At 42.9% G+C, this 248,948-nt stretch overlaps 3 protein-coding genes and 1 long non-coding RNA gene across 54 annotated transcripts; 2 read left to right on the forward strand and 2 right to left on the reverse strand.

Annotated features, from left to right (window-relative positions):
- Positions 1–6,313: 6,313 nt before the first annotated feature.
- MMRN2 (multimerin 2) lies at positions 6,314–29,941 on the forward strand. 2 transcript variants are annotated; one of them, XM_083740307.1, is made up of 7 exons: positions 6,314–6,900; positions 19,119–19,241; positions 20,366–20,472; positions 22,124–22,198; positions 22,988–23,140; positions 24,666–26,540; positions 28,857–29,941. In XM_083740307.1, the coding sequence occupies exons 1-7, from the start codon at positions 6,644–6,646 to the stop codon at positions 29,234–29,236; spliced, it is 2,970 nt and encodes a 989-aa protein (XP_083596433.1). In that variant the 5' UTR covers positions 6,314–6,643; the 3' UTR covers positions 29,237–29,941. The 2 variants fall into 2 exon arrangements, 1 of the variants encoding a protein (XP_083596433.1); XR_014564643.1 differs by having other exon boundaries at positions 6,434–6,900; positions 24,666–26,998; positions 27,072–29,245.
- A 970-nt stretch (positions 29,942–30,911) lies between these two features.
- Positions 30,912–86,743, reverse strand: BMPR1A (bone morphogenetic protein receptor type 1A). Its single transcript, XM_083740461.1, has 13 exons — positions 85,934–86,743; positions 62,822–62,942; positions 51,105–51,318; positions 48,751–48,913; positions 46,398–46,500; positions 46,006–46,105; positions 43,980–44,079; positions 42,345–42,489; positions 40,636–40,828; positions 39,664–39,961; positions 37,941–38,116; positions 36,869–36,999; positions 30,912–36,201 (listed from the first exon to the last, which is right to left on the reverse strand). Exons 3-13 carry the CDS (start codon positions 51,169–51,171, stop codon positions 36,076–36,078), a joined length of 1,602 nt encoding a protein of 533 aa, XP_083596587.1. The 5' UTR covers positions 51,172–51,318; positions 62,822–62,942; positions 85,934–86,743; the 3' UTR covers positions 30,912–36,075.
- A 7,872-nt stretch (positions 86,744–94,615) lies between these two features.
- On the reverse strand, positions 94,616–242,975 carry LDB3 (LIM domain binding 3). Of its 50 annotated transcripts, none has more exons than XM_083740369.1 (19): positions 242,825–242,973; positions 227,867–227,994; positions 178,869–179,020; positions 168,429–168,504; positions 157,237–157,259; positions 155,107–155,310; positions 154,055–154,069; positions 148,975–149,144; positions 146,875–146,911; positions 129,830–129,865; positions 127,277–127,483; positions 121,210–121,380; positions 118,847–118,894; positions 116,328–116,467; positions 105,689–106,010; positions 102,523–102,703; positions 100,868–100,988; positions 100,393–100,508; positions 94,616–99,500 (listed from the first exon to the last, which is right to left on the reverse strand). In XM_083740369.1, exons 2-19 carry the CDS (start codon positions 227,957–227,959, stop codon positions 99,411–99,413), a joined length of 2,202 nt encoding a protein of 733 aa, XP_083596495.1. In that variant the 5' UTR covers positions 227,960–227,994; positions 242,825–242,973; the 3' UTR covers positions 94,616–99,410. The 50 variants fall into 50 exon arrangements, with proteins under 50 accessions (XP_083596495.1, XP_083596494.1, XP_083596468.1 ...); XM_083740368.1 differs by lacking the exon at positions 242,825–242,973 and adding an exon at positions 228,122–228,251; XM_083740342.1 differs by lacking the exon at positions 154,055–154,069 and having other exon boundaries at positions 105,689–106,007; positions 148,975–149,166; positions 242,825–242,869.
- Positions 155,585–163,693, forward strand: LOC310845486. Its single transcript, XR_014564797.1, has 3 exons — positions 155,585–158,148; positions 158,366–159,338; positions 159,488–163,693. It is a non-coding gene; the product is annotated as an uncharacterized lncRNA (long non-coding RNA).
- Positions 242,976–248,948: the final 5,973 nt, after the last annotated feature.

Below are 248,948 nucleotides of genomic sequence, written 5' to 3' on the forward strand. Positions count from 1 at the left end.
TAAAGATTTCAGAAAACATTTCTGAAAGCCACCCCTGAATTCTCATTCTCAATGTTACAGCCAAAGCAGAGACTCACAGGGGAGTCTGTAGGAACCCAACTTCTGCCATGTTGGGTTTGCCCATTATGCAGTGACTTCTATAAATAGAGGCTGTGGAGGCAAGGCAGATTACCTGGTTTCTCCTTGTGTTGGTCCTGCTGGAAGAAGGGACAAAATACCAGATGGGTCACGTGAATCAGCCCAAAGATCTTACATGCAAGATCCATGTACTTGGGGGGATATTGGAGCACGTGTTGACATCAAATGTTAGACATGTTGATTCAGAAAAACAAATGGACTTGCATGAGTTGGACATCCGAGTTGACACAGGTTAAATGACTTCTATGACATTTGCTGCCTGAGTATAATCAGCCTTGCACATGGAGGTTTAATAATAATGTTTAGCATTTGCGAGTGGGAACTGCAATGAAATGTTGTTGTGTGGAGTGCTTCTCTCCAGTGTTCTAGCAACTCCATTCCATTTTCCCCTTCACTTGTCCCAGACTGCCTCCAACAGTGGAGTTAGGACAAAACCATTGTGGCTAGTAGCCCTTGATAGACCCCATGAATCTATCTCATCCTCTCTTAAAGCCATCTAAGTGGGTGGCCATCTCTCCCTCTTTGGGGAGTGGATTCGGTCATTTAACCATGCACTGTGTGAAGAACTTCCTTTCTCCTGTCTGAAATCTTTCATCTTCCAGCTTTGTTCGGTGGCCACGATTTCTAGTATTATGAAAGGACGGAAAAAACTTATCTCAATCCACTTACTCTATACTAGGACTTTGTTTCTCATTTCCACCTCTCTCTGCTGTTTACGTGGACCAAGCATAGGAGCCAACTCCTAGTGGATGAGGAGTCTTTGCCCCCCCAAATAAAATATTTGTGGGGGCTGCCACCTCCCAAGTTGATGGGCATTGCCACTCAAATGGTGTGTGCGCACCACATCATGTGATCAGTTATGTGGGGTAGGGCTTACCTGCCCCCCCATATTTTATTCAAGTTGGAAACCCTAGGACCAAACCTGAGATTATATGATGATTCTGTAGACAGAAGTTGGGATTTTCTGCATGCAATGTATTGCTGTACCAATCAGCTATGTATCTAGTCCAGGTCATAAAAGGTAAAGGGACCCCTGACCGTTAAGTCCAGTCGTGGACGACTCTGGGGTTGCAGCGCTCATCTCGCTTTAGTGGCCGAGGGAGCAGGCGTTTGTCCGCAGACAGCTCATGTGGCCAGCATGACTAAGCCGCTTCTGGCGAACCAGAGCAGCACATTGAAATGTCGTTTACTTTCCCGCTGGAGTGGTACCTATTTATCTACTTGCACTTTGATGTGCTTACGAACTGCTAGGTTGGCAGGAGCAGGGACTGAACAACAGGAGCTCATTCCATTGCAGGGATTCGAACCACCGACCTTCTGATCGGCAAGCCCTAGGCTCTGTGGTTTAGACCACAGCGCCACCCGCGTCCAGGTCATACCCTGCACCAAAGGTGGAGTCTTATGGTCCTCCAGATGATTATTAGTCTTCAACTCCAGTCCTTCATTGGTCATGCTGGCTGGCGCTGACCATCTGCCCTGGACCATCCTTGGTCTGAAAAGGATCCAGATCTGCAGACAACAAAATGGCATTCCTCACAGACATCTTCCCTTCTTTGCCTGATTTCCTGGAAGCTTTGCAGAGAATTTTTATCCATGCGCTCATGGCTGCCACTGGGACTCCACACTCAGAGGCTCATGCACATGCACAATTGATTTTTGGAGATGGGTGAAGGAGGATTCTTGCTAATGCAACTTCCATTGGATTTGCGATAAAGGCTAATTACAGGTCTTCATGCTTGCATATTCCTGTCATTTGCTTGGTACAGAAGAGAGCCAAGAGTTTCTAAAGAGAATTGACCTGCTGCACTTAGCACAGTTGTTGAGTTGAAGTCCTGGCCATCTAAATCAGTGGTAATGAAACAATGCTACTTAAGGAGAGGAAAGCAAACATTTTCTGCTCTGAAGAATATTAAAATTCTGCACCTAGGCAATCCAAATTCTGCCCCAAGAAAAGCTGGATTCTGTGAACAGTATAAAATATGCCTATTGAGCACATCTGCATAATTCTCTTTGGATAAGTTGGTTTTTTTGCTGTTTGCTGGGAAATGTTATATGCCTCTAGCTTCTGAGATTTCTCAACACACTTTCAAGCTCATTTCCACACTAAAAGGACTAGAAACCTAAATTAATATTAAGCAATGGATGCCCAGAGTCTTAGAAAGCTGAATTCTGAAGCCAGTCCTGCATTCTGCTACGTTAGGCACTTCTGCTCACCCAGTGGGTGGTGTTTTGTGACCCTTTTCTTTGATGGATCCCTTTCTTTAAAAGTCTAGATTGCACTTTACAGGGCATACAAGCTGGAAAGTTAAAACAGTAATACCTATTGTTTATACAGGAGTTTCCCTAAGTGCTAGGGATCGTCACATAGACTTCCTGAACTATCTTTACAACAATTTTATAAATTGTTGTAGCAGGTGTGGGGTCAGAGCTGAGAAAACGTGCTGTTTGAGGGTACCCAGACATGCCATATCCTGAGGTGAAATTTGGACCAATGACTTCAAAGCTCGTTCTTTCAACCATTAGACTACATGCAGCAAGTGGTGTGCTGTTGAGCAAGATTTCAGCCAGCAATCTTTCCCAGCCCTGCTACCTGAGACTATTTGAGTTCAAATTATCTACAGTATACATTTAAAGTACATTACCAGACCCTCCAAGTGTCCCTATTTTCCAGTGACATACCTGATTTAGAGAAGCCATCCCGGTTTCTGATTTGATTCTGGAATGTCCCACATTCCCTTAAGATGTTCCTGTTTTCATTGGAGAAATGTTGGGGGGTATGGAGTTATCCGACCCCTGAGCCGTCTGAAGACAATCGTGTATAGAGAAGTTTATTTAATGCTTAATGTTTTATTATGTTTTTATATATGTTGGAAGCTGCCCCAAGTGACTGGGGCAACCCAGTAAGATGTGTGGGGTATAAATAGTAAAATTATCATTATGGAATGGGATGAACCTATTTTCATCAGAGAAATATTGGAGGGTATGCCTTCCTTCAAAGAGTCCAATGAACTGTAGTTTGTTAAGGGTGCTGGGAATTGGGGGGGGGCTCTGTGAGGGGAATTCCCTCAGGATTCTTTGAAGGAAGTCAGGTGATTTAAATATGCTTAGATGTGAGTGAGTGAGTGAGAAGGAAGGAAGGAGAGAGAGAGAGAGAGAGAGAGAGAGAGAGAGAGAGAGAGAGGCAGGCAGGTGGAATGAGTCCACACTTTCTAAGTCGGGTGTGTAGGTGGTAAATCCACACAACATTCCTATATATTCACCGAGAACAGCCGAATCCTTGTTCCAGTTCTGTGAGCATAAAACTCCTTTAAATTAGTCAAACTATATGCAGAGAAATGGTGACCCTGAGGAATTGCCATAAAAAATACATCCTAAAAAGATTCGGGCTGGTAGGGCTTTTTTTGGTGTTTTTACATTTTTTTCTCATTGACCTTATTATCAACAGCTATGTAATAACATCCTTTGTATATAAAAAACTTCCCATACTTTAGCTTGTTATAATCCTTACATCATCAGCCCTGCATGGCAAATCGGTATCATTCCCCACACCCATTTCACAGACAGAGGAGACTGAGGCTGAGAGAAAGACTTTCCTAAGGTTATTGAACTGATGTTCAAAATTGTATTTTTTATGTTGTTGTAACCTGCCCTGCGATCTTCTGGTGGGAAACTCTATAAACAAAAAGCAAGCAAAATTTTAATTGGGGGGGGGGTATTAGCCATGATGCCGTACCTCCACTATCAAAGGCAGTACGCTTCTGCAGTGGCATAGCAAGGTCAGGTGGTACCCGGTGCAGAAAAATTCTTGTCAACCCCCCACCAGATTGAAATTATTAAAATAAGGAAAAAATAAGATACTTACAGTTGCAAGTGTTATTTTATGGTTTATTTACTTGTGAGCACAAGCACTTTAAACCTTTTTTTCACAATGGGAATTTCTTATTTTAAAAACACATATTTTTGAAATTTTGTCACCCCCCCCACACTGATGACACCCGGGGCGTCCCACACACCCCTTCCTACATCACTGTCTGGTTGGCCACTGTGAAAACAGGATGCTGGACTAGATGATTGAATCCTAGGTTGGAGAGCAATGAACCAGGGATGGTAGTGTCTGAGAGAGAGTTGTGACTGGGCTGGAAGCTGGAGACACAGACAGCCTTGACTTTGTCTGTGGACTGAATCCCAAAGCTATGGCTTTGGTGGTGGTGAGGTCTTCGCTGGAAACCTAATGCGGAAGCAAGATCTGTTGGAGTCTTAATGCTGGGAGCTCATCCATCATGCACTCAGATTGAATATATGTGCAAATAAAACCATACACCCAAAAGACAACATAGGCTCCATGAACCTTCATTCCAAGGAACTGAACCCTGGAGTGGGGAGCCTGCAACATGTCAGTTGGAGTTGCCCTGTTCCTGGTATCCACTCCCTCTCCCAGACAGGTCTCCAGAAATCCTGGAAGAAGGAGGTTGCATTTCAGTTTCTAAGTGCGTTAAAAATGCGGGCTCAGGGTGGCCACTAAGACATGACATAATGCACACAGTGTGTCATTTCCCAAAGAACAGCTGATCAGGTTAGTGTTGAACAGTTGTCACGGAAGGAAACACTATTTAGGAAGCTAGATAAGAGCCTTAAAGTCTCTCTCTACAGACAGAAGAGCAACAGAAAACTTCTGACTCTAACCAGATACAACTAAGTCCAGCGCTGCCTAGTGGCCAAACTATGTAATGGCATCTACACTAGGATGGTGGCAATTTAAAAAAATAAATTTTATTTATTTTTATTGAACAGAAGGAACTTAGGCAGACTTAGGGTGGTAAATGAGATGAAGCAAAATATCAAGCATGAGAAAGCAGCAGCATCCATACAGAGAACTGTATAATAGTTGACAACGCAATGCAAATTGAGGGGTGTAAAGTATAGCTTGCAATAAACAGAAGATGGTGGATTATTCCTGGAGAGATTCATTTGTCCCAAATGTCTTGTGAAACTGGGGGGTGGCAATTTTATCCTAACAACTTCAAATCCCCAATCTTTCTAGCTTCTATATCAGTGTGAGCCAGACTACTTTAGAGTAAATGAACAGTGCAGCAGGTGGAAGAGAGTTTTGTCAATGTGATAGTATGGATGGGCAGCTCAGGGAATGATCTTTCCTGTGAGAATGGCATGTTTTAAATGTGCAAGAGTTTTCATCTTTGAAATACTGAAGGTTGTAAGATGGTCCTGCGATCAGCGCCAGATGTAGGGCAGTGTGGTGGTTACCCCATACAGGGCCCCTGGTTGAAGGAGCACAAATTATTAGTAAAAATAATAAAACCTACATTTATATGGGTACTTGCTCAAAGTTAGGGGGCGGATGCCAAATTTTGTCCTCTCTCAGGGCGCCATATTGGTCTGTATTTGGCATCAAAATCTTAAAGCATTCAAGCCATAATGAGGCCACCATCTTGCTAAAGCTAAGCAGGTGTGGGTCTGGTCAGCCACCCTGGATGGGAGACAGCCTGAGAACTACATGTAGGTTGCCTTGGGTTGCATGATGAAAGAAATGTAGGATATATAAGGTAAGGAGATAAAGAAATAAATTGTGGTATTTGCTGTAACCAGCTTGTACTAGTCTTTAAACAAGGCTGTGTGTTCAGAAAAGGAGCAGAGAATATGGAAATGGCCACAGATTTCAGTTTTCTGAAAATGTCAGCCTTCGCTTCTAAAAAAAAAAAAGCAAGTTACTAGACCTCATGACTACAAAGATATAGCCAAAACTATGTAAGCAATAGCAGCTGGATGATTTTGACTATTTGCTGTGGGATTTCAATGCCCTGCATAGCTTCTTGCTCCTTCCCATGAATAGCAAAAACAGAAAGCATTATGCAAAACCGTATTATGTATACAGGCTTCAGGATCTCGGATCCTGTTTTCTTGGTGCAGAATTTGGACATCCTGGGCACAGGATGTTAATATGGTTGAGTGCAAAGTAAATGTAGCCCTGCTTTTATGTCACAGCCATTTCCAGCCTGTTCTGTGGCTGCATCGGGCTGCTTAGTGTGTGGCATGCAGCTTGGGAATCTGCTCCATCACTAAATATTTTCTTTTCCTTGCCTCCTCACGAAAGTTAACATCCTTTTCCTGCTCCCCAGCAAAAAGGCAGCTGATAAAAGACCAGTTCTTGTCTGTTGATAATTTCAGAAGCTAGTAAGGAAAACACACCGAAGTCCCCGTCCCCCCGCCCTTGAATCAACCACAACCACCCCCTGCCTCTCTCCTACACACAAACCCACACACCACCTCCCCGACTGAGGTCTTCGGGGCCCCCCACAGGAACCTACATTGTCTGATGACCTTTAACATTTCCACTGTAGCTGGGAGGGCCGATAGCGTTGCTTCCGTTCTTTGTTATGTGCCAGTCCTTTTTCCAAGCTTGAGCTTAAGGAATGGTGCAAAGGGGATTGCAGGAGCAATTTGATTTGAAGTGCAGGGAAGTGTAAGAGCACCAAGGAAGGAGCCCACGATGATAGCTAAGGTCTTCTTCCTCTGTAGCACCCTAGTGCTGGCAGAGTCAGACCTGCATTCAAGATACCCTGGGCATCCAGATCACAAGCAGTGGCCCCAGGACCGCAAGATGATAACAGACCCACAGCCATCTTCTTGGCCAGAGGAATATTGGGGGAAGGAACACATCAGAGAAGTCCTCCACCCGGCTGCCACCATTGTGACTGATGATGTGAAAGATTATGATGATGCCAGAGAACATCAACCTCATCATGAGTAAGTATCGGCCAAAAAGACTTTCTGTGACATCTATGTTGCACCCCATTCATGAGTAGACACATAGAAGGTTGCCCTGAATATGTCAGCTTCACTCAGAATAAGTCACATTCACCAGGGTAAGCGTGTATAGGATTGTATTCATAAGGAAATAATTCTGGAATTAGAAGGATAGTTGGAGATTTTAGATATGCATTCTAGGAAGGGGTGCAGTTTATTCTAGAACGTCACTGGACCACACAGCCATAGATACGGAAGCATCCCATATTTTTAATTATTCTTTTCATCTTGTAAGCCTATTAGCAACCAAAAGCAAACAAATGGGTATTAATGGTAGCAAGGGAACAAGATGGTTTGTTTCTGTTCAATGCTTAGACCTAACTTGTGCAAGCACATTAAGTTTTACAGCCATTCACCTACAGTTTAAACACACACACACAAAACTGATGAAGAGCTAGCCTTGGCTATTATTTGTAATATTTAGTGAAACTGGAAATGTATTTGTTATAGTGATTTATATTTCACCTTTTACTCAAGGTGGCTCACCATTTGAAAACAGAAGCAATCAAATTCGGAATAAAGCAAACAGTGTCAGTGTAAAACAGGGCAGAAGAGTTAAATGTGCTGTAGAACTTGGAGCGTTGTTCAGCTAGAATCAATTACTGATATGTCTTTCATGTTGACTTATTCATCAAAATCAATGGGATGTGCCGTGTAATCCTATACATGTCTACTCAGAAGTAAGCCCCTTGGAGTTCAACGGGATTTACTTCCAGACGGGGTTGGTCCACCCATAAAGTGAAATCCCATGGGGCTGCACCCCTATAAGTGCCCTGCCACTGCCACAGAAGGAGAAGCTGCTGTGGCAGCTCCTGGCAAGGTCTCGTGAAATCTCAGGGCTCCCCAGTACATCTCAGAGATGTCCAGGGCATGTAAAGAGGTGCTTAGCTGATGAGATATAAAAACCCATGTAGAAAGCTTAATGAATTTTTCATTGCAATACCTCTTAGTGCAGAGCTGTGCCTGCAGCAGCAGCAGCAGCCGCAGCAACAACAACCCAACTCTTTATATTTACAACTCTGTGCTGCTAATGTTTGGTTCCTTTGCTTTGAAAGTCTCAGTTACCATAGGTAAGCACCCACCTTAGCTGAGAAATGTGGAAAGGGAAATGTGGAAAGGAAATGTGTTTGTGTCTCTTACCATCTTAGCTTACTGGCTCTCCAAAAAAACCAAAAAACATGGTCTCCATATTGTGTTTGCTGGGCTCCATTGTGCTCTCTACCTTCTGAGGTATGTTCAACATGGTTCCCCTTCTGTGTTTGCCGAGGGTTTAAGGGTTCTCAGAACATGGGCTCATGGGAGAGGGTTGCTAGAACATGGGACTCTTAATCTTAGGGTTGTGGGTTCCAGTCCCATGTTGGGTGAAAGATGCAGGAGGTGGAACTAGAGATGACTCTTGTGGTCCCGTCTGTTGAGATGTACGGCAGCCCCATATGAAGCACTCGAGAGTCAAGCTGCATTTTAAGCAGGGCTTTATTCCTGTTGCAGTCTTACATCATCATAAAGCAGTCTTTTTACATCCAGGAATCAGCATACACAGGTGGTATTACATACAGGGGAGAAGTCAACCATACCTTTTTATACTAGCTGGCTATAAACCAGTTAGGCAACACCCCGTGTCTCCTAAGGCTGACCCATCACACGATACTGAGTCAGCATTTCCACTTAGCACAGAGTGTAACTCCTTGATATTCACAACACTCCAACTATGGTTCTACTACGAAGAAGCACAATGCAGCCACTGGTGTGCAGAGAATAAGTGTGCCAAGTTCTGAAGGAGAAATTTAGCGCGCGTGCACACAATCCACACATAGGCTGTGTCCCCACATCATATTAAGCCATAAACTATCGCTTAGTGTGCACCTACTTCATTCCTCCCTGCTCATTCTGAAAGGAAACAAACCAAGATTTCTGGCTTGGCAGAGATTGTGGTTTGCTTTGGGTAATCCCATCCCATTGATGAAATGCTGGGGTGTTGGGAGTAAAAGCAACAAAGTTTGTAGTTGTTTACCTGAACTGGGCTGAGTCTATAGACAGGCAACCTGTTTTTCCTCCTGTTGGTTCCTTCTTTGGTAGCTACTTGTTGGCATGTACATTACTTCTTTTCAGGCTTATACTTCTTCCTCCTTCTCTAGTCAGACTTTCTTAGCTTGTCCTAGTGTTCCCTTAACCTCATGACTCCATAGTGGGCACACATGAACTTGTGCCCAGGATGACATTGTTTGCAGGAGTTAATAAAAGCTGCAGTATATTTACCAAACTCCAACGAATGATACATACAATGTTTTTTCAAGTTGGTTGGCCAGGGGTGCCTCGGGACTTAAAAGAAATCCGATTGGAAATCCATAACAATATAAAGCTACCTATTGGTCCATCCCACTGAGCACGGTCTACTCCAAATGGCAGAGTAGATCTAAGCCTCCAAGGCACCAGGTAGATATTTCTGGTCCTACTACCTGAGATCTTTTTACCAGAGAAGCTGAGGGATGAAAGGCAGAAGTCTGTGTGCAAAGCATGTACTCTATTGCTGACCAAAGCCCCTTCCTCAAGAACTGCAGCATCAATCTGACCTCTGATGATGTAATGTATGTTACATGCTGTGGTTGTGTTGGTGCTGCAAACCAGAATTATTTTGATGACATTTTGCTTGTTCATGCATGTGATGAGTTGTGAATCATATTGGCTGCTGATCTTTGTTTATCTTCACGGCATGATGAACAGGGCAGTTAGCTGTGTTGACATCTAAGTTACCCTGACGGAGCATTTGAGACACTCCCTTCTTAATGCGCCTGGAGTGGCTGACACCTGAGGACTGCAGGGCAGATTCCTTGTGGGGAGATCAGAATCAGTTAACCTCAACTGTAAGGACTCAGCTTCTTCCTTCAACCCATCCGCAACTACAACACAGAAGCCACTCTTTAAAGAGATGCCAGCACCCAGTGTCATGAAACTAGCGCAGACTCAACCCTGAAGGTGCAATTGTTTGTTGAGGCCAAATACTTGGTGACGTGTGACACATGGTTTGAGCTGTTTCTAATTGTTTTATGACAAGTTTCCTTGCACGTGCCGGTGCACACACACTCCCTAATCAGAAATGCCCAGGGCATTCTTGGGTTGAAGACTGAAATCGAGAAGGCAGCCAAAGGGGGAAATGTCATAGTAATGAGTGATTTATGTAACCCTCACAGAAACTGGCTACATGCCTTTTCTGGTTACCTCTGGTAACATTTATATGCACTCCTAAATACTGTGCCCTGGAACAATTGGTCATGGAACCAATCAGAAAGGAGGCAGCCCTGGGCTAGATAACCCTCATTGTCTCTTCCAGCTCTACAGTTCTATGAGTCTAACACTGGACTTAATCTTACCTGGTGGGACATGTAAGCATTGTTGAACTGGTTGGAAACAGTGAAAAGAGACCAAATTTCTAGACCTTACTCGCAAACTAAAAATGAACAAATCACTGGGTCCAAGTGGTGTCTACCCAAGAGTTCTTGAAAAACTCAAAAGCGAAATTCTCAACCTTCCAAGCAAACCGCACGACTTCTCCCTAAAATTGGCTTCTGCATCTGATGACTAGAAAGTGGACATCAGTTTTTGAAAAGGAATTTGAGAGGGGATCTGGAAAACTACAGACTGGATAGCTTAATGTCTGCTCTGAGAAAACTGGCTGTAAACACTGGACTCCAACTCCCATGAGCCACCATGGACCAAGGTCAAGGATGATGGGAACTGTCCCGAACCTCTGGCCTGACCTGACGGCAAGTCAGTATGTCAAGTCCCCAGTCCAGAGTCAGTCCACATGTCCAAAGGAAGCACAGTCCCACAGAGATCCTGGAGCAGTTGAACAGACGCAGAACCTCAGCTCTGTTGCCCTTTTATACTTTGAATGCTGATTGCAGCATCTGGGCTTGACGAGGCATGTGGCCCTCACCTGCTCCAAGCCTACTCCAGCTGAGGAATCACAACCCAGAGCTAGCACGCCCCACCTGGCCAGCTAGGGAGCTGGGCTGTGGGCCCTGGCCTGCCTCAGCCCCCTAGAGGGCTGCTGCTCCCTATGCCTCAGAGCCCACTGTGTTAATGGAGACAGGCCCCTCTGGCTCTGGTGATGGGTCCTGCTGCTCTGGTTCCTGTGCACTGACCCCCATCCCCTGTCATCATCTGTCACCCTGTGAGTACTTCCTACATGAACCTCTCCTTCCCCATGAACAGCTTACCCCAGTGTGTCCCAGTCCTGACTACACAACCTGCTGGTATCCTCGTCCTCCTCTCTGTTGTGCTGCCAGTTCATGGCGGGAACTATCATCTAGCAATATCTGGAGGGCAACAGTTTCCAGTTCAGTAGGAAAGAGAGGGCTCTTGTGCCACTCTAAAAACTGGAACCACCAGACAGTGGTGTCTTTGCGGGCGATAGAGAATGGCCATCCTTCACTTCTATGGGGAGAAATTAAGTGCTGCTCTAGGAAATAGCACTGAATTGTGGGGGGAAACATGCCCTGTGTTCTGTAATGAACTTGCTTCTGTGATTACCATCTTTTCTGTTCTGGGATTGATTTTGTATTTCCCTGCCCCTCCTTGCTGTTCCAATTTAGTTCTACTAATTGGAATTCATTGCTTTGATAATTTGTCACAGAAGTGGGAGGTGGTATATAAATTCTCTAAATAAATAAAAGCTACGCACACGTTCCCTCACGTACACATGTGGAGGTTGTGATGGTCTCCGTGTGGCTTTTGCACATTTTCTAAGTTGAAAGGGCTTTCCATGTTGGAAATGCGCCGTGTCTGAAAAGGCCTCAAGTGTAGGCGTGAGAGGAAACCATTTCAGTTGCCAGATGGAGACATCCGTCGGCTATATATAAATCTATCCTGGCCTTTGGATGTTTTCCCACACAAGGTCATATACAATGTTATACTGTCGGCTCATGTCTCACAACAGGTGGTTGGTTCAATGTATGTCTGGAGGAGGAGAATCTGCTATTTCAATACATTTTCCGGTATTTTGCGATGGCTTTGTCTAGTTACAAAGAAGATATGGAAAGGAAGTTTGGTGATGTGACCGGATACAAGTTCTAAGATCAGGAAATTTTGGAACTCCCCCCCCCCTTTCCTCTAAATCAGAAATGGCTGTGCAGGCCCCAGACGAGTGTCTAGACACAGTGGTGGGCTGGATGGGAACTAATAAACTGAGCCTGGATCCTGGTGAGGTGGCATCTCCGTGGGTGAGAGGGTCGCAGGTCTGGGAGGTCATGAAATTGCCTCTCTTGAATGGGGCCACACTCTTCCTGAAGGAACTGGTGCGGAGTCTGGGGGTGTTCCTAGATGCAGCACTATCACAGTGTGGCCAATGGTCAGGAATGATGGGAGCTGCAGTTCAACAGCATCTGAGAGGCCACCAGTTCCCCATCTCTGGAGGTTGGCTCTTGCTCAAAAGAGCAAAATGCTAGAATTGTGTCTTATGATGGTGCATTCTGATGAATTCTGGTGTCATTCATTATTTGTATCTTGGGTCTTATCCAGATGATACATTTTTCAGTTGTGGAAGCTGCATGCTTCCTGAAAGACAATGCATTTTGTCACTGGACCGTTGTGGTTTCCGGAATGAGCAATCCTGACATACTTTCACTCTGTTACCTTATTTGGCTCGACTCTTGTCATCAATAGAAACAGGGACTAGCAGGCAGAGGCTGGAACTGGGCAGTGAAAATCGGTGTATTAACCTGAGAATCACATCTAGAAGAAATTTTGCCTGTTCCTTAGAGCCACAGAAGGGCCTGTGCTGAGGGTGATAGCATTCTGAGAAACGGTGTGGTGTCAAGAGAAAACCATCTCTAAGCTTTTGTTCACAGTCTTCCCAGGTGTTTCAACAAGGGGGAATAATGGGTTGTAATATGTGCGCTCGAAGGCTTTGGATAGCTGACGATTACTTGTTGGCATCCATTTGTCTTAGGAGACAATGGAGCGCGCCTCTGGAGGTGATTTCAAGTAGCACCGAAGTGACCTCTCCGGGGTGCAAACTTGGGCAGTGTGGATGGAGGTCCTGGGCTGCCCAGACGACAAGACCCCCCTCTTGGCCTCTGTGGTGTGGTCCAAGGAAAAGCAGAGCAATACGTTTGGCACCAGCTTAGCTGCAGGAGTTGCTGGAAAGAGATGTACCAGGCCCCAACCAACCGTTTTAGGGAATCCACTCTGAATTTGTGCGGGGTTTACTCCTCAGCCTTTTCTTCTCCCAAAGATGTCCTCCAAGCCAGAGGAGGTTTAGGATCAGTTTTCCTTCTCCTAGACAGGCTACCTTCCCAGGCTGATGAGCCCTGATGATTATGAGGTACCAGGATATCTCACCTGCTTGGGGGAGGGGAGATAAACAGCTGGGGAGTTGGTGCTGAGTCTGAATTTTTATAGCTGATGACATACTTGATGCCACTTTATAAACTAGCATTGGCAGGTTGGTAGCCTGTCCCCTACTGCAGCTGTGACAGGCCAGGGAGAACATGAACAAATGTGTTTTCATTTTCTCTCTTCTCTCCCCCAGTTCAGTAAAATTCCTTGGGAGGGGGGTGGGATATTACAATGCTATAGGGGTTTTGAGGGACACGGGTGGCGCTGTGGTCTAAACCACAGAGCCTAGGGCTTGCCGATTGGAAGGTCGGTGGTTCAAATCCCCACAGTGGGGTGAGCTCCCATTATTCAGTCACAGCTCCTGCCCACCTAGCAGTTCGAAAGCACACCAAAAAGTGCAAGTAGATAAATAGGTACTGCTCCGGTGGGAAGGTAAATGGCGTTTCAATGTGCTGCTCTGGTTTGCAAGAAGTGGCTTAGTCATGCTGGCCACATGACCCGGAAGCTGTTTGCAGACAAACGTCAGCTCCCTTGGCCTATAGAGCGAGATGAGTGCCACAACCCCAGAGTTGTCTGTGACTGGACTTAACTGTCAGGGGTCCTTTACCTTTTTATAGGGGTTTTGACAGTGGGTTTTTCAGTTTTATGTTTGTTGGCCTACACATCCTTGGGCTCAATTTGAATATTGAAAATTGCATAACTGCAGAGCTAGGCTAGGAATGGCTACAGGTCTCCAATAAAGTCACTTCATAGGAAATGGACCTTGGTGTGACCATGGCCTGGTGCTTGTCACTGACGAGGGAAGTCAGAAGCCATGAAGCAAGATTTATTTCAGGTGCGGCGTTGTTATCACACACTTGCACACAGGCTTCCCTGCTTTTGATAGGCTGGCCAGATCTTTAATATAAGCAGCTTCTCATTTCCGACTGTCGTGTTTGGGTGATGAATGGGGGATGCAGGAACTCTCCCAAGTGCTGGAAGCAGATAAAAGCAGTGCGAAAATCCCCACTGCTCTCCTTCTAGGGAAGCCAGAACAATGCTCAGGCTTAATTGCTTGTTTTCTTTGCTTGGTTGTACCGGAAAACATTTGTAGTTCTAATCAGGCCCCTTTTTCAAACCGTCAAGTTTGCACCAAAAGTGCTAAAAAAAAAAACCCAAACCAAACAAACCCCACCCCTGTCTCAGGTAGAAAAAAAAAACCACAGACACTGTGATCTATGTAAGCTATCTGTCTGTTGTTATTTTTTAAAAATCTTGCAACATTTAGAGGAAGAAAACCCATCTGGCATTGAGTCCCTTGAACTTCAGCAGGGAATGACTACAAGTCAGAATAAGGCCCAATGCTGTGATGGGGTGAGGGGTGGGGTGCAATTCAGGCAGGGCTTTTTTCAGCCAGAACTCAGTTCCTGCACCTTTCAGGTGGGCTTCGCCATTACAGTGGTACCTCGGGTTAAGTACTTAATTCGTTCCAGAGGTCCGTACTTAACCTGAAACTGTTCTTAACCTGAAGCACCACTTTAGCTAATGGGGCCTCCCGCTGCCGCCATGCTGCTGGAGCCCGATTTCTGTTCTTATCCTGAAGCAAAGTTCTTAACCTGAAGCACTATTTTTGGGTTAGTGGAGTCTGTAACCTGAAGCGTATGTAACCTGAAGCGTATGTAACCCAAGGTACCACTGTATAAGAGAAAAAGGGCGGTGTTCATGCTAAGTTCTGGCACCTCTTTCTATAAAAATAGCAATGGGTTCAGGGAATGGTGGGCCACTTGAAATAGCTCTGTGGGCCTGATCCAGTTTATAGGCCGTGGGGTTCCTTGCTCCTGGAGTAGGCGGAAATCATCTCCACCTGGAGACAGACAAGGGAGAACTTGACAAGAAAAGCCAAACTGCTGCCATTCCATGGGGTATCGGCCGGTATAACGTTGCATGAAACAGGGGTAGCCACACTAAAAGCCCAGCTCTAAGTTGCTGTGGAAATTTGGGGGACACTGAGGAGAAATTCTCTTGCAGAACATATGTAAGGGATAAGGTGGCCTCTCAAGCAACCTGGTCCTTATATGTTTGTTCTGAAAACTTGAACTTGGCTTGGTAACAGATTGTCTACAGGATCTGCCAAAGTGTTATATGCTGCTAGCAGTTTTTCTCCAGAAGTAGCCCCTGTGTTTTGGACGAAAACATATTTAAACAACTGAAGACCACCTTCTTCTTCTTCTTCTTCTTCTTCTTCTTCTTCTTCTTCTTCTTCTTCCTCTTCCTCTTCCTCTTCCTCTTCCTCTCCCTCTCCCTCTCCCTCTCCCTCTTCCTCGTCTTCACAACTGCCTTCCAAAGCTAAGATTATTTGGCCCTTTGAGATTTATGTTGATTTGGCAAAGGGGCATCATTGATTGGTGTGATTCCTGAAGGGATGGTTTCAGCCAAGTCATAGAAAGAACAAGCTCTGATGACAGTGGTTTAGAAGGAAACATGGAGTTCTTCTATTATTCTAGACAATGGCTTTGGACTTGCATGCACAGGGTAGCTAATGTAAGGGAAATCTGAAATCTAAGCTGCAGTTACTACAGCGGACGATCCCTTTGCGTAAAGACGAAACCAAAATGCAAACCACTTTCTGAATTGGCTGTACCTCTTCTGTTGTGGTGGCGATAATGTGAATTAAGTAGGAACAAAAGATGCTTTCAGAAGAGAGAAAACATTTTATCATTGCATTAATCTAGTGAAGGGAAAGTCTTGGAAACATCTCAGAGGATCAAAAATCCATTTTCAGCCTGTCATCTTGTGACCTCGGCTTCCCGTAATGCTTCTGAATTGGCGCCTTTGGACTTTGGTCTAATGAGAACGTTTCCCATTAGGAGACGGTGTCATAAAATGGGTGATCTCATCCAACTACATTTTCGTAGTAGAGAAACCCCATGAAACCATCACCCCTAGGGCCAGCCAAACGAATGTTGCTGCCTGAGGCAAAGGACAAAATGGAGTCCACCGCCAATCCTGTATCTCACACGCATTTAAAGCCATAGAAAACCTCAAACTCAAGAACTTGAGAGAGCATCTTCTCCCCTATCTACCTCCCCATCTCCCTAGATCAGCAAAGGAAGACCTCATAATGGTCCACGTGTTGGATGAGATATGAGGTGTGGGTCCCTGGGAAAGGGACGTTTCTGTGGTGGCTCCATGTCTATGAAACTCTCCTGGCCTGTTTTACAGTTTAAAATACTCATTTTACATCCTTAAGATATCAATGACTTCCCTTCTCTTTCCGTGGTTCATTTTACATATCATAAATCCCTGCATATTTTACCAAAACTATACCATTCAGTATTCCATTATTGCATCCATCAAAACTTATTTATACTGTTGAACTTATCTTAATGCCGCCAGCGTTTTCAGCTGTGCACAATTATTTCCCAAATATTCAATAAACATTTTCCAGTTTTCTCTAAGCATATGTTATTCTTGTTCTCTTATTCTATGTGTTAAGTCTGCAAGTTGTGCATATTCTGTCAACCTAGGTTGCCGTTCTTCTTTGTCAGGACCTCACTCGTTTTCCATTTTGGGGCTAACAAAACACGGGCCGCAGTTGTAGCATACATAAACAACCTTTTCTGACACCTGGGAATTTCAGTCTGAATTACCCCCAAAAGAAAGGACTCTGGGTTTTTTGGGAGGAAAGTATTTTTAAATGTGCTTAACTTTTGGGTGGATTGTGACCCTTGTTTTCAGGGCTTGCTTTCCTTGGTTTCCTGCCTCAGTGTACTGGTTGCTAAGTTCCTCTCCTGCAAGAAGTGACCTCAGCCTCCTTTCTCCTGCCTTACGCACTTTCCCATTGTTTCTGCCACTCTGCCTTAAAGCAAAAACTTTCCCATGTATGGCGATTATCAGAGATCAGTTCCCACTGGAAGATATAAAACTGCAGCTAAGTCCAGCCATTCTTTCGTAGCTGCCAGCTCTCTCCACGCCAACAGAAAGCCGCCCAGTTTCAATGCAAATCTGACTACAACAGCTGAGTGGAAAGGTCTCCTGACCTTTCTGAATTGCCTGCATGGCGCTGGTGGCATTGTGTGGAAACGTTACATTTTGTGTTGTTGTCTGCTGGCCTGCCTACTTCTCGGGAGAGAGAGGGATATTTATATCAGCACAATGTCGTTTCTCAAGAGAGCTCATTCGCAACCTGCGTGCCAGCGCAGTTCTATGTGCAACAAGATGGGAGGCCCCTCAGCAAACAGCATTTTGCAACATTGCACAGGCAAAGGGCAGCCTTTTCCATGTTTGCAAAAATGCCAAAGCATAGAGTCTGCCAACTGTTAGTTTCAAGAAGGTGAGCTTTGGGACCATTTCACAGCACAGTCTTCACCAACTCCAGGTGTTGTTGAACTACAACTCCCATCATTCCTGACTATTAAACCATGCTGGCTGGGGCTGATGGGAGTTGGAGTCCAGAACATCTGAAGGGCACCAGGTTTTGAAAGGCTGACCTGTGGATAGAAGAGGAGAGGAGGAGTTTGGATTTGATATCCCGCTTTATCACTACCCTAAGGAGTCTCAAAGCATCTAACAATCTCCTTTCCCTTCCTCCCCCACAACAAACACTCTGTGAGGTGAGTGGGGCTGAGAGACTTCAGAGAAGTATGACTAGCCCAAGGTCGCCCAGCAGCTGCATGTGGAGGAGCGGGGAAGCGAACCCGGTTCCCCAGATCACGAGTCTGTCGCTCTTAACCACTACACCACACTGGCGCAGGGTAACCAGAAGCAAACCAGGACAGGGGTTTTCTGACTTTAACAGTGCCTTTGAAGAGAGGATTTTTTGCCACGACACACAGGAGAGTGAAACCTACAAAGGAAACATTTCATTAGCAGCATGATGCACTGATTGGAAAAGCTCCCCCTGTGAAATTCTGCCTGCTGTGCACTCATGAAAGGCACATAGAGGAGGGAATGTGGACCACTAGTACCAAAATGTAGGAGAAACCGACCTACTAGAAATGATAACAACACATTTAAACTAGCAAGGGGACAAGCAAAGGAGGATGCCTTCAGCCCGGTGTGGCTAGCCTTTATTACGAATACAGCACAACAACACAATGACCTACTCCCCCACCCCAGCATATGACTCAGTATGGTTAATCTGACTCAACAATCTCCCCTCACTCCACATTCAAGCAAACCACACTGCAATCAACCAGAGGCATCCAACCAAGCCAAATGGAGCCTCCAATCTCTCACAATGCCAACATATATATATATATATATATATATATATATATATATATATATGACCAACCTTGTGATGCTGACACACAAACCCTGCACAAGCACTACGCAATAGAATGGAAGATCAATATCCCCCATCACTCTCCCCCCTCCTCTACCCCCACCCCCAATTATATGACAACAGTGTCTCATACCAAATGTAAACAAATTGTGAACGAGACTCTATGAATTGAAAGTGAAGATGCTATATGTACAGTGGTACCTCTGGTTGCGAATGGGATCTGTTCCGGAGGCCCATTCACAACCTGAACAGCATGCAACCCGCATCTGCGAGTCACGATTCAGCGCTTTTGCGCATGTGCATGATGTCATTTTGCACCTCTGCGCATGCGCGAGCGGCGAAACCCGGAAGTAACCCTTTCCGGTACTTCCGGGACACCATGGGATGTAACCTGAAAATGCACAATCTGAAGCAAACGTAACATGAGGTATGATTGTACTTTCCTTTGTTTGTTGCACAACACAATCTTTAATAAAAACTGTTATGTTTGCCTGATATAGAGGCCAATGGTAGCTGTTCTCACAATTCCTGCCTGCGTTTCCCTCTTCTCCCCTAGGAACTGGTGCTCGTCTCCGCAGTCCCGCCTGGTCACGTATATTGCTGTTTGCAAGACAGAGAAATATGTAATTAAGTCTCAGCAACCATGTCCAAATGGGACTCCAGATTGCCAGAAGATCATGTAAGGATGACAGCCTCTTTAATGGGGTTTTGTGATGACTTTAAGGCCTTGCCTGCACTATGAATATCCTGGAATTGGGAGACCCCTGTTCCCCTCGCATTGCTATAGTGCCCAGGTTATTTGTTTCTAGAGATGACTAGAGGGAAGAAAGGGCAAGTTGCAAGCTGGATGTGATTCTTAGCCCAAGCCACTTGCACTTCCCCTATATGTGCAGAGGCTGCTAAGATGCTCCTAGAAAAATATCCCAACACTCCTATGAGTCATAAAGAGATCGTTCAAGTTATCCAGAAAGAAGGATGGAAAGAGATCAGAAGTGGGACCTCTCCTCTTGCGTGCATTCCTGAATGCTATGCTTTGCTGCATGCCAGCTCCCATGAGGATGAGGCATTTTCTACCAGGTTTCTCATGGAAGGCCCCTCCCCCCTATAGGCTAGGTTGGTGTCATGGACTGGTTGGATGCACAGGAATGGCAGGAGGAACCAGCTGGGGAACTACCAAAGGAAGGATCAGAGCCTGAGGAGGAGTTGTGGGACAATGGTGAGGGGTCAGAGGGAGAAGACTGGGAAGAGGTGTCGGAAGCTGGAGGGGCAACAGGGCTTAGTGAGCTGGGAGAGACTGTGGCAGAGAGAAATTAAGAATCGCAGGTAGAAGCTGATGCAGGTGAGGTGGAGGAGGGGAGGCCAAGAGGCAGTGATGAGTCACGGGTGTCTCCCCCTCCTGCTGTGCCAAGCTCCCCTCCTCCCATCTCCCAGAACCAGAAGAGGGCTGAAATGGGCAGAGCAGCAACAGATTGCATGCAGGCACAGTCTCCAATTGCTTTGGGAAAGCCCTGGAGAGGAGGGGACTTAGATGGCTATGGGAAGGCAAGGTGTTTCAGCCTCAGCAACTGTTTACATGGAAGAAGACTGACAGGGACAGAATCGCAGTGCTCATTAAGTCAGTAGTGATCACGTTTTTGCTAATGAAGCGTAAAATTCTGAATTGTGGGTGATTTACCAACTGGTACACTCTGCGACAGTTGGCATATTTCTCTATTAAAAAGCCAGGGTATCAGTATACCCAATTTCATCATCTGAAATTTTGTTTGCCTTCTATCTCTCAAGTGTTTGCTTTCCTACCTCTAGGTACAGAGCAGCTTTGAAGCCAGTTTACCAGGTTAAACAAAAAGTCAAGAACATTTTGCATTGGAAATGCTGCCCGGGCTACTTTGGCAAGAACTGTGAACATCACGGTAAGCAAGGCCCTAAGGTGAATAAATGTTAAGGCTGGACACAGCTGTAGGGATATCCCATAAAATATACCAGGGCACTTTATAGGATGCATCTAGTTTGTGCTGGGCATGCGCTAGGCTTGTTCAGTCGACCTGGGATGCGGGTGGCACTGTGGTCTAAACCCCCGAGCCTCTTGGGCTTGCCGATCAGAAGGTCAGCGGTTCAAATCCCTGCAACAGGGTGAGCTCCCGTTGCTCTGCCCCAGCTCCTGCCAACCTAGCAATTCAAAAGCACACTAGTCCATGTAGACAATTAGGTACTACTGTGGCGGGAAGGTAAATGGTGTTTCCGTGTGCTCTGGCTTCCATCATGGTGTCCTGTTGCACCAGAAGTGGTTTAGTCATGCTGGCCGCGTGACCCAGAAAAGCTGTCTGTGGACAAACGCTGGCTCCCTCAGCCTGAAAGTAAGATGAGTGCCACAACCCCATAGTCGCCTTTGACTGGACTTAGGTAAAGGACCCCTGGATGGTTTTTACCCCTTGGGTCACCCCCCTTGCAATGTGGAAGTCACTGCAGTGCAGTCTGCTCCTTGCTACACTGCAAAGGTAACAGCAGTGAGTCTTGTTCAGATGGAAGAAGGAAAGAGATGGGCAGAGAATCATAAAATTGGAAGGGACCCCAAGGATCATCTAGTCCAACCCCCTGCAATGTAGGAATCTCAACTAGATCATCCATGACAGGTGGCCATCCAGCCTCTGCTTAAAGACCTCTGAGGAAGGAGAGTCTACTACTTCCCAAAGGAGTCTGTTCCACTGCCAAACAGCTCCTACCAGCAAAAGGTTCTTCCTAACGCTTAATCACAATCTCCTTTCTTGTAACTCAAAGCCATTGGTTCGAGTTCTACCCTCCAGGGCAGGAGAAAGCAAGCTTGCTCCATGTTCCGTGTGGCAGCTCTTTAGATATTTGAAGATGGCTGTCATATCTCCTCTCAGTCTCCTCTTTACCAGGCTAGTATTACCCATTTTGGTTTTTTCCAATTCTCAAATTCAGTTTTGTTGGTGGTGGTGTTGTTGAGAAAAATCATAAAAATTGTCAGCATTTAGTGCAAATTTCTCCTAATAAACACATTTTATGCAGTGTTGACTAATATACATGTTTTCATGCAGTTACTCCTGATAGAATACATATTTTTATGTGATTTTCCCACAAAATATGTGCATTTTCATACACACTTTTCCTGGATACACTTCTTTTTGCATTTTTGTCTTCTGGTGGAGTAGGGGGATGAGATTGGCAGAGGTTGGAGAAGTTGGCAAAGTTCCTATTTTTATTTTATTTTATTGCATTGACTTTAGCCTATTTGCTTTGGTCTCATTCTGCCCCAACTGCTGCAATATGGGGATAATATTGGCCAACCTTACAGGGTTGTCGTAAGGATTCTCAGAATGATTGTGAAGTGCTCTGAATACTCCTAAAGTACTATACTGATGGTAATTATGTTTATTTATATATTAGGTGCTATAATTCTAATTCACCGGCATGTCTGGAAGCAAGAGATTAATGCTAGGGATGCTTTATGAATCCAGACTCTACCTAAATGAAAAGAATACCCTCCCCCACAGTGCTGAACTGCAAAAAGAGAATCACTGACTTGGGAAACTTAATTTGCAGATCCTAATTTTCTTCCAGTGTCCACCAATCAGCCGGAAAGCTGGGAGGAAGAACAAGAAGAGTTCTCCAGCCAGAGTACGTTTTAATTCAATATATTCTTTCACCATTAGAATAATGCATCCCTTAAACCGTTTATCCGTCTGCATGACATTCCTTCATAGGACAGAATATTTTTGCAATGTATGGTGTTGGTCTATTCAAGCAAAGCATAGCTGCCTGAATATTATTATTATTATTATTAATAACAATACAGTGCAATCGTGTGTTTTACTTAGAAGTTAACTTCACTGAGTTCAGTGAGACTTACTCCCAGGTAAGTAAGCATAGGGTTGCAGCTTAACAGAGCTTTGCAAATGGATGAGAAACTAATGGCCCAAATCTCCCTTACGTTGCAGTCATACCTCTTGTTACGTTAGGTTCAGGTTACGTTCTTTCAGGATACGTACTGCGGCGACCCAGAAGTAATGGAATGGGTTACTTCCGGGTTTCGCCGCTCTCGCATGCGCAGACACTCAAAATGACGTCACGTGCATGCACAGAAGCGGCAAATTGCAATCCGCGCACACGCAGGCGCGGGTTGCATTCTGTTCAGGTTGCGAACGTGGCTCCGGAACGGATCCCGTTCGCAACCAGAGGTACCACTGTACTTGAACAATGGGTGTTGTAATGGTTCTCCCTGACATTTCTCCTGGGTCTATAGGACTGGGGGTGGGGTGGGGGGCAGAGTGGAGCAGGCAGCTGTTAGCTGTGTGCAAGGGTGCTCTGCAGTGTTTTCTAATGCTTTCCTCCAATTAATGCTACCTTCCAGGCTGAGGTACGTTGTAAATGGTTTCATTTGTTCCTGCCCTTTGTTGTTGGGATCAGGAGATATCGCAGAAGCCCAAGAAAGCCACGAAGCCCTGCTGGAAGATCTGCAGAACGATATTCACCAGGCCACGAGCAACTTGGGAGTCTTACAGAAGGTGCTTCATTATAACGGCAGCAGCACAAGGCGAGCAGCGAGCCACAACCAATCAGGTGAGAGCACAGCCACAAAAGGGTGGGCAGAGTTGGGTGCACAAGCCATTGACGGGCAGGACTCTTGACAAACTGGAGGGTGACTAAATGAAGGCACGTTGGGGATCTGGAAGTCAAGCCCTATGCAGAATGGTTGGAAGTGTTGTGCATTTAGCTTGGAGAGGTTTAAGAGAAGGCATTTGTATTTTCAAGTTTTGACATACCCCTTGCACTCATAGTCCTGGCTCCAGCCCAGAACCAGATAACGGGTGTGTTTACTTGTACGTAAAGAAGTATACTTTAAGTAGAGCAGCCTAAATGTACGAACTCAGCAGCTGGAAAAAGAGCAGGATATAGTCAAGATGTTCTTGCAAGGCAAAGGAGTTGCAACAATAAATCCAGTCTGAGAGCAAGCGCCAAGGTTCAGGAGTCTGAGAATAGCAGCAAGGGTTCAAAGACTGCACGGGAGCTGTGAAGTGGTTCCAGCAAGTTTTGCACCTTGCCACATAGTCTCTTCCTCCCCTTCTGAATCCTTGTCCTCAAGTGCCTTCCACTCCTGGTCTGAATCGAGGGCGCTCAGAGGGAACCATGACACAAAATTACTGGCCGTAAAAATCTGCTTCAAAATCTCCTTCCCCAGCTCAGTCATCAAGCTCACTGTCTGAGCTTGGATCAGCCCGTTTTTCATGGGTTACTATGATGATAAAATGGGTGTGTGGATGTGTCAAGCACTTAAGTCACTCTGAGCTCACTGAAGGAAGGGTGGCAATTAATTGTATTACATAATAATTTGTGCGCTGCTTGCTCTGCCCTTAGTATATTTGCTGGGGGAGTGCTTGAGCTGGCCTGAGTGTTCAGGATTGGATGAGCTATGAGTCCATCATTGGCATCTAATGATGATTATTAATTGTATTTATTAGTCATGTTTTTCCACAAAAAAGCAGCCCAAGGTGACGTACAAAATAGTATAAGCGTTAAAACCAATTATAAGAAACCAGAACAGAATAAAAACCTAGAATCACTCACATCCCATCCAAGTAAGAGGCCACAGATATCTAAAACCCTCCAACTTAGGGGCTGAGGGCCTGGTTTAAAAGAAATGTTTTGCCTGGTGGCTGAAACTAAAGATGGCACCTGTTTGCTTCCCTTGGGAGAACATTCCACAAGCAAGGAGCCACCACTGAAAAGGCCTGTTCTTGTGCCTCCTCCCTCAGATGGGGCATGTGCAGAAGGGTCTCAGATGATGACCACAGAATCTGGTGTGGTTCATGTAGGGAGAGGTGGCCCTTGAGCTATTGGGGTTCCTGAGTGGCATACGGTTTTATAGGTCTAAACCAGCACTTTTGAGTTGGCTTGGGCTAATTGGTACCCAATGCGGTTGTGCCACAATAAAGTGTTATCTTCTTGCACTGTCTTGCTCCAGCCAGCAGCGTGGCCATTGAATTCTGCACCAGCTGCAGTTTCCGAATTGACGTCAAATGCAGGCACACAATTCTAAAGGAATAACTGCCCACGTTACCTTATATTGTTTTTGTTTGTATTTCAGAAGTACAGGAGCAATTCCTCCAGCAAACACTCTTTCCCCATGTGCAGAGTTTCTTGAAGGAGCATTTCGACCCAGTCTGGGCAAGCTTCAATAAAAGTCTACAGGATCTTTCTGCTGCCGTGAAAAATCTCTCAAAGAACGTCGAGGCCAATCGGAAAAGTATAGAGAGGTTCCAAGAAAGCACCGTGCCGAAGAAAGATTTTCAAGAGTTGGGAACGAAGTTTGAATCCAAGGTTCAAGCCAACCTTTTGAGAGTGGACCATGTGAAGAGAGAAATAGAGAGTCATTTACACTTGCAGCAGGCAGCCTTGCACTACAACCTCACCATGATCAAAGCAGACACTGATCTGAAGCTCAAGAGACACCAAAAGACACAACACTTCTATTTGTCAGCCTTAAACAGCAGCCTGACAGACATGAGACAGCAGCAAAACAAGCTTGAAGATGAGCTCAAGAGTCTGAATAGAAATTTAGCAGTATACCCAATACAATTTGGCAGCCAAAACGAAGCATTTATTGAGAGGGACATTCAGATCCTCAACGAGACCCTGGCAGCGCATGCACAGCAGCTGACCAAAATTTTTGATGAGTCTGATGAGGACTACACAGAACTAAGCGATTCCATTGCGAGCTTGAAAGCCACCTTGAAGCACGACCTGGAGGAGTTCAGAGTTGATTTAATAGAGAAGAGTCTTATAATAGAGGAATACAGGGATGATCTGGAAAGGAAAATTCTTGTTCTCAACAACACTCTGTCCAATATTGAAGACAGCCACTGGGATTTAGAGAGGTCTCTGAAAGCATGTCATTGCGAAACACCATCTTCACATGTTGTTACAGAGGATCTAGTGAACATCACTCAGGTCAACAGAGAAGAAATAAAGCAACTTGAGGCACGCTTAAAGGATCTTAATGCAGCTTTCCCTATTATACATCAGGTTCTAGAAAGCCAACAGAAGCAGAGTCAAAAGCTGGAAGGTGGCATGTCCCTCCTCAATTCTCATGCAGAAAAGCTGTCTGACAATATTGGCATCCTGGAAAAAAATGATGAGAAGATGCACGGGCATATCAAATATCTCAACAGCTCTTTTAACTCTTTGTTGTTTGATGCAATGAGACATGAGCTAGCACTAAAGGCCTTGCTTGGAGAAGAAAACATGGAGATCCTGTTGGAAGAAGACTCAAGTCCTGTAGAATTATCCATAGAGCAGCTTCAAAAGACTATCAGGCTAATCTCTGACGAACTCAAGGAGCAAAATTATACACTGGAATATCTTATGAAGACAATTCACTCTTTGGAGATGATGGACCATGGAGACAACCCCAATGTCCATATATCTCTTAAGCATCCTATGTTGGAAAGGAAAACAGAGGACACAGTGCAGGAGGTTACCACCCAACGCAGTGGAGTGGAACACATGGAGCCAAACCATGAAGCTGCCATGGAGGATGCTCTGGATAACCCAGCATATCACGATATCATGACTCTGAAGAAAGAGATTGGGCACCTCAGCAGGGAGATGCATAAATACAAGTTGCAGAGGGATGGTGCCAATTTCTGCTGTAATTACACCATAGCCAGCCTAGTGGAACCACTCAGTGGCTCAGTGGAGAATTTGAGGGAAGACCTTGCGTCAGCCCAGCATATCCTTGAAGAGCACCTGCAGATCTTTCAAAAGCTGTTTGGAAGCAACAAGGAATTAGCCGCTGCAAATGTAAGCTTGGATGTCACAAAGATTCAGTCGCTGGTGGGCAGGAGGATGAAGAAGCAGCTTCAAGAGGGGCAAAAAATGAGAGACAAGGAAGAAGCCAGCAGTCGTAGGGAAGGTACCTTAAACGGAAGAAACAAGATACATGCAGAGATCCCGGAGACAGGTACGTTTCTTCCATCAACCGCCTATAATAACCTCATCATGATCTACCCACCTGAGGCTCTCTAGATGTTTTGGACATCAGGCCCAGCCAGCTTGGGGAAGTTTATTATATTTCAAATATTTCTTAACCACCCTCCATCAAAATGTTCCAGGGTGATGCAAAAGAAGTGTAAATATTTCATTGACAGTGGTACCTAGGTTGTCGAACGGCTTGGCTCCCAAACAAATCGGCTCCCAAACGCCGCAAACCCGGAAGGAAGTGTTCCAGTTTGCGAACATTTTTTGGAAGCCGAACTTCCAATTGAGTGCAGGAAGCTCCTGCAGCCAATCGGAAGCCGCATCTTGGTTTTCTAATGGTTCTGGGAGTCGGACACCCAGAATGGATTAAGTTCAACAACCAAGGTCCCACTGTACTTATAAAAGTATTTATATACTGCCCTCTTGCCAAACATCAGGATGGTGCACAATACCATAGAAATATCTAAAAGCAATTTGATGAAATTGTTGAAATGGCTGGGTACGCAAGGGGCAGCATAAAGGAAGTCTCCAAGAGATGCCTGCTGAATCTCTGCTGGAAGGGTGTTCTACAGCATGGGAAGGCCTGGTTAGAAAAGAACTAGTTCACACCCATGAACAGCTGCTGCCAGTCCGAGTAGGCAGTTGTGGGCTTGGCCAAGGGCAGGGAGCCCTGGGACCCTCCATGTGCTACTGGACTCCAGCTCCTATCAGCCCCAGCTAGCATGGCCAAATGGTCAGGAATGATGAGAGTTGGAGTCTAGCAACATACAATGGGCCAAAGATTCCCCCATCCTTGGCAGACAAATAACCTGACCTAGCATAAGAAAACTTCTTAAATTTCAATTGCATTAAAGCATATGATATTGTTGTTGATTATGATGATAATACCCCAAACATCTGGCTGAGTTGCCTCAGCCACTTTGGGCAGCTTCATGTCCACAGGAACTTCTAGATCTATTTCAAATTTCCTCTCGGCAAACTCCACTCATATTCTGAACTATTGATCAGGAAGCTTCTGGACTCCATCAAGCCAGTCCTGTCAATAAGTACAGAAGAGAACATTTAGTCCGCTATGCTCTGAATTTTGACGGAACACGTCCTAACAAAGGCACAAGAGCCATTATGATGCCAGCACTTTCTGAAGCTTAGCATCAAAAGAGCGTTTTCAATTTAAACCAGAGTTTGCTTGGAGCGTGGAAAGCAGGTAATCCATTGCACAGAAAGAAAATAAGTATTTAAAAGTTGTTGAAATTCCCTCTTCTATACGAGTGCCACTTTTGTCATGCCATATGCTGGCAAAACTCTGCCACAAAATTCAATGGGATTTATAAATGGCTTACAGGGGTGGGTTTGCATGGAAAAAAGTGCACATAAGATATTGTCAGGAAGTTTCACAAATGGGGCAAGGATAATACTGAGTATTTTAAAGTCGTATCCTAGCCAAACGAACCTTAGTTTCCACTTGAATTGTTTTGAACTACTGTATTTCCTGAAAGGGCGGCACGGGTGCTGTAAGACGGCCAATTATGTAAAACGGTGAAGAAAATAACTCAGAAAGTTTGTGCTAAAGAGGCACAGAACTCAACAGTGGTTTCTTGAATTAGTTTGCTCGGTGAATTACAGTGTAGCTCCATCTCCTGGCAGAATGGTGCTTTTGTTTTGTTTTCTCTGAGCTGTAGTCTTCAAAGGTGTGTTTCAACATTTTGACAACTGGGAAAACCCATACAAAATTCCAGAGCCAACCTGCAGATTTGGTAAGATGGTCTCGCCACCCCACTGCCCCCCCAACATCCCCTCCCTTCTCTTCACCTAGTGGCAGCTATAACAAATGCACATGAAGAGCCCCCCCCCTCCCCAAACCATTATCCTGTTATAGTTGCCAACAGTGTGCCATGGAATATGTAGTTTTTCACGTTACAGAAGCCCTTAGAGCAACTACCGCTCCCGTAAGCCCAAACACCTAGTCATGGAGGGAAAGAAAAACACCTCCCCTCTTGCCTCTTCAAACATTCCCCTCTTGCCTCATCCGAGCACCTGGCAAAAGGGGGAATGTGGGGCAGGGGTGGCTTTGTAATGTGAGGTGGCAGTGGCAAATCCGGGAATTCTCCAGCTGTACTCAATATCCAAGCAGGGAAGAGTTTGGGGAAATGGAAGACTTACCTCGTTTTTGAGATGGAAGCTCACTTCAACGCCTGGCCTGGGAGACACTTGAAAGCATCTTGCCCGGTAAACTGGAAATGTTCTGGGACTTTGGATAACTGTATGCACTGTATGTAAACTCTCCCTCTCCCCCATCTAGGTACATATGTGGCCTTTTATGTGAGGTATTCAGAAGCCAGAGGAGGGCTGAGCCTCAACGGAACATATCTTAATTACGGAGGGGGTTATTTCCCTGAACACGGCTACTTCAAGTCTCCTCATACTGGGGTTTACCTTGTTGCCATCAGTGTGGAGCTTGCACCAGGACCAGCCTTGGGGCAACTGGTCTTCAGCAACCGGCAAAGAATGACGCTCATCGACACCAAAAAGAGAAAGGCAAGTGGAGGCTCTCTGGCTACTTTTGCACTTGTGGAGCTCAAGAAGGGTGAGCTCATGTGGTTTGAATTGGTGCAGGGCACTGGAGCGAAGCAGAACCCAGCTGGATTAAGCATGGCGGGATTTCTGATATTCAAAACTTGAAAAATAAAAGGTCCCAAAGTCATAAATGATACTTTCCTATACACACACGGCTAACCTGTACTAGCCCAAAGACGGCGAGTTTTGCTGTGTGCACTTTTAAACGTAGTCCCAGCTCTTGATTCGCCTCAGTGCTGCTTCCTAGAAATAGTTCAGTCGTTGCTTAGCAGTGTCACAAAGGAAGAAGAAATGGAGTTTGTATGTTGCAAAAGCTTTATGAAAGACGTTAGAACAAGGATGGGTCACTTGTGGCCTTCAGCTGCTCCTGGACTCCCAACTCTTCTTGGCCCTAGCCATGATCAGTCAGGGATTATGGGAAATATCAGGAAGCCCCAGGTTTTTCCTGCTCCATCCCTTTCGATAGTTTATCATGCATTTGATTCTATTTTTCCTCTTGTCTTATTTATAAGAACATTGTTCATTCTTCACCGGATATAAGTTTCCAGTGGAAAATCATTCATTTCAAGATTTATTTTTTTATATATAAAAAAATACAGGACAGGACAGGCCCTCCTACATTTAAAAAAAAAAAACTGGCATGGTGCCATTCTCTGTCATGCTAGCGATATCAGAAAACACACAGGAGGGACTTTCAGATGAACAAAATGAGGCATTTCTATTCCTAAAGTGTTATGAAATTATGGTGTCTATACTTACGAGAACTGTATCACTTTGCATACATTCTCAATAAATACTCTTTGTTTTGTATACCTGGCTGTAGTTTTGCTTTGCACATTTTAATAGTTCAAGTGCAGGAATCATAAAGCTTCCACTGATAAGCATTTAACCCAGTTTCATGTAGATGTGCAAATACTGGACATCAAATGATTATTTCAAGGCCAAATTATTTTGAATAAAACTCCTCATATGCATGATTCCAGCTAAGTTCCAAAACTGCAGAAAGATAAATGTGAATCTACATTAGTTTACTAAACTATGTGTGTGGTTTGTTTTATAAATGCTACAGAAAAAGGTTCAGCAGACAGGGGAATCCTAAGGTTTATGCGCGTATGTAATGCACAACTTGAGGTAAGCGGTCTCACATGCTACAGGGGAGATGGAAGAACAAAACAGAAGGGGTAACATTTTTAACAGCAGCCTGATGCTGTGTATGAAGTATAATTCTGCACTCAGTTTCAACAGATTTTTCTTGTAGAATGGTGGAGGGAAACTTCTCACAAGGTATTTTGGACCCTGGTTTGAACGCATAGTGTTGAAATTATGAATGAACTGTTTTACTTTAAAAACACACAGAATCAGTGAATGATCAATGCCTGGGGCTCCACTTTTGGTGCATCTGAAAAGTTAGCAGGAAAGACTGACGTAAGGAAGTAATTATTATTTTGTATAGTCATACCTTGGATCCCGAACACCGCAAACCCGGAAGTGAGTGTTCCGGTTTGCGAATGCTCTTTGGAGCCTGAACATCTGATGGAGCTTCCACAGCTTCAAATTGGCTGCAGGAGCTTCCTGCAGCCAATCAGAAGCCGTGCTTTGGTTTGAATGTTTTGGAAGTCGAATGGACTCCGTTTGACTTCCAAGGTACGGCTGTACTTCAGTACAAATTACTTGGGAGACATGATCTTCAGCACTGATTTTAAAGGCAAAGCATATAACCATGTGTGCGGATGTTTGATCACCAATATGCAACGGTTAACAAACAAATATATTACTAATGTTTACTAAAATAAGGTTATTTACTTAAAAATGATACATTGACATAAATTTGTGTACAGAACAAAGCAATTCATGGTAAACTTAAGGCACCTTTTAAATCAGATGCTGTACAAAAAGACACTTAGCCTGTTACAATTAAAAAACATTCTAAACTTGTGGTATATATAAAACAAAATGAGTATAATCATACTGCTTCTTTCACCCTCTCCTTTTTATTTACATCTTCTATAGGTTAGCTACATTATTCTTTCTGTATACAATATAGTACATTTTTATATTGGGCATGGGCAAGTCAGAGCACAAAACATGAATACAGTATGTGGGCATCTATATTGCATTCAGGGGTACTATACAAACAAGGCAATTGTTCAATGAGATGATCATTTGAAGTATTGTTAATTCCACATTTGATACAAGAAATAAGTCTTTCATTTTGGGCACAATCCACCAGAAATTTTAACACCAGTTTAGAATGAGTGGGAGTTGTGAAAGAACACTCCTGTTTACACAACAATCTCCCTTTTATTTTACTGAGGCTTGTAGTAGAGAAGTGTCTGGTGACCTGTCCCGTCTCTTTTTCTACAAACTTCTGCAATCCACCAAAATGGGTTTTGGAGACATGATATAAGTGATAAGATTCAATATGAATGACTAGGCCAACAATAGCTACCATGACAAGACGAGGCAAAAGGTACATAATTACTTTTCTAAAAGACCAGCCAAATCTGAGTCCTCTCACATTGAAACTGGGCAGAAGACTCGGTATTTAAATTAGTATGCAGCGTGAAAATAATAAATTTTGTTCTAGTATTTCAGATCACACCTTGACGTCAGACAGCATTACTGAAGAAGGCAACCTACAAATTTGTAGTGTGTCAGCTTACTCTATTTAAACAGAGAAGTTGTAGTGCTCACAAGTGTATGGGGGAAACGGAAAAGTCTGTTTCCCATACACTGGAAAGGTACAGATGCAATGACAGTAGTGTCATGAGGCCAATGACAAATAATGTTTAGAGCTGAGAAGAGTATCAGGAGAAAGCATTTATCAAAATAGACATGGGAAACCGATGCTGTTAGTGACACAAACTGGCGTTATGGGTTCATAAAGAAGCTGATTCTTGGAATATGAAGGTGTTACATCAAGCAACTGGTGACAGCAGCCACTCAGGAAATGTATTTATGGAGGTAGGCATTTTTATGGCATAAGAAGCAAATAGGTTTGGTTTTTTTATGGCACTAGTCAGAACTTATTGAAATGATGGCTTTTTGCTTTTTTAAAAAAGAAGTGTGATACTCAAAATATATACCAATAGTCTTGGCTGATTGTTATTAGATAATTAAGTAAGTTCTCTCAGATGACAATGGTTAATGGGAGAAAAATATTTTGCAGAGCGGAAAATGCCACCCAATTTAATTACAATATTGGCTTTCAGGAATATTTTAGAAAACAAGCAAACGGAATTCCAAGGGGAGATTTCCATTCATTCTCGTTCCTCTAGTATTCCTTACTGCAAAATACATTCAGCATTTGGGTTAGTTTCTTAACATTAACCAACCTTCCTCACAGGCTTAAATGGAGCTGCCCCTGCTGCTTTCAAATTCCCAAGGGTGGCACAGCTACCTTAAAAAAAGAGGGAGAGTTGAAAAGTATGCTTCACAAGGAACAAGGGAGCAATCAAACCATTATACTTTTCATTAATCTAACTATCATGATACTCTCAAAGCTTCAAGGTACCCATTCATTTGCAAGTGGGAAATTATTTCAAAAGCATACTTCCAAGGCACAAATGCGCTGTTGATGAACTAGTGTGTATAGTACACAATGGAAGACATAAGCAAGCATGTGTTTTTAAAGACTTGACACACATACATACTAAACGTAGTCTAATAAAAGATAACATTAGCATGAAAAAGTCTGAAATGAGTTTGTTGGCGTTATGATAAGGCAATAATGTTGAAAAACATACCAATTCTTTTGACAATGGTATAATTCAATTTTGCCACATTTAAGGTCACTTCTCACTCTTTGGCTGTGATGTCATGGCCACTTGAAAATGCCTCTGGGAGTGGCCACATCCTTCAGGTTGTATTGGCTCACCAGGTGAATGAGATATATGTCATTTGTCTGCAAGCTGCCACCAGGAATATTTGGTGGTAGCCTGGAGATAAAACCACACTGCAGAAGCTCATATGTGAGGCTGTTTGGCCACCAAGTAGTAAGAAGGATTCTACCACACATCAAGTGCAACCATATAGCAGAATAGCATCTTGCATTTACTTGCCTCTACTCCCAATTGAAAATTAATTTACAATCATGAATTAGTCAAACATTTTTACAACTGCTGAATTAGTATGAGTGCAACAAATGACTTCCAAGCACAGCTTTGGTCAGATCAATAAGGTGATCTACAGAGGTGTTAAAGATGCCCTTGAAAAACAAACCCCAAAATTGGTGGGACATTCATACAGCTGGTAGAAGGGATCCAAAGAAACATGGACACAGAATGATTAGTACCATGAAGAAGTACAATTTCTCCCCTTGCTCTTATGTAAAATTGCCAAGGGGTGGAGAGGGCAAGAGATCAAAAATAAAATTTACTTTAGTAAATGAGATTTTGAATCTTACTCCCATGTGATGAAATCAAGAAGAGAAAATTAGCAAAGGTCACAGTTGAGTTAGCTAAAATAACAAAACTTTTCATAAACATTATGTTAATGGTACTAAATTTTGGAAGGAAATTATTTCAAAACTTGTGTAACAATCTCAAGTCTTTTTGAGGCAAATTTCATTTCTACTAATTGCATAGCTGGAAGGAATGTGGCGCTTCCAATTAGAAAGTGAAATGCCAGACATCTGTTGCTTTTACCACAAAATGCAGTGTGTTCAAAAATAATGGGCTATTCCCTCTGCTCTAGCTAAAATGTCTCCTAAGAGAGTATCAGGGACATGAAATAGCCCATAGATATGTCTGGACTCTAGGAACAATGGACTAAATCCAAACCATGTTAGTTAAACTTAGGTTCCACTGAATTCAGTGTGAAAAGTTAGTCATTACTAAGTTAGTTCTCATTGGGAGAAAATGTGGCTTAAGTGCAAATAACTTAATTTGGATGCAGCCCAGTGGCTCTGAGATAGTATTGGCATTTGCTTTATTTTAGATTCTCAAGTCAATATTAAAATTAAATGTCAGCATATAATGCACCACTAAAAAAGCTACCCAATTTACATGGCACTTAAAACAAGAAAACAAATATTCCATTCTGGATGATGGAAAATATACACCTCACCAATTCTTCTGACAAAACTTGTAAACAAAAATTTGTTAACATGGTATTTTAATATAGCCTGTATCAGTTTTCAATCTGCACTCCCAGGAATCCTGGGGTTCCTCAAAGAATTACGTCAGAGGTGCCTCAAGATGATCAGTAAAAGCAGACAGGCTTCCTGAGACCACTTGTCTACCACTACTGATCTTCCTCTGCTATCCAGAGACATAGTGGATAGCTGAAAGTGTCCTAGAGTATATACTCGGCTTACAAGAATGTAATATTGAGGCCAAACAGGCCCAGGAAGTGGACTGAGTGTACCTACAAACAATTCTTGAATCTTCAAAATACTCTGTGACAAACAGCAATCCATGCAGAAGTTCTTAAACATGTCAGGTAACGGTGGAAAGCGTTCCCTGAAAGCAGTACTCTATGAGTGTAATAATTTGATTTATGGCAAATATTTACCAGCTACCTGTGCAAAACAAAACAAAAAGACATTTTAGAACGTCAGCCCGATTGCTTTCCTGGTACTGGACGGAAAAGAAATGACACACCTTTGCTCAAGATCCGTGGCACAATATTGTCTGTGACTTGCTGCATTCAAAATAAATTAATTTATAGCTTATGTATCCCGTGAACTGTTCAGCTGATACTAATACTTTAAAGGCATCACTGAAAAAGCAATGATTTAAGGAAATGTTAAATAAGATTTGTACATCTATAAATTAAAAAAAATACTGCAATCCTTTGCCTGACCGTTTACTGTTTCCACCCTTTAGAACAAAATTTTAACACATCCTCACATTTATTTGAATTCACTCTAATATTGCATTAAGGGTCTTAATGAATGCCTCTAAAAGGGAAATTTTTATATCTTTGTAGTATCCATGCACATACTTTGACAGACTATCCAACATTTCTGCAAGTCACATTCACCTTGAATATGATTATTAAGTTTCATTACTTTCAGATGTGAGTATGTTATGTTTACACATATACAAAAGAGCAGGTATGTAGCAAATAAAAGTACACTGAACACTATATAAATAACTTCCCTTTTTAAAAGCTAGCTAAGATACAGTTTACAGTACAAGATTACAGGCACTTAAATTATCGGAAACGTTTAACTGTTCCATGTTGTGTGCTCAGTCTTTGGGGAATTCATAGCACTGGGAGTATGAATTGTATTCTGGACTGTTCTTCACATCACACTTGACGGTGACTTACTGCATAGGTTTATAGTAGCCATTTTGGTTTTTGGTCATGAAACGTATATAATTTTTTCCATGCAGCACAGAGGAAGGCAGAAATTGATTTTCTTTGAAATCCAAATAGGTTCCATATGCTGAGCCAAGGCATTGCAAAAGAAAATAGTAGTTTTGCATGAAATTAAATGGCTTCTTAGGTACTCCAAATGGCATCAGAAAAATCCTGGCACGCCCACACAAAACCATAAAAGGCATAAGGAATTTTCAAATTATTTAGTACCCCAGACTGCAGGCTAATCCACCAAGACTTGATAAGGTATCATCAGGTAGGCAAAAAGCTTATTCCCCCCACCTCCGCTGTTTAATTGATTTAACTTATGGCTTTCACAGAAAGCACTATCATCTGAATATGAAATTCAGAACTCAATGAGTTTTAGGGGAGTTTGAAAGTGTGAAGAAAATCTCAACGCAGCTCAAAACAAAAACAAAAAAAGTAAAATGAGGCTATCCACATGTATACCATATAGTGTACGTGGATACCATTTTCTACAAAGTACTGAAAGATTTAATATTAGCAGCCTGTAAAAGTGGTGAGGAAGGGGGCTGAAAAATCAGACCCAGCCCCATCCCACCAGACCCTATACTTGCTTGAGTGAAGAGGCATAGCAGTCCAATGGCATTTCTTGGTCAAATCTTAACATCTTGAGATTCTACCATCTTGCCAAGTGTCTTCTTAATCCTCAAAGCTGTAAGTCTAGAGGCAGGATTGTGGGCCCAGCATTCACACATTAATTTCAATATTGCTCTTAAACACTGAAAATAGAAAAAGGAATTCCTGCATGAACAAATATGTATTCAACAGGATTTGTACACTGCTATACTAACAACTGTTGGCTTGTTTTTCTAAACCACTTCTAGGCTTTTATAATTAAATCAAAGCTTTTAAGCGGTTTACAAAAATGAACCAACAAGCGAACTGCAATAGAAATAAAGTCAAATGTTAAAAAACATGACTTTAAAAATGCAAAAAATAACTAAAACCATCTATTTAAAAAAGATACATAATCAAATACAGTTATGTTTTTAAAAACATGTCAAATTTACATTTCTGAGAAGGTTTGCTGAAACAAAAAAGTTTTCTGCAGGGACCAAAAACAATATAGTGAAGATGTCTGCCTAATATCAAATACAAGTGAAATACTGTTGCTGTTTGGAGTTAATTATTGTTAATGTGCACAGCAGATAAGTAAACCTTTTCTAGTAAGAGAAGAATAAAATGTTGGTAGTGTTCATGCATCATGATAAATAATACGAAAAGGTTTGTTAAAAGTGTGAAGACTTTGGGGGGGGGGGGGGAGAATTCCAAACAGCAAACAATGAAAACTTCTAAGTTAATGTTTCCCTTGAAATCTAAAATTTATTTCCGTAAGTGGGGCAAAAAGAATTGTCAACTAGATTCTCCTTCTTTCAGCAAGCTTACCTCATCACTATTCCATCTATTAGATACTATAGGGCGCAGGTGCTTAACACATATGACCTCTCTCATGTCCTCGTACGAAGGATCATTCGGCACCATGTCATAATAGGGTAGTTGGTACTCTTCAACAATACCTGCAAATAAATGATATAAATTTAAGTATGCAATTCAAAATTATCCCATGTGCTGGAAACAAGACTAATATACCAAACCTGCTTCTGATTTTAGGCCATTACAAGACTTAAGAGAGGCTCTTATTTTTGCATTTCAAAAGGAAATATTCCACCCTACTTGCAAGCAGTTCGGGTGGGGGGCATACACAGAGGCTGAGAGACCTGCACATTCAAGGGAATAGGGAACAGCAAAGAAAGGAGAAACTAAAAGAGAACATTCAGGCTGGTCTCCACATATGCTACACTTGAAAGAATGGGCAAAATAGAGAGACAGGTTGCTTTGTCACAAAACCATATTGCCTTCCTCATTACCCATGCTACACTCCAAGCCCCACGCAAGTTGGGTTGGTAGAAAAAGGGAATGCTGGGAGTAGCAGCACTTAATGTACAGAGCAACACTAACTTTATAAATAATCAGAGTCACCGATTTCAATTTCTGGAGGCCATGTTGCTGGCAAGAGAGATTGTGTGTGCAGCACATACACGTAGCAGTCAGGGGATTGCCTGGCACATCCCTTGATTCTAAGACAGGAGGGGGGGGGTGTTAGGGGATTCATGGAGAAAAGGAAGAGTTGGGGTTAGAGGCTTTAAGACAGCTCCAGAGCTGCTATTCACTCAAAAGAAGGCACAGGGATTTCTTACAGCCTTTTACAAGTCTCCCTTCGATCTCAAGAGACTTAAAAGGGAAGCACAAAGAGACCTGGAAAAGGCTTTGTGAATCTTCTCTTGCTTCCCCACTTAAGTCCCTGTGATTTAAGTGTAAGGGATTTTGACACCTATTAAATTTGGCCCATGATGCAGATCCTGGTAAGGACATTTGGCCCATGAAGCAAAAAAAGGTTCCCCACTCCTGACTTAGGACATACGCATTCTCATATTTGAAGACTAGATGTAGGCTTTACCTCCTGTGACACAACGCCGAGCCATTTCCCAAATGATCAAGCCAAAACTGTAGATGTCAGCCATAATGTATGGCTGGAAATGATTTTTATTCAGACTTTCATCTAGGACTTCTGGAGCCATGTAACGCTTTGTTCCCACTCTGGTATTCAAAGGGACATCAACTTCATTTGTATCACTGAAATTAACATAAAAGGTTGTATGGTTGAAATAATGTAAAACTAGCATGCAACAAGTAGCTACAGTAATGAAGCTTTTTCCTTCAGTTGTTAAACTAGTGTGTTTTTTTAAACAGTGTAACACACTTAGCACTAAGCCCCAAGAAAATATCAGCTTGCAAAAATGTTGGTTTTATGAGCAATAAGCAGACTAATAAAAAAAGTGCAGGCTAGAAGCACTCCCCACCGCAAAAGACTGGCCCATGACGCCCACAGGCACTCCTAGCAAAGGAAGCAGGTGGCAGTTGCAGAAAAGCTGATTCGGCTAGCAGAGTGCTTTGCTTCCCCTTTGCCAGCCAGTTTGGCTTCTGCAGGCAGCATAGAAGCTGACTGGGCTGATGAGAAGAGTGCTGTGTTGCTGCTTCAACAGCCCCAAACTTGGGTGGAATTCCATGCACTCACTTCCTGGCTGCCAATGGCTACCAGACAGATGACTGACACACAGAATAGATGCTTTTTGGTGGTGGCCCCGCAGTTGCGGAACTCAGTACAGTGGTACCTCTACTTATGTTCACCTCCAGTTATGTAGCCTTCGGGATACAAATGTGGCAAACCGGAAGTATTTTTCTGGGTTTCGCTGCACGCGCATGCGCAGAAGTGCTAAACCACGCCGTGTGCATGCGCAGAAGCGGCGCCTCTGATTGCGAATTCCTCGCGATCTGACCAGAGCTCTGGAACGGATCCCGTTCGCAACCAGAGGTACCACTGTACTACGTGATAGCAGCATGTCTCATCCATCAATACTTTCAAATGGGCCTTTAAGACCCACCTCTTTCCCATGGTCATCAGTGGCTAATTGTAAGATGAGCCATAGAAATGGTGATATGGTCTTTTTTTGGTACGCTTGAGTTACAGTGGGTTATTTGTTATTTTTGTGATGGCTCTGAATAGTATTACTAGGAAGGTGTTTTAAATCATTTATTGCATTTTATTGGTTATTTTTGGATGTGTACTTTGCAAGCTGTCTTGTTCAGAAAATATCTTAAGTAGTGGGTTATAAATCTGCTAAATGAAGACTAGCATAACCAACCAGCCTGCTAATGTGAAGATCACAGGAGTAAGGAGTCTTTTAAACAGCCTGCATGGAGAAATTTTATGAAGTAAACTATTTGTAGATGAATGCATATTGGATGCAATTTATAGCTGTCAGTTCAATTTGTTTCAAACTGAGCATTAAAGGGAGTGAAGTGTCTGAAACTGCCACGGAAGAATAGAACGCTGAACAGTAACAACATTTGTCTCCCTCTTCTTTGAAAGCAGGGTAATTTATTTTTGTGTGCGTGACATTCCGAGATCTCTAGTCCAAGAACATTTTGTGGCTATACCTTGTCTCAATTATTCTTTCCCAAGTCCACTTTTGCAAAGAAAATATTTATTCTTTCGGGAACATTCCTGTTATGCACAAAGATCCTACGGTTGTGAACCAGCCAAATGAATCCATCACACTTTTCAGATTTGTGCACAGATACCTCCATGAGTTTACAAAGGATAGGATTGGATTACCTACCTGTTGAATTTGACAGCTAGGCCCAAATCAGCAATACAGCAAGTCCCATTTCTCTTTATCAAGATATTTTTACTTTTCAGGTCTCTGTGTGCAATAGCAGGCTTGCCTTGCGTTCCATATATCTCTGTGTGCAAATGGCAAAGGCCACAAGCAGCAGAGTAAGCCAGTTTGAGCAGAGATCTGTTGTCCAGAGTGGTGCACTTCAGGAAGTCATACAATGACCCATTTTCATGGTAATCAGTAATCAAGTAGAGTTGGGTCCAGGAGCCTGTGCCTTTAATATCTGCTGCTATAAAACCTGTGGAAGTTAGAAACATAGTTAGTGCTGAATGTTCCCACAAATAGTGAAATTAACACTGTGCCAGGGATGGATATTGAGCAGACGTTTCTGTGACATGGAGTGGGGCTCATTCCACCATTCCAACCCATTTAAACATCTAACTCCCTGGCAACAAAACACAAGCCTAAAAGACCACAAGTCTTTTAGGAAGAGAACTAAGACGTCTCAATCTGCCAGGTTTTTTTTTTTTAGTACAGTCTGACTTTGAAGAGGCAATTTCATAATCTGCTGTTGATTTGTTTTTATTGTTTGATAATGCTTTTAGCATTTGTTCTGTTGCTTTATGTTTTCGATTACTAGGGCTCCAGCATAGTCAGGAAAGTAGGGTATACATTTGAAAAATTAATAAATTACACATACTACAAATCTCAGATTCCTAACTTAGCAGTAGTTCCGCTGAGGATAAATGGAGTTTTGCCGTGGAAGTGACTGGAAAATACTACAGAGTTCAGTTTCCTGCCTTTAGAATCATAAAAAACAACCCTGAAAAAACCCATCATCATCCCTTTCAATTTAACAGGATTTCTACTTTGCAGATGAACTACGGTACATTATTAATAGATTTTAGCAGGTTTGTCTTTCTTCTCAGAATGACACTACATCTTGATCCAAAAACAGTTTTCAATACTTACCGAGTATATTTTCATGGCGCATGAGAACTGTCTGGTAAATCTCTGTTTCTCGAAACCAGCTGGCTTCTTCAGTGGTGAAAAATACTTTCACTGCCACTTTTTCACCCCGCCATTTACCCATCCAGACTTCACCATATCGCCCTTTTCCAACTTGCCGCACCATTTGAATTTGTTTGGCTATTGTCCGCTGGACCTGAAGAAGAAATATGAAATCACTGAGTGATTCTATGGATGCTGACCAAGTGCTTGGAAGCTTTTTCACATTGCTTTTTCACAGAAAATAGTGGATACTCAAACAATTCATTAAAAAGGAGCTGTTAAGTTAAACAAAAATCTGCACTAATTTAACAAGCTAAATCATAACCAGATCAAGAAATGAATTCTTTCTTATTGTTGCTTATGGAACCAATCCACATATTTGAAATATTTGGTCTTGGGTCAACACAACATGAAATGAATTTCACTGGAACTGTGGCAAGACTCGGTGTGCAGAAAAACCCTGTTCTGACATAAACAGGTCTTCAACAATCTAATGTTTATCTTTTAACCTAAGATCAAACTTTGTGAGGTTTTTTTGTTTGGGGTTTTTTGTTTACCCCATAAAGAACTGGTTTACCCACTTGACCAGAACCTGTATTCTAATAACCTGGCTCCAGGAACCTAGCTTAGGATGAGTGAGGGACAGGAGACATTCACACTCACCTCGTTTCCATCTATAATTGTTCCAGTCAGTGTCATATGTGCTTCCCACACCCTGAGTACTTTGCCCTACTTATATAAGGACCATTGCTGAGGCAGTCCCCAAGACTACCCATCTAACTGTGACAAACTTCTTTCACAGATTCCCCATAATCAGGGGCTTAAATCTCTGCCCTCCAGGAGCTGACTGGACAAGCTATTTCCACCTCTACCCCCCTTTTCCCCAAACCGGGGAAAAAATAAAGCCCTTATTGTGTATAAAGATGTCAGCTGCTCCTTCCTGAAAGGAGGCGTTGACCTCCCATGATGTTTTGCACATGATTGTAGTTTAGGACCTACCCAAATTTTCCAAATGTACAGGAAAAACTAGCAGAAACTATTATTTAACTTTATAAACCTGTCTCTCTTGAATAATTTCTCTGAACATCCCAAATGGTTTGATGATCTACTTTGACTGGTGAATCAGTTTTCCAGAAACCTTCCCCATTTGTCCCTCCTACACTGTGGGATTAAGCACAAAGCAGGACAGACTAGCTGAAGACTTGCCCAGCGGGGACTAAGGAGATAGTGCAGGCTGCTTTCTCCCACCCATGGAGTCCATCTTCCACCTAATGTGGCTTCAACCTAGGGGACTGAAAGTTCTGGGGACAGGGTCCACCTCTACCTTATAGGTTCTTCAGATTTCTTTCTAAAGAAACAAATCATGTATTTAAATTTCCACACACACCCCTCAAATAAAACTGCCTTCCCAATAAGTTGTGTGTTTGTTTTTTAAAAACTAGCATGCTAGGAGACTAGTAGTGCCAGGCAAGCATGGAGGAGGGGAAGTACCGTCCTCTGAAGACAGCATAGAAATTCAGTAGGCCCAGAGAAGAAAGACTGCGCAATCTATCCCACCTTGCCAGCCTCCTCACTCAGCTTCAAAAAACTCCAGGCAAGTTGTTAACTACATGACTGCTGTAAAATAAAGAACTCTCAGCTGAAGAAGCACAGGTAAACCACTGGCTTACCAACAGAGGAAGTCCTGAACCACTGCCAGAGCTCTGTGATTGGTCAATAAGATCCTTAAGTGACTCGCCAGACGGAATAAAGGCTTCACCCTGCTCCAGGTCACGATTATAACATCCTCTCTTTGCTACCCACTTGCAATAATGCCTGGGGGAAAAAACACATCTTGATATAACATGGTGTTATTTTAAGTAACTATGCATACAGTGCCATAATTCCAAAAATATTTCGCACTGGCTGGTTTTTTTAATCAATTTTTGCATCAGTGAGCAAATGTTGTCTATATAGTTTCATTTCTTGGTTTTCAATTTTGCCTGACAAATGCAAACAGCACATGGATGTGAATACCTGAACTGAGGGGCCAATGTCATTTGAATTTGTGGTCTCCTTTATTATTATTGGCTCTGGATATTAAAGCCACATATCAAATCGTTGGATCTCCCAGTTTGTTCTCTGCATGCTAAGCAGAGTGGGAAGAAGAGCACAAGTCCAAGGTCCCCTTCTGATTTTACTGTGTACAGAGTTAAACTCAGATCAAACTGAACAATTCATAGCTAAATTAGGACAGTGGCACCCTAATCCTGAATATGTGTGACAGTGAATAAGCTTGTGGTGCCACTGTAGCCTTTCTGCAATGCTGGCACTGAGGCAACGTTTCATGACTGGTGGGTGGGTTGCATTAGCTGCTGCTATAATCCATTCTAAGCTCTCAAGTGCTGATGCAGCAAGTGACTGAGCCAGATTGCAACTTTGCTTTAAAAAACAAAACCAAGATGAGTTACAAATGGCATGTTTCAGAGGTAAGACACTAAATATGATACAAAAATAGTATCATGCTAAGAGTTGCCTAATTATAGGGTTTAAAAATGCCAATGTCACATACTGCTCAGATTGCTATCTTTACTCTGTATTAGGCCAATACGGCAATCCTCTATATGTCTACTAAAAAGTAGGTCCCAATGGGGCTTTATCTCAATTAGGCGTGTATAGGATTGTAGTCTAAGGATCAGTTCACAGAGTCCTCTGGTGCATGCACAGGATGGAGCACAATACCGAGTCTTCTCTGCTTTCCCCATTCTCCCGCCTTGCATATGGAACATCAGATCATAGAATCAAAGAATCATAGAACTGTAGAGTTGGAAGAGACACCAAGGATCATCTAGTCCAATCCCCTGGTATGTATGTATGTGATATGGTATGTATGCAAACACAACCATAAATAGACTGACTGCCATTGAAAAGGGTATACCCCAGATCACATGCAGTGCTCTAAATCAGTCTTCCCCATCTTGGTGACATCCAGATGTTTCGAATCATTAACTATGTTAGCAAGGGCTGATGGGAGCTGTAGTCCAAAAGTACCTAGAGGGTGCTAGATGCAGGGTGGGGACAAGGCCATATGCTTGAAACACACCCCTATATTCCAGTATATGTAGAGTGCACACAATAGTGAGCTGTCTGTGTCAAGTTTCATGTCAGATTGGTTTCCATACATATGACTATTTCCACAGTGATGCAAATCAAACTGTGTTTGATTCTAGAATACCTCCAGACATTATTAGTGATCTAACTAGTTAGCAACAAATCTGCAATACGCTATGCATGAAAAATAGGATATCACCCAACAAGATTTTTACCTGTAGCAGAAACAGCTAAATAAGATGATCATAACTATTATACAGACTGCCATAGAAATAAATGCAGCCATCCAACGTATGCTGCCATCAAAGATGCCACCTAAATAAAGGAACAAACTATTAATATAATTAAAATGAAAGGCAAATTTATCTCTCGGAAATATGAGACAAACTTAGGGAATATTGGAAAGCTATCCATCCCCACACTGCCCGTTGCAACTCTTACATAGCTACATATACAGCAACTGTGTGGAAGGCCTCCTTTTAATCAGTAGGCATGCGGGATCCCCAAGGATAGGGCTCCTGTACTCGTGTGCTAGAAACGTGAGTCAGATTTTGTTAATTCTGTGAACGTCAAGTCATACGAAGTGCTTTTCTGGTTCTATATTACAAAACTCCCCATTTTTATTTTTAAGAATTCACTCATTCTTTTTAATCAAATGCAGTAAGACTTTGGTGCATGATTTACAGGACATTTTCCACTACCACTCCTCTGACAATCCAGCTTGGTTTAGCTTCCTCTGATGAAACACATTAACTACTGAAAAACAAGTTAGAGAAGCAAGGGGGGGGGGTTAAGGTACAGGTTATGCTTACTACTTTCTTATTACTGCACCAGGAAATAAATACACGCTTTTCGGGGGTGTGAATTAAAGCAAAGTTGAGACTGGTGAAAAATCAGGAAAGTGGTGGGGAGACTGCTGAAGGCAGCAACGCTGATGACTGTGATGATAAGGATCACGATAATTAACATTACCACTTTCAAGTGGTCAAAGCACTTCCCATGCATTATCTAAAATCCTTACAACAAACTTGTAAGTCAAGTTAGTACTATTAATTTCCATGTTGCAGATGGGAGGGAAGATACCAAGAGTGAGTTGCTTGCCTAAGGCCACCTAGTGAGTTCATGACAGACCTGAAATTTGAACCAGGGACTTCCTCATTCACAAATGAGCCCGAACAATGCTGATAGCTTGGGGGCAGGTCCTCACGAAGATCCATAAAAATGCTTTCCAAACAGCAAGCAGCATCCTAAATTTTTAATGATCCTCTGGAGCCCCTTGAGAGGGCTGGATATTTTTTTTGGTAGCCTAATGAGAATAGCGGTAGTGATCTCTTGACTGGCAACATGTCACTGTTTGCCTGTCAACATGCTATAATCACTATAAGGTCTCCAAGCTCCTCAATCTTGGTTGGGGTGATGAACATTATGATAGTCAATGCAAAGTATCAGCATGGGCAGAACAGAAAACACAGCTAATTTGGTTCTATCACATCCAAAGAAAGAAAGGGCAACTTGGTCTGTACTGAGATCCTCATATGAAATGACTTGTATATTTAGTTGTAATAAATATAGTACATAAAATTACAGAGGGCTGATTCTAGAAGGTGGTGCAATGTGACTGTTTGACTCTGGCATTTACGCTATGGGGCTCCAAAGGGTTCCTTTCTGCCACCCCCTTTAACATTTACATCAGGAGTGGGAGGGAGAATTTACCCCAAGGGTAGCATTCCCTCATAACCAGTCTTCTGTCTGCCTGAGGCTATGCAGCTGGTAGTTGGGGAGAGGGATTTATTGGCTGTGACACCCTGTCTTTGGAATTCACCCAGTATCTATTCCAACATCTTTTTGGTGCCAAGCAAAGATAGTTCTATTTCCCCAGACTTTTTATCTCCCATTATGTTTATGCTGAAATAAACCAACTTATTGGTGTTGTATGCTGCTTTGGGTTTAGCTGCTGCAGTCAAGGGGACTAGTGGGAAGGGTTTGTGACAGAAATCCTAGTGCCCATGCAAAAACCTGGTTCACATCCCTAAGGATCCTGCCTGTGGAATATTTATTCATTTTCTTCCATTTATGGTCCACATTTTTTTCTGCTGCAGAACCCAAGGTTGTGTGACATGCATGTATTTCCCAGGTGGACACTCATCCAGGCACTAACCAGATCCAGCCTGATCATCTTCAGCAGGTGGTGGTCTCACATACCTTCAAACCATACTCTGGAAATACTAGAAAGCACCATACCTGGACTTATGGGAGGAGGTAATGTGGGCTGCAAGTCTCGATTGCAGAAATCTGTCCGACAGCATTCAATTGTCCGTCGTGGTTGTGCTTTTGGAGAGTCCTATAGAGAGAAAAAAATGATGCATATTTTGCCACAAGTATTCTCTGAACAACTCTCTATAGCTACATAAGTTACAACAAAGGGAAAGATTAAAGCTATGTAGATTTTTGCTAAGTAGATTGCTGTAAGGATTTTAAGACAAAGTATTAATGTTCAAAACAATAAAATTGGCAAAGAAATAAATCTCCCAATTTTAGGCTTTTGGAGCAAATTACTTGAATGAACAGCAAATGTTGGAATTAAGTATGAGGAGCTGCCTGGGTTCACATGCAAGAGAAGACAGTTGGAATACCTTGCACTGGAAGTCTGAGCCTTCATACTTCATGCAGCCTGAAGCAAGTGTGATTTCGCCATTTTCTTCTTCTTCGATTATGGCAAAGCAATGTCCATTAGTTCTAGAACAGATGAATTGACTTCAGTTCTCTGTGTACTGTTCTGCATTCAACCAACCTATTTATATCTATTAGATTATTGTCTTGTATTCTTCCTTCCAGTATAACGGACACATGGCACTCATGATACTGCACTCAAAGGAAACAAGGGACTTCAGAACAGATAAAACAGGGTTGGATTTACTTGATGGTGTGGGAAAGTCACGGTAGGTACTCCAGGGAGATGAACTATTCCTGAAGACTACATTCCAAGATTAATGCTAATTATGAAAAAACCTTTAAGACTCCTCCTATACGTTAGTCATGCCTATCATGTGACACCGAAAATATTGTACATACCCATGGAAAATCAATCCTCTATTGCCTGCAAAAATCAGCACTTAAACCAATTCTTATTCAAGGCCTAGTAATTAAGCAAACACCAATTCAATGTTTTCAAAATCTGGAAGCTTCTCTGACTGCATCTCATAATTTGAACTGTTTTTAAGAGAAGCCAACTGAAATACGGCTCTTCAATTACTCGCAAGCACAAAATTAAGTAATGAAGTCTAGATTAATCTCCCTCAACATATGTGACAAGATCCAAGTCTGTTCCACCAAATAGATATCATTAAAATTTGGTGCTACAGAACTTTTCCCTCTTTCTTTCTTTTTCTTTTTTCATTCTCATCCCATCCACACATAAACAGGTATCACTGATTTCAATAGACTTTGTTTCCCATTAGCTGTACTTGAGATTTCAGCCTTTGAATGCCTGGAGATTAAAGGCAGCTAAAGGTAAAATGGCCCCTTCGGGTCAATAATAAAAAAGTAAGAAATCTTTCAATTCAGTATAAATAAGATTTAATAGGACATTTATGACCAATCAAAACATATGCCTTCAAAATTATTTGATGGGTTTTCCATCTTAAAAATTATATCTACTAGATTTATCAACTACATGAATGTAATACTTGGATATAGAAACTATATAAAAAACAAACACTAGAGGGCAATAAAAAGCAACAATTCTAATGTGACCAACGATTTGACCAAATCAGATCTCCTTATGCTATGCAAGAAGAACAGGTTGTTTAGCTGTACCTGTAGTTCTCTGAGTTGTTATTTGTGCAGACACACATGTGCAGACATGTAAGCTAGTCTAAAGATTTGGCAAGTGCCCTGCCCCCACCTTCCATGCTCACGCATTCAGGGATAGAGCTCCTGCATTCTTGCTCAGTTCAAAAACCACAGCCCTATGGGAAGACTATGCAGGAGATAACAACCATACTTACATCTACCGTGGGGAAAGGGAGTGGGTTGTGTGTCTGCAAAGATGACTATTGGAAAGTCTCAGGTTACAAGTAAGCAACCCATTCTTCGTGGTCTCTGTGCTATTGCACACATACGGGTAGTAAAGCAAGCTAGCTTACTAGAGGCAGGAAAGATACGATGAGGTCAAGGACGCAAGTGCAGCCCTTCCAAAAGACATTGCTCAGTTCCATTTGCCTTGTAATCAAGCAGATTACAGATGAAAACCAAATGTTGTAGCCAAGTAGCAGCATGGTGGAGGTCCAGCAGTGGACCTTGGAGGAATGCCATGGAAGTCACTACAGCTCTGGCTTCACTTTGGAGTAGGGAACTTTGGAGGTCTGTAGGCATAGGCACAGGTGAACTATTGAAGATACTAGTGGGTGAAATGTTGGGTTTGGCACCCTCATAACAAATAAACAGATCCCAACTACTCAAGAAGCTTTTGGTTCTGGAAAAATAAACATTCAAAGCTAGGTTACGGAAGACAATGGCCTCATTGTGGTGGAACGAAGAGGCAACCTTGGGAAAGAACAAATATCTGGTTTCAGTAAGACTCTGATCTGCTGTATGGGAATCAAATATGGGAGCTCAACACTTGGAGCACACTTATAACTCACACTCATCATCACACTCCTCACCAATGTAATTGCCACTAAAAAGGTACCTTGGAAGACAGTAGGTTTCCTGAATGAAATTTTCTGCAGGTACAGAAACCATGTTTGTGTCTCCTCAGAGGCCACAGGCAAGGTGTAGCCAAATTCTAAGAAATATATTAAAAGCTTTTAACCAATCCTCAATTCAGAAAGTCATTTCACCTGACCGTAACAGTATATGAACTGAAAAAGGGTGGAACAAGGGAACTGAGAAACAAGAACAGACAGTGAAAATATTTGAAACCTCTAACCTTACTATAACTTGTACATATGAGGAAACAGTCTTTATTCTGCCCACAACACTTACTTGCATGTATTGTTAATGGCATTTTCTGGACAGTGCCCTGAGCAGTAGCACTGCAAAAAGGGCAACGTGTCCTCTGGAGCTAGGGTGACTCCATCTTCCTGCTTTTTCTGATCAGGATCAGTCTTCATCCCTGTCCCATGGAGCATGCTGTCTAGATTCTGCCCTGTATAATGTAGATACAAACATAATGGTTTGTTTCGGAAGGCAGGCTTACACTGAAGGTTTAGAACTCTCGGCTGCAGTAGCCTCTGTATAGTCCTTCTGTTTTGGTCCCAAAGCAAACCTGGAATGCTCATTTGCATACTTAAAACCTAACTTGAAAACTTATTTACCTGTAAGTGAACCACCACAGATTTCTTTTTAATTTTTAAAAAATCTGACTTTCAAATTAACAAGCATAAACATAAATTAACGTAGGTAATTGAAATATCAATGTTAACATTCTGATATTGCAGGCGGCTGAACATAATACAATAATTATGTTTTAATAACATAAATGTTAGTTCTGTCCTGATAATTATATGAAATTTAATGGAAATGAATTCCAAATGCATTTCTCTTTTTTTGACATTATCTCAAAAAGTAAGGTGTTTAAAATTTTCATTTGGTTGTTGAGTTTTTATTCCTACTAAATTTGTACAAACTTCTACTTTGCTAAGGATCATGCGTAGGAATACTTCTATAGCAGGGGTGAGGAACCTGTGGCATTCCAGATGTTATTGGACTACAATTCCCATCATCCCTGAATATTGGCTGCACTGGCTGAGGCTGATGAGAGTTGTAGTCCAAACATCTGGGGGGGGCCAACCTGGGGAAGGCCACATCTCTCAGATTAAACTGAATTTCCTCTAACACTTAAATATTCATAAAATCAGAGTATTATTTCAATTACTATCCATAATGGGCACAGAATCTAAGTTAGCCTTCACCAACATGGCGCCCTCCAAGGACTGAGCATGCTCAACTGAGTCCAGGAGCCAAATGATGTTGTTACTGCTTCTTCTAAACAAACAGTTGCATTTCCATTTTATTGTAACTTTTAAAAAAGATGCCTGTTGTGATATTCTTTTGTGAACCGCTTAATGAGGTTGAACTGAGCAGCAGTATTTAAATACTTTAAATAAATAAAACAGGCAGGTATCTTTGGATATCTCTAACATCTTTGCTTTCTCGCTTAAATGAACCTTCGTCTATGCCTATAAAGTTCAGTTGATTGACTTTTTCCATGACTCAGCTCACAGTTTACATAGTCTTCTGGGTGATTCAGAGAGGCCTATACCTGAATAATGACTTTGCAATTAGTCTCAAGTAATTAGTCTCATAAAAACAACCATATCTACCCTGATTCCCTCCTTGTCAAAAGGAGGCTAGCAGACTCTTCTGACTAGCAGTGTGTGCATTCACTAGGTAATCTTCCCTGTGTGAGGAAAGAACTTTATAGCTTAGATTCCTTAAGTCCACTGTGTCCTTTTTCTTTTAGGGTTTTTCGTCTAAAAAATATTATAGCCGCCACATTAACGCAGAAATATCCGAAGTGTTCACTGAATAAGACTGTCCACAGAAATGGAAATTAGTCAACAGATGCAAATGCCGCACCATTTAAAATACAAAGGAATTTTATCATTGAGTTTAGTATGAACTGCATAAATAATAACTACTACTTCTTCTTCTTCTTCTTCTTCTTCTTCTTCTTCTTCTTATTATTATTATTATTATTTATATGCCACCCATCTAACTGGGTTGCTCCAGCCTGAGAGGCTTCCAACAAATTAAAACATCAAACAGAACCTGGAATATTTTTTTATAGCAAAATCTTAACATGTCAATGAAAGTCAATTAAGAAGCATGTACCAGATCAAAACATTTTCCAGCTTTCAGTACTAAGGTCTATTATAGTTAACCAGCCCCCCCCCCCCAAAGTACTGGTTTTGAAATAAAAGACTAACCAAGAAAGCCTGCTTCTTGGTAACCAGCTCTTATATATTACCAATAAAGTGGGATCATAGTACTAAAAGGTAGGCAGCATGTCCTGTTAACAGCAGACAGACGGTTTCATAGACTCTGTATGAAAGTTATGTTAGAAATCTCCCTTTCTGTAAAAATGTAACTGATGTTTTTTGTTTCAAAGCAGAGGGTTTGAGAGTTGCTGAAAAAGATGGAAACCATTTTCAGGTGTGCACAAAAAAGTCTTCCATTTCAACAGCTTTCATGTTGTTTCTACGTTTCAAAAACTACAGCAGCTTATCTGCATCTATTTCAGACTGCAGTTAAAACATAAAATGTTGGCTATGCACATGAACATTCCATACATCAAAAAACTTTGTTTTTCAAACGCTTTACAAGTATAACTTTACCTTGAACTTGAGAAATGATGACTGCATAGAACCCCAGCAATCTGATGTAAACTTTCAGACAAATCATTGTTCGAATATAAATCCTTCCTGTGCACTGTCAACTTTGGCAAATTGCCCTGCTGCTTGACAAGTTCTAAGCTGGACTGTTTAGCAAAATCTGCTAGAAGACTTGGTGGCCAGTTGAAGCAATGGTTTAATTATTCCAATTTGTTTTCTGGAAAAAAGAAATGAAACAAAATTGCATTTTTGAACAGATGAATAAAATTATGCAAATTCCCCAAACCCTGAAAACGGGAGGGGGTATCAAATGGACAAGCTACAGTAAAAGCTTGAAATGATAAAACATACACAAATATATTTAAAAGACTAAAATATGACCTATTTGTATTTTAATCCATTGGATAACTATACAACATTTTAAAATTAATAGTTGACAACTACGTAGCTAAAAATGTGAAATTGCTGTAGAACTTAAAATTTTAAAAGAATGATAATAATTCCATTCTAACACAACAGTGCACAAACATCTACTAGAAAAAAAGATTTTTCTTTAAATACAAAGCTGTCTAGAAAACACTTTTCCAATGTTTGCTCAACTGCATGAAAAGGAAGGCAGTAGAAATTTGCTCTACCATTTTGAAGTACACTTCAGAAACAAAGTGGGCAAACATGGATATATTAAAATGTAGCAGCTTTTAGTAATCTCACAGTGATGTTTTTGAAATGATTAATAGGGCCTAACTAGGTCTCAGAGGAATAAACAGCAATTTGGACACCTAGGTAGTTAATATAGACAATACAGAACACTGATTTTGCCTTTCTTTGGCCTCTTGTTTGAGTGGGCTTGACCTCCTGACCCCTGTCAGCCTGGCGCTATTCTTGAATGAAAAAACTTGTATTTGTTCAAGGATGTGCTGCAATTACTGTTAGTGGCTGCTTCTACCATAAATAACTCAATCTGTCTGTTGGCAGGACCCAAGAACTTTTCATTTTAATTACTGCTTCATAGGCATTTAACATGGAGGCAAATTACTAGCAGAGCATAGAGGTGTCTGTCACTTTCAATTTGCGCATGCAGGGGGCATGCAGCCTTCGACCTGTGGCCTACTTTTCACACATCTGTGACTTCTTAGTAATGAAGAAACAAAGCAGCTTCCTCACTACAAGAAATAGAACCATTGCAATGGAATAGCCTATCTGTGGATTCAGCAACTGATGTATATTCAATGTTGGGCTATGCCCAGAGTATAATAGTTGTCCAGAATATCTCCACCTAAAGCTTCTTTTAAAAGTCTCAATGAATATTTTAGCCTTTAGGTCTCGGATAGTGTTGCTGTTTCAAAAAGTCTTCAGCTTTTATTGTGTTGATTTTACATTTGCTTTATGTCATTTCAGACTGTACACAGCCCTCAATATTGTCACAGAATCACAGAATCGATTCTCAATTAGAAAACCTTTTTAAAAAGTGACCTAAAGTTTTTATATCCCTGAATCACGTTTCCATGACTGGCAGATTGTCTCCTTTCAGTTCCAGAATAATTTTCCCCAGTCAAAATTGTTGTGCATGTGTAATGGTCATGAATGCACAATGACCTCAGATAACAATTAAAAAGTTAATAAGTTGGGCTGTACGCCCCGCCGTAAGTTTTGAATCATCCCAAAATAAGCATTCAAATTTATTTTATAAGATGGTATTTGCATCCAGCCCAACACTTTCCTTAAGTGCAAGTCAGTGTCAAAATATAGCATTCACATGCCAAATATAGTCCAAGAACGTAGGAATGACTAAGAAACTTTGTGTGTGACCCCAAAATATTTTTGGGCACCATAAATCATATACCCACAGATCCAGGACAGTGTTCTCAACAAGGTGGCATTGAATCACATACAGCCCAAGGCTTTCCTTGGGTGCAAGACATTGTCAAATGTGTGAACTCACATATATCAGCACAAAAGACTGTCAAATATGGGGTCCCCACACCAGTAATAGTTAACATTACTGGACATTCTCCTAGATGTGTGAGCATTTGACTTCTGATGGCCCAAAAACAACAGAGCTAAAAAGACCCAAGTATCGAAAATTAAGCTGATTATATATAAAGGATGAGGAGTTTATCTAGGGCCAAGTGTAAGAACCTAAGACAATGACCATGCCTTTAAGATTATTTTATTTTATTTTTTACTTTCTTTTCCTCCTTGAAGAATCAGATTGCAGGCAGGCAGGCAGAGCTGCAAATCCTGCTTTCATGACCCATATCCGGAGCCAGGTTGCAATTTTCCCTGGGGATCAACTGGCTGATGATCTGGTGTTTTTTCACCTTACCACATAACCTGTGGCATAGCTAACTTGGATAAACCACTAAGATTTAGTTACACTAAGCTTATGCTTCTAGAGTGGCAGACCTTGGTCATTTGTACTTCCTGTATGTAACATACTAACTTATTTGATTTTTACCTCACCCTATCAACAAGGGCCACCACATACTCCTAAAATAAACCCTTGCTTATCCTGGCCATTTAAAGCTTTTCTCTAATACATTCTGAAAGATACTCAGACATTTGAGTTCTCTGAGAGCCAGAGGAAAAAGTGTTTCAGAGTTGTTTCAATGCCATGTAATCGCTATAATAAAAATGAAAATGAAGTAATTAAAAGTGCAAAAAATGAGGCTATGTTCAACAAAAAAATGCTTTGATTAGGAGGGTTTCTGGGTGCAATTTAAAGAGCAAAATGAACTGGCTATGTAAGATTTACATGCACTTGTTTGATATTAATAAAATGCATTACAAACAATTTGCCTATAACAGAGGACTGTGTATTTCAGAATATTTTAAAAGATTTTAAATTGCCATGTTTGTTCATAACTGGAGTGGCCAATGTGATACCCCATGTGACACGCAATATCCCTGGCTCACTACCCACTTTGTGATGAGGGTGGTTACCACACCACCACCCCTCCGAAAGTACTTAAGAACAAAATTAGAAGAGTAATGCTCCTTTTCACTTCCTCTTTCAGCTCTATATGATTTTCAATTATCAAATCAGAATTTGTGTAACTGGAAAGTGGAGTAACTGAATGAGGAGGGAAAGGGGAGGGGAAAATGAAGTAAAAATGAGTAGTAGTAGTAGTAGTAGTTATTTATTTATTTATTTATTTATTCATTCATTCATTCATTCATTCATTCCCCAACCACTCTGGGCAGCTTTCAACTGCATATTAAAAATAATACAGCATCAAACATTAAAAACTTCCCTAAACAAGGAAGCTTTCAGTTGTCTTTTAAAAGTAAAATAGTTGCTTATTGCCTTGACATCTGCTGGGAGGGCGTTCCACAGGGCAGGCACCACTGTGCTACAAGCGTCAGGAGAGAGGGAAAAGGAAGAAAATCAAGAAAGAGAAAAAGAATGTGAGTGAAAGTGTGCATGCCAGATTCATTAGAATAGTCTGAACGCTACATACTTTTTTCATGGTTTCTTTCCCCACTCATCAAATCACAGATCCTTACAGGTGCTCCTAATTTTGACAAAGGATCCACTGAAAACCATCATCAATTTGTGACAGCTGCATATTCCTGCATTGCAGGGGGTTAGACTAGATGACCCTAAGGGTCCCTTTCCAACTCTAAAATTCTGTGATCTATTCATATGTCACTTCTGTGTCTACAGACGTGTTCTGTGATTTGTTGGTGCGTTTAAGTATAAGTTGCTTAGATTGGGGGTTGCCATACCAGCACCGACAAAGGCGTTCCTTGGCATCCCCAAGGCAACCTGTCATCACTCAGTTGTTGTTGCCCACCAGCCACATGGAGCTAACACAGCTGGCACTCCCTTTGTCTCGCAGAGGATTTTTTTCCTTAGTGAGGAGGGTGGGTAGGAGGCAAGAACAAAGAAGATAGTGCTGTTCACTAAACATGGCTGCCTGGCAGCCATGCAGAGCTGGAGAGAGGCACTTTCTTTGCCCTGTGAAGGAGCCTTTCTCAGTGAAGTACAGTGGACGCTTGGGTTGCGAACGTGATCCATGTGGGTCACGATCCAGCGATTCTGCGCAAAGCACGATTTTGTACTTCTGCACATGCGCCGAAACCCGGAAGTGACCCGTTCCGGTACTTCCGGGTTTGGCACAGTACGCAACCAGAAAATGCGCAACCAGAAGCGTCTGTAACATGAGGTATGACTGTAGTCAGGGAAAAGGTGGCAGAGATAACTTCCATTCGATCAGCGTTGTTGCCCACTGACAGATAACTTCTGAACTTGTTGACTTGTCTGCAAAAGCCCCTCACTTCATAAAATGCAATACAGTGGTACCTTGGGTTACAGACGCTTCAGGTTACAGACTCCACTAACCCAGAAATAGTACCTCGGGTTAAGAATTTTGCTTCAGGAGGAGAACAGAAATCGTGCGGCTGCAGTGCGGCAGGTCCCATGGGTTAAAGGGATACCTCATGTTAAGAACAGTTTCAGGTTAAGAACGGACCACCAGAAGTTCTTAACCCAAGGTACCACTGTACATACTAAAACTTGAACACTTAAATAAAACCACCAAAACATCTGCTACAGGTTTATATTTATTTATGATACTTATACCTCATCTATGGAATTTAAACAGCCCTCCCTTTAAAGTATGGTGAATTGCCAACTGCCATTAATAAATGCTAGTATTATGTTGCAGAATGAGTTCTCCAGGTGCCCACTTTATTGCCCCTTGTGTAGAGAAATCATAGCGTTCAGAAAAAGGATATTAATTTGCTGTACAATTGGTATTTCTTTTAAGAATTCATCATCTCGCTTTTACTACCTAGTATTAGCATACTGAAAAGATAATAAGCCAAGAAGAAATGCTTGCTATCCTTCTTCAGCAAGACATGCAAGCTGATAACTTTAGATTACAACATTCATTCCTTCAGGAATAGGTAAGCCACTTAAGTAGAACTCCAGCTGGATGGTATGCCTCGTTTCTAACTGTATAGCGTGTGCAGATGAAGGTTTTGAAAGGTTGAGTATGAATAAATTAAATAAAGCACTGCCAGAAGTTAAATATAAAGGCAATTAACAGAAATGGGCATTTTGCTGGTCAGTGATTTGTGTGATCAGATATTTTAACCATGTAAATCTAACAAAACCCTGTTCAAAGTCGGCATCTTCTCTTAAAATAAGCTTTTTGTAATATTTATAGTTTTATGTCAAAATCTTTTCAAGCTGAATTTGAGGTTTCAATTGCAGCCATACATTAAATAAAGCCAAAGCTAGGGTTTTAGTCTATGAGAACTGGAAAGCAGATTTCAAAAACTCCTTTCTCTCATCCTCCTCATCTTAATTCTCTCTATGTAGTAAGGTTCCTTTCTTTGGTCATCTGCCAGTTCCATAAAATAACTTGGAGTAAAGCGCTCCCCTTTTCTTGGGCCCCTCCCCTTAAGCAGCCCTAGGCGCCCTGTCTCATATGCTTTTCAAGGCGTGCTAGACTACACAGCAGACTTTCTGGCTCCACTTCCATTGTTTGCATGGCTGCATTGCTCCTTATCCACAGACTGGATTAGCATAAGAATACTGTCTTCTCCTTCAGTAAGCAATCTCCCCCTCCTGCCATCCCCTACAGACAAAACAGTGAAGGACTTTATTTAAGGATAAAATGTTAAAAGCCGTTGTTTTGCAGTTCAGTGTCGCTATATAAAATATTAAGTAATTCAGAAGAATGAGGCACACAAATTCTTGCATACCCACAGTGCAAGAAAACTTGGTGTTACAACTTTCAGCCTTCTTGGTATGCCAGCGATATTCCAGACAATTAAACAAAGAACTATCAGAATATTTAAGGGAAATAAATATTTTGAATTAGATAGGGCTGGGTTTTGGAGGGGGTTTGGGATGAAGAGGAGAGAAATCAATTGATTGTCAACACATTTTGAAGGGTGCAAGATATTAAAAACATAGGGCATGACCCCATGTGCTCTGCAGATTTTAATCTGTGGAACTGGCTTCTAAGATTTTGAATGGGGTAGACGTGACATATCTGCTGGGGGGGGCAGCTATAGTTATGGGAAAGTGTTTGAAGAGTGAAAGTGTAGAATGATAAGTTAGACCATAAAAAAAAAGGTAAAGGTACCCCTGCCTGTACGGGCCAGTCTTGACAGACTCTGGGGTTGTGCGCCCATCTCACTTAAGAGGCCAGGGGCCAGCGCTGTCCGGAGACACTTCCGAGTCACGTGGCCAGCGTGACATCGCTGCTCTGGCGAGCCAGAGCCGCACACGGAAACGCCGTTTACCTTCCCGCTGGTAAGCGGTCCCTATTTATCTACTTGCACCCGGAGGTGCTTTCGAACTGCTAGGTTGGCAGGCGCTGGGACCGAGCAGCGGGAGCGCACCCCGCCGCAGGGATTTGAACCGCCAACCTTTCGATCGGCAAGTCCTAGGCGCTGAGGCTTTAACCCACAGCGCCACCTGCGTCCCATGAAGTTAGACCATACAATTTGTTAAATCATGTCATCTCAGGACTTACGCAGATGAACTTTGGGTCAGAAGATTTGCCCAACTCGTTAGTATCATTCATAACATTTGTGAATCTAACACTGAGAATGTAGAGGGGCAACACCAACATTTCAGATTTAATGCTCCTGGTTGCTTCACAATAGTTAAGTAATAAGAATCAGACTGTGGAACTCCCTTCCTCTCTGCCATTGGGGGGGGGGGGGTCCAAGGAAGTGGGAGAAGCAATACACGCAGCTCACTTTATTATTCTTGCATTACCAACTGCTAAGCTAAGAGTAGTATTACACAGAGCCCTAGCATTTATCAACACCAGGCTGTAACACACTTTTGTTTATAATTATGATCTAATTCACAGCAACTCTTTCTCATTTATGCACAAGGTAATTAATGCACTCATTTTATAGAGTGAGAACTGAGGAACTGATGATTCTAAATTGTACAGGATGGTCAAAACACATCACAATTGTGAAGAGCTCCAAAAGGATTTCTAAAAGTTGTGTGAATGGGCTGTAAAATGTCAAAAAGCAATTCAATGTAAACAAGTATAAAAATGATGCAGGGGGAGACGACTTAATTTCGCATAGGATACATGGTCTTGATGTCTGAACCGGTGGTAACTGACAAGAGCAAAACCTTGGAGTTCGATGGGATAGAATAGCTCCCCATGAGGAAAGGTTTTAACAGTTTGGGATTTTCATAAAAGATCAATAAGAGGAGACATGATAGAGTTGTACAAAATTATGCATTGTGTAGAGAATGTGGATAGAGACAGGTTTGTCTCTGTCTTTCAACTAGGAGACATTCAATGAAGCTGAATGTTGAAAGATTCAGGACAGACAAAAGGAAGTACTTCTGGACACAGTGCACAGTTAAACGATGAACAGTGCATAGTTAAACAATGAAATCTGCTCCCATGGGAGGCAGGGATGGCCACCAACTTCAATGGCTTTAAAATAGGATTAGACAAATTCATGAAGATATGGCTATCAATGGCTACTAACCATGGTAGCTATGTTCTACCTCCACTTTGGGGTTTCTCAATATCAGTTGCTGGAAACCACAGGAGAGAGGCGGCTTCACATAGGCAACTGTTTGGCCAGTGTGAGAAGAGGATGCTGGACCAGATGAGCCACTGGCTTGATGCAACAGGCTTTTCTTATATTTTTATGTTGCACATTTATTAAATGTCCTTATGTTTGGAGGTGCTATTTGCACCGCATATTCTGTTTCTAAAGGAGCAGATCCCCCCCCCCCCCGATTGGTGAAAAGAGGGTAGTATCTCCATTTGTCTGGTCAGGAAAGAGTCCCCACAGCCAGAGTGAGCAAACTACAATGGTACCTCCAGTTACGAACTTAATCTCTTCCAGAGATTCGTTCGTAACCAGAAATCGTTCATAACATGAGGTGTGCTTTTGCTAATCGCGCTTCCTGCTGCTGCTACCGCCACGCCGCTGGAGCGCGCCTTCCGCTCGCATCCCAGGGCAAAGTTCGCAACAAGGGGCATCTACTTCCGAGTTAGCGGAGCGCAAAACCTGAAGCATTCTTAAGGGGGACGGTACGTAACATGAGGTACCACTGTGCTGTGGAAGAACAGAGTCACACAACAGTGGCAGTCATGGATCTTTCCCTGCTGAAGAATGGAGTATAGTGAGGCATGGGCATAGCTGGGGGGGGGTGCCAGCAGATGTCTTTTGGGGGATATTTCTACTAGTGATTTCCTCTCAAAAAGCTCAACAACTTTGGCTGATCCCCTTAAAAATGCTTTGCCTGCCCCCCTAACGAGAAACCAAGCTACACCCATGCAAAGAGGGCAAAAGGATTGACAGAAACTACTTATTCAGTGAGTTAAGGACTACTGGAATGAAACTAATGGTCAAAGCAGATGCAACCTTTTAATGTGAGGTGAAAAATACTTTAAGACACATTCCAGAATGTGTGTTCAAACCATTCCCACTAAACGCAAATTGTTCTTTCTCTCCACTCTAACAGAAGTAGATGGAGGGGAACTCTGAACTGGCCCTTTCAGATGCACAGTTATCTTAGGATCACCATTTAAACTGAAAAGATCTAAAGTTAATCCAACAATTCCCAACATCAGGTTTGTGCGCTGTTTTACTGCTGGAGTGTTTCATTATGAGAAGTCTGAAGGAAACAACACACAGGAAAAGCCAGGATCAGAAACCATGGATTGATTCTAACTTGTTCCAATAAACTAAACTCTAGAGTAACTGTAGTGACAACCATGGTTATTTTAACCTGAAAGCAAATTCTTCCAATCTCATTTTCATGCCTGAACTACAAAAGAGAGGGCAAACCCAAGGCTCATGTCCAGATTCATTTATATAATACTGAAACTATGGTTTAAGCATGATGTTCAAACTCAGCCAACGAAACCTACAGTGGTACCTCTAGTTGCGGACTTAATCCGTTTTGGGGTGCCGTTTGCACCCCAAAAAGTCCACAACTAGAGAGCCTCTTCTGCGCATGTGTGAGGTGCGATCAATCGCTTCTGCACATAGTGCGCAGGTTGCTTCTGTGCATACGTGGGCGGCGAACCCGGAAGTAAATACTTCTAGGTTTGCCACGTTCATAAGCTGAAAGTCCATAAGAAGAGCGGAACACAACACGAAGTATGACTGTATTTTGCACTGATTGGAATGCATTGTGAGCAACTGTCCTTAGGAACTATGGCCAAAGGAGTTTCAATAACAGAAATACCAGAGTTTTCAGTGTTGCCCACAAAGGGTATCAGAAAACTATTAAGCTGAGCAGAACAGTTGGCTGATAGTAGAGGAAGTTGTGGAGCAACATTTAATTCAAGTTTGTAAGGACTCCTGTTTCGTCTCTCTTATCAAGTAAGTGGTTGATTTCAAGTTAGAGCAAGATAAACAGGCAACTATGTATTTTTAGGTATCATAAATGTGTTATGACTAAACAACTATGGACACATTCTTTCACAAAAATGTATTCCCTGAAGCTCAAAACAAGGTAGTTCTAAAAACAGTTTCAAAACAGACTCTAAAACCAATCTTAAAATTTCAGTAGATGAACAAAACAGAGTACAAAGATAATGTTCACACTTCAATAGCAACAGACTGGTATTTTCCCTTAGTTTTTTAAAGTGTTAAAATAAGGTTGTTTCATGGTACCCCCTAATTCATGAAAATCAATGCTAAGCAGTGTTGATATCGTGGGGGGACGACTTTTTATGAGGAATCCCAAAGTTTCTTAGCATAAAATTATAATGTGCTTGGGAAGGAAAGCAAGTGCTTCATTTCTGTGGAAGATGAGTGAAAATTTTAAAGGGACACATATTTTAAGGAAATGTTGCTTAGGATCATTATATATTTTGCCATGTGCACAATATTTATCTAAATTCCCCTATGATGCATTTTTATGAATCTTTTGTTATGTTTCTCCACAATTTCAGCATTTGCAACATAAAAACACAATTTAAAACTGAATGTGAAATAAAACTAGATACTGGATCAAGAACTTCTCACAAAAGTAAGTACAATGAAAGCTATCTGAACAGAAACAAAATCATAATTTTAATTATTGAATTATCTCATTTTAATAGCAGGTGAAAATTACAATAATACCAAGCTAGATGTTTTACTAGAATGGGTTTATTCTACTTGACACTCACCATTATGTCCCAAATTTCAATATCATAGATGATTTTTTTTCATATCTTTCCTTTAAGTTGCCCTGAATTTTTCCTGCTATTTGTTCCCTTGGACTTTGGTTACTATTACTTCATCAGTATCTTCAGCAAACTCCCTCTTGTGCCTTATCCAATGAGAGCATTCTGAAGGGGATAAATGTATCCAAGCCTATCTTTCAAACTAGAGAGTAAACAGGACCTTTCTCTTAAAAAATACTCAGAAGTATAACTTTGCCAATAAGATTTCATCACCATTCATTTAAAACAGTGGTTCTCAGAGGGTGTGGTGCACCACACAAGTGTGGCAGGAGAGGCTGGAAAATGTGCTGCAAAGATTCAAGGACAATCAAAGAAACATTTTAGTGTAGTATAATGTAAATTTTTTTTTCTATTTTCAAAATATGAATAACTAGCTTTTCAAAATGAGACTAGGAGCATCAAGTGATACTGCAAGCTCACACCTCTCATTGAGTTTGTATACACACTTAACATACATGTGTAAGAGGCTCATTTAGAATTATATTTTGGAAATGAGTCATGTTCTTATGTAGCTGCATTGTTTCACACTTTCTGGATGTCCCATGATCATGTTATGAAGTAGTTGTTTTCTATATGATAAATCAAGCACTGCTAGTAGTTGATTCTTCTTGTTTTGCAATGTACTTCTTATCAATAAAATAATGTGGTGTGGCGTGGTGTGGTGTGGTCCAGAGAAAAAAGTTTGAGAACCACTGCTTTAAACAATGACATACTAACGTCCATCTATCTGGGCCAGTTTCTGCTGAGACTCATTATTATGTGTCCAACCATGAACAAACTTCTGAGTGTAATGATAGATCAGATATTGGACCAATTTTACCCCATAAACGGAACAGCAATCAAAAACATCGGAACTGAGGTAGACTATTTTTAAATATCATATGCTAAACCAGGCTTCCTTCACCTCGGCCCTCCAGATGTTTTGAGACTACAATTCTCATCATCCCTGACTACTGGTCCTGCTAGCTAGGAATCATGGGAGTTGTAGGCCAGAAACATCTGGAGGGCCGAGGCTGAGGAAGCCTGTGCTAAACTATTATTTTTCTGCCAAGGGTTAAGGCGCCATCCCTTTTGAACTTCTCAGCCACTCTGACCAGTAGGATTGGTTGATAGTTTGCCTAGAAGTTTACAAAGTGTCTGAAAAGGGATTTAATCAGCCTCTCCAACAAGGAGAGCCAACAGGCATTTTATATGATATTTTCAAATATGAAATACAATGGACGCTGATTGTCAATTATGTTTCAAGTGCCTGTAATGAAACTCATGCCCTCCTGCTACAGTGAGGACTAAAAAATCAGCACAGCAAGGAAGGCTGGTTCGTGTTTTTTGTTTTGTTTTGTTTATTTGCAGCTTTGAATCTGACCAGGAGATATATTATAGACCCCCCACCCCCAGAATTTTGCTAGCCACCTTGAACTTTTAAGATAGGCAGGATATTGGTGCTTTAAATAAAAGTTAACATTTCTAATCCAACAGCCCATAAGAATGTTATATTTGAATTGAGCCCATTTTTGAATGGATGTTTGTTACCTTTTGCTGATGAGTGGGATGAAATGGTGCTGTAGAGTTGATATCCTGCAAACTTGTTTCATCTGTATTTCCACTTCATCAATTCCAAAATAAAATTGTAACAATGCATATTTCTTTAAAGCTGTAAGACAGGAAAAGAGTTGGAATTTAATTTCAAACAGGCTTTTTAAGAACTAAAAAGATGTGTATGTGTTTCATCCTACCAGCTATAGAGTATTTGTGCGCATAAATGTTAGTCTGCAAATAACACTAACACTACACAGCTTCTCTGTACTGTGTAGCAAAGTACTTTGAAGGGGCTTTCAAAAGCAGTCTGTGATAACACCATGAATCCCACTAGGCATGCCTGAGTTGTTGGATATGCCTAAAGTAGTTATTTGGATGCTCGCCATCATCTGTAATGATGCACAACAACACAATTCTTCCAAGTGTTACATACATACAGGCTCAATTTTCATATTCAATTAACTGTATATAATTCAGGATGACAACCAACAGACTTCTATAGTCTTGGTATAGTCAAAAACAAAAACAATTGAAGTGGGGATATAAAACTTGGTGTAGTAACTATGTTAACTTAGGGAAGGACTGGAAGAATCTTAACCATCTGGTTGCTGAGGCTGCTAAAAATGCTATCACTCAGGAATTTAAATATTCTCTCAGTTTCCTATGTGATCTAGTGCCTTAAAGAACCTGTAATAGTTCCTAGCTTGGCCCTCAGTTTTAAATAAATTGTTGCCATAAATAAGATCTATTTTGACAATTCACTCCCCAAAATTGCATTCCCATCTCTTTTTTAAAAAAATAAAAAGCAGTTATATGGGGAAAGGCAAGTGATTAAAACGGTCAAAGCTGGCTTTAAGTTAAGAGGAGAAATCTTGCATTGTGAATACGTATTTTGGAAGGTGGGGTAGTATGCTGGCTCCTGGACTCTGTATAGCAGCTATATGGCTGATAGGCTGTGCGAGAAGTAGAAGAGGTTGAGAAGTAGGTTTGTATAACTACAGCAAGCCACTCCTGAAAAGTAGGATAATTATGCTGGGCTGAATCTTTAGAGGAACACAATTCTCTGCACAGACTCTACCTACTGTAAACTTCCTCCCCACCCCAGCAAGATGGATAGGTTTGTCGGAAATACAGAAGGGTAAAATGGAAGGGCACTGCTCTGTGGTTCAGAACTCTTGTGTGGTTCAGATCTTTAAGAGTGTCCATGTACATGCTTCAATATTTTTGTGAAACTGTATGTAAATTTTATGACAGATTTCCATTTGGAATGGCTAGTATTCACAAGGTTGAGACCATGGCAAAATCACAAACATGTTCAGCACCAGGAATAAATTTGAGGACTAACCATTCATTAAGATCTACAGGTCAGTATAAAAACAGCTTCCTTGTGCCTCCTGCAGAAATATATGTGTGTGCGCGCGGACACACACACACACACACACACACACACACGACATAACACTGATGAAGGGAGAAGCAGCTGAGAAAAATGTCTACACAAAGACTCTGTAGCTTGTTATGTGCCTACTTCAAAAACACTAAAGATGTTCTCCCCACCTTCTGTTATGCCATTAAGTGAAAGAGCTGAAAAGTTACGAGCGTATTTTGACACCAATTGATGGTTGCTCTTCACCTCCAGTGGGAATGCAACATGGCCTGCAGCATATTCCTACCAGCTGCCAGAAAGGCTGCATGACTATGCAATAAATTATGCTACTTCAATACTATTAAAAAACACTACAAACATAAAAATGATGCTGTTGCACATGATTGATATGTAGCTGGGCAAAAATAAGGGTTCTAAATCCTAAATCAGGAGGAGGACATATGGAGAACCACAGGTGCCCCATTAGTGCTTTAGGATTTTGAAGTCGATTTTTGTCCAACTACATTGTGTCAGCATGCAGAGTTCAAAATCTTGAAGGCCTGGGTACCTGTGGTCCTTCAGAGGCTGTTGGTCACCATCTCTTCTCAGCCCCCACCAATGTGGTCAATGGTCAGGTTGCTATGATTCTATTACGAGAACTGTAGTCCAAAAGCAATTGATGGGACACAGGTTCCCCAGTCCTGTGCTAAAGAAAGACTTCCACATTGTCCATAATGTTCTGGTTAAGCTGAACACAGCAAGCTAATGAGCCTGACTCAAGCTAATTCCAAAGGTTAACACGTGCAGTTCTGCCTTTGGCATGAGCAGACAATCAAGCACTCAGCCCTCAAAAAAATAAGTTTCAGGATTGCTACCTCAAAGCTTCATAATAACCTTTGTCATTACAAGAAGGTCATAATGCTTCTGCCTCCATGCACATTTGTAAGTATTCCTATCTGGTTTAACAGGCCTTGGGAATCAATAATAAATTTGTGTAAAATGGAGCAACCTGAAACTAACTCAAATATCAGATAACACCAGTTCTTAAAGACTGCAGTCTTTGCTGAATAGACAGGCTGACATTAAACCTCTTTATCAAACACTCTTTTTATATTTGGAAAATTCTTGTTATTTTCCACACACTACAGAATATAATTGTAAAGCCAAAACATAAAGTGTTTTTCCTACGCATTTGCTGAAATCTCATTAATCTTGTTAATGTCTGTTGGAACGCATATAAACCACTGAAAATAGGAGCATGGTTCTTGCTGTACTGACACCAACAGAATATCTGCTATATCATTTTTCTGACAAACCTACATGTCCTATTTGAGACCTTATTAAATTTCCCACAGCCACAATGTCTGCGAAAATAACATCCACAAACAAGCCCAAGGTTTAGAACAGATGGAATCCTGAGACGTTTTGTGGAAAACTGTGGGGCCAGTCAAAGCCCCACCCCACCCCAATACAATCAATGAGACTTCAGAAGTGATTCGATCCTTGTTCAAACTGATGTAAAGCAGCCTGTGTTAGTTCAGAGGGCATATAACACACAGTAAAGTGAAGCTTCTTCCACTTGAGAAGTAATAGCAATCAAGATGGAGGAGCGCTCCAACAGTACCATGCCGCTTAATTTGTTAATAAGCAAGTTCAGTTCATCTATTCTTTCCTCCAAAATACAAAAAAGATTACCAATCCAAAATATTAAGAATTCCTCCCCATGTTTTAAAAATCTGCTTAAGACCTATTTCCATGATTGCATGATTTAGGCATGCAGAAAGAATCAAACCTCAATTCTACCTCTCCTGTATTAAGGGTAAACAAGGGAGAAAAATGCTTGCCTAGGAATTTCAATGCCTTAAGGCTGATCTTAGGAAGAGAAGCAACTACTTGTGTTGGCTTCATATAAGAAGCAGGTGCTATTGTAGTACTGCCAGGGGGGAAAATAGGGGAAGAATTTTTTTCAAATGTGAATCAGTTGTGGGATAAAAACTAGAGGCTAGATACTGCAACTGAACTGAACTGAACTGAACTGGCCACAATTATTCTATTTCCCCAAATTATGGCAAGACATCTTGATCCCCACCATTTTTCCTGTGGTTATATCTATGGATTACATATTCTGAGGGATGTTTCAGAAACTGTTTAGTAACTATACATGCTAATTTCATTACTTCTGTAATTTTTCCAAACACAGAAACTAAATACTTTACAATAGTGTGTGTACATCCCATCCTAGGGCTACAGTGGTACCTCAGGTTAAAGACGCTTCAGGTTACAGACGCTTCAGGTTACAGACTCCGCTAACCCAGAAATAGTACCTCGGGTTAAGAACTTTGCTTCAGGATGAGAACAGAAATCGCACAATGGTGGTGGCGCGGCGGCGGCAGGAGGTCCCATTAGCTAAAGTGGTGCTTCAGGTTAAGAACAGTTTCAGGTTAAGAATGGAACATCCAGAACAAATTAAGTTCTTAACCCAAGGTACCACTGTACTTCACAAAAATACTGTAGCCATAGTCTTTAAAAGACTATAGAATTTTTGCAGGACCACAAGCAGTTACAGCGGTCTGTGACAATACTTTGCTAAAAACTGCGAGAGCCTTTTTTCCAACTCACAACTTGAGAAAGAAATGGGCAGAGAAATCTCAGAAACACGCATATTTCAATCTGGCTGAGACTTTTACACAGTGCTTCCTCTGTATATCCAACACTTGGAGTATAATAAAAGCAGACTTTTCAGTCACTACATCTTTAACTAGCAATAAACTGATCAAAGGTATCATATTTTTTTTCACAGTTCTGTTGCATGCATACAACTAACTGCACGAGTTAAAAATAGAAATTCCATATTTTGCATGTCTGCAAACTAACATCACATCTTTGTGGAACTCAATGTACTAAATAGCCATGCAAAACATTATTTATTTATTTTAAAGGCAGGTATTACTAGCTATAATAATGATCGACCTAGTATAAACACAAAAAGTTGAGAGAATTTTTTTAGCAATGTTCCATTAAAGTTAGACATATTTCTTACAAATGTATTCATGTACGGCAACCTTTGATTTTTAAGTAGCTAACTGCATGGATAAAATTGTGCATTTGCTTATGTAGTCCCAAGATTAAAGGCAAGTGGTGCATCACACAAATAGTTTGAACTGGATTCCTCCTCCCCTCCCAACTAAACTGATTGAACCACCATCTGTGTGTTTCCAAATTCCAGGTGAATGGCAGACATCTTTCAATCACCAGCTCCTATAAACTTAGATTGATGTGCCTTCCCCACCCTTGCTTTCATAACCTGCCCCATATATATTAATCCTCATATGGTCACATCAATCTCATAAATGTGTCTGAAAAGGGAGAAGTCAAAGGTGTGGCAGTTATTGGCATAATGGGAAACTTTAGCCTCTTGAGAAACAAAAATCATTATTTGCCATTGCTCTTATTTTGCTTTACATCATAAGCTGTGCTCAAGACCAACTCTTTTCCTACCAATGTCCCTGATCAGCTATGGGAAACCAGCAATATTGTAATAAACGTAACCATCTGATCACCATGCCTGCCTCTCTGAATCAACCCCCCAAAATGTATGACCCTTGCTGATTAAGCTGTCATCTCTCTCCTCCCACCCCACCCTCCTGCAGCCTCCTCTCCACCATTAAGAGGTATGATCTTACAGGACATGGCCAGGACAGGAGCATACTGTCCTGACTGCAATGAAAAATATTGAGGGAGAGAAGGAAGAGGTACAAGCCTTTCCTGCTTCATTTGATTACAACTGAGCTGAAGAGCTTTTTGAGCATAAAGAGAAAATACACGTCAATGTGTAACTATTACTAGTGGTTCATTTCTTTATGTAAGAGTGCATGCAGCCTTGTGAGAGAAAGTCAACAAGCAATTTCCTCCATTCCTTCTATAACGGAACACAGAATTAAGAATAAAGTACCACCTCATGCACACAGTTATCAACTAGTTAGGTTAGTTTTTGTTCACCCTGGAAAAAAAGTAAAGGAACCAAAACTTTCTTACACGTATAAAAGTAACATTTGGCGAAGTAATAACTAAAAACACAACTGTGATTATATGATCAGCATAGTAGATGATATGGCAGCTGCACTTAAAAATTCCTAGAGAAAAGAAAAATTGTTTTCCCTTTCCAGGCCCCCTTTAAAGAAAATCTCTTTTGGTCTTTCCCCTGAGTGGGGGCAGGGCTAAAGACGACTGACAACTGTGTATTCTAGCCAGCATGTCTCCAGCCTTCAAGTGTAGTGGTAGGCTCTGGAATGAAGAATGAGTAACTTGATCTTTTCCCTTCCCTTCTGCTTCACAGCAACATTTAGAAAGTAATTTAACCTCTTAAAATGGCATCTCAGCACTGGTTCATAGAGTTATTCTGCTGAAAGCAGGAAATATTAGGAGTTTTAAGCTTTTTTTTCTTTTCTTAAAGAAGAATTTTAGAAACATGTATGTCTGTTTGATGTATGTCTGTTTTCAAGAATTGAGGCATCTTGGTTTCACAATAAACTTATAGCACAATGCTAAAAATGTTTACTCAGAAATGTTATTGATTTCAGTGGAACTTGTTTACGATTAAAGTCTGTGATCCACAGCACTTGATAGTGTAGCTCATATCTTGAATTATCTGCAGTGCTCTCTACATGCATTACTTTTTTGCTTAAGCTGAACAATTGTCATTAAAGTCACTTATATTATGCCTCTGCTCTGCTTTCAAGAGAGGCTGCTGTCTTCTTTGATGCAATGGATATTCTACCAATTACAGGGGAATAACCAAGATGCAAACAGTAAAATGGATTTGTTATTGGTTATACTGTGTATATATAAATGGCACGCACCCAATACAAATAAGCAAACTGTGCAAATGATTCCTGGACATGGCTGCAATTACATAACAATTTCAATACCGCTCTTTACAGTCCATTAGTACATTAACCATTACAAGAGCCACAGCAAACTCCATTTAAGTTCTGTACAGATACTTCGTTCAGATATTATATGGTTTGGTTACTGGGATGTACCTCAGGTTTGTGTACTTTTATTCTCTCCCATCCAGGTTCAGGGTAACTACAGTGTGCTGTTAAATCTAATCAGTTTGCCTGCAAACCAGCATTACAAGCTCAGTTCAAACAATGGTTTCTCATTTTGGTTTGAAACAATGGCTCACAGGGACCATAGCTTGCCTCATTCAGACATAAAGGTAAATTATAGCTACCATGAACACAGAACTGAAAGGGGGAACTGGGAGTGCAAAAGGGGAGAAGAGAGCATCTTATTGTATGGTATGGTCAATGTGTCTCAAACAAACGTGAAGTGGAGAGTCACTTATGTTTGTTATACACCAGCTGGGTTCACATGTAACACTAAACTATGGTTCAGTGCTGTATATGTTAGCTGGAATTAACCCAAGCAAAGCTTACTCCTCCCATACAACAGGGAGCTCTTTGTCAGTGTTTACTTCCAGTTTCTCCTAATCTTGCCTTATCATGAACTAGAGAATCACAGAATCATAGAGTTGGGAAGGAGGGGAAACAAATCAGTTTCATAGCCCATGGTTTGACGTCGGTTTGATTTGAAACCAATTATTTCGTGATAAATTATGATCCCTAATTTGCTTACAATAACAAGTTGAGTGGGGCAAACATAAAAGTAAATACAGTACTGGCAAAGTCAAGCACAGACAAATACAAAATTCATTTCAGTAACATAGAGCTGTATCTTACATGTACATTTTATTGTTCATCCACGACTTCCTAAGTCCAGGAAGGCTGATTCACACTGTGACAGGCATGGGTGGGAAAACCTTACTCTGGCAATGTTCTGATGAGCCAGCATTTCTCTATAGGACAATAAGCTTTAAGGACAGGGATACAGAAATACTTATTACCCTCCCAGTAAATCTCCTACTGTTGAACACTAAATTAATATGGAAGATACGTTAAACTGAAAAAATGTAGCATCAGAAGACTAATGTCAAAATTATTTGGCATCCTAATCAGCATTTGATTTTCACCAAAGAATGAAGCAATACAAAGCCCTAGCTATAGTCTCAGCTCACATTACCACTATGAAAAAGCAACAGTACAGCATCCTTTATGCACTTTCATAATGTCTCTGCTTTATTAGGCAAAATAGTCTCCATGCACTCATTCTGGCATCTTTGAAAATAAATTAAGAGAAAACAGATGCATTGGCAGAGATGCATGGAAAGCACTCAAACTTCAACCATGTCAGGGATCTATTGTGATATAAATATAACAACATGCAACCTAAGGAGGCTTCTCTACTGATACACTTGTCTTTTCCATAGCAGCAGTAAGCAAATATGGATTAAACGCTTCATGAAAAAATGAGAATGCCCTTTGTTACTTCTGTAACACGGTCAATGACAACAGGTTTAGCTGACAGAACCACGGCTATATAAAACAACACAATAGTAACCAGTACAGTAATAAAAATGTATTAAGCAAGCAGTAAGCTTCTCTAGTATAGCAACTAATAAAAGAGGGTATAATCGATCCCAGCTAAGCTCCTTTAGTTATTCTGATTCTAACATGATTTAAGCTTCAGTGCTACAGTCCCTTATCTGGGAGTGCTTTGGGAGGCAGAGGTGGCCTCTGTTGCATGGATGTGTTACCAGTCTTAAGTGAAATTTGGAGGGTCGCAATTAGAGAGGGGGCCCTCTCAGTGGTCACAACCATCCATAGGAACTATCTACGCCAGGATGCTTGCCTAAGGCATACATTACGATCCTTTTAACCAATGTGGACTTGCAACTGAGTACAGTACATGTGCATAGGATTGCATTGTTTAAACAGCTAAACTTGGTTTGATTGCACTCAAAGAAGGTTCATGCAGAGCAGCCCAATTCACATTACCAAGTGTAAAGAGTAGTTTAAACACTATGGACTGTATCCAATGCTACTACTCCATTTGTGCAATATAACTTTCCCCTCCTCTCCCCTGCACTTCAAAATTTGCTCCAGACCATTGTAGTACCTCTGATATAGATTTGAGGGTTGCATGGGCAGAGAAGAAGGGAAGACCTTGTTGTGTGACTGGAGGTTGTTCATGCAGCATTGAATACATTCCTTAATTGGGAAACATTTTCTTTAAAAAGTGTGTTTTACTGCCTTTCCTTTCCTTTATATCTTTATCTGATCTGAGAAGGAAGTGAGGGTAGTTACCTCAGCTTGAACAACACATGAATCATGACCGAGCTGTATCTTGGGGTAGAGGAGATAATATGCACCTGCAAATGTCCTCCTTTTCTCCTATGACAGCCATACTTGGAATCCTTTGGAAGCAGGAATGGGTAAGACTGATTAAAACTACTATATAGGATAAAATGATCTAGAAGAATCTATCACTAACACTACTAAAATGAATCAATTTAAACCTAGGTCAAACAAACGTTTGTTTCTTTATTACATTTATATCCCACTTTTCATCCAAGGAAGTCAAGATGTCATACAAAGTTTTTCCCCTCCTCATTTTATCCTCACAACAACCCTGCAGGGTAGGTTAGACTGAGAGACTGTGATTGGTCCAAGGTCACTCCATGAGCTTCATGACTGAGTGGAATTTCAAGCCATGGTCTCCCAGGTCCAACACACTACTACTAGATCACACTGGTTCCCATGAGATATTTCAGGTATCTCTTCTATAAACATGCCAATTGATTTTATAACCATGAATGAGGTCCATCATATCATGAGCAGATACCCACTCACACAACAGGCCTTCATCTTTTCTTCCCCACTACAACTCCCCACAACTTCAAAATCTGCTCTTGAGTCTTGGGGGATCGTCTGGAGCAGATTTTGGGTGTGTGCAGGGAGCTGGATGAGAAAGAAGAGAAACCAGAAATCCAGTTTCACAAGTGCATTTCCATTGCCAAGTGGCTGGACATCATTCAGTATCACTCCATTGAAGCCCTTCTCACTCTCTCACAACAGACAGAGGTAGAGATGGGATGTTTGTGCAGATTTTATTTCCCCTAATGTCCGAACACACTGCCAGCACACATATGTGAGCTTGGGCATGTGCAGGAGGAAGGTAAACAGAGTTCAGGTGGGCCCTCTCAGAATTCTTGATGAGCACGTGCTGCATATCACACTCACTTATTTACCACTCTATAAAACCATAGGTATCTGACAGCACACTTTAGAAGTAGACCCAGTGCACTTACAGGAGCAAGGGCACTCAGGGTCCTTTACTTGAAGTCTCAGTCCCCAGAATTTTTCCAGAGCAATAGCTGGTAGTGAGCACCCACCCCTGCCTGGATGGGAAGTAGGTGCTCATGTCCGGGTTTCAATCTAAAACTCAATTGGCTGGTATAACTGGCTGGTATAAAATTGGAGTATAATCACTACCCAGCAGTGTTAGAAACAGGGGTACTGAATACTGAGCAGTGCTTACTCCCAGTTAAGTGGTTATAGGACTCTAACCTTAATGTGGGGGAAAATCATGTTAGTATTAAATTCCCCCCTCCCATGCCATTCTTATACACTGCAAATACCAAGTAGATTTTAGCCTTCACAAATAAACACACACACACACACACAAGCATTTCAGGAAGCACATTTGGATTTTAGAACAGAAGATAGACTGCAAGTCAAATCATATGAACAAAGAAGTTTTCTAGTATATCCTGGTACATTTGGTTAGATGTCAAATTCTCAAGCGAAGGCAAAGCACTATAGCAAAATAATTTTAATCTACAGTCTGACATGCTAGAAGCATCTCTCATAACAACCCAATTGATGGGCCACTGGCCTGGGTCACAGCAATGGCTGGAACTTGCTTTTTTTAAAAAAAAAATCAGTATAACATATTGATTAACTAAAAGGATGCCCCTAATCAAACTGGACAGCAGGATTTTTTTTTAATTTCCAATGCTTATAAAAACCTCAGGTGCCAACCAACTTATTCAGAGGCATTCTCCCTTCTCTCAACCACAGGAGGAATGCCTTTACCAAGATTATGCCTACAAGGACAAATGTGTGCATCTCTAAAAATTAAGCAAACATGTTTCATGCTTCAGAAATAATGTTTTTCCCATACACAAATTTAACTGATTCATCAGTTATTTAATTCAAAACTGATATGAGTAATCCATTAGAAGTGGTTGAGGGCTGTAATCCTAAAAATATTAAAAATTTTGAAATATTTGGCATACCAGTATAGTATAGAAGTGTCCAGGCAAAAATGATTTTTCTTTCTCTGCTCTAATATGTGGTCACTGCACTGGCAATGAGCGCCAGTCCCAGGCTAAGGTACTATAGCCATAGCTGCTGCTTAAACACCCAGCAGCTTCAGTGCACAACTGCCTTGCAAAATCATATTCACAATATGTGATTCAGGCCAGCTATGGTTCAGCTTTGCAGCTGCAACTCAGGAAGGAGCAAAAGGTATAACCTATTGCCCCCTCCCAATCAGCTGCCCCTGTTCTTTTTCCTTGAATTGTGGGGGCAGGGGGTGAGCAGAAAACAAAGCGATCCCTTTTTCTTTTGCCTGTCTGCTTCTGTCTCTACCTACTTTGCTCCTGAGCCACAGAGGCAGACAGGTACATGCAAGTGAGTGGGTGAGGAAGGAAAACCTGTCTCTCAGCTCTCACTTTCTCGTTTATTTCTTTGCTTCCTGCTTCTTTAATAGCACCCTGATTGTCAACTTTTAGCTCACTTTACTCAACTTAAACTTAAGTCACTTGGGAGTAGGGGTGATGTGACAGATTTATTTCTGTTTGGTAAACAAACCTTAATCAAAAGTATTCAATGTTCATTTTACAAGCTGCATAAAAATTAAATATTTTACAAAAAACCAGAAGCATTTGAATTTATCTGAGTGGGGGCGGGGATCAATAAAGCACACTTGGGTAGCAATTTGTTTGGAATTTGTTTTTATTAGGATATGTTAGTTAAAGTTTAAGAAAAAGTTAAGGTACTGAAATTGTATGTAGGCCTGTGTGCAAGTACTTCCTAGGGACAATCATCTGGAAAAAGTTAATTACAACATTACAACTAACAGCTATTTGATTCATTATGTTAATGATTAATTTTATGGGGAAAATGTATTTTTAGGAATGGAAAATATTGCACAGAAAAATATAACAGTGGAATTTTTTCCACTCGAAGTCACTGTGGGTGGGTGGAAAATAGGGGTAGGAATAAGATTTTTTTAAAGAGAATTTTATTATTTTCATTAAACATTACAAACAGCACACAGACCTATTTCAGTTACAAACCTGCACAAAGCAAAGTAACCTCAGCCCAGTATACCTGAAGGAGTGTCTCCACCCCATTATTCAGGTCCTCCTCGGAGGGTTTTTTGACAGTTTCCTCACTGCGAGAAGTGAAGCTAGAGGGAACCAGGCAGAGGACCTTCTCAGCAGTGGCATCCTCCCTGTAGAACGCCCACCCATCAGATGTTAAGGAAATGAACAACTACCTGACTTTTAGAAAACATCTGAAGGCAGCCCTGTATCAGGAGGTTTTTAACGTTTGAGGTTTTACTATGATTTTATATGTACTGTAAGCCACCCAGAGTGGCTGGGTTTCCCCAGCCAGATGGGTGAGGTATAAATATTATTTTAATTAATTAATTAATTTCTTCTTCTTCTTCTTCTTCTTCTTCTTCTTCTTCTTCTACTACTACTACTACTACTACTACTACTACTACTACTTCTTCTTCTTCTTCTTCTTCTTCTTCTTCTTCTTCTACTACTACTACTACTACTACTTCTTCTTCTTCTTCTTCTTCTTCTTCTTCTTCTACTACTACTACTACTACTACTACTACTACTACTACTACTACTACTGAAGCAAGGAAAGTATCAGTAAATGTAATATTACTCGTGCATTTGGAGATTCGTCCAGATCCGGCCCAATCACCTTCTAAATCCGGCCCACGCACGGTCCAGGAATCAGCGTGTTTTTACATGAGTAGAATGTGTCCTTTTATTTAAAATGCACCTCTGGGTTATTTGTGGGGCATAGGAATTCGTTCTTTTCTTTTTTCAAAATATAGTCTACCGTCCACCCTCTAAGGTCGGAGGGACAGTGGACCGGCCCCCTGCTGAAAAAGTTTGCTGACCCCTGCTATAAAGCATAGAGGCTGGTCCCCCATCTTGTAGATTTGTCCCTTTCCATAGGGATTTGCTGCAAATGAACATGCCTGAGGCAGCTACAACCATGTAAACAATGTACCCTACAGCAACACAAAGACAGCCTCCTTCTTAATGACTTGTTCTCCATATAGTACATCACTAATTCTATAGACTCCCCTAGATTCCCAAGCCTGAAATTGCTGATATTTAAAACAAAGTGATCCAATATTGAGGTGAGCGGTGGCACACCTGGGGCCCAAACCAAACTCCACTTTCAAGAAGAGGTTACAAATTTTCCTCAGTGCTGCCCTGGACAGTCCCAGAAAGAGATGGAGGGGAAGACTCAACCTGTACCCAGGGTGTCTTCCAGGAGCCCCTAATAAGGGGAATTAGTTGCTTAACCTGAAAGGTAACATAATATAACTTTGAATGGAACACATGGTCTAGTCCTCCCCACCTCAATGTACTCTTCTAGAGAAGAGACCCTCCTAAGAATATTAGGGGGCTAGGCAGGGGAAGGACTAGACCAAGTGAAAAATGAACATAATCTTTTAGCTGAAGTTCATTCATTTTCAGCTTTGCATTCTTGTTATGAAAAAGTGCACCTGGACATTCTGTTGCTACGCCCATAACCTAGGCTTAAGGTACCATTTAGCTCCTAGCTTTCCTATCTCAGTTTCTAACACTGGGCAGTCAGTGCATTTGGAAGCTGCATCCCTGTGGGCATTTAGGTAGCTACCCTCAGGGGACTGGGTTTGATGAGGGAAAGATCAGGCTACATGGTTAAGAGACAGGAAGTGTTGGGGATAGTAGATATACATTTATTGTGAGCTGGGTTTCTTGTACAGTGGCACCTCTAGTTATAGACGCTTCTGGTTACAAACGCTTCAGGTTACGAGCTCCGCTAACCCAGAAGTAGCTGCTCCTGGTTGCGAACTTTGCCCCAGGATGCAAACAGAAATCGTGCACCAGAGGCGCGCACACGCAGAAGACCCTATTAGCGAAAGCGCGCCTCAGGATAAGAAGGGTTTCAGCTTAAGAACAGACCTCCAGAATGAATTAAGTTTGTAACCAGAGGTACCACTGGTTACAGACGCTTCAGGTTACAGACTCCACTAACCCAGAAATAGGACCTCAGGTTAAGAACTTTACTTCAGGATGAGAACAGAAATCGCACAGTGGCGGTGCAAGGCCTCATTAGCTAAAGTACCTCAGGTTAAGAACGGACCTCCAGAACGAATTAAGTTCTTAACCCGAGGTACCACTGTATTGAGTATCACAGAAGCTTTGGAATGAGAACGGGAAAGGACACTGTGACTGGCAGGGCTCATAATGGTTGGGTTGGCTGCATTGCAAAAGGTGAAAGAAACAATGGAGACAGTTAAATGGAGATTTACAGTTTGATTGTAAACCTTCAAAATAGGATGGAATATAAATGTAAAGAAATAGAAGGTGCAATGTGCCACATCTTAGAATTTAAGACAGACAGATATCCACAGCTGCCAAGCAGATGTTTAATTCCACATTTTGATTCCCTTTCTTCTAGTTTATTTTTATTGGACAATCTCAGACTTCAAAGCTGACATCTGTTGTTTGACTTTCCACAATTTAATTTACACTCTCTCTTCTAATTCCTTATGCCAGAAAATTTTTCAGCATAATAGTTTCACATTAAAAAAAGGTGTGACCCGGAAAAGCACTATTAAGAGTGTGGAAGTCAAGAAGTAACCTGATTAATACTGCTTTAAAATTCATTAACAGAGCATTTAAAAATCCACACTGAGAGCCATAGTTTCTACAGAATACAGCTCTAGGGGCTTAACATATCCACCCCAGTTTACAAAATGTAAATTAGGGGTTTATTTGGAGTAATAAGGCTATGCATATTATCAAACAGTTTGTATCTGACAGCAAACTGTATTTTATTAAGTAAAATTATCAAATTTTAATGCATCTAAATAAAATAAAACGCTATATTGCTAGTCATTTTAAAAAAATCTGAATAGTTTACAACAGTCACCCATAAAACCATACAATAAAAACTATGCAAAATTTTAAAATCAGAAATCAGCTAACTATTATGAAAAGATTCAGAACTCTCTAACACAGGTGCCAGGAGCCCTGAAACTAAGGATGGAAGCAGTGTAATACAATGCCTTGGATAACCATCCAATTGAGTCAGTCCAGGAGGATACCATGGTCAACAGTATCAAAAGCCACTATCAAAAGCCACTGAGAGACTGAGCAAAAATAACAAGGTCACACTCCTTCCCATGTTTCTCTCATGATAAAAGTCACCCATCAGGATGACCAAGTCTGATTCAGTTCCAAGGCCAGGTCTGAACCAGCTTGACATTATAGTAAGCTTAGCAACAATACCATTGCTTTCAGCAGCTACTTGTCCATATTATTTTTAGCGACTGTCTAGGTTTCTAAGGCAAAGTTGTTGCTTCAATGCAAGCCACCTTGTAGAAAGAGCTTTACCTCTGGCAAACATAAAATTTGTATGAGGCAGTCCACTTCATTCTAGGATTCATCTGAACCCAATGCACATCCCTAACATTTACAGTGCAATCCTATACATTTGCACTCAGAAGTAAGTTCTATCGAGTTCAATTGACTTTATTCCCAACTGAATACGTAAGAGATTACAGGTTTATACGGTGAGTCAAAGGCCCTGGATACAGACTTCCCATTTTTTGAAGAAGTGCTGTTCTATTAACTACCAACCCTTGCTTCTGAATAGTTCTTAGCATGCTGTCTTCAAGTAAGTGCTCTTGCTTATTGTCCTTATTAATAAAGTCAAATAAAACCATTAGCAACTGTGAAGGCTTTCTGTCTTTAAACAAATACAAATTCTGTAGTGCAAAGGACATGTGGGCTGCATAGTGCTTAGTATAGCTAGGCCACTTTATTACATTGCAAAAAACAAACACAGAAAACATTTTGTTTTAGCAGCCAAATGGTATGTGTGCTTGTTCAAGAAATAGATGGATTAACATGGAAAATGTGATTCACAATCTGTTTTTTCAGTGATTAAAATCAATCTAGTCTCAAAAATCTCTGTTAGACTGACACTTTTTGCAGAAAGCATTTCATAGTTCTATTCAGTCAATTATAGTTTGGCTGAAAGATTCAGCTGGCACGTTGTGAGAGAGATTACAAATCACAGTCTAGACTTCAGAGGAGATGTGCTGCTGCTTTTATTATATGCCACATTAATGATCAAATGCATATTGCTTTAAGTTATGCAATACTGGAGCACTTCTGGGGATTCTTACATTTCTACTTGAAGCTCAATACACTTTGCTCTGAATTAAACATATCTACTGCCAGGTCCATTAGTAGAAGTGTGCAGTCATACAACTATCTGTGGTTGAGGAAACAAAGTTTTTCACATTTAATAAATCCTTTTTAAAACAGCAGCTTCTTAATACAGTATTGCGGGTACAGTTGTGGAACTGATCACTTGCTGGTAATGTAGTAGTATGTAAATTAGTCTTATTTTTGGAGCAAAGATTCTAGAGCAGTGCAACACATTGCTGTATGCAGCAGAATATTTTCCTATTTCTGGAACACAAGTATAATCCTAGAATATCACAATACACACTATCATGACCATGCAAAAACAACAAACCAACCTAGGCTTGCCCAGCTGCAAATAAGAATTGTCTCTAAGCAACTAGATAGGGAATCTTTACAAAGACTGGTTCTTTTAATTTTTATTTTAGGCCAGATACAGGTATATGCAGGCAGGTGGGTTAGTAATTGCTTTGTGAGCTAATAACTTCAGTAGGCTTGTTAGGTTAAACAGATGTGACTCACACAAGATTCAAGAATAATCTAGAATAATCTAGCCAGATACCTACATTTTGCCCCTACAAAACTATTTTTTAAAATCAAGAATTCAACCTTGCCTTTGACCTGTTTGCCACTCACTATTAACACTTCAGTTTGCTTTCTTAGTGATTACTAATTTTCAAACTGGTTTGTGCTCACCCTGGTTTCCTAGGTTTTAGATAATCTAATTTCAGTACGCTGAACAACAGTAAATGTGAAGTTCAAACAAGTATGCATTCCCAGATATGTATCCCAGAATCCCTAGTGCACACTGCAGACATCACTTTGGAATTTTTCCAGGCCATCTGTTTATAACGCAACAACTGTTCAGTTGTTGCTCATGTGTTGCAAGGAAGCCAAATGTTTTCCCTCAGGGAAGTGCTTGTATCTCAGGTATAATGCAATTACTATATACTGTGGCTGGTAAAAATGTGATTCTTTAGCAACCTCGCAGCACCCTTCCAATGAGCAGTTCTGTCTGGAACATACTGTCTAAGTGTCCAGGGCATCTACCTGACAGCCAGGTCTTGTTTGCAGCTGGAACTCACCGGAACTCAGTTCTGGCACCTCTCAGGTGGGTGCCATTGCCATTATAAGAGAACAAGGGAGGCATTCATGGTGAGTTCTGGCACCTCTTTTCTAGAAAATAGCACTACTGACAGCATCCATGGCATACAGGTGGTAAATAACTTCCTCCCCCTCATAGTTGGTGTGTAGGTAACAACACACTACAACAGTCTACTTCAGGCGTGTCCAAAGTCTGTTTCGGGGGCCTAATACCTCCACAACTTCAATCAGCCCTCACGACCCTTCACTTCATCAAATCTGGCCCCCTTTGAAAAAAGTTTGGACTGGACACCTCTGGTCTACTTGCAAAAGAAAATAGGAAAAAGAAAACAAAACACAGCAGCTGAAAATGAGCTATCACAAGGAAATATGAAGATATGTCCAATGCCAGTTCTCTACACTACCTGGGAGCAAATCTTCACACTTAGTGCAGGGGCACACCATGCCAATACCTCGGTGAGCCACTTGTTATTTTAACACAGTGTTTTCTTTTTAGCCTATTCTATTAGTCCCTTTTTGCTCTGTTCTACCACTTCTTTGAATACTTCTCCAATAGCTTTCCCTCCTTTTCTTTCCACATACCATTCATGCCCTCTTCTCTCTCTGTAGTATAGCGCATCTGTCATCCCTACCAACACAGCTCTTTTTCTCAATTATCCATTCTTTTTGTTCCTGCAACCCATAGAGCAGGTGAGGGCAAATTTTTCAGGATTAAGAGGCACAATCAACAGGGGGAAATCGTTGGGAGCCAATTTTTGATGGTGGGTGGAGACACCTCTTTTCTGCCATCCATATCATGGCGGTACAATATCTCAGAACAAATGGGCCGCAATAATACCTCAACACAGAGCCTAGGAACCACACGTTGAATTAAATATCGATATTGTAAATTAAAGTGTTCACACTATAGTTAATAATATTTAATATACACAATGCTTGTTCACAGACACCTACCGACCCCATCAATTGGTGCATCCCAAAGCTCAAATTTCTCTGCACTATGGTATATTGTAGGCTACTAACAGAAGCAGGGACTAGGAGGAGGGGAAGAGGTGATATTCCTCTTTGAAGCTACAAACATGACGAGTACAGAATCCAACAAACCGTATTTTTCGCCCCATAGGACGCACTTTTCCCCCTCCAAAAATGAAGGGGAAATGTGTGTGCGTCCTATGGGGCGAATGCAGGCTTTCGCTGAAGCCTGGAGAGCGAGAGGGATCGGTGCGCAACGACCCCTCTCGCTCTCCAGGCTTCAGGAAGCTACCCGCAGGCCTTGCAAGCCCGGCGGGAGTTCCCGCGGGCTCGCAAGGCTTGCGGATAGCAGCCTGTTCTGGGGGCTGGGGTTGGGGGAAGCTCGGGCTTCCCCCGCCCCAGCCCCGCGGCTGGGGGGGGGGAATAAATTTTTTTTATTCATTTCCCGCCCCCCCCCAAAAAAACCTGAGGTGCGTCCTATGGGCTGGTGTGCCCTATAGGGCGAAAAATACGGTATGCACATAGACAAAAATCAGGAGCACCAAGTCCCTCTGCCAAACCTTTCCCATTTGGGTGGGATCTGCAAGGCAACAAGGGGAAATGAAAGATGTGGACTAGCCCAGCTTGCAGTGTGGCTCTGAACTATGAGAAAGGCTACAAAAAAAGGAGAGCCTTAGCTTGCTTGCAAAAGCCCTCTCCCAAATTGTGCAGCTACTTAGCCCAGGGCCTTTCAGAAAGCAGTATGAGAGAAGCACAATACTGATGGGTAGGGGAGCATGCACATGCCTAACTCCCTCAATGAATGTGAGTAATAAAATGCTGAGATGAGGAATGTGGGATTTTAGTGGCATCTTGAGACACCCATGGGTACTGCACAGAAGGCCTCTGAGGGTCATATGTACCTCATAGGTTGCTCACATGTGGCATAACGCTAATGTTTCAAGACTGCCAGTAATGACTGAACTATCTGTGCTTTCTCTCATGGCTTTAAACAGCAAAGATAAGTACCTAGATTGTATGGGGGGTGTTACCCACATGGAGTATCCCCAAGAGAAATTTACTTACCTGAGGACCCTTTCTACCTGCCTACGGTAAGAAAAAGTGGCAGGTTGTAATAGATTTTAATGGATCAACTTTCATTACCTTCCAATTTAAGAACATCAGTGGGCAAATATTTATACAGTGGTACCTCGGGTTATAGACACTTCAGGTTACAGACTCCACTAACCCAGAAATAGTACCTTGGGTTGAGAACTTTGCTTCAGGATGAGAACAGAAATTGTGTGGGTGGCGGCAGCGGGAGGCCCCATTAGCTAAAGTGGTACCTCAGGTTAAGAACAGTTTCAGCTTAAGAACGGACCTCCAGAACGAATTAAGTTCTTAACCCGAGGTACCACTGTATACACTGCTAATTAATATAGGGTACATATTACATGAGAGAAGTAACAGCGCAATCCTACACATGTCTATGTGAAAATTAGGTCCTCAAAGTTCAATGACAGTTATTATCTGGGATGTGTGTTAGCTAGACATATTTACTAGGGAGTAAGCTCTATTAAACACGCTGGGACTTTCTTCTGAGTAAATATGTGTAGAAATGAACTATAAACAACATATTTTACTCATGAAGTACAGTATTCCAAATAGCCCAACTGAAATGATGGAACTTTAAAAAACAAAAAAACACCAAGTTCAGTGAATTTGTTTAGAATAAAGTTACATTGCTAGAACATAAAGTTACATTGCAGCAGGCAACTTGCTCCAAAGCTTACGAAGTTTTACCAATTATATATTGAATATATCTTTCTTCTCCTTAAAACCCAGTGACCTGCAAACTAAATAGTCTTGAGGACGGCCTTCAAAAACATACCCCCTTAATCTTCTTTTTGTTATGATGAAAATACCTTTAATCTCTCTCTCACACACACTTTCAGACTAACTTTTATCCTGCTTCAGAGGGAGCTTTATCAGAAGGAGTTGCAAATTCAGAACGCACAATTTAGGCCCAAAACATTCCATCAGAAAACATGTTTAACCTTTAAGATCTCATTCCACTGCTTCTTCAGAACTTTCAATAACTATACCTTAAAAAACTTTGTGCACTTGAAAGTTATTGTCAAGAAGCTAACATTCTGCAGTAAGAAAGCTTCATTTTCTACAGTATATATTTAATGTAAGAACACTAGTTTTGTGATCATAAGATGACAGAAAGACTTAAACTAAGGACCCGCAGCAAAATGTTTCAGCATAGGGGTACTCCTTTTCAGGATTTGAGCTGAACAACGATTCTCCCAGAATGCTCCATTTCATTTCTTCATCACCACCCCTGTTAGCCAGCACTGAATATCCACTGACCATGTTCAGTCCTCATTGGGCTTTTTCGGGGGTTTCTTCCCAGGCCCATTTGAGCTAATGGAATAATGCCTCACCAAACCTTGGCTCCTCTCCACCCCTGGAAGCCTGCTGATACCTTCCTCTTGTAAACAGATGGGTGCTGTTTGGCCTACCTAAAGGATCCACACTTAAGAGAACTGAGTTTATTATTAGAATTTGAGATTCACAGTGGTTCTCAGGAACTGATTCACAAAACTGCCGTTCAAAAATTAATGATATATATTGGCCATCTGAACAACATGCCTTCACATACAAGAAACAACATGTATCAAAACCAAGCCTTAGGCAAAGGCAACTACAGTAGGTGCACTTTTACATATCAGATCAATACAAAAACTCTCATGCTTCTTAAAACGAAGGAAAAGATACACAGATGTGATGTAGTATTTACACAGTTCAAATAATTGAACATAGTTGCTAAATGCATGAAAAGTAGAACAATAACCCTCAACACCTTATTTAATTTCAAGGAACCAAGCTGCAATCTTTAAACTATTAGGCATATATAACCCTAATTCACTTACTTGGAGGCAAACTATATTCAAATTAACTGGGCACAGCCAAGTCTAGTGTGAAGGAGTGTAATTGGTATGAATGCTTTTCATAGATTTGTGCATTACAGTCTAAATATGAATAAATCACAAAATATATTGATCTAGCATTCAAACAACTGAATCCACTGTGTGGATTTAGTTTGGGGTTTTTTTGCACCAATTTGTTTTGAGCTTGGAGGAGTATATTTCAAGAACTGCAGGACCCAAACTTAATAAATGCAATTGTCTTCTCTGTTAACTTCACATTGATTTTTAAATCCTATATAACAGAGAACTAGGATCAGGACTTCTGGTGTGGTGCCAGTTCAAGGCATCTGCAAGTCAAGTCATGTATTTGGAATAGAAAATACACCTGTTAAACTCTCATAACTAACTGGAGAGTTCTAATTCACATGAATTGTTATGACAAAATGTAAAAAGAAAACACTACAGTGAATTTAACACAGTGGTGGCCAACCAACAAACAAGTTCACTTGGTGGACTTTCCACCTCTTGTCTAAAGAGTGAGTGCTAGGCAGGGAGGCAGAAGTGCACAGAAATGCCAAAACTAGGCAAAAGGACCCAAGTACATCTTAACATCCCACTTCCTGAACCACTTTTGGAACCCATGTTGCAGATTGGCTATCCAATGATTTACAACATACTTGTGAAACATTTAGCTACAATAGCTGTCTATTATAAACTGTTTTCTTTCCTTGTATCACAGAACTTTCATTTTATAGAACTGTATTGGAAGACAGGAGTGCCTGGCGTGCTCTGGTCCATGGGGTCACGAAGAGTCGGGCACGACTAAACAACAACAACATCATAACCAACCCATTTCTTTTACTTTTTTTACCTTTTCCAGAACCAATGAATATATCATCATACTGGACTTATCAAACCAGATGTATCAATTTTCACCATACAAAACAAACAAACAAAAAACAGCTAGTCACAAATGAATGTCTTGCCTCGTTAAAGCTAATTTATTCCTGGATATGTGACTGAACAAAACAGGTGCTACAACCACCACATTCAAACACCAAACCTAAAACTTCCAGAGACACTGAGGTTGCAATCCTACAAGTAAGCCCCATTGAATTCAAAAGGACTTGTGAGTAGACATAGCCATAACTGCACTGCTGTACTCATTTTAGTAGGAGATTTATACTTTACATTTTATAAAATTTCATTTTTCAAAAACTGGCAGTCCACCGCTTGGAACCAAGGCCCACTGATCTTATTTCCAACCAAGTCAAATGAGCCAAGAAGTACGGTAACTGCAACTGCTACTGGGTTACCTAGTCACTGTAATATTGAATACACTGCAGAAAAGTAGCATACACCGCACTACTGGAGCTTGATTAACACTTCTAATTATGACGGCTATCAACTCCTTTAATATTTATTGCTTATTTTGGTGGCTGCAGTGGAAAGGATATTAAGTAATTCTGTTAATTAAAAATCAACACTACAAATGAAGGGCCTCTCCCCTAAGTAAGTAGCACCACTCACTCCAGGAAGACAACCAAGCGCAAAAACTTACACCAGGATCGGAAACGGAAAGGTGAGAAAGGGCAACTTAAAAGTGCCAAAAGGCTCCTAGCAAACGATCAATCCCAGGACTCTCAAAAAAGAAAAAAAAGACCCCCTTCTCCAAATGGTAGCAGGCAGAGAAGAGAAGCAGCAATGGAAACGACCTATTGTTAGCTGGCCATTTCCACGGCTAGCAAACAGCTCAGGCCGAGTTATTTAATTAGTTAAACCTGGGACTTATTTTTTTAAAAAGTTATGTAGTGAGACACAGCGGGCCGCTTTTTGGGGGAGGTGGAATTGGAGGCGTCGATTCTCTGTCTACACCAAGAACTCCGGGGCCGGCCGACTTCGCTTCTCTTCAGCAGCCCGATCCTATACTTAATCCGGAGTGAACCCCACCGAGCTGAACTGTGCGCACCACCCGCTTTAAGGAAGCCTTTCTTAAGTTTTAACCTTTTATCGTGCGAGTGGCTGGGGCAACCCAGTCAGCTGGATGGGGGTACAAATAAAAATGTATCATTATTAAATTCAAGGCGGGGAGGGCAGCCTTTCCGTCAAGGCCACCGACCAGGCCTCCTCTGCACCGGTTGCGAGGGCGAAGCAAACGCACTCACGTCCACACGTCTCCCCTTTCAGACGAGGAGGCGGGAGGGCGAAACCCGAGGGAGGCCTGCCTGCGGACTCCACACCTTCCCCCGCCGCCATTTAGTCGCCTCCCTCACCTATCTCCCCTCCTTCCCCGCCGCCACACACCGCGCCCCACTCACCCTCGTCGGGGGCCCGTCATCCTCCTGGCCAAGGGGTTTCCTTTCTGGCCCCCACCGGAGCGGTCCGAGCTTGAGAGGCGGCTCAAGAGGGTCGTCGTTTGGGGAGGGGAGAAGAAGGCGCCCTCCGCCTCCTCACCGCCGCTTCGGCCTTGCGACGCGGCTCTGGGCTAGACGGCGGGAGGCGGGGAGCCGAGAGGGTGGCTGGGCTGCCCCACAACACACAGGCGCGCAGGCCTCTCTCTCTCGCCTCCCGCTCACTCGACGCCCGGGCTCGCCGTTCCCCTCAGATCCGCGCGCGTGCGCATGAGAGTGCCCGAGGCGCGCGCGAGCGAGGTGTATATATATAATTGGTCAGAGGGGTGAGCGAAGACAACGAAGGGGCTTCTCGGGAGCGAGCGAGCACCCGGATTATTCCAATCACGGCCGCTGCCTCTGAAAGCAACTCCAGCAGCAGCCGCCACGGAACGGGAGGCGGGGAGAAGAGAAGAGAGGCGGCAGGGCGTCCAATAGGAGGCCGAGGAGGGGGGCGCGCTCCCTCGCGCGCGCGCAGGGGAATAAAAAAAGGAGGTGCGGGAGGGGGGAGAGGATACGGACGACGCCGCGCGCTCTTTCTCCTCTTTGGCAGGCACCGTCGAAGTGTCTGTCTGTCTCGCTCTGGCTCCCGTTCTCTCCTCGCGTTTCCTCGACGTAAACCCGCCGAATAAGACCGGCCTTAGTTCGACGCCGCCCGCCGCCGTGTTGCTCCTTCTTTTCCTTGCCTAGTAAGGGCAGCAACCTGGGCTCGTTCGGCGGCGCTCAGCACCTCCCCGCCCCTCTTCCCGAAGGAGCGGCCGAAGGCGCGGCGGAGATTGCCGAAGGGCCCGAGGCGCTGTGGAGGAGGGGGGCGGGGGAACATTCCTCCGCCATCTCCCTTCTCTGGAAACCCTCGACGAGGGTGGGGACTCGTTTCCTTACTGCACCAAATCTCCTCACCTACCTGATACGTGGAGAGGGAGTGTCGGATTTACGTATAAGCTAAACAAGCTATAGCTTAGGGCCCCACTCTCTTGGGCCCCCCCAAAAAAAATTTAAAGAGAAAAAAAACCTGGATGTACATTTCCAAAATAAAAGATAAAAAAACAAATAAAATAAAACCTACGTACAGCAACAGTGTTTTGTGTTGTGTAGGCTCCTATGATGTAAGTAATGGGCACCGTCTGCTCCCTAAAATATCACTGGTTTGCTCATTTCTATATATAGGGTGCCTACATTCTGCATGGACTGGTTGTATGGGCAACATGTGCAAAAGCTTTAGATACCTATTAGGTCCATATAGCATACATTCAACGCAAAAAAAAATAATATATCAATTTGTTGTTGACAAAAGAGAGCTGGACATATAAAGGGCCCCATTACCTTCAATACCTTAGGGCCTCATGGAACCTAAATCTGGCCCTGAGTCTCCCTGATGTGATTCAGTCCAATATCCGCCCCCCACCCCAATTTGGTATTACAGGATGCAGAAAGCGTTGACGGAGCGTGTCTGCTGTCGTTTGTTGAAGCCATGTTTCCTGTGAGAGTTGCGAATGTGAATGCTGCCCTTCCACCTTGTTTGCAAGGTGCTGCCAACGCACCTGTACACATATAGGATTGTAGAGTTTGAATGGGGGCACCCCAGAGTCATCTAGTCCAACCCCCTGCAATGCAGGAATCATTGGGCCCCATGTGGTGCTTAAGATCCACAACCATGAGATTAATAAGAGTGATGCTCTACAGACCGAGCTATCCCAGCCGTCCCACCCTGTATAGACATTTCCCCAATTGACACATAATGCTCTGTGTGTCAGTGTGCAATTCTGGTCACCACACCTCAAAGGGGATTTGTGAAGCTGGGAGAAGTGCAGAAAGCAACCCAAAATGAGGGAAGCAAGTTAATTCCCCTGCGAAGGAAGGAAGGATGTTCTGGCCCTTTCAGCTTGGAAAAAGCAGGAAATCAAAGAGAGCCTAGGAGCCAATTCCTAGGGGCCGAGTTGGCTCCTTCAGCCCACCCACCCCCAATGAAATATTTGAAGTGGCCGGGCCCCCACAATGTTAATGGGCATTGCCATTCAAATACTGTGTGTGCACCACATCTTGTGATCAATTTTGCAAGACAGGGCTAACTTGCACCCCCACCCCTATTTTATTCAAGTTGGCACCCTCGAAAGGGAGGGCAAGGCTTGACCAAAGGCATAGAAAAATGCTGCACAGTGTGAAGAAAAGTGAACTGTGAGATCCTGGAATAAGGCCTGGATTGTCCAATGAAGTTGAATGGTGGGAGATTCTTCACGCAGCCCATAGTTGAACCTAGAAATTGCTGTCATAAGATTTAGAGACAAGCCACCAAAACTGTGTTTTAAAGCACCATTGATGTTCCATCTGTTGCTGCTAGGGTGGTACAGTGGAACTTAAATTTGATCAGTGAGGATGATACAAAAGTCTCTGAGATATGTAAGACCCACATTATTTAAAGGTTTATAGGTCGATAACGAGTGCCATGAAATATTCTTAGAAGCCAAGGATCTTTTAAAATATGCAGTGGATTCCTGGGCCATGGGTTGTCAGTGATGTCAAGCAAAACATTTACGTATTGTTATTTCCCACCCCCTCTTTCGTTATACTTATGACATAATGTTGATCTCATTATAAGAAAACTCATTACCCCAGAGCTTGATTAATCCTATCTTACTGGACTAACTTCTGTAGGACAAACAATTATCGTTAACGACAAAGCTTGCATCCATGAGACCCGTTTCTGGTTTGCATTTACCATATATTACCATTTTTATGTATATTTTATGTAAGCCGCTTAGGGCTTTTGATGATTAAGTAGTATATAAGTAATAAATTAAGTCTTCTCCCACTGTGCCTGCTTTTTCTTCAAACATTGTGGCCAACTTGCAGTGCAACTGGCTCAAGAGAAGGGAAGGAAATAGGTGTACATGCACACATGTGCATGCAAGGTTGATATCCCAGCACAATGGGGGGGGATTTCCTTTTCTTGCCTAATGCTCAAGAATGGTTGTGTCTAGCTGCAAATACAGCATTGCTCTGCTACTTGGAATGTCACCAGCCAGTCCCCCACCCCTGACAGGTAAGCTCACCAACAGATGAAGGGGCCTCCCAGAGGATACTTTGCACTAGCTCCCTTCAAACCTGGTGCCAGCCATGTGTGTGAAATCTAGAGTGGGAAAGCTTTTTGGCTCAGTGGGCCAGATATGTATCTCCTCCCACTCCACTAGCCAACTTTAACAGATGTCGTGATAGCAATGTGCAATCCTTTCCCCTCCTACTGCTCTCCCCCCCCCTGCAGTTCACCTCCCCAGCCACGTTTTCCACAGTGGATGTCCCTAAAAGTGTGCCCCAAAATTCTGGGCGTGGGAACTGCTAAGTGTTAAACTTCTGCTCTGCAAATGCCAACCCCCCTGCCCGACATTTTGCAGAAGCTTCTTCTCTGCAAATGCCAGCCCTGGTGCTGCCATTTTGCAGAAGAGAAGCATCTTCGCTGCCAAACTAGTTTCATCCCTTTCAAGTTGTTAGCACAGGTGTCTTCACTCACTTCAGTGAGGGGGACAGTTCACACAGTGCTCTCAGGGTCAAGCCAAAGTGTTTGGGATTGCACAAATAATCCTATTTAGCAGTTTTATGGTTTCTAGACTGCATTCTGCATTCTGGGGCAGTTTAGAGGCACAGGCCTCTTTGTGTGGGTGGGTGTGGAAGAGTTGTTCAGATTATCCTGAACTGAGATAGTATGCTGAAGAGATCTTCTGTATCTTCAAAGTAAACTAGGTGTGTTTCTAGTGCTAAGGTGGCAGATCAATGAAAGACAAAGAACAATTCCTGTTGCATTGGGGTAGGGGTGAGTTTTTTTAAAAAAGGGCGGGGGAGGAGGAGGAATAAAGCAGAGTGAATTTGGGTAATCAAGTGACCTTTATGTTTAGGAATGCTATTTTATTATAGAAGAGTTCTTTCAGAACATGACAGTTCTATAAAGTACATTAATTTTATTTTCATTATTTCAGATCTCCCTGGCTTGATAATGTCCATTGAAACACCAATTTCACATGGTTTGCTCCCCTACCCCACACACACACACACACACACACACACACACACACACATATATATATATATATATATATATATATATATATGCTTTCGTAGATTTTCACGGGTACAGGAATGCAGGTTTTGGTGTCCTCGGGTGTCTTCCCGTGTAAAAGTTGGGGTGTCTAGGCGACGTTTCGACGAGGTCTCACTCGTCATCTTCAGGCTGGTGCTTTCGGCTTCTGTTCCAGTAACAAGAAGCCGAAAGCACCAGCCTGAAGATGACGAGTGAGACCTCGTCGAAACGTCGCCTAGACACCCCAACTTTTACACGGGAAGACACCCGAGGACACCAAAACCTGCATATATATATATATATATATATATATATATATATTGACAAGCCTCATGTGGGTATGCTGCAGACAGCATTAGAAAGTGTCGTTGCGGTTTTGGCAGCAAATGTTGTGAAAGCGAGTTGCATTGTCTGTGAAATCTACTGCAGAAGAACTCTTAGGTTGTGCTAACATGCTTTCTCTTCTCCTTCGCAACTGGCTAGAAGATTGTAGTCCAGGACATAGTGGCACTTTCTCATGGCAGAGTGCCCTCTTTAGTCGAGCGATTTCTAAAGGGTGCCTGATTGGGAATAAATGCTCGAGGCACTTAAAATTGGCAGCTGGCCTCCAACAGAATTCTGTGGGAAACACTGGCGTATATTGTCAGAAGTCCAATCCAATATTGTAAGCTAGCAGGCAGAATGAAGAGCTTGCTGCTTCAGCTGGGGAGATGATAGCTTTGGCCTTGAGAGCTGTACTCTCAATACAAGAGTGTTTGAAACACTTCGTACATGCTGTGTTCTCAGCTACCCCCTACAGTTCCATTCATTTTATTCTGTTTGCAATTCTTTTATTATTCTTTTACGATGTATTGTTTTAGATACTGTAAGAAGCCTGGAGAATCAATTACCAAAATACAGGGCAAGGATGTTTTAAATAAATAGTTAAATACAATAAATTAATATAACACTGTAAGACAGTCCATATCTCTTATGTACTGAAGTTCTCACCCCTGGGCCAGCAGAGGAGATAGTTATGCAACTAAGGGATCGAAAGTAACATTCAGTGATTGGATAGTTTTAGAAAATTGTTACAGTTACGTTGTACTGGAGCTCTATATAAGCAGGCTGACTGAACCCTTCAGTTCAGTTCTGTTCTGGCCTGTGAATAAACAAGAGCTGTTTGAAGAATCGCTGTGTCGTCTGATACGTTCACCCACACCTTAATAGTATCGCCCCACGTTGCAGACTGGGTGGTGGGTGGGTGATTGCTGAGAGTCCCTGACTGAGATGAGATATGAATTCTTGTCTTTATGGCTCACAGCTCACACTCTTGCCTGGCACCATTTCTACTGGATCCCCATTTCACTCATCAGCTAGTACTAATTAACACAGAATAATGTTTCAGTATGAATCTTAGCTAGGGAACGAGGGGACTTTGTGACTGGCCATTTTTTCCTCCTTGCATTGCTGGTATCATTGAGTGGTTATTTTACACATTACAGCTTTCTTATATGGAGGCGGTGGGATTGGAAGCAAAAAAATAGAAGCTTGTGTTAGTATACAAAGTGGGTTGCAAGTATATATGCATTTAAAGGTGAAGTTACACCAGTCAAGATACTGTTTCCTATAAATACACCGACTTCAGGAATAGTCTTCATGCAGAAAAATTGTGATGTGTAAACCAGTCCTGAAATCCAAGTACAGGAAAGTAAAAGCAAGCATGCAGCAGAGGGAAGGCAATGATTATTTTATTTCCCTTTTGTTTATGTGGGGAGGGTGTGTGAGGGGGTGGGGAGAGAGAGAATGACTGAAAGAAACTTGTCCAAGGTCACTTAGTGAAGCATGGTGGAGGTTAACTCAGATTCCAGACTTCCCTGTTGCAAGTCTGGTACTATCTGTAACAAAGAAAATGCCAACTTCAGATTAAGGGTTTTGCATTTTTTACATTCTGTTTTAATATGGATAACAGATTTAAACAATAGAATGGGAAGTCTGTGTTATCTCTCCCAGACAGTAATGTGAAAAACCTTTTCCTACCAAGTGCCTCAAATGGTGGAATATGTGATGGGGAGGGGAAAAAAATGTGTGTGTGTGGTGTGTTAAAACAAGTTCAGTTATAAACCCTAATGTGGAGTCGTTCTTCTTTTGTAAACCAATGGTTGCCCCAGTTTGACTGATCCCACAAACCTCTTATTTCTTCATGAAGAAGTGTTTTTGCTTACCTATCAAATACTTTTTTAAACAAGTATGCTATCCTAAACTTACTTACTAGGGAGTAAGCCCCATTGAAGGCAGCGGTGGTACTTCGATCTAAGAAAACATGCTTAGGATCGCACAGTTAACTGCTTATCTTTTTTCTAATTCTAAATGCTATCAACTAAAACCTAAAAAAAAATGTTGATGCACTGAGTGTAGGATAACCAGCCTCATATAACCAAAATGTTTATGTCTAATTCATGCATGAAGGGGTTAACGCCATAGAGTAAACTGTCCTGCCAGGCTTAGCAAGGTCATTCACCATCACCTTGAGAGGAGTGGTCTATGCTAGATGAAGTGGGAAACTTTGGAAGGAATTTAGAAGGGCATATTTTAAAGGTCTAACAGCCTATATTTCCATTCTTTACTTTGCAGCATATTTTTGTGATTTCAATTCTCTGCTGGGGTTCCCCAAACCTGGATCTTGCCATCCAGAGAATTCTCCTTTTATTTACCTATTTCCTTGTCAACCAACACTGAGTTTATTTCCAGCTTCATAAGCCCTATAGGCTTTGCTCGTTTTAAGTGCTCCAGTTGTCCATTTTACATGTTGGATAAATTATTACCAGCTATATGAAGAAAGTGATATAATTGCTTAATAGCAGGAGCAAAAATTGTACGACAGTATTTTTTATATTCCAATTAATTTTAAGTTTTATGAATCAATGTAGCATTTGCTCTGTTAACAACTACCTTAAAAGCTGAAAGCAAAGAATCAAACTTATTTTACCCCTTTGCTTTTGTGCATGCATGCTTGCACTTTTCCCCATTTACATGCCCAGAATAGTGATAAAGCATTGTAAATGAAACGCTCAAGATTTTAAAAATTGCAGCACAACTGCTAGAGAAGTTTATGACACGATCCAAAAGCTTAAACAATAGTTTCTGTTGCAAATGCAGCCACAGGAAGCTCAGCTGTGCTTCTCTTACAATTAATTGCTTCCGCTGTATATAAAATTGAAAGTATTGGGCACTCTGGTGCGGAAAAAGGATATCCTCATACAGTGCTCCTATTTCCTTACCAAGGGCTATTACTGAGCCTTTCACCATTAATCCATTTATAATAAATTATCCTGTGATGACAAAAGAGAGGCTGAAACAGAAGGCCAACTATGACCCTTAGCGTTTTGCATTTTTGTGCTCTTTTCCATTTGGATCATATTTACAAAGTGCACCTCTGCTAGAAGGTGTTTACTTTTAGGACTTCAGAACTCTAGAAAGAACAAGGGCTTAACTCTAATCCTAGGATTGCCATCAGAAACATGAACTTTGGGGATGGGGCGGAGGGATAAGCAGCCATGGAATGGGAACTGGGGTAAGGGTTACACACTCCTTCCCCCCTCTCTTCTCTGCTCAAAATGGCCTCACAAAGCTACTTTTCCTTACAAAAAGGGCTACAATTTTGCAATTGTGCATAATTTGGAATTTGTCCCTTAGAGTAGCCTGCCTTTGGAATAATCACTACAAATTCCCGTTTTGTTTTTCAATGTCCTGGTTGCACTTTTGTTTTATTTTTAAATTTTTTTATACTGTACAAGGCTTAGAGATTTTTTTAAAAATCAAACAATTTATAATGCTTTAACAAAATAAATAACATGACTTGAAGTAGGCATGTGTATAATATCCGTGACATTTCCTCCACCCCCGATTCTGTGTCTGGAGTAATTCATATGCATCAACCAAATCTGTAACTCTTTAATAGGCATAATCCATTTAGCCTCTGCTACCCAGGGTTCTGAAGAATTCTGAATTATTTATTTTGCAAAGGCTACAGGATGGGAGGCAAAATGCAAGAGAAATGGAAGAAATGCCCAAGGTTGAATATTACCTGCTTCACAAATAACAGTAAACCATGACTTTTAAAACTATGGTTTACCAAACCATGGATTAGTGTTATGTGTGAACTCAGTCCAGCAACTGAACTACCATATGTCTTATTAAATATGTGTAAAAGTCACTCATTAAGCAGGGTTTGTAGTTGGCTCCTAAATCTTAGTCAATGTTAACCATAGTTTAGTGTTACAGGCAAGCCCAGACCTCTTCTTTAAATATGTTTAAGGAGCTGTCAACCACCCAAAGGCTACACAGCCATGAATGAAAAGGGGCAAAAAATCCAAATGCCTCAGCATTTTGGTTAATGTTAACCAAGTTGTAATGTTATGTGTGAACCTATGTATCTCAGAACTACTTTTCATAAAACAGTTGAAAACAGAAGATGGCTTTTTTAATGAGAGTATTCCTGGCTGATAAATTTTCTTTCATTCTCTATGAAGTTGAGAAAGAATTTTCACAGCGCTGGGTCCTTTTTCTTTTTTCTTTTGAAGGGTGCAGAATATTTTATTTGTGTTGGCACATATAATCCATGCAAAGTATATTCACTCACACCTCACAAATCACACATTACAATAAACATCTGAAATAAAAACCTAGGTGTTCAAAAACCAAACCCATATGTAAAAGTAAGGTCACTTGTGGTGTCAAATCAATATTTCCATACATTTTAAAAAAGCAAGATGCATAGTGTGATTGCTGCAGAGACCAAATCACTGAGCTGCAAATGCGAATAACTTCATTTTTTTTTTTACAAAATATCAGCACCTATTACCAGGCCTTCCTATTTAAAATTACGTGACCTAGCAGCAGATGCTATTTTTTAGTTACTGCTGCAGCATCTGTGTTACTGAATAGAGAGCGAGCTCTGAAATAAATATTTCATCCAAGCTACTGACCGCTGAAGGACCAAACCTGTGCCATTTGCTTGTGTGTATTGGTTTTATTTTTGTAAACTTGATTTTTAGCATGCAGTGGTAAATTACATGAAATGTTTTTCTGAATGTTTATGACTTATGCAACATGTATTGTCCTTGAGGCAAACAGATTAAAAGCCAACTACAAAGGGGTTGCAAATCCAGATGGAAGGTTTGCCATGTGATTCAACAGGATGTGGATTGCACCCAGAAAGTTTTAAATAGATATTGGTGAGTTTCAACTTTAGAAAAAATAAAAGTTATAGTGTTTACTTAAATATCACTTGATATAATTTATCAAATCCCCTAAAATGATTTAATGCAACTTTCACCATTTGGTCATTCACAGGTACAGTATTTGACTTCTAGGAATAAAAGAAGCAAAAATAATCACCACTCTTGCTAGTGAAACAAAATAGGAACAAAATTATTTTAGTAGGTAATAGTTACAGGTCACAAAAAACGGTGAAGATCTGAACCTGCCTAGTGTTTTCCTTCCCTCAGCAGTTAATTTTCTACTTGACTATAGGCCCTACTCTGTATTACACATGCATATTCTTTTTCTTAAAAAGAGTGGTCTTGGTGGGGCAGATATGTGAGTTAACTCTTTGATGCTAGATACATTTACTGAGCAGTAAGAGCCACTGCAGATGTTACTTTCAGGCAGGCATGGCCAAACTTGGCCTTCCAGATGTTTTGGGACTACAACTCCCATCATCCCTAGCTAACGGGACCGGTGGTCAGGGATGATGGGAATTGTAGTCCCAAAGAATCTGGAGGGCCAAGTTTGGCCATGCCTGCTCAGGGCTTTGCATGTGAGAATTATTTATTTATACCCCATATTTTCCTGTCTGACAGATAAAACAGGAACAAGATAAACAGATAATGAAAATGGCTGACTTGTATGAGTCATGTAACATGGAAAGAAAAAAACCCCGTGGGAGATCTTATCCCCTTATCTGCAATGGTTTTCTAGTCGCAGAAAGGCAGCCGCAATCTCCCATTTGTGCCCTCCTGTATTCTACTACTCATTTGTGCAGAGCAGCTATTTCTGCAGGTAAACTGGTTACAGCAACACCTGCCCTGGCTCTGAGCAGCCACCAGCATCAATGGAACCCTTTTCAAGTTAAACGTGTTTAGGGTCACACTCTACAACTACCACCTAAACATGCAGAGACTTCTGGCAGAGACGTATACAATAGGGTATATAAATAATGGCAGGATTGTGGCAGCAAACAAGGGGGCAAATGCATCTACCACTTAAGAACAGCGGAGCAGGTGAGAGATGCTCACCCTTGTGGTTTTAGTCATCCAAACGTTACTGGAAGAGCATGGGATCCAGTCGCAGCGCAGCAACAGCAATGCTACCCCTGCAACTTAAGAATGGGCCCTAAGTGACAACTGAGTGATTAATGACAGAGTTGTCACAGTGCAGTCAACCCATGATCTATTGTAGGGTTTGTCATTCTCTTGTGAAGCAATAAATGTGGCTCACTGTCCTTTTATTGGTAGAAAGTGCCCGCCAGAGTAATCTGAAGTGGAAAAAAGAGCAGTGTGATAATTGAGTCCTATTCGTGCGTGGTTGACTTCTCAGATCACAGAAAGTTTCACTGCCACCAACTATTCTAATTGTCTCCAGTTCCTAAGATGTAAAGAGAAAACCAGCATGACTCGTATATATTTTTTTTTTAAAAAAAGTTTGACTAAAATGCTAGAGATTCTTTTAAAAGAAGAACAATTAACCACACAGTTCTGCAGTCCTTGTTAAAATGACAAGACCAAGAAGAATTAAAGTGCTGTACTTGCATATATTCTGGAGGTCAGATATGCTTATCTATCCAACATAGAGACTGAGTAAAAGGAGCAAAATGTTGCATACAAAAACATTAACCTTGTGGTTTGTCCTCCAGTCTAAGGGAAAGGGGAAAATCAGGGCAGTATCCTGCCAAAGTTGAGCACCTTTAAGTCAAATTGATTTCAACCAGATAGCAAACCATATGCTAAACCAGGGTTTCCCAAAACTTGGGTCTCCAGCTGTTTTGGGACTACAGCCCCCGTCATTTCCAGCTAGCAGGTGGCTAGTGGTCAGGGATGATGGGAATTGTAGTCCAAAAACAGCTGGAGACCCAAGTTTGGGAAACTGTGCTGAACATTCTCCTGCAGAAATCAAAAGTGGTCTTAAAAGTGCATTCCATAACTTATTTCTTTTAAAAAGGCATAGTGTTTGAGAGCAAGATAAAGCAGGTCCCCCCCATTTTTTTTGACATCTAGTAAATAATAAAACACTACTTAAAAGGGGGTGCTATTTAAATACTCAATAGTCCAATAGTCAACATCTTTAAAATCAGATGGTTCTTTTCCCTTTTCATGAATGCTAAGTATGTGTTACTATAACCTTCAATTCCAAAGCTATTTACTGGAGGGTACAACACTGGGATGATTTCAAAGTAAATGGCTTCAGATTATGACCATTTTGCGCACTCAGATGTTACTAACACTGACATACTCCTTCCATGCCTAGATCACAGACTGGGATGCTCCTCTGAGTAGACAGTTGCTTGATACTAACTGCTTAAATATCCAAACCTACAGACGGAATAAATACATGCTGCCAGTCTCAATAATACAAAAGCTACAATAAGTATACTTGTTCAGATATTGTGCATGATTTGTTCAAAAGGCGTTACGCTAATACTACTCTAATTTCCAAAAGCTTCATTTTCTTGCAGCAGCAAACACAATCACACTTCAGAGGTGACGTTATCTAAGAATCTAATCACAGTTAGAACTGAGCATGCAGGTCATTCAGGGCTGCCCTGTGAACGGTATCAGTTTTAGCAGAAATAAGGGTTTGAATTGCCCCTGGCTGCTCTGGACTCCATTGTCCTTTTGGGAGCTGAGATTACACTATCTATTTTCCCTGCACCCATAAGATGAGAGGACAAGCAAGAGGAAATGTTTCTCAGCTACACAGAGAAATACAGAGCGGATCCTCTCTAGGCTTTCCTCTTGTAGCAGCAGACTGGGGAAAACTGGTTCCCTTGTGATGCTCTGAATGAGGTAATCAGCTAAAACTCTTTAATGCTATATACTCTCTGTTGCTTCTCTTCTCAACAGGAATTATAGTCAACTAGCTTATTTCCTCCCCGCTCGCTTCTCCTACCAACCACCCCAACAGACAATTCCTTTCATATATATCCAGAGCCTTGTGGCGACAGCTTCTCTGTAGCTCTATCCCACAGGATTGCTTCATGCATGTGAACACCGTAACAACTTGGGCAAAGCTGACTGCCTGGTTTCCCTTCCCCCCCTTGCATGATCGCTACCCAAATGCCACTCTTTCTGGCAGGAAGACTCATGCAATGAGCCCTGTACATGTGGTTGCGGTATAGACACGCATGTGTCATGGCCATAGCATCACAGGGAAATGGCTACCATGCAAATTCAGGTATGGGCAAAATAGGCCTGAGCTTACTCCACACTCTATCCCAACTTATATCAGGGCCAATTCACAGTCATGGAAGCAAGGAAGCTGCTGGTCTTGTGTCGCTCCAACAATGTGAGGATGAAGGAGATGCATGGGAACCCAGGATGTGGCTTATTTCCATTCAAGTATTCACCAGCTGGGAGGGAGCACAATGCTCATGCAAGGAAAGGACCACATCACTGGTCCCGCCTTCCAGGATTCCTCCATATTCAGTTACCAGGGTGATGTGGAACTGTACATACTAGAAGGAAGACAGTTCCACATCTGTGTGATGAAGTGTGGACATACCCTATGCTGTGTTCTGATTGCAAGCCTTGACCAATGGGGTGTTTTTAGTTAACGCTATGAGGTTCATAAAAGTCATTCTAGAGTCTAAACTGTGTTTGTTTTGTGAGGAACACTCAGTTGACCTATCACTATCGACTATAAAAGTTATGCTACGCCTACTATTTTGACACTTTTGAGTTGTAAAGTAATACTAATAATGGTGTTTTTTTTAAAGCACTGTTGTGAAGTATAAGCTTTAAGTGTACGGTGCTGAACACACACACACTAGAAGATATTCAGTATTTGTAATTTTATGCAACCATTTTATAAATGACCCCCCCATTCATTTTGCTTAAATCTTTGCAGCAATGTTTCACTGTCAAGTTTTGAATATTCATTTCCTTTTTTAATATGAAATATGTAGGAGAAGGATCTGCACATAGAAAAAGCAGCTGAATTTAATGTCAGAAGGTTCAAAATTCATTACCTCCCCTGACCCCTCCCGTCCCGGTCATGAGAAATCCATAATTATCTATATTTCGTTTGTTGAGCCAACTCCTAAACTTTTCACTTTGCCTTTAGCTTCTAGTTCTTCCTTTAGACATTGATGGCGTGTGCATGCTTCTTGCATAGCGGCTTATCCTTCTTCGAATAAAATGGCTGGCCTTCCAAATTCACATGGCACACCTGAAAATTAAGAATACAGGGATATTACGTGTAATCAAAGAGGGTGAAAGGCAGCATTCAAATTTCACGAGTTCAACAAAATGGCGTGTGAGTCCACCCCTAAGAGAAGCAGAAGAAGAATTTGGACTTGATATCCCGCCTTTCACTTCCCTTAAGACAGGCATGTTCAAAGTTCGCTTTGGGGGCCTAATCCACCCCCTGTGGCAGTTTATTTCCTGGTGTAAAATCCCAACTTTGGGGTAAAATTGTAAAAAAAGGTCAACAACTTCAGTCTTAAAAAAAGTCAACCACTTTGGCCAGCCCTCATGCATGTTCACTTCATCAAATCTGGCCCTCTTTGAAAAAAGTTTGGGCACCTCTGTGAAGGAGTCTCAAAGCAGCTGACAATCTCCTTTTCCCTTCCTCCCCCACAACAAACACTCTGTGAGGTGAGTGAGGCAGTGAGACTTCAGAGAAGTGTGACTAGCCCAAGGTCACCCAGCAGCTGCATGTGGAGGAGCAGTGAAGCGAACCCGGTTCATCAGATTCCGAGTCCACCATTCTTAACCACTACACCAGGCTGGCACTAACCTAGGCAACGAGAGAGAGGTGCACACAAAAGTATAGATAGTGGTGGCAGGTCCTTTAGGGTGTATGGGGCACTGCCCCCCGCACCTCAGTCTGCCCTCAGGAAGCCCCCATCTGCACCAAGTGAAAAATGCCTTGGAGGTAGAAAACTGGTGCATCAGGAAGAAGACTACCCTAGAACCCTCCTATATAGTGAACCTCCCACCCACTGCAGTCATAATGCTACAGTCCAGAAAGAAACTGAAGTGCCACAAATTTGCTGCATGGGAAGCTTAGCAAGAGGAGGACTGCAAAGCCCCAGTATGTTTTGATGCAAGAAACCTACAGCACAAATGAAGCAGGTGTCATGCCAAGTGTGTCCAAGGGCTTCGATGAACTTGTCTCCTGCTTCGACAGGGAAGTCACACCCATGGCATTTGGTGCTGAACAAGGCCACATAGTCTAGAAATGGAAACAAAAAACCAACATTTAGAACGCAAAACAGCTAACTTTCTTCCAGATCTGCTGGGTTTATTGTTGCTTGGAAGACCGTTTTTCAGCCTTGCAAACTTGTTCTGGAATGGCTTATTTCTCTCCTTCTGCCACCTATCCAAAACATTTGAGGGCAAATCCATGTGCAAAGTGTGGGCACAGTTTCAAATGGGAGGGTTGGTGGGGAGAATAGGCGCAGTGCCCAGTTATTCCATTCTCTTGGGCAGCCACAATTTTTGCTTGCGTGCAGAGGTTTCCGAAAGAACAGAGGGCTGGGGGAGCAACACTGTCCGTAAGATTTCCAGGAGCATAAGCTGGGTGTGCAATACCTTTCTCACAGTAGGGCTCTCCATCCTCCATATGGAAGAGGCTATTCCCAAATGGCTTCCTGCAGGCAGCACAGACAAAGCAAGTTGTGTGCCAAGTCTGCCGAAGGGCATGCATCACTTCCTGAAAGGCAAGCAGAGTAGCAGATGTATTGTTCACCACTGAAAGGGCATTCACGGAGAGAGAGACAGATGTGTCAGGCCAGGGCAGTGAAGGATAGGAGGACGATATGTTCTTCCTTAACTGGAGGGAAGAAGCCTTGGGCCAAGTGGAGTGGGGAGGGGGCTAAACCCTTCCCTCCCCAAGTGGCTTTCTCCCACAAATCTGCTCTGCCAAATGTTTTGCCACAGCTGACACAGATCTGGAATGTCGGCTGGGGGGCAAATCAGCTGGTAGGAAAGGGGTGTGTGTGGATTAAGCATCTCCGACCCGCCCAAAACTTCTGTACAACACATCTTCCTAGGCTCTATTTCCCCAGAAACAGTGAGTGGGCTTTAAGAGCACAAGGTCAATGTGGCCTACAATCTGAGTTGAAAATAATCAAGTTCCTCCCTCCAGGTTCCGGCATCAGCTCAGATGTCTTTTTCAGATGCGAGAATACAAGCTTAGGCTGGCACTTTTTATTTTGGGGAGAAAGCCCCTTAAGCGGATGAGCACAGAACTGCTGTTGCCCCACAGGTGACCATTAAGGTTGGGGCTCCGAGAGGATATTTATGGAGCCCAGAGCCAATGAGACAAGGTCCTCTGACAGAGACATAATTTCATATTTCTGGGATGGGCAAGAGATTTCAGTTATGGACCAAGACCCTGAGCAAGCTTTAGAGACCTGCTTTTGGACAGCAGCCATGGAGGACCCCAGTCTCAACTGGAGCCCAGGCCAGTTTCTTACCAACCCCCTGCTCTGTGGGTGGGGAGGGGGGATGCCTTTGGCATAGCTTGGGGTCCAGCATGGCTGCTTTTCTATCACAATAAAAATAGCCAGCTTAAGTGCACATTTTAGAGAGCGTTTTTAACAAATGAGAGAGAAAAGGGAGAGAGAGAGAGAGAGAGAGAGAGAGAGAGAGAGAGAAAGAACACAGAGTAATTTATGCACCACTCTGGCCACAGCTAATTACATGTCAGGCAATTGTTTAAATGTGCAGGTGGTGCTATAGGAAATGCTTCCTCTTTTCAGCTTTTTAATTCATACTTACACATATATTATGCAATTTGATCTGATGCTCTGCCCTTTTCGCCTAGCGCCGACAGCCCACCATCATTTAGGTCAGTAGCATGTCTCATTAGTGAGTCACTGTTAGCAAGTTTAATTAATTTTAATGAATGCGTTGCAAAACAACCCAGTAAATGAGCTTAGATTAAGTTATGGAGTTCACAGCAAACAAAATTCAGCTTGCGAACAGAGGCATGTTTGCTTACTGGCTTAAAGAAAAACCTATCAGTCATGGGCAGCCTGTGCTACATACAACCTGATCAGACACTGAACCAAATGGAAGCCAAGACAGCACCCTCAGGTTGACAGGCACAGAAACTGCCTGACCTCTGGTGCTGGCAAGGTCACAATCCATCCTTTTTGATTGCTACCTTGCGGGCCTAACTCTGCCAGAACTCTGCCACACATCTTCTGCTGGCATTTGGCTGTGTTTGCTCGCAGACTTACCCCCATGATCTTGGTGTGGCATCTGGCACAGGTAGGGGCAAAGAATTGCTCATAGCAACGCTCACAGTACACACTGTTCTGCTCCTCAACAAAGCCAACGTCAGCCAGGGATGCCTTGCAGTAAGCGCAGTAGAATTCCTCGGGATGCCAAGAACGACCCATGGCTACCAGGAAAGGACCCCTGTAAAACACATCCAGCGTTTAAATCGCAGGACAGAAACATCCAAAGGTTACAAATGCGAAGGACAGATCTACCTGTATATAACAACCTCACATTGCTTTTATATCACTTGATTTGCTCTGGCTTTCCCCACTAAATCCTGGGAAATGACGGTTTGATGGGGGTCCTGAAAAACCGCCTCCCAGAGGGGAAGTTGTGTCAGTCTGTTGCAACAAAAAGAGTCTTATTGCACCTTAAAGGCTAATATATTTATTGTGGCATAAGTTTTAGCAAGGCCCAAGACTTCTGTTTGGTGGTCTGGCTCTAGGGGCACCAACAGAAGGAAGAGCATCTACACACATGAAGATTGCACTACTTTTCCATTCTGTCAAAAAAGTCAGACTTCCTGCAACCTAAGAAAAAACAGAAGAATCACAGGGAAAACGCAGGACGACAATGACTGGGTGGTGGTGCCATGTAGATGCCCCTTAAAAAGTGAGTGGACGCATGGCAGTTTCATGCTAGATACTTGGAGCAGGAAAACCCTAAGGCGCCACAACAGCCTTTGCTCAGAATTGTCTGTTAAAATATTGCAAGCATCTCTTCCAAACTAGGATTCCTAAAAGCCGTTGCAAAGAAGGAATCACTTCTAAGTTCAAATCTGTAATGTAGAAATGCCCCAAGCTGAAAAATCTGAATGACGCTGACCTAGTGTTGCTATCAGGAGAATTAGATAAAGTAGGCATAATTAAATATGCTGTTTCTTTATATTCAGCCTTGGATAAGAACAGTTTGTACTCTCAACCAGATAAGTAGAAATGACACCTTGCGACATATTTCAAGTGCCCTGCATATGCTTCCACTGTCGTTAGTGATTCTTAAGTGCATATAAGTACCTAGTTTTGAATGCATACCAGCTCTGAAGAGTACATAAGAACAGGGCAGATGGTGATATATTCCTACTGAATATAAATGCATAGATAAGTCTTATTTCCCAAAAGCGCTAATAATAATTCTTTGGTTCTCTACCATGCTGGCAGGCTGCTAGATACAAAAGCCTGGGAGAAATTCTACTCCAGTATGGCCTATACCAGGGGTCAGCAAACTTTTTTAGCAGGGGGCCGGTCCACTGTCCCTCAGACCTTGGGGGAGGGGCGGACTATATGGGGGAGAGGGGGGGAGAACAAATTCCTATATCCCACAAATAACCCAGAGATACATTTTAAATTAAAGGACACATTCTACTCATGTAGAAACACACTGATTCCTGGACCATCTGCAGGCCGGATTTAAAAGGTGATTGGGCCAGATCCAGCCCCCGGGCCTTAGTTTGCCTACCCATGGCCTATACGAATTATTATTATTATTTCAATGGCTTCAGTGTGGTTTCCTCTGCAAGGTAAGGAGACTAGTAGCAGCAGCATGAGAAAGGTGATCAATTCCATGGATCACCTTAACAAAGAAGATGTTACAGATAGGTAGCCGTGTTGGTCTGCCATAGTCAAAACAAAAAAAATTCTTTCCAGTAGCACCTTAAAGACCAACTAAGTTAGTTCTTGGTATGAGTTTTTGTGTGCATGCACACTTCTTCAGATACCAAAGAAGAAGTTGAAGAAGATGTTGTCTGCCTTGTGCATAGAGCTTAGCTTTGGGCAAAATCCAATCAAAATCCCATTGCAACAGTGTGCCCCAAGGCCAAATTTAATCAGAGTGACTAGCACCAATTGCCTCTGCAGAAGACAATCTTATCAGGGTGGCGAGCATCCTGACCATAAATGCAGAGTGAAAAGAGGCATAGGAAATTAAAGGCTGTCTAGGAAGGAAGGACACCTTCCCCCCAAAGGTCTAAAAACTGGGCTTCTAAGACCACTCCCAGTTTCCTTTGTGTGGTACTTGCTGCTGGGTCACTTTGCTGCTGGAAATCCCTCCTGCTGACAGCCAGAATCCAGGGTCTGATTCCATCATCTTCCCCTGCTTTTCCTCCACAGCCTCTGGTGTTTGCACCTCTGGGGTCCCTGCTTGCTGCTAAGGGTTCAGAAGTCCTTTTCAGGGCTCTCCTTCGGGGTTGTCCACACCCCCCTTGTCCCATGACTATAAAGCATGTGCCTGAACGGTTTTCTGCTTGTGTCGTGTTTCTAGGCATGGGTCCAAGCAGTTTTGCCTTTGCCCCACCGCTATACCCAAGGAAACCTCCTATTTAGTGCTAAATCGGAGCAGACATCATTCTGATTGATGCTTGCTCCGATTCAACAGTAAATAGCGGGTTTTCCTGGGGGGGGGGAAGGAAGTGTGGAGGAGCCCTCTGTTTCTGCTCCTCCAGGGTCCTGCTTGCTGAAGCAGAGATCCTTGTTCAAAAGTCCTTTTCAAGGCTGCTTTCCTTCTTCATCCTTCAGTGCACGCCAGTTTTGCTGCTCATCAGGGTGGGAAAGCTAGCTTTATACAGTTGTACCTCGGAAGTCAAAAGGAATCCATTCCAGAAGTCCGTTTGACTTCCAAAAATGTTCAGAAACCAAGGCGCGGCTTCCGATTGGCTGCAGGAAGCCCCTGAACATAGGACGTTCAGGTTCCAAAGAACGTTTGCAAACCGGAACACTCACTTCCGGGTTTGCGGCGTTTGGAAGTCAAAAGTTTGACTCACAAGGTGTTTGACTTCCGAGGTATGACTGTACTGTCTTCCGGAGATCCTTCCACGACGGATTGTAGCTGCCCTACCGGCTCCATCTTCGTATCTCTACATGACTGTGTGTTCGACAAGTATTTTAGCTCTTTCTTAAGTCAGCCTTCCACAAAGCTTGTGCTGGCCACATGTAGCCAAGGCCTAGTTTGTGAGTCCGGGGAGAAATAGCAGTGTGTCAGCAGCAGCAGCAACAACAACACATCTTTCCTCCTGTCTTAAGGGCCAAAGCCCTGCTCAGCCTCACAGGAATCCTGGCCCACTGGTCTAAATTGCTCTGCGATGTGATGCTTTCCCATTCCCCCTCCCTCAGAAGAGACCCACTGGCATACCTGATGATGCTATTACAGTGTCCGCACAGCGGAGTCCGGCTGCTGGCTGGGAAGCGCTCAGCCCTCTGAATCGTTCCCCGGGCAACTGCCGGAGCCTGGGAAGAGGCCGGGATGGAAGGAGGTGGGTATGTGGGGGCTGAGGCTGGCGGGGGTGGCACCGGAGCCCCCCGTGGCAGGATATGCTTGGTGACAGTGGTGGTGCTTTTCCCCGGAGCAAACTTCTGGGAGAAGGAGTCGTCTGTGATCCAGGGAGGACGGCTTGAAGGCTCCGCTTGGCTTGGAGCTTGGGTGTGTACAGGCACTGGGGCTGGCGCCGGAGCTGCTGTTAAGGAAAGGAAACAGTGTTCATTCAGCTGCCTTTATTTTCACTATTGCAAGCCGCAGTATTGACCAGAACCTCCTTCAAGCCACAACGGCCTCAGGTGACTTCAACTGCCGCCCAGCCCATTATCACAAATCAAGTGCTGCGCAGCTGATCCAAGGATATCAGATAAGCCCCTGTCTCTGGAGCCAAATCAACGATAAAAGCCACTGCCGAGTCTCGGTTTGGCCATGATTATCAAGGTCACCTACAGTAACATTGCAGCAGCAGCAGCAGCAGCTAGGTTTTATTCAGGGAGGATGGAAAGAGTAAATACCTCCAGTGCATTTGAATAAATGCGGCATGCGACTGATATATATGCAAAACCTGAAGGACTTTTCTTATCTGCTGCAGCAAAATATGGAAAGTCCTTGGGTTGTGGTGGCCTATGGTGCAGTCAGAAGTTAAGACCCACTGTTTCAAGGGGGCTTAATTCAGGTAGGTGGGCAAATGTGTGTGCATGGATGTATATTGTTGGAGACTGGTTAGGGTGAATGCGGAACCTCAGCCAGCCCCCGCCTTCCTGGCTCCTTATTTATATCCAGTCTAGAGTATGGCACTGGCTGTTTTGCTTCCTCCTCCTCAAGTCTCAATGTTGTCATTATATAACTTGGTAGGGAGGAGGATGGGGGCAAAAGCTTGGATCTGCCTGGCATTGGCTCTGGCGCCACCTACTGGTGGTCTTCCACACAACCAGTTCCAATAGGTGCCATCCAGCACTGTAAAAAAAACCACACAAAAAACAACAACACCTTGGCCAACTGTAATTGAAAAAGGGTGTCAGACATGGGCATAGCCAGGAGTTTTGTTGGGGGGGCAGGCTTTTGTTAGGGGGGCAGAACCTCAGATTTGTATTGATTTGTATTTATTTTTACTGGTTTTTTGGGGGGCAGCAGTCTCCCCCATCTCTCCCCCCCCCCTTGGTTATGCGCATGGTGCCAGCAGCTTTATTCCAATTTGATTCCTCTGAACCGGGCAGAAGCTTTGAGTTCCTGTGCAACCAACAAAACAGCAACTTTTTTCTTCCTCCAGAAAGAAACGTGTCTGGGCAAATTCCCCAGAAAGACAGGCTTGCAACTCAGTTCTCATGCATTGCACTGCATAGTTCTTTTGAATGGAGGACAGCTGCAGGGACTCCCCATTCCCCCCCCCCCCAGGAATGGAAAGTATTTTTGTCTCCATCATAACGCTGTTTCCTGACTCTTACCCCCTCCCCTTAACGCCCCTCTCTACTTCTATTAAAAGCGTTGGGGCTTGCCTTTCTTCTTGAAATGTGCTGCCTCCAACCCGACCTCTCTGCTCCCCCCTCCCCCCATTTGTTGCTGGTTCCCTTCCAAGACTGCTCACTTTTCCAAAGTGTGAGCTTGATCTGATCTGCTGGCCACAGCTAAATTCCCTAGTACTTCTTGACGCACAGCTGTGGTATTGTTTGGGGGCTTCCTGACCTCTCCCCTCCCTCCCTCCCTCCCTCCCTCCTACATACATACATACACCCATGCACACCAATCCATAGGGTCCCTCCTGAAATCCAGCTGCCTTTTGAGAATGCCCCCATTGTGCTGAGCTCTAATATTATGCTCCGCCTTAGGTATAATGCCTCCATTCACAAACAGCTGTAATGCCCAGGGCGTAAAATAGGCAGCAGCAATTAACCCTTTGCACGCACCAAGGAATCAGGATCTCTTCCTCCCTTCCACTCCATAAAAACATAAGAAGCTGCCTTAAACCGAGTCAGCCCTTGGATCCCTCTGCAACTAAGGGACTAGCAGAGGCCCTGAAGGGTTTTGGACAAAGGGCTCTGCCAGCCTTACCTGGTGCAGACATTCTATGAATGAACCCTTCCCCCATCTATTGATTAGCCATGCTTTCATTCTCCTTGCACTCTTGCCAGATAGGCATGTGTTTTTATGGGGTGCATCTAACTATGGCCACAGCAGTTCAGCTGCCTTCTGATAACTCACTCCTGGCTGTGCAAATCAAGAGAGCTCAGCTATAGGATCAGCAGATGCCTGTGATGTTGTTTCTTACTGGACTGCCCCACTTCAGGTGGGAGATGCCAGCTGGGGTCATTGTTTTCAAATGCAGGCGCCCAGTGGTCCCTGGGAAGCTCACAAGGCAGGGCAGCGACAGCTCTCCGCTGTTGGTGTCCCTGGCACCTGGTAGGCTGCCCCTGAACATGGATGTTCTGTTTCCAGCTCTACCTGTCTTTCATATCAGAACCAGTGAAGGCGGTGAAGGTCCTGTGTGAGTGTCTGGAGGCGGTTAGATGATGGATGGCAGATAACAGATTGAGGTTGAATCCTGACAAGACAGAAGTACTGTTTTGGGGGGACATGAGGCGGGCAGGTGTGGAAGACTCCTTGGTCCTGAATGGGGTAACTGTGCCCTTGAAGGACCAGGTGCGCAGCCTGGGAGTCATTCTGGACTCACAGCTGTCCATGGAGGCACAGGTCAATTCTGTGTCCAGGGCAGCTGTTTGTCAGCTCCATCTGGTACACAGGCTGAGACCCTACCTGCCCAGAGACTGTCTCATCAGAGTGGTGCATGCTCTGGTTATCTCTCGCTTGGACTACTGCAATGCTCTCTATGTGGGGCTACCTTTGAAGGTGACCCAGAAACTACAATTAATCCAGAGTGTGGCAGCTAGACTGGTGACTGGGAGTGGCCGCCGAGACCATATAACACTGGACTTGAAAGACCTACACTGGTTCCCAGTATGTTTCCGAGCACAATTCAAAGTCTTTGTGCTGACCTAAATTGCCTCGGTCCAGTATACCTGAAGGAGCGTCTCCACCTCCATCGTTCTGCCTGGACACTGAGGTACAGCGCCAAGGGCCTTCTGGCAGTTCCCTCGCTGCGAGGAGCCAAGTTACAGGGAACCAGGCAGAGGGCCTTCTCGGTAGTGGTGCCCGCCCTGTGGAACACCCTCCCACCAGATGTCAAAGAGAAAAATAACTACCAAACTTTTAGAAGACATCTAAAGGCAGCCCTGTTTAGGGAAGCTTTTAATGTTTAATAGACTATTGTATGTTTGTGTTTTGTTGGAAGCCGCCCAGAATGGCTGGGGGGACCCAGCTAGATGGGCAGGGTATAAATAAATTATTATTATTATTATTATTATTATTATTATTATTATTATTATTATTATTATTTCACTGTCATGGGTCATAGCTGTTGAGATGGACCTATGCTTTGAGAGAATGTGTCTAATCCTTTTCTAACACCTTCTAACCCAGGCACCAGGCTTGATTTCAAAAGCTGCCTTCTGATGATCAGCTTGGACCTTTGGCAAGAGCCACCTTTCCTCTTCTGTGGCAGCCTGCTGAGCTGGGGTGGGGAGGGAGAAGGGGTGTAGCAGGCAGGGAGGAGAGAGAGAAAAAGAAAAAGAAGGGCTTGTGTGTGTGAGAGAGAGTCAGAATGGGGGTTTTATTAGGAGGGAAAAGGGTGTGAATGTGTGAGTAAGTGAAAGAAAGAGAAAGAGGAAGGGAGGAAGGAAAGAAAGAAAGAAAGAAAGAAAGAAAGAAGGAAAGATGACAGTGCCCACTTTTTGCTACAGCATTGCTCACTGCTCAGGTCTGCACCCCTCCCAATGGAATAGCCCAGAGGGAACACAGCCCTTAAGAGAGAGAGAGAAAAAAGACTGCCGAATTCTAATACAGTCAGTGGTATCAACAACACAGCGCATGTTTCTTAACTTGAGAGCTAAAGGTATAGTGTGTAGACAGCTTTCGAGTACATTCGGAAAACGTTCTTTTCCTCAAAGAATTCTGGGCACTGCAGTTTGTTAAGGGCTGCTGGGAGCTGTAACTGTGTGTGGAGGGGAGTAAACTACAATGCCCAGAATTCTTTGAGGGAAGCCGTGTGTTTTGTATGTGCTTTAAAGGCACAGTGTGTACATGTGCCAAGTCCGATTCTTGCTCTGTCAATAACAAGCTTGTTTTAGATAAGCATTCTTGACGGGCACCCAATAAAATCTTGTCTCATGCTCTGTTCTTCCTTCTCGCCCATATTTTAAAAACAAAAACCCCTTCTGTTTGGTTTCCCCTCCCCATTTCTCCAGCAGCAACTACAAATATCCTTGCTTCGCAAGCAGGCACCCTCCACCTTAGCTCCAGGCTTCATCTTTTTCATGCGGTAAAGGTAAACAGAGTTTAAAGATATCTGAATCAAATCCCCTGCCCGCCTGCCCCCCATCACAATCACCCTAAGCCCCAGGGCCCTGCTATTTCTGTCTCATGCCATTTATTAAGTCAGTAAAAATTAGAGGGCGATATTTCATCTCTAATTGCCAAGTTCAAAAGCCTCCCACCTCCGCGCTCTGTAATTAAACAATGAGATTTTCTTGAGTTGGTAGCGTTCCTGGTTTCCCCTCCCTCCCTGCCATCACCTCCAAGAATCAGTGCTCACTCATTTGAACATGAAATCATACCTATATCTCATTGTGTCATTTATATATACACCACAGTGTGGATCCCCTATTCAACGTTGGGGGTGGAGGAGGGAGCAGGATCATGGCAGCAGCCCCTGCTCTCCACCCAAGTGTGTTCATTTCAGAGGTGTGCACACAAAGGGTTCCCTTTCCACAACCACAAACCCTGAAAAAGAAAATCAGGGTTCTGGATCCTGTGAAAACAGCTCTACATGCATGCAGTGTGTGTGTGTGTGTGTGTGTGTGTGTGTGTGTGTGTGTGTGAAGGTTCTCCCTTGGCCTGTGTACATGCTATTCCTGTAGAGCTCATTTGAAACACATTATTTCCCTCAGATTCTGGGCACTGGAGTTTACTTTTCACAATTACATTTCCTAGCAACACTTAAACAAACTATGGAGTCCAGAATTCTCTGAGGGAAAGAATGTACTTTGAAAGTAAAATGCAGACCCTCCAAGCGCACCTATTTTCCAGGGACAGTCCTGGATTTACAGAAGCCATCGTGGTTTCTGATTTGATCCTGGAATGTCCCGCTTTTCCTTAGGATGACCCTGTTTTCACTGGAGATATGTTGGAGGGTATGGAGTTATGCGACCCCCAAGTCAAGGGAAGGTTTTTAAAAAAGATGTTTAATGTTTTATTATGTTTTTATATATGTTGGAAGCCTCCCAGAGTGGCCGGGGTAACCCAGTCAGATGGGCGGGATATAAATAAATAAATAATTATTATTATTATTATTATTATTATTATTATTATTATTGAAGAGAAAGTCCCTATTTTCATCAGAGAAATGTTGGAGGGTATGAGAATGTGCACACAGATATATTTAAAGTGTTTTTAAAAATGAATGTATTTTAAATGGGGTGAGGGGTGGGACTATCTAAATGGCACTCCTAGTGCGGGAGAGAGAGCCCAACTTTCAGGCCTAGTCTTGACAAACTTTGGTCATCTGAGTAACTATGTGAGGGGGAGAAGAGATGGCCTCATCACATCTATCCACATCCTAAGAAAAGGGTTGCCATCTGTCCTCTTTTTCCAGGACACGTCCTGGAAGTTTTCATGGGTATGTAAAATGAGAGTCGTCATAGCGATCAACAGTTAAAAGTAGAAGTCGGCAAAGGGGTCCTCTTTTTTTGCTCTTCAAAATATGGCAACCCCAACTAATGCATTTTATGTGGCGTACAGTGGTACCTCGGGTTACATATGTTTCAGGTTACATACGCTTCAGGTTACAGACTCCGCTAACCCAGAAATAGTGCTTCAGGTTAAGAACTTTGCTTCAGGATGAGAACAGAAATTGTGCTCCGGTGGCGCGGCGGCAGCAGGAGGCCCCATTAGCTAAAGTGGTGCTTCAGGTTAAGAACAGTTTCAGGTTAAGTACGGACCTCCGGAACGGATTAAGTACTTAATTCTAGGTATCACTGTATTTTCAAACTCCAAACTAGCCCCACCCACTCAGGCTGGACATTAAACCAGAAGTGTTATGAAAGGCTTCCTGGGTCAGCTGGCCTCTTGCCTGCGCTACAAGCTCTTCCTTGCTCATGTGTGCTTTTTTGTATTCATTGGTTCACCTCTGACTGCCGCCACTGGCTCCGTCTTGACAAACCATCACATTGTGGAGCAGACTGCCAGATTCCATGCAGAAGCTCCTCGTTTCTGGTTAATGTTTTAACTTGGAGAATAGTGTTGCTATTGACTATGACAAATGCCTTTGTTCTCTGAGCATTCCAAGGCCCAGCAGCCTAAACTTTGCTACACAAGGACCTGTAAGGAACACATTCCTGTATGAAGTGCTCTTGCATAGCAAAGCTTCCTTTAGAGTTAGACCCATTCCACTCTAGCTGCATCTCTATCTATCTATCTATCTATCTATCTATCTATCTATCTATCATCTATCTATCTATCTATCTATCTATCTATCTATCTATCATTTATCTATCATCTATCTATCTATCTATCTATCTATCTATCTATCTATCTATCTATCTATATCTATCTATATCTATCATCTATCTATCTATCTATCTATCTATCTATCTATCTATCATCTATCTCTATCTATCTATCTATCTATCTATCTATCTATCTATCTATCTATCTATCATCTATCTATCACCTATCCTTGAAGAAGGCTCTCCTCATGTCAAAATTTCCCCCCATTCAGAAAAGTCAGTTTGGTTTATACATGTGACAGGACGGCTGGAACGGATTAAATTAGGTCTGCAGGTGAGGGAATGCCATTTTTAATGCTCCCCCTTGTAAGGAAAAATGCCCTATAAATAAAAAGCTAGCAAGTAAGCAAGCAAGCAAGCAAGCAAGCAAGCAAGCAAGCAAGCAAGCAAGCGAGAAAGGTTGTAGCCCAACGTGATCCTGACTGTCCTAGCTTCCTGCTTTCAGTGAGGTTTTAAAAATAAATAGGTAAGAGAGCCCTTTAAAATATGATCCCCACCTAGGGCCTTAAGTGAGGTTCATCCTATCCTATCCTATTATTATTATTATTATTATTATTATTATTATTATTATTATTATTATTATTTCAGTTTCTAGCGCACCCTCTTTTGATTCACAACCCTAAGGCAGGTTAAAGCACGGCATATTAACAACAATAAAAACACAGTAAGTTAAATGTAACTGCTGAAACACTAAAATTCTAACTCTCTTGTTACAGGCCCTCCAACTGTCCCATTTTTACGGGTACATCCTGGAATTACAGAAGCCACTCTGCCATTTCAGCCAAGGGGGACCAAAAGAGTGCGGAACCAAAAGACGTGTGCTTTGGCTCCACACCTTGCCGCTGCTGGCCAGTGCACACGCACAAGGAGGGCCGCTGCTTCCTGAAATAGAGTGCCACTTCCAGAAGTACGCCGCTGTCGCCCTCCTCATGTGTTTGTGGCCACAGTGGCGGGTGTGCGGCAGTGTGGGGTGCTGTGCAGTGGCGGGGCATGCACACACTTGAGTTGGCAAGGCAGTGGGCGGGTAAGCTTTGGCAGTGGATTTTGGGGGGGGGGGTGCAAGGATGCGAGCGGTGCGGTGGCAAAGGGCTAGTCGGGGTGTGTGTGTGTCCCGATTTCTTCTTCAGAAATGTTGGAGTGTATGCTATTAACAAGACAGACAATAAGGGGGAGGGGGATCACAAGCTCATTTCAAAATGACTCCAGAGTTATTTTTGTTTTAAGTATCCATTTCAGCCTGGCCAGAAATATGCACAGCTACCCACGGAACGAGACCGCCTGCACATCTGCAACTGGAGCCCGTTCAGACAAGTGCAAAGGCTTATGGATCCTCCCTTCCTTTTCCTGGCAGCTTCTCACACTGTATTGCAAGTAGCTTCTCAAATTCTTCCAAGAAGCTGCTTGCAATACAGTGGAGTTGCTTGTCTTTCCTGACACCGACCCACCTCCGGGGAAAGGGCTGAAAGGGACTGTCACCTCTTTCTGACAGCATGTCAGGCCCACTCCTGACATCTGAAACTGCTCCAGTCCTACTGCCTGGGAGTTGAAATAGAAGTCAGTCTGTAGGTTGCTCAGCGTTCTGACAAAACTAGAGAAAGAACTAGGGCATCCTGCCACCTTGTGACTGGATTCGGAAACGGCAACCTGCAATCCTACGACAGATTTCTGAAAAAGTGATTAGGTTCCCCAAAGCATGCTGAGGGTGTCTTGTTTTATTTTAAAGTAAACCAAAGGACATCAAACGATTGCTAAGCTATGTAAGAATTCTTACTGGCAACACGATACCACCAAGGAGCCACAGCAATCATTTGAAGTGAAGCATAAGAGCATTTATATTTCAAGGCAGATTTTCAGCTGTTGCCTGTAAAGCTGCTATTTTTATGTTATTTTCACGTCCCCCCTCTTCCTTTCAAGGAGCTCAAGGTGGCCTTCACAGTTCTCCCCTTCCCCATTTTATCCTCACCATGACCATGTGAGGTAAGTTATACTACTATAGGGTTAACAGACGTCCCCGGTTCCTGGATCCAGTCCCTGGATTTGCAAATCTGTCCCTGGGAAACGTGGCAGTGGCAGCCTTAGCAGCCCGGAGCCAGCCTGGTAGCGCAGTTGACTCTGGCTGGCTTCAGGAGCTGCCTGCTGCCGTGGCGCCCGCCATTTCCCCTGCACTATGGCAGCAAGCAGCTCCTGAAGCCAGCCAGAGCCAACTGCACTACCAGGCTGGCCTCTCCTGGGCAACAGCCACCTGCCCGTGACACCCCTGATCTGTGAAAACAAAGGGGGAAGGAAATCGGGGAGGGCTCAGGAGTCACGGGCAGGCGGCGCACTGTTGCCCAGTTTGTAAAAAAAAAACTCTGCGCATTTCTGTTTCACCGGGTGCGAAAGAAGGGCTTTGCACCTTTATACAATATGCATGTGTGCTTGGGCCCAGGGTCTTTTGCCTCACCATCCAACACTACTGACACCCTGTTGCTATTCAGTTTCAAAAAAAAAGGGTCTCTGGATTAATTGAAAAAAATCTGGTAATCATATACTACTAGAACGTGACTGACTCATGTTTGCACAGTTTGCATTGTGGTGGAGTGGGATTTGAACTTGGGTCTCCCCACAGTCCAACACTCTAATCACTGGCTGTCTCTATTAGTGGAACGGATGTCCTGTAGGCACAAAAATGGGAGGGCGGGGCTGAAGGACTAGGCAGCCTTTCTCAACCTTGGGTCCCCAGATGTTCTTGGACTACAACTCCCATCATTCCTAGCCGGCATGACCAGTGGTCAGGGATGATGGGAGTTGTAGTTCAAGAACATCTGAGGACTAGAGGGATATGGGCAAGACAACCCAGGAGGTGAAGAAACTCCTCCCAACCCTGTCAACAGGGCAAGGCAAGGCAAGAGCAACAGCAACATTCCCTGGCTCTTCTTTCTGAGCTCCTGATAATATAATAATAATAATAATGATGATGATGATGATGATGATGATGTACTACTTTGTATACCACTCTTCATCCAAAAAGAGTTCTGGCACCTCTTTTTCTAGAAAAATCGCACTGAAAATGGGAATGCAAAATACAGTGGTACCTCGGGTTACATACGCTTCAGGTTACATACGCTTCAGGTTACAGACTCTGCTAACCCAGAAATAGTGCTTCAGGTTAAGAACTTTGCTTCAGGATAAGAACAGAAATCGTGCTCCGGGGGCGCGGCAGCAGCAGGAGGCCCCATTAGCTAAAGCGGTGCTTCAGGTTAAGAACAGTTTCAGGTTAAGAACAGACCCCCGGAACGAATTAAGTACTTAACCTGAGGTACCACTGTACTTAATAACAATAATAAAAATTTTACCTGTCTGCTTCCAAAGGAGAGCCAAAAACAAGGCCTATTCCACTGGCTTGGCTCAGACCAATTGCCATTTGGCTCCCTCCTTCCCAGAACTGTCTGCCTCAGTGAACCTGGCCATTTCCCCAGTTTTGAAACATGTTGTATGAATTCGTACTGAATGTTCTTATTTTCCTCATTCCTCCTCCCCCCCCTCACTTTTATACCATGCTTATCTGCCATTATTTTAAACTATAAATGACCTTGGCTGCATCGGTAGAAAGGCAGCAGATAGACATAGTAAACAAAAATCACAGAAAATGTGAGTTGTGGACCAGTCAAGTACCTGACCCACTATGTTGATAATGCCTTCTAAGCAAGCTCTTTACCAGTGTTTCTCAAACTTGGGTCTCTAGTTGGTTTTAGACTACAATTCCCATCATCCCTGATCACTGGTCCTGCTAGCTAGGGATGATGGGAGTTGTAGTTCAAAAACAGCTGGAGTCCCAAGTTTGGGAAAACTGCTCTGTAGTACTGTATCTGATGTAGCAAAAGGCAGCCCCTTGTGTTAGCAGTTTGAAGTCTCCTTACCTGGCTGATAGACCGAAGGCCTGATGCTGGCAGTGGTGACAACTCTGGGCTTTGAGGCAGGAGCCGGGGCTTCACTGTAGCCTGGGTAAGGAGCAGGGCTGTGGGAAGCTGGAGCTGATGTATAAGATTGGCCTGGGCCTCTAAAACCAAAGCAAAGCTGTGAGCAATTCATGCATATATACCACAGGATTAAGACCGATGAAGCATCTGTTGAATGGTGGTGAGAGCCTACCAGAAAGTTCCAGAGGCAAGGATGGAGAGATTATTACCTTAAAACTCAGTACAGCCAGCATGTAATTCTAATGCTGGTGTTTTAAAAGACTGGGTTGAAAACATATTTAATAAAGGAGAGGCATTGAGTTGCTCTTAGTACATCTGCAAAACATTACATTGGAGAACTCTTAGGGGTGCTAAATATGGCTAGACCCATAGAAAAAGGTGAGATTTCAAAAGGGAAAATGGTTCATTGCTTCAGATTCCAAGGAAGATGGGTAAAGGTGGGGTGCATTTCATAGAATAGTAGAGTTGGAAGGGAGCCAAACGGTCATCTAGCCCAACCCCTGCAATGCAGGAATCTTTGCCCAATGTGGGGCTCAAACCCATGACCCTGACATTGAGAGTCTCATGCTCTACCAACTGAGCTTGCCTTGTGACTGTTCTTGCCGGTTCACTGAATTGGGAATGTCACGTATGGTGCACATGGGAGATGGTGATTTAAAGTAGTTACGGTAGAGTTTCTTAAAGTGGAGTGGGGGGGAGCCATTTCAACTGAACTAATTTCAGTGGGAACAGTGAAGCCACCAAGGAAGATCTAGAGTAGCCATCTCCTTCCTGATGTCGTGTTCTTGTTGTTGTTGTTGTTAATACCATACCTATCTGGCTGGGTTTCCCCAGCTGCTCTGGGAGGCTCCTAACAGAATATTAAAAGCACGATAAAGTATCAAACATTACAAACTTCCCTATACAGGGCTGCCTTCAGATGTCTTCTAAATGTCAGATAGTGGTTTATTTCCTTGACATCTAAATGGGAGGGCGTTCCACAGGGCAGATGCCACTACTGAGAAGGCCCTCTGCCTGGTTCCCTGTATAACCTCACTTCTTGCAGTGAGGGAACCGCCAGAAGGCCCTCGGTGCTGGACCTCAGTGTCCGGACTGAATGATGGGGGTGGAGATGCTCCTTCGGGTATACTGGGCCGAGGCCATTTAGGCTGTACCCCACTCCAGCAGTTTGGTAAGGGAATGTCAGGCTACATCCTGCTGCAGTTGCACTTAGCTCAGATTGAAGGCATTGGCAGGCTCCCTTTCAGAGTGGAAGTAAAGGATGTTTCTGACCAAGAGACCTCGAGGCTATCCTCTCTTTTTGCACTGGGGGGTGGGGCGTGGGGTGGCAAATGGATTGGAAGCAGTACCTGACGGACTTCAGATCAACAACTAACAAGATATTGCACTTAGTATGAAATAAAGGTAGGCAGCTTCTGTAGTCACTGCCAGGGCCATTTAGTTGTACAGACAGGGGTCAAAAGGGCAGTTTGTTACACAACCCAACCTCTACACAGGTAAATAGGCTCATTTTTTTTAAAAAAAACCACCCTCAGAGCCGTCTAGCTGTAAGGGTATCATATATTGCTTAATTACATAGTGTAATTTTTATTTTTATTTTTTTTAGTGTAATAAATTAGGTCACAGTGTACAGTCATACATTGGAAGTCAAACAGCTTAGTTCCCAATAGTTTTGGCTCCTGAACGTCACAAACCCGGAGTGACTGATCCAGTTTGTGAACTATTTTTCAAAGCCGAACGTCCGACGGGGCTTCCACGGCTTCCTGCAGCCAATCAGAAGCCGTGCTTTGGTTTTCAAATGTTTTGGAAGTCAAATGGTCTTCCGAAATGGATTCCGTTTGACTTCCAAGGTACGACTGTACTGTTTATATAGGAAATGTACATTTCCTCAAGAAGATTTAAAAGGGAGAAAAAAGGTGTTATACAAAGACAAAAACTTCCAGCATCACAATTCATATAATAAAAAAGATAACGTCCAGCAATACAGCCAAAATAGGAATGCGGATTAGAATTTGCAGTGACGAAGAGGCTCCTGAAAGAGAGAGAGAGAGAGAGAGAGAGAGAGAGAGAGAGAGAGAGAAGCCCACTGCTTCATTAATATAAAAGTTTTTTTAGCAAAGTTAGGTCAGCTGTAGGAAGGTATCAGTTGACATTTCTGCTGGAGAAAGTTAAAACGTTGATGAGGGACTGTGGTTTTTTTTTGAAGAGAACAGTTTAGATACTGGTGACAGTTTCAAAGAACAGCTCAGCAACACTGAAAGCAACTGTGATTACATCTGCGGCAGATTGCAGCAGTTTTAGACAGCATGTACATTTGGAAACTATTAGTTGTCAGAGAAAAGGAAAACCACTGCTGGGAAGGAGAAAATTATTTAGATTAATGCTTTGCTAACCATCAACTGGCAAACGGAAAACAGCACACTAATTGATTAGCATCTGCACAAAGGCGCACTTGATACCTCTTTTTGGACTGGCAGGTGATGGAAGTTGAAGAATGGTGACTGACGCTAAATAAAAAAAAGACAAAAGTTGGTGTGTTTTTTTAATGCAATGGAAAATAGGTTTGAAATTTGGAATAATCTGAGAGAACTGGGCAAGTCTGACTGTGCATGGTTTCCAGGTAAAAAAAAATAAGCACAAGGTTTGTTAAGCATGTCAATATTGTAAAAAAAGATTAAAGTCTCTTAAATTCATGATTCCCTTTCCACAGGAGTATGTTTAACTGATGCTGAGTCAAAACCTATTTAGTACTCTCAATCTCAGGAAGTCCAATAAAGCCTTGCATTTAAAGCCAATTGATTATTAGCCCACACGGGTGTTCTTATTTTTATGTTTCAGGACTGTTAAACAGTGCTCCCCCCCAAAAAAATGTTTAGGGGCACTCTCATTTTGACTCAAGAAAATCACCATTTTATAGTTCAAATTGGGAAAAACAAATAAAGTAAATGGACAAAAGTGCAAAGATTCACAAAATGTTTAGGGGTATGCATACCCCTGCATACCCCAAGAAAAAAAGCCACTGCTGTTAGGTATCAACTTTCAGTAAATGTCAGGAGACAAAAGTATTGCTTTGTTACTATGACTGAATGCCTGACATTACAAGGGAAAAAAGAGCACATGTGGGGTCAAGACTAGGGGTTGGAATGATTATGAATGATTCAACTAGAGAAAGGCTCTAGCTGGTACAGTGCTATTATTTGGCTCTCCGAAACACTCGAATGCAGTGTTTCCCAAACTTGGGTCTCTAGTTGTTTTTGGACTACAACTTCCATCATCCCTAGCTAGCAGGACAAGGGATGATGGGAACTGTAGTCCTAAACAGCTGGAAATCCAAGTCTGTGAATCCAAGTCTTATGGCTCAGGACATATCATGGCTGTTCCCTTACTGTGCAGCAGGAGAGCAGGATCCAGATGTCAGGTGTGAGATCAACAGGACAGGAGAACTTTATTAGAAAGTAGTTCACATCGCCTTTGGTGTGTGGCGTGAGACAGCTTCTTTTCCATCCAGACTCAAAATGTCCTTGTGGTGAACGTGGGCTGGGCCAAGCAACATGGTCAGGGCTTCTCCTGCACCTCCCACCTGGCGTGTACATTGTTTCCCCCTGTTTGTGGCCAGACCCAGCAGAAGTCCTGCTTGATACAGCAGGTGGAAGAGAAGGCCGGAAGGGAAGTTGTGTGTGTGGAATGGTGTTTCACTGACTGGCAGCAGCTCTCCAGGGTTTCTGGCAGGGGACATGTCAAACCCCACTTGTGGAATGAATCTAAGACCTTCTTCATGCAGGCCCTTCTCTCTTAGGTTTGCTGTGAACACTACCTGAGCACTATCCCTTTGCCAGGGGTATAGGGAAAAACATACATATTCACAGTCCTTGTAGGCACCAGCTGCTTTTAAATTAACAATTTCTTGCTGGAACTGTCATACAATTTATCCCTCATACCTCACCAGTTGCTGTTATTTCAGTTATCCACCTTGGAAGCAGATAACACTGAAGTTACCATTTTTTTTTTAAAACCCCCAAATGGATTTATTCCACTTATATTCCACTTTTACAAAAATCTCCTGTCCTGGTTACTTAATGGGTCAGTGCCCACTTATTTTCAACAGCTCTGTGTTTTCCCACAGCATCTGTTGAACTTGGGGAGAAAGAGAATTTCAAGCCCCTCTGATTTGTTTTGTTGCTCTGGATCTAAATTGCTTTCAAATAATTTTTCCTTGCTCACAGAAATGTCTATTCCAAGCCAACGAGGCCTGTCCTACACAGACATATACTGTATTTTTTGCTCTATAAGACACACTTTCCCCCTCCTAAAAAGTAAGGGGAAATGTGTCTTATGGAGCAAATGAAGGCTGTGCGGCTATCCCAGAAGCCAAAACAGCAAGAGGGATTGCTGCGCAGTAATCCCTCTTGCTGTTCTGGCTTCTGGGATTCAGATTTCCCCCCCTTGTTTTCCTCCTCCAAAAACTAGGTGCATCTTATGGTCTGGTGTGTCTTATAGAGCGGAAAATACGGTAATTTAGTTACCTGTTTTGGTTTTACTGATTTTATCTGTGTGTTTTTTGATGATCGTTCTGGGTATATATTTTTAATCCATTTTGTGGATTTAAAATGTGTTTCATCTACAGTTTTATTATGTACTCTGCTCAGAATGCACTTTGATTTAAGCACTTCATAAATCTTACAGATAATTTGGTAAATAGTTATCTTCCCCCCAGTATCCTCCGTTTTCTTCCTCTCTTCTCCCATTCCTCCCCTCATTCTCTTCCCAACCATGTTACATACATCTAAGCCAACAGGTGAAGCAAACAGGCACAAAGTATTACCTTTGGCAAGAAGACGAGATGGAGTCGTGCACCATGGAAGTGGCCGCGGCTGACGGCAGGGTCATCTGATGAGCGGCACTGTGAGCAGCAGCAGAGGGCTGATTGGCTGAAGCAGGCGGCACAGCAGAAGGGGCGCAGCTCGTGGACACTGGCGCATGCTCAACAGGGGTACTGATCAAAGTTAAATGGGATAAAACAAGGTTGCGTCTTTAAAAGCTGCAAGCCATTTTTTTCTTTTAACAAAGCCAAGACTTGTTTTGCTTGGGCCCGAAAGGTACATACATACATACAAAGAGGTGAGCAAAATTACTGTCAGGTAATTTTGAAGCACGACTTAAAAAAGCAGAGTATTGAGGATGGTTGTTAAGCTTCGGCCACAGTTAGAGCTGAGGCGAAATGATTCAGCGTTCTTGTTGGACTGGGTCCCATAGCCGAATTTCAGCAAAGGGGCAAAAAAAGGTTAGTGTGAACTGGGCGGTGCACATGGGACAGATCAGCAGCCACCTTTGCTGGGAAAAATGCAGAGACGATATCAGGGACGGGATCACCAAAAGGGTTTTCTGGGCCAACACCAATTGTGCATCCTTGCAGGCCTGGCTACACAAGCTCTTGGGAGCAGGGGCACCGACTTGCTGCCCCCCACATTGAGGGGGCCGGGCGTCACGTGACCTGTCCCGCCCCCACCCAGCAGGCCAGCACATCGGTGGCAAGGAGCACAGAGGGCGAAAATTGCCCTCGGTGCCTCCCACCTGGTGAGCCAGCACTTGCCCATTGGAGGTGGGGGGTGGCACCCCCTCAAATTTGGGGGTGGGTGGGCTCAGCCCCCTCTCCAAAAATATTGAGGGGGCTGAAGCCCCTTTTGCCCCCTATAGTTGGCGCCCCTGTTTGGGAGGAAACACGGAGTACAAAACTTTAGCAAGCTGTTGAAAGCAGCTAGCATGTGCAAAGGGGTGGTGGTACTTCTATATGCACAGATAGGTTAGAGCTGGAGCAAATTCAAAAACTCTTCCTTCCCTCACCTCTGCTTCTAACTCCGATACAACCATAGACAGATACAGGCGTTGCCAGGTGGATATAACACAACAAGCCATCTCCCTCAATACCCTTTCCCCCACTTGGGCTGTCACCGAATTGGTTACTGCTTCATACGTGTATCAACCATTTAGTTATGTACTGAGTTGAATAGGATCCAAAATGCAGCAGTGTGGTTGGTCCTAGAACAATGCAGCAGTATGATTGGTCCGCAGGAGCCACCCAATCCAGCTCAGGTGGAATTGAATCCACAACATGATTGGCCTACAGGAGAATCCCGGAATTAGCCAATCATGTGCAGCCCATTGTGTAAATAATGTATATAAAGCAGTATTTTGGGGGAACACTCATTCCTCCTGACCACTATGAGCTGAATAAAGAGCATGAAATCTACTCTCGACTCCGAGTATATTTTACAGTTCACATGAACCTTTCTTAAGCCTACATAGTTATGAACGTGCAAATATAATTACATGGAGAATTGTGTGAATGAGCACTGTGATGGGCACTGTGATGTAAAGGGGAAGCCCCCTTGCCCTCAGCAGAACTTTACAACCTATGCAGACTCCCTCCACTAGCAAACACCTTTCAAGAGGCAGAGTTTGCACATGGTGGTCTCCCTTTGTGGAACTGCACTCATTGCTTACGTCATTCTGTTATGGCACTATGAAGGGTTCTATCTCAGCTATCTCCCGACATGCTCATTTTCTATATGCAGGGAGCTTTATTGTTACACGAGGGTGGGTAAGCATTCAAATGTGATTCTCCACCTGCAATCTGAATGGTGTAGCCTAACAAGAATTTCAGCATGTGATTTTACTGATTCAGTTCATACAGTCTGGTTGCACAGTGCTGTGGGGCACCGCAGCAAACCCCAACATTGGTAATAAGGTTCCTGGCAAAATCATCACTGGTGCCCTTGAGCTGGCATTGGGACCTGGCCTTGTTCAGCTTATGACCAGCAAAAACACTCCTGTGCCAGGATCTGACCGCTTCCCAACAATCTGGATTACAGGAGTGCAATTAATAAGAAGCATTTACGACAACAGATTCAGAGTTCCTTTCGCAGTGTTCTAATGATTGTTTAAGCCCTGAGGAGATATGAGCAGGTTCTCCTGAACTTTGACAGAAACATGGTTTTCTGAAGGTACAAAAATCCAATTAGTGGTCCCTTGACATGCTCATCCTGCCTGTTTGCTAGCTCTGGAACCTCGCCAATGGCCAGGTTTCCTTGCCTGTCATTACTGATCTTCCCATTGAAAGCTATCTTGATGTATCTTATGCAACCTTTTCTGGTTTGAATCACTAGCCTGTATTTTTGCCTGTTCACAGATATTTCAGGGTTTGTCTCCCCTCTAAGTTGTTCTGCCCACCAAAAACCCACTATTCTAAAGAGCCACACATTATATTCTACTTCAGAGATGTTATGGGTGCCCCCCTAAAATAACAGGAGTTGCTATTCCATCTTACTGGTTTGCATGGAAAATACAAAAGTATATATGCCAAACAATTGGGTGGAAGAATATCACGGGCATCAGTTGTGTGTAAACACATCGGCCAGGGATGGGGAACCTGTGACCCTCCAGATGTTATAGGACCACAAATCCCAGCTTCCTTGATCAGCATTAGATGATAGTAAACTTATGCAAACCAAGTCATAGTTAAATGATCATGAGTGAAAACTATGACGATAAACTAAGGTGGTTTAGAGCAGTTGGTTGCATTTAACCAAAATGATTAGTCTTGAATTGGGGGCTGGAATAAATAATAAAATGAGGAGTTGGAAGAAAAAGGAGGGGAAACAGAGATAGAGAGGAGGAGGAAGAGAAGAAGGGAGGAAAATTGGGTTTTTGTTTTGTTTTAAGAGACTTGAAGAGTTTTAAAGGTGTTGAGATATCATTCCTAGAGATCACAACACTCTCTGAATGAAGGATAAACTGACTGAGCATATACATTGACTTCATTTCTATATATCCCAGTTAGCTGTATCAAATGATTACTTTATGTATGAAACATTTATTAATTGCAGGAGTGTATTCCAGTGAAGGTGAACAAAAAAAGCTGCAGTGGGGAAAATCAAGTAAGTTATTTACCAACTCTCCTTTCCCTGTTTCACACAAAGGACAATCCCTGTTTCTTACCCAGTATTTCTATGTCAAATGTACACCATGCCATTCTCAACAAAAGTTTTAGAGATGCAGGGCACAGATGTTTTGTAGATTCTATCTGGATTCTAAGTGCCCACACATGGACAGAATTCTGTCCACAGCCCAGGACAGAATTCAAACTCTGTACCTTGTAGAGCTTTGAAAAAAGCTATAAGGATCATCAGTACGTTATCAACATACATATATAAAACAGTGTGAAAATGCTGTTTTGACAGCCCATCATGTAGTTTTAGAATTATTACTGATGTACCAGAATTCATATAAGCCGTTAGATATTATACAGAACTGTGCAGAAAATTAATATCTTATACCTCACAACAGGCCTTCAAAAGCAGCCTACTATCATATTATGTGACAGTTGCACAACAAAACCTTACATCGGGCCATTGGATGTTTTCATGTTAGCTTCTGCCTGTAGATTGGCTGGTTCATACATGCACATCAATTGTGGTGATAACGGCAACATGAATGGATGACCTACGTGTGTGAATGAACCATCTGAGCTCAAATGCAGAGTGAACATTCAAAACCACATAACCTTCCTTCCAACACGATAGTCCACAGTGGAGCAGTGATGCTTCTGAACATGAGTAGCCTGAAATGGTGGGGGTGTGTGGAGTGTTATTGGGCTCAGTTCCAGTTTCCCAAAGGCAGCTGGTTGGCCACTGTGAGAACAGGATGCTGGACTGATCCAGCGGGCTCGCCTTACTTTTTGTTGGAATCCATTCACACGGTCAACTGCAAGCCATCGGGCGTTGCGGAAACAAGTGGTGAGACGTAGTGTAAAGCACATGCATGTGTGAACCAGCCAAATCCTCTTGATTGTTCTTCCTATTCCACCAGCTTCTATTAAATCCCATATTTAGAAGGGGAACTTCAGAGGAAATCCAAGTTTCTTAACATACAACACATAGCAGGACAGCGCCATACAGGTGAAAATACAGACACACACAACTTGTCAGCAGGCTTGATGCCTTCTCATACAGAATTGCACACGTTAAGATGGTGAATTTTTTTAAAAAACACACGAAACCCACGCTGAAGCTTTTAAGCACAAAATAGGGAACACACTGGTAATATGGAGAATAATGACCAGTCATCATGTGTGGTCTTGCAAAAGAACACATGATGGATATCTGTGGTTATTCTCTGTTAGGAAATGCACAAATGTATACTTGCGCCTAGTTCTCAAGTAAAAATCTAAACCTGGTAAAGGTTGCAAGCTGTGTATTGAATGGGAACTTGGACGGAAATGCACATAGTTTGGAAACTAACATGGAAATGTTTTTGATCTTTACAGTTCACTTCAATGTGTCCCCGGAGGCCCCACTAATTTTAGTAGGATTTACTCCAAAGCACAAGTAGCAAGAAGCTTGAACTAAAACAAATTGCAACTTGACTAAATACAGATGGGCAAGCAATTTAGGCAATCATTTAATTAAATAAATTGATATTTCTCCAGGGGTGGCTAACTTGTGGCTCTCTAGCTGTAGTGGACTCCAACTCCCATTAGCCACAGCCAGGATTAGCCAATGATCTGGATAATGGGAACTGTAGTCCAGCAATATTTGGAGTGCCACATGTTAGCCAACCCTAATGCAGAGATTTTTTTTCTTTACTCGAATTCAGTAATTTCTTGCAAGTGTGGAAATGGTAATACACACCTGGTTCCCAGTCATGGGAACTCTATTCATTTCATTGAAGAAATCTGATTGTGAATCCCTTTGCACAAATGAAACTGTTATGTACTGAGCTGAATCCTAGAACAATAGGATCCAGAATGCAGCAATCTGATTCGTCCGCAGGAGCCAACCAATCCAGCTCCAGGTGGAAGTGAATCAGTGACCTGATTGGCCTGCAGGAGCAGCCAATCAGGCTTCTGGAGGAGGTGAATCTGCAACCTGATTGGCCTACAGGAGCAGCCCGGAATTAGCCAGTCACATGGGGCCCATTGTGTAAATAATGTATATATAGCTAGTCGTTTGGGGGAAAGTTTCGTTTATTGCTACTATGAGCTGAATAAACAGCATGAAATTCACACTCGACTCTGAGTATATTTCAGAAACTGTGCCCTCCGCTAAAGTGAATGGGGGAAATCTCACACAGGAGCTCCAATTCTGGACCTAATTTCTCTCTGTGGCTAACACAGCCTCGTATTTAAGCAGGCGCCTTGTAGCTGAGTATTACAGGAAACTGCATGCCTACGAGTGAGAAAACTAGTGGAGGAGGAGCTGAGAGCTCTGCCCCTCTGAGCAGATTGCAGGAGGAGGGATGCGGCTGCCCACCCCTTCTCTGGCAGCCTACATCAGGATAGTAAAACAACTGTAGGCTAGCAACCTCTGTGAACATATTTACAAAGGCTGGGCGAACACATACCTGTGGAATTGTTTTTTTAAAAAACAGAATTAGTTGGGGCAAATTCCCTTTATAAGTGACAGCTGCAGTTATTGTGCAATAATCTGGAGACGTGAAGCTGCTGTAATCATTTATTACGGACAATTATCTAACAGTGAGGTAAGATGTAACATTTAATGTCTCATATTAAATACAGTGTGTGTGTGTGTGTGTGTGTGTGTGTGTGTGTAGGTATGTGTGTGTATATAGACTGTATAGAGCAGCCTTTCTCAACCTGTGGGTCCCCAGATGTTGTTGGACTACAACTCCCATCATCCCTAGCTAGCAAGGTCAAGCTCAGGGATGATGGGAGTCGTAGTCCAACAACATCTGGGGACCCACAGGTTGCGAACTGCTGGTATAGAGAGTCTTTAAATATTGGAATGTTCCATTAGAAGTTAGAAGAGGTTATTACAAAACCCAAAGCAAAGATCCAAACCAGGTCAGTCATGGAGTTGCATGGTGCAGTGTACCTTTGGTTACTGGAGAAAGCAGGAGGGACTGTCTGGCCAGCACTGTGGCAGCTGGCTTCCCTCTGACTTGTACCAGTCCCAAATCTCACGGACCCTTTGGAGGCCATTGCTCTAGCTCTGTCAGTGTTGGCATCTGTGCTGCAAGACTTAGGGCAATGCCAAACACTTGACGTCGCATACTGTGCATCATGAGCAGTACCTGCAGCGCTGGGCAACAGAGATTACAAGGGTGCATGTGCTTAAGAGAGGTCATTGGGTGGGGAATCACATCATCTCCAACTTAAAGAACAACCAAGACCTTGGCAGGGGAGGGACGGGGTTGGAATCAGGCCAAACGAGGACCTGGCATTTAAAGGACATAGATCTACATGTCCACTATGTAAATCTACTGTAGGATGCAATGCTTTGAAACGTTTTTGCATCCTGTTGTAAAGCTCTCATGTAGCAGGGAGGAGATGCACACAGAAGCAGATTGCCGTGTGTGCAGGCAAAGCGGGTGCAGTGTGCATCTCAATGCACAACCGTATTGCACTGGTCATCCAGGTCCCGCTGGAATGACAGGCTGCAACTTTTGATGTGGACTCACATCCGCATTTGGGGCCACTAGTTTTTATGCAGAACTAGTTGCATGGGAGTATAGCTGCCTCAGGGTCACTATTTCCCATGTGTTAAAGAAGAGCATTCAAGGATACAACCCACCCGGCATAATTCCCATAAAAGTCCTCCAAATTTCAAAGGCTTTTGTGAGAGAGAGCTCAACGAGTTGCTCCTTAAAATGGAATAATAATAATAATAATAATAATAATAATAATAATAAATGCCAAGATATAATATTAGGTGCCCAAATAAAACTCCTGGATTTCATAATGAAGAGTGTGGTTTTTCTGACATTTTTGTTGACATCATAGATTCAAAAGCATCTGAAAATATGCCATATTTCCATGGTAAATACATTCTACTACTGGGAAGAGAAAGAAAATAACCACTAGCTTTGTTTTACAATCCCTTGTCCAAGAGTGCACATACTGCAGTGCTTAAATGGGTAGATTCTAGAGCAGTTCTCATGCTTCCAATTGCTCATGAAGTTGTGCAAAGTCCTGGACAATTTATTGTGTGAACAGGAAAATGATAATAGGTGGAATGAAAAAAAGAGAATATTTTTACATGCCACAACGGCAGCTAGACTATTATTAGCTTGGAGCCGGAAAAGTGAAATAGTACCAACAAAAAAGGAATGCCAGGATAAGCTATTTGAATATCTCGAGTTGGCAAAAATGACGGATGCAATTAGGAGACAACCTAACCAAAAATTCCAAAAGAAATGGGGAATCTATAGAGATTATGTAAAAAAACCAGTGTCCCCAAGTAAAAACCTGGATTTGCTTTGATTAATTTTTGCAAACCACACTATGGATTATTAACATAGTTCGTGGAAAATAGGAGAAATAAAGAAAGGATGAAAGGAGCAGTTTAACAAATAGATAAAATAGACCCTCTTAGAGGAAGATGGAAGTCTGTTGGAGAAGAAAAGGAATTAGGATTAAAGAATATGGTGACATAAGTCTGTACGTAAGAACTTATGGATTTGTAGTTGTATGTATGTTTTTGGTATTTTGTTTGATTGTTTTTAATATATCTTCTTTTGTTTGCAATTGTCATTTTATTAATTTGGTGACTTTACTGTTTATGTTTGTCTATTAAGTAAGAACATTAATTAAAAGCAAATCCATATATATGGATTAGGTTTTAATTTTTGTGTGCAAGGCGTTAAAACAGAACTTCCATGAGCTGAAGATGCTCTTTGCTTGCAGAGATGCACTTATGGATCCAACTCAGCCTAGGAGTGTCTTCAGAGAACTGAGAAATCTAGAAACTTGTTATAACTTTCTTTAACTGTCAGGTAAAATGGGAGGTCCAAATACTGAAAAGCAAGAGATTTAAGTTATAAAGCAAAACAGTGAGTCATGAATGGAGGAGATACATGGTGAACGCAGACCAGCTGCACAGTGATAGCTGAACCAACCATATTTCAGCAGTAACATGTGCTGTATAGTACAAAAACACACACACACACACACACACAGGGAAATGGGTGTGACTTGCAAACAGCCCTATTACGTGTCCCCCTCCTAATTCAGCTGTGAAATTTTCAAAGAGAAATTTAGAATGAAAGCACAAGAGAAGAACCATTCTGTTACTTGACCAGAAAATTTTAGGGGGGGGAAATGTAACTAAAAATACTTCTAAATAAAATGGTGCATAATTCCAGTGAATTTACATTTGAAAGGTTAACATCTATCCTGATTGAAACCAAGACCAATCTCTTTCTAGAGGACAGTTTCACAGTGCAGATACCCCTTTTTATCCACTATAAACATGTATTCTAATCTGTTCAAACAGTTCATAAATCAAATAACCCCAAATTTAGGATAAGGTTAAGCGGGCTTCAACCCATTGATGAGCAGGATAACTATTTGCTGGGTGTGACCATTCTGTGTCCGAGGGAAAGCATCTGTAATAAACAGGGGAGTCAAGTCTACAAAAACACATTACCTGTTTTCGGGAGATCCAGCAACATTTTTCTTGCCACTGTGGAAGGAGGGGAATATAGTATGAATACAATTAATGATTGTTCCTGTGGTGGGAGAACTCTTGAATTGTGCTGAAAGGTAGGTGGTGCATGGCTGACTCCAGCAGTTCGCAAAGCAGGGAGGGCCCTTGCTAGGGTCCGGACACAGACAAGGGGCTCCCTGAGAACGCCAGGGAAAACAATTTAAAATGCAGGCCTAATTTCTCATTAGGTGGTACACCTGCATCTGGACTGCCCCACTTCAGACTGCAGGGGAGCTGGGAGCTCCAACAATTCAATGTCTTTCTGTACAAAATATTAGTAAATCCATGCACTTAGAAAGCTAGATTACAAGGAGAAGGGGTCTAATCTAGCCAAGCCTTCTTTCTGACAGGCTAGTTTTCTATGTGGAGGGTTGAGGATTTCTTTGGGGAGGAGGGGGTAGGTTGTATGAAAGAACATTCAGTCCCATGAGTCCCCATCTGCAGTGGTAACTGAAAATTTAATGGATTGAAATTTCAGTGAGAACTAGGCATAAGCACCCCATAAGATAGTTAAGAGAACCCACTGGATATCTATTGGCATATATTCTGTCTAGAGTAAGAATTAGGGTTGAAATGTTTACATTCTCTGCATGTTTGCAGAGAAGTATGACCTATTGTGTCAGTGGGGTTTACTGTCAGGTAGGTCTGCATACTGTAAGTCTTAGTCGATAATTAATCAACCAATTAATTAATCATTCAATCAATTCAAAAGGTGCCCCCCCATTAAGTGGGAAACGCTTTTTCTTTCCTTTCAAAGGCTGTTAATTATTTTAATGCAAATTCCAGGTGGCAGGCATGGTCTTAGAAGATGAGTTCCCTCCGCCCTTCTCTCATAGAACAAAATGCTTCATAGAAGATAGTAACTGCTTGCTATTAGGGATGGACAAATTTGTCAATTTCAGTTTCTCTCAGTTTCCCAACTTTCGGTTCAGTTTGCCCCATTTCTGCACCCATTAGCAAGTGTTTCTTTAAAGCCTACATTAAAAATATGCATTTTCATATGCATTTCTTCTAATATGTGCAGTCTTTGTAGATAAATTTGCCTAATATACACATTTTCGCAAGCAACTTCCTCTACCACAATGTGGCTTGGAATGTTATTTTCATTGATATGTGTATTTTGTGCACACTTTTTTGAATTCACAAAATTCTGAGAAGTGTAGATCTCGAGGGCAGCTAAATCTTGGTTCAGGAAGTGCAAACTAGTTATAGATATGCATCGAAATGCAAGCTGAATACATGTATGGCTAATCTAAATGCGTGGAGAACCTGCGGCCCTCCAGATGTTGCTGGATTACAACTCTTATCATTCCTGACTGCTTGCCCTGCTGGCTGGGGTTGACGGGAGTGGTAGCCCAGCAAAATCTGGAGGCTGTGAACCTTTAATCAACAGCACTACTGTTATGGGAGCAGCTAAAGAGAAACTTTGGTTTCCTGTTTCTGATGTACTTATGTACTTGGTCACTTAATTAAAATTGAAGTGTTTATAAATCAGGTGCTTTGCAGATATACAGTAGGATAAATAGACATATGCATTTAGATCTTTAGTTTTGAGAACTGTCAATCCTTTTTTTAAAAATAGACTGCCATTTTATTGTTTGTTTATTTTTAAATACACACCAGTAAACCCCATGCTCTACCAATACATTGACCTAAATAAATTACTGAGCCATTGCGATGGCACCCAATTACTGGGGGTATAGTATTACATTCCTCCAAAATGCCCATCCTTTGTGAAACACCTAATAGTTGAGCGACTCCATACAGATTTCAGAGTGATGTGCCCAATTGTGTACTAATTGCCACTGACGTCTAACTCTCAGCTTGGTTTCCAGTTCTTGGAATAATTGTGTAGGTGCAGCAGTTTACATCTTTGGATCTCTCCAGAATTGAGGATCCTTCTTGCTTTGTCAAACAGGCACTTAAAGGATAAAGCTTTTCCTTAGGAGCTCTGGCGCGTGATATCAAACACAGGGGAACTGCACACCTGGCAATATCCCACCAATCTATTACTATTGAGAAGATCTATTACTATGAGAAGATGGTCACTATGCCCATGAGCTAGCTATGCTATGCATTCTTCATTTTGAAGCATGAGAATGGAGTCCCCAAATCAAGCATTACTTATTTTCCATTGAAGCAGGGGCATTCCAAACATGGAAACAGCAGTACTTTGGCTACACCAACCCCTTCATCTGTATATCCTCTGAAACTGGCCAGTCCAGGGGAGGTGAGATTCGTGTTCAGCACAGATGTATCAACCAGCCCCAGACTTCAAGTTGGGAATAAGAAATTCTGACCAAAGTTGCCTATCCCCTGTTATGCAGCTATAATATACCACATAAAAGCTGTATGGGCAAGCCCAAGTTATCAATCCACTTGCAAGGTTACATATAGAACAGCAGTCAGGCTCGGTGGTGTGCGAGTGTGTATGTTAGACAAAGTAGTCTGTGAACGAAAAGAAGTGTTAAAATAATATACCAAGAACCAAAGGGCATGCAAAAAACATTTTAAAGATAAACTTCCACACCCATTCAGCTTGGGGGTGCGAGGAAATCTGAAGCAGTTTATTTCCAACGTAGCCAAATTTACAGCAACATAAAGCAAATGATCCAGATCAAAGACAAGACCAAAGATTAGGCTTCTAGCAGCATTAGGCCTCTAAAATTATGGAAAAGGCACCGGGGAGTGGGAATCACTGTAGGCTATGCTAGCCTGAAGGTGAATTTGTTTTATATATCTGTTGCTCCTGTTCCAATGCAATTTTTGGCATCGCCCTGTAACAAGGTCCTTATGGAACTAGTCTGAATGGTGACAATTCCAACTTGATTTTCAGCCTTCCACTATGTATGTGTGGCTTTGATGTTTAAGCTTGGGCCCAGAGATCCCTTGAGCAGAATTTTGCTTACAGGGGATCCCTGCTGGAAGAAGAGGGGCGGCCATTTTGGCTGTTTCCTCCTTCCCCCTACAGCCGCCCTGAAAGGCTGTTCTGTAGGGTTGTGGGGTCTGGGACCCTCCTGGAACAGTGTGGGATCAGTGAAAATCATCCCCTTCTTCCAGTGGAAGCCTCTGTTGGATCTCAGTCCTTTCTGTGACTGTCAGAACGTCAGGTTCCTCAACCCTTTGTGGTGGCTGCAGTGACACCCAGGTCCATGTGCATCTAACTGGAGGAGATCAATAAAATAGGTGTGACTGAGGACAGACAACTGTTTAACAAGTGCACTCAGTAAACTGGTCCTCTGCTTACATACCAGCTTTGCCCACTGCAAGATGATGAGCGAATATACCGTAAACGATAATTTATCACTTAGCAAACTGTCGCAGTGCAATGGATCTTTGCTCCTTATGCTAGTCGTCTGTATCATCCTGAGAAATAGTAAGGAATGTTGGTTTTTTTTTTGCTACTCTTTTGCACTTAAATCTGGAAAGGTAGGTGATTGGCATGATTTTTTACACCACCCGGCAGGGTGATAAAGATGGCCAGCTATTCGAGTGGCAAAATTCATCCATTGGCAACCATCATCTTGCAGTGGGGGAAAAGTGAATCTTAGAGAAATTGTTCTTTTAAGTGTCTGTATCAAAGGAGCTACTGAATGATGACGGCAGGGGAGTTGTGAAATTTAAAATGAGAGAGAATGGCATGAAACAATGCAGGGGGAAAAATACAGTCCCTTACAGCAATGCAGAAGAAAAGGAAAATATTCAGAGTTGTGACAAAAGGAATCAGCAAGTGCAGATCTCAACGAGCAATTCTCTATTCTATTTTGTTTTTAAAACTTTACATGTTAATCTTTCTTGATGTGCTAGCAATGGGCTATATTAAACGGTCGAACGGAAGGACAAAAATTACTGACTATAAACCCAGCTACTGAGCTATAAGTGCTTTCTGGTGCAGATATCAAGGGCCAGTTCACACATGTATGTTCATCACTTGATGGTTAGAGAGCACCAAGGAATGACTTGCATATGCAAAGATGCCATTAAAAACTAATCACTACAGGCAGAACTTCCACTCACCTCAACCACAGTGCTTTTCAATAGTTTGTTCACACATTCAGCTGACGGTGTTCAAGTGCTGAACAATCAAGCATATGAGAACCAGCCCATTTGGCTGCAGTTGATCTACTTGCTACTGCCATCTATTTTCTGAATTATTTTACACTATTTTCCACCCCACCCCCCTTTGGCTCTTTATCATGACAAAGAACTCAGCTAGATTGGTAAAGAAAAAGCGTCTTATATGCATTGTATATGCATTATAACACTGTGACAACACGTTTAACCGAAACGCTTTTTTGATGTGTCTAGATCCAGCCAAAGACTACAAACTTTAGATAATGTTTGGGGATAATGATACCTAGCCTTGTATTAAGTGAATATAATGGGCCATGCAATCCCTAGTGTAATTAGTGAAAATTAGTGAAAAACTTTTGAGCCTAGTAGTCAGATATTACATTATAAGATTGGTACAGGAGAGAGAATGCTTTGGACAGTATGGTTTTATTTCATTAGACGCAACAATTAGGTTGCTGTTATATGTGCAGAATGGGACTCATTCTACAGAGTTGTGGCATTATCTCAGGGCCAGGGCCAAATGTGGCCATCCAGGCCTCTCTATCCAATCTTTGGGACTCTCCCTAGGACATCTGCCTCTCAGGCACAGCACCCTCCCTCAATGACCCTGCCCCATTCCCTCTTTCTGCCCCATCTAACTAAAATATGTCATTGGCTGCAACTGATCTTGCTTGTTTGGGTAAGGAGTGGGGCGATGCACACATGCAAATGTAGAAACTTCTGACTTTTGTGTGGGTGTACAAAGGCGTTACATTTCTTGGTGCTCCACAGAGCTCTGCCTCTGGCCCCTCTGATAGGCAGCACCCCAGGAGAGACTGGGAGAATGGATCTTTCAGACTTTGAAGGGTTACCCATCATTGTTCTAATGGGCAGAGCCTCAGGTAGAATGAGACGGGCAAATGCTGGACGGTTCAACTGCAGGCAGTAGAAGACAGAACACCCCGGTTTCATTTTGCCACCTTACTCTGCATAATGTTGTGATCAGGGCAGGGGGCAGAAAAGTTGCCCTTTCCCCTCAGGCATGAAAAGTTAAGAAACAGAAGCAGCGTTTGCCAAAATGAACAACATATACTTTGCCACAATATTAGCTTGCAAAGCCGACTTTTGTCAGAAGGCATTGTGGTTAGTGCAGATGGAAAGACAACAAAATGCTACATCGGAAACAAAACAATGTGGCAGAAAACTACTATAAACTCACGTGCTAACAGCCAGCGATAAGGAAAGCCAGTCAACTCAAGTCAATGCCAGAGATTCATTTCTGCAACATTAATTAATTTAGTCAAGGCTGTGTGCTCTTTATTTCTGGTCGTTTTCTAAAATTAAAATTCTCCTCCAAGATCGCTGGAATTTTGCTCCAAGAAAAATGGAAGGCTGCAACCCATACCAATTTTTATATATATATGTATTTGCTTATTTTCATAATCAGTCGTAGAGAATGCAGGGTCTAAAAGCTTTATAGGATCTGATTCTTGACAATGGGAGGCACTAAGTAGCCCCCCCCCTTTTGATTTGATATTTCACCAGGCATTTCCCACACTTTTTAAATTAAAAAACAAGCCCAAACTTATACTCACATGGGCCAGAAAATTGCCTTTTTAGGAAAAATAAAAATAAAAATGAAGACCAAAGTTCTCAGGACACTTAATTTGATACTCTCTATAAAATTTGGTGCCCTTTCTGCATTTGCACAAAATTAAGAACTTACACAGCCCTGAATATAATGTTAAGGCAAATGAAAGCACTGGCTTGATGCAGGCCAATAATGAGGGTATATCTGCAGACAAATTAAAAATGGCTTAAGAGTCATCTCCCTAGGGAACTCTAGTTCTGAGAACAGAGAGATCTCAACATCGCCAGCAATTGACAGTTCCCAGGATTCTTTGGGAATGGGGTGGGAAGCCACAGTGGCAAAAATGATTTAGAAATTAAGTTTATAGTGTAGGTATACCCTGAATAGTTTGCTTTGGCCAGCGGGATGCATTAAAGAGAAATAGGTTGGGCTTTCAATCTTGAAAGCTTCAACATGGCACAGAAACAATCCTAGTGGAAGCCTCTTCCACTGGTCCAAACAGGAAGCAAAATTAACAATGTAGGAAAGTACCTGAACTCTCATCCAGGACTCTAATCCAGAATCCAATAAAGACTTGGTAAAGAGTTGTAGAGATGTCTGGCTTGATCCTGATAGCAATAAGTAAGAGCTACCAAAGCTGCACTATTTGTCCCCGTGGAAGCAATTGCCTTTTCTGTATACTTTTACATCAAAAGCCTCAAGCGTTTCCTCTCCTGTGGAATGTTTGCAGGGTAGTCTTTACACCAAAGCAGCACCATCTTCCTAAACACCTTGCGCCCTTAGCCCACAATTGAGCTTGCAATTCAGAAGCATACATCTGAAGCGTCCATGATGTCCTCACTGGGGTTTTCTCAAAAAGCATTTACTCTCAGCGACAGCCAGCACAATCAGGGCTGGTTCTAAGGGGGTGAAGGGCCCAGGGCAAATCACACTGTGTGTACCCCATTGCCTTGACCTCCCTCTGCTCTGCCACCCCTCTTCCTCTCCTCACCTCCCCCCCCCAGCTAACATTTCCCCCTTTCCTTCTCCTTTACTGGTGAGAATGGCAGTAAGCCCCCCCTCCCTCCCTGCCTTGTTCTAGGAACTCAGAAGGCAGAGACCCTCCTTGGGTGGGTGAGAGACAGATGGGCTGCTGGCTGTGGCACTCAACATGCCCCCTCCCCATCCAAGCACAAGGCCAGGTCTGGCCCCAGCCCCTCTCCCTGGCCCAGTCCCACCAGGGATGTCCCCGACCACAGTGGTCTCTCAAGGTTCTGTTTTAGAACATTGACTGCAGTGTTTTATCATCCTCTGCCCAAGCATGTGCCATTTTAAAAAATTAACTTACCAGCTAAATTTCTACCCACGCTGCCTCCCAAAAGAAGCCTTCCTTAACTGTCATGGCTACAACTGGGACTTATAACTGGCAAGAATGCGGGAGGGAGAGGAGGGGTGATTTGAAATGCAACTGTGAAACTATCATATTCAATTTCCCCTATGGAAAAGGCAAGGTGTTGGGGATTGAAAAAAGCACAATGGGAGAATAATGAGGCACACAGAAAGGTTCTTAATAGTAAAGATAGAAGCTAAGAGGTCACCTTAGTCAGACCACTGGTCAGACAGGTTAGAATAATAGAATTGCAATGCAGGGATCTTTCACCCAACATATGGCTTGACCTCACAACCCTTAGATCATGAGTCTCATGCTATATCAACTGAGCTATCCCACTTGGGTTCCTCTGTATCAGCTACAATGACTAGCTCTGGTTTTCCATGGTTTCAGACAGGCATCTTTCCCATGGCTATGTGGAGATGCCAGGGAACCTAGAACTTTTTGTATGCAATGTTGGTGCTGTATGACTGAGCGGTGTCCCTGTCCCACTGAGCCATGGCTCTTCTCCTGGGCTAGAGTTGTGGAGATGGGTCTGCAATGAGTGCTAAATACTCACAGACAAAAATAAATAAGGAATCTGTACTCAACCAGGCAGAAAAACTGCAAAGCCAGTACAGATTTAGTCATTGCGGGAGGACGGAGGGGAATCAGTGGTTGTAGCAATGCATTTGTACATCTGTTCAGCCGTGGGCGTAGCCAAAGGGGTGGGCAGGAAGGGGCAGCTGCCCTCCCCCATCAATAAAAGTAAATAAAATAGCTAACTGAGGTTCTGCCCCCCACTAACAAGAGGCCTGCTCCCCACTAACAAAAATTCTGGCTACGCCAATGCATTCGGCAGCTCTGAACTCTGTCAGGAGAGATTGGCTGTTGTTGTCAAAACAGCTTGTCTAGCAAGAAAGAGAGACTGGGCAGGCCTAAATGGAGCCCCATGTTCTCTTCCCCAACAGCTGTTTGGCACAATGCCTTATCTTTCTGACTGGTGGTTGTGATATGCTATACACACGTAGCCCTGTCTGTGTGCAAGTTTCCTTAGCCTCCAAACTGGATTGCTATTTGGCTCTGTCCTTTCATATTTACAGCAATTAAGGATAGAGGATAAGAAGACAAGTTCTCTAATAAAGGAGACTTTAGATGTTACGAAGCAAGATAACTTAAGGTAAAAAGGCACGTAAGGTCATCTGTTTTTTAGAGTCTTTATTTCAGGTCAACCACACTGCTATATACAGAGAAAACTGGGTTTCAAAGCAACTGCAATACAGAACAGGCAAAGTTTTGTCTAAAAGTTATGCCATGCTTTTTAAAAATCCAGCAGACAATTTTTCCTCATATTTCCTCATTTCTTCCAGGCCAACATTACAAGGTTTTGCTATCTTGTGCCTTTTGCTTCTCTAATTCCTGAGCTACCACCTCCCACTTTACACTCACAGCAAGGTTCAGGTTTCAAAGGCGACACCTTAAGCCTCAGCGCTTAAAGATATGCCACAGACAAGGAAAAAATAAATTAAAGCCTGGACATCAAATGTCTTATCTAAAATGACATCATTGAACTACGCCAACTAAGAGGTCTACATATTTGGCAAACCCAAGCCCTGGGCACACTTTCCATTCCAACTTCCTATTTCCAGTTTTATTTAATCTGCAGGAACATACTCTGGAGCTATTTTATATATAAATATACTTGCTTGCAGAAATCTGCCCATCTCCCTGTTTCATTTACATTAGTTAAAAGCTAGAAATTATAATAGCTAAGCCAGTCAGCATTTTCAAGCTACACTATACGTGTGGTGAAGGCCAATCTAATCCATTTTACAATTCAGAGGACTTACAGGATGGTGGAGGGAAACCAGCAACAGAAAGCAAAAGACAAGCACTTTGAGAAAAACAACCACACCCAGTGTTATGCCTTCCTAGTGTATCAATATACGGAATACTCCTAGGCGCTAACTCAGGAGAGCAGTTTATTCTTTATAGAGCAGGTCTGTCTTGCACATTTGTTTACTATTCATAGGATTTATTTAGCTTTTGACATTAAGGATTTGCGCCGAAAGGCCGTGATGCCAGTTGCGCAATTTCGCAAAGCGTGGGCTGTTACGTTCCGTTTCAAACCTTTCCCTGTGGCATGAAGAAGGAGACAGAGGGAGAGAGAAAGAGAGGGAGAAAGAGAAGGAGAGAAAAAGGGAGAGGAGGAAGAAAGAAAGAAAGGGGTTAGGGACAGTGGCTACCGCTCCCCTGCCTTACAACTAGGGCAATGGCAATTTATTTGGATTTAAGTTGCCTCAAAAATCAGTGCAAAAGAGAAAAGAAAAGGACAAAAAACAACACCACCACCAATGAGCCTTTTGAAGAAAAATTGGGGTAGTTTTTCATTTTAAAATGCTCAGCTTAATTTAAACACGAATTCCTGCCCCTTAGTCTGAGTTTGGCTTGGCTTGACAGGGCTGCTTTTGCTAGGAACTCATAAGTGTATAGCCTCATCATTTTCCTGCCAGCAAATTTCCGTCTGATTAGGCGGCAGAGGTTTTACAGCATGCAAGAACAAAAGCGAACAATTTAAAGCATTCTAGCAACTAAGTAAGCGTACGGTAATTCATATCCAACGCACACCAAACATAAATCTCAGCAGCTGTTTAACAGATATTTTCCGATTTCTGTTATTAAAGTGTGAATGATTAGAACAGCCTTACACCAACCTGGTGCCTTCCAGCTCCCATCAGTCTCAGCCAGGTTAGGGATGATGGGAGTTTGAGTCCAACAGCTTCCAGATGACACCAGGCTGGAGGAAGCTAGACCAGAACTAGCACAACAAGCTTTGGGTAAGCTCAGAGGCAGAATATTTGACCAAGATGTTTTGGCATCTAGGACAGAGAATCCAAAGGCATCCCTCTTCCAGTAGAAGGGAAGATAATATATCAACAGTGCAATCCTATTCAAGTTCCATTGAGCTCAATGGGCCCTACTCCCAGGTAAGTGAGGATATAGGGCTGCAACTGGAATAACGTGCAATTTGACACCCCAAATTGCAGGCCTATAAGTGGCTGCTTCACTATGTACAGGTATAATTCTGAAATGTGTCTGTTAACCCCTATGAGATTCAGGGGCTCTCAGCAATCTTTCCACAGATGTTAAAAATGCACAGAATCTGCCACGCATCCTACAACTCTGTGGATTGATCTGTGCCAGTAGTTTAGTGGGACAACCCTACAGAGGTGGGAAAATTAAGAGAGATAGGTGAACGAGAACGAAGAAGAAGAAGAGGAAGAAATAATTCATATGATTATCTCAATGTTTGTTTATCTGTTAGTAAGTTGTTTACAAAGAAGTCGTCCCTGGAGCCCCAAAATATCCTTATTTTGATGCAGCACTGGAGCATGAAACTGGTGAGATGAAAGAAAAAGCACACCCCTGTTCATATGTTATGCTTTCTCCAGATGAGGTTCAGTAAAACATGATGAAATGGAAAGCCCTTTGAATTGAACTTGGTTTTCTTTCTTTTATTTTGCCAAAGAAGCCAGATTTGTGGATTTGAAGGGATAGGAATTTGTAGATGGGTTTGCTTTCCCCAGAAACTGGAAATTCTTCCCTGTGTACAATCTCCCTGGGAGAGTTCACTCTAAATGAGCAATATGGGTTGAGGTGGTCTAAGTACTTATCACAGTCTGCTATGCTATTGAGGTAAGACTGAGTGATGCCCCTTTCCCTGTATCTCAACACCAGATCTGACATGTTGTTAATTGCGTGGATATAATTAACAGGTACGCTTAAAAACAAATGTAAGCAGTAGCTGCACTCCTAACATAAAACTAGACAACGGGATAACAGCCACACGGGTGTTAATTGTGTGAATAAATTGATTGTGCCCAAGCAGCAGCAGCAGCACTGCAAAGGGTTGGGGTCCAAATTGCTGTGGTCCAAATAAAAACTGTCCCCACCACCAAACGTCCGTATGGAGAGAAGCCTCCATTGGCGCCTATGGAGGCTATCTGACTGATGCAAATGGCAACTTTGAGGGATCAATTTCCATTGAGATCATGGCAAAGAGGGAGGTTCCCCTTCTCTATAGTACAGCTTGCTACCATGCCAATGGTTTCTCCTGGGTCCTAGTGTCTGCCTTTCTTTGGCTGCACACAGGGGGCTGACAGGACTGAGTGGAAGCAGCCAAGAAAGCTTGCTGGTGCCTCCCCACATATGACCTTTGAACTCCCTCTCCACTGGCATTCAGCTGACATGCCACATTGATGTGGCTTTGCTCTTAAGTCTGTCATGGCAAAAAAGTGTAGGGGAACATGCAGGATTCTAACTGGCTACCACTCTGCTACCAGAAAGTGGGTTCATGATTCAGGATTGGTGGCTTGTTTCTAAGTAACATATGAACAGGACCTTGGTTACCGTCAAAGCCGAAAGAAGCACAAACAACAAACAGAATAAACAGTGGAAATCAGCCCTTGAAAAAAGGCTTTGCAGGCGATACACAAAGCACAGGCATATTGTGGGGTCCTACTAATGTACCATTTGCAAGGCATGACTCCCCATCCTAGTAAACATGGAACGCCCTCCAAGTGGTGCCATCAGGCCAGGACTTTAGGGCAGCCCAACTCAGCGCAGGAGGGCCTGCAAATGTAGCATGGGCTGGCTAACCTCATTTGGAAGAAAGTGAAGGGATGCACAAAGTCACCCTAAAGGGAAGAGCCTTCCTGCCTCCCCTGTAACACTACTATGTCCAGAAACTAACTCAACCAGTAGAGGATGGTCCATTAGGGCACCTGGGGCACTACCCCATCAACCTCAGTCTTCCCCAGCCAGTATCCACCTGCCTAACCACTCCAGGGGTGGTTCTGCTGGTCAGCAGAGAGAAGGGCATGGACAAAACCAGAATTAGCTGCCTCTGCCTGTCTCTGGCGCCACCTACTGTTAACCTCCCTTCCCAAGAGGCACCAGCCAGCATTGCCACGGGCCCCCATCTCAAGCATCCTCTTCACCCTTTGTGATGTTTCATGGTGTTCTGGAGTTAAGCCGAGCTTTTCCTCACCTGTAGTCAGTGGCATGGAGTAGGGGCAGGGAAACGCACAGCATAATTGCACCCACAGGACGCTATGTATTGAGGAGGGGAGATGGGAACTCAGCACATGCCTGTCCCATGAGCCTTATAACATGCAGCTCTGCCCCTGGATGACTCCAAAGCTTCAACAGTCCATGGCTATCTGCACATCATACCTTTAAAGCATCTTCAAGGGACATCCCTCCCCAGAAAAAGTATTGGGGGCATTGTAGTTAACTAAGGGCTATTGGGGTGTGAGGGGTGAACTACACTGCCCGGTATTCTTTGAGGGAAAGACTGTGCTTCAAATGTGCTTTAAAGGTACAGCATGCATGCGGTCTGTAGGTGGGAGGGTCGGCTGAAGACCAGAGGTGCCATCTTCTTAACGGGATTAAGGGGGCCCCATATGCAACACCATGTGATGCCAAGACGCCATGTGCATGACACCCTGACGTCGCATAACGCAAGAAGCCAGGGGGCAGAAATTGCCTTGGCCCTTGGCAATTGTCGCCCATGTGCCAGCACCTCTCCTGCCCCACTTGCCCTCACTGGCAGCCCGGCTGCCTTTCAGCAGCCTTCCGTGGGTGTGTGCGAAGCTCTGCCAGTGTGGTGTAGTGGTTAAGAGCAGTAGTCTCGCAATCTGGTGAACCGGGTTCGTGTCTCCACTCCTCCACATGCAGCTGCTGGGTGACCTTGGGCTAGTCACACTTCTCTGAAGTCTCTCAGCCCCACTCACCTCACAGTGTTTGTTGTGGGGAGAAAGGGAAAGGAGAATGTTAGCTGCTTTGAGACTCCTTAAAGGGAGTGAAAAGAGGGATATCAAATCCAAACTCTTCTTCTTCTTCTTCTGCCTGCCTAACAGCAGCACAAAAGAGCCCACAGGGGACCCAGAACTCCCCAGCCTGCCACACCACAGATGCTCCTTGAAAAGCAGAGCTGGAGGCGCACAGCCCCACCAAGCTGCTTACCTCCCCATTCAGACAGGCTCCACTCTGGTCCTCCCTGTCTGTGCTGCCAACTCTCAACCCCGGACTCGCAGAGCCCACAGCAAAAGCATCCTTGCGACGCTGCAAGGAGCCAAGGGCAGAGCCGAATGCCCTTTGAAGTTGGGGACGGGGTGCTCTGCTTGCTCAAAAAATATTTTTTTTGGGGGGGGGAGTGGAAACTGTCTCGGCCCCTGGGAGTTGGCACACCTGCTGAAGACCTGCTGAGGCAAAGGGCAAGGTGGTGCCTCCTCCAATCTTTCCATGTGCAAAAGCCGTATGGGTTGGAAGCTGACTCTTACTTCAACTTCAGCACAGAAAAATACCCTCCCCTGTGCCTGAGAGCAACAGACTGGCTTGTGAGGTGTAGAACAGGTTGTGTGGCGAACAGAGGTCTCTGTCCTCCAACTTGATCTCCCTGCCACACAACTCCTCCAGCACAGGTTAGCTGAGGCGTCTGCCTCATTCTCCTTAATGACTCTTTCTCTCTGTGGCATTTATTTAGTGCACAGTTTTCTAGCTAGGCTGCTCCAAATCAAATTAATAGGAGTCTCCCAAAAGACAGCATTTTCTTTTAGAAAGAAAAAGTTACACACACACACACACACACACACACACACACTCAGCCCATGTCAAGATATCTCCCTCTGTCTTGGCATGATAAAGAATTCAAGAGATGTCATTAGAGAAAGGCAAACTACTTCACAATTCACTGAATAATTCATGGCAACCCCATAACAAAGGAAAATATTACAGTAAATGGGAACTTTACAATCTGAAGCACCACATACTCTCATTCTGAGAAAAGGCCACGCATTAACAGTGGCTGGGGCTGGTTATGGAGTGTCAGTCCCCAGGCCCAAGAGTGAAAAAATGCAGTTATTTTCTTTTTTTACTCTGGAACTCCAGAGTTTTTGAGTGGAAGACTATAAAGAAACAGGGAGTTCCGTGGAGAATCATCCAGCCCTTCCGATTTCCCACAGCGAATGAAGTTGAAATACAGAGGCGACACAGCAACAGAGAATAGTATTCATGTGCTAATTAGCAAGCAGATTGACTCTTACACTGACAGTCTGAAAGGACTTATTTTGATTTTTGTTTTCATCCATCTATGGCAAGCTTCCTCAACCAAATGCCCTGCAGATGTTTTGGACTATGACAGCTGCCTGGGGCTAATGAGAATTGTAGTGTAAAACATCTGGAGGCCGAGGCTGGCACAAGGGCAGGTCAATTTTGAAGAGCCACCACAAGGAGGCATCACCCCACAACTGTTGCATGAAAGTCTACCTGCACAGCCTGAAAGCAGCAGAAAGCAAACATTTCCCAAGATGGGAGAGTATTGCATGGATGGAGACTTTTGCAAGTCCATTTTACTAGCTAAATACTGATGAAAAATATATATTGTTTAAAAAACTCATTAATGGTCTTAGGCCTCCTCTCTGAAGACCACATACAGTGAATACTGGAAGAATTACAGATTGCGGTTGCCACAGGCTCTCCCACAAGCCCATTGCTTTGGAGGAGGCCATGTTGTACAAAGTTAAAGACTCCACTATAACTATACTACTAACAGCATTTGGGAGTTTGACACAGCACTCCATTTTTGTCTAGCCAACTTTTTGGAATGATGGGTGAATGTGTCTGGTAGTCTATGTTGGATCAGGACATAGCGTACCACTGCAGCAGCCCCTTCTTCTATGGTTTAAAAACCTGCTACTTTGACCACAAATCCTTCTTGGTCTTCTTTTTAAAAATGAATCTGCAGGCTCAGGATAGTACTGACTGAATGTGTAAATGCCTACTTTAACCTTCTGGCCCATCATGCCCAAAGTCACGGTGTTCACCAGCGGCTGAGCACCCCTGGCAATCATAGTTTGAGAAACAAGTGACATGCACGAGGCTGACAACATACAGCACATGACGCATAGAGTATTGTTACGTACATTCAACAAATTACGGAGTCTTCTATAAACGGATGCATCTGCCCATTTCCCCTTCTGGGAACAAAAACTATCATTCCTGACTTTCAACTTCAGGGGTTTTAAACTGAACCTTTCCTTTGTTGGCCAGCGCAAGCTCTTTGAGGAATATATTTTGCCTTCAAGGGCATGCAAAGGAACAACAAACAGTCTCATATTAATGGGTCAGATTGTGTTACTTGTGAAAACATCTCAAATCCTGGGGAACTGTACAGAATCCAAAATACTTAACTGGTGCAGAAGCTATTGCCTTAGTTCATACAGGAGTCTTAAACAGAGGCGCTACATGGTAAGGAGCCTCTAAGGCAGTGGTTCTCAACCTGTGGGTCCCCAGATGTTGTTGGACTACAACTCCCATCATCCCTGAGCTCTGGCCTTGCTAGCTAGGGGTGATGGGAGTTGTAGTTCAACATCTGGGGACTCACAGGTTGAAAAAGGCTGCTCTAAGGTGACTGTTTCTACAGTCCCACTCAGAGTCCCCATTCCAGCCCTACTGCCCCCTTGAGCACCCTGTTCTCCTTCCTGGAAGGAGGTGGGTGGTAGTGCCAAAAGAAAGATGGAAGGAAGCTTTTCTTAGGTGGCTGTAGCAGTTGTCGGAGCTGCTACAGGAACCCAGAGTGTTCTCATTATGCAGAGGTTCTGTTTAGAGTTCCTGTGCGAACCAAGTCAGAAATGAGATGTTACAGTAAGTCAGCTACAATCAGAATATCATTCAGCAGAGTTCCAAGGGATGTGCATTTTCTGGTGCTACCCAGTGCATATACAGCAGGTGTAGATGCAGTGGAAAAACCCACATGTGTGGATGTCACACATGGCAATCTACATGCAGAGATGGCGCACTGATTCTTATGGAATGCCTTCCATGTGCGAATTTTGCAACATGTGATGCAGTCCTCCAGCCTGTAAGCATTCTGCTAAAACAGAAGAAGCCAGTCTATAGACTAAGCGTCTGAGAGATAAGCAAAGCTCCAGTTTCATAAACGCCTGGCACTTGCAACGGAAGGCGAATGGCAGCCAAATGTACCTGCAAACATACATCTAAAAATTTTCTGTTGGGTGTGTGCTTTAGAAATGGGGATATGCATGGAAGAATCACAGGGATGAAACATCAACAAAAGCAAATCTGCAGCAGCACAGTGGGACTCTGGTGAGGCAACATTATAAAACCGACTGCAATCCCAAGACCCCGCTAGAAGAATATGCTCAGGGAGGGAGAGCTACGCAAAAAGAGAGTAGACTAGGATCCAGAATTATCTACTCCAGACAGCCACCAATAAACTGAATGTAGGAACAAGGTGAATCCTGCAGCCTATTCAAGCTGGACAAGCACAAGTAATGGATTAATATTTGAGCTTCTGTGAGACAGAATATGTGAAAATGGACAAACACTTTACTCTAGTAGCAAAAGCAGTCCTGTATGCTCATACTGCATTATTATGAGAAGAAACAAACCAAATAATCTTGGTTGGGTTTTTGCTTTTCCCCGCTTTAGTTTCCATTAAAACAAACTTTAGGTGTATTATTCATATTGTTGGGAACAACTCCTGTACCGTGATCATCTGTGCATCTCCATTGAAACAAGTGCCAATCACAAGGTCATCCAAATAAATTGCTCATTAAAATTTCAAGACTAGCCACACCATCTTATTACATTTCCATCCACTTAACACAATTTAGGGCAGTCACATGCACACTGGCTCATGGGGGGCTGTCACACAAAATAATCCCACCACAAACAAATGGGAATCCCTTGTGCAAAGGGCACGCCCACTGAAATTAGGCCACTTCCCCATCTATTCCACCTAGAGACTCTTTGTTAAGCCAACAGCACTTTCATTTTAGTGGTTTGAGTAAATGTAGTAGGCTTCTTAAGAACTAAATTTTCATAGTGTTCAAATTAATGCCAGTTTAGAGCACTAAATATTTGTTATCAGTAAAGAGAAGGCCATAGTACTTGCTGCTAGTTGCCTACCTTGATCTCCTCAGGGCATCTTCATCTGGATCTTGCACTGCAGATGAGAAATTGACTCCATTAGAGAGGAAAAAACAAACAAAACAACTAGGTGGAGATTACAACCTAAGTACAAAGGGAGCAGGAACTGGTAATTCAGATTCTCTAGGGGTAAATGACACCTTGCATGGGAGATCTGTGATTGGCTCTCCCAATGCTGGCAGGTGTGAATTTCTATTCAGTGGTTTGAATTAAAATAGAAAAAAAACCTACTTTGAATTTCTCTTCCTTTCTGAAATCTGGTTAAAGTGTTAGCTTATTCTTCGTGCTTTAAAAAATAAATAAATCAGTTTTCAACTAGAACACCACTTAGGATTTTCTATTTATGTGTGATTTCAATTCACACTGTTACAACTGGAGGAGGAATAAATTTGTTGGTCTTAATATCTCTTAAGAACCAAAGAAAGAAATTGCAGGATGAAAGGAGGAGTGACCATGATTAGACTTGTATCAGCAGCAACTTCCCCCCATTACACCTTAACTTGACATTTTGGAATCTTTTTGTTACACTGGCATTTCATTTCAGTCAGCATGTTGTGTCTGAAATGTTAATGTTTTGATTTTGTAAACTATCCTTTGCTGTCCCTTTACCATCTAATTTCAGATTTGCTTTTGGAACAGACACAAAACTGGTAGCCCTGCTGGATGATTCACACCCAGATACCAACAGGGGATAAACTTTTCTGCTGACCTTGTTCCTATCTAAGGGTACTGCCTGGCATCATACAGTTCTCATGGACAACTGGAACATCAGGTCACTGTGTCAGGGCTTCCTTACCAGTGATTTTATTTTCATCTGTCCAATTTGATGCAGAGGGTAACCACTGGAGAGGCTTGCTAGGCCCCATGGCAATTGGCATGGGGCACTCCTTAGGCTCCAGAGATCTTTAACTCAAAGATGGCTGAGAGATTATCTGGCCCTTTGGAGTAGGTTGTCATCAATATATTGATGACACCCAGCTCAATACCTGGGATGCTAAGGCAACTTAACTTAAACAAGGTCATGGAAGTAATATTCCCAGTCCTATTCTCTGAGCTGCAGCCACCTGCACTCCTGAAACACTTCTCCAGAGGGTCAGGGGCCCTCTTGAACAATGAAACCAGTTGGGCAAACCTCCACCCAATTTTGGACAACCTTCCCTTCCCCAGCAGATTGCCAAGTGAATTATTTGTGCCCTGGGGGAATTAAACATGCTGACAATCAATATGATGGTTGTCATGCCATCAACGCAGACTCATGGCCTTGATATTATCCTGCATCCTTTTTCATATGTTGGTAGCTATGCTTCTGCAACAGCATTATGACAGTTATGTCTTCTGCACAGACTGTGTCCCCTCTTGGCAAGGACCCTGCCATGTTGATACACGCTTAAGTACCGCCTAGGCTTGGCTACTGTAAAACATTTTGTGTGGGACTGCCCTTGAAGATTATTCTAGCGTGGTGTAACATGCTATAGTCCAACTCTTATGAAATGTCAGGAGATGGGAACACGCTCAGCCTTTGTTTTATTTTCCAGCCACGCTGGCTGCAGTTCTTCTCCCATGCCCAATTCAAGGCACATAAGAAGTTGTATATGGCATAGAATCGACATACCTTAATGATGGTATCTCTCTGTATCCATCCTCCTGCAAGCCTTCAACGTCATCTCAGGCCCTCTTTCAGTTGCCATCTATTCATAAAATCAGGCCTGGCATCTGAACTTGGCACCCTCAAGGACCCAAGCACATTGGAAAGCCCACCCTGGCTGATGCTAGCACCTCTTTAGGTTTTTCCCCACCCTTACAAAATGTTTTTAGGAACCAGGGTTGAGACGATTGTTGGGCTAGGTAACTGTTGTTGCTGCCGCCACCATCTTAATTCCCTCCCATGATGCCTCTGGCACAACACTGTAATGCTGCAATGTGATGCCAGTGGCATTGAGAGGGAATTAAAATGGCTTCCCCGCTTAAGCACAGAACTCCACCTCTCATATTACCTTATGACTACTGGCCGTTGGTATACAGAGGGAAAACAAAGAATTCCATCAAAGACGTGAACTGGGGCTTCCCAGCCTGACTTACTGTACTCAGTTCCTGTCATCTGAGCCAGGATGCGGAAGGACCTGGACTGCAAGTGGGAAGAACGGCGACTCCAATCATCAAGCTCATCTTCAGGCTTGTTCTGAGTTTTAAGCACAGCCTGATACACTGGAGAGGCACTGTCTACATGAGGATCTTTAACAGGGAGGCTACTGCAATGCAGAAAGAGGTGCACTGTAAAATGGCCAATGCTGATTTTGTCTCCCCTCCCCAACACCCTTCCTGCTGCTTGTCTGCAGATCCCCAGTTTCCACCTAACCACGGTTCAGTGAGATGATGCACTTGTGATAAATGTAAATGTCGGCCAGCAAATGTAAGGAGACTAACAATTCTGACTTGCATTTGTTGTCCAAAGGGTGTTTGTGGTTCTGGTGGCGATGGAATGGAGCCAGACTAAGTCCCATTGAAATCAGTGGTACTGAGATTAGTCATGATAAACTTTTTCATTTTGGTTACAATGGGAGCTAAGCGCAACCAACAGTTGTCTGTATCCAACCCATAATCATCCGTATGTCTATATCTCTATATCTTTATATATTTCTATATATCTATATCTATACAACTTTGCCCATCTTCTAGTTAAGAATGATCAGCATGTGGACCTATTCCAAACTATCAAACAAATCTACCAACAGGCTAAAATATTTCAACTCATTTATCCAAATGGCCTGCAATTGTCCAAAATACTTCAATAATCAGTTCAGATAAACTCTTTACAAAGAACTACAGGGAGAAGTTTTTCTTCTTCTTACACCATGATGGATTTTCAGAGTAACAGATCTATTACATTCTCTAGGTTCCAGTTTCCTCTATTATCATTTTGCTGTAGAACTGTTATTATATCCCAGGTTTCCTCAACCTCAGCCCTCCAGACGTTTTTGGCCTACAACTCCCATGATCCCTAGCTAGCAGGGCCAGTGGTCAGGGATGATGGGAATTGTAGTCTCAAAACATCTGGGGGGCCGAGGTTGAGGAAGCCTGTTATATCCTATATGTAGGCATATTGAAACCATACATTGCTGGGCCTTTATCCCACTATCTTATTGACATCCGTGTTAACAGTTTTTTTTTTTAAAAAATAAGCCTATAAGATAGATAGATAAATAAATAAATAAATGCTCAAACTTTTATGCTGGTATATCTGCCTTCAATGACACCATAGCACCATGTTTTGAATATTGTTGAAAGATGGCAAATGGTGAGTGCCATTTGAGGAATATCTGCTCATATTATAAGGATATCAGTGCTGATCAGAGGCAGCTCACTAAACAAAATTATGTGCATACATAATCATGGAATTAAATTCATTCTCCTTATCACTAGTAGCATTGTATTGGGCATGCAATGGGTCATCAAGGAACTTTTTTTTTCTTTTTTCCTTTCAGGTGGATAGCTTCAATTAACAGAGATGGAGACTCTTCAATTTATATCATAAAAAATCGTCATACATTTAAAACCCCCGCAGGCAGCACAATGAAAAATATCACCAATGCAAACCTCTTGGAATGGGAATCCATTTGATCCCAGTCTCCTGCTTACAATCTATGGAGTAGACCAGGTGCTAAAGCCTTGCTGAATCTAACCAAAGTTCATCAGGCCTAGCATTTTGATTCCCAACAACAGCCAGACAGATGCCCCTGGAAGCTCACAAGCAGATCATGGATGCAGTGGTTTTCCCCATGGCATTTGTTCCCAGTTATCTAACAATTATGCAGCACACCGGCTCTGAACACTGAAGACTTGATTTAGCTTGCATGGCCAATAGACCTCTGCTCTGTTAATTTATCTAATCCCCTTTTCAAAGCTGCCAAACTCCAACAGCCATCACCTTGTGATAGTAAATATTCTTCTTATGTGTTTTATGAAGAAACACTTTCCTTTGTTGCTACTGACCCCAATGTTCAAAGACAGAACAAAACCCAAGAAACGTTTTCAGAATTTGGCTCCTTGGGTTAATTGTGTCATTGAACTTTTATGATTGTATTAAACTAGGCAGCTAATAACTGAAATCACGACACACCACAATGACCGAAATCCAAGGAACTGTAATATGTATCTTGTTATCAGGTTCATTCAAAGTATATATGAAAACTGTTTAGGTAGTATAATCCAATGCATGCCTACTCAGAAGTGAGCTCTGTTACTGAGTTCACCATTAATTACTCTCAAGTATGTGTGTACAGGAGTGTAGCCTAAAATGTTTTTCACTTCCTTGGGATTTCTAGTCCATTTCACTTATTCAGTGGTCTGCAGTGACGATCTCTTTAAACAGGGGCAGAAACGGAATGATAAAAGTTTATAGAAAGACAATTCATTGGAATATGCATGAAAAAAGAAAAGGCAAAACTATCTTGTCTTGGTGTATTATGAATTAAACAGAAGGTTAGGGGTTAGGGGAAGAAAACCCCAAACTTATCATTGTAAACCATATAGATGCAACCGTCTTCCTCCTCCCCACCAAAGTTATAAGTAACTCCTGTATACAGGCAGGAATTCCTGGAACCTAAATGTAGATCACTTCTGAGTTTTGATGGAAGATAGGAAGATAGGAAGATAGGATTAAGATGCATTTAAAAAATATGTGCCGAGGATTAAATCCAAAAGACACCTGCAAAGAACTGGCTCACTCCATTTTTAAAAAATGTAGCCGATCTGAACCAGAAAAATGCTATGTGCATTAGAATCCAAGTGGATTTGAGAATAGTCAACATAATTTCACATCTGACATGCACAGAGCTTTGCCCAAGCAAGCCTGCAAGCCTGTCTGTGGACTTAGAAGGGTGAAACTGAAATGCATTCACATATAAAGCACAGTGTAACATATACTGGGAAAAACTAATGTTCTGCAGGTGAAAAATTAGGAAGCTTAAAAAGTGAAAAGGAGCAACAACAAGAGCTGTGCAGCACTGAACGAAGCACATTCAGAGGGCTCTTAGTTTAAAAACAAAAAGGAAAAACCAAAACCCCAAAACACATATAAACATTGTGAACAGAGCCCAGCTCTAGTATGGAACCATATACTAAAAGTATATAAGGGGGAAAAATAATTGTGAAACTTTGTGTATATTACAGTATTAAAAATGTGTCCCCCAATTTTATGAATTTACGCATGCTGCTTTGGGAGGGCTTTTTGCTCAGAAAGGCAATGTAAAAATATTTTGGATAAAAATAATAAAATAAAAAATATGAAAACCGTGTGTCCAAAACATAGGACACAATATGTGTCTATGGAGTGTGTGCTTTTAAAAAGTAGCTTGGTGTTTGAGGTAACAGGGAAAATAATATAATGGGCATATACATTCTGATAAAGAAATAAAGTCACTTATTTCCCTTTTTGACACCTTTCAGAGTCTTGTATTTGTTCACTGGAGCAAAATCCATTCCCCAAACTCAGAATCTGCATTTTCAGTCTGTGTGATTACTTTTTTGCTTATTTTCTGGGTGGTGGGGGAGTCAGTAACTTTATAGTTCTTAATTTATGTATTTAGGTCTTTCCCACAAAAAACCAGTACACATGTGTTGTAGAATCCACATGTGGAACAGTTTCCTAAGGACTGTACCACTTCAGACTGCAATTAGCATGGTAAAGGCAAGACTAGCTCAAATTTCTGTCTTTTTTGTTTTGTTTTTACCAGCAGAACATTGTAACATGTAATTCCCATGTGCAGTCTAAAGTGGTACCACTCAGAAAGACCTGCACCACATACTTCTAATGCAAGTGTAAATCACTCTAAAGCCGAAATCCTTACAATTCATAGGTAAACCCCTTTAATGAGATTTAACGACAATGCAGAAGTGTGTCTTCTATTTTCATATGTTTGGTGCTATTATACTGTGACCTATCTGGAGTTTTCTGGAGGGCATGGTGGCTGTATTTAGTGTTTTGGTGTTACAATAACGAGCCTAGCCTGTGCCTGGGCTCACATGCTTCCCCTCCTCCAGCACAGCCATTCAGTGATCAGAAACTTCCACTTCCATTTTAGATTAACCATAATTTAGTGTGTTGTCTATACCCTAAACTGTGGTTAATCTTAACTACGGTTAGAGAAACAAGTCAACTTCACAAACTATAATTTGAAGTTGACTTCTTTCCTTTACCTGTGGTTAGGGTCTAGTGGGTTTGGATGGCATGGCAAGCTGCAGTTAGTAAAAAAAATGGAAGCCAAAGGTTTTGAATTCCTCCTCATAGCCATGCAAAAGGAGGTGCGAGGAGCCTTTAAACCCAAGGAGAGGATAAGCTCATTGTTGCAACCCTAAACAATGGCTCCTTCTTGAGCAACATTCTACTGTAAGAAAAGAGATGCTGAATTGACTGTTTAATTTTGTGTGATCAGCTGTTTGGAAGATCCCACTTAACTGCCATCAGCAAAATACTGGCTCAGTTCAGACCCTACTTGATTTCTCACAGGAGACACCAGACTCCCATATCTCCATGAACATTGCAAGGGGGGAAGCCAAGGGGGCCAGAGCTCCCAGCATTTTATGCTGGGCCCTAGATCCCCTGCCCCCTTCTTCCCTTTTTAAAAGAACACACTTTGTAAACTCTGCTAACAGGGCAGCTGGGTAAGACTCCAGCCACGCACCACTTTAATATGCCCAGGGGCTCCTATACATATAAACCAGCATATGCAGATTTCATGCAAATTTGTTTGAAGTCCTAGAAAGACCCCTGCTCCCCTTCCCCATGCAGATTGTGTCCCAATAATGTGAGTGCTAAATGGGAGCACCTAATTGTGCAGATGCCTGTTCACATAAGGTGTTCCCCAACAAAAGAGTAGAGGTGATTCAAATCGGGCATCAGCATGACTGGGAGTTCATGTGGTGCTCCCCCTACCACTGAAAGGAAGTTGTGGACTTGGTAAATATCTGAACTAGGCCAGTAAAATTCTCCGCCATGAAACATTCGTGAGTCTGCCTTATATGTCTTAATTTAGCACCAATACATACTAAATGTTTTTAAAATCTATAAAATTGGAAAGAAGTGGGCCATACATAAGAGGAAGATTAATTTCTACTCTGCACCTCTTTGGTTCTATAGAGTTGGAAATATAAATCTACTTACGCCAGTGGAGATTCACTGTGAGTCATAGGATCAAAACCCAACAAAGAGTATTGAGTGTTTGGGGTCCATCATAATGGAGAGTTGGGATGTATACAACAGAGCAACATTAGTATGAGAAATTAACGAAAACCCACAAGGAATGTATAAAGGGGGGAAAGAAAGAGAAGAAACCATTATCAATACAAGGAGTGCAAAGGAGTAAATTAATACATCAGCAGTTGGAAGAAGCTTGCTAAAGTTGTTAAACCTGGGTAGCAACATTGCTGTTCTGTAACTCTGAATGCATTCAAAATTTTGCAATCTGCACACAAAGCAATATATATATATATGCATCATAAGAAGGCCATACACATATAACTTCCATCAAGATACTGGAGTTGCACAACTGAGAGTTAACTCCTAATCGACACAGGCAAATATCAACAGTCTTGAAAAAGCACCGGTGATTTCATTTGTTAAAAATGTACTGCGAGAGAGAGAGTAATATTGGCACAACACTCCTGACCTGACTTTGTTTTTTCTTCTTCTTTTTAACACCCATCACCCAATATTTGGGAGATGTTCTGAAGTGCAGCAAGGGGAGGTGGAAGGAGGAAGCTGGATTCTTTTCCACACCCTTGCTTTCCCACACTAGGAGTTTTTTTAAAACCACTGTTGTTCCACTTTTTAAAGCAAGTTTTCTTCTGGTCAGAACACCATCACACTGCTTTAAAGGGATTTCAGGACAGACCTGCACACAGCTCTGCCCTCGTAATTGGTTGGGTTTTAGGTGTATCTGATAAAATATTAGATTTCTTTATCTTTCAAGATGAAAAAGCAAAAAAGGTAAACCCTGTAGCCTTGGGGAAAGGGGGATATGAAAATATGATGAACAAATAAAACAGAAATTCTAGATTTATCATGTCAAACCAACCCTTCCTCCCAGTTTCCCAGATCTTGTTGTCTCTAGCACTTTATTCCACATCACGGCACTTAGCAGACTGCTCAAAATGAAAGAGAGGGCAGTGTAGCATGCAGGGAGGAACCGGAGCACACAAAGGAAGTTCTCTTACCCAGCAAGTTCACCACCTTGCGCCTGGGCCTGGCCTGCAATGGCATCCATGATAGCATCTTGAGAATACATGCTTATTGGGGTGTTATACTGGGCGTGAATGATGGTGGCCTTGCCACCAGGCCCTTTCACCTCAATGGGTTTGTGCGTAGACAGAGCAGAATCCTTCAGGACGTTGGGGTTGAAGCGCTCCACGTACTCTGTGCTGGGATGGGGGAAGAGTGAGGTTACAGAAAGTGAGGGAAGAAAGAAGAAAAGGGGCAAGGAAGCGATGGTGGAAAGGGAGGGAAGGAGGTGCGTGCACAGAGGAGCATTCAAGGACATCGTGCACAAGTAGAGAAAGCTTTTGATTGGACAGAATGGACTTGAAATACCACGGCAAAAAAGGGCAGGACTTGCAGCCATTCCAGAGAATGGATGACCTGACGATAGCTTCTGCTTTTGTGGAAGAAATGCTACAATATCCCACCATTAAAAGCACAATGTTTTAATTGTGAGAAAGTGTCTTTCTTCCCTCAGATAGGGCACCCACTGGCACTGTGACAGCTGTTGGGAAAACAAGTGTAGGGAATATTTGGCCATGCAGATGTGGCTGAGCTGCAACTCCCATGATCCCTGCCCATTGGCCATGCTTGCTGGGGCTGTCCCTTGTACAGTGGCCATGTAAAAGTCAGTGGTTTATAAACACATCTCTGTCTCTCACACCTTCACTCTGGCAAGCCAGGGGGATTATCACAGGCCAAGGAAACATTTCAGCCTGACAAAAGCACTCAAGGCGGTTGGAATGTGTCCTTGAAATGGACACATCCAATGACGTAGCCTGGGGGCGAGGCCCAAAGGTCAGGCAGAGAGAGCCGTCCTTGGGCTTGAGGTTACTCACTCCTGCTCTAGGGGCATCGGATATCAGATTTTCTTTCTGATGCATATGACCATATGCAATTTTTTCAATAATTTTCTAGAAAACCCACACCACTGCTTCTGGGGGCATGAATGTCAAGTTAGGGACAGAAAATCTCCCAATTTGTTATTGTTCCTGAAGCCCAGTCCTATTGAGGTAGACTTAGAAATAGATCAACGTGGGTTTGCTCCCTGGTAATATATATATAGGATTACAGCCTTAGCAGGCTATTGATGCAACTCTTGCTAGGTCATGATATCAGAAGCTCCCCCCTCCCTCTTTATTTCTCAAATGATAAAATGATATTTTATAAGATACCTTTGTTGAAAGTCTGCCAGGCAGAAATTGTTAATACAAAACCAATTGTACGTAGCTGCTGGATTGCAAGAGGGACAAGACTGTCTTTTTAAAAGCTCTGAAGCAGAACAATACTCGACTGATGTAGATGTTCCTGTCGTGGCAGCAGTTTGACAGGAGAAACGGCGCCTGACCTGTGGGATGTTTATCTCCCTCAGAGCTATCAAAGGGGTGGGAGCCTTTGGGGAATGTATTTTTATGAACCAGGGAGGGACAGTTATAAAACAGATACCAGGACTCAAACAACGCAGTACATGCACAGACACTTCGAGGGAACAGAAACCTGCCACGACATTAACACATTAACTAACATGCGTCACAAACTAAAATGTACATTTATAGTAACATTTGACTTCAAATGGTTTGAACCTCTTAGCAAGGTATTTCACGGCAAGAAGCCTCCACACACTAGTTTCAACAGCCACCACAGGCATCTGTAGCTAGTAAGCCTTCCAGCCTAGCCATGCCATGCTCCCAGAAAAGGAAAAGCCACTGCCATCCACTCACTCCTACTCTATACTAGTTATCAGACTTTGTGGCCAGCACATGAAGATCCTCTGGGAGCCACAACAGGAACAGAGAGGTCTTGTGGCAAACCTTTTGAGTGGATGCAAAATAATTAAATAAAGCCATTCCAGACAAAGTAATGCATTTGCAGTGGCACCATAATAATATGTAAGGAGGAGGAATATTCCTAGAACGGAACTACCAGTAGAACACACTAGTGCCATTTTATGCCTGCCACACCACTGAGCTCTTGTAATGTGCATCTCACTTGCAAGCACACGCACACAGCAGGAACAAACAGGTTCATGCTACCCCAGGAAGTGGGGACATAGTCAAACATGTAACACTGGCACACTGTTTAATACTAACTTGGCAGCAGTGTTCGCTATGACCTGGGAGGGAAGAGAAAGACAAAAGGAGGGGAAATCAGACCAACAGATTTAAAATAAAATAAAAAGAGCATGAGGCTAGTAAGTATTAACCAGGCTTTATAAGGCTTTTGCAAATTCCTCTACAAATAGGAACAGAAAGCAGCTGTTATGTCCCAAACCTCCCAATGTGATTAACAGAGGGAAAATGTAAGGATTACAGTTTATCCACCAGGATTTATGGAGGTACTGTGACATTTTGCCTGAACATGAACACCAAGTTTTTATTACTGTAACATTGCTTGGCATACTGCTTGGCATGCAAGGGCAAGAAAGCAAACTTTTGAAAGTCGCTTTGGAAAGTGACCATTAGATAACAACAGCAACCCATGTGAACACAGTAGATGCATCAAAGAAATAACGCCTCTCACCTCCACTGTGCTAAGCACTCTGGGATCAAGCACCATTCTTTCTCAATCTTTTCTACTGCTAGTGTATTGACATCTTGCTTGACCAAGAACATCCAAAGCAAATATCAAGAAGATGCACATGTCATAAACCCTCCTTCCCAGGGTTCTGTCACACCACCACCATGGAAATCATGGCAAAGCTCTGAAGCGAGAGGCCAATTCAATTCTCAGTGACTCCCACTGAGCTCTGCAGGTTAAAGTAAATGCACTTTGGTCTGGAACACAGTTGAGAGGGAGCAAAACCTGTCCACAGGGATTCCAGAATGCACCTTGTTTTCTTTTTCCTATATAAATGAATGGCTTCTATTGACCTCATAGGAACTATGGGAAAAATTATAGCAGTTACACTTGCAAACTCCACTGTGGTGGGAAGACACTAGGCACTCCTGGTAACTAGGGAATCAAGAGAAAGTGTTGGATCCAAAATATTCTCCTAGCTGTGTGTATAGATAGATAGATGATTGATAGATAGATAGATAGATGATAGATAGATAGATAGATAGATAGATAGATGATAGATAGATAGATAGATAGATAGATAGATAGATAGATAGATGATAGATAGATAGATAGATAGATAGATAGATATAGATAGATAGATAGAGATAGATAGATGATAGATAGATAGATAGATAGATAGATAGATAGATAGATAGATAGATGATAGATAGATATGCTCCTTCAGGGTCAGTGCAACTCCATCTGTATCAAACTCTCCCAAATTGCAAGAATTCCTAACCAACATAACCAATGTCTTGTCTGGATTAAGTTTTAGCTTGTTTAGCCACCCATTTCTGAACACTGACCTATCACTTTTATTGCCATACTGGTATTAGATTGTGGCAAGAGTTGTGCGTCACCCACACATTGACGAACCCTCCGCTCAAATCTTCAGATGACATCCCAGTAGTTTCATATAGGGGTTGAAAGTATAGAAAACAAGATGGAACTCTGGGGCACTCCACAGGTCAAAGGCTATGAGATGAAACAGCAGTCTCCCAGGGTCACTTTCTGGGAGAGCCTCTCAGAAGAACAGCGTTCCACAAACCTATCCCCACCAAACAGCTTAGGAAGGATACCATGGCTGATTGTATCAGACACTGCTGGGAGGTCCAGAAGATGCAACAGGACAGCACTCCCTCTGAGCATCTCATAGTGTAGGTCCACTAGGGTGACCAAGTCAGCTTCAGTTGCAAAACCAGGCTGGAAGCCAGATTACAATGGTTCCAAAGAATCCAATGAATACCTACAGTTGGAAGCTTGGTGACCAACTCAAGAGATTCTGGTGACTGATAGGATCAATATGTCACCTGCTATCCACTGATGTAGGTCAACATTGGGTTAGCGCCAGGAATGAATGCTGTCTTATTAACATTTTCTGCAGCTCAGTTCTTAGGACCATTTCACACATTACATAGCAGCAAATGGGTCTTTCCACTGCATTTATGCTCAGTAGGGAGCTGCAGCTAATTCCAGCTCTTTGACAAATGCACTTATGAGACACAGGTGTTTTTGCAACAATGTTTTTGTTCCACTTACTCCTGCCACATTTTTAACGATACACTTAAAGAAAATGCAGGTGCACAGATAAGAATGATGTCGCCTCAAGTGCAATTTGGGAGGAGAAGCACCAGTGGTGTAGTGTGGGTTGTCAGCACCCGGGGCAAGGCAAGTAATTTGCACCCCCTAACCCGTGGATTTGCGCCCCTAACCCTAACCCCCAGATGTTGCGCCCGGTGCGGCCGGCCCCCCCTGCACCCCCCACGCTACGCCACTGAGAAGCACTTGTGGACTGGCACCGTCCTCCAGCCAGGCCCTTGAGTCGATCTGAAACTTATTCTGCAAGGAACAACCTAGAACCTTGACCATCTCATCAATTTTCAAGGGTCAAGCACTCTGCCAGATATACCCCACAGATCCCTGTTAGACCTTGCATGAATATGAATTGTAAGCGGCTTTGGGAGCTAATCTTGGCAGGGTGTAGTGGAAGGCAGTTCCCGCTGTCCTGATAGGTGAACCAGGCTGGAGCACTGTTCCTAGATTTATTTTTGTTACTCCCCCCCTTTAAAAGGCCCAGATCTGGTTGAGGAAGAAACTCAGGTTTATGTTTTTAATTTATCAGAGAAGGGAGCCTTCTTAGCAAGCCGTTCAAGTTGCCGCTAGCAAGACTCAATCCACGATTCTTCTGGTAGCTGACAAAGTTAATGAGGGAAGGGATTTTCCTGTGGATCCAGGGGATCAGGTTGCTGTGACTGTCTTGCACACTTCTCTTTAATGGACAACAGGGGTCTGGTGGCAGACATGGAGATTTCTTAAAAGAAAGGCGAAGTTGCATAGTATGAATACATAGATGTACTGTTTACTCCACTGCTTGCTGTCCAAGTTTTAATGGGAGAGGGAGAAAAGGAAGGGGGAAAACACTAGTTGCCAATACAGGTTTTCACATCAGGATAATTAAAAGTTTCCCACTCCATCTTGTTTCCTGCCCTTCAGTTTCTCTCACTCAAGAATATTCTCCCACTGGCTTAGTAAACTGTGCTTTAATCCAAATATATCTGCCTGTTACAGAAACTCACTGAGATATATTAGGAACAAGTTGTAGTCAGTAAGCAGATCAGTGATTCTATATCCATTTTAGGAATGTGCAGGACAGCTGGGCATCTGCTTACTGAGAAACACAGTGTAATAGTATCATTTTCTGAAGTGGATGCTGTTGGCTATACTAATCCTCTAAGCTATGCCCATGCACGTAAAACAACATTTTAAAGCACGGCATAAGCCTTTAGTGATATACCCCCTGAATAAGAGGGAAACTAACTCTTCCACAGTATCTGATTGGACTTTCAAAACACATCAAAGGCAGAACGCAAGCTCTTCACATACCAGCAGTCATGAAAATGGACAACTGACAGACCACATCTAACATAGCCTAATGAAATTGGTCATGAATCCTGCAAAGCAAAGATGGCAGCCCAGACCTTGAGAGGGCTCCTGTATCTTTAACAGATGAAGAAGAGAGATGCTTGTCAGGAAACACCACACCTGGTGGAATGTTCCATTCTATGCAACTCTTAAAGGTGTATGAACTTGAGGTCTTGCACTGGTTCCCAAACTTGTGTTTGAAAATGAGACCTCCATGCAGGTCCATTTTCTACCCCTGCCCCTCCAGCCAGTTTGGTGCACTCATTCCATTTCATTTGTATATTGTCAGCTTTTGTGACATCCAAATATTTTCCATTGAGATTTGCCATGTGACAAGAGGGCTTGAAACACTCTCTTTGTTGGCCCCACCTCCCCTGTTGGGTTTCCCAGTGGACTGGGAAAGGGAGAGGGGAAGTAATGGACATCAGTATAGCAATAGACTGTCTGTGAAATCATTTGCAGCAATTTAAAATAATAGAAAGTTTATGCAAAAGATGAGCACTGCCAGGTCCAAAACAGGACAAGAGCGATTTTGTAGAGCTCGTATTGCCACAGAATCTAATATACTGATCACTGACCACTAAACAAGATTTTCTCGTCACATCCCCATTGATCTCATCCAAGGAGGCCTACAAATGGAATGACCATTGAATGCTACACTTTCACAGCTGCACAGACCTGGCACAGAAATACTTGTGTTGAATGGCAGAGTCAATCTGTGACATGGGTGGAATTTTATAACTATGGAAACAGTGCTCCCTCCTAAAGGCAAGCCTCTATTATGGGATGAATTAAAGGAGGACACATGAAATTTGATAATGACGTGGGAGTTGTCTGGGAGCATATTCATGCCAGATATGGACTATCACTGTCAACAGGCATCAGGGATGTGAATATGCTCATGAAGAGCTAGGCGTCATGTTCGTACTCATGGAGATAGTTAAAGAGGAAGTGCAATATGGGTCGATCTCTTTCTTTTATTTGTCTCTCTACACACATACTAGCTTAGGGCTCGTCCACCCTGATTTTTCTCTGTGCTTTCTTGGCACACACCCACTCTTTTCTGGTCTGTGCCTGAGCGCTTGCTCTCTCCAACTGCAAAAATTTGCTCTTTAATGCTTTTGGAAATCCACAGTAAGGTTGATGGTGAATCCTTTCACACTAAGGAAATAAAACCAGTTTAGGTCAAAGCTTTTTGTTTAACTAAATCAGCAAGAAAATGGACCAGTATCTGATGCGACATCAATTTCATACCAGAGCAGTTCTAAAGAGGTCACTGTGATTCGATTGCTAATTGTGTGTCACCTAGGATTAAAAGTGCCGTCGAATGGAAATCCAGATATAAAGAGGATTATCTTAGATATTTATGGCTATTAAAGTATTAACGAACTGATGCTCTGTCCAGATGGAAACAATTGATTACTCTTCATTTTACCCCCTCTAAAATGCTGGTGCTTCTTGAATGATTTCTACTGAGTTTCCCTATCATTTCCCCACAGACTCCTCACTCTCTTCTGATTTGAAAACACATCTGAGTGAGCAAAAGCCTAAGAGTTTTGAGACACAAGATTTGGGGAAAAAAATCAGAGGATCCTACTAATTATTCCTCAAACTCCATTTAATGCCATTGGAAGTTGTTCACTGTGATGGACAAGGGGGAGAGTGAATTTAAATTCTCTGTACTTTGTAGATGCTCTATAGATCCTATAGTACCTACCGTAGTCATTTTATGTTGTATGACACTAGGCACAAGCCAAACAGCATCGTAATTCAAAAGCCCAATGGTTATTTAAAGAACAGTGACTTCAAGGATCTATTTTTCAGGAAATCATTTAGAAAAGTTGGCTAGTATTCAGTAGTAGTCATGTCACTCATTACCAGATGTTTGGGACCAAAAAGGAATCTCTGTAACCATCATACCCTGCTTGTGAGCTTCTCAAAGGCACCTGGCTGGCTACTATTGGTTTAGGTGGACTATGAAAGGCGAGCTATTTTGTACTAGATTTAATGATGGATTCAAGACAAATGCATACTCACTACCCAGAATGCTTCCAATGAGCTGTGTATAGAAATTGGCCCATTCACCAAACTATCTAGAATGCATGATCAGAAAACAAGTTTATTACATTTACATACCATCTAAGAGGTCCACCTTCTGAAGCCCTTCGTGTGAGACTTAACTTATGCATCTCAGCCATTTCCCTTAGAGTTTCTGCTGAGTAAAGGCCAATGGGGTTGTTATATTGCCTTGCCGGGCTTAGCTGGTGTTTAGGGCTATTGCCATCTGTGATCGCTGAGCTTGTTTTGGAAGCTAGGTCACTTTTTGCTGGTGAAAGGTCAGATGCCACAGACTGAGAAGAGACTGAAGATCTAATGTTGACAGTCTTTAAGAAGGAGGAACTATGTGACTGGCTCATCTCTTGTTTGCTGAGGTAGCCTGAATATGCTCCATTGCTTGCTAAAATGCTACTCATGGACCCAGCCGATGTGCTACTTAGAGGATTGACGCTTGCTCGGTTGCCATTGACTTCCAGAACAGTATCCTGTAGAAGCAAACATGCAGGCGAAGGAAGGAAGGAAGGAAGGAAGGAAAGAAAGAAAGAAAGAAAGAAAGAAAGAAAGAAAGAAAGAAAGAAAGAAAAGCAATCATAGAACACATGCAAAAAGAAAAAGTCTACAGCTCTGGAATTCTACATATATCTGCAAGGTTGCCAACCTCTGACTTTAAAAAAATAATATTCTCCTTCTGGAAACCAACATGTCAGGGACAGAATCTTACATATCCGAAGTGAAGCCAGGTGGTTTTAGGACAGATTCTGGTAAAATTTGGAGATTTCTGGTTTTTCAGATGCCAATAGCAATTGCTTGACAGAAACACATAGTATTATGCATCAAGTAAGAGCTGTCTGGTTGGCAACCCTACATATCAGACATTTGCAACCTTCATAGCCTTGCATTAGTCAAGCGAAAATATTAACCACATCTCTTCCCAAAGCAGCATGTTTCTCAATTCAAGATGCATGTCAATAAAGCTTCTCATCTGAACAACTGCTGATATTAGTTACCATACATGGTTCAACTGCCCATTTGTTCTTACAGAAAGGATATGTGGTTCTTAGATAAATTTGGCTTTTTGGATGGTATCTAACTACACCTGCAACATATGCACATACCTATATCAATGTTGTTATGTAGATATGGGAGGGCTAATATTTCGACAATCACGCCACATATGATTAGTCTCAAAATTAAGGGCCACTGCCAGCAGAGGCAGAAATTCATGTTAATAAAGGTTGTGCAATGTGGTTAGCAAAATAGGCTGTAAAGAAGATTCTATTAATAGACAATCTCTCTGTAGACTTTGCATTTGGAAAAGTGGAACACAGCCATGTACAGCCAAAGAATCTCCACTTCAGATATCCTTTCCATTATTGATTTCCTGCTAATTTGGTCAAAATGCAGAATAAAGAGAAAAGACTGAGATGTTTGAAAAAGCCAACACAAAGCCAACATTCTCCTGGCAGGACCAAAACTTGAATTCAAAGGAGAAAGTGTATTGATAGACAGGGATCAAACAAGTGGCTCCTAGAATCCAAAGCAACTATTCTGCAGCACATCACTCCAATTTCACCACTGATTACCTTTGATCTGGGAACATTCGATGACAACACACAATACTGTAGCACAACGACTTTTTCAACAGTACGCAAGTGCTCACTGTTTTCACAAAGCACAGGTGTATAGAAATTGCTCTCCCTTCCTTTCTGCTTTTGCGGTCTCTGCCAATTTTCTGAAAGCTCTTCCCTGTCGCTTCCACCATTCCTCTCCCCCATAAGCGATTTGGGAATGATGCTATGTAATATGTTCCAAACGGACTTCATGGGTGTGCGTGAAATGGTAATTGCCAGCAATAGTTTTGTTTTGGGGTTTTTTTTGCTACTGGTGCTGGTAATTGTCCCCTTTGGTCCACATTTAAAGGCTTTTCCGCCTACGATGCTTACCGTATTACCCAGGAACACAGAAAATGGCTAGAGCATCTCTGAGTACTAGTAACCAATAATCTGTTGGTTTGTATGTGTTGCACAAAATCACAAGGAGTGTGTGTTATAAACTAAAAATTTTTTTTGCGTCCAGTCAAGGGCACAGCACAAATTCTTTGGTAACTATTTCATTTCAAACTAGAGATACATGACTAGGCAAGAAGGAAAATTCTGATCCTAAACCTTCGCTGCCTTCTGGATATCTTCAGGAGGAGGAGAAAATGCTAAGGAATAAGGACACAAATCTGAAATGGAGTTCCTAAGACAGTTGGATGGCATCTTGTACGCCTCCTTGCAGCAACTCCTGCAGCCCAGCAGGTACCAAAGGTATTGCTCTGCTTTCCTTTGACCACCTCAGCGAGGATGAGAGGTGGGGTTCTGTCATCTGGCTAGCCCAGGACCTCCATATACACTGCCCAGGCTTCTAGCCCGGGAGATCACTTTGGTGCTGCTAACACAGCCATTTGACTTCACCCCGGAGGTGCACCCAATGTCTCTTGAGACAGACAGATGTTGCCAACCTGGTGAATACTGTCTAATCTGTCTGGCAGCAGGTCTCTATAGCCTGCCACCTGCTCCACCTGCTCTTTTTAAATGGAGATGCCAAGAATTAAACCTGAGGCTTTGGCATGTGAAACGCGGGCTCTCCAACTGAGCTTTGTTCCCTCTGTGTAGCTTTCTCTTCTCCGTCTCCCTGGCTGTCCCTGTGTGGCCTTGGGGGTTACGAAAACGACCATTATTTTTTCCATGGCAAACCTACTGTAACTTTTCTTGTGGCCAGAAGAGGAGGCTGTTATCCTGAGCATCATCCCTGGAGACATATTACTGTCATCTTGCTAGAATACCTTATTTCATGGCAGAGATGGAGTTGGTCTTTCATTCTGTGGCTTCTAGCAACATTGTGATGAATGGAGAATTCAGGAAGCAGGAGTCTAATCTTTCCCAGTGATGCCATGTAGTAGGACATAACTGGTAAAACACACACACACACACACACACACACACACACACACACACACTGCATCCCCTGACTGCACTCTTTTTACATTTTTTAACAGAGTGAAAGTGCACTCCCCCCCCTTAAATATATAATCTTGGGGAGGGAGACAGAAAAAGAAATCTATGATGAAATGGCTTATACCTAGCAATGTTTTATGCAAAGATACCTGAGCCAGCTACATTTCATACATTTAGCTGCTTACTCTAATGATCTATTCCCATAAGCAGTGTAACATTGGAGGAGTGAATTAGCAAAAGCCCACAGATCAGCTTCCTTAAGCTGTGTGGTACACTGTGACTGGGAACCCCTGTCCAGGAGAATGACTCTGCGATCCTTGCACTGATGTCATGCTGCTCTTGTAGGCAGGCCACTTGCACAAGCCCTTAAATGTCCAGACTCAGCCATAACAGGTGCAGTATGAGCTGGCTCTCACCGTGCAACAAAAATGCAGCCCTCCACCCGTGTCCTCCTTAGGGACATGATTTGGAAGTTTAGGGACAGTCACTTATGCTTCCTCTCTTGGCACTTGCTTCGAAATCTGAAGCAGCCTGGTAGCAATATCAACCCTAACACCCAGAGGCTCTTGGTTGCAACTCAGCAAAGCTCTTATCCAAACCTGTTCCACAAAGCCCTTTATTTAGAGATGCTAGGACTCACACGTGAGGTACTTGATCAGTAAGAGTTTGCTGAGCAGGCTTTCTGAAGGGATTTGTGTTACTCCTGTGACATGCTTGTTGCCCTCCCATGGTTCCCACAGAGATGCAGAACTGATGGTAATGGTATGAACAGCATCACACTTAGGGATCATACAGACTTGTGCTGGATTCATAGAATTGTAGAGCTGGAAGGGACCCCAAGGGTCATCCAGTCAATCATAGAATTACTGAATTGTAGCATTAGAAAGAGCCTTGAGGATCATCGGGTCCAACTCCCTGCAATGCAGGAATATGCAGCTGCCCCTTATGGGGATCGAACCTGCGACCTTGGCATTATCAGCATCACACTCTAATCAACTGAGCTATCCAGAAGACAGGTTTCCCGCTTGTCCTGTGCTTTCTAGACATGAGTCTGAATGGTTTTGTGCTTGCCCCACCACTTCCCCTGGGAAAACCAGGTCTTTAGTGATAAATTGGGGCAAATGTCAATCCGGAGAAATCCCGGTTGACATTTGCTCCAATTCATCAGTATAGATCGGGTTTCCATGGGGGAAAGGGCATGGCAAGGGCAAGCCTGGATAAGCCCTAAGTTAGTGGGGCTGAGCAGCTGCTGAAGTTCAGGTGTCCCTGAATTCACCTGTGCCGTAATCCAGGTAGCATTGTAGCATCCTCCCAATTTGTAAGGTCCCTCAAGGCCTTGCCACCTGCACCTCTGCTACTTCCCTTTCATTTGGAATGTTATGGGACCTTCCTAGGGCAGAGTCAAAGCCCCCCACACCCCCTCACCCCCCTCATTGGATGTAGCCCTGCATCCTACATGCACCACCTGGGCCACATAAGTAAAGGACTTAGATATTACAGCTTGTAGCATGGGAACCAGCCACAAGGAAGCAGAGCCAGCTCTGCAAAGGTTAACCTAAAGCAGCTCTCCATAGGATGGGCCCAGCAAGCAATCAGCACTGGTCCAATCTTAAATAATATGTACTGGTTCCCCCACAGTGAAGCACGGGGGAAACCTGCCATTTTTGGCCAGAGAACTGCAAACTGACCTACTTTTTCTCTTATGGACTACAAATGAACATTCTAAAAGGTGTCCAGGAGAGAGAAACATTTAAGACTTCACAAAGACCTTTGACCTTACTTGATCCTGGGATGCCAATGATAACGTCAAAAATTTGTATTTCTATAGCGAGGGCTCAAACACTCTTTGCAAATCAAACAGCAGCGCCGCAGCATTCTGTTGCAACTGGTAACCAGAATAATGAGCTCAAATGTAACATTTATTTACTGAAACTTTTTTTTATCCCATCTTTCACTGGCAAGGTCCCTGAGGCAGCATGATAAAGGCTGCTATCTAGAATACAATCAGATGTCAAATCTTCAGAGGTCACTGGTCCTACGGGCAATTGCTCAACCAATGTACCCAAGCTGGAGCTGATAGATCTATTCTGGTAATAGCTGCCACTTTAGGCCAAGGTGTCCATAGTCTTCTTTCTCAAAGTTAGGACTGCAAGCTTGCTTAGTTTCTTCAGGAGGGTAATCAAGTAAGGTTGCAAACCTGCACCCAGGTAGGCTATCTGAACCCTAACTGCATAGAGAGAGTCCTATGTGCTGTGCATACAGTTGAACTTGAACAGGTTCTATGAAGACAGTCATGAATTGGCATAGGCTTAGAGGATGGAAGATGGGGAGTACACATTGAGTACACACACGTAACTCAGTGTAGAAAAGAAGCTATCTCACTGGCTTTGACTGATTCAGAGGTATCTCAGTATGTGCTTGCTCATTCTTTACAGTTCATCTTGTAAAACAGCTCCCTTCCCGCAACTGGTCTGTTTGATCTGCCTCCATGGCCTTCATTGTCACTTGAGCTCTAATCTCCACCATGCTTATGAAGTGCATACACAACATCACAGTTTTTATTCCAAATTGCTTATTATGGAATAACTGCTACCACTTCATTCTCTATCACAGATGGGGTGCGAGTGAATCATTGTGTGGCAGGGGAAATGGCCTTGTATCAGGTTGCTTCCAAAGAGAAGCAGAAAGGTACACATCTGAAATATCTGGTGTGATGAGCCATAGGAGTTTTCCAGAGCGCCTACCTTTTGATGAGGGATCACAGGCATTGGAGAGTCAATTCTTGGGGTGGCTGTAGGAACTGGAGCAGGACGTTTTGATCTGGAATGAATGCAAAAGAAAAGGTAATTGAGTAGCTGGAATTTCTCCCCATAACTTAAGATAGCACTGAAAAATACTTCAGAGAGTATAATGGTGGTCTCTCCCCCCCCATCCCTGTCCCCCAGATCAGCCTCCCTCCTTCTGGTTTGGTAACAGTAGGATCCACTTCCTTTGGGTCTCTCTCTCTATATTAAAGCTTGTTGCTACTTTCCATTACACAGAAAGAAACATAACCAGGGTGGGGCTACGCAGACGTTGGGCCACAGGGAAAGAAGCAGCCTTGGTCCTCTGTGACAGGAGTCACTGGGAATAAGCTCAGCCCTCAATTAAGACTCAGTCAGATTTCTTTTGTGCTGTTTTTCTAGGCACAGGGCCCGGTTTTAAAATTCTGTATCTGAGCAGGGGGTTTTTTGGGTTCAGGTGCTTTCCCAAAGAAGGCCGACATTTTACCACTGAATCGGAGCAAACCGCAGCCAGGTTTTTCACGGATTGCCATTTGCTCCAATTTAGCAGTAAAGCACAGGTTTTTCTGAGGAAAGCACTAGGACAGAAAACACAACATATTGGGACACAGAGCTTTAAAGTATGGACTTGTACCTGGATAGTGCAGTACAAAAGTATGTCTGGATGAGCCCTCAGTGATATCCAGTGCTATTTTTCTAGAAAAAGACATGCCAGAACTCACCATGAACATCTCCCTTGTTCTCTTAGAATGGCAATGGCACCCACCTGAGAGGTGCTGGAACTAAGTTTCGGTAAGTTCCAGCTGAAAAAAAAGCCCTGGCGATATCCTCATTGAAGCATTTGGTTGTCAAAACCTGCCTTCCATTCCTGGCACTGGGTGGCTTTTGTCTTCCTAGTCGTAAAGTAGGTTACAAGGCCTCTTCATGTGCACAGAACCCTGAAATATGCTATGACATACCACGAACACACCTCCTCTGTCATAACAACAGGTATTTGTTGCTCTCACACATAGCACAGTACCTCGAATTGGGGACATGGTCCTTAATTTTTTTATACTCCTGGCTAGGGGTGGGCAGTATATCAACATACACTATGTAGAAGAATGAAAGGTTACTACCCCCTTTCTCTCCCCCCTCCCCTGCTCTCTCTCCCCACCTCTTTCCCCCCAACCTTATACGGCATACAACACAAAAATCTCGCATCGAATATAACCAACCCAGAGAAATAACTTTATGATCTGAAAACAGAGACGAAGTTTGTACTATTGTAACCCAAGAAATCCTTAATAAAACAATACTAAATAAATAAACAGAGCATTTCCGTCCAGCAAGGGGCCATCACTGGGAAGGGCATGCCGGACAAATCGCTGGGAACAGCTGTGAGGGGCTAGCCCTACTCTTGCCCGCTCCCTCCCTCACTGGGAAGGACCTGCCAGACCGCAGTTGCGATCACTCCTCCTGCCCACCCCCTCCCTCCCTCCACATCCCAGGACCTTGACATCATGAAGTATTGCCATATTGCAATGGTTAGCTTGTGATATATCATGATGTTGAGAACCAGATATTGCCCAGCCCTATTCCTGGCTGTGAATTGTTGGAGGAATTTCTACAGAGGCACAACCGATCCTGTCCTTGGCCCCCCAAGGGACTTTCATGTGGATGGGCTTGCACCCAAGCTCCTTGCAGTGAGGCAGCACAGCCAGAGGTGTTACAGCAACCCGTGCTCTTCAAAGGCCTTCAAAGCCATGGGCCGCTATGATGACATGCCCCATGCCTGACTGCTATGCTGCCATTGTTGCTGCCATTGTTATTCTTGTGGAAGCTCTCTTCTAACATTAGCTTTTAAAGGCATTTCAAGGCACCACGCTAGACACAAAGGCTTTACGGATAATTCTTGTCTTGAGCATCTTCCGCGGTGGCATTTACAACTGAGCATGAAAGCTCACTGCATTAGGCATACAAAGAACTGAAGGGGAGGGCAGCAGAGGTGAAATCCCTCGAGGAAGAATGAAAACATGATTTATGCACGGGCCATGGTCTCTCAAGGGCTTGTCCCTTCGTTCAGGGACACAAGTTTCCTGGAGCTCATTCTTTCACTGTCAGGGTCAAATCTGAACAAATAAATTCAAGGTTTTTTCCCCCTAAAGTAAAGGAACTGCTATTGAAAGAGGAAAAATATGTAAGGCTGTGAACTGTTTATTGCACAAGCACTAGGGAAAGTTTTCATTAAAGGAGTGCAAGGTTTCAAGCCATGACTCATTCCCTCCTTCCTCAACCCTCTTTTTGGTCTTCTTAATGGGCATTCTAATGTAATTTCAGAAGTTTCTTGTACATGCATTTTTTTATGCTTCTCGTTTAATAGTGGAAGGAGAAATTTGCACCTCTCTCCGTGTAATTTCCAAAGCTGTCATGCATCCAGCCCTCGTGTGATCTCGACAGGTCACTCCACACCTTGCCAAGCCTGTTCCACACCCTCCTGGAATATTTTCACCTTGCTGGAATGGGTCATTTAATTATAATACCTCTTGCCTACCTGGGCTGAAGATGTATACGTGTACAAAACGTACTGATTCTGTGTGGCTTAAATGTGGCTTATTATACAAAGGTGAGAGTCATATTCATTGCTCCACCCTATGGCCCCCCCACCAGTGGAATGTGGCCTGGAAAGGCTGCCCAGGAGAGTATTTGACCCTTGATCTGAAAAAATGTTTCTAATCCCTGCACTACAACGAAGTCACTTTCTTCAATCTAGTTAACATACGGGCTGAATATTGCACTTGGTTAGTGACATGTGTGGGTCCTGGGCTATGGGGAAAATGCAGGTGGGGTGTGCATTGCTTTAAACTCTTGAAGAAAGGTACAAGAGCATCAAGGCACACTTCCAGCTTCCCTTTGGTGTATCACAACAAACGATTTCACAGACAAAACTGAAAAGGTTGCGTCTGTCATCTTACATTTGTAGCTCCTTGGTGATCCTGAAGCAGGAATGCCATTTTATTCTTCAAGTTACTGATTTGCATCATGTCATATTGCACCACGACACATAACCTCCCTATGTTCTCCGGAGCGATACTATTCAAACTATTGGGTTTGCTTATATTTATTCTTGCATGAGAATCTAAGAATACAGCTGCCAAGTCCTCAGCGGCAACCACAGATTCAGTTATGGTGGGCAGCTGGAAATCCCTGAATCTTTTTCTACATCTAGAATAATGCTGTTTTTTTTAAAAAAAAAAGTTGCTAGGAACCCACAGAGACAAAGAGTGAGAGAAACAAACCTCACCGGGTGTTAGAAAAAACAACTGCCTGCCAAACCACATTTGTGGGCCTCCTCACTGCTCAAATCAAAACGAATACTTCCAGCAATCTGGCGCAACACACGTTTAACATCTACTAATAACACCCTGTTTCTCTGTTGTTTCCCCTACATTTCTCATGGGTTCTGATCTGCTGGTAGCTGGTATCTACCAGGCACATTAGCAAGACAGGTTCTTGATTTTAGCACTATAGACAGCTCCTAGCAAGCAACTTGCTCCAGGGAAAATTGAAAGTGAACTGAGGCCTTTCAAGCCTCTGCCTCCAATGTACACTTTCACTTGATTGAAGAATGGAGATTGTTAACAGGTCAACACTCGTCTCTTCTCCCCAACACCTAGTTTCCCAAGCACAGGGGTTTCTTTTAATGTACAGAGGAACATTCCACAATGCAACCCCAAGCCCCACCTGAGGTCTGAATAGGCATATCCTAGATGCAGGCCTACAACCTCAATGAGAACTAGGCCTTGGCCTGCATAACAAAGTACCAACTACATGGCGCTCACAAGCCCTGATCCATACTTCACTCCTTCCTTGAACTCCCTGCTTCCTGCTCCTCTTGCTCCTCTTTCCTCCTCTACTTGGCCTGCCTCTCTGGAATTTACCTCAGCTTTCCAGCCAATGATTTCCTCTTACCATTTGGTCAGATTGCTTAGTGCAAGGGTGGGGTGGGGCCTGCAGCCCTTCAGACGCCATTGTACTCCATTATCATTAGCCTCAGCCAGCATTGGCAAGCGTCAAGGATGATAGGCATTGTAGTTTGGCAAGATCTGGCAGGCCACAGGTTCTTATTTCTTTAGAGGCCATGACTCTACTGATAGCAGGTGGGGTGGGGGTAGTGAATGGAGATTTCCAGAATCACACTCAGTCCAGTTATTCAGCGAAGGGAACAATAACCTCAAATTGTACAGCCCCATTTACAGTGACTAAGCCAGACTTTTCTCAGCTTTTAGGTCTGAAACTGCATTAAAAGCAATGGTCAGGTTACTTACAGCAGTCTCAAACACACCTGTAGTTTCAAAGCAGCCCACTTTCAAAAAATCCTGTTCTTTTCATTTCAAATTCTGATCCCAAATTATATTTTTCAGGTTATTAATGCAGCTCTAATATGCAGAAAACAGAAAGGAAAATAATCACATGCTCAGATAGCCATGTGAGAGCTGCACTTCATGTGATTCAAAGGGTTTTTGAATTTTCTCTCCATAAAGAGCCACTCATCAGAATGAGAGTTTCATCTTTTCCCCTTCCTATTCATTTTCTCTGTGCACTGAAAGACAAAATAACCAACATTTGTGCTTCTAGATGAATGAAGCAAATGTTGACAGTTCCAGAGAATTACTTAACTATTTTATAGTGCTGTCATACAACCACACTTTGGTTTCTTTAAGTATTAATGTGAAACCAAAGCCACAATTGCAGTGGCATCTTCCAACAGCTGGAAGCTATCTATCCTGCTAGCCAAATAGCATTCAATACCCTGTAATACAATCTGGTTGCCAGATCAATTACACCTGAAAACAAAACAAAACAAAAGCATCAGCTACTGAATCAAATATCAGTAGATGCAAAAGAGAACAGATCAAGTATACTCACCCAAAGCACACTCGCTACCTATCTACTTAAGAGTACAAATCTCACCTCTGAAGAGGATGAAAACAGTCAGTAAGACCACTTGCATCAAGACGGTTGCAACATAAGACAAGGGACTCAATTCAGTATTTTTAAAAGTGGTTGCCGAACAAGATCTCCCAAACAATTATACCAGAAAAATAAGCAACCTACTTGGAAAATACCACGTAGGCACAAAGAGGTGCGATAGCAGTGCAAACCACAGCATTTATAGCTGCATCACTGTGAGTCCTTATATTTCACTTTAAATGTCTCAATCCTGGCCCCTCCTGGCCCAATATAGGTCATTTTAGCCTATGCCTTCATAATTTGCTGCTTATTTTGTCAATTCTCTCAGCTAATCAGCACTAACCATAAGCAGAAGGTAGTCTTGTGGCAGATCTAACCTGTAATAACTCTTTATCATGGCTTTATTCAGTCCGTGTCAAGCCATCAAGTGAGACAGAAGCACCATTAATGCCTGCTGTGACCTTTACATGGCGAGCACAAAGTAATGTTGCAGAAGGAGATTATCTTCAACAACCCACCCAGGAGATATATACCCCAGACAAATGTGAAGGTTTGTTTTCACATTACCTTCTCCATTGGTATTTTGGGAGTGGGGTTCTGGGTGAGCAATGTACATTCGGCAAGAATCTCTAACCGCGAGGTAGGTTCTTCTGAGTAATAAATACTTCTGTGCCCTTTAAAGACATGGCATTGATTGATGGTCTACTGGCTCTCCGGTGAAGCTAACAGGGTTTATGTGATGCATTTAAAACTGAGCTCTCCTCCACATGCAACGCAGCAACTGACAGTCTCAACTTATGCATGTCTACTCAGAAGTAAATTTTATTGACTCCAAAGGGGCTTGCTCAAAGACAAGCACATACAGGCTTGCCATAGGAATTACAATGCACTCTTAATCTAAGGCAAATAAATACACATCCCTCTCAGCATTTTTACTATATATATCTCCATGGGAAAAACAGCTAGTTAAAAATGGAAAAATAAAAATAAAAATACGGACATCGCCTAGCCAATGTTAAGCACCTTTAAAACCCATTGATTTCAAGAGGAGGTATTGAAGTATATGTTTTAACTTTCCATTTGAAATCAATGAGTCTTAATAGAGCATAACTTTGTCTCTGTTATTTCCACAGGATAGCCTATAATATTACCAACAGACTGCCCCACAATTACAGATTCAGTTTTATGCCAGCAGCTGTCTGGCTGATTAGTATTTGACTATGGGTCTGTCTACAGTTCCCTTGCTTCACATTTTGCTATGGCTTTGGCTCACATAATTTAAATTCAAGTCATTTTCTTAGGTTATCTGCTCATCCAGGAAATTGGTGCACATTTTCTTTTGCATGAAGTCTTTGGGTTATGCTAATAAAATGAGGTCAGCTCTCTGAATATTTGGTTTCATTTATAGCAAAGTCCTGAAGATAGGTTGCATGCAAAAACACTAAGACACCAGGTCATCCCTGGGCACAAGTAGGTAGGACTTACTATTCTGCCCCTGTTCTGGCAATATTTTTTTAAGGCTCTCAGGTGACATGTGCAATAGAAATACTTTCCCCACCTAGAAAAATAAAGTTCTGGGTTCTATTTATTTCTTGGATGCTAATAGTTCTGTAGCAACAATGGGCACCTACATGCTAGCTTCTGTTATCTCACCAACACACACACACACCAATTCACAGTGAATTTTTTTCTTAAATTTCCCCTCCTTTTCATAAGGCTATGGGTGAACACATATATTATAAAGCACACCCTACCTTTCTGAGCTGTGAGGAGATCCAAGGAAACCTCTGCCTGGGTCTTACTTCCTTTTAGAGGACAGAATACTGGAGACTTAGATGTTTTCGTGATACTTTATATACATTCACACACAAATAGAGTACAGGTGGAGACAAAGAGCACAAGCACTCCTGGTGGGCAGCAGGCCTCACTGTTCCAAACTGCTTCTATTGCTACCGCTCTCTCACACATACAAATCTGTCCCTCTTGAGCTTCACGGGGAGTCACCTTCCCCAAACTGATGGCAATCTCCGTTCAGAACATCCCAGGAAAAAAACAACAGCTAATCTTTGCTATCCATTAGGAGACATTTCCCTGGCCACTGTGAGTCATTAGTTATTAAACTGCTTAACGCTAGGCTCAGGCCTGCACTTTTAGCACCATGGATAAACATACAGTGGTACCTCGGGTTACATATGCTTCAGGTTACATACACTTCAGGTTACAGACTCTGCTAACCCAGAAATAATACCTTGGGTTAAGAACTTTGCTTCAGGATGAGAACAGAAATCGTGTGGCGGCAGCGGGAGGCCCCGTTAGCTAAAGTGGTGCTTCAGGTTAAGAACAGTTTCAGGTTAAGAATGGACCTCCGGAATGAATTAAGTACGTAACCAGAGGTACCACTGTATTTTACTTGAAATAAATCTATTGAATCAGACACACAGCAGAAGAGGTAAAGCTGGGGATTGATTCACGCGCTCATCCAGCATTCAACTTCTTGGTGCCTACATTTCCGCCAACAATTGCAAAGCCACATTCACACTGCAGATGAAGAGCCTGTTGTTGAAATCATTTAAAAAATGCTACATCTGTCTTCACCCTAACTGCATTTGCACACATCCACAGGGACACAGACCAGGGGTGGGCACAAGCACAGGCATTTACTGTATGCACTAGACAACTGTGGTGCCCAAATCACGGCAACCTTGAGCAGGGAAACAATTTGAAACATGCTACCAATGCTTTCTATTACGTCTGCTTCAGATGCTGTCACCACAGATGTTAAATGCCTGATTTATGACTGAATCTGCTGCAAAAGAACATTTGTCTCCCAGCAAACTGCCAAGGCTTTTACAACTGGAATCAATGGCAGTTTAGGAGGAGTGTCTGCACTGGAAGTGAATTATGTTAGAGGCAGTTGCTTAGACTGGGAAGAGAATACCATATTTGATTTTTTAAAAAGTCTCATAGTTGTTTTTTTCTTACCCTTAATCTACCAGGTTACAACAGCATAAGAATTCTACACAAGTTTTTATGAGGTCAGTAAATATTGTATGAAGATCCCCACTACCACCATCTGCAAATATCTGTCACTATCTGGATGTGGTATAGAAGCTTCAGCTGCAGGTCAGAAAACTCTGGAGCCACTGATGTATATTATAGTTGCTGTAAAGGGAAGCACATGAGACTTGTACTTGAATAATGAAAAATGAAATCATCTGTGGTCAAAGCGAGTTCATCCATTATCACAATAATGAACACTACAGAGATCATGGATCATTTAAATTTGAGGATTAGTGTATATACCGGTAAGTTGAAAGAGGTACTATTGAGAGCTAAGCAGCGCTTGCCGGGCTGTATCACCTCAGACTGTCGGCAGAGGATTCCTAGTTTGAGTAGTCTCCAATCTCATACAGTGGACACTCGGGTTGCGAACATGATCCGTGCAGGATGCACGTTCGCAACCTGCAGCGTTCGCAACCTGCATCTGTGTATGCGCAGGTTGTGACTTGGCGCTTCTGCGCATGCGCAAAGCACGATTTGGCACTTCTGCACATAAGTGACTGCCGAAACCCAGAAGTAACCCATTCCAGTACTTCCGGGTTTCGGCGGTCCGTAACCCGAAAAAAAGTAACCTGAAGTGGCTGTAAGCCAAAGTATGACTGTATTCATACATATCCTTCAGACAATGGAGGAAGGAGGGTCTTCAGCTCTAAGGCTCTAAGGCTCACTTCAAGGCAAGTTTTTGCTCTATAACCAACCCTCAGTACTTGTTTTTATCCCTCGCTTCCATTTTATTTTTTAACTTCTTTTTCCACCAATCGCTCAGAAGGGGCTCAACTTACCCTACTCAGTGCTTCATCTCAACATTCCATAAACTGGCTTCTTTTTCTCCCTCCTTTACAAATCACCCAAGGTAAGAGATTATCCTTATTGCATACCCATCACAAGCCAGGGCAGTGCCAAGTTTCAACCTTCCCCTATAGGAATCAACCTGCACCTAGGCAAAACCACTGCAGAATCACCCATTGGGGTAGCTAGAGAAGGAACTCAAGTTGCACTGCTGTTGGGGTGCACTGGTGTCAAAGCCTCACAGCTGCTTCATTAGGTCCTCTTGACCATCATATTGAGGGCACAAGACCCCTGTGAAAACTCAATGCATATTGATGGCCACCTGTCATGCATGCTTCAATTGAGATTCCTGCATTGTAGGGGCTTGCACTAGGTGACCCAAAACATCCTTAAAGAACATGCCTTGTAACGCTTGACTCAAACTTATTCCCATTTTAATTTTTAAAAACAAACTTGGCCATCAGTAAAAATAAATAAATGAAACAGCTTATGGTATATAACTTCATCCAACTTGAGATAGTCAGTGGGCTCAAGCTAGGGTCACTAAATGTGAATTTGAAAAATACTTGCTTCTGGGGTTGAACCAAAGAGGGGAAGAAGACAGGGCAGGGCCTAGGAGGTAGAGCTGCAACCTTAGCAGAATCGTGAAGGGCAGTGATTGAACTTGGTAGGTTGAAGTGGAACAATTTGCCACAATATCAGGATGCAACAACAAGTTCAGAACAAGTGGGAAAACAACACACCTCTAGTTTTGAAATGTTGAAGTCCAGTGATATACAGCTGGTAATTCTGCACAGAGTTCAACTTTGCTAACAACATGCAAAATAAAATAGCATCTGACACATATATGGGATTTTAATATTGATTATAAAGCAACTTGAGCTTACTTCACACGGGGGGCAGGGAGGCATTGGCTGCCTGAAAATGCATCCATGTAGAGCAGCATAAGCAAGTCTCATGTGGAAGCACCAGTTATAGGCCTTGAGCCCAGTGGCTACCCAGCGCATGCCCCAGGTACTCCTGTGGGGTGATTGTTCTCCTTGAATCAGACCTACAACCAAGCTTACACAGCAAAACATTTGGAATTTCCATCAGATTCCATCATCAAAAGTGGCTTGGCAAGCTGCTTTAGATGCTGCTACCTTAAGAACAGGATGTGCAAGTTCATAATGTTTTCTGTCCCCAGCCCAACAACATCACATCCAAAATGCAGCCTTTGAATTATTTTCTATTATGGTGTGTGTGTGTGTGTGTGTGTGTGTGTGTGTGTGTGTGTGCATGCACATGCACATGCAATACAAAATTGGCTGATTATGCCAAGGCTGCAGGTTCCATCCCCACATGGGAAAGCTGCATATTTCTGCCTAGCAGCGGGTTGGACAAGATGATCCTCAGGATTCCTTCCAACTCCCCAGTTCCATGATTCTAAGAAAGGGAGGTTTAAAGGCTGCATTTACGTCATGTGTTTGCACAGGAATAGGAATCATGAGGAGCCAGGACACCCTGCTTCTGCACTACGACACAATGCCCACAGCAACACTCTTAAGGTGGTGCCTTTTAGCCATCTCCCCACAATAGTAGTAACTTATCTCCTCATACTTTTGAAGAGTAAGAGACAGGTTGTAGCTGGCTGATTTTATCTTGTTCTGGGCCTCTAGGTGGGTCATGCCATCTGTGTTGACTCCATCAATTGCTACCACCAAGTCCCCCTGGTTCATCTGGGACTGAGCTGCCTTGCTGCCTGGCGTAATCTGTAGGAGGAAAAGAATGAGAGAGATAAACAAAGGCCGTCAAGACAGAGTACAATTCATCTACATATATGCTTGCATCTACTGAACCATGGGCTGTCACAGTCACCTACAGCTGACAATTCAAAGTCAAATCAAACTGATATCAGAGGGATGCACTGGATTTCCCCACTCTATCCAACATCATTTCCAAAAATCTGCACACTTCAGTGAAGATCTGCTTCTCAGCCCCACTCATCTAAATTCCTGCTAGAGCATGCAACAAACATTGCACAAACTCTTTTCACAAGATCCTTTCCTTGCTCCTTGGCACAGGGATTAACTTCAATCCTAAAGGTCTTGTTTACACTAGCAGGTAACAGGTTTAAATAGATGCATCACTATTTGAAATAAGATGAGTATTAGCTCACCTCTAGTGCATTTTGAGATTTACAAACAAAAACAAGGTCATTTCCATTTATTCCCAAAGGTGACTGAAAACAGCACAAAAGGGCTATTTATCTGAACCTGTTTCAATTTATCTCTCTCTCTCTCTCTCTCTCTCTCTCTCTCTCTCTCTCTCTGTGACAGAAGATGTTCCTTCATGTATAAGGGCTACTGTCTGTGAATTGGACCTTTGTTCATTCTGAATGGTAGCTTCCATCCATTCACTAGCATTTGTTCAGGATAACTTATAGGTAGATTATGCCCATTTTGGGATATTTATAGAATAATACTGCCATATACTGCTCAGCTTCTCACAACCAAGGGTTATTTTAGATACACATGAAGCATAACGTTAGTCTTTGAGCATATGCAGTTAAGTATAATTAAGCTCCCCTCTCTGACAACTAGGGTCACAAAGGAAGGTTTCCAGGTTTCCAGCCCCCATCTGCTCCTCCTCCTCCTCCCTCCTTCTCCTCCTCTTCAGTCTGGGGCTGCCAAACCATGACAGATCTTGACAGAGCTGAGGGAATCATGACCTTGTCCCCTGATTCAATATTCACCTCAACCGCCCCCCACCATTTTGCTCCCCCCAAGACTATGTTTGTTTATTTCATTTATTTAAGAGACCCTTAGACCAGGGGGAGGGGAGGGAACTGTCTTCCAAAATGGGTTACAACCATTTCCAACACGTATCCCATAAGAAACAGCATTAAAGCCTTTAAATATTTAAAGTATCCGTAGCTGTGCAGAAAAATGCAAACCAATTGACCTTAATACAAAAAGCAACCACCACACAGCCTCCATTATACAGAGCCTAATTAGTCGCCAAAGGCAGGGTTACTTTAGATACGAAATAATAATGATGATGCAAGTCTTTAAGGTCCATTTGGAAATAATGAGGGCCGGGACTTGCCTGATACCACATGGAACTGAATCACTAGCTAAGGAGCCGGATGCGGTTCCTAACTACCTTGAATGCACCAGGTAGGAGGCCAAGGAATCGAGGAGGGCCCATTTTCTGGCTAGAGCATTGGCCCTTTAAGGACTCTAGTTCTAAAAAGCAGGTAGAACCTAGGAGAGGTTGACTGCACATAAGAGGCTCCAACTCTCACTCAGAGCTCTCCATGGTGCTGCAACCCCTGATATGTCAATAAGTCTTGCTTTGTAGGGTCCTCTACAAAACCAGACCAGGACACCGCCCAAGGGTTCAGGCAGAAGACTCTTTAAGTCCAATTTCTGGGCTCTGTGAGAGTACTGTCCTCAGCTGCTGGCTCCTGTATGCGCAAGGCAGAGGCAAATGGTGATGAACAGCTGAAGTGCCTAAAGGAAGGGCTCTGCCACAGAGGAGGGGGCTACAGAGCCCTTTGGCTGTGCCTCTGTTTTGTGCAGAGGACCAACAGGCAGAGCAAACACTGCTGATATTCAGCCCCTGTTCAGTTCAATACATGCCTCTTGGTAAAAACAAAAACTCTATCTACAATAAGTTTATATTAACGAATATAAACAAAAAGCAGGGGTTTGAGCCTGGCTAAAATGAGCTCTTTAAAAGAAAAGAAAGACATCTTTAGCCATCACCTCTATAAGACTATACATTTCCCCCATCTTGAAACATAGATGCCCATCTTGTCATAAAAATGTTAACTACTCTGTTCTGCTGACATATCTGCATTCAGGAAAGCTGACTCCTAGTGCTTCACACCTGCTTGTACTTATCAAGAGTGGAGATTCATTGCTGAGCCCTGACTCCCTTGCTGAAAAAAGCCAAAAGACGGCCTAAATTTGGAATTCCTGCTCAGCACATCAGCCTCGCCTCCTTCTTTCTTTAACATCACCCCATGAACTCACAATGAATCAAACACTCCCAGAAATATATATTGTAAACTAGACTTCTTTCTGTTTCCCTAATTTTTGCAATGTTTGTGTGCAGGTGACGTCAGACAAATACATCCCCTTGTGAAATTGAGGTGGGAAGGAGCCTGTATGAAGGCTGTTCCCTTTTGGACATGCTAAACTAGAACGAGAACTGGTTCATTTTAAAAAGGAACTTTCCAATCTCTGGTGGGAGTGAGGGTGAAGAAGAATCAGGGCGTCGATCCCATAAAGCAATGCTGAAGCTCCCTAGGAGCCCTGGACAAACTGCTCTGAGATTCACCAGCATATATCTATATAATAAAGGACCTGTGTTTTTAAATTCAGTCTTGCTCCCTGGGGAAATGTGATGACTTCTCAGTACTCCGATAGCAGTGATAAGAGCTGTACAACAAAGCGACAAAGCTGGATAGAAAAGCAAACTTGCAGAGCTCTTGAAAGAGGATGATCTTTAACCAAGGTTTGCGAGTCCAAAATGACTGCCTCCTCTCAAGGGCTGAAGTACAGCTGCTAAAATTAGATGCTAATTGGCCTGCACAATCTTACTTCCAAGAAAGCTAAAAGCATGCAACTGGGACCAGTGCAGGGGACACTCCGTTATCAAAAGCGAGCGACGTTTCGGTACACCGTGACAGATAAGGTGAAGCCAGCTCTGAAGTGTCAGGGAACATGGGGGAACTATCTTGTTCCAATCTAGGAGCAAGGAACGAACTGAAGTGCCTGTGTCTGCTTACACAAGGAGCTTGTGCACTGCAGCTGACCACAGGTCAAGAGGGCCCAGAACTGGTTCTTGGGACTGGCCACCTCTGCCGCATCTAAATGCTGCCAAATTCCCTTAAATGGGTGGAACAAAATATCACAAGGCACAGCTTTTGCTGGGCTGCACCATTTCAGACTGCAGGAGAGGGCTGACGTCTTTAAATGGTCACCTGAATCAAAACATTTTTGAGAATATACTGAACTGACAGGCAACAAATAGGAATTCTCATAAACGGTCAGGTACACTCCAGTGCTAAATATCGTTGAATGTTGCCTGTGAAATCAGTCAAATATTAAATACTGCTACATGGCAACAAAGAGAAATATCAAATACCAGCACAGCCATAACCAGGGCTAGGGGGAGATCAGCTTGGCCCTTTCCACCAGCCAGTGAAGGAGAAGCTGTATGTTTTAGTCTTCTATCACTATTCCTTTTCCATTTTGTATCATGTGTGTGGGCGAGGAATTACCTTTCAATATCTATACAAGGTTTAAAAATTTCTATCGGAAGCAACAATGTCTTTTAGTGGGTTGGGATCTGTGCTGCTCATCTGTTGTGTGTGGTTGTTATTGGCTGTGTTTGTTGTAACTGGTTTTAGTGTTTACATTGCATTTGTAAGCCACTTGGCATCATTTTTATAAGGAAAGCAGCTAATAAATATCAGTAATATTAGCAAGACACAATCCATTGGCTTTTGAGGCAGAAGGATGCCAACAAGAATAATAAGAATGATTATTATTGCCAAATATCAATTACTGAACTCAAGGAACATTAGAGGTCAGATGCCGATATAAAGTATTCACTGAACAGGCAGCAATGCTGTGAATATTCCACATGAAAATTAGCAAAGTTTGAGCAGATTTATTTGAAACCTGATCATACAATCAATCTACCTCAGGCTGGGGTTAGGGGGTCACCTGTGTCATCCTGCCCAACGGAGGATATCAGCACACATTTGGCCCAGACGTGTGGTAACACATTGGTGGGGCATTCTTTTTAATGTGTTAAAATCATGCACAGTGTAGGTGCAACACAGCACATGCTGTTTCTGACCCCTGCATCCTCATCCCTGCTGGCTCCACCCAGACCTTCCTGTGTTTAGTAGGAACATCTGAAGGGATATTAATGTGCCAGTGTGGTGTAGTGGTTAAGAGCGCTAGTCTCGTAATCTGGGGAACCGGGTTCACGTCTCCGCTCCTCCACATGCAGCTGCTGGGTGACCTTGGGCCAGTCACACTTCTTTGAAGTCTCTCAGCCCCACTCACCTCACAGAGTGTTTGTTGTGGGGGAGGAAGGGAAAGGAGAATGTTAGCCGCTTTGAGACTCCTTAAAGGGAGTGAAAGGCGGGATATCAAATCCAAACTCTTCTTCTGCTTTTATGAGTGCATTTAGAATCTCCCCTGGGGTCAGGAACTCTTATTAAGGGGAGGCTTATAAACAGGCAAAGGAGTTGGAACTGGCATGTGCTGCCACAACCCCTCCAAACATCACAGATTTATTAATCACCTTCTAAACCAGCATGTCAATGTGATCTACGCATAAGTTAATAGCACAAAAACCCCAGAAAAGACAAAACTAAAATTAACAAGCAGACAATATCATCATTGGCTCCCAGTACGTTTCCGAGCACAATTCAAAGTGTTGGTGCTGATCTTTAAAGCCTTAAACGGCCTTGGTCCTGTATACCTGAAGGAGTCTCCACCCCCATCATTCTGCCCAGACACTGAGGTCCAGCGCCGAAGGCCTTCTGGCGGTTCCCTCCCTGTGAGAAGCCAAGTTACAGGGAACCAGGCAGAGGGCCTTCTCAGTAGTGGCACCCACGCTGTGGAATGCCCTCCCACCAGATGTCAAAGAGAAAAACAACTACCAGACTTTTAGAAGACAACTGAAGGCAGCCCTCTTTAGGGAAGCTTTTAATGTTTAATAGACAATTGTATTTTAATATTCTGTTGGAAGCTGCCCAGAGTGGCTGGGGAAACCCAGCCAGATGGGCGGGGTATAAATAATAAATTATTATCATCATCATCATTTATTTACACCCCCACATCCACTTTCAAAGCCTGACAGAGGTGTACCCACTCAGCGTATTCATTTCTCTTCCAGTTCCTGTGAGTTCCAAGTATTAAAATTCTCTTCCAATTCAAAGAGCTGTGCTGTGTTTCTGAGAGACATTTAAATCTTGTTCATTGATTCTCGAAGCCACAGGCTCTTCAAGATAGTTGTTGCATGTTTGCCAAATTTTGTGATGTTCTTTTAAAGGTTCATCTTCCTCTCCTAACTTTGGCAAAAGCTAATCATGCTTATTACTATTTGCACACTAGCAGTTTCAATTGGGGATTTTATTCCTTTTACTTCTGGCAATTGCACTGGGATTACTTTAACTTACTGACTCCCCCTAGCCTGTTCTGTCTAATGCAGCTCAATGAAAATAATGTAAGTGCTTCATATTTTCATGTTGCTCCAAAGGCTTTTTATTTTTCAACCTATTCAGCATATCCAAGCTGTAAAGTCAAATCCTATAAGGTCACTCAAGACAATACAAAGGGTTTTGAATGCGATACCCATCGACCTGAAGTCTGTTTTCATATTCAGCTGCTTAAAATAGCATTGACTTTGAATATGACCTGATGTTCCAGGCACTGCCTTGCTGCTCATGTGACTGCTTTTCTTGCCATTATTATTTGGTCAAATGAGAGTGTACACTTCTTATTCCATACATATTACATGTAGTCTCTGAGAATCAAGTTTTCTATTAGTTTAAAACATTTAACTACCCTAGCTCTGTTTATATATGAAACACAGACCAAATAAGCAATATAACTTAAACTGTGCTTTATTCTTTTTGCCATTTGGGGTAATCATATTTCCTTAGCTTCCAAAAAAGTGAGAGGGAGGGCAACTTCCTTTGCAAGCGGTAAAATTCTGGATGCCAGTCTACTTTAGCAAAAAGTATCCCCGACCCCCCACCCCACCCCAAGATTATTGCTACGAAGGCTGCACACCAACACCCAATCTCTGCTGAACAATTGCAAGATTCCAAGGTGTTCCAGGCACCTACCCAAAGTCATGTTTCCATTGGGAAACAACACATGGCAGAGACTGCCATGTCTTTAAGAAATATGGTTTCTTTTACATATGTTTACACCTGAAGCCTTCAATGGAGGGGGCGCAGAACATTATGCCCCCAAAATGTCTCCCATGGCTCCTCTCTTCAGCAAGCTTGGGTGCAAAGCAGCAGCCAGTCATGGCTCCCAGTCTCTCAGTGCAGCCTCCTCTAGCCAGCGCCACAAAGAGTTCTTCCCACTTCCTCCTTCTCTGTCCCAGAAAACCCCATGCCAAGTAGCTCCTCCCCTTCTTCCCGCTATCCCAAACCATGTTTTAGAAGGTGACGATTTACCCACAGCCTACGTCATCGCTCAGCGTAACCTTGGCAACCTCCGTTGGCACAGGCCCAAGGATTTCCCTGTGATGCGCCATCAATACTTTTTGTCATACTTAATGGCTCCTATCCCAGGTGAGGCCTGGAAAGGGAGCTTAGCCTGTATTTTGCTACTGGCCTGGCATCTTCCTTTCAATACTCCAAATATGAGCTCAATCCTACCCCTTTATTAATTTCTAACATTCACTAACTCTAGCAGTTATGGGTGCCCTTGCACCCCCACACTCTGTTGCTCCAGATCTGCAGCAATATTTTCTCAAGTTTTACAATGCAATTCTGCATATCACAAGAAGATACTCATAATAATAATAATAATAATAATAATAATAATAATAATAATAATAATAATTTATTTATACCCCGCCCATCTGGTTGGGTCCCCCCAGCCACTCTGGGCGGCTTCCAACAAAATACTAAAATACAATAACCTATTAAACATTAAAAGCTTCCCTAAACAGGACTGCCATCAGATGTCTTCTAAAAGTCAGATGGTTCCTTATTTCCTTGACATCTGATGGGAGGGCGTTCCATAGGGCGGGTGCCACTACAGAGAAGGCCCTCTACCTGGTTCCCTGTAAGCTCACTTCTCGCAGGGAGGGAACTGCCAGAAGGCCCTCAGAGCTGGACCTCAGTGTCCGGCAGAACGATGGAGGTGGAGATGCTCCTTCAGGTATACTGGACCGAGGCCGTTTAGGGCTTTAAAGGTCAGCACCAACACTTTGAATTGTGCTTGGAACCGTACTCTATGGCATACGTACTCTATGGCATACGCTGGGTAGGGGGAAGGAACCACAAGCCCAAGGTCCAAATGTGGCCCCCAGGACTCTCCCCCAGCCATACCCAAGCCTCATTGAAATTAATGGGAGCTGTACAAGAGCATTGGGGCAGCTCCCACTCATTTCAACAGGGCTTGTGTAGAATAATTTCCCTGTTGGGTGTTACCCTCTTCAATAAAAAAGAGTGAACAGAGAGGAAAAACAGTGTCTGGCTCTGGAATTACTTCCATTTGTCTTTATTTTGCACCTTGGAGGAAGATAAAATACAAGTGACTTTCAACCTGAAGTCAGCCATCCAGAATGCTATTTGCCTCCTCTGTGTCCTTTGTCCTGAATAATGGAAAGAGTAAATATTTCTGAAACTACAGTTAATCTTTCCTCTCTCTCTCTCCCTCCAAAGACAGCTATGGTTGATATTTTTGGCTACCATCTGAAAGAAAAGAAAATTGCAGCACAAAACGCAGGCCTTATATTTCAGTCAGCAGAATGTTTAACCAGCAGGTGTTCCGTTCAAAGCATTTTGCAACTTTGAAGAAACCTTTACACACTATTTTTCCAGTGGAGAAAAACCAAACCAAACAAACAGAGAACAATAACCATGGAAATCCAATGTACAAATGTTTGAGGCACAACAAATCTGTTGTATCCATTGTTGACTGTGCTGCACATCAAACCCCTAAAAGTAAGAAAGAGTTCTGTCTTCCCACCCTATGGATATGCTAGGACCCCTTCCCCAAACAATCAGTTTTTGTTTTTTCAAAGGACATTTTTTTACCTACAGTGACATGGAGAAAAACATGCAGACCACTTTTTACTTAGCTGCTCAGCAAGAAGTAATCTTGTTCCCAGCTTCCAGTGTCCTGGCACTGGGGTGAAAGACAAGCAATGTACACTTCCTTTTAATAAGCAATATATTTCCAAATATAAGAAATGACATTAACTTTGGTTTTTGGTGCTTCACGTTTACTTACAATGCCCCCTTCACATCATCCCCCTTTCTGATTACAAAATATCTGCTTGTAAACTTAACAATGTTCTTTTTTATTTTAAAATAAAATAAAATAATTGAAACTTAGAGGGAGGTCCCCCCAAAAGACAAGGGTAGGAGGTAGGGGAAAGATGCATCACTTGTCACTAACAATACGACAGTCATTATCCTAGAATATTGACTTGGAATGATTGAAAAAATGATATGCCCCTACTTAAACTCATGAGTAAAAACAATGAATACGGTAAGTGGGGGTAGAGGGCTCCATGGTCTAGTCTCGTACCTGATGTCATGGATGCACTGCCCCCCCTCCCCAACACCCACACACTGAAATTGGTGTCTAGAGAGGGGAAGACTATCATATAAACTTCCCACCATCAAAAGTCTACACCAGTGCATAGAGGTCAGGAGGCTGGGACAGGTGATGTTAGGGGCAGACCAAGCTAGCATGGACCCTATCACTTGTAAGATAAAAGCCAGAACAGAATTCCTGTGATATATATTCAACAACCAATCAACAAAGGAGCATTTATTGTTTAGAACAGTGTTTCCCAACCTTGGGCCTCCAGCTGTTTTTGAACTATAATTCCCATCATCCCTGACCACTGGTCTTGCTAGCTAGGGATGATGGGAGTTGTAGTCTGAAAACAGCTAGAGGCCCAAGGTTGGGAAACACTGGTTTAGAATATGGATTGTGCAGAAAGGCACTAAATGGGAATCCAAGTTCTTTAATTTAATGTAGTATCCATTTTGCACCATTCCCCCCTAATATTCTCATAATGATCCTGGGCAGCAGCTGCAGATGAGTGGCAGGCACAAGGTCATCCCGTGTCAGGACCTACTGGTGCTAAAACAAGGAACATTAGATGCAGAGTCTGCAACCTATTGCGCTCATCCACTAGAACAGAGCTGGCGAACTTGTGGCCTGTGGTGCAAATGCACCAGCAGGAGTGCTGGATTGACTCCACCAGTGTGTTTACACTGCACCAACCTTGCCCCTCCCTACTCTGGTACACAGCAGTGACACAGAGTAGAGATACTATATCAAACAGATGGAAAGCTCTTTAATTTGAGTAGGCTGAAAGCAAAGAATAAGGTTACAATAACTTCTATCACAGAGCTTCAGTATGCTGATGACAATGTAGTGTGTGCACACTCAGAGGATGACCTCCAAACCATCCTAAATATCTTTGCAGAAGCTTACAAAAAGCTTGGCCTATCACGCAACATCCAAAAAACCAAAGTGCTGCACCAACAAGCACAAAACAACCCCTATGCAGTGCCACAAATCCAACTCAATGGTGTAACATTGGAAAGTGTCCATCACTTCTCCTACATCTTTCCACAAGGGCCGACATCGATACTGAAATCCAGCATCGCCTGAGCTCTGCGAATGCAGCTTTCTCCCGACTGAAGTGCAGAGTGTTTGAGGGAAAACATTCACAGGGAAATCAAAATGCTTGTTTACAAAACTATTGTACTACCAACCTTACTGTATGCTTGCAAAACATGGACCACTTATAAAAGCCATCTTCAACTACTTGAAAGATTCCATCAACAGTGTCTCCCCCCAAAATTTTACATATCACTTGGGAACTCAGGTGAACTAATGCCACTGTACTGGAATAAGCAATGATTCTTCAACATCAGCTTCGTTGGACTGGTCATGTTGTTCAGATGCCTGATTATCATCTTCCAAAGCAACTACTTTATTCTGAACTTAAAAATTAAAAGCATAATGCTGGTGGTCAACAAAAGAGGTTTAAAGACTCTCTCAAGGCAAATCTAAAAAAAAAAAGTAGTATAAACACCAACAACTTGGAAACTCTGGCCTGCGAGCGCTCCAATTGGAGAACAGCCTTTTCCAAAGGTGTCATGGACTTTGAAGATGCTCAAGCTCAGGACGAAAGGGAGAAATGTGCTAAAGAGGAAGGCACATTTGGCAAACCCTCACCATAATCAACTCCCACCCGGAAACCTATGTCCCCACTGTGGAAGGACATGTGGATCCAGAATTGGCCTCCACAGTCACTTACGGACTTACTGTTAAGACAGTGTTCATGGAAGACAATTTTACTCTGCTGTGAGTGATCGCCGAAGAAGAAGAATGCAGCAGTGACACAGTTGGAAGGAGGTCAGGAGAGCAATGCAAGCACAGCATGCTGCCCACTACTGCTAATTATATCCTACCCAACCCAATAGACCACAAGTAAACAAAGACACAGCATAGCATGGCACCAGTGCTACATTTATTGCATAGCATGGCAGAACAAGCCCAAAGAATAGTGTGTTTTCCTGCAGGGCATTTTCAGTGGGTATGAGTTGCCTAATTAAAGTCAAAAGAATTTTTGAGGCAATATTTGGTCCGAATGCTTTTTGAACCAAAGGACCTTTTTTCCCAGTGGATGCCCACCTGTAGTTCTTCCTGTCACAACAACATGCAGAGAAACAGCAAGTCAGAAAGCTATTGTTCAACAGACAAAATCATTTTTGAAAGGAATAGAAAGAGCTGTCTGACTCTTCTCCTCCTTTCATCATCTGGTGTGAAATGAATAATTCAAGGCTGGCAAACAAATCAGACGATTGAGCGAGCACAAAGTGGTTGTGTTAATTTGGGATTTCTCATGCCTGCAACATGGAGATCACATACATTAATTGTAGTAGGGGGTGAAATCCACTATTGATAGCGGAGGAGGGTGGGGTGCAATTAAAAGCCGTTTCATGCACCCTTGGCTAAATTTCTATGGAAAAGTGGGCTTCATCCATTCATTCCTGCAGGCAAATCACATGCTTGTTAAATTAAAATGACATTTTTTGGGTTTCATCAAAGAAAGTCATCGTGAAAGAATGATAACCACGGCAGTGTATGGAAGGGGAAATGGATCAGTGAAACAGATTTCATATTGGGTCAAAAGCAGAAAAAGCCTTATCCTCAGAACAAAAACATCAGTGTTGTTAGGTACTTAGATCCTTTGCCAATGGGGGAACCAGGATTTTGGCCAGCATGAACTGAATGGACAGGAGTCAGATGGGTTCTGCAGTATCCAGCTGCACAGGGTGAAGACTTGGTGCTAAATTCATTGTGAATGGTGAATGTAATTAGCTGCCATTCCTTCTCCGGAACTGAGACTGTAGCATTGACCTGACTGTATGGCACACTTTCGGTTCTCCACTGAAAGCCTTTTGAAAGCTCTTTAAACAGCAAAAGTGTATCAAAGATGCTTGGGGAAAGGCTGTGGCTCAGTGGCAGGGCACCTGCTTAGCATCCAGAAGGTCCCAGGTTCAATCCAAAGCATCTCCAGCTAGGATTGGGAGGGACCCCTGTCCAACGAGAGCCGTAGCCAGTCCATGCTAACAATACTGTGAAGAAGAAAAATGCACATGATGTCAGGATGTCAGAGGGGCCGGGGTTGGAGCCAAGTGTGGTGGCAGTACAGTGGCAGCACAGATTCAATGGTCGCAGGTACTCCTGCTGCTGCCACTAGCTGGAGCTGCTTCCTGCCACCTTTGGACTGGGGGGGGGGCACTCCTTCACTCAAAACACTGGGGGTGCCAAAAGGGCTTGGCTCCTAGGAGATGGCACCCCTGGATTCAGTATGTCAGTTTTCTATGTTCCTGGGGGACTCCATAGTATGTTTAATTGTGTTACTGTGTCAGAGTCACAGACATGACAAACTGATTTAATACCTTCAGTGCCTTTCTGATCAATCTTCATATTTCTACGATATGAAGCAACAATACAGGCTGAGGGCGGTGTGCTGCAAAGGGTGCTTCTTGATGCCTCTGTTAAGACTAACAGTAGTGTAAACAAAGCATTTGAAATTATATCGTTAAAGGAGTACTTCTGGTTTTAAGATTTCGAAAGACTGTTTTGGAGTGATGATAAACTCTAGGCCCATGTGCCGATCCTGGAAGCTCACAGGGATTGCCTCTTTTCATCCACTTTTCATCAGATTAGCGCTCTGAAACAGCATGCCAGTCACATACCATAATGTTACAACACCTGGCAAACACTGGCAACAGGAAACAACCTTAACCTGTCAGTGATTTAGTTGTTTGGCTGAAATACACCAGCCAAAAGTTGTACGTGGTTGGGTTCTATTTTCATCCCCTGCAGTTCAGGGTATTGCCCATTAACAGTTGGCTCATCTCCAATAATAATCATTAGCAGCTCCTGCCACCACCCCAGTTTAAAAGCTTTTTAGGTTTTAAATGCTGTTTGTGTGGCTCAGACCCAAGATCCCTTTAAAACAAGCCTGTCTTCTTCGGAGGCCTCACAGAAACAGCAGTCCTTGCCTTGCGATAAAGCGGCTGTTTTATCAGATGATGCCTAAGCGTAGGAAAGGGGTGGATTTGAGGTTAGGTCAAAGCTTATTTTTAGTCCACCATTCAGCCAAATAGCCCCTAAAGTGGCTCCCAGAGGTTCTAATACAAAGTTACAAGATTAAAATACCATAAATCAAAATCAACCCCAGGAACAGTAAATGTTCAAATCCAGCAATACACAAAACAATTAACTTAAAATAGTGGGTGATACATAAAACGGGTGTCTGTGTGTGCTGGGCCCATGATAAAAATCCTGGTGGAAGCGTATGGTCTGCACCAGAGGTGGGGAACTTACTTCAGGCTGAGGGCCACCTGGGAAATCTTCACGCCTGTGGTAGATGAAGCCAAGAGACAAAAAGTAGGTAGGGGCAGAGACAACAGTGCAGCACATGGGACTTTTCCCTTTGTGCAGATCACGAAATTGCACACAAGCCAGAGGTCCACATACACAACTCCATCTTCCATACAGGCAAGCAAGAGGCATTATCCCAGCTTTGAGAAAAGCACTTGAGGAAGCTGCAGAGCACAGACATTGGCCTAGGGAGAGTCCTGAAGGCCCCCTCTGAAGATCTCAGCAGGCAGGCAAGATCACAAGGGAGCAAGGGGGTTGGGTTACATTAGACCTGTGCTTTTCATGGCACAGTACTTTTATAATCCTTTTAATAATATTCATAATTTAGTTGTCTTTATTAATTTTTAAAGCATTGTTGCCCATCTTGAGCCCAATGAGGATAGGGCACATCAATAATAAAACATGCAAACTAAATGACTACATTTCCATAGCCTTATAGTGTTTTGTTTTGTTTTTAATGGCAAAGCAACATGCTAACGATTGTCCCATTTTTCAGATTATGGAGGTAGGTTGGCACAGGTGTTTTAGACAGACATAATATTCTAGGAGAGGTAGAAACTAGAGAAATTCAGTAGGTGATGATTTTCCCACTATGCATATGCCTGTCAGAAGCAAAAACAATGGTCTTCTCACATCTTAAAAACTAACCATGTCCACAGTGGCGTGAGTTTTCATAGGCAATAGCAAATTTCATCAGACAAAATTGCAGTGGTGGAGGTGGCTGAAACAAGCACAGATCGCATGAAAAAATATCTCTTAAGTCCCTTGCTTATCAAAACTCTGGCAAACCCCTGTTTATTCACTGAAGCTTTTAAATTGCTTTTTTAATTAAAAAAAAACCCCATACTAATAACTAACGTTGATTGCTCTTTTATTTGCTGCCTCATCTTTTATTTGCAGTTTTATGCATTTGAAACTGCTCAACCTTGTAAATCACCCTGGAGTAAATTTTGACGATGGGAGATATAGAAATAAACAAAATGAAAATGCCACAATACACTTGCTAGTCTTCCAGCTGTCGTGAAATGGAAAACTAGGGATAGACAAACAGTTGATTTTAGTTCTCTCAGTCTCTCATTTTTCCAATCTTAAATTCACTTTCCCACGTTTCTGAATGGACTCTTGGGCTGGGGAACTGTTTAAGGGCAGGAGTTTGTTACTGTTATTGATTTTTTAAATATCTTTATTTTTAGATCTTATTATGGTTTATGACCTATGTGGAAATTGTTCGTTTTTGCTGTGTAGTTTTTGACATGTTTTATTTATTATGACAATTTCTGCTTTGTTTGTAATTCTGGAAACCTTTTCATGTTGCAAGCTGCCTTGAGCATGGTTTTAACTATGGAAAGGTGCCATATTAATAAAATAAGAAAAATTTCTGCAGCAATTTGCTTTAAAAAAAAAAGTCCTCATGAAAATTATTCAGCATTTTAGTTCAAATTTATTCTAATAAATGTATTTTAATATAGTGTTGACTACTGTACACATTTTTACAAGGAATTTTCCCCAATACAGAGGTACCTCGGGTTACATACGCTTCAGGTTACATACGCTTCAGGTTACATACACTTCAGGTTACAGCTAACCCAGAAATAGTACCTCAGGTTATGAACTTTGCTTCAGGATGTGAACAGAAATCGTGCTCTGGTGGCGCGGCAGCACCAGGAGGCCCCATTAGTTTAAGTGGTGCTTCAGGTTAAGAATAGTTTCAGGATAAGAACAGACCTCCAGAACGAATTAAATACTTAACCCGAGGTACCACTGTATACTGCATTTTTGTATGTTATTCACAAATAAATTCATTGTTATGCACTTTCCCCTAATATATGCACTTTTCTGAACATTTCTAGAGAACTGCACTGCGAAATTGAGGTAAGTGAGACAGTTGAAGTATGGCTATGTTTTGGTTCTCTTGTTTCAGAAAGTGCATAAGTGATAAATTCACCTTTAAACATGAACTGCTTGATAGTGGTGAAGATGCAGGAATGTATCTAAGTGATATAAGTAAAAAAACTGCCAAAAAACTGTGGCCCATTCTTAATATTATTTTCTAAGTACTATATTATAAGTATGTATATCTGTATGTATATGTATGGTTTTTTTTTTAATTACTGAATATATGCATGTATTGAAACTTCTATGATGTCTTAAGTGTTTCCTTAATAATAATTATTTTTACTGTATTTATCTTGATTTTGAGCATGCTAATTTCTTTTCTTTTTTTAAGTTTGGGAGTTTAAAGGAGATTCAAATGCATACTGACAATGAGCTGTATCCCACTAATTTGTTCTGTCAGTGCAAGGTTTTCTGCTTGCACAGAGTAATGCTCCCCCCTGTACACCCCTAAATCTGTTCTGGGTCCCCTCTTCTACAGCAGATTTGGGGAGGCTGTAAGGCAAGCACAGGGAGAGGAGGTCGGTCTCTGTAAAACAGGTTCAGCAAAAAGCTGGCAGTGGAGAACATCAACCGACAAGCACTCATGATGTCACAAAGACACCTCCCTACAATCCCTGCAGCAGTTTTGTATTTTTCAAAAATAAAAAGTATGCTTTAGTTGTTGTTGTTGTTTTTAAAAAAATTCTTTGCAGAGGATGAACATATAAGTGGATAACATCCCAATAGTACTTACAACAGCTGCTTTTGCAAACTACAGGAATGGGAAATGAGTTGAACCGCACAGCCTGCTCCCTTTATTTTTGTTCTCTTTCTATGCACGTGCAGTAAACGGAACCTTCTCGATTCTGATTAATCGGTAGGGGAAGCTTCCCATTACTTTTTTCAAGGAGACCCTGGTTTGCTGTCCTCTGAATATTAGCTAACCCTTCCGACAGCACGGTGTCCAGCTCAGCATTCCTCAAGGGTGAAAATGAACTATTAGCTAACAATGTGAATTCAGAATGGCGTCTTCGAAAGGGAGTGGCAGGGGAGACTCCCGGGAGACACACACACATATCAAACGGAGATGTATTAATAACTTGCTCGCAGCCCCACGATGACTCAGTTGCATGTACTTCTAGAATTACAGGCTCCCCAAAGGACGGTAAACCGACACACCCTCGGTGTTGAAGAAGGGTATGGATTAGGCTCTGCTTGGAATGAATTGGCCAAGGGCAACTCAGGATTAAGAAGAAGAAGAACATAACTGCTTTGGATCACCTTTCTAAGGAATTTACAAGGCTGGCTTGTACCTTCTGGGTTTATTTTTAGCAAATGTATTCTTTATCCAAGTTTAGGATACTTTTGCATGGAAAACAAGATCTGGGTCCAGATTGAGGTAGAAACAGGGCCAGCTGCCCTTTGCCCTTGCACACTAAATATAGCCCCAGGCCTTGATCCTAACCAAACTCGATTCCTGGTTCCATAGCTCAAATGTAGCCCTGGTTCTCTCCGTGGTGCTCCTCAGAACAAATTGCATCAGCACCAGAGCAGTCATCTTCCTTGGCCGTCTCCCATTAAAATGCACTGCATGTGGACCAAGTATACTGTACTTGAAATGACAGAGACCCTCTCCAGTCCTCAAAAAAGATGGCCCCTTTGAATATTTTTGCAAATTCTCTTTGGTATGCTCAATCGATCAAACTGGCATCAACACCACAAGAGGATGTCCTTCTTGCAAATGGTCAACTACAGGCATACAGCTGCTTGGAGAACTGGCCAATGGGAGCATTTCCCCGTGTGGCAAAGGAGGGCTATTTCACACCTAGTTCAGAAATGGGGGAGCGCACTATGCCAGCAAATGCTACAGCTGATCAACTAGTTCCCCTTGTGGTGGCGCACCAAAAGTGTGGTAAATTGCCATAGTCAATGGGGTGTATTCACTCTTTCTTAAATAAAGAATATTTAACCATCCTTCCTTCCAGTGTACTGCAGCAGATCTTCCTTCCTTCCTTCCTTATTTCTTATTGGATAAACAGTCACCTGTATGTGGCCAGAGTTAGAATCTTTGGCTATTTAAGACAGGCCTGCCTTGATCTGGGCCCCTGCAGATGTTGTTGGCCTACAACTTGCATCAGCCCTGACTATGGGAAGTTAGAGCCCAATAACTTCTGGAAAGCTGAAGGCTGTGAAGGCTGCCAAAGACCCAACAGAGGACAAAATATCGGCCTTGGACCTGGAAGACCTGTGTTGTTCAGCTATTCTCTCTCTCTCTCTCTCTCTCTCTCTCTCTCTCTCTCTCCTACTTCACAGGATTGTTGTGAGGATAAAAAGGAATAATTGCATTTCCACCCCGTGGTGCCCCTCAGAGGAATGCTGGGAAGCAAATGTGATAAAACAAAATAAATAAAATTTATGTTGTGAAGACCATCAGTTTAAGAACCATCTGTTTTTCGTCTGTTTGGTGGAAGCTGCTACAATTCCATCATCTTTGCACTGAAGCCTGTGGGCTTCGTTCCCAGTGCATCAGCTGGATAATGGCTGAAACCTTGCAGACAATAAGTTATCAGTCACATCCCTGATCAAGGCCCTTATCTCCGTTTGCTTTTTCTGTCCTGCATGACCCTGTAAGAATGTGGAACATGATAGCCTGGGAAGACGAAGAAAAAGTAACAGCCCACCAAGCTGGCCTCTTTTGGCTGCCATCCAGCAATGATAGGGATTCATGCTTGCCATATGTAAAGGCTGATAAAAAGGTAGTATTCTACTTATACTAAGGCTCCAGGCAAAAAAGGGGCATGTGCTTGCAAGGAGGAGGCATGCAGATAACAAGGCCCTCCACCTTTCTCCAAAAAGCCAGGAAGGAAAATAAAAGTTTCAGTATTAAAGCTAATGCCCTATTTCAGCTACCAGTGTATATTGTTTCTATAACACTTTAAAAAGCATTCAAGTAGTTTGGCGAGGTACTGATAATTCTCTTTTGGACATCACTCCCCTTGTTGTTGGCATCCGTCTGTCCCGAGAGACAATGGAGTACGCTTCCAGGGGTGAAGTCAAACTGGGGCCTTTCTGGAGTGTAAGTCTGGGCAGTGCGTATGAAGGTCTTGGGATGCCCAGATGAGAAGACCCACCCACCCCTTTCCACTTGTGTACACAAGGATAGATTATGTTACAGATAGGTAGCCGTGTTGGTCTGCCATAGTCAAAACAAAAAATTTTTTTTCTTCCAGTAGCACCTTAAAGACCAACTAAGTTAGTTCTTGGTATCTGAAGAAGTGCACATGCACATGAAAGCTCATACCAAGAACTAACTTAGTTGGTCTTTAAGGTGCTACTGGAAGGAAATTTTTTTTGTTTTAAGGATAGATTATGTTTTCATGTGAAGGTATATATAACTGCAAACCACTACATAAAGCTGTACTGTGAATAAACAACATTTGTGTGTTGCAAAGGATGTTGCAACAGCCTTTGTGTGTTGCATTTGTGTGTTGCAAAGGCACACAGCCTTTGTCTCTAAAATTCCAGAATAATTTGTTGCTTTTTGCTGCAATAGGCTAGCACAGATGTTGGGCCAATCATTTATCTCTGTCTAATCATTTCCGTGGGGGACGCGGGTAGCGCTGTGGGTAAAACCTCAGTGTCTAGGACTTGCCGATCGTATGGTCGGCGGTTCGAATCCCCGCGGCGGGGTGAGCTCCCGTCATTCGGTCCCAGCTCCTGCCCACCTAGCAGTTCGAAAGCGCTCTTAAGTGCAAGTAGATAAATAGGTACCGCTTTATAGCGGGAAGGTAAACGGCGTTTCCGTGTGCTGCGCTGGTGCTGGCTCACCAGCTGCATTTTCGTCACACTGGCCACGTGACCCGGAAGTGTCTTTGGACGGCGCCGGCTCACGGCCTCTAGAGCAAGATGAGCACGCAACCCTAGAGTCGGACACGACTGGCCCGTACGGGCAGGGGTACCTTTACCTTTAATCATTTCCGTGCACTGCTCTGGTTTCACCAGAAGCAGCTTAGTCATGCTGGCCACATGACCTGGAAAAACTGTCTGTGGACAAACGTTGGCCCCCTCGGCCTGTAAAGCGAGATGAGCGCCACAACCTGAGAGTCGTTCGCGACTAGACTTAACTGTCAGGGGACCTTTACCTTTACCTTTTAATTTACCCAAAAGTTGTTGTGAGGTTCAAACACTACAACCTTGGTTGTGTTTCCTTCAAGCTTTACAGGTGGTAATATTTCAGTCAGAAGAATAATCAGTTGTCAAGCTCCATGCCTTCCCAGCATCATAGTGAAAACTACTGGGTGATATCCAGCAAAATAGTTCCATCTGCACAAGGACTCTCTCTTCTCCCTACTTGCCCCCCTGCATGTATTGTAAATCTGCTCCCAAGGGTTGACAGGAACCACTTCTGAAATAATCTAAGGGCCACATTCCTTCACAGGGAAGCTTCACAGGACCAGATTCCAGGAGTCATGTCAGAGGCAAAAGTGGGTTGGGCCACGGATGTGATGGTTGTCTTTGTATGGTAGGTTACACTCTAGCCACAAAATTCAGAGCTTCTGCATTCACAAACACCTCTTTCCATCCTTCATCCAGGCAAGCGAGGGGCATCATCACTGTTCAAAGACTTATCCTGCCAAGCAAAAGCACTCAAGGAGAATGAGGAGCATGGCCAGTGAGGAGTGTGACCAGAGAAGAGGGTAGGAGGCAGTTCGTAGCGTGGGTTGCCAGTCCCCGCGGCCATGCAGAGGGAGTGGGAGGGAGGGGAATGGACAGAGTATGCATGCACATTTAACTGCACAACGGCATCCGTGTCACCCAGGAGATAGCCGCCACAGAGATAAGAAAAGAAGAGCCATTCTGTTGTCTGGAGAGGTCGCTTCCTGGTTCGCATGGAGAAGCCGTTTTCAGTTCAGCCCAGCAACGGAAACATGTAGCTGAATTGAGGCAGCACCAGGTGTTGAAATTTTGCACCTCTAACAATTTGGGAATTTGGAAGGCTGCAATTTGGCTCAGGGCCTGAAATTTCTCCACTCCCGCATTTCATGCAGGTTTTTACAGTAGAGGTAGGGAAATGTTTCTAGCCCAAGGGCTTCTAGTCTTGGGCAAGGGCAGATGCAAAGTGGGCAAAGCAATGAATATATGTATATTTTCCCTTTGTACTACTTGAGGTTCTTCTTTAATTCAGAGGCTGGATCTCCTGAATAAGATTCCAACTAGTTCACCCATTTTATCCTGACTGCACTCTTTGATGCTTGAAATTCTGCCCTGCCTATTGCAGATGTCTTATTCTTCTTGCATCTACTACAAAGAAACCTGTGGCACTCTTAAAAGACCCACAAATGTATTATGGCATGAAATTTTGTTCACTTCATCAGACATATCTATTTGCATTTGCTAATGCCATCTCCTGCACAGGGTATAACTTTGGAAACCATACACTGCTGTGATTAGAAATAGCAGAATCAAGAGACACTGCCTTTCTTTTTAAATGCATGTGCTTGTGGGACTTCAACTACTTAAAAAGACCACTCAATAGAAATGGAGTTAATTATAAATGAAACACGTTCTCTGCTCTGCGGCATTTAGAAGCCCTGGCCTTCCTTATTTGATTTGCTGCATGATCTGAGGTGCGCTGTCGGCTGAGGAAATGAAAAGACAGAAATGCACTCATTTATACAATATTGTGAGCATACAGGGTGACAGGGGAGGAATGAACAAGGAGCAGCACTGCAAATTTGTTTTTTCAGATGCCAGCTTTCAGATGTGATTGTGCTCACTGGAGAGTTGTGAAGCAGATGGGACCTAGCCGAGTTCCGAAGATTCCCCAACCCATAGCAGTACCTGGTTACATAAATACAGTGGTACCTCGGGTTTCAGACACTTCAGGTTACATACGCTTCAGGTTACAGACTCCCCTAACCCAGAAATAGTACCTCGGGTTAAGAACTTTGCTTCAGGATGAGAAGAGAAATCGTGCAGCAGTGGCGCAGTGGCAGCGGGAGGCCCCATTAGCTAAAGCGGTACTTCAGCTTAAGAATAGTTTCAGGTTAAGAACAGACCTCCAGAACGTATTAAATTCTTAACCCGAGGTACCACTGTATATAAAAAGATCAGTGGGTTACGGATTGGAAAACAAGTGTTTTCGCAACTAAACCAGAATCCTCCACGTATTAACCTACATCCACATTCTAGAACTCAAGCCACACTATCCTGCTAACAGGTAAAGGCTGTGTTCACTCTTTGTGCTACAACACATACGTGAAAGTCCTGCACCAAGAAGAGGTGAATCCAGGCATCCACCCTTGATCCCAGGGAATAACAAATGAGGTACCATATTAAAAATAATGTAGTATTCTCTGGTTGTGAACTGCCACTAGACCCAGCAATCATTCTTCTATGTTATCATGAAGGAAACACAGAACCTTGTAATCTAAAATGCACAATGAATTGGTCGTGCACTGTGAGTATTGCAGATAGCTGGGGACAAGTGCACTGCAGCTTTATGACTAGCTGAAGAAAATACAGTATGGCAAAGTGCTGCAGTGATAGGGCTGGGCTGTTACATCAATGTTAGTGAGGACTGCTCTCCACCTGACAGATTGCAAACCACCATTATTTGTCTGAAAATTGCATCATCCCTTAGGATGATGCACATAATGAATTTGGAATTCAGAATATATCACACTTATATTAGATCTCAAAGAATTTGGAAGATTGTTTCCTTGGCTTTACTCTTTAGCATGACCTTCCTTTCATTGTACCCATTTTTCAGTCTCCACCCACCTGCTCTTTTGACTTCCTGAACAACAACACCTCAGGATAGATCTCACTTTTCCACACGCTATCAGCTGACACACAACGAACCATTTTCAAAATCTCTTGTAAAATCAGCAAGCAGTGAATCCTGGGAATGAAGGCTCCCTAAGGCAACTGGCTATGCAGCCAGTTTATAAACATGGCAGCGCATGGCAGCAGTGGGATGTGGGAGAAGGGAGTATGAAAGATTTGCAAAGGTTAATATCTGCTAGGCCTACTTGACAATCAGCTCAACAGAACCCAAGATGTTCTCCCCTAGGTAATGTCTAGGCATTGTACACAAAACAGAATAATATACAGTACTAATAACTCTAACAGTATTTGGATACTGGTTACATGTGTTGCATCTGGTATAAATCTGTCTTGTTCTGACACTTCTTCTTCATCATCAATTTATTTGTAAGTGGTTGCTATAGCAAAATGTCACAGTGCAGACTAAGGTGCTTCTTGTTCAGGATTCCAGCCGCTCCACGTTTTTCATCCCTGGTTTTCCATCCATCCATGTGTCCCACTCATCCCATCAGTCACTATTCCATGGCTACTGAGCATGTGCAATCTGCACTGGGCAATCTGGAGAGGAGGCCCTCCCCTTAAGGTTCCCCCACCCTCAAGATTGATGGCACATCTGCAAACCTCAGAGTTCCCCCAAGCCTGCTGATCTCTTTTCTCGTGTGATGGTGATGTTGTTTTACTTACATAAGCAACAGTACTCATAGGGTGGATCTAGACACAGGAAAAAATGCTATGAATAATAAGTCAGAAATTAGATCGTTATAACAGAAGGAAAAAAATCTCTGTGGAAAAATTGTGTTTTGCAATTTCCTGCTCTCTTGCACCACCTGGTGTCCCATGTTTATAGTGCATTCAAATAGCTGTTTCTTTACTAATGTGGCTGAGTTCATAGTCTGTACTCTGTGCATTGATATATATCCAATGCACAAGTTGCTTTATAGAACAACATAAAAGAGACAGATTTCTTCCCCGTGGAACTTTATAGTCAATGTCTTCTGTTTACAATTTAAAGATTCAATCTTTTGATTTCAGGACTTGGCCAAGAAATTCTTTTTCAGAATTTTTCAGAATTTCCCTAATTTTTACCTCTTCCCTGACTCAGTTTCCTTCAGCTTTTTCCTCAACACATCTTGAACATCAGAGGGGCCATTTCCGTTGGCAGGGAAAAGGGATTTTATTGGATCAGGCAGTGATATTCACAGCAGGCAACAAAGGCCAGTCCACCGCTTGCATATATTCAAGTTAGGCAGATTACCGTAATCCCTAGATAAGAAACCTCACTAGGTTCAGTTCAGTTTTTTTTTCAGAAGGACTGCAGCATTAGGGTGCAATCTTATGTATATTTATTTGGGAATAAAGCTGCATTAAAGATAGTAGGACACACTCCTAGGTAGATCTGCATAGGACAAAGAGGTTAATTGCCCGAAAGATGTCTATTTTAAGAACATTTGTGGTGGTTACTCTTTAATACCATCTAAGGCAGGGATGGGGAATACATGACCCTCAATGCATTGTGGGACTCCTGCTCTCACCACCTTTACTCAGCATACCAATAGCCAAGGATAATAGTTTATGTTGTGAACCACCCTGAGATCTACAGGTATAGAGAGGTATACAAATTATACACACACACACACACACACACACACACACACAAACAAACAGTCCAGCAACACCTGGAGAACCTTGGGTTTCCTATTCCTGACTTAAATGGTACACCTGCCAAAGGGTAGAACTGTCTTCTTGTTCCTAAAATTCTACAGACCAATTTTCAGTCAACTACACAGAGGCCAGAAGAGTTATTCCAGGGCAGGTCCTGGTCTCCCTATATCTATCTATCATCTATCTATCTATCTATCTATCTATCTATCTATCTATCTGTCTGTCTGTCTGTCTGTCTGTCTCTATCATCTATCTATCTATCTATCTATCTATCTATCTCTATCTATCTATCTATCTATCTATCTATCTATCTATCTATATCTATCTATCTATCTATCTATCTATCATCTATCATCTATCTATCTATCTATCTATCATCTATCATCTATCTATCTATCTATCATCTATCTATCTATCTATCTATCTATCATCTATCTATCTATCTATCTATCTATCTATCTATCTATCTATCTATCTATCATCTATATCTATCTATCTATCTATCTATCTATCTATCTATCTATCTATCTATCTATCTATCTATATCTATCTATCTATCTATCTATCTATCTATCTATCTATCTATCTATCTATCATCTATCATCTATCTATCTCTATCTATCCATTCATCTATCCATCTTTCTATCTTTCTATTTACACCCTGCTCTATTTGTAAAATGTTTGCCTGACCTTTGCTGTACTTCTATAAACAGACTTTGCCTGTCAACGCCGGCCAGCGAGATCTCAAATAAAACAGAAGTTGCTTGCCCTGCACACAAATTCCAGGAGAGTCCGTTGAAAGATTGCCAACAATAGCAGCTTCCTGTGACTCTCTGGAGCCCGTGTTGTTGATAAGGGATAGAAAAGAGGAACATCAGGTACTGTACATGGACAAGGCATTTCTGTTCTGGTAGGTCAGGAAGGTCTGGGCAAGGCCGCCCAGGGCTTTCTCTACAGGCTCTAGGGGGAGGTGATTGTTGCAAAAGGAGGACTGGAAGGCTGTGCTGAGCCAGCCAAATGACATAGCCCCGCCAAGTCCTTCCATTGCAAAAGAGAGAGAAAGATAATGATTTATTAGCACTCAGATTTGCATCCCAGTATGTGATCCTGGAGCAGCACTGCAAGCAAGACTGCACTAGGCCGTTCCTATAGGAGCAGGTTGTGTAATCCTCATGAGTTTCCTGTTGGCACCTGTGATATATGATGCAAGGTAGCACAAGTCTCTTCCCCTGTGCCATTTTGAAGAGTCCCCACCACCACCCTTGAGCTCTATGCAAACAATCTGACTCTTTCCTCTCTCAGAAACATCAAAGGCCACACATCCCTGGAGGAGAGAAGTGTCACCAGTATGCTTATGACACCCAGCTGCAAAAAGGTTTAACCTGTTAATGGGCTAGATGAGGCCACATACACCAACGTTTAGACCGGACAAAACAGAGGCACTTTGCATAGGTGGTGTCAGGGAACTGCCATCAGGGCCGGAGGGAGAGAGCGGGCTCCAGAGGGACTCCAGAGAGCACCCCGAGAGGGGGAGAGGCAGCCCATCTTCTGGGGAAGAGAATCAGCGTAGCACCAGTGGAGAAGGGGGCCAGATGGGGGAAGCGGCGAGGGTTCCATGACTCCTTGCCAGGGACCAGCGGGGAGAGTAGGGGTCCTCCACTGCCCACACCCTCCTTGCGCAGAAGGCTTCCGCGCAGGGAGAGTAGGCGGAGACTAGGCGTCAAAGAGCTTCTTTGCTGGAAGAAGTTCAAGAAACGCCCACTGATGGATTCTGCCAGCGATTGAGACAGCCATGGGCGAGTGGCTGTCCGGATAGAAAAGGTTCACTCAGGCAACCCAGCCAGGTGTGGCACCGGTTTACGCACGAGCAACCCCTAGAACCATTACAGGTGGTTGTTTAGTTCGAGGTGGCGGTATTCAGCACTCTCCCCGAAAGAACAATTTGGCAGTGCTCCTCAATCCAGCTATATTCATTTATTTGCAAATATTTCTATACTGGCAATATTTTTAAAAAATAATATCCGGGCAGTGAACAACAGAAAACATAAGGCAGAAGACAGCCTAAACTCATCAATAAAATTACACCAATAAAAGCAAATTAAAAATAACAAGCCAATGAATCTTGAGTTGCCATATTTCAAAAAGTGAAAATACGGACAAAAAGGTTGTCGAGATTTTCTTTTCTTCTTTTTTTTTTTGCAAAGTTGTTGATTAATAACTCAAGTTAACTGGATCACACTTCAGAGAAAGCCTTGGATAGCAAATGGGTTTTAAGCAGAAGCCTAAATGCACTTGGAATTGCATTCCAAGGAGCAGGTGCCACAACACTAAAAGCCCTGGTTTTTGTAAGTAAACCTTAGAAGCATGCAGCACAACTAAGAGTGCCTCACGCAAGGAGTTTGTGGATTGGGCAAAAGCTTATTATTATTATTATTACTACTACTAATATACCACCCTATACCCACAGGTTCACAGAACAGAATCAGGTAAGGCAAGGTGTTCCTCAAGATATTATGATTCCAAGTTGCTCAGAGCTTTATAGGCTAAAAGCAAGACCATGAATTAGGTCCAGTCATATATCAGCAGCAAATGCAGTTTATTTACCAATAGCATCATGTGCTGCCAAAGCATGCCCCGTCTCGCTGCAGCATTCTGCACCAGCTTTGGCTTGTATTAAAAAGTGTGGCACTTACTATAACAACTTCATGGTGAGTACCGGCACCTATATTTTCAGAATAAAAGCACTGGGTGAAACTGAACCCACAAAGCAGCCTTGATAGCAGTTTGAAGGAGCACCATCTCCTGGACCAGGCTGCCTATGCACTGCAGTCATCAGCTGATGCCCTTTTCCAATTATCAATTCCATCAAAGGTGAGGTTAGCCACAAAAAGATGGAAGAGCTTTTTTTTTTGGTAGTTATGCAATGCGTCTTAAGGGAGGTACACTTGGCACTAACATTGCTATCTTTTACATGCCAGGCAAAACTTTAAATACTATAGTAATAATAATAATAATAATAAGCAGCTGCAGCAGCAGCAGCTCTCCAGGAATTGAGACAGAAGCCTTTCCCAATCCCTACCTGAAAATGCCAGGGATTGAACCTGGGATGCTCTGCATGCAAAGCATGTGTTACACGGCTGAGTTACAGCCCTGACAGCTGCTTTAAATCTCTGTGCGCACACCAGCTCCATGCCCAGAGCTATATGCAGGCACAGAATCAGGCTGTCTGTGGTTTGTGCAGCAATGACATCCATGCAGCCCAGTTCTTCAAATGGCACCAGATTATTCTGCAGTTCTATAAATGGCTCCTGTGTCAGGACCTGGCATGCACAGCCATTTAAAGGGTCCATTCTGTGCTCAAGGGTCATATAAAAAGAAAATGCAAACTAGGCTATCCACAGTAATCTAATGAGCTTGATGGGACGATTCACATATGTGCATGCTGATCCCTTAATCACCACAGGACCAAGGGGTGACTTGCACATGTAAATGTGCCTTCACAGATCTAACACCACAGGCAGAACTTCCATCTCATTTCCCATCACCTAAAACACAATGCATTTCTTTCACATATCCCACTGTGGGTCATATCATGGGTGGGTGCTCATGTGCTTTGCACTATGTAAGGTAAGGTAAAGGTACCCCTGCCCGTACGGGCCAGTCTTGACAGATTCTGGGGTTGTGCGCCCATCTCACTTAAGAGGCCAGGGGCCAGCACTGTCCGGAGACACTTCCGGGTAACATGGCCAGCATGACATCGCTGCTCTGGCGAGCCAGAGCCGCACACGGAAACGCCGTTTACCTTCCCGCTGGTAAGCGGTCCCTATTTATCTACTTGCACCCGGAGGTGCTTTCGAACTGCTAGGTTGGCAGGCGCTGGGACCGAGCAGCGGGAGCGCACCCCGCCGCAGGGATTCGAACCGCCGACCTCTCGATCGGCAAGTCCTAGGCGCTGAGGCTTTAACCCACAGCGCCACCTGCGTCCCTTTGCACTATGTAGGATAGTGCAAATGTGCCCGTCCTGTGTCTGCTGCATGGAGAGCCTCACCTAACACATCTCTCTTTGAGCATCGTAGATGAACGCTTATCTGGTCCTCTAAAATGTGGTGTGTAGGTAGCTGAACTAATTGTCAAACATCAGGAAATGCATCGCTCCCCACAAAAAAGCAAATGAAGTTGTGGATTTGCATAAGATTCGGATATGCTCATTTGTGCATAGATGCCAATGTGAAAATATATTTACAATTTGTATCTGTACAATGTGTGTGTGTCTATCACATCACCACAGTGGGAGAGACGGTGGCCAAATGACCTGTGTGTCTGCTCAGTCTACTGCCCAGGTACTAACTGTTGATGGCCCCTGCTCTCCCATCTCATGGTTCCTTATCATTGGACTCAACAGGCATTCAAACAGAGGACACCTTCAAAGGGAAGGCTGTCCTCTGTGAAGCATGACACATGGCGACTTTGATCATTGCACGCAACTCCATCTGGATTGGAGCCACGTTACAGAGCTGCTGTGAAAAGGATTTCTACTGTGAATGCCCTTTTCAAATCTGTGCCCGTTCCTCTTCAGCTTTGAAAAACGTCTCTTCCAGCTAGCTGTGAAGGGCTGGTATTAGTTCCACCCTAAATCCTGCCACATCAGTGAGCGCAACGAAGTCTGCAGGTGGATGGAAAAGACTACCGTAACCTCCACGTCTGCTTCTTACAGAAGATGTGTAGAAAACAGATCTCCAGAGGTGGGGCTGGAGGTAGCATGGCTTCCCTCAGAGATAAAGCCCTGTTATGCTTCTCATGTCACAGTGGTATTTTTTAAAAGGTGTTTTCATTCTCCATCTTCAGCTGCAAAAAAATAAGTGTGGCTGCATTTGCTTGTTATGGTTGCTTCTCCTGTTCCTCTGCTCTCTCACCACTGTCAAGCCTTCCGATTGCAATCTCACGGGGGCAAGGACCTACTGCTTTTCCTGCCGCTGCAGAGCACCATGATGAACATTGATGGTGCCATATAAATGAATAAAATGTAAGAATAACAATGTGCATGTGTCGTCAAGCACAAGTATGAGGAGAAGCACGCATGCCTTAGAAAAGTAGCACGAGGAATTTAATTGTCTAATACCTTCAAAAGATAGATGCCACTTATATTTTTTAGGTAATCTCACAGTAGCTTCACAGGCATCTGACTATCTCAAGTATAAAATGCAAGGCATATAAACAACCGCACATTAAATATAAACTGAAAAAAATAAAAAGAGCTTTTGGCAAAGCTACAGGCATGGAGGGCCAAGAAGCTTTCTGCCTGACATTCCAAAAGAAAACAACACTGAGGCCAGGTAGGGCCTTGAAGGAGAGAACACCATATAGCGCAGACACTAGGGCTCAGCAATATATCGCTATATTGCCCAAAACTGGTTTGATGTTCATATTGTGATGTTGGCTTGACCTGGCGATATATCGTGAATCATGATGTGTGTTAGGGCTGGGCAATATATGGTCCAAAACCAGTTTGAAGTCCATATTGTGATATTGATTTCATAATTTTTGAGCTGGCAATATATCATGTATATGATATGTATGAGTGTGTGCGTGTGTGTGTGTGCTATGCAAAAATCATGATGCAGGGAAAACCATGAAGCCAGCCAATGCCTCCACATAGCTCCATCCTTATTTCAGGCATCATGATATATTGGTATATTGCAATGCTTAGCTGGTGATATATTGTGATGTTGAAAACCAGATATTGCCCAGCCCTAGCAGACACCCTCTTTAGTGTGAGTTTATGAAAATTTTCTGCACAGTATTGCTGGTTGCCACCTGCATCACTTCTGTCAGAAGAGGCACTCAGAAAAAAGTAGAATCAAAACTGTTTGGTTGGCTGATACAGGAGAAGGCACTTGGGTCTCAAGCTTGAGCCGAGTGATCCTAAATGTGCCTGCTCCCAAAACAGCTTCATTAAATCTAATTGGACTTGCTCTTAATTGCAGCCTACAAATCAGTACCAGCCCTTTGAACTGAGCCTGGAATCAATCAAGAACCCCAAAGCAGTAGAAGTAGTGTGGTGATCATAACACTCTGACCAGCTGCATTGCTGCTGCTTACTCAGAAGCACGGGTTCCACCAGCGAGTTTGCACCATGCTGACCACGCCACTGCCCTCCACTCTCCTCTGCTTCCCAGCAGGCCATCCGCTACTCTTCCAAAAGGGGTCATTTTTCTATTTTTCACGGCCCTTCTTTGCAGTTTTTGGGAACTATTTTCCTTCTGCCTCTCAGAACTTCTCAGCTTCATCCCTTCCTTTCCCACACACTCTTTTGCAAAAGGGTCGCCACCTCTCTCAGAGGGGAAAAATTGTTAATTGATTTAAATGCATGCAAATGGAATTTGCTATGGCCTAACAAGAAAGCCATGGTAAAAAATAAATAAAAATGGGACAAGAAGCAAGATCCCCAAGGAAGGAGCAATGCTGCATTCATGCCACTCATGCGCCAAAGCAGATTGGCTACGGCCTAGCTAATTTGTAAACGTTTCCACCATGGCAACAACAAAGAACTCCTTCTTCTTGCCTACCATTGCATTTGGAAAAGTTTTATCCAGTGAGGCTGTTCTGAGTTGTGAATGCCCCAGTATATCTGGGCTGACTTCACCCGTCAAACTGAATTCTCTTCAGCCTTTCAGCTGAGGCTTCACAAACTGAATATGGTCAGCCCTGTTTGGGCTGTCCTTTTTACCAATAGAGTGGGTGATGAGAAGGTGGCCATGTCCAAATGGAAAACCTTTGGTGGGCAACTAAATTCTAAGTCCCATTTGAAATGTTTGAGTGGTTAAACACTCTGCGCAAGGCAACTGGGCAGAGCCAGCCAAGCATAATGCGTTGAAAGGTCCTTCAGACCTCCCTGCTGCAGATTTTATGGAAGAAGGACCATAGCTCAGTGGTAGAGTAGATGCTTTGCATGCAGAAGGTCACTTGTTCAATCCCTGGCATCTCCAGGTAGGATTGGGAATGCCCCCTGACTAGTACCCTAGGAGGGAGGGAGGGAGGGAGGGAGGGATCTGTCAGTTCTGGTTCTCCCGGTTACTCATTTCTCCAATCTTAAATTCAGTTATCCATATTTCTGCGGTATGAAAATTCACCAGCATTTTAGTCTGAATTTCTCCTATTACACACACTTTTTTCTCCTGCTCCGGAGGGTAGGATTGGAACCAATGCCTTCAAGTTACAAGAAAGGAGATTCCAAAATAGCTGGAGGGCCATATAGTCAATACAGAGATTTATAAACATCAAGAATAGCTTTCTGACAGTAAGAGCTGTTCAAAAGCTGTGGAACGGTCTCCCCTCAGCAGGTTGTGGGCTCTTCTTCTTTGGAGGTTTTTAAGTAGAGGTTGGATGGCCATTTGTCATGGATGCTTTAGCTGAGATTTCTGCATTACAGGGGTTTGGACTAGATGACCCTCGGGGTCCTTCTAACTATACAATTCTATGAAATATCCACTGGTTTGTTTTTCAAAATAACCTACTTATTTCAAGAGGGAGGATCCTAACCAGCCCCAGCCACACAGGGATGAGAAAGTTGTCCCAGCTCAAATTCTGCCATTTGCACAACTTTGAAAAAAGTGCTATATTTTTCCATTGTGTCATCCTATCTACTATACACACACATTTTAATTAAGTGGAGTGTTTTCTATTGAGTGGCATAATATTTAAGAAAAATATACAGGCTCATTGTGATGGGTACATTTGGGCTGCATGTTTGATATTTCTTTTTTATGCCTTTTGGGTAATTACCAACGATATGAAACCAAACCCGAGCTGAAAATATACCAAGTGCGTTTAATGTCAACACACGACTATTTGCACCCTCCAACTATTTGCAAGCTTTGCTGTCTTTCCAAACAAAAGTGCTTTCACTTCATCTCAAATTCCTTCCTCATGCTTCTGCAATAATAAATCCATGAGATTCCAGGAGGTATTCTATTGCAAATTCATATGATCAAGTGTGTTTAATTTCCTGGCCCCTTCAAGGAGGCCCACCTAACGCTTTGTAGATCTCAATCAGAAAAAAGGTAATAATTTATCGGACAGGGAAGAATTGTGACATCATAAGGATTCAATCTGGTTAATAAAGCCTTGTTCTTTTTGCATGTTAATTGGACTGAAACAGCACAGGAGCATTTTTGAAAGATGTCTTCCTATTTTGCAATTCTACAGCGCTCTTTTCCAGGCACCAGAGCTGCTCTAATCTCTCATTTCTGAAAAAAATCACCCAAGCACTGTTGTTTCTAAACTGGGCTTGAAAAGACACACATTAGCTGAACAATTTGGGGTGACTCTATTTTGGGTAATGAGTACAGAGCAGTGGCTTTTCTGTGGATGTATCCTCAGATATAATGTGCTTCCCACAGAAACTTATCAGGCCCTCAATTGATTTTGTTCTGTTGTCAAGTGAATGCTGTGCCTCAGGAAGCTGCTCTCTGATCATTGCATTGGTGGGCACGAAAGTGAAACTTTAAATCAGCTGCTGTCAAATACTACATGTAGGCCTGATGTGATCATTCGCTTCAGTAGTTATTGTAACTTTATTTTTTAAGAGGGCTGTTTTTATCATGGGCTTCATGTATTTAAGTTATAGTATATATGTCTTTGGGTGCTGAGAGCCTGGCTTCATAAGTAAGGCTCATGTATATAATTAAGTAGACCCCCCTCCCTGCCGAACTGCAGGTGCTTGACAAAAACTTTCCTATTTAAGCAGGCATCTTAGGGTGATTTTCGGTTTCTGTGAAAAGTTTAACTGCCTTTAAACTTTGGAAAAAAATGCATTTTATGTAGACAGCATAGGAATTCTGAATATTAAGTTTTTTAAAGAAAGAAGAGAAGAGAAATACATGGTTAGAGCAATCCAACAGACACACCCCATACTGTGCTGGTCCTATTTATTTATTTACGTATGTATTTATATTTATAAAAATATTTATATACTGCTGTAATATAAATTTGTGTGGATTAGGCAGAGATATTCCAGTAGAGGCACGTGTGTGTGTGTTGATTAGGCAGAGGAAACCCAACTCTCCCAGTTCAGTGGGCCTTAAACCACCCTCACAAACCCACCTACTGTTTACATTGAATTTATAAGCTCCTTGGACAAAGGACTTTGCCACACACACCCCACACCCCTTGTTTCACACTGTGTGCAGCAATGCTACTAGGCAATGATGTTGATGGTCACGAGAGCCCACAAAACCAAGCTTCAGATCCATATTTAACTGAAGGAATCTCTTATCTGCTATGCCTGACCTCAGAGGCACACCTGAAACACTGGAAACCAATGCTGCCATATTTAGCTTGCTCTGGATCAAGAAGTTCCTCACCTTGCCCCATGGTCATCGCACAATCTGTAGTTCCCACCACCAATTTCTGCATTAAATACCACTATCAGGGCAAAAGCTTTAAAATTTAATTTGTGCAAATTTCATTTGGATTGCCTTGCTTTAAAAAGAGAGAGAAGAAGACAAGCACTATAATTTTTAATCCTGTTTTTTGTTCTTTTCTGTTTTTTGAGGTATGATTTGAACAGAGTCCAGTTGATCTCTTGCTATACTTAACATATAGTTAACTGACAGAAGATCTCTGGCTACATCCTCTGGGATGATCTGACGTTCATTTCATTTTGGAAAATGCCATGGAACAATGCGCACCCAGCAGCTTTTCAGGTAAAGCTGATTGAAAGTATCAACCTGCAGGGTGGTGCATAAGAAGCTGTGTCTGAAATAGTTACCATATAGTGGATTTTTAAAATGGATTTTTAAGGTGGGGCGACCTGCCCTGTTCTTTCACTGGTATCTGCAAAAAGACTTCCCACAAAGGTGGTGAGGGTGGAACTACAACAGACTGTTGGGCTTATGTAGACTTTACATGTTTGTGCAGGGGTGTCAACTTCAATAAAATATTGGGGAGGCCCAGGTAAGCCCTGCCCCACATAACTGATCACATGCATACCATTTGAATGGAAATACCAATCCATTTTGGGGCCTCTGACCCCCTCAAATATTTTAGGGGGGCGAAGGGACCTCAGCCCCTAGGAGCTGGCTCCTATGTGGGGTGCTGCTGCTAATGCAGTCAATACAGGTAGACTAGCTGGATCCGATGGATTGAGCAGAGCCCAGGAGGTGGGCTGATCCTAAATCAGCCCACAGATTTAGGATCAGTGTTTTCCTTCTCCAAGATGGGCTACCTTCCCAGGTTGACGAGCCCCATCGCCCCTCAAGCACCAGCTGCTCCTATTCTTGTGCTTGGTGGTAACAGCACTGGAGGAGGAAAACGGGACATTCCTGTTTGAAATCAGAAGCTGGGATAGCTTCAGTAATTCCATGAATGTCCCAGGGAAATAGGGACACTTGATGGTACAGAACTAGGGCTTGTAAATGAATTCCTTTATTTTATTCTAGGCATTCAACAGCTTTCTTCCACTTCACCGCTTCCAGGGTGGCTTACATTTAACAATTAAAATACATTATTCTGCCACCACAACCATCACTGCCTCAGAGGCAGATCTGAAATGCAGCCCTGTGCTAAGCAGGGTCCGGTCTTCTACTCCAGGTTAGGACGCAGTGACCCAAAGGAACTGTGGGTGGAGGAATGTTCACATTACAGCTGGCCGATTTGCACCTGTTGAGGGGATAAATAAAGCAACGCTCTTCTAGTTTTTCATTCACAGCCAGCCCCTTGAGTTGCAGGGGAATGGAGACGGCATCTTCTCAGCCTGTCAAAGTGGAAACATTCCTCAAGTATGATGGAAGCAAAGCTTGCTACTACTCTCACACTGCTCTGTTTAGGCAGAGGTGGCAAACTTCACTAACAGCATGCTTTTGTGTTGTCAATCATGGACAATGTATTCCAACATAATTTTTCAGCCTCTCTCTTCTTCTTTTTCTGGCTATTGTGCCTTTAACAGCAGACTTTGGACGCAGAATTTTAACAACAACAATTTTCCATGGCACGAAGCTGTCCTGGAGATAGCCCCAGCTTTCTAGTATCAGTTCTGGGAAAGCCACTATTCCCCATTTGGTCTTCTTAGAGAATACCTTTCAAAACAATTTGTCTGAGTCCCTAGAACTTGCCATTATTCCAACTTCAGCTCCTCCGGCAGTGTGGGAATCTCTAGGGATCTCTGGGGGGGGGGGGGGAGAAAGTGGATACATCTTAACCATATAGCATGCTCAGATGGACACACATCAACTCATGGCTTCCTTTCCACACTTTCCGTAGCAATTATCTATGCACAGCCAAGACAGGCACTGAAATTGCCAGATGGGTTTATCTCCCCTCTCCTGCTCTGGGGGTTCCCTTTCTTCTTCTGCATCTGGCCACCATACACAGAACCTCTCTCATCTCAGAGAAAGAGATCACAGAGAGCATATTGTTAAGCATCCTCTGCTTCCCAGAGTGGTGAGGACCTGTCCAAGTACAATGTTATAGGGCTTACTGGGCAATCCTATAATCCCACCTATTTAGGACTAAGTCCCACTGAGTTCAATGGGCCTTATTCTGAGCAAGTGGATATAGGATTGCACCCTTAGCTTCCTTTAGACAAGCAGACTCCTAAAAAAGGCAGAAAACCCACTGGTTCCATATCAGATTCCCAAGAACAGGGGAGGGCCCCGGCCCTGGTCTGCTTCTGTCTAGCTAAATCCACAATTCTTCTTGCCACTGCATAACCTTTCTCTAAATTAAAACTTGCTTTTTACTCGTTACATTACATAATTATATTTGTATTTTGCCTTTTCTCCAAGGAGCTCAAGGCAATGGTCCTTCCTGCCTCCATTTTATCCTTGCAACATTCCTGTGTGTTGGCTTAGGCCCAATAAAGGCTGAAGGCCAACAGTGAGGTTCACAATGGAGCCCCTCCCATCACCCTGGATCTATATTACATTCTAAGCACAGAAGAGGCATTGTAGAATTAGAAGAGACCCTGAGGATCATCTAGTCCACCCCCTGCAATGCAGGAATATGCAGCTGTCCCATATGGGGATCGAACCTGAAACCTTGGCATTATCGGCACCATGCTGTAACTAGCTGAGCTGTCCAACCTCCCTGGATCTCCTCAATGAGTCACCTTTAACCACCTTCTCAGAAATCCCAACATCAAAACAAACAAACAAACCATCGCTGCAAACTATTCTCAACAGAATACTCTGGAACTAGCCACCCACTTTGGACTCGGCTTATGACAAGATGTATGTTGGACGTTCCGAAATACTTGCCTTACCCATACATTCCAGGGGTGTGAAGCAAGCACTGCATTAGTTCCCGATCAAAATGCCTTCCTACATTACAGGGGACTTTAAATATAGAGTGTCAATCCATGGCTAGGCTTCAGAGCAGCATACGTGTGATCCAGGGCAGGTAAAGAATATATAGCCCTTCGCTATTGTCATTTTATGTGGCATGCAGACACAGAGTAATTGCAGCCTGGGCTGGCTGTACATCAAAGGGCTATAGGCTGTTAAAAAACATTAAGAGTCGGGAGCCAACAGCCTTTTAAAAAGAAAGGGGTTTAAATCAGTATTTAGGTCAGCAATGATGGCTAATCAGCAGCAGTGGAGAAACAAAGCCAAAATAGTCCAGCAATTGGTATTTGTCCTCCCAAGTATGGCAAGATGACATAGCTCCATGATCACGAAAGGAAAAGTTATTTCCAGTTCTACCAGCTGCCCCTTGCCAAACACACCAGTACTTGCAGAGGACCATGAATATGAATTACCATATTTTTCGCTCTGTAAGACTCACTTTTTCCCTCCTAAAAAGTAAGGGAAAATGTGTGTGCATCTTATGGAGCAAATGCAGGCTGTGCAGCTATCCCAGAAGCTAGAACAGCAAGAGGGATTGCTGCTTTCACTGCACAACGATCCCTCTTGCTGTTCTGGCTTCTGAGATTCAGAATATATTTTTTTTCTTGTTTTCCTCCTCCAAAAATTAGGTGCGTCTTGTGGTCTGATGCGTCTTATAGAGCGAAAAATACGGTAAGTCAAAATGTATATAGGAAGCTGCCTTATGCAGAATTGGACCCTTGGTCCTTTTAACTTGTATTGTCCTCACTGACAGACAGTGGTTCTCCTGGGTTTCAGAGTGCTGACATTTCCAGTCCACATGGAGATTTTGTCTGTGAAATGGCCCCAATCTCCCTTCCTCAGCAACCCAACAGACAGCCGGGGGAGGGATGGATAGATCCCTTTGACAGATGTCTGAAGTGGTAGCTTGCAAGGGGCTCCCACCACGCACTCTCCTTCCATTGCTCCATCTGCACACCCACACCCATTTACCCCCTCCTTGTTCTCCCTCCAGGCTCGTACCTCCCATTAAATTATGTCATGAGCCATATGTTCCCCAGCTGTGCTCTACATGCCCATATTTCTGTAATAGCAAAATGAAGTATTGGTGCTTATAAAAGCGGTCAATGAGTGAGAGCCAAAGTGATCACTAGGGAAGTCTGGCAATACTTTCAATTTTTGCATAGATATTATTATTTAATGAAAGTTTCTGGATGTTGATGGAGCATGCAAGTTACAAGAAGCAAAAGAGGTCATTCTTGATGGCTCTATTCTGATCAGAGGCACTAGGAGAATGGAATTGATTTAATCCAGGTTCTTAGATGTTGCAAAGGAATTGATGGAGCGGGACTAACATACTCGGAATCCATACCCCCCCCCCCCAAAAATTACGGTTGCTCTTCTTCTTTTGAGGGATATTGCACTCTACTAAAAAATATAATGGAAGCACGGAGCAGAAGAATAGTGGGAAGAAATCCATTTCTCACATGACAATACCCTAATGATTTGGGGAAGGGGAATACTCCTCAGTGAATAGCTTCCACAGCCTTAAATCATGTGAACTGCAATTCTTCTGGCATTATGTTCGCAGGGTTGACTGAAATTTTGTACAAGACAGCAGGGGGACACAGCGCCTAAGACTAAGAGTTACAAAGCTGCTTCTTCAAATCTTACCTCTGTCATTTTATTATGGGGCACTGGCACTACCTTCCCCTCCCACCAGGTATCATAATTGCTCATGAAGATCTGCTGTCTCAATAGACAAGATGCTGTTTTTGCACTCATTCAGTATCCTGTCTCTCGGCCTTTCAAATACTTGCAATTTCCCTCTTTGATAACCAGAAACTTTCCTGCAGTTGCTAATTTAAAAAAATATCAATGGATACTTAATGTCCATTTGTTTGTATGCACTGTCCTTTTACTTAAATATCTCCTGTGGTCAAGCTGAATGGGTTCGTTGCTACTATATTTCTAAAGGCCAGAACAAAATGCAAGATGCATCATCTTCACTCAAAACTTCCATCATAGAGTAACTCAAGTCTATTATGAGTAAGCCAAGTAATGTTATCCCACAATGAATTCCGAAAAGGCAATAGGTAATAAAGAACATGTAACTGATACAAAAAATGGCAGTCGTGAAATACCTTTTTCAACTTAAACAATATTTATTTGCCACTATGCAATGCCTGTTGGTGGTGCAGGCATAGAAACACACATCATGATGCCAGAACTAACATCCAGAACCCTAGATGTTGCTGATAAAGACATCTGCCATTGCTGGGGTTCTAAATTCCAATCAGATTAAAAACTCTAGCTATACAAAAAAAAAACCACGTTGGCAGTGCACGTGGTTGGCTTCAACCACCCACCCTGCCCTGCAAAAAGATGAAGCAGAGTCATTTGGGAAGGCAATATGCTTAAAATTCCCCAGGAAATAACAGCGGTGAAACCAAAAGTCCTTTTAAAAACAATCAGACTGCTGCTTCATTGCATACTAGCTCTGACATACACACCTGCCTAGGGGATGGAGAATGCTGCCTATTGATTCAGAAGGGCTTGCTCAAAACTCTGCCTCTGGGCCATTCAAGGCCCACTATAGAAAATTACTCGGCAACTAGCTTTCCTTGGGCCTACTTAGAGAAAGGTATTGGCCCATCACCTCCTGGCAAACAGAAGTGGAAGAAATGGAGGCAGTGAGAGATTTTACTTTCTTGGGCCCCATGATCACTGCAGATGGTTACAGCAGTCACAAAATTAAAAGATGCCTACTTCTTGGGAGAAAAGCAATGACAAACCTATACAGCATCTTAAAAAGCAGAGACATCACCTTGCCAACAAAGGTCTGTATAGTTAAAGCTATGGTTTTCCCGGTAGTGATGTATGGAAATGAGAGCTGGACCATAAAGAAGGCTGACTGCCGAAGAATTTATGCTTTTGAATTATGGTGCTGGAGGAGACTCTTGAGAGTCCCATGGACTGCAAGAAGATCAAACCTATCCATTCTGAAGGAAATCAGCCCTGAGTGCTCACTGGAAGGACAGATCCTGAAGTTGAGACTCCAGTACTTTGGCCACCTCATGAGAAGAGAAGACTTCCTGGAAAAGACCCTGATGTTGGGAAAGATGGAGAGCACAAGGAGAAGGGGATGACAGAGGATGAGATGGTTGGACAGTGTTCTCGAAGCTACCAGCATGAGTTTGACCAAACTGCGGGAGGCAGTGGAAGACCTGGCGTGCTCTGGTCCATGGGGTCACGAAGAGTCGGACACGACTAAATGACTAAACAACAACAACAACAAGCAATCTTTCTACTGTGGAAGGCCACATACCTTTGGGCATAAACTATGTGTCAGTACTGTAGTGGGAAGAGTCAGAACCAGGGATGGGGGGTGCCAGAGACAATAGTGTTCTGCATTAACAGAAGAAAGACTATCCTGGAAGAATACTGATCTTGAAATTTTAAAAAGTTGGCAGTTGAAGAAGAGACAAAAGCTGAACATAGTAACAAATTTGGAAATAGAAGGAAGGAATATTCAGAACCCGGTGGAAATTAGAAAATGTTTCCAGAAATATTTTAAGAAATTATACACTCAAGGGCCACAAAATGAGGAAGAGATTGCAAAATTTTTGGAGAAAAATGGACTTAAAAAACTATCACAAGAAAATAGATCACTCCTGAATAGTAAAATAACACGATTAGAGATAGAACAGGCCATTCAGAATATGAAGTTGGGCAAGTCTCCAGGGCCAGATGGCTTGACCTCCAAGTACTATAAGATATTAAGTGACTATTTGATTCAACCACTGATGGAGGTCAGCAATGAAATTATGGAGGGAAAGAAGGCGCCTGAATCGTGGAAGGAAGCTTTCATCACATTGATACCAAAATCAGAAACTGAAAAGACACAACTTAAGAACTACCGTCCCATTTCCCTTTTAAATGTGGATTACAAAATATTTGCTGACGTTTTGGCAGGAAGACTCAAAAGGGTTTTAAATGAGATAATTCATAAAGACCAGGCAGGCTTTCTCCCAGGAAGATATTTGTTTGCTAATACAAGGAACATTATTGACATTTTGGAACTTTTGCAAACAAATATTAACACTAAAGCAGTTCTAATTTTTATAGACGCGGAGAAGGCCTTTGATAACATTTCTTGGAAATTTATGAAGGGGAATTTAAAAGAAATGGGAGTGGGGCGGGGTTTTGAAAATGGGATTGACGCGATTTACTCAGAACAAAAGGCAAAACTGATAGTCAACAATGTGGTTACAGAAGAGTTTAAGATTGAAAAAGGGACACGACAAGGCTGCCCGATTTCCCCCTTGCTGTTTATTTCTGTCCTGGAGGTGCTCTTGAACTTGATTAGAGGGGACCGGTTGGTGCAAGGGATTCAGATCGGAGCGAAACAATATAAACTTAAAGCTTTTGCAGATGACCTTGTTTTGACATTGCAAGAGCCAGAATCTAGCACAAAAAGAGTGTTACAATTGATTCAGGACTTTGGTCGGGTAGCGGGCTTTAAACTAAACAAACAGAAAACTAAGGTGTTGGGAAAAAACTTGACAGATGCAGAGTCAGAACGGTTTCAGAGAGAAACAGAACTAACTGTGGTTAAAAAAGTAAAGTACCTAGGGGTAAACATAACAGCAAAAAATCTGAGTCTATTTAAGGACAATTATGAAAAATGTTGGTCTGAAATTAAGAGAGACTTGGACAGTTGGTCAAAATTGAAGCTTTCTTTGTTAGGCCGAATTGCTGCTATTAAGATGAATGTATTGCCTAAGATGTTGTTTTTGTTTCAAACATTGCAAATTGTGGATAAGACGGAGTGCTTCAGGAAGTGGCAGAGAGATATATCTAAATTTGTCTGGCAGGGCAAAAAGCCCAGAATTAAGTTTAAGATATTAACTGATGCGAAAGAAAGAGGGGGCTTTGCCCTGCCAGACTTAAGGTTGTACTATGAAGCCGCAGCTTTCTGCTGGCTAAAAGACTGGCTACTTCTAGAGGACACTGATGTGTTAGATTTAGAAGGTTTTAACAATGCATTTGGTTGGCATGCATACTTATGGTATGACAAAGTTAAGATCAATAAGGCCTTTAAGAACCATATTGTCAGGAAAGCAGTGTTTAATGTCTGGACAAAATACAAAGACCTATTGGAAAATAAAACTCCAAGATGGCTATCACCTCTGGAGGCTAAGGCCCGAAAAAGACCCAATATGGAGGCCAAATGGCCGAAATATTGGGAAATAATAGAGAAAGAGGGTAATAATTGGAAATTGCAGAGTTTGGAAAAAATGAAAGACAAAGTGCGAGACTGGTTACATTACGCTCAGATTCAAGAAATTTTTAAAAAGGATAAAAAGTTAGGATTCCAGGTGGAGAAATCGAAGTTGGAAACAGAATTGTTAGAACCTAAGACTAAAGTACTCTCAAGAATGTATAACTTGCTGTTGAAATGGAATACACAAGATGAAATGGTTAAGTCGGCCATGATAAAGTGGGCACAGGATATTGGGCATAATATTATGTTTGAGGATTGGGAAAGGTTGTGGACCACGGGGATGAACTTCACGGCATGTAATGCTCTGAAGGAAAATGTAATGAAAATGATATATAGGTGGTACATGACCCCAGTTAAACTTGCCAAAATATGCCATGTGCCAGACAATAAATGTTGGAAATGTAAGGAAAATGAAGGAACATTCTTTCACCTCTGGTGGACTTGTCCCAGGGTGAAGGTCTTCTGGGAAATGATATATAATGAGCTGAAAAAGGTATTTAAGTATACCTTCCTTAAGAAACCAGAGGCCTTCCTCCTGGGCATTGTCGGCCAGATGGTGCCAAAGAAGGACCGAACATTCTTTTTGTACGCAACAGCAGCAGCAAGGATACTCATCGCCAAGAAGTGGAAAACTCAAGATCTACCCACTCTGGAAGAATGGCAGATGCAGCTGATGGACTATATGCAACTGGCTGAGATGACTGGCAGAATTCGAGACCTGGGAGAAGAGAGGGTTGAAGAAGATTGGAGGAAATTTAAGACTTATTTACAAAAATATTGTGATTTGGTGGAAAGTTAAGTAGGATGTTTGATCATAAATAATTGGCCACCACAAAATCGGATCGGAATGGGATGTAAAGTGAGATTAAGAGAAATTAATTTACAGAGGATTATATTTAAATAAGTGGTTATAAAATTTGCAAATTAGATGATAAATTGCATGGAAAAAATCTATGATGATGAAAATGGCAGCGGGAGATGTGAGGAAGTCCAAAGAAGTTATGAAACTCTGTTGAGATAAAAGAAAGGTTGTTTATCTTTGTACTTTATTTTGTAAAAACCCCTAATAAAAATTTTATTAAAAAAAAAAAAAATGAAATTTTAAAAAGTTATTATTTTATCAAATACAATACCGCCCCTTCCAATTGTCCTGAAACGAAAAGCAAAGAAGGAAAATATGGAGGAAATGAAGAGAAAGGAAGGAACTCTGATGAGAGGAAAGAATGGGGCAGCCTCAGGAGATGTTGGGGGCTACATAAAATAGGTTACAGGATGCCCACCTGTGACTTAGACAAATGGTTGGCTACATTGAGATGGGGAAAGGACAGGCAGGCAGGATTCTTCTGATTTGGTTCAGAGGTTTATAATCCCCAAGGAGGCCCACCTTCTTATATCACTGGGAAAGTTTTCAGATAAGATCATGGTCACCTGTCAAGGCCACACACACCATTATTTTGGCTTCCTTCCCAACTTGGCAGCAAGCTCCACGAAGCGAGCTTGTGGAGGAGCCCACAGGGACGAAGGAGAAAGGCAACTGAGCTGTGTTTGTGGCCCTGTGTCAACAACACTGGGCTACAGAAAACACCGAAACTGCTTTTCACACCTGCTTGCAAGAAGAAGATATTCGGTTCCAGAATTTGAGGCGCTGGAAGCTGCAGGGTGACCTTAAAATCTCACACGCCTGCTTCTCTTTCCTCGCTGCCACCACTCAGCCACTTATTTTTAGATAAATGACAAGGCGTTAAGCACAATGCTCCATTTCATGGGAACACAAAGATATGCCTTCACCTGTCACCCTTCTGATTGACTGCGGCTCCTGTGCTGCATGCTTTTGAAGACGCAACAGAGATCAGATCACCTGGACCTCCCAGAAGGGAATAACTGAAAGTTCTGCCAGCCATCAATTAATTTCTGAGCTTTTGTTATTATTATTTTATGTTGGGAGCTATTTAGTTATGTTGGAAGCTATGTAGCTATTACATATTACGTAAGTGTTCAGTTACGTCGACATAAATATCCAGGTGTTGTGTTTTATATGAGACCTTTTGTGTGAGGATATGTGATGCCAGTTGATAACTGATCTTTTTCAGTATTGCGGGTCTGTACAAATGTGCCAGTCTGAGAATGGCAAAGGCAGTTGTGGTACTTTGCAAAGAGGTTTGCTTCTGTCCCAAAGCGAGCTCTTTAAAAATGGGTCAGAAAGGGTTTTTAATGATATGGAGCCACTGGTCAAGGGACTGTATTATTGGGACTGTGCCATCACAAACACACAATTGTATCAATTCCTAGTTCAGTTTTGAAGCTGCTTCCCCCTCCCCCAAGGCGGTTTGGTTTTTTTAAAAAGAAATGAAGTAGAAATGTATAACTGAAACAACATACCTGTGGCAATATTATTATTTTTTAAATGGTTTGTTTGAAGCATGCATGGGGAAAGAAAGGGTTAAGACTGCTGGGTGAATTATCATTTGATATATTAGCATGTGCATCTGACATGCAAATTCCAAAGCCAGCAACAAGCCAGACTCACACCACAAAGTTAAGAACCCACTCTTGACTTAAGCCTTCTTACACCATATATTTTCTTCATCCTAATATTACCAGTTCTTTCCTGTAATGTGTAACTTGGATAAATGAATAATCATTTTTTAAAATTCCCCATACCAATGAACCACCACAAGATATATATATACACATATGTAAGAACAGAAACCAGATCTTCCATTCTCACTGTTTAAAAATACCATGTAACCAACTAGACTCCTTGACATATCTGCATTTAGCCAAGATACTGAGTTTGAGTTGACATTTTGGTGATATGAACATTCCAGCTGTTGTGTTTGTGGTCTGGGTTCGCCCCATTCAAACATGCTCAGTTGCTGCTACAGTCAATGAAGTATGAATATCCATGGAGCTTAATCTATGACACAACGGTTATGTCATTTACATTAAAAAAATATTTTTCTTCCTTGCCCCAAGAATCTAAGGAGAGTAACCATTTTTCTCTCATTTATCTTTACAAAATTCTTGTGTGTTAAATCAGGCTGAAAGTGACTTATCCAAAGTGGCCGGGTTTGGACACAACACTAAAAAGTATGATTTAGAGTTGTGCTAAGGAATCCTAGGTTTTTACTTTCCGTTATCTTTTATCCTCTGGTTATAGCTGCAAGGAGGAGATTGGAAGCTTTTGCTTGTTTTTAACTAGCTACATTTTAGCACCATGTCCTAATCTAGACAAAGTGTTGCTAGCGTTAATTACAATTTATTGCAAAGAGCCAATTCAAAATGCAATTCATGAAGGTGGCTTGTTTCAATAAACAGTGCTTAATATTAACCTCAATTAACTGGTATGATTTAAAACGGAAGTGAAAGCTTCTATTCTCCAACTCAGCCATGTCAGAGAAAGAAAGGAGAGAGGAAGTTCACAATCCCAACTCTCGTTCATATACTGTAATGCTAAACCAGGCATGGCCAAACTTGGCCCTCCAGCTGTTTTGGGACTACAACTCCCATCATCCCTAGCTAACAGGACCAGTAGTCAGGAATGATGGGAATTGTAGTCCAAAAACAGCTGGAGACCCAAGCTTGGGAAATGCTGATCTACAGGATGCCACTTTAGCTACCCTTTGGTTTAGCACAACATTTGAATGAGGTAAATGAGACCATTGCAGAAGAAGTATTCACACCTGGACCTCTTTTCTAAAGTTGAAATGCTCTGCCCTGAAGGTGATTTATATATATGTGTAGAGATGCTTACACCAGAGGCTACATGTACCTGGTAGTAAAAGTCCCACACAACTTACCGGTAAATTAAAAGAACTATTCCTGATACAGTGCCTAGGTGCCACTTTTATTTGTAATAAGGGTAATATAACAAACAGCCCATAAAACTTTATTCCTGACAAAAAGGAGCTTCTTGTCTGGTTTATGACGCTTTTATAGAGAGGACAGTATAAAAGTGAGATAGGACAGTATTGAAAATTACAGCTTTGTGTGATATCATCACTCAAATGGATAGCTGGTTGGATGTTCTGAGAGCAGCTTCTAGGTATCTCTTATTTCCTTATTCCCCAAGAGCAAACAGTCAATTATCATGGCAAGAAAAAAGCTACAGGAAAGTTGAGAGACTCCCTAAAATACTCATAAAAAGATGAATAAATGCATATAAGAAATAGGAACAAAAGTGAAAAGTTGATATGCAATTTCCTAATAGAAGTGTTAAAACATGTATCTACAAAAATATTTTTTAAAGTATATTCATGTTTGCAAATCAGTCTCAACAATGGATTCACTGTGTGTCATGAATAACAAATCTAGCTCTTGCTCTGTTGCTCAGATGCTGGTCTAGCATCTATTTCTGGATTTGCCTTATCCTGACATGAATACTAAAGCCAAGTTTAATTTTTCCTGACATTAGCACAGCAATTTAGTGCTCAAATTTTGAAAAATACTAACCCCAAAACTTTCCACGGCAAATGCTAGGGCTGATCATACCATCTATCTTGCAGATATTAATACACACAGCCATAAGAAGTCTGGCACCAACTGGTATCTGAAAACCACTTACTATGTTAATTTTTTGCCAGCATGAAATGACTACGATGTTCTTGTCTGTATACACGTAGTTCATGAATACTCAAGACTGGATCCCTAACGTACCCATGTGCTGTAAAGCTCCAATAGGCTCTTCACAGATTTGGGGGGGGGGGAAGGTATTTGCATTATTTGTACATACACAAAATTATACATGCATGGAAGACAAGGAGTGACTCATGGGTGTCTATGTGCAATACAACTATTACTGGACTTTACCACTTCAAATAACAGATGGGGGCATAATATGTTTTAATGCTCTCCTTAAAAAAACAAAACCGCAAAATATCCTAGAAAACTAGCATGTGAGGAGAAACGTTCTAGCTGCTTCCCTGATATGCTAGCTTTGTATGTGCAGTGATACTTCTTTTTTGCAATATACAGAAGCTTTCTAATCTGCAATCCCATAAATCACCTTCCACCTTTGCCTGCTCAATGCAATAAACTTCTATGGGGCATTTCCAGCTTCAGTAACTATCACCAGGGCCCCAAACTTGGAAGATATACACCAGGGGTAGTCAACCTTTTTATACCTACCGCCCACTAATGCATCTTTCTTGATGGTAAATTTTCCTTACTGCCCACCAGTGCTTGATGGAAGGAGGATTCCGCTTGCGCCGTAGAACCCCCTACCGCCCACCTAGAATCCTGAAACACCCACTAGTGGGCAGTAGGGACCAGGCTGACAACCCCTGATCTACACTGTAGCTCTGGATTTGGGTATGGATATCACAACCACAGCCTAATCCTGTTAATACTTCTTTTCCTTAGAAGATTCTCACATAGTACTTTTCTCTCTGAGGAAGAAAAGCCAGGTAGAATAGAGAAGGGGGGAAATCATCTTACTTTGGAGTGAAAAACCTTTCTGACCACTGCAAAACAGAGAATCATAAGCACAGTCTGGAATCTAGCCTCCTCCCGGCAGCAAGCTTCACGGGTTTTAAATCCCATCATGAAGTTTTTCATGCACATTCCTCCATAGGTGCTCTTCAACAGAGCTAAAATGTCACAGGGACAGTATATGCACCTGGATCGTTCAGAATTAAGCATGAGAAGACTGGGATGGGAGGAAGCTTGGAAAACAGGAGAGGTGCCAAGCACAGTGGAGAAGACATAGTAATTAAGAGCTTTTATAGTTTGTTGCTTAGACTACTTTAGTTCATTTTAGTGGTCTCCTGCACTCCAAACAACTACAAATCATTATTCATATTTCCCAAAGAAATATTGGGTGGCACCCAACTTTGCACAAGGGGGCCTCCCCCTTTTCCCTTTCCCCTGCTGCCACAGTGCCCCCTCCCTCAAAATATGCTCCAGAGGGTCCCCAAACTATCCAGAATAATTTATGGGGGCTGCATAAGAGAAGTAAAGGATAGAGATTCCATTCTGCAGGAAGGCAGACACTGCTGGATTTCACAAATGGTTGAGGACCACATAATATAGGGAAGGAAATTTAAACATCCATGCAGCCACACTTGTCTGGATATCTCTTTTATTTCCAGTTATCTATCATACTGCTACATCCAAAGCATTTAGAATAAGCATACTGATAATTCATTTTCTCTTAGGCCTACCCAGCTCACTTCTATGCATGGAAAAATTGCAAGTGGGCTTTTATCTCACACGCTTCTGCCCTGCTCCCCAAAGGTGGAAATTATGCTTTATCATGGATATTGAACCTGTAGTAGAAAGAAATTTCAGAGTCCAAGGTACAGCTACTCTTGCCTCCAGATAAATGAAGGCTCTCCTGGTTTGAGGTTCACTTCTGAGAGGAGGAGAGGAGAAGTGTTCAGACCTGAAGCCCACTCCTGATCTCACCACACAGCGAGTTGAGGCAGGCAAGTAACAGCTAAACAGCCCCATAGTCTTCAGCAGGATTTCTGTGGCTCGGTCTCAAGAGAAGTGGTTCATCTCTTTAACAGTCCTGTGGCTACAGGTGAGAAGTCAATCTGTGGCCTTTCCCAACCCACTTTCCCCTTGATCCTGCAGCTGAACCACTCCTCCAAGAAACCCTCTGCTGCAAGGAACACTACTTTCATAGTGCCCCACAGCAGGTGAGAGGGATGGGTGGCCTACGAGACTAGGTACAGAACTGTAGCTTCTTCCATAGAGACAGGATGTTTGGGTCGGAACCTACAATGCAATTCTATACATGTCAACTCAAAGTAAGTCCTATTGTGTTCAGTGGAGCCTACTATCCAAGTTGGTGGGTAAAGGATTGCAACTGGCCACCAAAATTTCTGAAATTTATGAGAAATTCTCATATTCTGATTTTAGACTATTCAAATACATTGCAAATACATTTTTTTTTTGTTCTGTATGCTTCTAAATAATTGGAAGGTACATTTCAGGTAGCAGTAATAAATAAACCCAAGTACTTAACTCCAAGGGGTACATTCTTTGTGTCTAATTATATAGGTAAAAGGAAAATTGACTGCAAGCACTATTAGGGAGTCAGAGTCGTCCCCCGTCCCCCAATTATCTTGATCCTTTTAGGAAGTCCCTGAAATAGATGGCGCACTAACAGCAGGCCTTCCTCTGGTTAGGTCGCCAATAGTTCTTAAGGAAAGTGGAAGACTGGAATTGCAATAAACAGAATAGTCAAGGCTAATTGCACCAATTAAGGAATGCATTACTTGAAGCAGAAAATAGCAGGTACCTTTTTAATGCAAGGCATTGTTTTTCACACCACAGAGGCCTACACTACTGGATTTAAACTTATCCTATTAATTTGAAAAACTTTGCTGGAAAAGCACACCAGTGTCTTTTTCAGATGTTGAAAACGTTTCAGCTCTCTCTCTCTGGCACTGACAATTGCAAACCATTCTGGTAGCTTAACTATTTTATCTGAACACAGGAAAGAAGGAGATAAGCCTTACCAGGATGAGATACAAGGGGAACAGAAATAAGAGCTTGGTGTGATTGTTATTATATTTTCTGGGTAAGTCATCCGGTTTGCTAACACTCAGTTCCACCCACACCCTTGTCGATGTGGACTTTTAGTTTGCAGAGTATGGGCAACGTTATGCAAAACAGAGTCTCTTTATCGTCAGTTCAGAAACACTTTTGCAGACAGAAACATTTGTGGGGAGAGGAAGAGAGAAGATCCGCTGCTAAAATATGCTTGTTCATATTTTCTCTGAATCAGAGAAGGCGCAAATGCAGCACACAATTTTTTGGGGGGGAGGCGTAGCACTGTATTAATGCTATCTTCATAGACACCCCCTCCCATTTTAAACCAAATACAATCTCCCTCTCTCTCATATCTGCCCAGGTCAGATCACACCATTACAAGCAGGTTTGCTTCCTTATCCAAGCAAATCTCGAGAGGTATTTTGAGTTGTTAGCACTTACTCTGGAGATGGTCAGAGGCATATTGAAGTCCTTGCCCCCTTGCAGTCGGAACCCCCATGGTCCGGGTCCGTTGAGAGTCACGCTGTAAGACATATTATCTCTCTTTTACGCCAGGAACCCCAGAAGCTCTGTGAAACAGAGGGAGGGGGGGGACACAGGTGGGTATTTTGGTTTTTAAAAAAGGAGATATTCTTTTCTCTCGCTCTCTCTCTTTCAATTTAAAGCAGAAAAATAAAGATCTTTTTTGTCTCTTGCCTGGTCAGTCCTGCCGAAGTGTCACCTAAGAATAGATAGGAGTTATAATGCGGATACTGATATCCCTGATGAGGGAGCCCATAAAAGGCTTGTAACCAAACACCGGCTATGCAAAACCTCTGTGACTCAGAGGTCTAATATAGTCCCCCCCTGGGAGGTTAGCAGACCTTTCTAGACTCCTCAGGTCCCCTCCTCAGACTCAAAGCCACTTTTCTAAGATAATGAAGAGGATGTCGTTTTTTAGCGTGTCAGCCGCTTAAACAACAACCACATCAAAAGGAACCTCTGGCCGATATACTCACTTGTCAATAGCATCGTTCTCAAGGCTTCCCTAGCGTACAGTCCCTGACCTATGTCAAATGTGTTTCTGTGACTGTGTGTGAAAGAGAGAGCATTAAATGTACCATTGTGTGATTCTGTTTGCATACGACTAGGGTTTCTGGAAAGTGAGGAGAAGCAATAAAGGGGAAGGAAGAGGGACTGCACCCCTGTTTTAAAATGTGCCGTGCTTGAAATGTTAAGGCTGCGCAACCTTAGGAGTTTGCCCCCTGGCTTGGGAAGCCAGGCCTCAGGATATTTTGCTGCCTGAGGTGAAAAGCCAATGGTGTCCCCTGCCCCAAACCAAGGGGTATACAGTGGTACCTCAGGTTACATAAGCTTCAGGTTACATACGCTTCAGGTTACAGACTCCGCAAACCCAGAAACTGCTTCAGGTTAAGAGCTTTCCTTCAGGATGAGAACAGAAATCGTGCTCTGGCAGTGCAGCTATTAGCTAAAGTGGTGCTTCAGGTTAAGAACAGTTTCAGGTTAAGTACGGACTTCCGGAACGAATTAAGTACTTAACCCGAGGTAACACTGTATAGCCCCTAAGTCAGTCAAGGCATTTTGTCAATTGAGGCAGAAAAATACACCAAGCCCCTATCCCTGGTAAAACAAACAAACAAACAAATAACCCACCATCAGCAACAAATTGAATACCGGTAACTATTTCCTTCCCTTTTGTGACAGCCTCAGTCAGCTGCCTGAGGCAACTTCCTCCCTCTGAGGCTTGACCCTCCTTGAAGGCCTCATTCTCTTCAATGGTCATGCAGACGCTTCTTAGATACTGGAGAAAATGAAGCAGGCCTCCATCATGTTGCACACTGTGTGTGCATTGGGGGCCTCTCGTGTTTAGCACCCCGGCCATAGGCTCCATATTTATTGTGTTTATATCCGATGTTTTCTCTAAGGAGCTCCAGGTGGCATACTTGGTTCACCTCTTCTCATTTAATCCCCACAGCAACCCTGTAGGCTGAGGGCCGGCCCAAGGTCACTCAGTGAGCGTCATGGCTGAGTGGAGATTTGAACCCTGGTCTCCAAGGCCCAAGTCCAACACTCTAACCACTACACCACACTGGCTTTCATCTGCGCCATATATTTAAAGCACATGGCTTTCCCCCAAAGAATCATGGGAGCCATCATTTACCCCTCACAGGGCTAAAATTCCCAGCACCCTTAAAGTTCCTTTAAATGTGCTTTAAATTTATAGTGTAGATGTGACCTTTGGTTATACAGAAGGTTTTCTTCCTCCTGTAACACACCAGAATGAATGCATCTTGGGACAGAACAGTCCTAAAAAACCTGCCCACTACCAAACCAAATGCAACCCAGCAGCCATGTTCCAGAGGTGCAGGGACTGGTGTAGTGCATGATGGCATGCACAAAACATCTCAGTGTCATGTCAGGACCTCAGGGGAGCCAGGAATGTGGCTCCAATGGCCCGAAGCTCCTCCTGCTGCTGTTGCTGCTGCCGTTACCTGCCAGGGGCTGCTTCCTCCCTCCTTCCCCTCCATGGCAGCAGGAGGAGTTGGCTATTGAAGCTGCTCCATGCTCGGCCCTGATTTTTTGGAACATTGGGGGGGCAAAAGGGATGGGCCCCCAGGAGTTGGCGCCCCTGCCAGGTACAATGGCCTACCAAGGCTTTGATAAACCTCCTGGTTTTACTGCAAAAACGAGGGTTGTCTAGCAAGCACCTGTCAGGCAGGAATGTCCAACAGCTCTCTGTGTGTGCGCCCCAAATAACAAGATAAATTGGGGTGGTGTGCAGCAGATTTCCATGTCCCTAAGTTTAATCACACCATGTCGAGGCAGATCAGGGAGTCCCCAACCTTCTGAGTAGCTCCATTGCTGGTTCCCCCTCCCGCCCCAAAAATACACTACCTTCCCCTGTCTTTTTCCGTTTTGAGTGGGGAAACACCCAAATCTTGGAGGAGAGGGAAGGGGTGGAAAGTGGGTAGAGACTTTTTTCATTCTGATGGGCAGGTCTAGATTTTAATCACAGTGAATTATTTCACCAGGGCACTCAGTGATGTGGGAGGAAGATGTTGAAGCAAATAAAGTGTTATTTTCAAATGGGTTGTCATTGGCCTTTGATTTTTGGCTGTGAGAGCAGAGCTTAAGGGGTGGCGTTAGACTTCTTTCCCAATCATTCTTTTCCCTAACATTTTTTTAAAAAATCAGCAATCTTTTTCTTCTAGTTAGAACTTTATACAGTAGCCTCACCATCTAAATCAGCCAACTCACCTCTGGCTGCCTAAATTCAGCTAAGATGGCCAAGGATCAGGTCATGACCTCACATCTCTTAAAAGCTCTATTCACGTCATTTGGCTGCATACAAAAATAATTAACCTTATCTGTCTAGTTTCTCCTTTCTCCCTTTTTTCTACTTGCCAAGGAACCTGTGTGTTTCACCTAAGGATGGGGGCAGACTTGAGTAACAGCAGTTCTTTTGTATTTTCCGTGTTTCACCTTCCCAACCAGTCTTGGTGCAATCGGATACCTCATTTGCATGTCTGCTGCCTCCTCCATCTTAAGACTCTTCCATTTAAATAATAATAATAATAATAATAATAATAATAATAATAATCCAGCCTTAGGAAGAGTTCTGTAGAACTTAGGAAGCTTACACACAACTTTGTGAAATCTGGGTTGGGCTAATAGAGGTATTGTCTAAAATAGATTTTGATATTTTTCTTATGGGACAAACAACACAGCTATCATCTGCAGAGTGTTTTTGCCAACCTGTCACACAAGACTACCAAACAGTTCTCTGTAACTCCCTATAGCCTTGATGTATCAGGGCCTCATTACACAGAACAATTCCCAATAGACCAATCTGAGCAGCTGCAAAAAAATTTAAGACTTCTTTCCTGCCATCCGCTGCTCTTTAGATCCTCGTCTATCCTGGCTTATTAGAGCTAGATGGAATGGGTTGGCTGATTGCTGGTAAAAAACAAGAAAACGTGGCATCATAGGGTGCTACCCTTTGCCTTTAAAGAGGCAGTTGTGTATCCACTTCTTTAGAAGCCTACTCTAAACCCAATGGTGCATAATAGGTGAAAGGTAAAGGACCCCTGGACAGATAAATCCAGTCAAAGGCAACTATGGGGTTGCGGCGCTCATCTCGCTTTCTGGCTGAGGGAGCTGGCGTTTGTCCACAGACAGTTTTCCTGGTCATGTGGCCAGCATGACTAAACTGCTTCTGGCACAACGGAACACCGTGACGGAAACCAAAGCGGATGGAAACACCGTTTACCTTCCTGCCTCAGCAGTACCTATTTATCTACTTGCACTGGCGTGCTTTTGAACTGCTAGGTTAGCAGGATCTGGGACAGGCAACGGGAGCTCACCCCGTTGCGGTGATTTGAACCACCGCCCTTCCGATCAGCAAGCCCAAGAGGCTCAGTGGTGCATAATAACTATAAACCAATTGCCAACTGCCAACACTCCTTTCTTGACAAAGCTGGTGGAGAGAGGATGGTTGTGGAGCAACCATAGGTATTCCTGGATGAGACTGTTTAATTGGATCCACTACAATCTGGGTTTATAGCTGGTTTTGGAACTGAATCCACCTTGCTCGCCCTGTGAGTTGATCTTTATTGTGAGAGAGATGACCTAGTTACTTATCCTTGATCTCTCAGCAACTTTCAATACCATTGATCCCATGATAGGCATCCTCCTAGGTCAACTCTGTGGGACGGGTGTCAGAAGCACTGTCTTATGGTCATTCCATTCATATCTTCAGGCCGTGCGCAGAGTGTATCACTGGAGAGTACTCATTGCAAGTTTTAGATCAAGGTTTCATCAGCATACTGATGATGCACATCTCTACTAACATATGAACCAGAAGAGTTTGTGAAAGCTCTGGATCAGTGGCTGAATGCAGTGGTGGATGGGGACTCAGCTACATTAGTAAAAAAGCAATGATTCAACTGCACTATAAACATGCAACACCAGATGGTGCCAGAGAGCAGGAAATTTTTAAACACAGTTTTTCATAGGGATTTTCTTCCTTTTGTTATAACAATATAATTTCTGACTTATTTATAGTGGGTTTTTCCCTGTGTGTAGACCACCCTGTGTTTGAATCCTGGGAAGATAGAGGCTCTATGGGTGGGTAGTTCTCATGTCCGAGATATATGCAGGTTACTTGTTCAGCATGGGGTCGCACTCCCTCTGAAGGAGCAAGTGTGTCGCTATAGACCCAAGTGTACTCTGTTACTGGAGTACCTTTTACCAGTTCTGTCTGGCTCACCAGCTATGGCTGTTCCTGGAGCTATTGACAGCATGACCACTGCAGTCAATTAACTGGTAACTCTGAGACTAAATTACTGCAATGCTCTCTCTGTGGGGCTGCAGTTTAGGTCCAGGGTATATTAGTAACTGCCTGAACACTTGTATCCCAGCTGGATTACTGAGATCTGTGGGTGTGTAGCTGGTTATCCCCTGAGTTGATGAAGCTCATCTGGTAATAAGAAACAGAACATTTAGTTTTATTGGCCCAGTCCTATGGAATGCTCTGCCAACAGAGATTCAGCAGGCACTTTCTGCTTTAAGCTTTAAAACTTTTCTATACTGCCAAGTGTATACAGGCAGTGACCAGTTTGGGCATATCCAATTGACATGCAATCACTGATGCACGGGTCCTTTTGGACCCGGAAGAGGGCGGAATGGGGACAGGGCATAATGGAGCAGGGGCCGCTTATGCATGCTCTGCCGATCTGCGCAGGGGCTTGGGAACAGAACCCTCATGCAAAATGGTCACCGCCTGTACTGGCAATTAAGAAAATATCCTGGTATAATAGTTGATCTCTAATTTCAAATTTTATATTGTTTTTTACTGCATGGTTTTATGTATTATTGCTGTGAACCACTGTAATTTCCTTATGACTAGCCATATCAAAATATTTTAAATAATTCAAAACAGTGCCATTGAGCAAGTCCTAAAATGGATTCTGAACTGTAGTTGATGAAATGCATCTCATATGGTTCACCATTGTTTTAACTGTTGTCCTTTCCACACCATCGGATTCCCAATAAACTCAAAAGCTAATTATTTACTAGAGATAAATCATTATTGAGCAACAATTTCTTCTTCTTCATGTTCTCTTCTGTGCATTTTAGCTAAAATAATTTTAGCTATAATCTTTGCAGGTGAAGGAGGAATCTGTCAGGGATTGTTTTAGTTTTGCTTTGCTTATGGTGCTCTGTGAAGAGCTAGGCATGCTCTCGATGCTATATAAGGGAACAGGAATACTGCAGACGTTTGGACTGAGAGCCTTGCCCAAGGCCACTGTTGGGTGAGTTTGCATCAGAGATGCAAGTAGCCTTCTAAAAGTACGTAGGTACCTGGAAGCTCACACTGTCCCACAAGGTGGAGTTCTAGTTCTTCCACGATGACCCTATCTCCACAGACTTCAATTTCACATTTCCCTTAAACAAAGGAACAGTCGCTCTCCCTTCAAATAGCAAGGACACCGAGCCAGAAAAAGAAGGTCAAAGGCTTTGGAAGCAGTATTTGTTGAAATCATTTCAGGGAACAGGATGAGATTCTCTCTCAAAGATAGATACCAAAATGACCAAAGTTCACAAAGCCTCAGTGAATTCTGCCCTTTAGTTGATTGCTAAAAACAGTCCTATGAAGGGAGGTGTTGCTAGAATGCGAACAGCAGCACCGTCCCAATTATATGCCTGGCATGCGAGGGAAGGAACGAACACCTCAAGGTAGTGGCTCAGAATAGGAACACCATCATGCTTCGACAACTAATGTCAAATCCGTTGCCATGCTGGAAACAATTCATAATGAAACAGGATAGGGAGTTGTCGTACCTCTGCTCACGTTAGTCATCGCTCTCCTGGATGTTTTACAGCTGAATTATAAGACATAGTACTAGTATGAATAGATTATTAGCAGAAATGGTGTGGCAAGGTAAGAGAGATTATTATTGTTGTTATTATTATTGATAATAATAATTTAATCTTTATACCTGCAGGTCTCAGGGCGGTTACAACACAAAATCACAATATAAAAACACAAAAGACATAATAAAAACAAAAACAACCCAATAACACCTCCCCAACCCACATTTTTAAAGGGCATTGGATGTCAATTCACCAAAGGCCTGGTTAAAGAGGAACGTTTTTGCCTGGCGCCTAAAGGTGTATAATGAAGGCACCAGGCGAACTTCGCTGGGGAGAGCATTCCACAGACGGGGAGCCACTGCAGAGAAGGCCCGTTCTCATGATGCCACCCTCTGGACCTCTCGTAGAGAAGGCACACAAAGAAGGGCCTCAGAAGATGAACTCAGGGTCTAGGTAGGTTCATATGAACAGAGGCGGTCCTTGAGGTGTTGCAGTCCTGAGCCGTTGATAACTTCATTACAAAGTTTGGTGGAGATAAAGTGCAGGATTTGGTTTCGGGAGCAAAATTTAGCTTCCTAACAATTTCAGCTTTCGCTTTCTTTTTTTTGAAAGCTCACAGAGACCAAAGGCCACCTTAGGCCAGCTGATTCTGGATGTCATGCAAAGGCAAAAACTTGTTAAGACACCGAGTTCATTATTGTTGTATTTTTACTGCTGGGGAGGGAGAGAGGCACTTGTGAGGTGTTCTACCTCAGGTGTCACAATAGCTTTACCAGCCTGGGATACTTAACTCTGTGTGTCTCTGTGGTGCGTGTCATTTGCTGTTCCACACCAGGCAGCAAAATGTCCCCAGCTGGTCCTGCTCTTCCAGTTGTAGGACTTCCAGAAACCAGAAGTGTTTCTGATTGAGATTCACAGTGACAGAGCGTCAAGTGCCCTACTTAGCTCTTTGTTCTGCAGCAAGAATGGTGTGGCAGGGAGCAAATGCCACAGCCACCCCTCACATCACTTTCTGTAGCTGCTAACAGCTTTGGGCTTGATACGCCTTGACTGGCTGCCTTATGAAAAGCCAGCTACAGGTTACGAAGACCACACATCCCAGGTTTCCTAGCAGGAGAGGAACTATCTCTTTCATCATGGCAACGCCTCCTGTCACCTTGCTTTCCCTCTTGGTCAGTGTTAACTTTGGCTCTGCTGCCCACGCAACAGGGGGCACTGTTGTCCCAGCAGATGTCATCGTGCATCACATGTCCTGTGAGGGTGTCCCATCATCAGCCTGGATCACGGTGCCGCCATTAAACAACACACAGTCTCCATTTTAAGGTGTGTCCCCTACTGCCAGCGCTGCTGGCTATTAGGTTTTCGTTTTCAAGCGTGTGACGGGTTTCAGGGTTTGGTAGGCAATCTTTAAAATGTCACTATAATTTGAAGAGAGCACATCTGGGAAAGCACCTCTGAAACAACACCTCATATGTGTATTAAATGCACAGCTTCCCAGAGAAACTTGCTGAATGTAGATACCTTCTTGACCAACTCATTCCTCCATCAGCAGCCGCTACACCATATCGCGAGCCTCCCATACCCAATCCCCTTCAGAGGCAGAATGTTTTTATAAAGAGGTGCACAGGACTGCAGAGGGAAGGAGGAGATGGAAAATCTCCATCCCACAAAGGTAAGCTTTATTCTATTCATGGAAGGAAAGTTAGGATCCAAAGCATTACCTTTAAAACAAACAAACCATCACTGTACAGCTCCTAAGTTCATACAGCCCTCATCCACAGAAGCTACACCCTGACCTGCTCAAAATTTAATGCTCATTGGTAAACTCTGTACTTTTTTCTAGAAAAAAAAGGTGCCAGAACTCACCATGACCTCCCTTGTTCTCTTTTAATGGCAATGGCACCTACCTGAGAGGTGCCAGAACTGAGTTCTGGTGCATTCTGGCTGCATAAACTATGTTAGAAGTCGACCGATTTCATTACTTTTCTTCCTAATATTAGGTGCTTCATTTTGAAAGATATGTCAGATTTATGGGAACATAAGAGAAATGGAAAGTTTTACACACTGTCTGGTTACACAGATTTCTCTTTTCTTATGCATAGATATGTTTTTAAATGGAAACAAGAATTCTGTTTCGGGAGGTTTATTGCTTAGCTTCCTTCTGAAGCCATGATCTTTTAGAGGGGCAATAACACTAGATCTGCCACAGATACTCCAGGTCACAAATATAAGCTATTTACTTCAAATGCAAAATAGTCAAAAGGACCAGATGCAGTTAGGAGAACAAGGATACCCTAATCCTTTAATGCTGTTTGACAGATACAAATAGGACATCACTATTGAGCTTTGTCATAAGATCAAAAGCTTTTGCCAGGTGTTTTAAAAAAGCAAGGCCTTTTCAGCCAAGAACCCATCCATAAAAATTTCAATGCAGCTTGACAATGGCGACGGCTTTGGGTCCTTAAATAATACTGACATTGTCCCATTAGATCACTGCCTGGCAGGAAGTCATAGCAGTGCGTCACTTTACACTGGATTTCAAATGGGAGCTAGCAGTGATACAAAAAATGATTCGGAGTCCAATCCCGCGGTTGTTAGAAGAAGGGGAACTGCAAGATGATGAAACTGAAATGATGAAATTTCCTTTGACCCGAGTGAAAGGTGGACGGGCATCGAGCTAAACAACTTGTACCAGCAGCTTCTGATCTCCTCTTGCTCTTTGGCAGCACGTAGACATGTTAGCACTTACAATGATACAAAGAGGAAGAAATGCAATCGCCCAGTCCAGGCATATAGCCAGTTTAGAGTGTGTGAACAGAGGGAGGGAGGAAAGGAAGGAAGGTACATTGGGGCGGCAGCATTAGTAAAGGCAAAATGAGGGAAAGCAAAATAGAAGGAGTCAAAGAAGCTTCATTTAAATTTCCCAAGTACCTTTTAACGTTTTAGAAAGTGAACCTGGAACCCTAAGAGCTAAGTGCCCAGTCATCTCAACACTTTTGGCCAAAGCACCGGAGAGTCACAGGTTATTTCTTCCCGGCAGACCCGGCTACTGTGCAATTAAGGGTGAAACGAGGCAAGGAGAGATGACCTCTGCTCCCCATTAGATGCCCTAGATGCTTCAGGCCTGACTACACTGCAGGGGCAATAAACGTGTCACCTGCAGGGTCACGTAAGGTTCTTTAAAAAATAGTAAAGGAGAGTGGGCGGGGGTCAACTTTGAATGCTGGGAGGCGAATGGTAATAGCTCAGAGGGAGAGCATCGGCTTTGCAAGCAATCCCTGGCTTCCCCAAGTAGGACTGGTGAGAGGGGGGCAGGAGTCCCCTGCCCCAAAACCCTGGAGGCTGCTTCTGGTCATCATTGACAATCCTGAGCTGGATGGCGCAATGGTCCGACTCAGTATAAGGCAGATTCTATGAATTAGGGATTACAGCATGTAGGGAGGTGAGATGTAACCCTTGCCCCCCCCAACCTTCAATCATGATCAGAACTTCTCCCCCCCCCCGATACCCTCCTATTGGAGCAGAAAAGCCCAGAGCTGGGTGATGTAGTAATATATTGCCCAAAGTCCACATTTAAACCCCTCAAATCATGATGGGTGTCTGTGTGCCATGCAAAAAATCACAATGTGGGAAAAGCCGTGAAGCCAACCAACGCCTCTCCACAGTTCAATCCTTATTTCAGACATTGTGATATATCACAATGTTGAAAACTAGGTATCGCCCAGCCCTACTATTTGCCTCTACGTACATAGTTCTTAAGAGAAAGAGACATACATGTTACAAAATTAAAACTGGTTCCTGTGCTGCAGGCTGGAGTTAGAGGCAGGTCCTGGGTGCAAAAAGATTGAAGATGTGTAGTCTAAGGGATGTGGCTGAAGAGCTGCCACCCACGAAGAACAGCCCAAGTTAGACCAACACGCTGCTCTTTACAAAAAGAGCAGAAATGCAAGTATCCCTGATGGAGATAAAGTTCAGGATTTTTGCTTTAAAAAGTCAAACACAATTATGTTCCCACGAGCCCTCAGGTCACTTATTTTTAGTAGTTCAACAATGGAGTGAAGCTATTTATTAGATTTTGTTTCAATGATGTTTTTTCCTTGAGCTGGTTTTTATGGATATTTATTTGGATTTTTAAATTTTTATTATAAGCAGCTGGAGGCTAAGTGCAGATGGGCATGTGGAGGTGGGGGAAAGGCCATCCTATGGGAGATGAACCACCAGACCCAAAGCCCTGCCAGACTCATAGACTTTAAGAGTTGGAAGGCACCTCAGGGGTCATCTAGTCCAACCTTCTGCAATGCAGGTATCGTTTGCCCAACATGGGGCTCAAACCCACAACCCTGAGTTTAAGAGTTTCATGCTTTTCCAGCTGAGCTATCTCAGCAGCCATTTTCCTCCCACTGAGAGGAAAAACAGTACCGGTAAATTGGTCCCAAGGTTCATGTCCATTTCTTCCCATTGCCATGGAAATAGGAGGGTTTTGGGTCCACCGCCAACATGAACCCAGAATACCGGCTTTTTACCTCCTCCACCAGATCACCAACAGCAGAGGAGCAACAACAATGGACCTGACCACAGAGACAAGCACGAGGTGTCCGAAAGGGAACTTCCCACTATCAATGGAGACAGAGCTTTGCAACAAAATTCCTCTGGCCCCTGGGACATCTTCCCAGAGACCATAGAATTGAAGCCTACAATTTTATAACTCGGGTGTGGGGAACATCTGGACCTCTAGTTGTTGCTGAACTGCAACTCATCAAGCATGGGCAACGGCCTGAAATGATGGGAGCTGTAGTTCAACTTCCGGATGGCCAAGGTTGCTAACACAAGGAATATCCACCTCTCTCTCTCTCTCTCTCTCTCTCTCTCTCTCTCTTTCTTTCTCTCTCTCTCTCTCTCTCTCTCTCTCTCTCTCTCTCTCTCACACACACACACACACACACACACACCACTTATGTAACTGCTTAATTCTTCAAAGAATCCTGGTTCTAGTTTGGCAAGGCTGCTGGGAATTTTGTTAGAGATCATCCCCAGAGACTACAGTTCCTAGGGTTCTCTGCGGCTACAGAGGAACTTCCAAGCCAGTTTAGGCCTGTAATATAGGCGCCCTTGATGGACAGTCCCCCCACCAACACAACCCCCCCCACACTTTTGCCTGTTGGATTTTGGATTTCAGAGCAAAGCTGACCATTTGAAAGCAAAACGTTTTCCTCGGAATAAAATCCAACAGCAGCTGTTTAAGAGGTCAGCAGTTTTAGGCTGCTAAATTGAGACTTGTTAGCGCCACAAAAAACTGGAAAGCATTTCTGCACGGTGCCAGCATGTAACTCAGCTACTAAAGAGGCAAGGTTGGGTTGGGCTGGTCTCTCCAATGTGCCGTAAGAGAAGCTTTTTTTGTTTTGTTACTAAGCCTGAGCAAAATAGTGTGAGATTGACTTATTCATTGCTTGTACTGTATAGTTCAGGGGTCAGCAAACTTTTTCAGCAGGGGGCTGGTCCACTGTCCCTCAGACTTTGTGGGGGGCTGGACTATATTTTTTTTGGGGGAAATGAACGAATTCCTATGCCCCAGAAATAATCCAGAGATGCATTTTAAATAAAAGCACACATTCTACTCATGTAAAAACAACCAGGCAGGCCCCACAAATAACCCAGATATGCATTTTAAATAAAAGGGTACATTCTACTCATGTAAAAACATGCTGATTCCCGGACCATCCGCGGGCGAGATTTAGAAGGTGATTGGGCCGAATCTGGCCCCTGAGCCTTAGTTTGCCTACCCATGGATTGCTAGAGGTTCCATGCACCTGGGCTATTTATCTTTCAGGGTCATATGATGCCATCAACCACGTGCTGATGACTACATTTCCTCTGCGGGTGGGGGCAGAGGGGTTTAAGTGGGTGGGTCCAAAGGCCAACCCTTTTCTCTCTTGCCTTAGCCTTCCCCAACCAGCTGGCTGCTGGGGGAAGGGACCTACTGCTCTTGCCAGAGACCTGGCCTAAGGACTTGCAGAGGGCTTCTGAAATTATGCCAAGGACCAAATGTGGATTTAGGATTGCAGGTGGCCCACGCCAGGGACAACAGGGAGAGATTGTCTCAGGATCCGGAGTGCATTGTTATCAATATGCTGATGACCTGCAGCTCCTTTACCTTTAATACAAAGGAAGCTGTTGGCTTAATCACCACCACCACCACAATTTTATTATTTATGTGCAATTAGTTACATGGACTGGGTAAGGGCTAATAAACTGAGACTTAACCAAAACAAGACAGCGGTGCTTTAGCTCAGGAAAGTGATGGACTCTAGAACAGGGGTCCAACCAGTTCTTGATGGGGTGGTAGTCCCCCTGACGAATCAGGTCCACAGGTTGTTGGTACAGTGGTACCTCGGGTTAAGTACTTAATTCGTTCCAGAGGTCCGTTCTTAACCTGAAACTGTACTTAACCTGAAGCACCACTTTAGCTAATGGGGCCTCCCGCTGCCGCCACAGCACGATTTCTGCTCTCATCCTGAAGCAAAGTTCTTAACCTGAAGCACTATTTCTGGGTTAGTGGTGTCTGTAACCTGAAGCATATGTAACCTAAAGCGTATGTAACCTGAGGTACCACTGTATTCCTGGATTCAGCCTCGCCCCTAGGTGCCCATGTGCCAATGGTCAAGAGCAGGCTTCCTCAACCTCGGCCCTCCAGATGTTTTCAGACTACAGTTCCCATCATCCCTAACCACCAGTCCTGCTAGCTAGGGAGCTGTAGGCCAAAAACATCTGGAGGGCTGAGGTTGAGGAAGCCTGGTCAAGAGTGTCTCAGCCCAGCTTTGACCATGCAGGCTGTTACTGCTGAGGTCAGATCTGGTAATGGAAACGGACATGTCCAATTGCAGCTGGACTTGGTCACTGCACTTGCCCATAGGATCAGATTACATCTGACCTACAACAGCTGCATGGTTTGCCATTTGTTTCCAGGCAAAATTTGGAGTGGTGTTTCTTTACCTGTAAATCCCTAAAGGACTTAGATCCAAGATTCCAGGGGGACCTCTTCCTCCCATACTCATTATGATGTAGCAGGGAGGACCTTTTCAGACAAGAGTCTGATGTTGTTTTTCTTGTCAATTTCCTTCTTATTGCTGTTATATATTTAATTTGTGGCTCTTAAATTACGGTTCTAATTGCTATAATCTGCCTCGTGTAACAAAAGTGTATTAGAAAAGGTGGCTATAACTTTTAATGTAAGTAAATAAAATAGAATGGTACATTCAAATATCCAGAAAAGAGATGTAACAAAGTGTGAAATGTTTAGTATTTATTCTCCTTTTGTGTGAAACTTCATGCAAACTTTTTTGTTTTAAAATGAATATCTTATTACAGCAAGAAGACATTATTCTGAGAATCAAGAATTGTCAGCTAGAGGTGAACTTTAAAGTTTAGAAGTAAATCTGTGGAACTACTGTCAATATCCTACTTCTTGGTTTGAGTATCAGTTCTGCTGAGATGTCTATTAAGCGTATTGTTTGAAATTTGAAATCTGAATTGTGACATGGTGGGGGAGGGGCAAACAAATCATCTTGCAGAACTGCAAAGAAACCAGTGCTGCACAACTAATTGTTTAAAAGTGTTTTTAAAATGGCAATTCTGTGCACACTTACTTGGGAGTAAGCCTCACTGGCAGGCTGGATTTCTGAGTAAATATATGCAGGTTGTCTGTGTGTCACTTAATTGTCCAGTCACAAAGGCCATGCTGAGTCATCAGTAGTTTCAGAGTGCTTTTCTACAGAATATTGTAATCCTTATTTTAATCTGAACTGAACAAGGGCTTTCCACTTAAAAAATCAAGGAAAGGAAACTACAGTACATACATTAGTGGTTTGACAAGCCGCAAGAGACTGGCCTGAGCCTTTTGGCACCCATGTCTCTTAAGCAGCAGCTTATGTGAGGGGTAAAGGAGACGGGAGGTGGGGGAAAGTATGATAAATATATAATGTGGCTTTGGATATGGGAGCCATGCGGTGGAAGAAGCCGGTGGACTCTGGGCTGTATTAGCAGCTCTGACTGGGTGGCGGGTGGGTCACCCTTGTGGTTTGCAAACCAGAAAGGTGGGGTAGCAGAGGAGGAAGAATAATAAAGAAAAGGCTGATCCGGTGTGATTAGTGAGCAAACGGCCTGCAGCAAATCCCATCTGGCACATCCGTTTGATTAATAGCCCAACAGGCGCAAGCAAGAAACGCAGACAACAGGACAGCAGCCTCAGTAAAGAAAACGAGCGTGGAGTGGGGAGTGGGGGGTGGGAAGAAATGAGGGGCAACTCTCAGAGAGGAGAGGAGCAATCCTAGAATTGTAGAGTCGGAAGGGATCCCCGGGGTCATCTAGTCCAACCCCCGGCAAGGTTGGAATCTTTTTGCCCAGCGTGGGGCTCGAACCCACGACCCTGAGTTTAACATGCAGTCAAGTTGCAAGGTAGACAGAAGAAGGTTAGTGCAGCTAGACAGGTGACAAGGAAGGAGCTGGAGACCAGCCGGTCGCCTCTACCTGGGAGCAGCTCTGCAGATCCGCGCGGGGCTTCGCGTGGTGCCTCCTCCGGATTCCTCCAGCTGCACATTTATTAGTTGATCTCTGCCATCCCCGGTGACGCTGCCCACTCCAGAGCGGCGGCGGGAGGAGGTGGATTTCCTTAAGGTGGATCCCTTAAAGCTACAGCTGGCCACTGATTTGCATTTTTCTTTCTTTCTTTCTTTCTTTCTTTCTTTCTTTCTTTCTTTCTTTCTTTCTTTCCCTGACCTTATCCAGCTTGCTGCATTTCTCGTGCTGGAAAGGAAAACGACAATTGCAAAATTAGTTTCTCCACCCCAGGCAGCCAAAAATTCTAAGTAGCAACACTACTTCGGGAAATAAACATTCGGTATTAGATGCTTTTTAACTCCGCCAAAAGTGCAAGGGGAGAAAAGGGGAGTTCGGCAAAGCTGAAAAGTAAATAAAAACGAATCGCTCAGCTGATAATGGATGAATGGGAAGAGACGGCAGAGGGCTCTCTCCGTTGGCTAAAGTGGAGCTATTTACATGAATAGAATCAACCACTGAACACTGACACATTGTGCTGTTGTTTGCTTTCAAATGGCAAATAAGAATGCAGATGAGTCGCCCTGTGTGATTTCTGTGATTCAGCACAGAAAGGGAACCACAAGCAGAGGCTGCACATGTAAAACTGTCATGTTCAATAGGTCTTTCAAACTCCTCCAGGAGTTTTCACCTCCAGTACCAGATTTCTGCTGTTGTCTTTTGTCATTATCTCCGTGTAAGATTTCTGCTTTCTGTTGTTGTTGTTTAAATTTGACGTCCTCACAGGTGCCAATAAAAGCTTGGAAATATGAAGAGTGAATTGGAAGAAGACCAGAAACGGAGCCCAACATTGGCAAAACAGTAAAACTCGAGTGATTTTGGTAGCTGTCCCTATACAATCCAAATTTATTTATTTTTAAAAGAACCCAGAATCATTCTAGCAGTGACATCTCCTGTTAAGGCTGTGGCAGCCAAGGTGTCTATGCTCGTGCCATTTGCATCACAATCCATAATATTTATCACATACTTATCACATACAAAACCACAAACCAGGAGATTCAGGTTAATTTCTGGACATCTAACATACTGGATTAATGACAGAAATGACAGCTGGCTGGGCTAGGCTGGGATGAATCTCTTCCATGCTCGCTAACTAATACCTATTGATAAATGTGTCCTCCATTGATTTGTATAGCCCAAATGCTTCTCAGAGATGTTATTAGTACATCATATTCTGTTGGGGGCCTGGAAATTGGACGGTATAATCCAGTGTGGGTACCATTCAGCTCTATGATGCTAAAGGAATAAACAAGACCTTATGGGCCAGGCTGATTCCCTGTGTAACTCTCAGTGTCACTTCACAACCCTTACAATTTTCTCCAGGCACAACTGCACATCATGCTCAAAATACAGACAGCTTTAATACTTGGCTTAGCATTAATCTCCTTAAGAGTCTCTCCCCCCTTCCCCCCCCCGCATGTGCAGTAAAAGCTAACTGGGGGCCAAACAGGAGGAAGAGCACTAACGGCTTGGCACCTAGATGTGAAGTACAAACAAGAATTAAAACAATAATATACAAAATTTGAAAGATTACCCTGTTACACGGGGCTTCACAGTTTACTCCTTCCTTCCTTCCTTCCTTCCTTCCTTCCTTCCTTCCTTCCTTCCGGTGGAATGAAGCAGGAATAAGAATGAAAAGAACCTTTTCCTTAGTTAAAGGCATTGACCACAAAACCCCTTCTATTTGTCCTCCCAAAAATATTATCAGCACTCCCATGGCCTTCTCCTCATGTCTCTGGCTGAAGGATCACCAAATGCCTCTAGGAAGCTCACAAGCTGGGCATGAAGTTGACAACCATCCCATGGTGATTGTCCCAGACACCTAGGGTCCAGGGGCAATCAGCCTCTGAACTAGGGGCGAGAACACTCGTCAACCCCAAAGCAGAGGAAATGCACCTTCAAAAAAGAGGACAAGAGAGCATTTGGGTAACATTTGCATATGTTCGGCTTATATGCAAGTTTAGATGGAAATACAGTACGTCTCACTATAGCCGTGAAGACTGTGACCTGTGTGCTTGCTCAATCTGTTATCCAGATACTAACTGTTGAGGGGCAACTTCAGGGCTCTTGCTCTCCCTTCTTATGGTTCTTGATCATGAGTAGGCAAACTAAGGCTTGGGGACCGGATCTGGCCCAATCGCCTTCTAAATCCGGCCCGTGGATGGTCCAGGAATCAGCATGTTATTACATGAGTAGAATGTGTCCTTTTATTTAAAATGCATCTCCGGGTTATTTGTGCGGCATAGGAATTTGTTCACCCACCAAAAAAAAATATAGTCCGGTCCCCAACAAGGTCTGAGGAACAGTGGGCCAGCCCCCTGCTGAAAAAGTTTGCTGACCCCTGTTATTGAACTTTGGACTGTTTAGCCCTTCAAACAGAGGACTCCTTCAAACAGAGGACTACCCTCTGTAAGGCAGGACACATGGCCAACATGCTCTAAGAATGGAGATTCCATTTAACTTCAAGAGTCCGAAATTAACCGCCTGCACCACTGTCATTCCTTGGTTCTGCTGATACCAACATTCCCTACTCCCTGGGGAATATGCCCTGTCGGGGTGTTGACATTGTGCAAATTTGTTTAAATTCAATCAGTCAATTGGTTCAAAGTCTTATATCAGATTACAGCACAATCCTGTGCAGGTCTGCTCAAAACACCCAGGAAAGATGTTACAGGATAACAGCCTAAAATGATTTGATTGATCAACCTAAAACTATTTAACTGGTTGACACTTAAACTAATTTGTTTTGTTCCTGAAAGTGGCTTGATACTGCATCCAAAGGAACAAGGTCCAAAACTCCAGCTCTCTAGAATTCTGCATGCACTGGTAGCATGTTGAGGCCTCTCATTTGCAGTTCCACATGCTTGCTTCAGTCCTGACCTACTACAACCTCTTGCCATTCCAGGCATCAGCCCCTCTCTGGGAGCGCCTGCCAATTTGCTGAATTGTGACAGAGCGCCGAGCGATTTTTTTGTACTTGGGGAAACAAGACCATCAAGCACATTTTCACTTGAGCAACCTGAGCTGAAATTTGAACTCAGTGTCTCTGGAGGCGAAAAGCTCGTGTGCCACCCGCAGATAATATCTCCCAAGGACAGCTGTTTTAGTGCAAAAAGCCAAAGTGAAGCACCTCAGCCCACACCCTCTTTCAGCCTGAACACATCCTTCAGTTAAATAGGGTGCCCAATTTTCACAATGCATCATGTTTTGTGCGTCATTTGGAGACGGGTTCCAAAATGTATGTTCTGTGAAGGATACATTGACAGCTGGAACAGAGACATAAGGACAGGCCATCCTTATGAACGATATCCTAGTGGAACCATTGACTTTTTTAGGTCAAAGATGCTTACATTTCCAGGCTTTAGAATGATGCATCTCAGGACGTTTTAAGTCACCTGTGATGGATATCGAGTGAAACCAAGTCAGTCTATAGCCTGATGGGATATGTCTCTATTGCTTTTATGGAAAACGCAACCTCATTCTGTACTTATCAGTAGCTAACAAGGTGCAAACTTTTGTGAAGATGAATGGATTAATGAAGTTGAATTGAATTTGGTTGGGCCAAATCCCCCATCAGATGCCCAGAGACCATGCCTCTATTATTATTATTTTCTACACAGGTAAATTCACCTCTGTCACTACATGTCAGTACTGAGCTAGTTTTATGGCACACCTTCCTGTACATTTCTCCCATCCCTTTCCTTATTCCGAAAAATCCAGACTTTGGGGGAAGTCGGTTTGGTGCGCATGACCTCTCAATCCACTGTAGCAGCACGACATGAATTTGCCGGTCAGTATTATAGCTCTGTGTGGGGTAAAACTACAGAGCTCAGGATTCACTGAGGGAAAGAATGCATTCTGAATGCTTTGCTGGCATCGTAGGTACACAGCCCAGGTCTTCAAAAAGATGGGAGGACAAAAATAATCATAATGTGACAGTCTGGCAGTGATGTTAGTCTAGCAGGCCTGAGTGAGCAAATAATAGGAATTCCAGAGAAAAGGACAAATGTGGAAGCAACTCCTTTGACCTCTGGTGGAACTTCCCTCCTGATGTAATTAGCAGCACAGGGAGGGGGGGGGGAGTCAGATTTTAAGCAGGACCACACCAGGGAGGAAAGAGTTAAACTTTCTCTTTCCTCGCCCACTGCAGTTCTAAAACTTCCCCTTCAATAAGACCCCTAGTATGGATTTACCCTGAGTGCTTTATGTCATGGGTAGGCAAACTAAGGCCTGGGGGCCGGATTCGGCCAAATCGCCTTCTAATTCTGGCCCGCGGATGGTCCAGGAATCAGCGTGTTTTTACATGAGTAGAATATGCCCTTTTATTTCAAATGCATCTCTGGGTTATTTGTGGGACCTGCCTGGTGTTTTAACATTAGAATGTGTGCTTTTATTTAAAATGCATCTCTGGGCTATTTGTGGGGCATAGGAATTCGTTCATGCCCCCCCCCCAATATATAGTTCGCCCCCCCACATGGTCTGAGGGACAGTGGACCAGGCCCCTGCTGAAAATGTTTGCTGACCCCTGCTTTATGTGATTCCCATCGTATCTGATGAAGCCCCAAACCTTTCTGTAAGCTATGTCGAATTGTAGCCTGGATTGGTTTATCTCATGTTGAAGTGTGGAGATTTGTTTGTTTGTTTGTTTGTTTAAAAAGAGGAGAGTAGGGAGGAGGGGACAAGTTTTCACACACATACAGGAGACTTCAAATGCTGCGGGAGCAAGTTATTCGCTAATTAACAGTTGCATTTCAATCCTCTTGTAAGCAGACACGTTCTAACAGCTGAAGTTCTTTTTATAGCAGCAGAATCTTCTTTGGTACAAGCTGAACATTACACTCTAGATTCAGAAGGCATTACTAGCCAGTGAAGGATTTCCTCACTACTCACTGTAAGCAAAGTTGTACCAGGGGGGTAAAGAATATTATATATGCCACAGCATATTAAATAGTAATAAAAGCCAAGAGGCGAAGGAAGCAGTTAATGGGCACTTGGCCGCACTGCAACATACAAGGTGCAGAATAGATTAACCTGCTACTTTTGTTGTGCACCAAAGTCCTGCAAGCTTTCAAAGTTCCACAGGGGCTTCAGTCACTGGGACTCACATTGTGTTTATTTATAAGACTTATTAGATGCCTTTCAAGGGCAAGTAAGGCAATATACCACACATATTTATCAATTGGAGATGGAGACCCTAGACTCACTTAGGGCTCATTCACACTTCCCTTTGTCTCATGATATCTTCCGTTTGTCGCATGATTTCTAGGCAAGGGTCTGAGAGGTTTTTCTTTGGTCTCCCCACTCTACTTGGGAAAACACACCATTTACTGCTAAATCAGAGCAAATGTAGACCTTCCAAGTGTCCCTGTTTTCCAGGGACAGTCCCAGATTTACAGAAGCCGTCCTGGTTTCTGATTTGATCCCAGAATGTCCTTCTTCTCCTTAGGACGTTCCTATTTTCATCTGAGAAATGTTGGAGGGTATGGAGTTATGTGACCCCCAAGCCAAGGAGATAAGGAACTATACAGCCTTTAGAAGGTTTTTAAAAAATGTTTAATGTTTTATTATGTTTTTATATTTGTTTGAAGTCGCCCAGAGTGGCTGGGGCAACCCAGTCAGATGGGAAGGCTATAAATAGTGTAGTAGCAGTGGTGGTGGTGGTGGTAATAATAATAATAATAATAATAACAACAACAACAACAACAACAACAACAACAACAACAACAACAACAACAATAGGTGTCCCTATTTTCACTGGAGAAATGTTGGAGGGTATGCAACTGCCCACCTGCAGAAAACCCAATTGACGTTTGCTCCGATTCAGAAGCAAATGGCAGGTTTTCCTGTGGATGGTAGGATGACAAGAAAAGCCTCTTGGATCCATCTCTAGAAATCGGGACAAACAGAAGCATGGATGAGCCCTTAGATAGGAGAAAAATCCCACTGGACTCAAAGAGACTTACTTTTGAGTAGGTCTGCATACGACTGGGCTGGGGGGGCGCGGACTTTAAACTGCCCTTTGGTCAAACTTTAATCT

This window comes from Podarcis gaigeae (assembly GCF_964106915.1).
Source record: "Podarcis gaigeae genome assembly, chromosome: 5".
NCBI lineage: Eukaryota > Metazoa > Chordata > Lepidosauria > Squamata > Lacertidae > Podarcis > Podarcis gaigeae.

What these genes read in the sequence shown, in the direction of transcription:
- BMPR1A (XM_083740461.1), bottom strand. Translation starts at nt 51,171, where the DNA reads ATGATTTGTCTGAAAGTTTACATCAGATTGCTGGGGTTCTATGCAGTC. An exon ending in GCTCAGACTTCCAGTGCAAG is followed by an intron (nt 46,106 to 46,397) that starts GTATTCCAACTG and finishes TTCTCTCTATAG; the next exon opens with GACTCTCCAAAAGCACAACC. An exon ending in ATAGATGGAATAGTGATGAG is followed by an intron (nt 36,202 to 36,868) that starts GTAAGCTTGCTG and finishes TTCTATTTTCAG; the next exon opens with TGTTTAAGAGCAATATTGAA.
- MMRN2 (XM_083740307.1), top strand. Translation starts at nt 6,644, where the DNA reads ATGATAGCTAAGGTCTTCTTCCTCTGTAGCACCCTAGTGCTGGCAGAG. An exon ending in GAACATCAACCTCATCATGA is followed by an intron (nt 6,901 to 19,118) that starts GTAAGTATCGGC and finishes CTTCTCCCCTAG; the next exon opens with GAACTGGTGCTCGTCTCCGC. An exon ending in AGAAGAGTTCTCCAGCCAGA is followed by an intron (nt 22,199 to 22,987) that starts GTACGTTTTAAT and finishes TGTTGGGATCAG; the next exon opens with GAGATATCGCAGAAGCCCAA.
- LDB3 (XM_083740332.1), bottom strand. Translation starts at nt 227,959, where the DNA reads ATGTCTTACAGCGTGACTCTCAACGGACCCGGACCATGGGGGTTCCGA. An exon ending in TGCCTCTGACCATCTCCAGA is followed by an intron (nt 179,021 to 227,866) that starts GTAAGTGCTAAC and finishes TTCCTCCTACAG; the next exon opens with ATTACGCCAGGCAGCAAGGC. An exon ending in CTGTGATCCCTCATCAAAAG is followed by an intron (nt 163,171 to 168,428) that starts GTAGGCGCTCTG and finishes TTGCTTCTACAG; the next exon opens with GATACTGTTCTGGAAGTCAA.